This window comes from Lutjanus erythropterus, chromosome 1 (assembly GCF_056507025.1).
Source record: "Lutjanus erythropterus isolate fLutEry1 chromosome 1, fLutEry1.hap2, whole genome shotgun sequence".
In the NCBI taxonomy this organism is placed as follows: domain Eukaryota; kingdom Metazoa; phylum Chordata; class Actinopteri; order Lutjaniformes; family Lutjanidae; genus Lutjanus; species Lutjanus erythropterus.
Genome location: NC_139317.1, coordinates 44,414,392 through 44,656,690, shown reverse-complemented (window position 1 = coordinate 44,656,690; position 242,299 = coordinate 44,414,392). Strand labels below are relative to the sequence as shown.

Genomic DNA, 242,299 nt, shown 5'->3' with positions numbered 1-242,299 from the left:
TGTGACTCAAGTATTTCTTTTGTGTGTGTCTGAGTTCAAATACTCTGTTGTACAAGAATAATTTGGAATCAAGTGTTCTTTGATTTTTATGGCAGAAATGTTGGGTGCTTTCTTAAAATTCATCATCTCTTGCAGGTAACTCTGTTGTGGAGATTATACTGTGAATTTTTCATTTTGACAATTTAGAATAAAATGTAGGAGTTGGGGTTTAAAATATTGCCCATGCCACATTAAATATTTCTTTTTTCTTTTGTCTCTGCATGTGTTTAAAATGTGTAGTGAACTTATGTGGCACCTAAAGTTGGTTTTCCTAAAATGTTGTATTCACAGATCCATTCTAATAATGTTCACCTGCATCAACATGTCAGTGTCATTGTCATATTTAAATTTGCATGTTTGTCTGTAGCCTTGTATCAATTTGTTAAAAGTGCACCTTTTGAAATGTGCTCTCTGCAGGTAATTTGAAAGAAATTAGATGATAAATTAATTTAGTTTAAAACACGGTTACATCAGTGGGTTAATGTCGTCAAGTTGAAAGTGAGTGTAGAGATCAGGGGAGTTGCATTGAATGGATTTCTTTATTAATAACTAAAACCATAAAGATCATGTGTCCCATTTCAGGGGTCCAGTCTAACAGATTGACAGGACCTGTCCCAGTTCAAAGGCTCCTCCAAACGCAGCCTGAATGTAAAGGACACAGTCAGTGTGTCCTTTGTGTTCCTAAAGGCCCCTTCACACTGTGCGTCCTGGACATTTTTCCACTAAAAAAAGTTGTCGGTTGTGAGGGGAATGTGAAATCTTTGGTTATTAAAGGTGCACTGTGGGGTTTCCTTGTCAACAAAAAGTCATGTTTACATTCAGTATTGCTCACCAAAACGCACCATGTGTGTCCTTTTGGTCTAAGACACATGCTGAGTGCTTTTCCTTTTCAATAAAACATTTGCAAAGCTAATTTTTCTCACAGCTTTGAACCACACATTTAGATCAGAGGTCCACAACCTTTACAATCAAAGGGGTCATTTTTGTCCAAAAAGAATGGGGGAAAAAAATCTTTTTATTTTCCTCAAAGACTTTTCAGTTTTTGGATTTGGCATCCACTGCCAGCCCAGGGAGATTCAAGACCAGCCACCAGAAAAATTTTGAGGAAACGGTGCAGAGCTGAAGCTGTTGGCTATGATGCACATTTTAGTTGAAGAAAAATATTACAGTTGGAGAACTTAAGGATCACTTAAGGCCTACAAAATGATGGATGGAAAGTAAAATATTTATATTTTGTTTTATTTCCATATCATTTCTTGTCAGAATCACAGAGGAGGTGTGTAAGAGCTGCAGGCTGCTGACCCCTGGTACCCCTGGTTTACTAGCCAACACTCTTCTTCTTCTTTACCTTTGTTGGCACATTTCTGTGTTCATTTAGCATAACTGCCACCTGTTGATCAGTGAAATAGTGTTAAACCACTGGCTGGACCATAGATGTGCTTTACATAGACTCCACATTGACTGATTTGTCCCCGTTGCTGCAGTACATCGTCACCATCGTATCAGACCGAGCAAGACAGCTGATGTTTTTCTGGATAAAAAGCACTATAAAGTTTATATATCTCAACCAATTTCAGCGTATCATGTTATATTGAAGGGTTTATGATCAGAGAAACATAAATGTCATAGTGCTTTTTATCCAGAAAAAAAACACAGCTCCCCCGTTTACTTATATTTGTTTACAGGCCAATGGCGGTAACATACGATGTGCAATGCAGCATCTATGCAGACATGGACTGTGGACTGCTGATTACATCACCCCTGTGCGCTTCGATGTATGTCCTTGTGTGCGTGTGTGTGTGTGTGTGCGCTCAAGACTAAACTAAAATGGGACCCATTCATTAAAAAAAAAAAAAAAAATCTTACTAGAGGTGAAAAACTCCCACAGGATACCTTTAATCCAGAAGTGTCGGTGTTACGACTGAAGCTCGCAGCTTTAGACCTGAAGCTGTATTTTGAAAACATGATGTCAGTGGATGAAATATCTCTGATTGCATTTTTTTTTCTGTTTACGCTGCACACTCTGACATGCCTCACAATTGATACCACAGATTACAATCAATAATTTATTAAACCAGCTCACGTCACTATTATCAGCCAGTTTATAGGAGCTTAAGTCATTGAATACTGTTTGTTAAAGGTGCCATTGCAAAGGCTGGTAATGTATTTATTAACCTCTTTGTTTTTACCAGGAGGTCATCAGTTCTTAATAGTTTGGATATGATATAAAGTTTTCAATCACCACAGATTTAGACGGTTGCACATGCTTTTACTTTTTCTGAGTGTACCTCTGGTATGTATTACTTTGCCAGCCATTTGAGACCTCAATAAATTCTGGTTTGGAGAAGGTCCATTTGAATTAGTTCGGTTAACCCTTAGTCTTCCAGATGTCACTTTTGTAGGCTGTATCCTCTTAAAGAGACAGTCACTTAAACTGAAACAAACCAGGAGCGTTTGTTAAACAAGGTATTTGTTTTCATTTATTTAAGAATGTGAGTTGTGTACTTTTGCATATGGCCTGAGGTAGTTCTAATGATGTATTTAATCCAGTTAATTTGACTATTACTGCAAATTCTTTTGATGATATATTCTGAATACTAAAATTGATGCACCGCCCTTTGACTCACTCATCATTTTTTATAATGCAGTATTCCAACATCTGAGTGAAACTAAACACTGAAGGTTGTTCAGTGTTCATAGTGCCAGAACAATCTCCACCACGTTTCAGTTCTGTTTCCATTCTGTCCATCTTTCTGTACCCGAGTCTGGATTTGATACGATGCCATTTTGCAGCAGCAGCAGTTTTGTATTGTGCGTGAATAAGTCTGTCGTACATTGACTGCCTTCTCCAATCAGTTCCTCAGCAGACTTTGGTTGTCACAGTCAGGGAAACACTTCATACATGTCTTATGTGGCTATCAAACGGCTGTAAGTCTTCCACACCATTAACTACTGAATGTACAGAATATGCAGATTTTCAAATGTAAAAGAAAAAAAAACAAGATGTGTGAATAAACTAAAGTTAACGTTTCTGCGTTGTCAGGCGGGGTGTCTTGTTGTTGGTGTGTTTGTGATGAGTTTACTGTGAGAGGACAGAGATGACAGTATTTTGACAATAACTCTACTTTTTAACATATATACTTAACTGGGGATTAAAATACAAGTTTTATACAAGAAATATGAATGAAAAAAAATATTTAAAAACTGTACCATCAAAATACTAAAATTTTTGAATGAAAATACATAAAATATGAGGTCACTGATATGTAGTTCAACATAACTTTTGGTTTTCCTGTAATTTTACTTAAATATCAGCCAGCCACGCAGTCACAGTTATGCATGTCGTGCGTACATACATCATCCATGATTACCAGTAGTTAAGAACTAAAGTGTGCTGGCAAGATAAAAATAAAAAAAAATACCTGATACCTCTTTCGATACCAACAAAAAGTACCAATACTTTTGACAACCTTAGATCCCAGCAGAAATCTTCTTAGCTACTGAAAAACGAACACAAATTGATACAAAACAACCACAAAGGGACAAAAAAAATACGACAAAGAAATACTTGCAGTTACTGAATATAGCAAGCCCACATTGTTTGCAGTCCTTTGGGGTTCTTGCTCTTATGCAGGAAGCAGTGGTGGACAGTAACAAAGTACATTTACTTGAGTACTGTACTTAAGTTGAGTTTTTGAGTATCTATACTTTACTTGAGTATTTGTTTTTAATGAAACTTCTGACTTTCACTCCACTACATTTCAAAGATAAATATTGTACTTTTGACTCCACTACATTTCTAAGAAGGTTGTTGTTACTCGTTTTAGGCAAAGCAGAGCTTTAAAATTGGCTGCTGCTGGTTTTTCTTTTCTAAAATGTGATTGGCCACACGCTGTGTTCCTCAGAGAAGGAAACCAATCACAGTAGCCGCTCTCAACTGGGACTGATGTAAAAGCAGAAATACATCATCCAAGCAAGCTCTCCTTCTTTCATTCAAACTAAACTCAGTAATGATGACAGCAGGAGAAAGACTAAATTAAATCTCAAGATGTTCTTATAATTAAAAAAAGAGAAATACTTCCAGGAAGGCTTTTAATGTTGGATTGTTTTCATCAGGGTGAAAAATACCACATAATTCATGTATATTCTGCTCCTGAAGACAGAAAGAAATCTCAGTTATTTAACAGACTTGGAGAACTCCTTACAGTCGGCTTCAATCTAATTTTATGATGTGATTTTAATACAGTTACATCAGAAAATGACAACAGCTGTCCTTTTTGTTTTTGATTGTATTTATGTATCTATGTTGAAGTTTTTATAAGTGTTTCTATAGACTTTGTGTATCAGAGTGATTCTACAAGCAGGTCAGTGCATCATCAGGTGGTTTCAGAGAGTTACAAGCTTCTTAAGTAAGTAAAGTATTTTTAAAAGCAAGTACTCTAGTACTTTAACTCAGGTAAAATTCTGAGCAACTTTCACTTGTAGTTGAGTAATATTTGACCAGGAGTATTTATACTTTGACTCAGTTACTGGGGTAGAGTACTTTGTCCACCACTAATAAGAAGTGTCCCATGTTCAGAGATACCACCAGCCAGGAGAACCACATCGATCTTGAAGAACATACATCATCAGTGATATCATACATCAGTAGATGTGTTGATGATGTAGTGATCACAAAGACAGTGAACTCTCTCTCAGACCCTGATTTAGAGGATTGAAGGCCTCATTCTTAAAGTCAACAAGCTCAGCTGCTGCTGACTGAGACAAACCTTCAAAACTGAAATCTGAGTCACAAATCCTTCATATATATCCCTAACAAAGATGATGATTTATGTGATTTATACTTGATAAAGGGGTTTAATAACAGTTCCTCTGTAAATAAGCACGGTGTAGGTTTGATTTAGATAGTTTGGTGTCAGATTTCAGCTTTTGATATCATCACCACAACACTTGACTGATTTATTATGTGTGATCAGTTTTTAATTATATTCCCCACAGTGACTGTGTTTACATTCTTTCATTTACTTTGTGATCCAGAGTGACAATGGGAAAGGTCTGCCGTCACGTTTTTAGCCTGAATCTTCACTGTAGATCCTTGGCTTGGAGTCGCGTTCACGTGCACACCATCTGAACTGTGTGCGTGTGGTGTGACGGTGTGTGCACGCAACTGAACGACATGCCGAGGCTTTAGGAGACTTGGATTAGACGTTACACATTTGAAAACTGGTCACCATTCACTTTCATTGTTTGGAGATTCTGTGACACTGTTTTCCTGTGAAACTCCAGAGTTTTGTGTGGAAGGATTTCACTCATTAGATGGACAGATGATGATGATGCTACAGATGTTGTGCGCACAGAATACATGGATATAGGTAGTTTGTAAAGACTTTGAAACCAGGAGGATGTTGAGCAGCTTCATATGAGCTACACTGAGTGAGTCCAAGGCAAGCAGTCATTGCCAAAATGGAAATCATGTCAGTTCACTTTTACTGCAAATATATTACATTATCAAGGAATACCAAATCAAATATGCCAATATTTTGGAATTACTTGAGTAGGATGTGGAAGATACTCTAACAATACTTTCTTCCTCTTGTGTGGAAAGTAGGTATCATCTGATAATAATCACCACCGAGCCTGTTCAGGTCATTCCACTCACACTGGCACGGTACCAGGGTGTTACCTTTCAGAGGATAGCTGTGGACATGTGCGTGCCTGCTTAGCTTAGTATGATTTTTAATGCATGTATATTTGATTGGTCACTCGCCCAAATAAAATGTAAAAGCAACAGAAAAATGTGAACATGGCAGTTTGTCAAGTTTCTCTCCTGAGATCTGTATCGTTTTACAAAAGGCATTTTCCCTTTTCTTTCTTTTTTTTTTCCTCCTCCGGAATGCTGTCTTAAAGGAGGTGGTTTCTGCTTTCGCCTCCATTTGTTCTCAGCAGGACTCAGTCAAACACTACACTGAGCCGAGGTGACCTAATAGTGGCTGTGATATACTTCTGTCTTACTTTACCAAACATAGGGTGCTATCGTTGAACAGATCACTGGTAGCATTACATGATAAAACAATACCATCCCTCTGTGGGCCAGCAAGCCTTCAGACAGTAGGAACAATAGCAGCTTTGTCAGGAGTCTGTACAGCTCTGGGTCTAAAAATATCGAAATGTTTCGTCCTCTCCTACCTGATATGGCACCTCCATATCCAGCAAATGTCCCACCTTATTCTAAAATGTGCACATATCTGCTATGATGGATTTGTGCAAAATATACTGAAGCAACAGCATTAGATTCATATGTTTGCTCTTTTCTCCAGGCCACATTTAATACCTTTAAGTGTTTTCTGTTGGATTAGAAGAGTACCGGGGTGTTCTGAAGGTGTAAAACCAACATATCTTTGATATCCTTTCTAGATTATAACAATCATAACTATGTGTGAAAGGGGTCTCTGTATAATATGTCATCTAAAAACAAGACTTTCCATGTTTCTTCTGTAGCCCAGAAAGGTAAAGCAGACACTGGCTTTAAATACAGCCTTTCACGTTTTTCAGGAGTTATGGGCTTGGAAGGGGAGAGTGAGACGAGGTGTTTGCGATCTGCAAGCTCACTGCTGGATGCCACTAAATCCTACACAGTGGTACTGAATTTGGAATCCACAGCTAGCCTCGGGAGACTCATGGCAAGGCACCAGCAAATTTTAGAAGAAAAAGCGTGAAGCCACATCCCTAGGCGATGACGCATATCTTAGTTCATGAAATGTTAAAGCTTTTTTTATTCAGTGTATGGGCTACACATTTTTACAAGTGAATAATGTACGAATCACTGTAGGCCTACAATGATGTTAAAATAAGTAAAAAATAAAATTAAAAAATAACTGTGTTTCATTTCCATATGATTTATCTGTCAAAGCCACAGGAAACCACTGGAGAGGGGGAAATGAGTGTCAGTTTGCTGACCCCTATCCTAGACCAAGTGGAGAATCAATGTGACGTCATTATCTGACTGTTTCATATAGTAATACTAAATCAACATTTTCTGATGTGAAATATGGAGCACCTCATGGCGATGTCCTTGGTCTCTTTATATTTCATGTCTTGGCCGTACGCAGGAATTCATTTCTGCTTCTATGCTGATGATACTCAGCTCTATGTGCCTGTAAAGGTGGATTATCATTCCTAAATTATCAGCTTAGATGCCTGTTTATCTGGCCTTTATTGTAATGTTTTGTTGTCAGTCTGTTGCATGCTGCATGGCAGGTGGGTGTAACACACAGTGCTACTGGCTACTGTAGACACCAATCACTGTATCTGCCTGTTTTACAGGAAACATAACCAATCCAAGTACTCCACTGGCAGTTTCATGGAAACTTGCCTCAGATGACTTATGAAATTCTTAATGAACATGCCCCTTCGTTCCATCCACTGCTCTGTGCTCTCAGAATCCAGTTCTCCTGTTTGTCACCAGAGTTCAGAAGAAGTCAGCAGACTGCAGGGCCTTTTCCTATCATCCCCTCCTTCCTCTAGAATAACCTTCCTGCTGATATCAGACAAACCCAAACTTAAAACTCATCTTTTCATCTAGTTGTTTAGTCCTTGATTACATCAAGTGTTGTACCTCGCAGGTTTCAATGAACCTATTAAGCCTAGTACTTATGGTCCTGCTGACAAATGTAATTTGTCTTTTCAAAACGTGCATCTCTCTCTAACCCTCTGTTTGTTTGCTGTCCCACGAGCACAGCTATGAGCCTATCTCTCTTTTTCTCCTTGTAGGTGCTCTCTCCCCTGACTCTCAATGCCTCATTCCAGATGTTTGGTTCTGGATCTTTGTCTCTCTGTCTCTCCCTTTGGTGCCAATTTCCTTACTTTTATCTGTGTGAATGGTGTTTTTGAGGTTTGCTGCTTGTGTGTTTGTACAGTCTGTCCTCTTTCCAGAGCTCTATTGTGAAGAGGAAGTCATGTGGTTCAGGTCCTATCTGAAAAGTTGTATGACCCCCCCCCCCCCCCCCCCAAGATCCATATTGTTCTTACATGCTTACAATCTATGTAGAATTTTGTCATTCTTATTGTCCCTACTGCAATTTTTCAGTGTTCGTTTAAGGAAAAATGCCTTGGAGGACAGATAAAATGACCTTCCTGTGATCTGCAGACAGGTGAAGTCAATGCTCAAGGAAGTTTAAGTTAAACGGCATAATGAGACCGATCCCAAATTCTGCAGGTTCATGGGTTTTCCTGTGCAACCCTCAGTCACATGCTGTCTCCCTAAATTGGCACTCAGTCATCAAAACTTTGAGAACCTCTGTGCTAGATGAATGAAACATACTCGTTCTCCAGGAAACGAGAAGGCATTCCAGGAGCTGCTGTTGGCTGGTTTCCACATGGCTTTCTCAAGGGACTCTTTATCTTATTGCTCGGTCCAGGAGACAAGCCACTATCAGGGGTCAGCTGTGTGACGTTCGGCCGCCTTGTGCCGAACTCCAAGAAGACAAAGAGGTTCTTTCTGATGGCTTTCACCCCCCCCGTCCATTACCATAACCAGCTGTTAGCTGCACCATTTTATTAAGACTTCATTTTGTGGTGAAAGCACTTCACCTTCTTGCCAGATGCACAGGCCACTGAGGCAGAACAGAGTGACAGAGAGGCCAGTGCAGGAATGCCCTCATGCTGGCATCGCAAAACCTTCGCTGTCCTACTGCTGGCTGCATTGTTGATCATTTAAAGTACTGCAAACCCACCGCTGAGTGTAAAATCCATGGAAACCACGGGTCTTTGTGTCAGGCAAGTCAGTACGAGGCAACAAGGGAGAGATCCAAAAGCAGATAGTCCAGGCAGACAGGAACAGATCAGAGATTTATTGATCAAACGAAGATAAACTGACTCGTAGTCAGAATAAACAAATCCAAGTGGGGCAGGACAGGTGAGCAGGTCAAAACACAGGAACATACTTAAAGACTTGTATGTTGGTGACAATTTTGCTGCACAGCTCTCTCCTTGAATCACTGACTCAGTTCCTATCTAAAGCGATTATTGTCAAAATCTACAGTTTACTCAACACTTACAATTCAAACCCCTGACACATTTAAAAAAAAAATGAGAAGAATAATTAGAGAACTTTCTGTAGCCACATGGTAATGTATATTAGATAGGATATGCTTATTTCCAATTTATTTAAAACACAGAGTAATATAATTTAAGATTGTACAGGAGGACCAACTGTGAACACCAGCCACTATATCACATATATTAACAGATTTTTGGCAATCTATATTGAAGGTCTTTTTTTCTGACATACTACAAATATCCATAGACCTTGCTGCCATAATTGCAACATTTGGCACAGTACTGCTTGATCTCTGTCTCAGTCAGTACAGCAGAATCATGACCAGTGTTGGGCACATTACTTTGAAAAAGTAATTAGTTATAGTTACTAGTTACTTCTCCCAAAAGGTAACTGAGTTAGTAACTGAGTTACTTCACTATAAAAATAACTAGTTACCAGGGAAAGTAACTATTGCGTTACTTTTTTTTTTTTTTCAAGTTTAAAAATGTCAAAGAATTTGGATTTTTTTCAGAACAGGTTTCACAAGCCAGGGGCATAGAGTAGAACAGCAAAGACAGGTACCTGCACAGAGGTTTTAATATTTATTGCACCTCAACAGACCACAACTGGTACAACTGTACTTCAAGTATTTTCTTTAACAGCACCTGGCCTGCTATCATCATTACCGGTGTCAACAGTGTTTTTGGCCACTAGTTTAGTAGAAGCGTGTGCCGTCGAGAGGTGCTTCATTAAATTGGAGTTGCTTACACCGGACGTGGACAAACTCTTTGCTCTGGGACATAATGTACACTCAACATGTACATTTTCACCTTTTACCTCGATGAATTTAAAGTAGTGTCTGTATTTCCACCTCAAAAATGCCATCTTTCCCTGTGACTCCGGACTCGCCATCTCTGATAGTTTGTGTGTGCGTGCTGCTATGTGCTGGGTTTGTGTAACAGTAGTAACGCGTAGTAACGGCATGTTGGTAACGGTAACAGCGTTGTAACGATAGAAAAAGTAATTAGTTAGATTACCCATTACTGAAAAAAGTAACGCCGTTAGTAACAGCATTTATTTTAACCCCCGTTATTCCCATCACTGATCATGACAGCCTTTGCTACGCTCCTGGTGAGAAGACTAATGTTGCTTAAATGGAAAGTAAGATTTGCTTCAACTTTCAAGCTATGGAGTAGAGAGCTTCCGCATCATCTAGCCTTAGAAAACATTTGTTATGTGTGTCGTCAACTTCCATATGACTTGGCAACAAGTTCTGAATCAGGTGGAAAAGATGGACGCCTCGGACATTTCAACGGTCCTGCAGCATCAGGTCCTGCACCAGGGATTCACTCCACAGGCCATAAGACTGTTGAAGTATAGAACCCACAAGCTCATTACTATGACAGTTTGCTTGCACCTTACTGATAAAGATGCCACTTCACCCTTATAATGCCATTACTTACTGGCTAATACCTGTTTACAGTCACTCATTCTTGAGAATTGGGACAAAACCATATTTTGAGGGGGGGTTTGGTTTTTATTCTTCAATTATGCTGGAAAAAAAAAATTAAAAGACCAAAGTCTTTGCTTTTAAATCTTGTAAAGGACCGCCTCATGATTATATTTTTCATTTAATGTAGATATCTGACAGAGTGGATGGTGTGTTACTGCACTGACAAAATGTCCTATATTCACAGCATAACTGTAGTGGGTAGCCATTTTATTTTATTGCGGTCGATACAACCTCGACTGCAGGTAGAAGTCAGGTTAAAAACAAAGGTTAAAGACAGGCGGTCTGTGGGCTGAGGACACTGAACCCAACTGATTTCTTGACCTCCACTGATATGAATGAATGACACAGTGTAACTGAAAGGTCACACACTCAAACACTAAGCAGTTAGGAAAATCTCTACCCACACATCCACCTCTGTGTTTTTCTCATTCACACTCTGAGTCAGCAATTTTTTAATGTAAACATCCATGTAGGTCTGTAGTTGTGTACAGTTTTCCTCATATGAAACAACTCACTCTTTATTTACACCAGTCAGATTTACAGTAAGTATGTAAGTAAGTAGTAAGCTTTATTTTAGCTTCTGTTCACAAATTGGATTTAGTTTACATTTTTTTTAGTTTTAGTTCTGCATTCAGTGATTTGATCAAATCTCTTTCTCTTACTATGTCCTCTCAAAGATTTCACACCATTTTCACCATGTTATGTCATTTATGTAGCTTTTTCCTTGTTATGTCTTGCTACAACTTGTACGTCAGTTTCACCTTCTTACGTCTTTTATGTAGGTTTTGTCTTGCTATGTCTTATTATGACTTTCATGTCATTTTTCCTTCATTACTTCATTTAATATAGTTTTTGTCTTGTTAAATCTTGTTACACCTTTTATGTAATTTTCACCTTGTTACATCATTGATGTAGCTTTTGTCTTGTCATGACTTTAACAACATTTTTTCCCTTGTCACGTCGTTTATGTAGGTTTTGTCTTGCTATGTCTTATTACAACTTTCATGTTATTTTCACTTCATTACTTCGTTAATATAGTTTTTGTTTTGTTACGTCTTGTTACAACTTTTACGCCATTTTCGCCTTGTTATGTCTTTCATGTAGGTTTTGTCTTGTTATGTCTTCTTACGACTTTTACTACATTTTCGCCTTGTTACGTTGTTTACGTAGTTTTCTTCTTGGTTTCATCTTGTTATGTTGTTCACGTCATGTTTGTCTCATTGCTTCTCCATACATCTTGTTACATCATTTTTGCCTTGTTGCGCCTTTTGCAAAATTTTTACTTTGTTATGCCTTTTATGTAGTTTTTGTCTTGTTACGTCTTTCCCATCATTTTCATCTTGGTAGGTCTTTTATGTCTTGTTACGTCTATTATATTGTTTTCATGTTGTTACGTCAGTCATCCGTGATATGTACTGACAGAATTATGATGGAATTTTGTTTGTTCCATCCATTTAGGTTGAAATCATTCTTGATTTTGAGAAGCCAACACAATGATACAAAATAAAAATAATCAATAATTCCCCTCGAATTCATTAAAACTAAGGTAACATGTCTGTTTTGAAAATGTAATGAGTAGAAAGTGCAGATAATTGTGTTAATTGTAGGGAGAAAAACTTGTTGTCAGAAATAAATACTCAAATAAAGTACAGATACCTGAAACATATACTTAAGTGCAGTAACAAAGTATTTTTACTTAGTTACTTCTCATGTCTGCCTCTTACCCAGATATATGAACATTTTAGAGACTGGTGAAATTGGTGATGAAAAACTGAGGAAATAAAGCCAATGACAGTCTTGGCATGAATTATCATTCTTGTCTGGTGATGCATCCAAAACTTTGGTACTGTCAGGTGTAATGAACACTGTAGCCTCAAGATCCCATAAGGTGGTCCTACACGAAATTGATTCAACACATTAGCATGCAGGTCCCTTGTTTTGTTCTGTTGCCTAACCCTGTCTGTTCTGCCACAGTAAAAGCACTGAACAACAGGCTGCTTCATATATGCAGATGCTCAAATCTGACTGAGCTTCCTGTTTCAAACAGGAACCAAACTCACCAGCTATTTACAGTTCATTTGGAGCACCACTGCCTCACATGTGACTGTAGTTAAAAAATAGAAACTTTTCTGTCTTTGTTCACATTAAGAGCTCTTGATGCTTTCTTTTCTCTTCTCTTTTAAGTAAACCCTAATTGCTCTCATGCCAGTACCACAGTCATTAGCTCTTTTCTGTAGTTGCCATTTTGAGAGAACAATCTTGTTCGTTGTCCAAAACGATTACATCAGTGAAAGGCATTGTGTTAATGGACCACAATGTTCCATTTCATCAACTGATTTACCAAAACATATTTCACATGTGACCAGTGGTGGACAAAGTACTCTACCCCAGTAACTGAGTGAAAGTATAATTACTCCTGGTCAAATATTACTCAACTACAAGTGAAAGTTGCTCAGAATTTTACCCGAGTTAAAGAACTAGAGTACTTGCTGTTAAAAATACTTAAGTAGTACATATTACAAAGTACATTTTCTAATATCAGTATATGTTGTATTGTTTTCATGATGCATTTACAGAAGCTTGTAACTCTCTGAAACCACCTGATGATGAACTGACCTGCTTGTAGAATCACTCTGATACACAAAGTCTATAGAAACACCTATAAAAACTTCAGCATAGATACATAAATACAATCAAAAACAAAAAGGACAGCTGTTGTCATTTTCTGATGTAACTGTATTAAAATCAAAGCATAAAATTAGATTGAAGCCGACTGTAAGGAGTTCTCCAAGTCTGTTAAATAACAGATTTCTTTCTGTCTTCAGAGGCAGTATATATACATGAATTATGTGGTATTTTTCACCCTGATGAAAACAATCCAACATTAAAAGCCTACCTGGAATTATTTCTCTTTTTCTAATTATAATAACATCTTGAGATTTAATTTAGTCTTTCTCCTGCCATTACTGAGTTTAGTTTGAATGAAAGAAGGAGAGCTTGCTTGGATGATGTATTTCTGCTTTTACATCAGTCCCAGTTGAGAGCAGCTACTGTGATTGGTTTCCTTCTGTGAGGAACACAGCGTGTGGCCAATTACATTTTAGAAAAGAAAAAAGCTGACTTCAAAGCTCTGCTTCGCCTAAAAGTAATGAGTAACAACAACCTTCTTAGAAGTGTAGTGGAGTCAAAAGTACAATATTTATCTTTGAAATGTAGTGGAGTGAAATTCAGAAGTTTACATAAAAACAAATACTCAAGTAAAGTACAGATACTCAAAAAATGAACTTAAGTACAGTACTCAAGTAAATGTAGCTCAGCTACAGCTACATCAGCTGTGGATTGATGAGAAACAGAGAAGCAGAAGCAGAGTCGCACAATAATTCCTATCTTGTCAAAACTTGTTTTTTTGCAGGGATTTTGAGATTTTACCTTGTGATGATGCTGCACTATATAGACAAACTGGAATTGGTTTTATATCCAAGCAACAAAAGTTATTTCTTATTGCCTTCCAAAACACATATGTGAGTGTTTTCTGATCTGACAACCTGCTGGCAGCCAACATGTTCTCACTCCACACTCTTGGTCAGTGACCCTGTGCTTACTAACTAATATGCTGTAGGAACCAGTGTTAGGGAATGTTACTTTAAAAAGTAACTTGTTACATTAGACGATTTCTGCCATTAAAAGGTAACTTGTTACATTAGAGAATTCCCTACTGAGAAAAGTGACTTGTTACCTTATAATTTTCCATTCTTTTTTTCCCAAATTATGTATTTATTTATTTTCAACATTTTACAAACACCTCCAAATGAGTAAACAGACAGTAAAGACAAGATAAAATGATGGTAGTAATGACTAATGGGGAGAAAATCCAAACTAAAACAAACAAACAAGACAAAACAAAAGCAAAAATTAAATAATATAAATAATACAAATAAATAATTGAGAATAATGACACTAGTAATTTCAGTATGTAGAGGAAATGGTTCATTTCTTCACAGAGTCAGAGAACATCGAAGCAGGCTACGAGGATGGTCAGAGATTCCCATGTTCTCAGGAAGATTTCCCAAAATGTTGGGGGTCTTTGCTGGTTGTAGTTAAGCAAAATGCACGTCTTTGCTATACTGCGTATGATATTATGCTGATCCTCTTTGCAGACATGGGGTCTAGTGTCCTGTCCAGCGGTACCACACTGATGAAATGTCAGGTCCTCAGGGCGTTAACAGTCAGATCATGTACCTTTTTCTACAAATGTTTTAGTTTTTATTGAATTCCCAGAAAAAATGAAATGAATGACTGACCCTGATGATGAGATGAAGAGGGTGAGTGAGGATACATTTTACTCAAACATAGTAGGACACAATACATCCTGTGGATAAATTTATAATTCTGTTCAATTATTTAGTTACAAGATAATGAAGTGAAGACATTCTGACACTGATCATCACTAAAATCATAGCCCAAATCTGTCTGTCATACAGTCTTCAGTGAGGTCACTATGATGACTATGATGTTTGAGCAGAGCACTGTAGATAAAGGAAATGTTCCCCTTCAGTGATGTGGAGCTCTCCAGAATCTCTTCCATCCTTGACAACCCCAGAGACGGTCATCCTTTTCTTTTGAAAGTAGGAATTAAGTTACGAATTTGTAAGTATTTATAAAATTCCTGTTTAGGAATTCCAAATTTTGTTCCTTGATCTAAGTAAGATGTAAGGGAGTAATCAGTAAACAAATGTTGAAACTGATGTATGCTATATTTTTTTCACTTTGTAAGCAGGGACTTTCCAGTTGAGGATGGCAGGTCTGGATCAGAGGATGGAGGAGTTAGCATAGAGATTCCAACACAAGATTTTTCTCTTCATTTTTACCCGTTCCAAATATATCGCATTAGTATTTGGTAAAGGTTTTTGCGTCTGTCTAAAGTAGAAGGAAAGATTTGCTGGCATAGAGCTACATTTGGCACTGCAGTTACCTGGTAATTAGCACTCATAGATATTTATCTCCCCTCCCCAGCAGAACATTTCCTACACCAAACACAATACAGATGGAAAGTTCATCTGACGAATTTATCTCTGATGCTCCTCTGTGTATTTTCTGTTCAATAAATCAGGTGTAACCTTTTCATGTCCATGTGAAAGATCAATAATGAACCTTGCACAACTTGAAATGCCAGTCCAAGAGTTGTTGGTTCCAAAGCAAAGCACAGACAAAAAAGTGAATCTTGGAAGCCATAAATCTAAGGTAAATCTAACTGGTATGTAACTGTTCATTGTTACATGTCATAGTGTGTGTTTTCTGTGCTCTCCTATGCCCAGGTTCTGCCCCTAACCCTCCTTGCAGCTGCAGTGATTGGCAGTAGCTGCAGTCAGTCTGCAGTCAGGGCCTGGTGCTTGTTAGCCTCCCTGGCTAGCAAAAACATAGACTTTTGTATATATTGTGTTTTGCTAGCTGCCCTGGCTAGCAAAGCCACTCATTTACTTTCGTGTGGTATGCCATCTGATTTAGTAGTTTTATTGTGTTTGCTTTGCTTAATTTAAAGCTCTTGCTTTACTGATAATCCCCTAGCCCAAACTTGGAGGTCGTAACATTCATTCACATTTTACTCTATGACCCCATACTAACACTCCAACTCTCTCTTTTTGGTAACAGTTACATAATGCTTATTATAGCATTAATTAATTGTTAGTTAATGCTTATTGCAGCATTAACTACTGTTAATAGCATCTTTATAAACTATTAAATAATGTGTGAATTAGTGCCATGATTAACATGAGGACATATTAGTTAACAATTCATTAACTGTTAGTTCATTAACTGTTAGTTAATGAATATTAATGTTAATTAATAGACCCTTATTGTGAAGTGTTAACCACATGTCATTACTCTGATTGATTGCAGGTCACCTTTCATTGCTCTGATTGGTTGCAGGTCACCTTTCATTGCTCTGATTGGTTGCAGGTCTATCCAATTACGTCCAGAAGCATTTTGGTGTATGCACATTGATAATGCCTGTTCTACATTGAAAATCAACTGAGAGGTCCCAGATTAATTCCCATTTTGTGAATTAGTGTGCACACAACTATGACACACGTCACATTCCCTGATTTCTCTTTGCATTGTTGATCAGATGTCCACCACCATGACACCATCATGTCATCATTCATGCACTGTCTGCGAGTGAGCTGCTCTAAAACTGTTTAAACTGAAAGAAGCACTTGTATTCTTGATACTGGTGGACTGACTGGATATTTTGGGCAGATAGATTGTCATGATGGCTCCAAAACAGATTTTAAGGCTTTGCTGACCCATGTCAGACAAAGAGAGAGGAACAGGTAGAGAGGGATGACTGTATGTCCAGACAGAACTCACTGTGTGCACTAATCCAGGATCCACTCATGCTTCCCTGAACAGCAGAGGAGAGCAGGCCAGATATCCCTGTGCTGTGGGAGTCTCTCACAGAACCTCACAGAGTTTCCACACAATAGAGTGTATTGATTCGACATGTATCCAAAAACAGTTTCACTGGAGCTGCGTACTGTGTACAAGTACCCTCTGAGAACCTCTCTGCAACAGGAGAACAGGTGATATGTCCTCTGTGGCACTGCCATTAAAGCATTGCATTTCTCTGTGGAGAAACACAGCCCCAGGTGTGGCTGTTCCTCTCTGTGTGTGTGTGTGTGTGTGTGTGTGTGTGTGTGTGTGTGTGTGTGTGTGTGTGTGTGTGTGTGTGTGTGTGCATCTGTGCTTTTATAGAGTGTGTAGCAGCACACTCTATAAAAGCTGGCCCTGACTCTTTGATGCCAGTTTGCTGTTTTTAGACGGGGCATGAAGTGACCCAATGTGATTGGTCATGACTGAGGCCACCACCATCAGTGCTGGGCAGTCATACAATATTACTCAGTAATATATTACAGATAGGCTTGGGGAGTAACAGATTACATTATCTGGATATAAAAAAGGTAACTGTAATTGTAGGATTATTAGTAGGATTACAATTTTAAAATAAAGAATGATATACATACACAGTACACACACAGCTGGGAGGAAAAGTAACTGCACACAACAAAAGAAGGAACAGGTTGACAAACTCACAACACTGAACACTGCAACAATAAATCTATTATTAAGTGAATATTGAATTCATCTGCATCTGTTTCGATTTTTTAAATAGAAAAAAAAGTACCAATTCTCTGATTTCAGCTTCTTAAATGTGAATATTTTCTGGTTTCTTTACTCCTCTCTGACAGTAATCTGAATAATTTTGAGTTGTGGACAGAACAAGACATTTGAGGACATCATCTCAAGCTTTGATCAGCATTTTCTGACATTCCCTGGACCAAACAACTAATTGATTATTTGATTTTATACTGAGGTAATCCAAAAGTAAGTAGTCAAGTTACATTATTTTATTTTTTTCATACTTGGATTATGTTACTGACCACATTTTTAACAGGTAATTAGTAACTTACTTACTTTTTGACCTAGATAAGCTATCTTATGATGTGAGCATGTGTCAGTCAGGGCAGGTCACATCAGCTGCAGCCAAAAGGCTAAATGAAGCATGGAGGATGAGGAGGAGGGAGAGAGGCAGATTTTCCACAGGTGGAAGTCTTGTCATTATTTTGAGACTGTTTGGTTCCTCCCGAGAAAGTCTGTGGTGGTGGAATCTAAACTGAAGGTCACACTCAGCGAGGTCGACTTTGTTTCCACCACAGCCAACATCTGGACAGATAACAGCAGCAGCAACAGTTCACTGGATCAGCTGTTCAACTTTGAAGCACAACAAGGTGCAAAAGTACAAAGTAATGATATTACAATTTAAAGGAGTAATGAGTAAAAAGTAATATATTACAGAAATGATTGCTACACATCTGCTATATGTCGAAATGTTTTTACTGTCAGCTCCATTTACTCTAAGCCTGAGGTGACAAGTTAAATCTGCCGGAACGACATGTTTGACCTGTTGTGCCCAACAGTTGTCATATATGTTCTGTTTTATTTTCATGTGGTCACTCCAGCTCTGTGGGGTTCCTCGTCTTTGGAAGGATTCCAAAAAAGGTTAAAGCTCCATGGTCACTTAATGAATACTGGCACTTACCTTTTTTTTTTATCATGACATCATTTGAGAAGATTGTGAAGGTTGCGCTTCTGACTACAGTTCAAGCAAATTTTGAATTCCTCCAGTCTGCTTACTGGAGAGACGGGTGTTGACGCTGCATCAGGCGTCCTATTAAATATGAATGTGGCACAGCTAGAGGACCCTCTGACTTACGTGACACAATTTTTTATTGATTTTTCTTCATCTTTTAATTGGATCCAGCCTCACATTTTAGCAAGAAGGTTAAAGAGCATCTACAACTTGCATGAAAGTTAATGCTGTTTTATCCACGTTGTTTTTTCCTCCACTGGATCGTCCAAAGGGTGCACTGTTTTGCCTCTTTTATTTGTCTTGTACAAAGCTGATACGTGAGGCATCATATCATTAAGTTCAAAGACGATTTTGTCATTGTGTCTCTTCTCAGCAGTGATGACCGTGGTCATGTCACTGCAGAGGCAGAATTGACAGACTGGTGCAAGTTGTCCTTGGACAAATCTGGTGTCCAAAACTAAAGAGATGATCGTAGATTTTAGAAAGTTGTGGGAGTCCTACAGTCGTTTCTCCTGTGGCGATCAGTGATCAGGCTGTGGAAGTGGTGCAGCTATACAAATACCTTGGCATGGTAATTGATGACAAGCTGTCTTTCATGTGGACACTGTGTGGAGAAAAGCTCATCAAATGCATGTACTTTTATTGTGAGCTTCAAAAATGTTATTTTGATAATGAAAATGTTTTATTCCTGCTTCATTAAAACAGTCCTTCCATTCTGGTACATGTCAGTAAGCCTTAACAACAGAAACAGACGGCAGGGTATTGTCAAATTGTGCAGCAAAACTGCAGACATGAACCTGATTTAACATCCTCATCTGTACGAGGACAGGTCTTTGAAGAAGGTCCAGTAAAGTCTGGCTGAGACCCCTGTCCAAAGAGTTCAAGTGGTTTCCATCTGGCTGCAGATATAATCTGCCAAGACTCAGGACCAAATAAACTGAAGTCCTGCTGCCACTGGCCTTAATAACTCAATGTGAATGTGTACTGTATTTTTTTGTTTATATTGTATTTATTGTCTACTGTTTGTCTGATGGTTATGTGGTTAGTGCTGGCTGTACAACAAATGAGCCAACAAGATTATGTTTTATGGATATAATGTACAATTTTAAAGCTACAGGGAGTTTTTAACTGGTTATGAAACAGCCTAAATTTATTACTGATTCCTCTATATGACGAACATAAGCAAACAAGACCATCCACGAGTACTGGCTATTTCTGAAGCCTATAGTTGCTCTTAAGAGCTGCCACTGGGTTGGATTCTCTGTGAAACCAGATGAAACAAGTAGTTTGCATTTTCCAAGACAAAGTTGCACAGAGTTTTAGCCAGTTATATAGAAGTGGAAGATTTTTATTCAGATAATTTTATTTTTGAAGTTACTATTTTGTGGTTGTTATGGTGGAAATACTATTGCTTTTGTCCACAGGGGCCCACAAAATCAACAATATATTTAGATTATTTATAGTAGCTTTAAGATGCAACTGCCAGACAACCAGAACCAGAAACCCACACCCACTCATATCTGCAAAGCTCAGTGTATCAGAACCCACCGCAATTCTGTCCAAGTCCAATCCGGACCCAATCCAAGTCCCATGACCTGACCTGTGATTAAACACACATACACAGTCACTCACCTGTCAGTGACTTGTGGTCTTGGAAAAGTATCTGCCAGTTGGAGAACCTGTTCCCCTGTGGTTATCAGTGTGTTTCATCAGTGCTGATGTAGCTTGCAGCTATCAAAAGCTAATACGTTTGGTCACTTTTTACAAGCAGCAAAGTATTGCAAAACATTATTTACACAATCTCTGATCGCACCAAATTTCTCCAAAACATTTGTTCCTTTATGTCACCATTCTGATGTACTGGCTAGCACTTAGTCAACATAGTTGTCAAATTAGCAGGGATGCCAGGTCTGTGTCATAAAACCAGCCCAAGGCAAAGAGCATAGGCACAGCATATTTGTATGTCTTTATGTGGAGTCAGTTTGATGGAATTTAGGTATGAATAAATTATTTAATTTAAAATATGGATGTGTATTTATAGATATAATTAATGCAATTAGCATGCAAAATATGTTGACCTAACCAGCGGGTGAAAAGGACCCAGTTCCACAGGAAAAATGTGGACCTGGCAACCTTGCAGATTCCGTCTCAGTGTTTGTCCAGATGTGAATTTAGTGGTCAAAGGCTGTGCAATAGGCTTTCACGATAAAAAATATTAGCTGATTTAAAGTGTTGAAAATCATAACCATTTTGATGTCTTTTTCTAGAAAAGGAAAACATATTTTTGTTCTCATCTGCTACCCATCCAAGTTCATTTTCATCCATGTTCATGCCCTTGAGTTTATTTAAATATATAATTTCAATACACATTTTACCCCTCACACAACTTTTTTCCTGGCGGATGTCTGCTGACCCGCTGCAGGACTCTGAACTAGAACCTATGTCATGAATTTTTATCACTGTTTATCTGCCATGAACATGTCAGCAGTGCTGTCACTTGTTACCACGAAGAGAAACTGTGAGACAGACGAATGTCCTCCAGCAGATAAAATCCATCCAAAAGTTTGATATAAGATGAAAGGGGTGAGCATCATGTTCTGCAGTGTGAATGGAGACGAACAGTCCTTCTTACTTCCCCAGTATAACCCCCCCGACCCCCTCCACCACCACCACCACCACCACCTCCAGGCCAAAAGGGAGATGTAAACATTGTTCTGTCATTCAATCCTGCACATTAGAGTAAAGCTTTTGCATCCACTCACAAAGCTGCTACATTCTTCAGTCCAGAGCAGGGATGTTGGCTGTGTCTGCAAGCTGACACACTATCTACCAGACTGCCTTTCATCTCAGCAGCCCACCTCGCCACCACATACTGGGCAGAAAGGTAGACAGTGTACATGGGACAAAGATATGACTTCTTTAAGTTTGCGTTTAAAAGTAACCATGATAATAACCATCATTTTGTGTTGTGAGTGTCTCTCTGGTTTGATATACTCTGGCTAAAATTTAGGTAAGTTAATTCAGTGTCAGAGTCAGAAGGTTTTGCACTATATAATTATATTTTAGGAGGAAATATACCTTGTCATAAATAACCTTGTCAAGGTATTAGTTCTTGTTTTTCTAATTTTGAACAACAGAACACAATGACTTTCATGCAAGAATATTTCTGTACTCTTATCTTAAATTTCTCTTCCTTTTTTTTTCTTAGAGTGGGCTTCGGTAGTAAATGCTTTTCACCTCAGCTAACTGTATGAGACTTCTCCTAAAATTTAGGAGAACCTGCCACACAAATTCCCTCATTCTTAAGTGAGTTGTGTGATTGATTTAGGACCTAAATCAATCACACAAACCACTTAAGAACCAATCTGTTCCTACGGGTGGTTCTTGCACGAGGCCTAATTTTATTGACAAAATTTTATTGACAAAATTCTGTCCCAACCCGAACCCATCCCTCATTAGTATATTTCAGCCTGAACCCAATTACTGCCCAACATTTTTTTTAACAAGCTTCTCTCTGTGTACTAAACAGTAGGAGCTGGTGGTGACAGGGACAATACATGGGGGGAGTTTGACCGGCAACAACAAAATTGGGAAGTTGGATGAAAAAAAAACAATTAAAATTAAAAAAAACAAATAATACAGCCCAAACCCAATGTAAGCCCATGAAATGAGAAATAACACCCGACCCAACCCAAACCCATTGGGTCCCATCAGGTTTGGGCTCAGATCTCAAGCTCTACTGGTCTGTGGAGAACAAGCATGATTCATGGTTGTATTAGGAACATCAGGATATCCATCCATTCCATTGTTTATTCATTCACTCTATTATTTATGAAAAATTGTATTCACATATATTCACATTTGTTTCTGTTGTAATGACTGGATATTAGGATTTTATTTAACAGTGTGCAACACATGATACAGCCAGTAGTTGAAGGTGGCACTGAGGCTCTACAACAAAAGACCAGAAAAATGAGCAGCAGTGTAGAATCAAGTATGGCCGATTGTTTCAGTAGCCATCGCACCATCTGGCAACCTCTGAGATAGCATCCTACACACTGAAAATAGCTAATTAGCACCTGGGTAGTTTACGGTATGAACATAAACAAGCTAGAAGCTTTTCTTTTGCTGTGATTTAGACATTTTAATACTAGGGCTCACCTCCCAACGTACCAGTATTGCACCAAAAAGACGTTATCCCCCGACACCATTTTGCTGGGACACCGTCACTGCATCCTGAGTTTGGCTATGCCCAAGATGATTGTGATTGGTTTAAGGAAATACAAGCAAACATTTTGCCTCTTATAGGAGAGTGATCATGTGTGGAGCCAGACATTTCCCCATGTGAGACTACTTGAAACCTGGCAAAATGGATTCTCACATGATTTTGCAATCTGGCAAAGCCAACTGCCTCATAAGGTTAGTGACACACTTATCGTGGAGAAATTTGGGGGTTCTCTACTATCGTGAAACACTACTTCAGTGGGAGTGAAATCCTTTGGTTCTTGTGCAGCTTCACAAATTGCTAAAAAAAAAGTTTTGCAGTGAATATCCCATCTTTTCAGGCCCCGTGTTAAATCACCTTTAGGGAATCTAATGTAGAGAAGTGTGGACAGTGTGGTCACTTTCATTTGTATGTCATGTCTAACACGGGCTAACTTCAAGCAATTAGATCAACTCACTGTACTGAAGCCAAAGCTGCCCGGAAGAAGAGACAAAAATTTTTCATCGATAAAAGCCTTCAGTGTTTTTCTTTGCTCTCCATTTCTTTCTAACTGATGCTATCACAGCATCTATGCTAAAGTCTTCAGGAGCCACCATTGTTTGTTCAAGATGGGTCGTTCCATGGACGCTTCTCATTGTTGGCGCACCTGAAACCACGCCTGTAGCTGCCAGTAGACACCCTGAGGACACTGATTGGCTCGTGCCACCTCTGGTGCAGACACAAACAAATTGCTTGGAGCCTAGTAAGATGGATTCTCATGTGATCTTGTGAATCCAGCTGCCTCGCAAAGTAACTCTCTTTCTTTCTCTTGGAAAATAATTGAAAAGTGTCCGATTTTTTTCTAGCTGACTGTTAAGCCTGTAAAGTCGTCAGACCAAATGCCGATTAAACATTTGGTCTCCTCCTCTTCCCATCAGTCACTATGACTCATTTTGTTTTGTTGGATTTCTTTCCTTCTTCCAGTTCTGTAGCCTTCCAGAACTTCCTGCATGTGGTCCAGAACAGACAGCAGCGCTTTAAGTCAGACCAAGGTTTGGCTGTGTGGTCTGGATCATGGTCTGGAGCAGGTTTTACATGTATAATTTTGATTCTGATCAAACTGGAACGTCCAAAAGTCTGGATCACAGGAGGGTGTGATAAATGGTACTTAGTGTTATGTGTAACAATGACTGTCAAAGCATACTGATGGTGGTTTCTTTCCTGTTTTTAAAAAAAATGAGATATCTGTCCACAGAAAACATCCCTGGTTGTCAGTATCACGATAAAATAGACCTTTCACTTTAACCAGCAGTTTGCTAGAAAAGCATATCTGACTTTCATCCCCAATTGTACAGTTAAATCAATGAGATGCCATCAGGAAGGAAAGTTGATCTACTGCCCATTATAAAGAGCGATGACAGACTCTATATCTAAGCTCCTTTTGTTTAACACTGTTCGTGAATGAACTTGCAAATTGCTCTGATCTGCAGACACAAAGCACCGTCTCACTCCTCCTAACAGACTGGCTGAGAGGCCAGACTGATGTGAATTGGTGAGAAACAGCCAGGAGTAAGAATCTCTTCCTGACATCAAAAGACTGCCATCTCTCTTCTGTAAGCTCAGGCAGGGAGGGATGACAGAGGGCCGCCAGGCAGACACGTATCCCTCTGCAAGCTGAGCCCACTGAGCTCTCTGCGCTGAATGGATGATGATGATGCCGAGGACAGCACTTCTGATGAAACGTCGGGTAAATATAGTGCCAAAAAGAAAGCCAAGACAATGACCACCATCGTCCATCCCAGCATAAGAGTCTAGGTACCCAAATTACTTTTGCTCAGTTATATTTTAAATGTTTTTACTATTGTTTTATCATTTAATATCATTTTTATCATAATGCGACACTTTCTGTCTATATGCTTAAATTTCTAGTGGAGGAGGGGGTTGTGTTTGTCTTTACATCCCAGGGTAACATCCCATCTTATTCTTCAAGTAGGCATGAAATGATACTCTGTTTCATGATGAACTGTTAGAAAATTCATCACATGTCCTGTCACCACTTCCAGGGGTGGAAGTTACTAATTGCAAATACTCAAATTACTATAATAAACTAGTTTTAGGATGTTAGGATGTTAATGATTAATCATCAGTCGAGTCATTACCATCAAGAAGTTTCATATCAGTCACTATCAATATTTATCAATCATATAGGTTGTGACTGACGACATGTTGTGTACTCCAAAGGGTGGAAGTGGCCAAGGTGATAAAATAGGTTTGTTGTATTATTGTTAGGTGATATAGACAAAGTCACAAAATATGATGATATAATGATATAGATCTTGCAACAATATTGTAGGTATGACTATTGGTGCTTTCACAAAATACTAACACTAGAGTTGTAGGTTTGTGCATTTTGCTTAACTGGCAGTTAAAATGTTAACAATCAATCAATCATTAATAATTAATACATAACTCGTGTTTTTTCCCCTCATTTTTATTATTTTCTCTTTTTTCCTCTCATTTTAAGTTACAATTTAAATTTTTAAATTTTTAAGTCAAATTAGGCACAGTTACTGCCATTTCTAGGCTACTGAATTATTATTGATTAATGTGTTTTAAACTAGTTACATTTTTAATGGTGATAAAGCAATTAATGATCAATCATTAACAGTCATAATTAACATGAAGAGATTTTTGATAATCATCAATAATGTTGATATAATAACTAAGTAAGTAAAGGTACGTAGGTAAGTAGCAGTAGGTAAGTTTACATCAATTACATAAAATTACACCACTTTGCAACAATACAGCCTTTAAAAAAACAATGACAGCACTTATTACATATCATGATAGAAGTATATCCAAAATCTATTATGATATCTAGTCTTATCATGATGTGATATAATATTGATATATTGTCCAGCCCTAGTTTTAATTGATATTTAATCAGTAGTCCAGGACTGGCTGTAATTGCACCTCATTTAACATTGTTTTGTCTGGTGAAGGCATTTGTGGAATAAGGAAAACTCAACTTCAATACCCCCTCCCCAAATCAATACATTTGTTCACCCTTAGTCTGTCAATGGGTTTTACAAATATTCTGCCAATGATAAGTATTAAAAAGAGCTTGTGCGCTTCATGATGATTGTTCAAATCTTTTAAAGCTATGATATGATTTGGCATAGACTTTTTATACCGGATGTCCTCCCTGACGCAACCCCTCTCATTTATTTCATTTTGGGGCTAGCAATTAGGAATACACTCGCTTGTGCATCCCCAGTTTTTGGGGAGCAACCTGTGGTATGGTGTCTTGTCCTAAGACACTACATGTGGACAGAAGTAGGTGGAGATAAAACTACCAACCCTGAGATCAGTAGATGACCTGGTCTGTATCCTGAGCCACAGCTGCCCCTTCTTGTTAAGCAAGCATTTCATATTATAATGTTTCCATTATTTTATGACTCCATTAATTAGTCCGTGGATCCATTTTGCTGGTATTTCAATTAAATACTGCATTACATCACTTTAACACTTGTTTATTCTTAATTAAAATGCCATGCTTTAATTCTGAATGCCTTACTTCCACTTAGTTTAATCTCTGTATATTTCTCTGGAGATCTGCTCATCCTGCAATGTGAACAAACTACAAGAAAGTAGAGAGAAACCAACCCTCACACTCGTGGCAGCCAGTGGATTTTCACAGATGAAATCTGAATTACATTTATCTAGCACACAGGAGTTGGTGGGAGGTTGTATAAAGCACAGAACATTGACACCTGAGTCCAGGGTTTGCATTTTGAGTCCCATCTGTGGCAGGTTTTGACTACTTTGGCTTTGGCTATTTTGGAGGAAATATGTACAATCATACTATTGTGTGTCATGTAATTCAAGTCACTGCAGACATGTCTGTATTAAACCAAGAACATGATCTATCCCCAACCTAAACTGAGAGCTCTGAGTCTCTAAACAGAACCATAAAGTGGAATAATGCTGTGGTCACTACATGACTCAGACATCAGATATTTTAGCGGAACAAATAATACACATTCTTAAGAAGTGGGACAAAAGCATAATTTGAGGGGATTTGATTTTTACTCTTCAATTATGCTGGAAAATATATTTTAAAAGATCAAACTCTTGGCTATTAAACCTTGTGACAGTCCAACCTCCTATTTTTATCAAATGTAGACATCATTGATGTCTTACAAAGTTGACAGAATGTTAAATTTTTAACTTTAATAGTATTTGATTTGATAGTAATTTGATTTTTAAAGTGTCTCAGAGTTCTCTTAATGTTGATTTAAAATACACATGTTTAAACCATAATGAAGAGTTGACATGTTATGGTTGAGACACATTTGAGAGCAATATTATTTAATGATTTTTTTCAAAAAATAGAGAATTTTCCAGTGTGTGAGCAGTAGTAGTTTAAACCAGGAAGTGAGACAGGGGTCCTCAGGGTATAGCTAAACCATTTTATGATAGATTAAATCATGTTTTTGTACAAATCTGATTGATTGATTGATTGATTGATTGATTGATTGATTGATTGATTGATTGATTGATTGATTGATGGAAATCTGAAACACAACTTTAAAGGGCCAACATTTTTATACCTCTGCTTTCAGTAGGTGTTGTTAGTTTTAGATTTTGAAGGCTTTGACAGATATTTAAATTGTTTAAAGTTGTTCATTCTTGTCTGGGACAAAGCTGTTTTCTGGCACAGAGCAAGTTTAGAAATGAAAGAAATTATGGCACACCAAAACATTTAATAAATTACATATATTTGTATAAATAAATCCTTAAAGGATACATTTTCACCAAAAAAAGAGATAATAATTAGAGTGTTTGTATTATTTTTTTTGGTAGATGATTTGCCACAAGTCTCAAGAATGAGTGATATATTTTGCAGCTTGCCAGATACATTAAATAACATGTCCTCATTATGCTGATAGAAAACCTATAGGCTACCAGTCAGCACTGTTTGTTGCTGTTGTAAATTAGTTGTATATAGGATAACTGTTCTGTAGCCATACATACAATTACCCAGCCTCCCTGCTGGGCTGATTTCTGCTTATTATCTTATAAACCTTGACCCTGGAGAACTTTCAAACAAATGATATTTACTGCAACTGCAGTGTAACACAATTCACGTATTGTCAGCGTCCACAGTTGTGACCCCAGCTCTTTTCTCTCCCAGCTAATACTCTTGTTTACTGGCAGCAGTGAGGCTCATGTAATTGGGCAGGCCTTCCCCATGCTCCATGTTTGGGTACAGTAACAGAATATAAGCTTCTGCCTGAGTTGTGCTCTTTTTTTTCTCCCCTGTATATTTTGCAACAAGTGGAGGAGCAGTGCGTTCTCATCAGGGCCTGAAAAGAGCCTTTGTTTGGCTCTGAACACCTGGACAGAGTTATCTCACTGGTTCAGACTCTCCCTCCCTCCCTCTCTCCTTCTCTCTCTCCCTCTTTTCTCTATCTGTCCATCTTTTTCAATCTGAATTGTTCTCTCCTTCTCCCCTCCCCTCTCTCTCTTTTACGATCTGTGTGTGTGTGTGTGTGTGTGTGTGTGTGTGTGTGTGTGTGTGTGTGTGTGCGTGTATCCAACTGCAGTAGTGTTACTCAGAATCCAGACAAGTAATAGAAAGGCATGGGAAAGTTTTTTAAGTTTGTAGTGAAATCAGCGTGAGATCAGAATGATATTTATTGGTCATTTTAGTGATATTTAAATATTTAAAGGGACAGTACACTCCAAAATCAAAATATGCATGTTTTTTTCTCTGGCCTGTGATGCTGTTTATCCATCTGGATGGTTTTGGCATCATATTTAATGAGTTCAAGGAACCCATGAATCAAGGAACTATATTAGTTAAATAAACCTAGTGAAGTAAAAAGGTCATTATTTAATGTTAATATTTAATGTAGTGGAGTAGATTTATAAAGTAGGTATGCTTAAGTACAAATATGATGAAATTACCCAAGTACAGTATTCAAGTAAATGTACTTCAGTTGTTTCCACCACTGCTGATTTATTTCTTCACACAAACAAGATTTAATTTGCTTTACATTTTCTCTTCATATTAGCCTAAACACGGACCAGATAATTCCCTTAAAGGGACAGTTCACTTCAGAATCAAAAATTGATATTTTTCCTCTGGTCTGTAGTGTTATTTATCTATCTAGATGTTTTGGTGTGAGTTGCAGGGTTTTGTAGCTTTTGGCTGTAGAGATGTCTGCCTTCTCTCCAATATAATGGGACTGAATGGCGCTCGGCTTGTGGTGCTCAAAGTACCCCCAAAAAAAAAAATCATTTGAAAAATTTAAAACCAGTCTCTTTCCAGAAATCATGACCCAGTTATTCAAGATAATCCACAGTCTTTGTTATGAGCAGTTTCATGAAGGAACTACTTTCTTTCTAGTAGCACTACCAGTCAGTGGCAGCTGGTCAATAGAGGGTGCTAGGATGTTGCTCCACCTCTTCCCACTTCCTAGAACGTCAGTGAAGAAGACTTTATTACTGTCTAAATATATACTATACATTTCCTTAAATGAGTGAGGATAATATTGTGTAGTTAGTGAGTAATCTGCAATAACGTGGTGTTAAAAATGGTCTACGTTGTCTAAAGTTACTGATAAGTTATGTGTTTCCAGCTTTGGGTGCATGTTTTCGCCCAACTGCTCTTACTATAAGTTGTACATGTGCAATTCGATCATCTCAAAACGACAGGAGCTTGGTGGGGTGCAACTTACCTGCACCCAGCATGAGGTACACACTATCAACCTCTGGGTGGCAGCAGAGAGCGAGTGACAATTAATACGGCAGAGTGAGATGTGTTGATAGTTGGAGGAGTTTAGTGAGTCAGGTAGCTAGAATTGAGACATAAAACTGAAAGAGGAGAACATTAGAAGAGAAGCTGAGAGTTAAAGAACCTGATCAGCTGACATCATAAATCAACAATAATCCGATGAAGATGATAAACTCTCTGAGGAGAACATAGTGACAGTGGAACTCTGAGACCAGCTGATCTTCAGACAGATGAGCTGTGCTGGATAAACTATTCACATCATTTACTTCAGTATAAACACTAATACACACTGTGAAAATACTCCACTACAAGTAAAAGTCCTGCATTCAAATATTTAAGTAATAGTATGTAAGTACTACCAGCAGTTATCAGCATGAAAAGTAAAAGTAACATGGTGCAATAAAAAGCTCCCCAGTAACTAGTAACTGTACCTGTCAGGTAAATGTAGTGGAGCAAAAAGTTGAATAGAACTACAACTAAGAATAAAATGGATATAATTTGAATTCAGCTGAAGTACAGTGCTTGAGTAAATGTATTTAGTTACATTCCCCCACTGGAGATGATAGAAGCTGAATGTGTGTTGTTGATCTTTTACTGACTTTTGTTTTGTGCAGAAAAATGGGCGACACACCTTAAAGTAGGTACTTTATATAAACCTGTCAAACACATTTAACCACAGAGTCACTGAGACATTTACATCTCAGAGAATTTATGTATAGAAAGTAAAATTTAAGCCATGTTTTCAAATGTTATTATTCTGTGTTCAGAATGTTCTTTCATTTAGTCTTTCAGCATAACAAAGTGTAGCATAAAAGACAATTATTATAAAGGATTTGCAGTAAGTGAAGTACCTTGACTTACCTTAACAAAGCAAGTTCCTTAAGACTAAAAAAATGTTTGCTCAGTTCAGCAAATACAAAAAAAGTCCTTTTTGTATATTAAAATCTACGCGTGTGATACATTAACTTTTTCGATATAGCGCCCCCTGGAGAAAAATTCACCAGCCGCCACTTCTACAAGTAGATTTTTATTTAGTTCTGGTAGATTTTGATTCAGAAAGAAAATGGCCGATATCTCCAAAACTCTGCAATTTTGTCTTGGTGTTGTATCAGAGCATATCATATTGTTACGAAATATTAGAATTATATTGTGTGTGTTTAAGAATGAGCAAAAATATGACAGTTGAACACCACATCAAACTTTATTTTCATAATTCTGAGATCAAATTTAGAATTCTGACTTTAGTGTTAGAATTTAAACTCAGAACTTAAATATTTGTTTTGCATGGCCCTAATCATCTTCCAAATACAATTTCTGATAATACATATGTGATAATATCTGAGTTTTTATTACATGTCATTATATTTTACGTCATTTATAATCATATATATTATGATATATGTTATTATATTATTAGTATTTATTTATGTTTTAATTTATTCATCCATTCATTCATTTATACATTCCACTCCATAAAGCTTAGCCACACAATAGATGGACTTGTAATTTCAAAATGTTTATGCTTGTATTTCATATATGTACTTTACTATATTTTCACCCATGCACTTCCACTCAACCTGCTTTTCACATCATGGAATTTTATTACATATCCTGCTGTAATTTATAGTTTGCTTATGCTTATTTGCTTTTATGTTGCATATCCGTTTGATGCTACAGCACTCAAGCACACAGAGATCACTTTAGTTTTCACTTATTTTTTTCTATAGCTTCATTACATTCCCCTAAATGGAGAATTGTAGCTGAAAGGAATGATAAGTGACCCTGTGTCATTTCTGTGAAACACTATTGAACAAATAAAAAGGTCCCAACAAAAGACATAATGCTGCAATTAGCTATCTGGGTAGTGATTCTAATTGGCCCTGAAGCCTGCTGATGGGAGGAGACTTGACCTTCATTAGAAGGTGTGCAGCGCCAATTAGCCTGAGCAGCCAAGCCTGGAAGAAGAGGTCACCTGGCTCCACTTTCCCACGACAGGGCGCTCGCCTCGCTCTCACTCAGCTGCAGGATCGGGTGGAAATTCACAATCACAGAGGGATCGCACACCTATTTCCACTTTGTTGGATAACTCGAAAAAGCTTTTGAGTCTTTAATCTCAGCATCACAGCATTGAGCAAGTCCATGATTTATTTTAAATCATACATTCTTAAATAAAATGATCATTATCAAAAATTACATGAAATTATAACTTTTGTTATTAGCAGTATGCAGTGGTCATTTCCTAATTTCTTCAAAGATCTTATTATATTTATATATAACAAAAAAAATAAATATTTAAAATATTTAAAAGATCAAATACATTTATTTTTTTTAATAAATGTAGATGTCAACAGATTTTCCATCTGATAGAGTTGACTACATTTAATTAAATTAAATTTTAATTAATTAAAAAAAAATAATAGAAAAACGCTTACGGACTTGACATTACATTTTTAAATTAATTTTTTTAAGTTGCTCAGAGTTCTCTTAATGTTAGTCAAAATATACATTTTAAAACCATAATTCTTCTGCTACACAGTTGACATGTAATGGTTGAGACACATCTATCTGATAGCAATATTATTTCATGAATTTGTCTAAAAATAGAAAGTTTACCAGGGTTTGAGCAGTATTCCCGCCTTTTTTTAAACCAGGAAGTGAGACAGGGGTCCTTATGGTATAGCTAACCCTTTTGGTGCCTGATTAAATCATGTTTTTGTAAAAATCTGAAATAATGACAGAAATCTGGAGCACAACTTTAAAGGGCCAACATTTTTATTAAAATCTATTTTATAGTTCCACATTTTTACATGTTATCAGTAGGTATTGTTAATTTTAGATTTTGCCAAGTGTTTTTTCAGCCACAGAGCAAGTTCAGAAATTAAAAAATTTAAGCAAATCAAAGCAACTCATAATTTACATATATTTTAAATATGAATGTACATGTAGATGGTGCTATCTTATTTAAAACGCAAGTCTTCACATATTCTATATTTTATTGGAAACAGCTTTCAACTTAACAATGTAACTTGAAAACATGTTCAAATTGATTTTCTTTTACATTTTCTCAGTTTGAAGAATCAGTACCTCATTTCCCAGAAGAATTTACAGCTGCAGCTGCTGCTGTTGGAGCCCCTTTGTTCCTGCACTGGCACAAAGACAAATATGGAAAACTGCTCCCACTGAATTGATTAAATTTTAACTATAACAGGGTATGAAGTGAATTTAATACTAATACTTTCATCATGGTTTGTAATGTTTTCATTATTGTGAAAACAAACAACCATGACTTATGTTAAAGTGTTTTAGAGGCACACAGCAAGTTTCCATCATATATGTTTACTTCAAACTATAGACTAAAAAAGAAGGGTCTCATGAGAGGTTTAACTCAATGCATGCTGGGTAGTCTGCTAATATGCTCTGCCTGCACTCTAAAAATAAATATTACTTTGACTCACCTTTGTTTAATTTTGCAAACAAGAAAATAAAGTCAAAAAAGTACATATTTTTTCAACTTTTTTCTTTTTTTTTTAGTTCATTGAACTATCAAAATATATACTAAAAACGCAATGTATGTGTTGTTATAATTGCTCTAGAACGAATTAGGCTATATTAGCTTAATACATTTTAGTAAAATGAACTCAAAAATTGAAACTGGTTGACCAAAGTGTTTGTGTGAAGTGAACATAAGGTTTTCATGTCAATTTGACAGTCCTGAACATTTGTGTGGACCTAAAATTTTGTGTCACGGATGATGTGGAGTTTACAGTGCTTGTGCAGAGCCAACCCCTTAATAATAAGTGTATCCAGCTACTGTATTGCACATTGTAAAAAAACATTACTATTAAATTATTACATTTGATAATTTGGAAGACTGATACATAATCAAATGTAATAATTTAAGTTGCCTTAACATAAGTTCACAAGTAGCCCTAAATAGTAATGTTAAGTTTGACAAAGCTAAGATAGCACTTAGAGTGAACTTTTTAACTTAAGTTGAGACAACAAATTAGCCCTTAGTTTAGTAAACTCAAAAAGGTTTTGCAGCTGGTTCCTTTACTTTTCTTAAACCTTGTGCATCACTTTAGAAAAACTTGCTTTTGGGTCCTTAGAAGACAAAAAATGCCGGCATTATAAAAATGCATATAAATATTATATATTAATATTATTTTCCACTTTCAATTAGTTAATTCTTTTAACATTTTAACCAACATCAGTTCTGATAATATCCATCAAATGTTCATTCATTTCTAGGATTTTAATCCTTTTAAAGCCAGTTTGGGATTATATGGTGGTTATCACAGTCTGTGATATGTCAATGATTAACAACAACATCAGTTTTTATACATTATTATTTTTCCTGCAATGTCAGATTTTAAAATAACTCACATTGAGGTCCTAAAGGCGGAGATATACTTGCTTTAAACTACGCGTTCGCATACGCACCCCTACGCATCCCTACGCTTCATGGCTGCCTCGCGTATCCTGCGTCCATTTGGAGCGATGGTTGTGCGCGTCCTCAGAAATTAACGCGACGCATACGCGAACGCAAACGCATGGTTAAACAGCAAGTATGTCTCCGCCCTTAGAGGACAAATATGTTTTCTGTCTAAAACTACTATAAAAATATTATATTAATTCTATATTAAGTTGTAACAACATTTCTTTTTTTACAGTCTGTGTATCCAAATCATTAGATATCTTTTTCCTCTATGCCACAGAGCTGCATTGATGTCCAAACTATTAACATCGCACTGTGCTCCTTTATTACTCTTAACACACGCACTGCAGGTTATTTTGACTTAGTCTCACACGCACACCCTCCTGCTACCTGAAAGACTCACTCATACACCAAATGTGTATTAATCCGCTGCTGGAAATACCCCTCAACAAAAGCACAACTTCCTCCTGTTTGTGTAACATTTGATAAAAACTACAGTGGCCCTGTTAGATTCTCTAATAAACCGTCCTGTTCTGTGGCCCCATGTAAAGAATATATATGGTGGCAGTGTTGATTTCTCACTTGCAGTTAATCCCTCAAACTGTCACAATCAACTCATCCACTCCAGAGCAGGTTCCTGCTTATTTGCATGGGTCTGGGCCCATGCTTTGCATTTCATATTATTTCCCCTGACTTAACCTGCCAAGGCCTTTCCTTTCCTGCCCCCCCTTCTCCCTCCTCCACACACACACAAAGCACACACACACACACACACACACACACACACACACACACACACACACACACACATACACATCTTCTGCTCTCCCTCTTTTTTCCCTCCCCGAGTCTCTCCCTCCTCTCGGTCAATCCCTTTGAGTCCCCTCTCTCTCATTATGAAGTGTTAGAAAGTTGCTGAAGTGAGAAATGAGCCTGCGAAAGCTCGTTGTCCTAATTAAACTTTGACATAAAGAGTGACAAGAAGCGATGAAGGGGAAACAATAGCAGACTGTGTATGAGTGCAAGTCCGGAGCAAGCAAGCAGCTTTGTCCCCAAGAACAAAAGCATTTGTTTGCATGTGTTCAACTCCATTCAACTTCACCAGGCCCAGGTGCAAAAACCAACTTTGCGAGGAACATCACAACTCATAACACCTTTGCACGGTTGACGAACAGCCTGCGGTCGGCCCAAATAGGCCGACGGGTGCAGATCAAAGCTGCTGTGTTGCGATGTAAATATTGTGCAGCAGAATGAATTCAGTCTCATTACTTTCATTGGCTGGACTCAAAGACACAGCCAAATAACTCAGTTGTGAAATTTCACTCTTGACTCTCTCTTTGCTATGTGAGAGGTCTCACACACACATAAACAGACACACACAGCTGGTGGATGCACACTCACAGTCATCCTAGCAGTTAGAGTGAAAATAAAAATGCTTTTATTCACTATAATCATGATGGACAATAATATACCATATATGCAGCAAAAGTAACAGCAGATAAACCTATACGTGCCACAAAATCTTCCACGCTAACCACATAATATTAAATACAATCAATGTCACAGGATTTTTCAAGGTGCAGCCAGAACAAGAATCCCCTCACACAAGGGCCCTTGACTGTTTTTACAGGGGCGGAGTTGTGCTCTCCTCAACTGTTTTGTGAGGAGGGAGGAACTCCACATTCTTATAAAAAGCCAGTGGATGGGCTGACAGTGTTGAGTAGACGGAGCAGACAGACTGGCCCAGGACTGTACTGCTGACCTAGAATGGCACAGAACGGAACTACAGAGAATGGAGTGGCCCCAGAGATCCCAGCTCTGCCTTTACCTCAGCCTGTTAAAGTCCAGGAGGTCAGACACACTAAGGTAAGTGAGGGGACACTGCATAGAAACCAAGTTCAACTGCTGCTTCGGGTACAGTGGGGTTTTTAAGCGTTGAGACAGTCAAAGCATTTACTCTGGTTGTGTTTTCAACAAACCTAATCTATTACTAACACTTTCCACAGATTTTTGTCAACAATGAATGGCTCACATCCAGCAGAGGAAGGACTTTTCCAACTTTCAACCCAGCGACAGGTGTCAAAATTTGTGACGTGGAAGAAGCAGACAAAGTAAGATCAATTAACTGCAGCTCTGCATGGCTTTCATTAATTATATTCCAATATTAATAATAATAAATAATTGAACTTAGTGTATGCCTACATACTATACCATTGAATTACTAAGACTTTAAATGAAATGATTTGCTGCTTTGCTTTAACTGCTTTTGCTGTAATTCCTTTCTCCCAAAACTTTTCCCCAAACTTAATTTAAAAATCTGTTAATTTAAGTTTTTTGTATGTTTCAGAAGGAATGGGAAGTTCAGATTGGCATACAACTTAATCAAATAGATAAGGACTGCTTTGCCAAACTTAATTGAAAAATCTGTCAATTTAAGGTTTTTGTGTGTGTGTTAGTAGTAATATGTATGAACTACAGAATGACATACAACTTAATCAAACAGAGGGGCTTCTTGCCAAACTTCACTTAAAAATCTGTTAATTTAAGGTTTTTGTATGTGCAAGTAGGGATATCTGTGCAGTACAGACTGACATACAACTCATTAAACAGACAAGGACTTTTTAATCAGTTCATTTAAGGGGTTTTATGTGTGTCAGCAGGAATAGCTATGAAATAAATGATGAGATACAACTTAATCAAATAGCTCAGGACGTTTTACCAAACTTCATTAAAAAATCTTCTAATTTAAGGTTTTTGTGTGTGTCAGTAGGAATATGTATGACACACAGACGGACTTACAACTTAATTTAATTGATAAGAAGTTTTTGCAAAATTCGGTCTGTACGTTAATTGCAAAATAGCGTTTTATATCCGCAAAATAGCTTTAACAATAGAACTTAATCTGCTGTTTACTGCACTTCACGGCACAGTTTTTGATAAATACAGGTGAATATGTATACTGTAAATGTACTATCATTACCGCTGTTGTTACAGATGTTGCTAATGTAAAACTAACCATTAAAAGGTAATTCTGAGGGCACGTGTTGTAGTTTTTCCGCTTGGAATCTAACTTGAATTAGTCAGTCAGGTTGAGGTTATTCGTCTCACTTAATTCTGCCTCATTTCTCCGTACAGGAGGATGTGGACAAGGCGGTGGAGGCAGCGAAGGCGGCCCGGCAGAGAGGCTCTCCGTGGCGGAGGATGGACGGCTCCAGCCGCGGGAGGCTGCTGCACAAACTGGCCGACCTGATGGAGAGAGACCGGCTGCTGCTGGCGGTGCGCTCACTCCCTCTGCTTTCTTTGTGCTTCACGCACTTATTCTATAACTTTTCTACAGACAGCTGCTGTTTCAACAACGTGACTTTTCAGATTTGTTCCTCCACACTGTTCAATTCCGCAAAAAACAGCAGTTTTACTGCAGTAAGATTTGAAGGAGTTTTCCCTGAAAACGTGACGGACGTTACAGTTCGAGAAATCCAGATGATTTTTAAAGTAGGATTTTAATGGGCTGTGTGTCATCCTGCTGAAGACTAACAGTTTTATCAAAATAATCTTAATTGTGCAATTCTTGTGAGAGCTAAGGAATTTTGTCAACTTCAAACTATTATTATTAATATTATATATATATATTAATTAATAGCAGTATTACGTAACGTGATACGTAACAAGATGCTACAAGAGGAATTTGAATTGGTCAACTTCATAGTGACAACTTATTACTGTTAATTACCATGATACACTGCAGATTTTTATTAATACAGTAAGGCTGCAACTATCTGTTATTTTTATTGACGATTAAGCTGTCAATTTATTTATTTATTTATTTTGATTAACTGATCAGTAGTTTGGTTCATAAAATGTCATAAAATGTTAAATAATGTATGGCTTTTAGAGAATTTTGACTTAAAGAAAAAACAAAACCTCAGGGACTCAAACTGATCGATTGATCATTAACAGATGGTGATTAACTTAATAGTTGACAAGATTTGCAGCTCTGTGTATGCTTAGTTCACCAAAACACCGAGCTGACAACAAAAAGTTGCCTTGATCACTGATCTCAGTATTAGAAAAATAAGTATCAAAATATCCTGTACTGAAGTAAAAGTAACATGACCTCACCTCATTATAAGTTAAAGTATTGCATTCAAAATCTCACTTCAAAAGTTCAAGAGCATTACAAGTAACAAAATATAATTACCCCTTATGCAGTAAAATATCCCCTGTCAGACATATATTATTATATATTGTATTATTTATTATTTTTATTACTGATGCATTCACTTGTAATCAGCATTTTAGTGTTCTGGTTACTGTTCTGGTTGTTTCTGTACTGTACAACCATGCATCATTTTATGGTCATTATTTTATCTTAATCTGCTAAACAGTGGTGAAACATAACTAAAAGTAACAATACTACAGCCAGGAATATTCTGTTACAGTAAAAATCCTGCATTTGAAATTAGTATTTCAAATGTAGTCTAAACCTATTACCAGCAAAATGTACTTAGTAATATATTGAATATTATTTAAATATATAAATATTCTTGAAGCATGTATTTTTGTATCTTATCCACATAACATGACAATTCATACTAATAATGATTCAAGTTTTTATCTGGTCCAACAAAAAACATCCCAGCAGAGCTTCAACCTGAGCAGGTCTAAACAACAACATAACTGGAAGCACATGTGAGTGTGTGTGAGCCTTAAATCTATAAATATGCATCATATTTGATAAGGTGAATGTATGTTTTGTATGTAAAATCAAAGTAACTGTACTAGTTAAATAAATGTAATGAAGTAAAAAGTACAATATTTACCTCTGAAATGTAGTGGTGTAGATTTGAAAAGTAAGTACAAGTACCTAAAAACTGTTCTTGAGTACAGTAATCGAGTAAATTTACTTGTTTCTTTCAGCCACTGCTGATTTATTTTTTTCTCACAAACATGATTTAATTAGCTGAACAGTTACTTTGCCCCTCATATTAATATAAACACAGGACAGATAATTCCCTTAAAGGGACAGTTCACTTCAAAATTAAAAATACAGCTTGCTAGCTTGTAGTTCTATTTTTTGGTGTGAGTTGCGTAGTTTTGGAGCTATCAGCTGTTCCAATATAATGGAACTAAATGTCACTCTACTTGTGGTGCTCAAACCACCAAAAAATACATTTGATACATTTTCTAGTGGAAAAAAGTAGTTCCGGTAGATTATGCTGCAGAAAGTAGTTCCTACATGAAACTGCTTACAACAAGATCTGTAGATTATTTTGAGTAACTGGGTCATGATTTTTGGAAAGAGACACTGGTTTTGAATTTTTCAAGTGTATATTGTTTGTGCTTTGCGCGCCACAAGCTGAGTGCCATTTAGTCCCATTATATTGCAGAGAAAGCAGACAGTTGTACAGCTGGTATCTCCAAATCTCTGCAACTCACACCAAAAGAATGTAGATGGATAACTATCACCACAGGCCAGGGGGAAAATATGTATTTTGGATTTTGGGATGAACTGTCCCTTTAATGATCAGTCCCTACAGTACATAATCTTATATGTTTCAACTAAATGACAATAAGAGGCCTAGTTTTTAGTGTTTCTGATATTATTCATAACAATAGATCTTAATAATTAAAGGAGCAAGTACTGTTTCATAAGCAACAAAGTCATGCTTTTTCCTGCAGCTGAAAAGTGTCCATGTGCTGTCATGATATTGACTTATTCATATCAGGGATTGGCCTATATTATTGCATGACATCATGACAGTGTGACCCCACCCCGGTCTCCCTTTCTCTCTCAGTAATGATTGCTGGATGTTACTCTGCCTCTCTCTCAGATATATTGTTTGGAATGAAATCCCCGTTGCTGTGCCTTTCCACTCTGTTTAGCTGCCAGCTTGCATTAAGACTTAGATCTGTAAATGAACCCTTACAGATGTGAGTGAAGTAATAATACCAGATTGCATGTGACTGCTAATTGCAAACATGCTCTGGAGTGGTAGTGTGGAGGGTATGGCTAATTACACTAAACTCCAAGCTATGTTTGGGGAAATAAGGACCAGATTCAGACCATTTAAATGTACAGTAAAGTGGTACAGTGGTTTCACTATCTGCTCGAGCTGCACAGCCTCACTTCTTCTTACTTTTCCTTTTACAGTGAAATAAAACTAATGAGTAAACATGCTATAGACACTGGAAAGGACTAGGCTACACAATAGAATGTAAATCATTATTATGCCTTCACTTAATCAATTATAAACCCAGTTTTAATGCTTGTCTTATTGCCATGTATTTATCAAGTTACACTGCAGTGGACCAGTGTGGCTGACGTCCCACTGCACCACCCTTGGATCCACATAGAAATGACCTTGCCAGCTATTTCAGCCTCATACAACTCACTGCCTTTGTTAGGCCGTAGATTAATTCACCTTTATTATAGTAATTATTATTATTATATCTGGAACCAACAAGTATAACATCATATTAAATTCCTGGTATGTTGTATAATAGAGAAATAAAACAGTTTGTGGATGGCCAACAATAAATTTAATGGTACTGTGCAAGAAGAGGCCTGGAAGGTACCAGGCATTATAGATATTTATTTAATGATTATTCCGGTTTATTACAGTTCAGCCCTTATTTTTGTACTTGTGTCCAACATTTTGATCAATTATAATAACATTGTTTTGGCCAGAGTAATCGCTGAGATCTGTAACACATCATTGCAGTGAAGTCTGACCAGTCAGATGGTCAGGCAGGTTGGAAAACAAAGAAAATCAGAGTCATCTCACTTCAAATGGAGGTGAAACTGAAACTGAGCAAAATGTTGGTCATCACCCTTCGTCAGTGTTCAGGAAACTCCTTTAAAACTGGAGTTTACCCATCTTCTAGCAACTTCTCAAGGAAGTTGAACTCCATCTTAAGTGCTCTCAAAAATGTATTTATCAAACTTTCAAGAAGTAGTTCAACAATATCCAAAATACATTAGTAATTTCAGGTATCTTGCAGGCATTGGTCGATATTGATAATTACTGATCATGTAGGTTGTGACTGACTACATGCTGTGTACTCCTAGGGGTTGAAGCGGCTAGGTTGATATAAATGAGTAAAAATCACAATATTTTTGACCAAATATATTGATATTGCAACAATATTGTAGGGGTGACTATTGGTGCTTTCACAAAATATTAACCCAATGAGATTTTTTGATAATTAGTGACAAATAATAGAACAGTCTGGTAAGTTCAGAAAATTACATAACTTTATTGTAATGCTACTTTTAAAAACAGGAAAAGACAACACTTATGCCATATCATGATATAACTTTGTCCAAAATCAATCACTGTATCTAACCTCATATCATGATGCAATATAAAACTGATACATTGCCTATAACTGGTATTCAATCATGGAAATCTTGCTTCTGCCCAGCATCATGTCAGTTTGTGAAATAGTGACAAAATAATCATAAGATTCACATACAGGGACATAAATTGTCAATATTTTTTGTGACCGTCAGCACAAACTTCAAAGAAATAAGGACAATAAGTGTATAGATAGGTCAAACACACAGGAGACAGGGGTTTTGTTCCACTGAGAGACCAGTAGCCATTATTTTAACCCAAATCACAACCTTTTCCTAAACCTATCAAAGTAGTTTTAGTGCCAAAACCTACCTAAGACCTTTATTTTGAAAGTGCAACTGGTAGCATATTTACGAACTTGACTGTAGAATGAGAATGATGCTGGATAATACATCAGTTGTGCTGAGTGGCACGAAGAAAATGAAAAATTTGTGTCCGTATGCACAAATCTAATAGATTGAATACCAGTTGATTGCCTTTACATGGCAACCATGGCCAATGAGCTGTGGCATAGTGCCACAAAATCATGAGAATACCATGAAAATGTAGTTTAATTAACTACCAAATATATGTTACTCGAAGTAGTTAACTACTGTAGTTAGCTACTGAGATTAGTATGTAGTTCACTACACACCAACACTGTCCTTTACTGAACTGAAAAACTGTGTTCAACTACCGAAAGTACAGTGAGCAGGACGTGGCTCTGACAGCTGTGATGGATATTAACAGCAGACAGTCAGTCGTCTAAATACATGTGATGAACCTCATGGTTTGTTTCCAACTGTGGTTTATAACCAGGTGGACTCAACGAGTTTATTACTGGTGTAAGTTTAGTAAAACTCATCAAATAAAACTTTGTTTTTCCAGATCTTTCTCCGACATTTTCTTGTTTATTGCAAAATACTAAATCTTTTAACGTCACAAAGGGGCTGTTCATCCCCAAATCAAAAATAGACGTTTTTGCTCTTACATGTAGTGTTACTTATCTATGTAGATAATAGTCACTGAGTTTTATAGACATCAGCTGTAGACATGTTTGCCTTCTCTCCTCTTGAATATAATGGAACTAGATGGCACTCAGCTTGTGATGCTCAAAATACATTTGAAAAGTCAAGAGCGATGTCTCTTTACAAAAATCATGACCCAGTTACTAAAATAGATACTTTTTAACAGTGCATTAACAGTGTAACAGAATACATTTTAAAGTAACCTTCCCAACCCTGTTCTTCAGACCCTGGAGACTCTGGATACGGGGAAGCCCTTCCTGCAGTCCTTCTTCATCGACCTGGACGGCAGCATCAAAACTCTTCGTTACTACGCAGGCTGGGCCGACAAGATCCACGGCAAGAGTCTGCCTGTAGGTGAGTGTGTGTCATCTTCTTCTAACTGCCAGAAATTCAACAGATAAAACCATCACAGCCAAAAATGCATGAAAGTTCTTGTCTGGTATCAGTGAGGGTGAGACAAATAAAGAGGGATACAGTGAAATGTTTTATATAAATGTATGGCAGTACTCAGAGTAGAGATGTTCCAGTACCATTTTTTTCCTTCGCGATATGGTTTCTGATATCTTAACTTTGTGTTTCAGCGAATACCAAGTACTGATCTGATACCAATGTGTTAAAAAAAAAATATGTATATAAAACATCATTTTAAACAGCTGTATACAACGGCTGCACAATTAATCAAAATTTTATCGAAATCACAATATAAATCACAGGAGGTGTGATATTTGTTCACGACGTTTTAATGAATGATTGTCATGAAGCAGAGATGTCCTGTTCATCTACAGACTTAAAAAACTTATGCATTTGGTACAGATTCCTGCAAAAAAAAATCACACCATAAAAATTTTAATACGTTTTTCAATCAAAATAAGAATAATCATATAAAAAATTATCATTACCTCTAATATTGTAATATCAAAATCGCAATTAGATGTTTTTTTTCAAAATCGTTCAGCCCTACTGTGTACTACTAACCCCGTATAGATGCAATATGATTGTTATTATTCTTAGTCCAGTACCTTTAACTATGACCTAAATAATAAACAGAAACAGAACAAAACAGAACATTATGAGCTTCTGAAAGGTAAATAATATGGCAGGGCTGTTATATTGGACTGCAGGTGTACCTAATAAAGTGGACACTGAGTGTATATGCATAAGATAAGATAATTAAGAGTGTGCACAAGATAAGTGTGCACTAGAAACATGGAGGAGTTTTTTTTAGCTTGTCCCCTCAGGAGCTCTGTAACCAGCGCTCCATTTAGGAAACAAGTTAATTACCAAAGAGCGAGTGACTTGGCCCGGCTCAGGATTGTCCTCAGCTGTGGGTGGTATCTCATCCAGCCTCTTAATACTTCCCCCTCTTGTCAGATCCTACTTTGCGTCTCCTCTGCCTCTGTGGGACGGCAGATAGACAAAACACGCTTGCCTTTTCCTCTCGATTAGATGCCAATAGAGTGGTGAGAGACGAAAGGCACGGCAGGACAAAAGGAAGAGGAAGAGGCTGAGATAGTAATCAGTGAGGTGCAACAGTCTGTGAGGATTAACACAATCAGTGTTGGCTCAATGCTCCGCCAAGCCGGCAGCCACTCAGCCAGTAATCCCCACTTTTATACTGGGGCAGTCTCATCAAGATGAGACACATAACTGAGCTGCAGTTTGATATGAAAACAAGACATTTTCAGGCTCTTTGGTTTTATTGTACAACAAAAACTACCTGAAAAGATGTAACAAAACAAAGACGACAATTGCTTAAAAGACGTAACAATGCAAAAATGACATAAAAGACAAAAACAAAAACAATGTAACAAGACATAATGAGATGTAACAGAACGAAAACTACATAAAAAACATAACAAGATGAAAAATGACGCAAAAGACATAATAAGAGGAAAATGACATAACAAGACAAAAGTTTCACCAACAACTTTAAAGGAAAAAAACAATGTTAAAGATGTCAAATTACACAAAGACATAACAAGATGAAAACAATGTAAAATGTGTAACAAGATGTAACACGACAAAAACAATGTAAAAGATGTAACAAAAAGAAAACAACAAGACATAATAAGAGGAAAATGACCTTCTTCTTTTTCATTCTAAATTTAATGGAGATGTGGACTGGATTTGCATGACTTGGACTCAAACTCATGACTTCACTTGGACATCAGCTGTTTATGTCAAGTTGATTCTAACGTTATCAAATACGTGACTTGATTCTATGTCCAAGTCTAGTTGCAAGTCTTTTTTGTTTGACTTGAATAATTAATAGCTTCCCCCAAGCCCAAAGATGGAAAAATCTGTTATTTAAAAAGTGTGAATCCATGAATCAATTCGTATTCTAAATCAACTCATGTTTACACTATTAAATCCCAGCAAGTCAGGACGTAACTCCCCAGATTCACTTTATTTGAACCTTTGACATAAAGAAAGGATGGATGACAATTCTCCACTTCCTCTCACTGTGCAAAACTGAAGCCAAAATATCCTGGCTAAGGGCGCTGCCATCTTGCACTGGTGATGTCAGTTCCCAACTAAGTAATCAAAATCAAACTGATCAGAAAAATAAACAATTGAACAACATCAGTGTGATAAGAACTACCTAAAAATGCATTTGACATGTACTTTGATTTTTTAGTTTTTGTTTTTGATGCCCATGTCCCACTTATTAACATTGGAGAAGCAGTAATTATGACCTGTACTGCAACCCGCCACCAGGGGGCTTTGGTTTCACTTTTAGGGAGCTGTGATATTGTCTCTTTCTCTGTGTACAGTCTATCTATTGTTTGAACCAACTGGACAGCATCCAATCAAGTTGCAGGAGAGAACCATGAAGAACCAAAAACAACACAGTTTTGTAGTTTGCAAAAGACGTGGGTCAAAAATTGCAGACAGAGACACAACAGCTTCTTTCGATGAAGTTGAGTTGAGTCTCTGTTGTTAAAATGGCATTAGAGCACATTATGACTTGTTTAGGACTAGAAACTCAAAGTTCAGGATTTGGGATTTGCAAGTCTTGACTTGGGACTTGAGTGCAAAGACTTGAGACTTACTTGTGACAAGCAAAATAATTATTTAATTCCACTGCTGTATGCTGACTAGTGCACTGCATTTTAAAAATAAGAAAACCAAATAATCAGAATCAGAATTACTTTATTGATCCTTAGGGGAAAATTGCTTGTGCAAATATAATAGAAATATATATAAGCAAATAGAAATTCTAAAAAATAGAAGTAAAAATATGAAAGTACATTATACCACTATATACAATAAAACATAGGAAAGGAGAAAATGTAAAAAATGCAAAAATATGTTTACAGTATATTCAACAATATATAAACTGTGGTACACATAAACAGTGTAAACAATAATGCAGAAGATGGGGGATGAGTATGTTAGAATAAAAGTAAAGTAAATAAAAGTACACAAAGGAACAAATGCAACAGACAAACATACAACAACATGTGTCCACCAGCTCATGTCTGCTACAACATCAGAAATAAACACAGCAGGACAATAATTGTCTCTTGTAAGTTCAGAATAAGAGCCAGCAGATGCAGGCAAATGTAACATTTCCAGTCAACAGTGTTATCTCAACTCAGTCAGTAGACCAAGACAGATACAGACAGAACACGAGCAAATAAAACCAAAAGTATCTGAACTGCTACATACAAATGTTCACTTTTCATTTCATTCATCCTTCTTACCAGAAGTCTTCTTATCATGTTTGTTGTGTTGACAGAGTCTGGATCACTGGCTCTGCAGACATGATAAGAAGGCTACCTGGCTGCTTTCAGTTTTAATTTGACAGAAAATCTCATTTTCACAACTTTATCAGTTTAGCTGACCTTCCCAGCTCGAGCCAGGGAGCAGTCCGCCTTCATCAGGACTAAGTAACGAAGAGTTTGGTTTACAGTATATCGTGAAAAGCTGGACATTAAATTACACACGTCAAGGAAATGTCAGAGGACGATACAAGTCCAAGACGTATAAACAGAGCAGAGAGACAGGAATCCTGGAAAAACCAAACTATCAATAAATCAACACAACAAATATGACTCTAACTTATTGTGATGCAACTAACTGGTGCCACACAATCTAAAGGACAAGTCAACAACACTAGCTTGTGGGTCTGAGTCCCCAAACACAACCTGAACACTCAGGAGCCCTGTTGCATGTGGATAATAACACATCCTCGTGCCTGAACAACACAATATGTCAATTGTCAGTTACTACCAAAACAACATATATTACTGGTGGAGAGTACAGGGAGTGGCAGCTAGACCTGACCTATGCAAAGTACGTCATGTGACATTACACACGTTTACGGTTTACATGGTAAAGGTTAGTTAGGTTTAAGTACAAAAATTACTTGGTTAGGGTTGGGAAAAGATTGCGGATTCAGTTAAAATAATTTATGTGTGTATCAAGTGATGTGCAATGAACGTCACATCCATAATGACTTTTTAAGTAACTTAAAGCTTTAAATAAGTCTAAGTTTACTTTTTGTTTCACACAGGACTTGAACTACCCATCCATCTGTCCACACTACCTTTTCTATCTTTATCGGTCTTAATACCGTCATGTTCACTACGTCTATTGGGTGCAGCTTAACCATGAACAGACATATCAGTTGGAATAACCTGCTTGCACTTTCAACCACCACGTACATTTCTCTGGTGAGGACAGGCTGAAATTCCCTCCTCCAACACACAAAACTCCACATAATATACATTATGACTTTTCACATAATACTTAGTGATCTCCGCCTTTGATAAATTTGAGGAAGCTACGCTACATTTCAGGAAATTTCAGCACAACAGTGGCCAGCAGTAACTCCTATGAGGCTGTAACAAAAAATTAAAATGCAGCTGACACCTTAAAGTAATGATGTAGGACCTAAAATACCGACATCTAATGAGATCTTTTACTTTGGAGTCCTAATAAAGTCACTATTTCCACAGTGTGGTGTAGCTACTTTACGTGAGAGGTCTTGATGCCTCTTCCACTGCTGCTTATTATTATTAATTTTTTTTTAAAGTGATTTTTAGTTGAGATCTGTCTTATTGTATGTCAAAGCTGAGCTGTCGAAGTGTGTCAGTGTGGAATGAAGAGCGTTAGCGTAGCAGTGTGCCTGAGGCTGCCCCTCTGATTCTTGTGTTACACACTGATAGCAGCTCCCCCCCAACACTTTTGTACAAGGACGTTCCCCGCTGAGTGAATGTAACCTTCAGTGAGCTTCAATTGAACGTGGACTCACCCAGTGACTCAAAGATAAAGGCAGCTGGAGGTGAGTCCTGTCGTGGGGGAGTCTCCCAGCCTGTGATCAGTCACACGGGAAACTAGAGAAGGTCAGGGTGTAGACTGTCTGCTGAGCCACACTCACACTCGTACAGTACAGCTTCACTCATGTAAAGTACAGGGAGGGTTGATCTCACTGTAAGTGCTGCTGGGACATTCTGAAAGGATGTAAAAACTGTTTAACAACACAACGGAAATATTGCAATTTAAATTAAAAAGTAAAGAGAACAATGGAACCTAGTTGATTATTAGAAATGAGGGTGTACCTTTGGGCATCACCAAGTTCATAACAAGGACCTCCAACTCAGGGTCCTTTGTTTTAAGATACTCTAGTTTTAATTCTTTTCAGGGGAATTATTGATTATTTTAATTTTGCATCATTGTGCGCCACCTTCCACACATCAAGACTGATTTCAGCTTAAATGGATGAGACAATTACACATAGAAAAGACTATTCTTTTGGTGTATCCATCAGTGCATATCACACAAGACAGAAATGACTTAACAACACCAAACAACTTTAAACAAAAAAGACACGAGGAAAAACAATGTAAAAGAGGCGACGAGACAAAAACAAGGTGACAAAGACGTGACAAACTGACAAATGACGCCACAAGAAGAAAAGGACAAAAAGACATAAAAGACAAAAAAAAAACAATGTAACAGTCGAGCAGGTGTAACAAGATGAAAAACAATGTAACAGAGGTGACACAATATAAGAAGAAAAAGATATAACACAGCAAAAAATGATGCAACAAGATGAAAAAGACCAAAAATGGCATAAAAGATGAAAAAATTACTTAAAAGAGGTCAAACAAGTATAACAAGATGAAATTGATGCAATAAGATGAAAAACAATGTAAAAAAGGTGACATGACATAACAGGAAGAGAAATATAGAGCAAAACAAGTAATGATGCAAGGAGATGAAAAAGACAAAAACTTGCGTAAAAAAACAAAAAAACAACGTAAAAGAAGAAAAGAAGAACAAGGCAAACAAGTAGAACAAGACAAAATGGGCATAACAAGACAAAAAACACTGAAAAATATGATTTGAGTATCATTTTTTTAGGACAATCCCTGCCGAATTTTATACGTAAGACTATTTATGCCATTGTTGTACTTTAATATTTGCATTTATATTATTTTTCCAGAAACATGTCCCACAAAAGTTGGGGGTGCTTGTTATGAATTTGTGATGAAGTCTATGCACCGATCCCATAAGACATCACTTATGCCTTATTCATGTATTTATTTATTTAGGCACTGGTATTGTTAAGGCACTCTCGTCATGTTCAGATATTGTTCAGACAGGTAAAGTTGTTAATGGGACCCTCTTTTAACAGTGTGGCTTAATGCAGATCAATAACCATTGATTTTATTTTTTTAAAACAATGCACTGTTTTTTTCTTCTTCCTTTATAGAAGTATTTTTCCTCCAACTATCGTGATTTTTTAAAAAAGTTTCTCAATTTAAGAAAAAGTGTTTAAGAACCAAATAGTCTCTCAAATTAAGGCTACTTCTGCACTTATACATTTTCGTTTTGAAGCCCATAACTTTTGCTACATTTACATCTTGCGTCCACGCTACTGCCCCATTTTCAACCACCTAAAACGGGAACTTTTGAAAATGCTGCTGACGCTGGTTTAGTTTGAAAACTCAGTGCTTGTGTTTTATCCTGGGTGGTTGGGAACAGAGACTTCTGGAAAGTTCCCTGATTTATCATGTCCCCATCACACGACCCCTCTCTGGAAGAAAACAAACATCATCAGCCTTCACTATTAGCGGTTAATATTACAGGTATTGTTGTTCCACCTCATTGTTGATCCAAGCAACGAAATCTCTGGTTTTGCTTTTCGCTATTGCTGTTCTTCGTTAGTAGCATTTTCTGCAACTAAGCAACTAACTGCAGAGGAGACAATTTGCTGTCTGTTCACACTGGCAGACCCATGCCCAGTCTATTTTAATATGTGTAAATAAAAAAGAAACACATTATACATGTAAAGAAATAGTTGCCAAAAACATGTGAAAAGACTGAAAACTATGTAGCATGAATTGTGGAGTTAGACTGTTAAACTGTTGCTCACCATTTCTTCATTCAGGATTTTTTGGGCAGACCTGAAATATAGTTTGGTGCCATGGTCCCCCAACACTATGTAAGCCACACACATGACAGCGCCTTCCCCATGGTTTCTTATGAATGTACCTCAATGTACCCCTGCAGCTCACTTCAGCTCACTTCAGTTCCAACAACCCGTCACAGAAGAAAAAAATAGCACTCAGCAATCAACTGTCTTTCTCCAGAATCGTGTGTAGCAGATTCAAAAGCTTATCAGAAAAATGAGCACACTGTTAACATGGAGGGGGCGGGGTTTACGACATATACTGCAGCCAGCCACCAGTTTGCAACTGTTGTTGAATGTTTTGGCTTCACTTCCTGGACACTGTCATGCATTAAGAACATCTTACAACATCTGAACTGATCAAGAACATCTGAACATCTTTATGTTCAGTCAATGATTGATCCCGAATATTAAGTCTTGACAGATTAATTTGAAAAATGACCCATATCTCTGAGTCTTCTGTCAGAATGGAACTTCAGCTATGTTTTAGCAGATGCTTTACTTTACTTTCTTATGCAGAAATCCACTCTCACCTTGAATTTCTGATGGCACCTTAAAGCAAGCACAAAAATAATCTTTGATGAAAATAAGAAATTAAATATTGGCAGTGGCTGAACAGAAACCTCCGTCTAGAGCAGGCCTACAGTGGATCAAACTGATGTGCTGTTTCTGTGTGTTTTTACAGATGAAAGCTTCATGTGTTTAACCAAACACGAGCCTGTTGGCGTATGTGGAGCCATCATTCCAGTAAGTCCAGAGGGGATCTGGTTCGAATTTATGAGCAATAATGTTGTTAGGAATAGGAATTCTTATTACTGTTCGTATTACTTTGGCCTGGTGTGAAAATTAAACACACACATACACACTGGGGCGCTTACATAAAATAAAACAACGCATAACATTGTTGTTTATATACTGTTACTCTGTGTGTGTGTGTGTGTGTGTGTGTGTGTGTGTGTGTGTGTGTGTGTGTGTGTGTGTGTGTGTGTGCGTGCGTGATATTTTGTTGGGGAGGTACTTGAGGATGTGTGACCATTCTCCTGTAATACAATCTGTTCTTAATAAGCATTTTAAAAGAAGGAACATTACACAATATCTTATTTATAACTTGAGGATATAGAGTCCAGCACACTGTTGTGATGCCTATGTATTGTGACAGACTGTAGAGCTTTACTGTAGTCTGTCTTAGGCTACTGTGCATCTACATATAAACAATAATTCTCATGTTTGTGTGTTGAATATGGCATCAGAAAAAGTATGCTGTGCCATTTTGGGAAAAACATGCTAGTTTCCTACTTTCTACCATACACATCCATTAAACAAAAAACCGGCTATATAAGCATGAAGAAATATTTGTTCTCTTTAATATGATCAAAATTTGAACTTTTTTGGTATATGCACTGGGTGTGCGGCTGTCATTGGGATGACTGGACCACTAGAAGTGTCAAAAGTACACACATTCTGTTAGACTGGTGAAAGTAGAACTACTGATTCAACTTATTTACTGCAGTAAAAGTAAAAAAAGCACAGGCTCTGAAATCTGCTCAAACAATAAAAGTAGAAAGAAGCCCATTTCTCCATGCTCTCTCACTGTGTGTTTCGTCTTTATGTTGATTTTGGTCTTGTGTCTTTAATGTAATTTTCATCTTGTTATGTCTTTTTATGTCTTTTTCGTGATGTTACCTCTTTTATGTCCTTTTAGTCTTGTTCTGTCTTTTACAGTGTTTTGATCTTGTTGCGTCCTTTACCTTATTTTCATCTTGTGAATTCTTTTACATTTTCATTTTGTTATGTCTGTTATGTGTGATTGTGCATGGATGGATACACAAGAAATCGTCTTTTCTATCTGTTCTTGTCGCGTCCATTTAGGTTGAAATTAGTCTTGATGTTGGTATTGTGCAACTGTGCAAAATAAAAATAATAATTCCCCTGAAATTAATTAAAACAAAAGTAACAAGCCTGTTTTGAGTAGAAAGTACAGATTTTTGTCTTAAAATCTAGAGAGTAAAAGTAAAATGTTGTGAGAAAAATAGGTACAAGATCAAGTAGAGCACAAACACCTGAAAAATTCTACTTAAGTACACTAACTAAGTATTTGTACTTAGTTAATTCCCACCTCTGTGGGCCACCATGTTTGGATTCATTATCTGTTGTTGTTGCCTAAACCTAAACTAGTAGTGTTGTTTCCTGAAGGGGCCTTCACATGATAAGAAATTTGTCCCAGACTCACCACGATTTAGGGCGCAGAGAGGCAAAGCACAGCACTACGACCGCTACGTCCTGTCTGTCAGGTATACAAATGGCCAAGCGAACTTTAGCTCTGGATGTAGCTAAATTCATAAACTATATGATTCACAAACCTCATAACCCAACCTGACTGTTTACATTTATGCACTATATTTACTGGCAAGATCGTAGTCTGTTTTTAATGTTGTGTTATAGAGTTCAGGGAACCTTGAAACACTTTTCTTCAGTCATGTCTGAAAGGGAACCCTTGATTTGCGAAATTCCCGCCAGATTTTTGAATGTTGTTCCTTTATTGCAATATTTAAATGATCACTCTCGTGAGATCGTCCAGGGGTCTGGGGTTCCCATCACAACTCGACCATCAGTTTCTCCCACTGCTACTTGTGCCACTTTCACACATCTGTGGTCTCTTCTGCCTGCATTGTCAGAAACAGCTGTTATCTCATTGGTTTTGCTTTGAAAGGTCAGCGGCAAACGAGGTCAAAGTTCAAGTAATTTGAACTGTGAGCTCAGTGGTCAGCAGCAGATCTGAGTGGTGCGCCGCGCTGAGGGTAGCAGTGCCGCTTGGTCGGGCGCCACCGCTCTCTCCATAGAAAAACAATGGGACAGCAAGAGCAAAGCGTTTTTACCGCTGATCATGTGTTGTAGCCTTGAACCTAACCATGTAGTTCTGTTGCCTAAATCTAACCAAACAGTTCTTTGCCTAAACATAACAAAATACTGCTTTTACCTAAATCCAACCAAGTAGTGTTGTTGCCTAAACCTAACCAAATAGTGTTTCTGCATAAACCCAACCAAATAGTTCTGTTGCATAATAACGAAGTAGTATTGTTGCCTAACCGTGGCCAAGTAGTTTTGTTGCACAACCTAACCAAGTACTGCTGTTGCCTAACCCTAACTGAGTATTTTTGTTGTATAACCTAAACAAGTAATTTAGTTTCCTAAACCCAAACTAGTAGCTTTATTGGCTGTTTCACATGAGACTGTAAATGGTCAAATGTCTACTGTGTGACTATTCTCACTTGGGCGCAAATAGACACTCTTAAGTCATTTGGGGTCACAAGGAACTTTTGTGTTGCAGTACCATAGTTGACTCCACTGGGACACACTGACAGTCTGACTTCCTACACCATCTCTATAAATTCATTCATATGCTGGACACACAGTGATAAAATAGATATCAATCTTCTCAGCTGAGTCTCCATTTCTAAAATGTCACAGAGTTCTTTTAAAGGAATCACAGCCCTCAGACTTCAGCAGGTTACAGTCTTTGAGTGAATTGCTCTTGGAACCATATTCAGGTTTAATTGGAACCACTGAAGACTGAAGTTAACTTTTTAAGGAGAGCACCGGTTGTAAATGAGAAGTGCTAGTAAGGCAACTGTACTCAATTTAAAAGCACAGTGTGGATGTGAGGAGGATGAAATGAAACCCTGGTGAGTGCACCAGAAACCTTATCTTAATCTTTGCTCTCCCTAAACAAGACCTCCTCTCTGCTAATCCCTTTAGGGCTATTCTTACAGGAACACACAGCTCCAATCCTGCGCTGCTTGGATTTACTTTCACACATTGGAATATATGTATTTTTCTTCTTTTGATAATAACTTCATCAGATTTAGGGTGGGGCGATGTGTGGTGTTTCGCCGTATTGTGTTGCACTTTGTCGTATATCCAGGCAGAAATATGAGTCTAATTTCGACATCATGACAGAATACAGCCATTCAGTTTTTATCTTTGAGCATAAGCCTATAACCTCTAATGTTGCTTTGGCAACAAAGGAACAAAACGGCTGTTGTTTGACATGGGAGATTATATCAAAAAAGTGAAATTTATACTGAAGGACGTTGTGTAATTACTGAAAGTACTGCTGGCACACACACAGCATGAGTCATTGTCAGAGGAAAACAGGAAACCTTTCTCCCGCCTTGTGATCCCAAGATCCCTTAATGGTGCTGAGTGTTTCCAAAGTGTTGTAAAAGTTAACAATGCCTAAACAATAAACATGCAGCGCTCACATGTATTGCTGTCTAATTTGGGTTTGAGTGCCCAATTATTTGTCCATTGGTTTCCAACATGGAAACGAGCAACTGGAAAATAAAGGACCTGTTTTTCTGAATTTGTTTACTTTGAATCATCTCCAGTCCCGATGATTTACAGCTCCTTTTATTTTCTTGCATATTGTGTCCAGAACAACATCCAAGTGATAAAGTGGATTTTGCTCTGACTTAATCGGGAAAACCAAAGCACTGATGATGTGTTCAGTGCTTGGATTATTAGCCCCAGTTTGTGCCTCTGACGCAACCAATATTATTTCCATTGGAGACTGCTGCAGTGAAAATTACAACTGAGTCACAGATATTAACTACTGTTCATATCAAAAATTTTAATAAATTTGTCAGGTCATATACTGGATACACAGAGATAAAAATCAAGACTTCTCTGTCCTCCCAGTACACAAATTAGACAAAAATAGTCAAAACAATTATACATGATTTTGCTTTGCTTAATGTAGTCAAGTCAGTTTTATTTATATAACGCCATATCATAACAGAAGTCAGGGAACTTGGAGAGGAGAGGAAAAACTTTGTTTTAACAGGCATAAAACCAGGCAGAACCAGGCTCAGGGTGGGTGCCCATCTGCCACGACTGTTTGGGTCAGCTTTGCCAACTGGACAAATCAGGCAAGTGTTCTAGGGCCCAGTGCCTTCAAGGGCCAGATTCATTGAATAGAAATTGGATTGTGGAAAAATGATTACTTGGAAGCCTTCCTGCAACTAAAGATTTTTGTAGTTGACTAGTGGTCATTAGTTCAAGCCATTAGTCAACTAGTCGTTGTGTGCTTATGATAAAAATTTAATTATTTAATGCTAATAGCGAAAGCAACAATGATTGTGAATTTGTCTGAAAGACCAGACAGCAAGGAAGGTGACCTGTTCAAAACAAAGGAATAAAATATCTTCCAACTTCTCAAAACCAGTACTCTCAGACTTATTGACACAATGGATGACATATGCATACAAATTAATTAGTGAAGTTACAAACTCCCTTCTTAATCACTTCATGCCTCCTGTTCCCTGCCTGAACCCGCTGTTTTGTCCCTGGAGCCGGAGTCCTGGCTAGAGCTTCTGTAATGTTTAATTACTTTGATGATGTATTCCCAGCCATCAAACTGGGTGCCATAAGTCTCAGAGGCTGTGTTTAAGGGGACTGCTAACTGAGCTGGCAAGATTAGGACGTAAGTCTGTAGAGTGCAGACCCCTGCCAGGCAGCTGATGGTGAAGCACCTACTGCAATGCCACCACAATTGCAAGATGCAACCAGCAGAGGTTTGCAAAGTTCTGCCAACAGTAACATGAATTCCACCTGAGTTGTTGCGAGCTGAAGCTTGTTGATCACTAGCGGCGCCTGTCAGTTGCAGCTAGAGTACAGTTAGCAGCAGTGCTAACTTAACACAAGGTGCCACTCCTGGATAGACTTTGGGCTGTTTTTGTTTTTTTCTGTGATTAACAAAAGAATGAAAACATGGTGGAGTGTGGTGCTTGTCACCAACTAACAGTTTAATCATTAGGAGGCATCACGAATGACTTGAAACATCATTCCACTGCTCATCCATGTCCAAGTAGTGGTGGCAGAAGGCTAGGCAAAGTAGCCTAGATGCCATTTCCAAGATGTTCCAAGGCCACAAGGACATCCATCAGGAATGCTGCATCTACTCATGGACAAGAGGCTTGTGCTCATGGTGGCACAGGATGTAAACATTAATGGTTTCCACACTGGCTGAGCTTTATTGTTAGCACCGCTGAGCCAGCTAGCGCACTGAAACAGTTGACTGGTGCAGTTCACACCAGTATAAAGAAAATATTTCCTACATGAAAATGCTGACAAGGTCTGTGGAAGTAACCAGGTTGTGATTTCTGGAAATAAACATTTCTTTTTAGTATTTTAAGCTAAACAAGCCCAGTGCCATCTAGATCCATTATATTGAAGACATTGAAGGCAGACATCTCTTTGGCTGATATCTCCAAAACTCTGCGACTCACACCAGAGCTATCTAAGTGGATAAATAGCACTACAAGCCCAATGAAAAATACATATTCTTGATTTTGAAGTGGACTATACCTTTAACTGATTTGCAGTGCAGTTCGATATTAAAACATCAGATAACATGTGTTCTTTTGTCTATGCTAGTGGAACTTTCCTCTGCTGATGTTCACATGGAAGATAGCACCGGCCCTGAGCTGTGGAAACACTGTGGTCATCAAACCAGCGGAGCAGACCCCCCTCACGGCCCTCCATGTTGGATCGCTCATCAAAGAGGTCTGATGTTAGGCTCAGCATGCAGGGTGGGATTGATCCAAGCTGTGTGCTGAGAGGGGGTTTAGACTTTAAACCTCAGACAGTCTTCTTCTTGAGCAGATTCTGGCCTTGTATTCTTATAGAAAATCCTGCCTCTTATGTTATTAGACTCTGCTCTTCTGTCATGTGACTGTAGGGGAGACAATCTGGACCATAGATAAAAAGGAAGTGTAGATACCTCATGGGATGCTGCTGTATTTGGATGCTATGCGTCTGCACGGCTGCCATATTGGAGAGGTCAAGATCCACCAGTACACAATATGATATGTATTCATAGATGAAGATTTCACCACAATATCTAGTGTAAATTGCTTAGTTCTGAAATGATTTTTTAAAATTTGGTTTGTTATAAAAGTGAGAAATTGAACTTGATAGTGGTTACTTGTTGGCATTAAATTCAGTTACTGGAGGCGAACTTATCAGCTCGATGCCAAACCATGAACCATCTGAACAGCCACAACTTCCAATGGGAAATGCAGCCTCTGATCCATGAACTGGCAACATCAAGTGTAAATTACTCAGAATTTCAGCTTTTGTGGGTAATGAGACATGCACATTGTATTGTTTACTAGCGGATCTTGATCACTCCAATATGGCAGACAGCCAGACCCATGTCAAATCATGAATGCAGTATCTACATTTGTATATCAATGGTCAGGGACTGAACTCCTCAACTGTGGTTTGCAAAGTGTGGTTTGCATACTCCCAAAGGAAGCCCTGAGAAAAAAAATCTGGTCCATTCTTTAAGTCTGATCTAAATTGTTTTCTCTCCTGTTGTTATGACTTAAGATTTAAGAACAGGTGTAAAATAATTGTTCCTTCATTTTTTTTTCCATCTGGGGGGAAAAAGTTTTGCCAGGTGAAAAAAGTTTTTACAGAATCATATTATCTTACTTTAAAAAAAATCTGCAAAAACGGGTGAAAAAAGTTTTCATGGTAAAACATATCTATATATCTATATCTATATCTATATATATATATATATATATATATATATATATATATATATATATATATATATATATATATATGTATATATATATATATATATCTATATATATATATATATGAGGACTAATCCATGTTGCATTCATTTTTTCCTCCACTTGAGTTTTAATTTCTTCATGCACTCTGAACACATGGCACATACACAGACAAAAAAACAGATGAAAAAAAACATTTTAAAATACTTTGATTATCCTGGTAAAACCTTTTTGCACCCGTTCTTAAAGCTACTACAAGGAGTTTTTTAACTGGTTATGGAACAGTCTCAATTTATTACTGATGCCTCTAAAATGACCTGACATTTTCCCAGGCAGAGTTGCAGTGAGCCGTCGTTAGCCAGATAAAAAGCAGGAGATTTTTAGTTAGATCATTTCATTTGTGTCTGCTTTTGTCCTTCAGAATGAGCTTCAGAATCAACAATATATGAAAATTCCTTGTAGTAGCTTTAAATCATAAACCAGATCACCAGACCTGTTTTTCTCTCTTTCCTCTGTACAGAGGTCCTTGTCCTTCACGACACATCATCTCAGTTTAGGAAATATTTCAATTCAAGGTTTCACTGTCGCTGTGCTATGCCAACATCTGCTAACATACACTCTTCAGAAGCAAATCAACCACAACATTCTTTCCATTTTTCGACAAAGACTAAGTTAGAATATGTTTTGTATTTCTATTTTTTAATTGGTCATTCTGTAAAATTGTTACCTACATAAAAGTTTCGCATTTAGTCTGATAGGATCCTGCTGTATTGCAAAACATGATACAATGAAACAAAATGCATTCCTAAGACTACAAGAATTCTGTTACTTCAGAGGAGAAAAAATGTTAAGAGATGCAAATTCACAGTGTTTACTCCAGAATATCAGGACTCTAATACACTGGTAATCTGAGAAAGTCACATCAAAATGAACCAGGCCAATTAAACACCTTCACCTCTTTTGAACCTTCTGGCAGATAAGACATTTCATTTATTTTATTAACAGTTAAGTTACATTTTCTGTCATTTGTAGTTGCTTATAGTACATGAACATCTGCCTGAAAGATTTTTCAAAACCCTCTCCACAGTGCATGACATTTGTTTGCAGAAATGCTGAATCCTTTGCACTAATTCTTTATAATCTTTTTTGGTGTGATAGAGCTAGTAACATTTGAATATAATAAGTCTGTAAAATCCTTCCCATGTATAAGTTTTAGTTATAGAATGTGAACTCAACTCATGTGTCCCTGAAAAAAAAAAAGATTTAACCCCAAAAGTAGCCCCAACCATTTGTTATTATAGAGAAATACTAAAATTGGAAATATCAATACATTACAACATTAAGACTTAAGAACTGTAAAACAAAGTTGCAGGTCATGTAATAATCATCTAGAAAGATGATAAAAGAAGGAAGGACATCAGGTCATTGGTGATTCCCTGCATCAACATGCTGTCTGGTTTTTTTCTTTCAGGCGGGGTTCCCTCCTGGAGTTGTGAACATCGTTCCAGGGTTTGGTCCCACAGCCGGAGCAGCCATCGCCGGCCACATGGACATCGACAAAGTGGCCTTCACCGGCTCTACAGAGGTATGTGAGTGTATGCCAACACAGTTTTGCTGCATAAAATTAATTTTAACAAGTAAATGACAGTAAATACTCTCAGCAGCCAGTTGAGTGCTGCAGTGTTGTTTTTAACAAGATTAGACCATTGCTTTTTTTTTTTTTTTTTTTTTTTTTTTTTTTGCAAAAAAGTTTTATTTCCTGTTTCTCGAGCAGGACCTCTCCTGAAAAATACAAGTCATGTCTCAGTGTTGAGTCAGTTCTGCTCTCACATCTATTTTTTGATTACAGTGTAGAAAGTTTTGCTCTCACACCTATTGTGTTTGATCACACTATAAAGACACAGAAGTACCTTCATGCATTAAGGTATTTCTGTGTGCTGTCATGTGTGCAGGTTGGCCAGCTGATCAAAGAAGCAGCAGCCAAAAGTAATCTGAAGAGAGTGACTCTGGAGCTGGGAGGGAAGAACCCCTGCATCGTTTTTGCTGACTGTGACTGTAAGTCAACATGCTCTGTGTCTGTCTGATTGTGAATCATGACATGCAACATCAAAATGTTGTATTTTGATTGTTTCATCATGTACTGGAGTCACAATATGACCTATTATGTGGTTACTTCCACCTCTGTAGCCCCAGGAGACAGTGAGAGAATTCCTGAAAGTTTCGCTACATCACTTTTCTGCTCAGAAATACGGCAGTATGAAGCCTGTCAAGTCTCATCTTTCACCCGTGCAACTCACCTTTTTATGCTTTTGCTGTCATCTCACACAGTCTGTCACAGTTGATTTTATTGTGTGTGTGTGTGTGTGTGTGTGTGTGTGTGTGTGTGTGTGTGTGTGTGTGTGTGTGTCCACAGTGCAGCTGGCTGTGGAGGAAACCCAGAAAGGAGCTTTCTATAACCAGGGTCAGTGCTGCACGGCTGCATCACGTGTCTTTGTGGAGGAAAGTATTTATGAAGAGTTTGTGCGTCGCAGTGTAGAAAATGCCAAGAAGATTGTTATAGGAGACCCGCTGGACCCTCAGACGACACACGGGCCACAGGTAGGACAACACAGCCTGTTCTCACTCCCAACACATCAAATAGCTCGGTCAGTGGTTCTGAACAGCGCCACTGCTACAGATACATACATCGTGAGCTGTGTTTAGGGTACAAATAGCTGGACAGGGCACCAAAACAGTAAGTAAGTCGTATAAAAAACACCAACAGAGCACAAGAGAGAGCTCGGGACAAGAGACAGAGAAGTGCATGTGAATATTCACAATAATGTCAACATGATATAATAATATATAATAATAATATATGTGATGTTTGTCTGTGATTGTGTGGTTTATCAGTGAAGTGTATGAACTACACTGCAGGCTGGAGTTAACACTGAGAAACACACTGATAGATCCACATTATTCTCATCCTCTATGAAACTTCTGAATCTACAGAAGCCCATTTCTACCAAAACGACGGGAATAAATGAACCTATAAGAGAATTACAAACAGATTTAGAACTTCAGAATATTGTATATCTCAAAATAATGACTTAGTATGTTAAAATAATGTCAAACCTTCTCAAAATGACTTACGTACAAATCATTATTTTGAGGTACCAGATTATTACTTTGTGATACTAACCAAATATTTTGACATGGGGAGACCCGGGGCAAGTGTAACATTTTTTATGCTTTACTTTATAACTCACAGACCACCTAAAATACAGTAGTCATCTTTGGATATGAGTGCACTAACTAACAGTGCAATTGTAACATTAAAGTTCATGCAGGAAGTCCATTGTCCCCTTGGTGGGGGCAAGTGTTCCAGTGGTTGGGGGCAACTGAAACAGTGAAAACAACTGTAGAGTATCTCAAATAAAAGCCTCAAAGTAATCACATTACTGCTGTATTATCTAATAATATGATACAAATTTTTTTGTAGATGTTATTCAAAGTAAAAGTCTATCTCTATTTTTGCAGAAGATGAGTCAACTGTTCTAGTGGTAACTAGATTTGAATGATTTGAATTGATTTACAAGTAATTTAGTGATATATTTTCTTTTTTGAACAGAAAAGTGTGTCAACGCAACACAAACAAGGAGCTTAGTGATTAATTATATATATATTTATGTTTTATCTACATCTAGGGGGTCACCACAAAGTAATTATGTTTAGGGCACCCAAATGGCCAGCAGTGACCCCAGTGTATGACACTGTACATACTCCTCTAGTGTCATAAAGAGCAAGAAAATCTGTGTACAGTATGGAGGAGGTGGGGTGGATGGATGAATCAAACAAACACAGAGGGCCAGTGTTCATGTCCGTGTGCAACCTGGCATCAACTTCTTTTTAACTTACGTAACATACATAACTTAAAGGTAGAATATGCAGCATTTATCGATTGTTTTTGAGAGCGAAAGAGACAGCAACAGTGGTTGAGAGTGAGAATGAATGTCCAAAATTTAAAAATACATCGACCAACACATCTAAAATTCACTGATATAAATAGAAATAGAAATTACACATTAATACACAGTAAAATACATTTAAATAGAGACACAATAGAAACTAGATTAAAAAAAGCACCGGATGCTTGATGGTGAGGACTGAGTTTGGGTTTGGAGAAAGAATAAATAGATGTAAAGTCCTGTGTGCTGAGGTAGAAGGCTGACTTCAAAAACTAACTGTTACTGAGTCAGATATTTTATGGCAACAGGAATAAATGTACTTTACTTGAGTATTTGTTTTTATGGAAACTTCTGACTTTCACAAATATTGTACTTTTGACTCCACTACATTTCTATGAAGGTTGTTGTTACTCATTACTTTTAGGCGAAGCAGAGCTTTGAAGTCAGCTTTTTTCTTTTCTAAAATGTAATTGGCCACACGCTGTGTTCCTCACAGAAGGAAACCAATCACAGTAGCCGCTCTGAACTGGGACTGATGTAAAAGCAGAAATACATCATCCAAGCAAGCTCTCCTTCTTTCATTCAAACTAAACTCAGTAATGACAATGGCAGGAGAAAGACTAAATTAAATCTCAAGATGTTATTATGATTAGACAAAGAGAAATAATTCCAGGAAGGCTTTTAATGTTGGATTGTTTTCATCAGGGTGAAAAATACCATATAATTCATGTATATTCTGCTCCTGAAGACAGAAAGAAATCTCAGTTATTTAACAGACTTGGAGAACAACTTACAGTCGGCTTCAATCTAATTTTATGATGTGATTTTAATACAGTTACATCAGAAAATGACAACAGCTGTCCTTTTTGTTTTTGATTGTATTTCTATGTTGAAGTTTTAATATGTGTTTCTATAGACTTTGTGTATCAGAGTGATTCTACAAGCAGGTCAGTGCATCATTAGATGGTTTCAGAGAGTTACAAGCTTCTGTAAATGCATCATGAAAACAATACAGCAATGTACTGATATTAGAAAATGTACTTTGTAATATGTACTACTTAAGTATTTTTAAAAGCAAGTACTCTAGTACTTTAACTCGGGTAAAAATCTGAACAACTTTCACTTGTAGTTGAGTAATATTTGATCAGGAGTATTTATACTTTGACTCATGGGGTTGAGTACTTTGTCCACTTTGTCTTTGAGGATGGCTGCTGTCATCTAAAATTTTGATTAGCATGTTGAATCATGTTTGTTTAGCATGTACATAGTTGTGCTCAGCTGTAGTCACTCTGTCTCTGCTGCTGCTCCAGATCGACCGACAGCAGTTTGATAAGATCATGGATCTGATAGAGAGCGGGAAGAAGGAGGGAGCCAGGCTGGAGTGTGGAGGAGCAGCTGTGGGCGAGAAGAACCTCTTCATCCAACCCACCATCTTCTCCGGGGTCAAAGACCACATGCGCATCGCCAAGGAAGAGGTTATAACCTGTCTCAGTTCTTAACAAATGAGCCTGACACAGACAGGGAGGTAGTAAGAGCAGGGCAAGTGTGTGAAGGTAAAGCCTGACACCCTGTGGAGGAGAGCTGTAATTACATCACAGACAGAGGAGATCAGCACACAGGACAAGTCTGAGACAGAAGGAGGATCTGTGTCACACAGTTTAAGCCTGTTTCTGAATAAAATGAAAAATTATTAAAGGAACAGTTCACCACAAAATCAAAAATACATATATATTTATTGTATTTACATACATATTGCTGTTTATCCATCTAAATGGCACTCAGCCAGTGGTGCTCAAAGCACCAAAAAATACATTCGAAAATTTTAAAAAAAGTGTCTCTTTTTCCAAAAATCATGACCTGGTCACTCAAGATAAGATAAGATAAAAGATAAAAGCAGTTTCATGTAGGAACTACTTTCTTTATAAAAGAAAAGAAAGTCGTTTTGGTCAATCTGTCTGCAGCAAGAAAGTAGTTCCTACATGAAACTGCTCACCAGAAAGTGTATGGATTATCTTGAGTAACTGGGTCATGATTTTTGGAAAGAGACACTGGTTTTGGATTTTTCAAATGTATTTTTTTTTTTTGTGCTTTGAGCATCACAAGCTAAGTGCCATTCAGTCCCCTCTGATATCTCCAAAATTCTGCAACTCACATCTAAACTATCTAGATCGATAAATAACACTACAGGCCAGGGGGAAAAATATGAATTTTTGATCTTGGGGTGACTGCCCCTTTAAATAAATCTAAATAAGCATGAAATAAGTAATTCCATCCATCCATCATAATTAATAATAATGAAAATTCATTTGTGAAAAATCATATTGACTGTTGAGTTCTTTTTAGTTTAGTCGATTAGTCCAGTTATTCTTTTCTTAGTTTATATCACACAGTGATGTTTATTATGTTACAAAAACAGCCATCAGAGAGGAGAGCAAGCAGAAGAATGTCATGGCACAGTGTACACGGTGTGACTGGTCTTTACTGATGTGTCTTCCCTGTCAGATCTTTGGTCCTGTGCAGTGTATATTCAGCTTTAAGAGCCAGCAGCAGGTCATAGAGAGAGCAAACAACTCACAGTATGGCCTGGTGTCAGCGGTCTTCACATCCAGTATGGACAGAGCTCTGTCTGTGTCTGAAGCCCTGGAGACTGGCACTGTGTGGTGAGTCTCTGCTCACAGTCCTCACACTACAGCATTTGATTTCTGTCCTCATTATTCAGTATCGTTAACATAATGAAATTCATGACATTTTACCTGCTATCTTATGAGCCCAAAGTCTTTGGTGTCAAAGTCAGGCTGAGTATAAAATGAAGTGCATTTACATCCAAAGCCTGGTATGTAGACCTGAAGGTCCTCAGCGCCTTACTGAAATTATACATTATACACCATATTTAAACAGTGGTGGTAAGAGTATTAAAAATCTGTGATCAAGTACAAGCCCTAATACATTAGTATAATATTACTCATGTACAAATAACAGTACTGCTGTCAGAAAAATACAAAGTATTCTTCTCCAAAACTTTAGAACTGCTGCTCTTTAATCAGTCCCACCAGGAAGTTACGTGCTGTTGATGATTCATGCAAATTCAACCAGTCTCCATGAATTCTGCATGACCTTGCAATGTTTGTCCAATGACCACAACTATACTGAAAATTTGACCAATAGTTGAAGATTACCACAAGTCCCACCAATCATAGGAGCTCCCCATGCAAATGTCATACATGTAGGTCTCAATGAAACAACTCAATGTTTAATCATTTGTTTATTTACTTATTTTTTATCAAACCTGTACCTGCTGCAGCATTTTGTTTTTCTTTCATCCACACGTCCTGGTTTTCATTGACCTGTTTGTGATCAGATAGTATTAATGGCTATGATCTCAGAAGTAACTGAGCTGATGTGTGTAATGTGTTGTGTAATGCAGTCTTAAGTAAAAGTAAAAGTATAGACTCAAAAATATACTCATGAAAGTACAAGTACTCCCACACAAAAAAAGAATAAAAGATTACAGTAACTTGAGTATTTGTCAGGGCTGGAAGTGACTAATTACAAGTATTCAAATTAATGTAATAAGTTGTTTTTTGGGTACTTGTACTTTTATGAGTAGATTTTCAAGTCTGTACTATTATTCATACTTAAGTAAATGCTGCAGCACACATTTGGAGTAAGGATGTTAATGATCAACCATTAATTGATTAATTGTTGTTAAGAATTTAGCCAATAAACAATGTTTTCATTGATATTTAATCAATAGTTATGAGTAATTGCACCTCATTTGACATTGTTTTGTCTGGAAGAGTCATTTGTTGAATAAGAAAACTTTAACTTAGATTTAAAATGAGAAAAAACATAACAGAAAAAAAAATATCTGAAAAAACATCTGTTTTGTATCTTATAAAGTAATAATGATTAATAATTGATTTAAACTATTGGTTAAGTAAAATGCACAAAATTTACAACCCTAGTTTGTAGAGATGACTGTGACATCATTGTTTAAAAGGAACTAATACTTTGAGTAGTTTTTGCGCAGAATACTTAGTACTTTTACTTGGTGTTTGTAATTAGTTACTTCCGCCCTTGTATTTAAAGCATACCAAACTAAAAATACAAACACTCAGTGAGACTGAGCTTTCTCATCTTAAACCAGGTGGTTTTGACGCCTCTGCCCCAGTGCCAGCTGTGGCAGGAGGCTTTATGTTTTCAGGTTGTCTGTCCATCTGTCCCCTTCTCATGAACATGACATCGCAGGAACACTTTGAGGAAATTTCTTCAAATTACCCACAAATGACCACTTGGACTCAAGGACGAACTGATTAGATTTTGGTTATCAAAAGTCGCTGTGACCTCACAAAACATTGCTCAAAAATCCATATGCTAATTATGAGAACATCTCAAATGTTTAACAGGATAAAATGATGAAGTGATGACATTTTATATCTGAAAGGTGACAATAATCTTGGGTTCTCACCTTACTTATTTGATTTAAATGTAGTTGGGGCATTATAATGTTTTTGTATAGCAAATGAAAGAGCTGACAGCAAATAAAATGAAACCATTTCCTCTCTGTGTGTGTTCAGGATAAACTGCTATAACGCCCTGCATGCCCAGACTCCGTTTGGAGGGTATAAGATGTCAGGCAACGGACGAGAGCTGTAAGAACCACGACTGTTTCTTCATATTTCCTATTCTTTAATTGTGTATTCCCTAACCCGCCTCATGTGTCTCTGTCCTCTCAGTGGAGAATACGCCCTGGCAGAGTACTCAGAGGTGAAAGCAGTCACCATCAAACTGAGTGAAACCCTGTGAGGAGAACTGGGAAAATCCAGCAACGCTCTGCACTTCCCATCCGATCAGACCACATCACGATTCTCAACAACCCACACACTCCTGTCTTTGTCTGCAGTCACAATCATGATGTCAGGATGAAGGTTAGACCAGTATCTCACTTGGTCTATACACCTTTCTATGATTATACTGTAGATGAGAATGGGCTTTTACTCAACAGCATCAATAATGGTAATATACTGGTGAAAACTGGTAATAAAACCTCTATTTTACAGCTTCATATTTTTCTAATCATTTTTTTCCCAGAAATAAGTGATTTGGTACAGCAGTAATTAAGAGGAAATAGAGACAGTGTACAGGTGGTATGTTTCCAGCTAACTAACTGATTCCAAATAATTACTGGCTTAACACACAGAGCTCAGCAGGTCAGCTGAACATGAGCAAATGTGAAATCTGTCCACAGCAAAGCATACAACTCCAGCATATACTGTATGAAGAACAGGGGTTTAAATGTGGCAGCTCCTTAAATGAAATTATTATTCGACCTATAATTAGAACCAAACTAGAGTTTTTTCGAGGAAAATACAAAAACTTGAGGAATAAAAATACTGATATGATCATTTTACAAAAAATCTTACCACGGGAGTTCGCTCATTCATCTTGTAGATACTCTTTCTATGAAGGTCATGTCTGTAATGCATTAAAACACATTTATTAAATTAGTGGTTCCCTAGGGGACGGGGCCCCCTGGGGGGTGCAAAGCAAACTCTTTTTGGTTTCTGAAGGGAGGCATGCCAGCAAAAGTTTGGAAGCCACTGCATTAGATGTTAAAATTCATTTTTTGTTTATAATCATGCATGACAACTTTTGGCAACAGTGACAACAGTGTTTAAAAGAATATTCTGAGTCCTGGTTACACAGCACATAACAACTGCCATAATAATAATGACACATAGTTAACTGCTATAACCTATCATTCATTCATTCATTTTCATTCATTCATTCATTATCTTCCGCTTATCCGGGGCCGGGTCGCGGGGGCAGCAGTCTGAGCAGGGACACCCAGACTTCCCTCTCCCTGGACACTTCTTCCAGGTGTTCCGGAGGGACCCCAAGGCGTTCCCAGGCCAGCCGAGCGACGTAGTCACTCCAGCGTGTCCTGGGTCTTCCCCGGGGCCTCCTCCCAGTGGGGCATGCCCGGAACACCTCCCTAGGCAGGCGCCCAGGAGGCATCCGATATAGATGTCCAAGCCACCTCAGCTGACTCCTCTCGACGTGGAGGAGCAGCGGCTCTACTCCGAGCTCCTCCCGGGTGACAGAGCTCCTCACCCTATCTCTAAGGGAGCGCCCCGCCACCCTGCGGAGGAAACTCATTTCAGCCGCTTGTATCCGAGATCTTGTTCTTTCGGTCATGACCCAGAGTTCATGACCATAGGTGAGGGTAGGAACGTAGATTGACCGGAAAATCGAGAGCTTCGCCTTTCGGCTCAGCTCCTTCTTCCCCACGACAGACCGGCGCAACGACCGCATTACTGCTGCCGCCGCACCAATCCGTCTGTCGATCTCGCGTTCCATCCTCCCCTCACTCGTAAACAAAACCCCAAGATACTTAAACTCCTCCACTTGGGGCAGGGACTCTTCTCCGACCCGGAGGGAACAAGCCATCTTTTTCCGGTCGAGAACCATGGCCTCAGACTTGGAGGTGCTGATTCTCATCCCAGCTGCTTCACACTCGGCTGCAAACCGCCCCAGTACAAGCTGAAGGTCCTGGTTCGAAGGAGCCAACAGGACAACATCATCTGCAAAAAGCAGAGATGAGATCCTGTGGTCCCCGAATCGGACTCCCTCTGGCCCCTGGCTGCGCCTAGAAATTCTGTCCATAAAAATAATGAACAGAACCGGTGACAGAGGACAGCCCTGCCTGAGTCCAACATGCACCGGGAACAGGTCTGACTTACTGCCGGCAATGCGAACCAAGCTCCTGCTCCGATCATACAGAGACCGTACGGCCCTTAGCAGAGGGCCCCGAACTCCATACTCCTGAAGCACCTCCCACAGAATGCCACGAGGGACACAGTCAAATGCCTTCTCCAAGTCCACAAAGCACATGTGGACTGGTTGGGCAAACTCCCATGAGCCCTCAAGCACCCTGCGGAGGGTGTAGAGCTGGTCCAGTGTTCCACGACCAGGACGAAAACCGCATTGTTCCTCTTGGATCCGAGGTTCGACTATCGGCCGAATTCTCCTCTCCAGTACCCTGGAATAGACTTTACCAGGGAGGCTGAGGAGTGTGATCCCCCTGTAGTTGGAGCACACCCTCCGGTCCCCCTTTTTAAATAGAGGGACCACCACCCCGGTCTGCCAGTCCAGAGGCACTGTCCCCAACTGCCACGCGATGTTGCAGAGGCGTGTCAGCCAAGACAGCCCTACAACATCCAAAGACTTGAGGTACTCAGGGCGGATCTCATCCACTCCCGGTGCCTTGCCACTGGGGAGCTTCCGAACTACCTCAGTGACTTCAGCTTGGGTGATGAATGAGTCAGCCTCTGGGTCCCCAGCCTCTGCTTCCTCTACGGAAGATGTGTCAGTGGGATTGAGGAGGTCCTCGAAGTATTCCTTCCACCGTCCAACAATATCCCCAGTCGAAGTCAACAGCTCCCCACCACCACTGTAAACAGTGTTGGCAGGGTACTGCTTCCCCCTCCTGAGGCGCCGGATGGTTTGCCAGAATCTCCTCGAGGCCGACCGGTAGTCCTCCTCCATGGCCTCCCCGAACCTTTCCCATGTCCGAGTTTTTGCTTCCACAACCACCCGGGCCGCAGCACGCTTGGCCTGCCGGTACCCGTCGGCTGCCTCAGGAGTCCCACGAGCCAGCCAAGCTCGATAAGACTCCTTCTTCAGCCTGACGGCATCCCTTACCTCCGGTGTCCACCACCGGGTTCGGGGATTGCCGCCGCGACAGGCACCGGAGACCTTACGGCCACAGCTCCGAATGGCTGCATCCACAATGGAGGCAGAGAACATGGTCCATTCGGACTCGATGTCTCCAGCCTCCCTCGGGATCTGGTCAAAGCTCTCCCGGAGGTGAGAGTTGAAGACCCCTCTGACAGATGGTTCCACCAGACGTTCCCAACAGACCCTCACAGTACGTTTGGGCCTGCCAAGTCTGTCCAGCTTCCTCCCCTGCCAGCGGATCCAACTCACCACCAGGTGGTGATCAGTTGACAGCTCAGCCCCTCTCTTCACCCGAGTGTCCAAGACACACGGCCGGAGGTCAGTTGACACGACCACAAAGTCGATCATTGACCTCCGACCTAGGGCGTCCCCATGCCACGTGTACTGATGGGCACCTTTATGCTTGAACATGGTGTTCGTTATGGACAGACTGTGACTAGCACAGAAGTCCAATAACAGAACACCACTCGCGTTCAGATCGGGGGGGCCGTTCCTCCCAATCACGCCCCTCCAGGTAACACTATCGCCACCCACGTGAGCATTGAAGTCCCCCAGCAGGATGATGGGGTCCCCAGTCGGAGCACTTTCCAGCACCCCTCCCAAGGTCTCCAAGAAGGCCGGAAATAATGGACCTTAAAATACTGAAATTGTGGTCCTATAGCTCAGTTGGTAGGGTGTGCGCTCCATGTGTTGAGGCTATCAGTCTTCTGCAGCGGCTACCGTTTCACATCCTGCCTGCAGCACATTTGCTGCTTTGTCATCTCCTCTCTCTCTCTCCCTTTCCTGTCATATCTTCAGCTGTCCTATCCCAATAAAGGCAAAAAAAAAAAGCCCAAAAAATAATCTTAAAAAAAAAAAAAGAATGCTGAAATTGACCAATCAGAATCAAGTATTTAACAAAGCTGTGTAATAATGAATTATAGACATGATCTTTATAGAAAGTGTTACTTCTGTTGTCTTTTAGCAAAAACAGGGGTGAAAGATTCAAATTTGACTGGTATGGTTCTTTAATAAGCTATAGGGCCATGACTCACCTTTGAGAATTTAATCAATGGTTCTTTCAGCTTTAAAATTTTAGTGGCCCAGTCTTCCAGGTACGTAAGTGCACAAAACATAGCGATTAATCGACAGTGGTATGGGATTTTTGCAAATTAATTCTATTGAACAGTTACATCAAGTCTCCCCACATGGGTCAAAGTGGAAAAGTCAGAGAAAAAATATTGTTTATTTTTGTAATTTGTTGAGTAGGTGATGTATGCAGATACTTTGTCTCTAATTCCAAGCGCTGATTCTAACCTGATGTGATCTAAAATGAATGAATGTTCTCTCTGCTGAGGAGAATGTGCCTTCCCTTTCACATGTTGGAAGGAACTCTCAGATAAGGTAACATTTACCTTGCCAGTAACATGTTAGTACTGTAACAGCAACAATGTTATCATTGCATGAATAGTGTCAACTTTAACTTTTTTTTTTTTTTACCAACACATAAGTTTGAGTGTTTGTTTATTATCGCACATGGGAAACGTCTGTCTCTGCATTTGTATCACATTAGTTTTGTATTTAAATAGAAATTCTGAATAAATAAATTCAAAAACACATTGTGTGCATGTGTTATTTGCAAATCCTTTTCCACTTATATTCAAATTAATACAGTACAAAGACAAGATATTTAATGTTCAAACAGATGAACTATTATTTTTTGTAAGTAAACTCTAATTCTGAATTTGACCACGTGCAACATGTTCCAGAAAAGTTGTGTCAGTCCATCTTAGATTAGCTCGGGTCCAGAGAATTCTGCAGTGTTTCTGGATGTTGTTGATATGTGTCTTTCTCTTTGCATGGTAGAGTCTTAACTTGTATTTGTAGATACAGAGACAAACTGTATTTACTGACAACAGTTTTCCAAAGTATTCATGGGCCCATGTAGTATCCTTTATATAATGATGTGGGGTTTTAATGTAGTTTTTAATACAGTGCTGCCTGAGGTGTGTTGGTTTTCAGCCTTGTCCTTCATGTGCAGAGATTTCTCTGGATTCTCTGAATCGTTTAATGATATTATAGATTAAGGATGATGAAATACCTAAATTGTGTTGAGAAACGTGGTTCTTAAACTGTTTGACTGTTTGCAGTTTTTCACAAAGTGGTGACCCTTGCTCCATCCTTGCTTGTGGAAGACTCAGCCTTTCAAGGATGCTGCTTTAATACCCAATCATGATCCTGTCACCTGTCACCAGTTCACCTGTTTACCCGTGGAATGGTACAAACAGGTATTTTTGGAGCAGTCTACAACTTTGACTCTCTTGTTGCTCCTGTCCAAACTTTTTATAACATGGTGCAGGCATCAAATTTAGAAAGAGTGTATGTTTGCAAAAAACACAACAAAGTCATTCAGTTAATCAGTGTGACTATTTCCATGTTATGCACCTTTATTCTTCCATTCTGCTACATTTCAGGGGAAAATATTGTACTTCCCACTTTACTAAATTTATATAACAGCTTATGTTTCTTTTAAGATAAAGATTTGACACAGTGGATAATATAACAATATAACAAGCTTTTAAAATGCAACACAGTTAAAGATAAAACCAGTTGTTCCCAACCTTTCTGCTGTCTTACATCTTAGAAAAAGCAGTGATGTCATAGTTACATTTGTTCAATCAAACAGTGATTTTTCATCTTCTCACATAGTGTAATTTCAATAAATGATCCAATATTTCACCCCCCCAAAAAAAAGATTAAGAGAAAAAGTAAAAAAAAAACAAACTGAAAATAGGTTTGTGTATTAGAACTTTCTTTTTCTTCTGTTACACTTATCATTTCACAACCTCTCAGATTTGCCTGATGTCACTGTATATCAAACTGTATATAAACTAGTTCAAATGACCTCCACCTCCAGCAGCTGAAACAGTAACTTCCTTCCTGCTTCCTACACATTGATGTTTCAGTGTTAATAATCTGATGATGTCATATAAAATAATATATCAGTCAGAGCAGCAAATCAGTACTTTTATTTTGACAAGTTAACTACATTTTGCTGCTAATATATATGTAATATATGTAATATATATCCTACCTATCAGTAGGATTTTTTCATGCAGGACTTTTACTTGTGCTTGAGTAAAGGATTTCAATTCCTCTTCCACCACTTGTGAAAAATGTATTTTATTTGTATTGAAAATATTTTGAGATGTTTAAAAAGGTACAAAAGTTATTTTTTGGAGGTCAAAGTTTTGTGGCTGCATTCAGTTTTTAAGAATAAGGTGCAATATTTGGTGCAATGTTTGACTTTGAAGTAATCCAAAGTATTCTGATTACAATAGCCTACTGTTTTGATAATTCAATGGATTACATTACTATTATAAAAAATATATTTGGTCAAAAGTGATCTGGCCCGGCCCTGTTTACTCTGAATTTATTTACTCTGAACTATTTCGATCATTGTTAATTATTCACTGAAATTTTCTTTACTTCTCTTGTCTTGATATTATTCCTTATCGTCGTTGCTGAATTGCTGTTGCTGAAGAATTTTTCCTGGTTTACTGTGGCTGCCAGGTTTTATTTTGAAATTTTTATCTGGATGTTCAGTTTTATATTAAGCGGTTTGATGGACATTATTTTGAAAACTATAAGCGGAACCGTGTCCGGTTTCCAGTCTGACTTGACGCAGCGTGCGTCTGGATTGGAAAGTTTGCATCGTGGAATCAGGAAGTCCAGTAAAACTTTACCGTCAGACAGTAAAGAGTAATCTGTGCCGCCTCTGCTACACATTTAGAGCTGTGAAATTCTCTACTGCTGCTCACTGGACGTGAGTCTCGACCATGTGGTGAGTCTGCAGATATAACTGTGTGTCATAATGTTTTATGTTTGGTGGTTTAGCTGCAGCTATGAGAGCAACAAGTGCCCACATCTGTGCGTGACGTTGTCGTTAAGGAAAAACAAACCAATCTATATTTAAAAATCTCCAAATTTTAGACATGTCTTCCTTATTTGTTAATAACTTGATCCGTGAGATATAATAAAGAGTATTTTCCATACATCTAAGAAGTACTTCTTATTTCGGCGTTATTATGATCGAGAAAGAGGCACTGATTTTAAAAACATCTCAAGTTTAAGTTCCAAACTGCTGCACGGCGCAGCAGCCCACTCACTGTACTTTACTGTGTGGTAATGTGAGATGAAGCTTTTCGAGAATAGTATCCAAATTAATGATAATAATAAGAATAAGCCGAGGCTTAAAAAAAAAGGGTTTTTGCATTAGCTGACAGCAATGTGTGTGTGGTGCTGGTCCCCGCTGACACTGGGTCAGATGTTGGGTACAGCCTGGCAGGGACGTGCAAAGACTGTTACAGTGACTCATTTTTAGATGGGCACCCCACACCCACACCCACTGTATGTAGTCATGCCTCCACCTAAAGTTGGCTCTGTAGGCTACAAAAAAGTTGAATGCCTGAACACACTCATAATGAAACACAGAGGAAGAAAATGTAGTAACTATTCACATATGCTTTACACATCTGACTCTGCAGCTTTATTTATATGAAATATTAGAGTAACATAATGATACTAATTATGGATCAGTTCCATTCAGTGTTATAATGCATGTTGGCTCACTGGAAAGAAAGCTACACTAAATAAAACGGGACCTTAATTAGTATCATTTGTAAAGCCCATGTTTACTTGAATATTTTCTATCAATATGGCTGCTGTTATCATGAACTTTGACATTTATAAATGAATGTTTTATACTTTTGTCTGTGATTTCTGTGTGGTTTTGTCTGCATTTGGGTCTTTGAATTAGAGCCTGACTGACATATCAGTTGATGATATTATTGGCCTGATATTAGGCACAGATATATTGGTCTATATAATTATTGTCATATTATATGAAAACTTTTTTCCTAAAACATAATGCAGATTTTATTTATTAGATCTATAGGAAGCATTCTATTTCTATTTCTATTTCTATTTCTATTTTAATATAGACATATTACTCAATGTGTGTTTTTTTGTAGTTATTAATAATTATTACAAATACCAGAGAAAGTTAAAATGTTTCAGTGCTCTGATAATATTTTGAACAATAAAAATTCATGTTTAACAGTAAAGTATCCTGTCTCCATTAGCCTGCATATCTTTGTCACTAGTGTTTACCACTTTTGAGGGATCACTGCAAAATGTGTGTTTATGTATATATTATATACAAGGATATTTTCTCATTTACAATGATTGTGGGTCTGCAATGATTAATGGATTAATAAATTAATTGCTAACTATTTTAATAATGAATTAATTATTTGAGTGTTTTCGAAGAAAAAAGTGAAAATTCTCTGATTTTAGCTTCTTAAATGTGAGACTTTTTGGTATCATTACTCCTCTCTGACAGTAAACTTAATATCATTTGAGGATGCCATCTTTGATTTGGGAAACTGATCAACATTTTTCACCATTTTCAGACATTTTAAAACAAACAGCATCCATCCATCCATCTGTTTTCTGTAACCTCTTATTCCCAAAGAGTCGCAGGCTGCTGGAGTCTATCCCAGCTGACATTGGCTGAGAGGCGGGGTTCACCCTGGACAAGTCACCAGTTCATCACAGGACTGACACATAGAGACAGAGAACCACTCACACTCACATTCACACCTACGGGCAATTTAGAGTCAACAATTAACCTAGCATGCATGTCTTTGGACTGTGGGAGGAAGCTGAAGAACCCAGAGAGAACCCACGCAGACACGGGGAGAACATACAAACTCTGCCAAGAAAGGCCCCGCCCCAGCCAGCTGGGGAAAAACAAACAGCAATTAATCAATTAATCAAGAAAATAAGCAACTGATTAAGTGACTATGAAAGTAATTGTTAGTTGCAGCCCTATAAAGTTGTAAAATGAGATTTTGTTATAGTTATCTCTTTGGTTGGTTGATTTATTGATTGATTAAAATTAATGGCAGAATTTAAAAAAATGTAGAAAAAAACAAATTAATAAGGTGCTGAGGATGAAAAAAGCAGTCTGAGTGTCTGAGGGAGGAAGCTGCTCTTCAGTCTGGTGGTACAGCAGTGGATTCTTCTCTGTTTCCTGCCTAATGGCACCAGAGTCAGCAGGCTATTGGTGGCTGGTTGTTGTCTTTAAGTTTCCTTTGGGTTCTGCAGGTATCTCACGTCCGCTGATATCACCAATACTTGGTAGATGGGTACCAGTGATGATGTGGGCAGTTTTAATGACCTGCTGTAGAGTTCTCCTGTTCTTGGCTGTGCACATCCCATCATTCCAGTTTGTTGTTTGTGTTTCCAGTTAGGAAGCTTCTCTGTAGGCGCTGACAAGAACATGGCACAGGTGTTTTCCCTTCATAACTTTACTTAAGAAATGCAGCCATTTCTTAGCATTCTTCTCTGTGATGTTAATTCCCAGGATCCTAAAACTGTTCATCTGCTCTACCACAGCTCCACTGATGGAGACGATCAACAGTCAGCTCCTTGGTTTCACTGACATTTAGCAGTCTGTTGTTTTCTGTGCACCACTCTGGAAGACTGTTGATTTCTTCCTGATATGAAGTCTCAATGATGAAATCCAAACAATTATTTTGGTGTCATCAAGGAATTTCACAGAGTTTTCTCCATGTCAGGGCTGCAGTTGGGGGCTGAGCACATAGTCCTGGGGGGCTCTGCTGTTGAGCACTAAAGTACAGAGATGAAACCATATGTACAGTATATATATATATATATATATATATATATATATATATATATATGTATATATATATGTATATATATATATATATATATATATATATATATATATATATATATATATATATATATATATATATATAGTATTCTGTATATTAAATATTGTCTGAAGAATATCAGCTAATATATCAATATCAGAATTTCTTAGTCCCTAATTTCAATTCCGGCTCCAACCCCCAAAGTCCAGTATCAGTCAAGTCCTACTTTAAAGCAAAATTTTTTTATCTTGGAAGATTTTGATGACCTCCTCTATTATATAGATGCACCATCCACTCTTATCAGATCCTGTACTTGCTAATAAAATACATAGCTTCTGAATGATCCTCATGATTTCTGTGTGAGACTTCCAAACAGCGAGTCAGGCATCATAAAGACGACTGCAGGCTCCAAGCAGCATGTCTGTCCTTCTCTGTACATCCGTCTGTCTTTCACCTCCTTTCTTCCTCTACTGTTTGCTTATCATCACAACAACTCAACTCCAGCAAAGCCTCAGATATCTGCCATAACAATGCCAGACTGTGGCATTACGGGTTGAGCATTAATGTTTTACTTGCCCTGGGCAAGTTGGCAATACTTGTTGTTCAGCCCTGCTATGGAATCTGGATTGGTAAATGGACAGTCCAATATCTGATGATTGAATCACGTCAGTATTGGTAGAGAGTCAGCTGGTCCTCGTCCTCAGAGGGTATGAGCAGCCTTATGTATGTGGACATCTGAGCTGTCTTTCCACTTTGATGGATCAGTTTGGCCGTGCAGTGATGACAGGATTTTTTGTCTTCCCCTTTTCCTTCAAATCATGTCTGGAGTTCCTCAATTAATGTGTCCAGAAACAGGACCGACACATACATTTCTGCTGCTCAAGGCAAAATGAAACAATTTTGCAGCCCCTCCATTTGCAATGTATCATACCAGCACATAAAGGCCGGTGTTAAATGAGTGTAGGCCTCAATCAGGCACTGTTACAGGTTGTGTAAAGCAACAATAAGTGTGTGTTCTGAATTTGTCACACCACAGAAATGTGTTATTAACCAGCCAGACAAATTTGAATGATTAAAAAAAATAGTTAAGTATATAAAATTAGGTCTCAAAATGCTGGGGGCATGTCCTCCCCCCATGTCGCAAGAAGGTCACTCGCTGGCCTCGCCCTACTAACATGTACACTTCCTTCTGTGTGACCTGTTTAACAGCCAAGGCTTTTATCAAATCTGTTTAAGTTCTGTTTGAAAGGACTCACTTTTCCTTGATTACATCAAGGTGAAACTGTAGAACACGTCATGTTTGTTAAGCAGATCCACCAGCTCCGGGAAGTTTTCTCTGTTTGTTCTTGAGAGGCTTTCATCACAAACTCTGGAGTTTTACTGTGTACGGTTTGTCAGATGTGCCTTTCTCTGTCTTTGGCAGTTTTATGTCATTGTCAGCCTTTTTAAAGTGACTGTCCACTGCCTTTCTTATGTAGGCGTTCCATCAGATCATGCTTAGCATGCGTGACTGACTACTGCAGTGGTCCTTGAGTTTGTGTGCGGCCCACTTTGTTTAGATTTTGGACATTGGTTTTACCTGTTGGAGTTTGGAAAATGAAGCAAGAAAACTTGATGGAAGTTCAACACTGAATCACTTTCATCGTACAGTTATATAGTATAGTATAGTCCAGTACTTATCAGGGTTCAGCATTAATGTTCTTTTTCACTTTCTTGATCGGGCAAGTGGGTCAGAAACCTACTTGTTTGCTTCCCTCAGTCATTACCACAGATTGCTTTATTAACAGGTGTTGAACGAACAGCAAAGGCTAAAATTAATTGTCATGTTTAATCCAGGGCTGCAACGTGTATAAAATTTCAGAAAATAGTGGAAAATATCTATCCAACTTTCTCCAAGTCCAATGTGATCTTTAAATGTCTTGTTTTGTCGGTCTAAAACCAAATGATATTCAGTTTAATATGATAATAAATTCAGAATAGTGGGAAATCTCCATATTTGAGAGGCTAAAAATAACATTTTTCGCAATTCTGTATTAAAAATTACTTTAACGATTTAACTGATCATCAAAGATAATAGTTTAATTCTTTTTTGCTGTTTTCCTGGACAGATGAATGACATGCCAGATTTAGTTGCTCGACATGTTGTTTAATTTGTGAGCATTTAAGCTTTATTGTTGAGTCCTGCTCTTGTAACACAAACGCCCTCAGTGATCAGAAAAAGGAACACCTGCACAGTGTAATGCAATCCAATATGAACGCCCTGCAATAAATCCTTCCTTAATGAAAGGTATCATTTTTCAGGTTTTATGCTTTTAGAAGGTTAAAACTTTCAGTCCAGTTTGTCTAGTAATTATTAGAATATCTCAAAAACATAATAGAGTTCAGTCAAATTTAGTCCAGGAAAAAAACTAACTGGTTTTTGGTGCAGATTCAGGAATCAGCTTTTGAACAGCTTTGATATTTTTTTCCAAAATTCTAGCATGTGTATTTCATAACTGTCCACTATAATTTAATGCAGAACCTTTCAAAACATTTTCTACTTTTCAAGTAGCACATCGTTGTTAGATAGATTAGTTCCTGTGGGGACAGCTCAGGACTGGCAGCACATCTGGATGATTTTTCAGGCTTGTTGGAGGTGCTACTCACAGTTTGTGATGGTATTAGATTGCATTATTTTTAAAGTATTTGTTATATTTTGTCCACTGCAGTTACAGGGGGAAAATGGAAACAGCTTCATACACTGCCTGGCCAAAAAAAAAAAAAAATCATACAGTCTAATATTTTGTTGGACCTCCATCAGCTTTGATAATGGCACACATTCACCGCAGCATCATTTCAGTAAGCTTATGCAATGTCACAACATTTACTTCTGTCCAGAGTTGCAGAGTTGCAATTTTTTTACCAAGATCTTGTGATGATGGGAGAGTCGGACTGTTGTGTAAAGTCTTCTCCAGCACATCCCAAAGATTCTCAATGGGGTTAATGTCTGGATGTCTCATGCTCTCTGAACCTCTGAAGCTCTCTTTCACTGTTTGAGCCTGATGAATCCTGACATTGTCATCTTGGAATCTGTCCGTGTCATCAGGGAAGAAAAAAATCCATTGATGTAAAAACCTGTTCATTCATTATATTCAGTAGTGAGCTGTACTCAGTTTTGGACACATAATGTTGCTGAACCTCGACCTGATCAACTGAAGCAACCACAGATCATAACACTGCCCCCACAGGCTTGTACAGTAGACACTAGGCATGATGGGAACATCACTTCATCTGTCTCTCTTCTTACCCTGATGCCCCCATCACTCTGGAACAGGGTAAATCTGGACTCATCAGACCACATGACCTTTTTCCATTGATCCACAGTCCAATCTTTATGCTGCCTAGTAAACTGAAACCTTTTTTTTCTGATTAGCTTCACTGATAAGAGGTTTTCTTAAGACTACGCAGATGTTCAGGAGTTCTCTTCACAGTGTTTGTGTGGAAATGCTCTTCTTTCACTATTAAAACATAGCTGTTAGTTCTACTGTTGATTTTTTCTGATCTGATTTCACCAAATGTTTAAGTGATCTCTGATCACCATCATTCAAGATTTTTTTCTGACCACATTTCTTCCTTGAAGATGATGGTTCTCCACTATCCTTCCAGGTTTTAATAATGTGTTGGACAATTCTTAACCCAGTTTTGTAGTTTCATCAGTCTCCTTAGTTGTTTTCTTTGATTTATGCAGATGAATAATTTGACTCTTCTGAAACAGAGTAACATCTTTTCCACGACCACAGGATATGTCTTCTGACATGGTTGTTTAAGAAATGAGAAGCTCCTCACTGCATCAGTTAGAGTTCAATAACTATTAACCACTGCAGTAATTATCCAATGGAACGTTCTTAACTATTTGACTAGTTAAATGCAGGTAGTGAATTTTTTGGCCAGGAAGTGTATTTTTCAATGAAAACGAGAATAATGTTAAAAAAATAATCATTTCCTTTAATAATGCAAATCATATTGCAATTGCAGTATAAGTATAAACAATCATAATAAGATATTTTTTCAGAATCGTTCAGTCCTTGTACAGCTGAGCTGTAGAATGTTTTTTGTCTGTCTCCAGAGACCCGTGTGTGTTGTTCATCACTGCCGCTTTCTCTGTGTGCAGGGTGACAGCTGGATCCAGGCCTCCTCTCTGTGGAGGAACTCTGCTCTGATAGTGATTAACCAGTGACTCCAGTAGGAATGTCCTACTGGTCAGTTGGCCTTCCCCAGGACACTAAAGACACTCCCAGCAACATGGAGCAACAAATCAGTGAGTATAATGTCCCTGGATTTCTCTGAACTCTAACACCACACACGGCCTTGTTATGTTGCTGTGGTGTTGGAGGCAGCCGGCACGTTCAGACTGAACTGTATGTACGTGGGCAGCGACTGCAGTTTAAATTTAACAGAAAGGGGAACTGAAACGTGATTGTTTGACAGCCACAGGGCTTATCTGTTGCTGTCTGAGTGTATTTCTGATTCACACTGAACATGGAGAAAGTTTCACTCACACACGAGTAGCTTGTCTAGTAGCTGATGACGAGTTTGTTCACATTTGCACTAGTACAGGTATTTGGAGTTCAGTACTGGTACTCAGTGGAACCTTTGTTTCATGCTTTGTTCTCTGTGGATAAAAAAAAAAGGAATTTCATCTGTCAGTAATAAGTCCAAACTTCTCCTTTTCAACATTTTTAATAAACATGCTAAGCTAACATCAACTCAGACAGTGTAAAAAGCCCAGTTATCTCCAACAAGAACTTTGTCACACTTTTCACCTGAAGATGTCGATGAAGTTGTTGGTGCCTCATATAAAGTTTTATTGTCCATGAAAGGTTAAACTTCTCTGGCTGCATGTGTGTTTTGTGCTAATGCTAGCTGCAGATGCTGTGCAGACTTGACTTTCAGACTATAAAACAGTTAGATATATTATGTGTTTGACCAGGTGTGTCCTCAGGTTAGATGTGTTGCCATGGACAGCTTTGGATGTTGCATCACAAATATTGAAGTGAGTGTTGTGTTTGTGGAGTAGGGATGAAAGTAGGGCTACTCATTTTGTTAAAAGTCATATTGACTGAAATTGTGATACACAATGAAGTTAGTGGGAATAATCATTTTTGTATTAATATTTTCATATTTTCTGAAAAAAGGTCATGCTTCAATTTGTAGTTCCTGTAAGTTCGTGGTAAATAGTTTGTAATTAACAAGTAATATATACGAAATTTCTTGGAAATTCTTTGAAAAACTCCAAAGTTCATGATATGTATGTGATGATTGCCAAATGTCATTTTCATGTGAATTATCACATACTTGCCATAAAAATTGGAGGTTGGTCATTTCTAAGAAATTTCAAATATATTACCTGGTAATTACAACTATTTACCACAAAATTATGGGACCTAGAAATTGAAGCGCTTCTAAAAAAAAAAAAAAAAAAAAAAATTAAATCATGATGATGTGACTTTGCTGGAGCCTTTATCAAAAACATGTTTTCTTGCATCTGGACCGCAATATTTATAGCCCAGGACATCTCAGTAGCACTACAATACTTCAGTATATTGCTGGGTTTTTTTTGTTTTTTTTTCCTTTTCCTTTTTCAAGAAATTGCACTTTGGTTCTGGTTCTGTGATTTGGATATTTGGATATTGCAGTTGGCCATATATATTTTTTTAACTGTTTTTTTAAATTCATTTATTTATTTGAAAAAGACCATGAGGTTATCATGGGTGTTACATTAAAAATCTCAATACATTTTTCCCATACATCATGGTATAATGTCATACTATTCTAAACAGTGCATATATAATCCATTTATCCCAGCATTCAGTACATTTCTCCAGCAGTTGGCCATATTGTGAATTGCAATAATTTTGCAATTAATTGTGCAGCCCTAGATGAAACGGCAATCTGTAAACTGATGAACCATGATAAAATTCCTGACGATTAGATTAGATTAGATTAAAGTGCAGTCAAACTTCGTCGCTCCCTCTCTTTCTCTCTAGACTTTCAGTTACTGTCTCACCCAGATGCACTCTGGGTGGAACATATTAATTAAACATGAATCAGTGCTCCACAGTAGAGTTGAGCAATATGTTAAAATTTTCCAAATGATCATCACTAGTCGATCCATCGGCGATTGTTGATATCATTGTTCCCCCTCCCACCTCCTCCCGTCCTCTTGGGTCTCAGCTGGGAGATATGCATAAGCGGCGAATTCACTATGTTACGCACGCTGCGCATGTTCACTACATCCAATAGACAAAATAAATTCACAAAGTATCTAGAAATTACATGTTCTTACAGTACACCTTCTGAATTCAAGTTTCTCTATTTTACTAAACTAAGACGACCTTAATTGGCTTGTTAACTCCTCGGAAAACACACTTAATTCAAACTCGACAGAAAAACATGTAAAATTCACCGCAGCTGTCTTTGTTAATCTGTCCACTCTTCCAACAATCACCAGCTCTGGTTTGGTCAAAATAAATCCTCACTTTACCGTGTGAAAAGAGTGTAAAGAGTCTGACTCTGCAGACTGTTTTCCTCTCACTCCTCACCCAGCTCAGCTCACTCATGGTCGGCTGAGTGGGTGTGAACTGCACCGCTGGATGAGAGCGCTGTGCAGAGCAGAGGCTGTCACTCTGCGGACTGTTACATAAACAGATGTAATACAAAATGATAAATATCATCCTGAAGCTCGGCTAAAAAAAGCGATCAGTGAAGGATTCAGACGATATATTCGTCCAATCACCCAACCCTACTCCATAGAAATAATGTAAGTTGTTCTCCACCCTTAAAAGTTCTAAGTTATACTTATAAGAGTTTGTGATCTCTATGAACAGGTGACTGCTGAATCTGTAAGCAAGAGTCAAGATTTTAGAATCAGCAGCGTTCTTGTTTCTGTTTGTTGAGTAGCGCTAACCAGTCATGTTCGAGCAGGCTTTGGTCGCATGCAGGTGAACTGTGTGAGGAGAGCAAAAGAGGTGGAAGAGGTGATTTGGCTTTTTAGTAGCTTTTTTTTCTAAATTTATCCGCATGTATGTGCAGATATCTGTTTATAGACAAGTCACTGTCACCTCACGGGAAGAAGTTTCTCTCCATGTCTGGGTGCTCTGGCTTCCTCCCACAGTCCAAAGCCAGGCGGCTTATCACATTAATTGGTGATGCTAAGTTGCCCGTTGGTATGCATGGGAGTGTGAGTGGTCGACCTGCTCAGGTGTACCCCGCCTCTCGCCCAATGTCAGCTGGGATAGGCTCCAGCCCCACTATGACCCTTAAAGGATAAGCAGTTATAGATAGCGAATGAGATTCTCCTCCCACCTCCACAACGCCCGCCGCATGACAGAGGAGGTCTTGCTCATGACATGCATTGTTTGTTACTCACAGACCTGCTGGTTACACCAGAAGCCCTGACACGTTGGTCATCGCCAGTTGATGACTTCTGTGATTGCTGAGTTCAGAACCCAACCCTGCAGCTTTCAGTAGATTCTAGTCCAGCTGTGTGATAAATAACTGCAGGGTTACAGATGAATAGATAATGTATTATGGGAGATTATAGTAGGGTGTCCTAGATATTCTGCTTTTCTCTGTTTCAGTAAATGGATTCTTTCTGGGTTTTTGCGTGCACAAAACAAGACATTTAACGATCTCACCTTGCGCACTGGAGCATTCTGGTGGGAATTTTTCTCCACAGACCAACTGATCAATCTAATGAAGGTTCCAGTGAACAGTGTGAGGCTACAGCAGAGACAGCGTGAGGGAGAGACACAGACAGGAAGCTCCGAGGCTGCCGTGGCTCTTAAACAAAGGAGCATCATTCCCCCGCTCCCTCTCCCTGCCGCCCCCCCCTCCTCCTGTTCCTCCACCTCTCCCTCCCAGCCTCCCCATCCTGCCTCTCTCCTCAGCCTGTCTCAGGGTTAGAGAGGAGAGAGATCGTCCAGGGAACACAGCCAGGATGGCCGAGGATGCTGGGTAGACGCCACGCAGCAGCTGAAGCGAAGCCATGAAAAGAAAGTGAGCTTTAGATGTGATGGAGGCAGGAGGAAGAGGAGGATTCGCTGCTTCGCTATGAGCAGGTTAGTGGGAGAGAGGAGCAGAGGGGCAGAGCTGAACGCTGCGTGGAGCCTTGTTTATATGCCGCACATGTCGGACTCACTGAGCCTTAAAGCTACTCTGCACTGAGCTCAGACTCTGCCAGCAGTTTACTGCCATCAGACGTGGATCAGCCTGTGTGGTCTGCAGATCTGTGTGATGGATCTCTTATCTTCTACTGTAGAGCTCATTAATGCAGCAGTGGGTGTTTTTCAGGATCCACTAAACTAAATCTGATGTCACACTAAATATAATTCACTCACAGTATGCATGGATGTATTACACTGGGTTTAAATGGAGCGTTTTAGTGATTCACGGTCCAAATGTCGCTTCAGATGCTTTTCACCGCCCTCAAAAAGGGTTTATGTTAATGTTTTTTCTTTTACTTGGCCAGAGTCAGAAATTTACTTTGCCAAAGTCAATTTTTACTTGCCCCTGTACAAATTGTTTTATGTATTTGCAGTTATAGAATAACAAGAAAAACTAAAGTGAATTGTCATGTTTAATCTAAGGCTGCAACATCTATAAAATGTCAGAAAATAGTGAAAATGTCCAGGGTGATATGTCATTTAATACATTTGACCAGGTTAGAGTTAGAGAACCATCACACAGCCTGTGCACCAGAAGGGTTTTATATATGTGACAACAGTGATACTGATATTAGTATGATTTTTTTTAAAAGCAAAAGGATATATTGCTTTTCTTAAAGGGACGGTTCACCTCCAAATCAAAAATTCATGTGAGTTGCAGAGTTTTGGAGATACCGGCTGTGAAGATGTCTACCTTCTCTTCAGTAAAATGGAACTAAATGGCACTCAGCTTGTGGTGTTCAAAGCACCAGTGAAATACATTTGAAAAATTTAAAATCAGTGTCTCTTCCCAAAAATCATGACCCAGTTACTCAAGATAATCCACACACCTTGCTGTGAACAGTTTTATGTAGGAACTACTTTCTGTCTAATAGAAAGAAAGTGGTTCTGGTAGATTCTACTGCTGTAACAAAGTAATACCTACATGAAAAGGCTCACAACAAGGTCTATAAATTATCTTGAGTAACTGGGTCATGATTCCTGGTTTTGAATTGTTCACATCTATTTTTTGGTGCTTTGAGCACCACAGGCCAAGTTCCATTTAGTCCTAATATACTGGAGAACTGGCCCTTTAAAAAATTTGATTAATACAAAATAAGAGCTCTGTTATAATCCTGGATGGACATGTACATAGACGACTGTGGACACCACTGATGCCTTTACTTATATTACTTTCTGGCCTTCTGGTCCATGGACGAGTTTGCTTGGTCACAACAAACTGGGGGTACACAGATGTCTGCACAGAGCCTTAATGTACACCCTCTGATGATGAAATTTACATTACATGGACCCTCATGCACTTGCAGGTGTGGAAATGTTAAAACTCTCTTAATGTGGAACAGTTCTGGCTGCGTCTGCACAACTTTGCACATGCGGCTACAGGCAACATTTTATCCCACTAAAAACCTGTATCATGTCAGCAGTTACTATCCACATTTGCCACAATGAAGAAATTTTCCCACCAGTTAATAAACTCATGACAACACCAGTGTTAATGGCTTTTTTCAAGAAACGATATTCATTCATGATAATTGGTAACATTAGAGCGCTTACTTTGATCTTTAACGTTAGATCTTAAGATCTTCTTCTTTATGCCTGGAAGGTTGGTTCATTATTAAGTTTCGAGTCTCCAGGTCTATTAAACATCCCTGACTCTGACCCCAACAACTGTACCATGTCAACCACATATGAGTTGTTAAGTACATAGTGGTTGAACTGTTAGCTCCTTGTCAAGGCTAGCTTGGTATAGCAAAGTCAGCCTTGGTTTTGACAAATAAGCACCGGCCTTCATGGTAATGTATTAAATAATAGAATACTCACTGTGTGCACCACATGACTGTTTGACCATATAATTGGCCTTCCAGTGGAGTTCAGCCTGATATCCAGTTCTCATACCGAGCGGTGATTAGCCTACAGCCTAACATTTGAAAATTTGGCTCCTGCTACTCTTTGCTGTGACTCTGCTGCTGACACTATAAGTTCATAATTATAGCGTATGTTGTCAGTCGAAGCACTGGATGGTTGAAACATTGTGTGAGAAGTGTAATGGGTGTATGCATGTAACACCGGTAACACCCAAGCCTACCATCCACTGGCTCTCATCATATGTCTAACAGAGTGGACTGTAAAGGATACAGTAGCTTCACATTTATTTAGTCTGTAAGTCTTGAAACAATACTTGCATAGTATATGCACGTTGAAAAAGTTGTGGTGGCTGGTAAGGCTGAAACATGCTGCTGTGTCAGATGGCAGCCCCTCTCGCCCAGCGCCTATGAACTGATCGCCTAGGCAACCCCGGATGTTTATATCAGCAAAGTTGGACAGATGATGGCTCATAAAACCAGTGCGGTTTGGAAGTGTTTTAATGTAGAAAATGGAAATAATGTTGAATATAAACTGTGACAGAATAAGCTGATATATATTCACTCAACTGGAGAAACGTGACCACATTAAGCACAGACACAGACATAAACCTGCAAGCGGAGCTGCTGCTACTAGCACTGCTAACGTTAGCCACACTGTGTGTCAGGCTGGCAGCTAACGTTAGCTCTGGGTCCTTTACCTGCAGACACTGTGACCCTCTTCAGTCTGAAAAGGTGAAGCGTTTATTGAGTTGTTGTCTTGTTTTGTACGTTAATGTGTAATGCTTGCATTGCACAGTGCAAAGTAGCACACATTTCAGCAGCGTTTACAGTACAATTTGGCGATTGTAGACTGTGATCACCAGCTTCAAATGACTCTTAATACACACAGTATTTTTTTTCGGACAGTGTTTATTATACATTAATAAATGCCGCTCAATTTTAACAGCTTTCTGAGTGACTAGTTTAAATTAAATTTTGCGTTTAATCAACAAGGAATTTAGTCACCAGGAACATCCCTACACTTTACACATGCAGGTATGTTTATGTTGTTGCTCTGAATTTTTTGTAATCATATTTTGTTTTCATATTTTAAGCCCACCTCTTGCTTTACTTGCAGATCTGCATGATGTATTGCATGTTTTTAAAGAGTATTTTCACATTTTTTAAGTTGTAACTTTTATGATTTTAATTCTGTTGAACTGGAGACAGAAGTGGTCACTGATGGTACATGAGCAGCTATGTAGGAAGTAAATCAACGATTTTGTCTTTTTCCATTATGACCAACCATTGATCTGATTTGCAGTAGTGGGTGTGCAGTCTGCCTCCTGCTCTTCAACAGCTAACTGTGGCTGCTCAGTGGAATGTATTTAATGTAATCTTGCTGCAGTAGTACACGTGAAATTAGGGTTTGATTACATGAAATAATCTGAAGCACGTGTCAAACTCAAGGCCCGCGCGCCACATCCGGACCGCGATTCAATTATATACCGCCCGCGAGATAATTTCACGTGTCTATTATGAATGGCCCGTCGGAAATAGCACTCCCACCACTCATACTACAAGTCCCACAATGCATTGCGACAGCTGCCGCGCAACTCGACAAATAAATCAGCTCGCAGTCGCGAAGACGCGAAGTATATGAGGAGGGAGATGAGCGAGTGTTGATGGAGCTGCAGCTCCACCTGAAACCAGGTAAAAATAAAAATATGGCTGAACCACAGCACAGAGAGAGAGAGAGAGAGAGAGAGAAATATGGCTGAACCAAAGCAGAGAGAGAGAGAGAGAGAGAGAGAATGGACAGATGTGTCGACTTGATATAAAAAACTTTTTATGATCATGAATCATAATATTAATGTACACTTCTGTGGTGCGCGATTTTTTTACTCCAAGTCTGATTTGTGTACTTTTAAATACTTAATTGCTGCATTATTGTAAGTGATGATGAAGAGTCCAGACTCTGTCTCTCCTCTTCATCTCCTCAGTGTGTGTCAGTGTGCAGTTTAACCTTTTCCTAAAATACTGCTGGTTCTGTGGTGTTACATTTTAAATCTGAAGCCTGCAGTGCACCATAGAATCTACAGTTGACTTTTCTGTTTAAGTTCTCAGTGCGTTTGTTTTTGTGTGTGTTTTGGTCTTAATGTTAAATTGAGCAGGTCAATATGTTCATCTGGACCTGATGGACTGATGGGTTTGCAATATTATTATATGAGCATATTTTTATGTCAAATGCGCTGCCATTGAGGGTTTGCATGATTAAAGTGTGCGATATCTTGTGTGCAGACAAAAAGCAAGCATTTTCAAATGTAACTCCCATCTGGATATGTGAGCTGAAATATTCTGAGCTGAAATATTCTCGTTTTCTTTTGTTATTGTTGAAGAAAAAAAATATTTTAAATCTTATTTATTTTATTGAGGAAAAAGTTGTTGCAGTCTGGCTGTTCAAATTCATTTTTCTGAATAAAACATAGTCAGTTTTAGACTGTTCAATAAATCTTAATCCTGTTTGGCCCACGATTTAGACTGTGTTTTAAATTTTGGCCCCTTCTGGGATTGAGTTAGACATCCCTGATCTAAAGGATTATAACCTACATTTGTACTTGCATCACACATGTAATTTGTGTCAAACGATCACCATCAGTTTACAGAACTACGTAGGGTAAGTAATGTATTCTTAACTGCAGTGTTTCATGAAAAGAGGAAGCCTGTGGTGTGGTCGTCTGTGGGCCAGCAGGATCACTGGATCACCAGGCACACACATGAAGCTGTTGCAAGTGGCAAAGAGCGTTTGGTATCTGTGAGAGCCTTCTGACTTAAACTAACATTAACTCAAGACCTACTTTAGTATAATTTTGAGGTAATTAATTTTCTGCTACCTCATTCTTCTCCACTACATTTCAGAGAGAGATATTGTTCTTCTTTCTTCACTACATTTATTTGAAAGCTATTGTCACTAATTACTTCTCAGATTAATATCTCACTTAAAACACATCCCATAGAGCCTTTCTAAGTTTGTGAAAGGGTCTACCCAAGTGTTTTTTGTTTCTAAACCTGCCATATGTTTTGTTGTTTTGCCTAAATCTGTCGAAGTAGTTTATCCTGCTTAAACCTACCAAGTAGATTTTGTGCGTGAATTTAACCACATAGTTTTTGCTTGCCTACATGTAGTTTTTGTGCCTAAACTTAACCAAACTGTGTCTGAAAACTGAAAATAATAAGTCAAATAAGTCTGAAAGAATGTTAAAAGTGACATTTTTGCTTCACACAGGACACAAAGACCAGTCTCTTGGGTGAGGGTTCTGTTTTTGATCCGTTTATCTACCACAATCGCGTTGCATAACTTGGGATTGTGGGAAAAAATAACGCATCTGATTATGGCCCCTTGTCTCATTTTCTGAGTTGTTCGAAGTTCTGATCATCTGTGAAATGCCCAGGAAAAATTATTAAAATTTTCACAAAAGGCAAAGATTAGTGACAAGCTTAAAAATTACGACCAAATTTTGAAGCAGTAATTTGTGTCTCCTTCTTTACTTCCCTTTTAATCATCCCTCAACCTGATTCATACTGTGACCCAGTGAAGGAGGCCTGACCCCTAAACTGGGAACCACTGTAAGCAAAGGATACACATTCCTCCTCCACCACTTGCTGAGTGTGACAGCTCATTTAGTTTGGCTTGTAAAAGAAGTTGCCACCAGTGTACGCTTTGCATCTTAGTAAGGAATTCTGACTCCAGTGGATGTGAAGCTGGTTCCTTCTTGCGGTCAGCACTAACAGAAGGAAAGTGAAACTGTTGATGACTGTTGTCTAGAGTATCAGGGTGGAAATTCCCTGGAAGCTTAACAGCAGTACTCATGAATCTCTGTAGATATGTGATGCTTATTTAGTTAAAATACTGATTACTCACAGAATGTTTTTGAATAGAAATACTTCGGAATCTAGGGAGCTTAAGGTCTCGATTGAAACCTTCTTGACCCCCACCAGTCTGGCTTCAAGGCAGATCTCTGCATGTCTGGCTGCAATCTCTCAGTAGGTGTCTGCATATCACCTGAAGCTCAACCTCCACAGGACTAAGGAGTATTTCCTTCCAGGGAAGGCATTTCCTGTTCAGGCCCTACCACTGAGGACTCTCCAGCTCACACTGGAGGGGTCACACCTAGGTTGCAGGGACTGCAAGCAGTACACGTCTGTTTCTGACCTGAGGAGGTGGCGTATGTTTTGGTCCTTGTGATGGGCTCTTGGCCGGTGTGTCTTCATCTGCCGTCTAAGCTCTGCAGTTCAACCTACTCACGTTCTCCTACACTAGACAGCTCCTCCACACCCTGCTCTGGCTACCAGTGGCTGCTTGAATCTGATTTTAGACACTGGTACTTTCCTACCATGCTGCGAATGGCTCAGGCTCATCCTACATCCAGGAAATGTTTAAAACATATACCCTAATCTGTCCATTATGCTCTGCTTCTGCATATTAGCTTTCTACTCCCTCACTATGAGGAGGGGCCCAGCCTGCCACTCAGCATAATCATGACTGCTCGCTGTCCTGGCTCCACAATTGAAGAACGAGCACCCCATTGATAACAGGACAACAGAAACTATTAATTTCCCATCACTGACTGAAAAGTCATCAGTTCAGACTGCACCTTGGCCAATTTCAGAATAAGCAAAAATATCCTTGCAATTTTTGGGTATCATCCACATGGCTGAATGTATTTATTGTAAGTTGCTTTGGATCAAAGTGTCAGCTAAATAAATATAATGTCATAAAACCACTGAATGATATTCTGTTAAGTGGTTTAGCAGCTACTTAAGCTCCTTAAGGCGCCATAATCCTTGAGGCAGAATTCATTGCTGTCTTTTCTGTGGAAGATTATTTTTGTGGCGTTATTCAGTAGATGACAGTAGAGACAGACAGAAAACATGGGGTAAGAGCAGTGGGAAACTAAACGCAACAGAGGTCCCCAGCCTGAATCCAACCAGTAACATTGCAAGTATGCACCACACGCACTCTTTCTTAACAGAATCCTGTATTTAGGCTATATCACCCTGCACCACATTCACATGGATTCTGTTCTCGTTTATCTGACAAGTGTAAACACACTTGATGTGGTTATGTTATCTGGATCATGACAAAGTCCTTTGACTTTACACCTGGTAGTAATAAGATTCTTTAGGTTCCTCCTGCACTATGATTAGATCAATGTGTAAGATTAGATAGGTGGAGTCGGTGGTTACTCAACCACATGCATGCTGCTAACACCATATGGCTTAAAATTACCATTCAAAATAAACTCTTGTGTACATTGGTTTTGCATTATGTGCGTCAGTCTACTAACTGTGCAGTCTGCATGCAGCTGCACGCACCAGACTGTGATCACTGTGCTGTAATGGTTTGGCACCAATACACAAAACATTACAGACTTACAGTAAATACATAGGAAAAAGAAAGCACTAGTATCCGGTCCCTTCAGGAAGTTGCGATGTTGCAATGGCAACATTAAGACAAATTCAACCAGCCCGTTAACTTCCAGTCATCGCAACATTTCTGCAAATTTGACCAGTCACAGTAGCCCCCCCAGGGTTTTATTCTCACTGGAAAAAATAATGAACTATACTAAAAAAGCTTTGCTTTTGCATTTTTCTATTGCTCCTGCAATTTCGTTGCAAAAACCACCTAAAACAGCAATAAAAATTGCAACATGCATCACAATTTTGTAGAAAAGCTGCTGTGAAATCAGGCATTTTAGGACACAACAAAACCCAAAGAAAGCCGGTGAAATCCTGGAGTGACTTAGTATCAGATCCTTTCTGAAGATATACTGATTTAAGTTACCAGAATTGATATCAGGAGAGAAAAGGTTGGATTGGTGCATCCCTAGCTGGCATAATCTGCTGAAGGGTTTTACAGTTTGTGTGCTTTCTGTAACATGACCCCGTGTTTCATTTCTGCCACATGAACAGATGATCCGTCCACATGTCTCTCTCATTTGTCTTAAAAAACAAAGCCTGTCCTCAGCTCCTCTCTAATCAAATCACACTAATGTTTAGTCTCGTCTATTGTTTATTCATGTAGCAGAAGTGGAGAGTGTATGTTTCCTTGGATCTCTGAAAAAGACGGACCAGCGAAAGAGGAAATTTGGTAATGGGCGAGATATTGACAGCCTCACCCCTCTCAAGGTCTTCTTTTAGCTTTCCCAGATTGGCTGTCTGAGGCAGTGATAGGGGAGTATTGATGGTGGATGGGAGGCACATGCGAGTCTAATGGTCCTACTCTCTCGGGTGTTCTCGTATGGCCTCAGCAGCCCAGTCAGACTCTCTCTGTATTAATTATTCATATGAAGCAACTGGGCTGCAGGAAGCAGGCACATGCAGCTCAGACGCAGCTGAAAGAGGAAACAGAAACGTTCGCCGCTGAAACGAATAACCAACCTGGCAAACATGAAAATGAATAACCAGCCTGTCTCATTATGACAGTGTGATCCGGATTCACCAGCAATGTGATGGCAGTTTTCATGTAGTGCTTGAGTTAAGGGCAGAGAGCTTATTTACCAAGAAATATAAGTGCATTATATACAATATGACAGGCAAAAACAGCCCAAAAAACTAAAAATATAGTCAACCAGTGATTACCAACTGCTAGTTTTAAATGACCAGGCTTATTTAAACCTCTTACAGTTGAAAACCATGATACCCTCTCTGTGGTCTGAGTAATAGTACCTCAGGATGTGCACTGATGCTTGACACCATGATTTGCCTGCACAGGAAGCGTCAGAGGTGTAAATGAGTGAGTGATCAGTGAGGAAAGACCCCTGTCCAGAGCAGGCCGAGGCACGCCGCTCTGTCACGCAGTGCACGGCGATTTTGCCAATAATGACATGTACAGTGTTTTGGCGTCAGGTAAACCTCATGGATCTATTACTCAAACTGGCCTCTGTGTTTCATCATCTAACAAGATCCTTAAACATCACGCCTGGTATCTGTACCGATGTCAGTATCAATATCATCCTTAAAGTGATAGCGATACCAACAGTACTTCATTTATACCATTTTTTGTATTTCATTCAATACCCATGATGTGAATGGAAGCATTCTTTTTATCAGATTCATATAGGAGGACTGCAACTAACGATTAATTGGTCGGCTGTTTTGTAGATTAATAGTTGTTTTTAAATGTCAGAAAATGGTGAAAACTATCAATCATCGTCTCTCAAATGCTAACATGACGTCCTCAAATGTCTTGTTTTGCTCAGAACCCAAAGATACCAAGAAAAGAAAGCAAAGAAAAACAAAAAGCTGAAATCAGAGAATTTTGACTGTTTCTTAAAAAAATTACTTAATTAGTTGTTGGAGTTCTTCAGTATAGCCATAGTTTTGAAGGTTTTGGAGGCATCAGTGGCTCATGGGTTTTGGTTAAAGTTGCATTAAATTTAAGAACCTTTGTGGTGATTGTCTGCAAGCAAATCCATAGAAATTTTAGGTGTTCCAATGCCGTTTTTTCCTTTCAAGGGCCTATTCTGATACCTCAGCTGATACCAAGTACTAATACGCCAGTCCTGACCAGTGACCGGCCGGTCAGTGTCACATGTCTGATTCTGTGCCCGTCATCGTCACACACTTGTTCTGCACGATGTTCACGTCATGCGCACAGCAGACAAACAAGAACAGGATAAAGAGAAGACAGACAGTCTACAACGAGACAGAGCAGCTGATAATGTCGCAAAACAGCCGTAAACTATGTAGCTCTTCATGCTAATGTTAGCCAGCAGCAGACTGCTGTTCACAGAGGGACAGTTCAAATCTCACCTCCTGTTCTGGATGAAGAATAAACAACCAGTGTTGACGAGTCTCCTCAAACATTTTCTCATCCAGAACTAACAGAACAGAATTAACTTCTGTGTCTGTTTTTCTCACAGCAAAGTTTCACTGCCACAAACTGCTGCACCGCATCAATCTCCGGTTTTTGATTACATTCAGGAGATCAAGTGAAATCACGTCCTGTGAAATCTTGCGAGATCACGTTCACCCGATTCATAATCTAAAACTATAATAAGCCCTGGCTGTAACCTGGAGGACTTTGGAGAAAATGTAAAATAGTATTTAATAGATATTTAATAGTCAGTGTTTTATTATGAACATCCAGTTTAAGTTTTACAAGAAAAGTTTCTGCTAAAGAATAAAGAATAGGCTAAAATAGTAATTGCAGGTCAGACCCTTTAAAAAAAATCGGAAATTGAAATCGGCCAAGAAAATTGAGATGGGTGCATCTCTATGGCCCTCAGAGTTATGTTCAGTCGTAGGGAGCTTTTGGTTTACAGACAGAGCTCAGACAAATAATAAATACAAAAACAATTCAGCAATTCTAAGAAATATTAACAATGAAAAGTAGACCAACATCACTGATATCGTCATCACTTGCACCTAAATCAGAGAGAACAATCCAGAACTCAGGGACCAGCCTGTCTCATTGACAGCTGCTTAAAAAGACCTAATGACATGACTTTAAACAGCTGATCGCTGATGGAAACAAAGATCATCATCACATAGATATTAGTGCCTTCTCTAGGGAGGAACAAACCTCTCTTCTAATGTGAATGCTTGAGCTCTGACAAACAAACAGGTTGCAAAAGAGGCAAACAATTAACTGTTCATTCCCAGATGTGGTGTATCTCCATCGTCCGTAGCTGCAAGTAAAAATACTGTTCATTCACAGTATAATCACTGAGTCACTCTGCTCCATTAGGGAATTCATAAATTGTTGGTTTCAGCAGGAGGTTTGAACAGAGGGGTTGTAAACCACATGAAGCCTGGCTGGAAGCAGAGAGAACACTTGGCACCAGGTTCTGTTAACATCTTCCTCACATGATTAAAGAACTGGTGCTGTTCTGTCACTTTGGCCTTTTAGTCAGGAAAGATGGAGACCTGGGCGTCCTGGTAGGGAAACAGTGCTTGTTGATGTCTGAGAAGGAGAATGTGGAGTTGGCAACAAGGCCCCACAAGAACTCATCTGTAGCTGGGTTTGCCTTTGGCTCTGCCAGTCTTGACAGGCTTGTTGAAGTTACCATCACCAAGCAGCTCCAGAATCAGGTGACACAAAATCTGTGGGGTGACTGTTTTCTCCTCCTTCCTTGATGCCCTTAAATCTCTCAAACTGCCCACCAGATCATTCACCTCAGCCACCAGGAGGTTATTGTCTACCTATAACTCTTTGCATGTGGCCTCTGGCTTCCTAATTCAGCTACCCACAGGTGAAACCACCAAGTCTGTAGTATCCAGTTGGTGGTCTGCCTCCTTCTTTCACGGCTTTAGTTGAGTCATACCATAGACTTTTCTGTGTCATCAAAAAGCATAGTAACTTTGCAAAGTAGCTTAGCTCCTTGGCAGGTAATAGGGGCAATCACCTTTTAATTGCTAACCACTGCTGAGCTAGTGCTTGCTACGGCTGCACAAGTAATTGCAATCAAACCAAACTACAATTTTTGGAAAAAGGAAAAATACATAGCATTATATTGTTTTATTGAGGTCCTGTAGAGCTGCAGAGATGACCTGGCCTAAAAATCTTGTTCTCCAGATGAAAGAAAACATGTTTGTTTGGTTCAGACCTCAATAAATATCACATCATTATGATTTTGATTTTGATTTGGCACATGTTCAGATCTTTTATGTGTTTTCAGTTAATGCATGATGCCTTGGCTTTTTGATCATGGCAACATAATATTGATAAAACACTCAGATCGGTATATCGAAGGCAATAAAATGACATGAGGGTGACATGGGAGTGGATGTCCCATCCTGTGAAAGAGTGTTTGAAAAAAAAAAAAAAGAATTACTGTCCTGTCCCATCTTGTTCCAGTCAATCAACGGCCCACATACATTATCCACTGGTCGTATGCCCAAAAAACTGACCTGTTCTTCTGTCTGCTCCTGTTGACTTTTTTTCCTGTCTCATTCCAGCCCTGTGATAAACAGTGAAATTGACTCCCATCCTGCGGGAATCCCACAGGAATCCTTCGTCCCGCGGGATTCTTGAAAAAATGTCAGCCTCTCTGACAAAAGCAAAAGAGTACAGTAGCGGCAAATGAGTTCAACAAAAATCTTTTACGTGACTATCCTTTTGATATTTTTTCCTTTTAATTGTTGCTGTTATAATATTATCAAGACAATTAACAATTTGACAGATGACTGATGTGCTCTGCATGAAAATGACTCATCTGTGATTGACTCACTGATTTTGAACTAAATCTGGTCTGTGATGAAAGATCAGCCACTTCCTCTTGGTCCATGTTTTATAATGACTAGTGCAGTTTATACTGAAGAAGCATGGTCACCTGAATGGATTTTATTTTGGCTGTTATCCTTGAAAACTGCTATCAGATGCTGTCTCTATAGCTGCAATGATTAATGATTAATTATTAATCAGCTGAAATTAATCAACAACTTTTTTTTCTCAATAAGTGTTCAAACTCTGATATTGAATATTGATACTGATAACTGAATATTTTCTGGTTTCTGACAATAAAGAATACTTTTGCGTGATGAACAGAACAAGATATTTGAGGACATCATCTTGGGTTTTGGGGATCACTGATCAGTGCCATTTATTGACCATCTGCATTAATCTGCTCAATTAATCAAAAATATAATTGTCAGATTAATTTGAAAACAATGAAAATAATAATTTGTTGAAGCCCTAGCTTTCTCTGATGTTTTTAAAAATTAAGAAACTAAATCTAGCTCTATTTTATGTATATATTATATATGTGTCATAAGTGTTTTTTTAGTTAAATTGTGAGTTTATATTAGCAGATCATCTCACAGTATATTTTTTTAATTCAATTTATGTCCCATATTGCACCAGTTAAAACACTGATGTGCTAGTTAGATGTTACACATGAAAAATCCATGAATTCATCAGACATCATCATCTCAATAATTCACACACTCAGAATATTGACATTTTGAGTCCAAGAGTATTATTATTATTAGGTTAGTATAAAGAGTTTGGTGTCAAGTGTTTATTCCACCTGCCACCAGAGGCTGTTCCTCATTCAGTGTGCACTAATCCACTCAGCTGCACTGTAGTTCTATGAGAGCATTCTTTAATAGGGTGACCTAGTTCTGGGCATGTGCTAACAGGACTACAGTAATACGATGTGTTCAACCTGCAGCATGCTGCCCAAAGCCTCCGTATGATCCCATTCCTCCTCACAAACACTCCTTTAAACTGCCATTTGACCCGCTGGTTTCCCCCTCTGTGCCTGTGTCCCCTGTCCCATCAGGCCCTGGGGAGGAGATGGGAGCCAAGGCATCGCTGGTGGAGGGTCGGGGACACTGCTCTCCTCTGGTTCCTTCCCTGACTCTGGAGAACATCCAGACAGCGTATGAAGACAAACAGGAGGAGGTGGCCAGGGAGCTGATCCAGCAAGCCTGCTGCATGGAGTGCAGCTCGGGGGGCCCCCGCATCGACGGGGTGAGTACACCCGAAATATATATGACTGTCACATGGTGAGCTGCACCGCTGGCTGCCCTGTCGTCATCACTGTGACATTATGAGTTATGTATGGAAACTATGGTGACAGTGATATTCTGTCTTTACATGGTGTCTATGACGATAAAAAAGTTTAATACTTTGATTATATACTGTACAGAGTCAGTCAGTGTTTTCATTCATGCTGTCTGTTGGAGTTTTACACACACACACACACACACAGGGGCAGGGACATAATGGTGCATTCAAGTGCACCTCGTAAACTCTGAAATCTACAATTAAGTGGCCATAAAGGTTGATTAAAATGGGAAAGTTTCAAATTTTTTCTTATTTTCCTTTGTTGAAATACATAATCCTACCACTTCAATCACTTTCCTGTTCTTTCACTACAGCATTTTAAATAATATGTACATAGATCATCAAAGTTGAGAGTTGGTTTATACATATACTCAATGTACAGCGTTGTGAAGAATAGTTTGAAAAGATAAATAATGCATAGGGTTTGTTTATTAACGAATAAGTAATGTTGGAAATGACAGAAAGGAATAGGCACTTTTTTTTACATTGTATTTGGATTTTTCAGCTTATTCAGCCCTTTTGGAGTATAATTCATAGACACATGAGTAAGTGGCTGAGAAAACGTTACCAGTATGTCCAACAATGTGTTTACTGGGAGACAGATCACAAGTATATAACATGTCAAGTGAAGAACTTGTGGTTGTTATGGCTATTATATATATATATATATATATATATATATATATATATATATATATATGTATATATATATACCAAGATCCACATAATCAAGAGTATAGGGAAGCAGGAAAAGCAGGTTTTTAAAAGAAGCTGAGATACCCCAGGTTCTTAGTCTTTCTATCTGTACAGTCTTAAACCACTGTCAGGTCAAAGAGTGTTTAAAGGTAGCAGTGATCCTTCTAAGTTATTGAATAGGCCATGTATATATGCAGTAATTGTCTAACATGGTATTTTTTCCACACATTTTCTACAGATTCTGTGATTTTGTAGCCAGTATCCAATTTACATGCTCAGACACTGTCATCATCACTAACTGTTTGGAAGCCATGTTTATTTAGAGATGACATGTAAACAGCAGCTAGGTCAAATGATTTCAGTATTGCAGCAGAGCAGTTCTGGACTCCATAAAACACTATACTGTAGATGTCTTAATTTAAAAGCCTGAAATGCTTTTTCTGTGTGAAACCTTTTAAAGGGTATCGGTCCTGGTCGGAGCTGCTGTAAATCACCCTGGTACTGTATTCTCTGTCTCTGAACTTACCTTGGTCTCGGAGGCTGTTCAGTCCTGCTCCAGCTGTGTTATCGTTCTGTTGCCTTCTTGCACAGCCCCAGGTCTGGTTTCATTCCAGCATGGTAGCAGCCTGGGCCTGACTGTCTTCTTCTCTCAGTGATCCACAGCTCCTGTGCTAGCAGTGTAAACACCAAAACTCCTCTTGTGCCTCTAGCTGCACGGCTAACTGAGCCTACTAGGTAACAACAGCTATAATTAGCATCAATTAGCGGTTACTCTGGTGATTTGCTGCCCTGTATTTGTTTGCAATATCAACTCAACAGGTGGCAAATTCTTACATATTGTACTACATATTGTATTGAAAACAGCAGCAACAAAATGATGACGATAATATGGTTGACATCTCCATGCATCTGGGAAACACGTTCCATCAGCTGTGACTGTGTTTGAGTATGAAGCAACATCGATGTAAAGACACAGAGTCCTCCACCCCTCTCCTGCTGGAGTCTTGTGTGTTGCAATCTGCCCTGAATGGGCAACAGCCCGATCTAGGATGCTGTGGAGTGAGGCACTCTGTGTGGGCACAACAGTCTCTGGTTGTCTGGCCAGCCTGAGTCCCATTTTGTCCGTTTCATTTTCCTGACCGAACATTATCCAGGAGCAGCCTTAAGCCCTGGCAGTAGAATGACCTCCACTCCTCCTGGGGCGGTCGCCTGCAGCGGTGCTTCCAGCTGACCTGACCGTGTGTTTGAGAGATGCCGACTGCACTGATCATCTCAGGGTCCTTCATCCTTCCTGTCATAGGTGATGCGTGTTTCAGCAATAAAGCCTTAAAAATGACAGATCCAATGAGGAAAAATATGCTATGGGCACATACACAGAATAAACTCTCAAATTTAATGAAACTAAAGAGTCTTTGATGTTGTTTCCTGTGAAAGGGTAAATGGTGTCTAAACAGATCAGCCTCTCTTCATCGGAGCTAAATTATGCCAAAGTTTCAGCATTAGGCTAACACACAGGAATCTTGTTTGTCTGGTGCTCTTCATACAAATAGAAGCAGGAACTGAACTCACAAACAAAAGTCCCTTTTTTTCATACTCCCTTTTGTCCATTAAGATACTTGAGCTCTTGGGAGGGTTCCTGTGGTCAAAAAGGGTTACACAATATGTTTGCTTCAGAGGTTGGGGCTTGCTGATCCTTCTTGTTTGGTAACTCACAAACTTAGGTCGTTTAGAACCACAATGAAGTCAGGGATTGTGTTTATATGGATGCTTATCTGAATTAATCATCTCTTTCCTCATTCACCTTGATCTGATTGCTTTTGACATTATGGTGACTTCAGCCTGTACCGGTGACTCAGCTGTTTGGCTTAATAAAACGTGGACAGGGGATTCTCCAGTCTCGCTGATGTGTCTTTCCTTTTCTTTTGCTCTTCTCCTGTGTCACCGTGTTCATCATTCACTCGCGGTGATGCGGGGTTGTCCTTGCCGTGGTGCAGTGCTGTGCGTTTGATGTGGTGCTCTGAGGAGCGAGTGGGCGTGCTGCTCTCGTTGTTTTTATTTGTGAATGCATCAGCAGAGATCTGGCCTACTTCTGCCTGTGCCAGTGTAACAGATTGGGCTGGTTACAAGCTCCAGTCCTCCAGGAGAGCAGGAGAGCTAAACAGGAACCCGAGAGAAATACTGGAGGCAGGCAGAAACGAGGCTCTGCATTTCTGCATCATCTACAAATCAGGGGTGTCGCAGTATACTGGTACTGATGATGACCGTGATATTTTAAAAATTAAATATTGATGTCATCTTAACAGTACACACAGCAGTATTGTGTAAATAATGCTCTTAAATCAGTTCCATTTTTTTCTTTCTGGCTGTCTCCCTTCCCCAACAACCCACCACACACACACCCACTATCCATTGAAACACTTTTTTGTAAGCTTTTGTACAAATAACAAATATACAAATATAGACTTTCTCTCCACCTCCCTACGCTCGTATTTTGAGTGTAAGTCACATAAGTAGAGCTGAACATTGAATCTAATTTTTTTTTTAAATTGCAATATGATCTGCAATTTTCAAATTGCAGGATGTGTAATATTTGCTAAAGGCAAAATGTCTACAGACTTAAAGTTTTGTACAGATCCCTGCAAAAAATCATATAATAATCAGTTTAATCTTTTTCAGCAAAGTGACAATAATGATGCAAAAACTGATCATTTCCTCTAATATTACAAATCATAATGCAAAAGAAACATCAGTCAAAATAATCACAATTAGATATTTTTTCAAAATTATTCAGCCTTAAAACAAAGTAAAAGATGATTTTGGCTGACAGCATTTTGTTTTTAAACTTTCTATAGATATTTTGACACTAGCATCATCATGAATTGTTGGACAGCCCATCTGCAAATATATTGATATGAATGCAGATGTCAGAAAACATACAATTTTGTCTCAAAACTTACTTGTATTTCTACGCAAAAGTCTGTCAGGCTAATTGAGTAACTGATTAGAGTTGTGAGAAGCATCAGTTATTTAAGTCAGGTGTCATGAGGAAGAAAATTGTCAATTCTTGCTCACAGAGTGGGCTGAGAAGGCTAAGACCCAGCTGTAGCTGAGGCAGCAACTTGATCTGAAAGGTTTGAATGCAGTCGATGCTCGTCCATTATCCCACACCAACAAAGGATCTGTGTTTGAAAATGGTGGCACAGTGTAATTGAAGGTTAGGTTTAATTTCAGTTTGCAGTCTTAAATTCTTCAACACCAGTGAGCGTTTCTTTGTTCTGATGTTAATTTAATCTAATCTATTGCTAAACGCCCGCTGATTTGGATCCGTCGTCCAGTTTTGAAAAGAATGTTTCGAATTAGTTTGCTTCTGTATGTCAGATAGCACTGGTGGGTTCTTGTGCAAATGTTCATGGGTCTTTAATGCACTAAAAAAGGAGAACCAACACATCTCATTTGATGTGCATCAATTGATGCTCCTATGGCAGACTGCTGGTTTCAGATTTGAAATGCCAACACTACAGAACCAGAAGTATTCTGGCAGAAGGTTGCTATTTATACGTATCTGTTTTATTTGTATAATATTATAATTTTATTTCTTTAATAAAAAAAAATCCAGGTCAGTCTATATGTCTAAATGCTGCACAATATTCATGTTTTTGTATTAAGGCAGCAGGATAATTCAGATCAGTTTCACTCTGACTGTTTAGATCATTGAGGACATCAAGACATAACACTGACCAGCAGCAACAGCTTCTTTCTGTTTTCTCTCCCACAAATGTGACTTGGCCACCAACTCCCACCTTATGGCAACTCTTAGGGGACACACTACCTCAAATACAGAAGGCTTTTAAATCACAGTGTTGCTGATGGTAGAGGGGCTCAGTGGTCGATGACTGTCAGACATCGGCGACGGACCGGCCCGACCTTAATGGATCTAGAATTCAGTTGTCCTCTTTCCACCCCGCGCTGCAGGAATCTCAGGTTTCAGTAAGCTGATTCTCCATCCCTGTCTCAGACTGGATTGTTATGCAGCGCTAAACAAGTTATTGTTTAGAAACTGCATGAAGTAATTGTTCTATGTCTCAACTGCTTTAGAGGAAATAGGAAATCAAGAAACACGATGCTTTGATAATCTGAGAAGTGGCCTTCAGGTGACACAGATATGCCAAACTGGCAGTGTTAATGTAAGAAGCATGAAAGCTCATATCTGTTCAACCTGAAAAACCAGTCCCCCATGATCAGTGAGCTGCTAAGAGTTGACAGGACAAAACTAGTTCCTCTTAGAACTAGTTCAGTCTCCATTTATGTAAGACTTAAACAGGCAGAAGTTTACATCTGTGTCTCATTCTCTTCAAGTCTGCAGCTCTTTTCATTGATGCAATGGTAATGAAGGTGCCAACCAGAGAAAGAGCAAAACAGATTTGTCCAAACAGAAACAGCAAGTGTTCTTGGTTAGACAGAGGTGAGGAGTTGTTGAATGTTGTTGTTTTGGGGTAAGAAAGATTTCCTGTATTGGTCCTTGTCACAGTGAAACTGTATCCATCTGTTGGAGAAAGAGTTCTGCTGTCTGTCCCGTACATGGTGGAGAAGGTGGTCAGGATTATCCATGACGGACTAGAAATATACCTGCAGTTCACTGAAACATACACCATCCCCCTTTCACTGAGATCTAGCCTATGCTTCTGTGCATCTAGTGCAGATGTCTTGTGTTGCAAAAGGACTCCTGCACACTGTCTAACTTGCAATATAACTTTTTTTGCAACGTTTCAGCACAAGACCTTTATCAGACCAAAAAAAAAAAGTCAAGGCCTGATATTTTACATTGCAAATAAATGTTATATTGCAAGTTGGACAGTGTGTGGCTGTTATGCAAAGTTTTGGTCTACTCATCTCTCTCAAACACACGTCTCGTCTAATAGATATGCAAAGTGTTCCTTTGTTCTGTTGTTAACAAAATGAAAAGCATTTACTGTATCCGCCCACTGATTTGTATCCGTTCCAGAATATAATGGGTTCTCCCCTGGCCCAAGCTACATAATGCAGCACTCATTTTTAATGTGGAGACAGGTTTGGACTGCAGGCAGATCAGTCTAGTACCTGAACTCTTTTACTATGAATGCAGACTGTCTCTCGATATCGCCTTGCTGAAATAAGCAGGAACATCTCTGAAGGATACGTTGTCTGGATGGCAGCATATGTTGTTCCAAAACGTGCGGCGGGAAAGTGTATGTACCTTTCAGTGGTAATGAGACTTTCACAGATGTGACGGTAACACCATACCATCACAGATGTATGTTAGAGCTGGCAACAAGAGATAAGGGGGTCCAGAGAAGTCTGCAGTGTTTCTGGATGTTGATGTTGATATATGTCTTTCTCTTTGCATGGTAGAGCCTTAACTTGCATTAGTAGATACAGAGACAAACTGTGTTTACTGACAACAGTTCTCCAAAGTGTTTCTGAGCCCATGTAGTATCCTTTATATAATGATGTGGGTTTTTAATGCAGTGACGCCTGAGGGGTCAAAGGTCACAGACATTCAGTGTTGGTTTTCAACTTTGCTCCTTACATACAGAGATTCCTGTGGATTCTCTGAATCTTTGATTGATATTATGGATTGTAGATGTTGAAATCTAAATTCTTGCAGTTTTGTGTTGAGAGACGTTGTTCTTGAACTGTTGGTCTGTTTGTCTTACAGTTTCCCTCACCTAGGGTTGGGCGGTATGACAAAATTTTCATATCATGTTTTTTTTTTTTTAATCATATTGGTTTCACGGTATTTGACTTTTTTTTTTTTCATGCAAGAGTGTTCTTACCCACATTTTCTTATAATGAGAAAAGAATTACTGCAGTTGATTGGCTTTAAATAGCTCATTTTACTGTCATAAGGACTGTATCATGTTTTTTTTTTCATGTCCAGACACAGGTAAAAGCATGACCCCTTCAGAGTATGGTTACCATCACATGGTGCTGCTGAAATATTTTCAGTTCGGCAGGACATACCTGGGGTCCTGAGTTTTCACCATTGTCTTAAAGCCATCTTTCTCTACGGTATTTAAGGGAACCATATCCTTGATGAGGTGGAACGTGATTGCGTTCATTTTCTCGACCCACTGCTTGTTTTTTTCTCATATGCAGTCCCTTTGGTGAACGTGTCTTGAATGGACGTCTGACTTACCTGTACTTGTTTTGCAGATTTAGCTGTGGATGTGGAGGGTGCAGATCTTAGCTTAAGACATTCCTGGTACTCTAAAATGTTTTCAGCTGAGGTGGTGAAGCAAATTGCTAGTGTTACCACCTCCGGCTACCACTTTTGCTTGACAGCATTTGCAATAGATAGCTGTTTGGTCCACGTCTGACCTTTTAAAGCCGATAACCTTCAAACGACAGACATGGCTCCTCTCTTTGGTGTTAGTTCCCCTGGGTCATCTTCAACGACGCGAGTTGCTTCACTTTCAGAAATCTTGCCAGCAGCCATTCTTGCCTCAAAACTTTTCTGTGCACACGCTCAAGCAAGCACACCTCTGGTGTTGGTGTGCAGCAATGAAATGGGTCCCCGCTGAAACACTTTCCCGCCGCACATGTTCAGGACGTTGTTTGGGCTATTCACCGGTGTGGTGGTATATGAAAAATTCATATCATAACAAAAATAAAGACCAGTTTTTGGTACGAACCAGTATACCACACAGGCCTAACCTCACCCCATCCATGTTTGTGAACGACTGAGCCTTTCGAGGACGCTCCTTTAATACCCAATCATGATACTGTGCAGTGTTACCAATGAACCTGTTAACCTGTGGAATAATCCAAACAGATGTTTTTTGATTTCAAAACTTTCCCAGTCTCTCTTGTTGCTCCTGACTTTCAACTTTATTGAAACATGTTGCAGGAATCATATTCAAAATGAGTGCATATGTGAGTGCATACAATGATAAAATGTATCATTTTGAACATTAAATATCTTGTGTTTGTACAGAATTCAGTTGAATACAAATGGAAAAGTTTCGCTTGTTCGTTGTTTTATTACATTTTCCATAACGTCCCAACTTTTTTGAAATTTGAAAACTTTTTTTTTTTTTTCTTTAAATTAAATAATAATGGTGACAAATGTCCATTCTATCTGGAAGAAACAACTTCCGCTGGCAGTATTTCCTTCCTGCCACAACTGCTGATAGAGACTGTGTGATAGTGTTTAATAGGGGTGGGAATCTTTGGGCACCTGCCGATTCGATTACGATTACAATTCAGGGGCTACGATTTGATTATAAAACGATTATTGATGCATCTTTAATTTATGTATGTTGATGCACTTTTTCACAACACACATTTCTTTTTGTCTCACTGAATAAGCATTCATCACTTGCAATTTTTAAAAACAGTGCATTTGTAATAAGAAACGAGAGTTGAATTCATTTCCATGATTTTATTAAACTAATCGAGTTACATGGCTTCTCATGTATTCATTCATTATTTTATTTGAATTTTATTTATTTTATCATTCAGTATTTTATTTTAGCACGACACAGCTTACATATAACGTGGCTCTTGTCCAGTTCGCTTCTGCCGTTGACGTTGTAGAAGCCGAAGTGTTTCCACACGTCTGCTTTTAATTAGAAGGAGCTGTTCGGATCTCACAGTGAGGTGGCTGGCGGTCAGCCATGTTTGTTTTCCTCTGTGCGCGTTTCGGCGTGTCCGCTCCAGGTGCGCATCCCAAAGTGTACCAATTCAGATTTGTCCACATCCGAATTGCGATGCATCTAAGAATCGGAAATTTCCCCCACCCCTAGTGTTTAAAGCTACAGAAGCTAGAAAGTTGAAACAAACTGGTAAGCTAGTCTTCAGTTTTACAAAACATGATTTCTGAATTAGTAGAAAAGCGCATCACAGATTCAACAAACTTCCAATAATATGACATCTGTAACAATATGTAAATCATACTATCTTGTACAAAAGAGGTAAAGTTTGACAACACAGCTGTAGTGTAAAAGATCTCTTTTTTAAGACTTGAATAACCATAATATGCAGGACATGGCTTCCCTTGTGAATAATGCATATTCTCATTTTGTGTGTGCTCCAGGTCAGTCTCCTGTGTGTGGCCATTCAGCACGACGATCTGCCGAGCGTGTGTTACCTCCTAAAAGAAGCCTGTGTCCCTGTGCCCCAGGAGCCGTCCAACACCAACCCAGCCATCCTGGCAGCGTACTACGGTCACACCAGGCTGGTCAAACAGCTGCTGGATTCTATACCTGGTAGGAGGAGACGATACACGCAACAGGGCTGGCCTTTCCTTTTGTTAATTACGTGTTTAATTTTATTCTAAAAACAAAGGCCAATTGATGCCATCCAGATGTAACACAATGAATCTGACACAGATTATTAAATTACATCATTATGGTGTTGTTAATATTTTAACAGCTTGAAATAATTAAAGAAGAGAGACTGTCTCATTTAATGCCAAAGTCAGTTTACTAGTACTGTTCAGCCTGTTCACAAAACAGTTCTATAATGTCCCCTGTGGCTCATATGTCATATTGATGTCATTAAAGTTACCTTGTCCTGAATTTAGAAAATAAATGTATAACAAAAAACCTTCAGTATAGGGCTGCTCCCTGATAGTCGACAATTGAAATCATTAGTTAAAGCCTCGATCGTCGACCTAGATTCTTCCAGTCGAGCATTTGTTTTTTTTACATCTTTCTTTCTTCTTCAGTCAGTGTGCATCACAGTTACAGGATAAAACAGATAGAACATTACACAAATGTGCAGGGAGAACATTTCACTGAGGAATTAAAGGGTATTTTTATATGAGCTACTGTGCTCATTTAAAACAATCCTAAAGATCACATGGACGGTCGGGTACTGTAAACAAGTTTCAGTACTTGTTTTTTATCAGCATGACAAGTTTCTAAATCACCAGAAACCACAAAACCAACTGGTAGAAGTGAAGGAGAGTGGTAGAGACACAGAGCAGTCAGACACCTCATGCAGATGCACCCATGGAGCACACGGAGGACGTTTACTTGTTTGCTTGTTGTGTGTTATTGTTTTAACCACTGACAGGCTTAGCATTTTGTCCGCCTGGTTATGTTCACTTGCTCAGATTTTGTTGAATTGGTCCTCTTTCCATGTTTTTTGTGCTTCTACCATGGATAAGTACACTGTTTTTGATCGCAAGTCTGCACAGAAAACCACGAAGGCTCAGAAAACAAACTGAGCTTCTAAATCATGTCTCCCAGTTTGAAACTGCGTCAGACTAAAATAATCTCTGCAGTGCGGTTTGTGTTGTTGTTAATGATGAAAAGTCTCAGACTGATCTCCTCTGACTGATCTGGTCCTGGTTCAGGTCCGTGTCTGAGGAGAGACCTGCTGAACTGGATGCTGGCCACGTCTTGCGAGCAGGGTCACCTGGACGTAGTCCGGCTGCTGGTCCACAACTACGACGCCGACGCCAAGGACTGTGCCATCCACAGCAACGAGTTTGCTGTCATCACGGGGCTGCCGCTGTACGCTGCTGCTCGAGCAGGTAGAGAGACACACACAAGAATACACTCCAGATTTTGCAGAAGTACCAGAGCAGCACAGGCCTCGGCAAGTAGTGAGGAATGAGTGTTGGAGTGAGTCTTGTGTTTTGTGTTGCAGGTAATGAGGAGATAGCTCACTTCCTGCTGCAGAATGGAGCAGGATTCTCCTCCTACACCCTGATGGACCATCCAGCCTTCAGCAAACACATCCTCAGACTCAAGCTGCAGGAGACGTCCACCAAAGAAGGAGACAAGGTCTGTCTTCTGGAAGTAAATGATAACGTGTTTCTAAAATAATGAATGTAAAGCTGTCGGAGGAGAGCACCATCATTAATCAGGATTTATATTTAGCATTGTTTCTCCTCCCTGGTTGTCTGTTGATTTCATGTAGCCCAATTAATCTGATTTCTCAATTAGTTGTTTAGTTTCTAAAATTTCAGAAAATGGTGCCATCCTCAAATGTCTTTTTTTGTCCACAGCCCAATTAACTGTTACAGAGGAGTAAAGTAACAAGAAAATATTCATATTTAAGTGGCTGGAATCTGAGACTTTGGGCTTTTTTTTCTTAAAAATTACTCAATTAATCGATTATCAAAATAGTTGGTGATTCATTTAATGATTAACAACTAATCAGTAAACCAATTAATCATCACATCTCTAATCCCATGAAAGAACTCAGACAGATGTTGTGTCAGAGAGCTCTGCAGGAGTTGGACAAACCTCAGAGAGCACTCTGTCCCCACTGTGGACAATAGAACACAATAAAAATTCATTACAGCAAAAGTCTATTCTAATAGATGGGAAAAAGTGAATTTAAAAGTTTCCATTTTTAGTAGCATCCTACTATGCAAAAAAAGTAATGGCAGGAATGAATAATTATCAGAGGTAAAAGTGCTGATTAAAATAATAACAGTTTATTTACAAAAGAAAAAAAAAAAAAAAAAAAAAAAAAAAAATTTATGTGCATGCCTCTATATATGTGTGCATACATACACACAGGCACACACATTTATACACACACAAAAGAATAAAAAAAGAGAAAAAAGCAAATTAAACAAATTATTGTTGTATGTTGTTGTGTATAACCAAACTCAAACTCAGCACATTAGTAATGGTATAAGCTCTATAGATCTCGTTCCAAGCAGGTATATGTAGCTTATCATAATAAGCTAAGAAGGGAGAGCATATTTAAAAAAAATCTTTTTGAGTCTGATGTGAAGCATTACAAAGATATGCTTTTATTTTGAAATCCACATGGCATGTCTGGAAGAATTCAGTCATTAAACTGTTGAATCATAATTTGTTTGTTTTTGTGAGTTGACAGAAATGTAACTGAATGTGCTAAATGGGTTTAGAGTGGCAACAAGTAATCAAGTGATTCATTATTAATAGATTATTAAATCACCAGTTATTTTGATAATCAATACGATTAATCTCTTTCAGTAAATTTTTAGGGGAAAAAAGTCAAAATTCTCTTTGTAAATGTGAATATTTTCTGGTTTCTTTGCTCCTTTATGACTGCAAATATGAATATATTTGGGTTATGAATAAGACAAGACATTTGAAGACGTGATCATAGGCTTTGGGAAACACTGGTTGAAAATTTTTCACCATTTTTAAGACCATTTTAAGACAAAAGACTAATCAATTAATTGAGAAAATAATTGACCGATCAGTTGACTCCAAAAAATAATCGTTAGTTGCAGCCCTAAATGGGTTGATATTGATCAACAGACCCCTGAATGGAATCGAAAAACAAAACAGTGTCATTGCAGACTTTGTGATACCAACAAATATTGTATCGCTGTCCAAAATATCGATATAATATCATAAATATATAAGTAGTATGATAGTGTAATGTCATATATTGTATCATGATGAAACTTATGATTTACATCTCAAGTGTAAATCGTCGTGTGTCGTTTTCAGTCCTCTTCATGATATCACTGCCTCTGTGTGTGTGTGTGTGTGCAGACTGTCAGTGTGTGTTGGAGCGGCCTGCAGCTGCCCTGGTTGGAGCTGGACTGGTTCATGGACGTGTCGTCACGTATCACCCACCTGGACCTGTCCTCAAACAGCCTGTCCGCTCTGCCCTCGGTGGCGCCCTGGGGTCTCATCCACCTGCAAACTCTGGATCTTTCCAACAACCTGCTGAAGGAGCTGCCGGCTGCTCTCACCTCGCAGGAGGTCATCTGCTCCAGGTACGCGTCTGTCCTCAAGGCAGCCCAGACAAATCTATTCTCAGCACAGCAGCAGGGGAGGAGACAGTCAGTGTCCCCCGTCTTGGATATGATGGATGTCCTCCAGTTAATTACGTTTTTGCATGACTGCAGATTTATCAGTGCCACTAAACTGGTTCCAGTCCAGCCACTTGACTCAGTCCTGAATGCTTTTTGCATGAAAATAATCTGCTTGTCTCACATAAAGGACACAGTCTCGGCCTCTCAGCCTGTGTCTCTCCTGTGCTTCAGGTTACGGCAGGTCAATCTGTCCAACAACCAGCTCACCAGTTTACCACCTGGGCTTCTGCATCTGACCCACCTCCAGAGACTTTCTGCTGCCAAGAACCAGCTCACAGTCCTGTTCAACATCCCTACCAGTATGTTCACACTCAGCTTATATATAGTTATGTACAGTATGTTGGACGACAATTTGAATACACAACGATTCCAAAGACATTAGTGCAGAAAACGTAAATTAAAACAGAATGCAATGATTTTCGACCTTTATTCAATTGAATACAGAACAAAGACAAACTGATGAACTTTATTGTTCTTTGTAAATATACACTCATTCAGAATTAGATGCCTGTGACAGAAGTTGAGACAGGAGCACATTTACCACTGTGATACACCACCTTTTAATTTAACAACCCTCAGTCAGTGTTTGTGAACTGAGGACACTAGTTGTTGAAGTTTTGAAAGTGAAATTCTTTCTCATTCTTGCTTGATATATGACTTCAGCTGCTCAACAGTCTGGGGTCTCTGTCGTTGTACTGTGCACTTCATAATGCTCCACACATTTTCAATAGGAGACAGGTCTGGACTGCAGACAGGTCAGTCTAGTACCTAAACTCTTTTACTATGAAGACACACTGTTGGAACACATGCAGAATGCGTCTTGACGTTGTCTTGCTGAAATAAGCACGTCCCTGATAAAGATGGCACCATATGTTGCTCCAAATCCTTTCAGCATTAATGGGGCCTTCACAGATGTGACAGTTACCCACAATGCCATGGGCACTAACACATCCCTCTGCCAATCTAAAATGTGGACTCATCAGACCACAGCACACTGTTACACTTCGCATCAGTCCATCTCTTTGTATTCAAATGAATACAAGTGGAAAAGTATTTGCAAATCATTGGTTTCTGTTTTTATTTACACTTTACACAACATCCCAATTTTTTTTTAATTGTGGTTATACTTTTTTATCTTAAATTAATGATGGTGACAAACGTCCATTCTATCTGGAAGAAACAGCGTCCATTGACAGTATTTCCTTCCTGCCACAACTGCTGATAGAGACTTTGATAGTATTTAAAGCTACAGAAGCTAATAAAACAAACTGGTAAGCCAGTCTTCAATTTTACAAAACCTTCCTTTTGTATTTGGTGACAAATTGCCTTCAGTCTGCAGGACGTTACTTCAAACCATTCAACCAACAATATGCAAATCATACCAACTTGTACAAAAGAGGTAAAGTTTTGTGTTGAGAATCGTTGTTCTTAAACTGTTTGAATATTTGTCCATGCAGTTTTTCACAAAGTGGTGAACCTCATGACCTCACCTGAGCCTTTCGAGGACGCCACTTAAATACCCAGTTGTGATACTGTGCCCTGTTACCAGTTCACCAGTTTACCTGTGGAATGTGGAAGGTGTTTTTTGAATACTCCACAACTTTCCCTGTCTTTTGCTTTTGATGTGTCGCAGGCATCAAATTCAGAATGAGTGTATATTTACAATAGATTTTGTCGAAGTCGAAGATGATTTGCAAATTCTGTTTTTATTTAGGTTTTATGTCCCAACTTTTTTGGAACGGTGGTTTTAGATTTAATGAAGATTCAAAGAATATATGAACTGTAGTCAGCTGTATGTTAAAGTCATTTTGAAAGGGTTGCGTCAGTGAAGAGCCAAACCAAAGACAGCTTTGTGAGCTGTTTCAGGCAGTGGTGCACTGGACATAAACATATCCTGGAACTCAATTGGAGGGATGGAGTTCAGTTAGATCATGTAATTCTTGTAAACCTGCATGACTGAAGCTGTGATTCAGTCACTTCCTCAATATTTCTAAGGCTCATTGTTTGTTTGTTATTTCTTTTGCAATTTCCCCCCAATAGAAATACAGTTTCTAAGATGATTTTCAGTATAATTCAGCTGAATTTTATGTCTCCACACTTCAGATTAACTTTAATCATCAGTTGTCAACAAATCTTATAGTCTGAAAGGTCAGAAAATAGGGCAGCATGGTGGTGCAGTAGATACCACTGTTGCCTTGTTAACAGCCTGGATATATTGTTAATCAATACATGTATGTTATCACGTCCCTGAAAAGACTTTATGTCAGATAAATGGGGGTTTCCATCTGATTTACACTTGTGTTGTGTTCTGCCTGTCAGCTACAAACTGGATCGGCCTTCGTAAGCTGGAGGAGATGGACGTGTCTGACAACCGTCTGACCAGTCTGCCCACCGCAGTCATGCACTGTTTGAAATCCCTGAGCTTCCTCAACGTGTGCAGGAACAACCTGAGCAGCTTCCCTGACCCCTGGCCCTGTCCTCTGGTGAGACATCAGACGGATAATAAAGATCCACTGCCTCTTTGTTCCACCTGCTGATTTTAACAGACTTTTCCTTTAATCAACCTGTAACATGCAGTAGCTGTTTTCCATGTTTGATATTCTAGATGATACTGTATGGAGTTCATTTGATGACATCTTTTGATATATTTGTTTAACAGTATAATTAAAGGTACAGTTCACTCCAACATTACTTTTTCTTCCTCTTAGCTGTAGTGCTGTTTATCCATCTAGATTTTTTTGGTGAGTTTTGGAGATATCTGCCTTTTCTCCAATATAATGGGACTATATGACACTTGGCTTGTTATATTGAGTCACTGTATTCTGACTGTCTTTATTAACGTTACATCATAGTGTGAAAGCTGTTTGAGAGGCTTTTCTACCACTCCAAAGATTATTGTATATTTTAGGAGGAAAATAATTGACAAATATTGAGAGACAGAGTAATGTATTGTTTGATTTGATTGTTTCCTGGGATGTGTTTAGTGTAAGAAAAAGATAAAGTAACACAAGACTTAAACTTTAAAGTTATAAGAAAAATTTGGCAAGAGACTGAACAGAATATGGCTTAGAGGCTGAGATGGTACAGGAAATTTAGATAGAACAGATAACGTACTCCTTGAGGCTCCAAAAAGAAGAGCCCTGCTGTTGCCATAGAGAAACATAGAGAAGTGATCGAAATCTGCCTACATATTCTACAGTACATATGTATCTTCATCTGCCTACCTGACCCACCTCTTGATCCACTGTATACGCTCACAAATGCAACACCACTCCCTGACCTTTACTCCTTTTCTTTTACTTACTCATTTGTTATCTCTCTTTAATTTTTCCTAGTATTTTTTTTTTGTTCATTGTTCCTTTTTTTCTAATTTATGTTTTTGTTGTATTGCAAAATTAATACTTTAAGCTGGGGTGTGTTTGCTTTATTTTAATTTATTGTTATTTGCCTACATGCCACATAAATAGAAAAAATCAGCATGAAGATTCTGAAAATTATTGTATAATTTGCTGGAATTGAAATGAACACTAACTAAAAAAAAAAGATAAGATAAATGTTACTGATCCCACACTAAGGAAATGTTTCAGCAGCTCAAAAAGTAGAGGTAGAAAAAGGGATGACTACTTAGAATACTCACAAAATAAAGATTTAAAATTTAGTTTAAAATTATTAAAAATTTAAAAATGTAAAGTACTAAATTTATTTCAAACTATACACTCAAGACTGTTGTATGTACACTATATAACTAGAGATGGCCTACATCAGTTCTCAGATATGTATCACTTTGGATAAAAGCATCTGCTAAATGAAATTTTAAATGGAAAAAATTAATATGGTAGCAACTATCAGTGCATTGTCGTAATAATGATATATACATATAAAGATATTTACTGAAATATAGGCAAACTCTATCACAAAGTAACATCTGAGCTCTACATGGATTATATTGCAGCTAAAACAAAATTATGTTTTCTTTAAAATATGAGCCATTGAATTAAAATGAGTGTTTCCACCTTATAACACGAGTGGATCTTCCTCTTTCTCCTTCTCCCCCTGCAGAAACATTGCAAAGCTTCCAATAATGTGATGGAAAGTCTTCCGAACACTATCTCCATCTTCTGGAGGAGTCAGCTGCAGGAGGTGGACTTCTCTGACAACAGCCTGAAGGAGCTGCCCTCGTACATCTTTGAGCTGGAGGTAAGAACCAGCTGAGACTCCTCCAGTGTGTGTGGTGTGTTCAGCAGCCTCCAGGTGGCACTGCTGCTGTGTGGTTCGCTCCACGTTTGGCTCATTCACTTACATTCTTGTTCTGCAGCTCAGGAGCACCAGCAGATAGTTTACAAGTTAGATGCATAAAATTTTTTGGCTCACTTTGCCGACACTAATGATGAAGAGGGGTGAACATTTTGGGAAAGGATTGTTAAACACTTCAATAGAATTTCAAACCAAATAAGGATTTTGCACATTTCTAGTGTCTGAATGTACCAACACAGACAATTTAAAAGGAATAAACAGAGACAAAACTGTATACAAGAAACACTTATATAAACAGATTTGTTCTGAAGTGAATTTCAGGGAATTAGACTGAAATTAATCCGTTTTCTCATATTTGCACATTTTTCTTTGATATGAATTAAAGGTACGAGACAACGTGTCATCACAGATCAAGGAAAAACTGTTTTGTTTGTCCATTTCATGTAAAGCAGAGTTCAAACTAGTGACAAAGTTTTGCCAAATTAGTCTGTTTATGAGTCATAAGAAATCATTAATAATCTTATAGAAGACATAGATGTTTATAACTGTTAAATTGGGAAAAATGCGAGTGGAGTTTGGCAGGCAGTTGGACAGGAAGTCACCTAACTCATCGTGTCCATTTTCCAATATAACGGAACTAGATGCTACTCAGCACATCTGCTCATGGAGGAGAGGTTACAGCTCAGCCAAGGAGGACGCCATTTATGTTTACATCCTGCACTGTCGCAAGCACGAGCCTCTCATCCTTGTAGATGAGCGATACAGGCATCGATGTTCAGGAAAACATTCTTATCCTAAAACACCTACATATACACCTGTAATGGAGTTTATTCTATTCTTCACCTCCGTGACTGTCACATCCCATTTTCAGCCGGACACTGCTGTCATCTATTTACATCAAACCGTCTGTTATTTCTTCCTTTCACAACACGGCTTTACTCCGACAATACTGTGTTGACAGGCTTAAAGATCCGTGGTTTGAACTTCCTTATTTTGTGAATGAAACTTGGCAACAGTTGGAGCAGAACAGGTTGCCTCATGTAACAAGTTTCACCAGGAGGTTCTTTACGCTCATGATTTTGTTTTATGAATGTGCAAATACTCATGAACAGTTTCAGTCATCAAGTTCAAACCAGCAACTGACAGTAAGTTTACCAAGGTAAAGGGAATTTGCTCAATCTGCCTCAGGAGACTTGTACCAACAAACCTCACTGGAAAAAGTGATCTTGGATTTCGTAATACAAAAATAACTAATAATGATTCCTCTGAAGGTCATGTCTACAATGCATTATAAGCACATTCATAATGCATTCATGAAACTCTTTATAAATGTTTTGAATCATATGTGACAACTTGTAACAGGTGTTTGAAAGACGAATCTGAGTCCTGGCTTACACAGCACATTGTAACTACCATAAGTTTAACCAGTTGTAAAGACAGATGAAGAACTTCTCCAACGTTTCATATTGATTCAATTCTAAGCTTATGAGATGGAATAACATCTAATAAACAACATGCAATTTCCAGTAACCTTCCAAAGTGCTGTCAGTTTGCTTAAAGTTCACAAAGTCATGCTATGATGTATTGCTGATGTTTACAAGACATTATTCAATTTATGAAACTTACATTGAATGAATTTATAATCTGATATGATACATTATAACAGTTTTCTATGTGTCTTTATAACTGGCTAAAGGTATGGTCGTTACAATGTGCTGTGTAACACCGGACTCAGATTTTTCTTTCTTTTTTTCATTCAGGTCTTTATTTCAGGGATAGTCATGAGCATTTCATCAACTACAGAGACTGCAGAATGACCACAAGTGCAAAATGAAATTTGCTTCCATGGAATTAGAGGTGTAAGTGGAAGAGGCAAATAAACATACTGTTGAGCTACAGCAAAAAAATCTGAATATTACAAAAAGAAACGCCATTTGGGAGAGCATCTGTGAGAAAGTCAGGAAGAACAGATGAAATTAAAAAGAAGAATTGGCTTATAATGAAACTTCTTTAGCTATCTTCAATAAATAAATAATAAAAAATAATAAATCAATTCTGCAGGAGGTGTAAGCTGTGTCCTCTGTGGCACGAGCGCTCAGACAGGACAGGACATTGTCGCGCACACCAGGCAGCTGGTCAGTGCTGCGTCTGGTCTGACAATGGCTGCACACGCCCTGGTGAGAGGGACTGAAGTTAGGCTAGAGGCAGCGGTGAGGTCTCTCTGTCCAAATGGTCGCACAGTGGGGACTGAAGAGGGAGGAGGGGTGCACACTGGGGGGAGACGAGTGCGCTGAAGGGAGAGGAGCACAGCCTGTGAAAAACCCCAGTTAAAAATTTGACAGTGGTGAAAAGAAGGAAATAAGAAGACATAATGAATGTCAGTGTTAATTTTCTTTAGGGTACAGCCGCTGCGAATGTTCAGCTTCACTTGGCTGCAAATAGGCTGCAGAAAAAATAAATTAATGTTTAATTATAGTGGTTTTCTGCATTAAGGATTATTAAATGAAAATAAAAATAAATGCATACCCCAAACAGCCCATGAGAAATTACTTTATATCAGTGTCTCCTCCTCACTGCAATAACAGCAGCCATCTGTGTGCACCGCTGAGCCAATTAACACCTTCCTTTTAAACGTATTAAATACAGACGCAGTAACAGTCACCGCACATTATTTTCAGACTTGGTAAATTGCAGTGCATTTGCTAAATAAACATATTTGCATTGTCTCATACCAGTATTTTACACTTTAGGGTAGAAACACCCCATATTGCATATTCATCAAGGCAAATGGACAGTGCAGATTTAAAAATATAGTTAATTTAAAGCTACTACAAGGAGTTTTGAACTGGTTATGAAACAGTCTCAGTTTAATGCCTCATAAGTTCACAAGACCATCAGTGAGAAGATCAGCTGTTTGTATATAGTTATTTTTAATGTTTACCACCCTCATTAAATGAAATGAGACTGGCAAACTTACAGTAGGTGGTTATTGTGATGAAAGCACTACCACTTTTGTCCACAGGGGGCTTTAAAAGCCACACTATAAAATCTCCTTGTAGTAGCTTTAAAGCAGTGTAAGCAGATACCCATGTTGTGTTCGCATCAGCCTCCAGGGAGGCTGAGCAGTGACACAGTCATCCAGCTCTGTGTGTACTCCTTGAAAGGAAACTGTGAGTGCGTGGTTTACAGTATCTCACCCCTCCTCCCACTCATCCTCCCCTCAGGCTCTGGTCTCGTTGAGGCTGTGTGGGAATCACATTGCGACACTCCCTGCGCCCAGTAAGTGGAAGTGCTCCAAGCTCAGGACCCTCGATCTTTCCAGGAACCAGCTTGGCAAGTAGGTCCACACAGATACACACTTCCTCATCTTTGTGCCTCTGTGTGTGTGTGTGTGTGTGTGTGTGTGTGTGTGTGTGTGTGTGTGTGTGTGTGTGTGTACGTCACCGTATGTCTCACAAAGCACTCGATCCAAACACTGAAGGTCCTGATTCAGAATTATTAAGCTGATCACTCCCAGTTGTTAAGTGATGTGACAGAAAGGAGTGTTTTTTTCATTATCTTTGGCTGAACACAGACACCAGCTGCACAAAACACATTAATACCAGACAACAGCCAAATGATTAATTTCATCTTTTGTCTTTGGGCAAGTTGCAGACTTAATAAATTACCGTTTGTCAATTCAACCAGTGAAAGAGACGCTGAGCACCAGATGAAAGTGAGAAGCTACAATCTGAAGTGTTTGGAGTATTTCTCCTTGCTAAACAAAAGGAAAGAGTACCAGGAGATAAAGGCTTGGATAATAAATTTGTTAAGAGAATTTAGGTATTTCATCGATTTGGAGCCAAACCTAAAAACAAACAAGCTATTTGAACCCAACCTTTGTCCAGTCATGTTAGGAATATCTGATACAGCTATCTGAAGAAAGGTTACATTTAAACCTTTTTAAACTCTCTTTGAACCTCAGTTTAGTTTTTAGTCTAAATTGAGATTAAATTTATTTCTCTTTTCTCTAACTTAAGTCTTATACTTCAGGAATTTTAGCTTTGAAAGTAGCTGCCTTTTGAGATGGATGAAGCAAAACAGTCAAGTGCTCGAAGAAAGTTAAGAGACAGACTCAAGCGATTATAATTAAGTCTCTTCTTTCTTTCACTCCAGTTAATAATTCAGCCAGCAAGAGCCGTCATGAGGAGGCTAACTCGGCTAATTAACTTTTTTTGTAACATATTAACTTTTTAAGTTTCCTAGCAAACAATATAACTTGTTAACTTTTTTATTTAACTAATAAACAATGTAACATGGTAACATTTTAGTTAACTAGTAAAGAAGGTAATGTTTTATTCAGGAAAGCAGAGCAGAATAAAGTTAATATTTCCTCCCTTCTTTTATACTCACTAGGTTTCAATATCAAAATATATCCGTTTATGTATTTATTTATTTATTTTAATTTGGGTAAAATTATCTGCTTTCTGAATAAACTATTTAATTTCTGTTTATGTCACTAAACCTGGATAGTTTTGCTCAACTCTGATTAACACTAATTTTAGATTAAATTAATCTTTGTTGGTGCAACTGGGCTTAATGTTTTGCTACATTTTGTACTGAATATTACTTATGGTATCATAGTAGGCTTAAAGGGTAATTTGTATTTTTCAGTCTGGACCCTATTTTCTCATGGTTTTTTGATCTTAGTCATTAATACAAGAAGGACAAGAATTTCGTCCAAAGAAATGGGCTCAAATGTAATCATTATGGGCAATATGTGCAACATCAATGTATGTCCAGTGAAAGTGCTTGTTTTGCCACTGACAGGCTCAGATTGTGTCTGAGGTTGGTGCCCCTGTGGTGGCGGGTTTTTAAGGAAAGAATCCCCATAGACAGAAACCTCTTTGTTACTGAGTAAGATCCTTTTGTTTAACCTGAAGCCAGAAACAGCAGATTTATCACTTTGGCCAAAGCCTCCAGACTCCACTTACAAAAACAGTCATTTTATCACTGTAAACACACTTCATTTAAACTCCACAGAATCAAAGCAAAAACTCATCAAAACCCTCTTGGTTCATCTTTCCACTGCTCCAACGATCATCAGCTCTGGCTTGAGCATAATAGACTCTTAATTCAACGAGATGGATGGACTCATAGATGTGAAAATATCAGAAAAAGCAAGTTGGGACATGAGAGAAGCAGCGGAGAGAAACTGCGTGTACTGCCAACAAAAACAAGCACTTTTAGTGGGCGTACTTTGATGGTGCACAATTGTCTAGAAAGATGACATTGCAGCCTGTTTCACAGTGGACTGTTTCAGCGGTTGTTCTTTTTTTCTGGATGACCGAATAAAGTTATAATCCATACAGAGTACTGTCACCACAGTTTGAGGGCCGTTGTCATTCCTTTTTTGATGCTAGTCTACTTAATTGAGTTTGACCTGTTACTGTTTTTCACGTTTTGCCTTTTAGAACAGAGGAGGGACCCAAAACCAGGAGGCTGGCCTTCCTGACCACATGGAACAGGAGGGACCCTGACCCAGGTACACCAGCTTTACATGCATGGGAATAATTCAATCCCCTTTGACTCTCAGTTGGTAAAATCGTGTGACTGCAACAATGAACATGCATTCAAACAGCATATCTTTTGAAAGCTTGTGCTCTTGTTGTGTTCTTACAATAGCTCCACAAACTGAGAAAGTGATTACAACAACATGTTATTTAGGTGAGACCTCCTTAACCTCTTGAAGACGTCTCTCCCTGCAATGATTCTTATCTTTGTCTGATTTTTTTGACTGACTGTTACAATCAGGGTTGTAGTTATTTCATGGAGGAAAAACAACAGATTTATACTGCATGCAAAAAAACTGCATGGTTTTTGCCCCGGACTGCATGAGACTAGCATAAGGTGGGCATGCTTATAAAGGGGAGAATCTTGAGTAACCGTAGAAGCTGTTTTCATTCAGATATCTTGAGGTGAGAGGTCAAGGACTGCTTTGGAAATGGCCATACCTCTTTTTCCCACGGCAAAATGTAGCCTCACTCTGGAGCATGATTTAACTCCTTCCCGACAACCTTGTAAAGACATGTTACAAATGGATTCAACAGCTCTCCACCTTTCATATAATACCTTCAGTCTTATTGATACCAACACTCTAATTAAGTTTTTTAGTGAAAATGTACATATACTTATACATAGATTTGGCTAAAAAAAAAGAACATTCTGTGTCTGTCTATATATGTTCGCATATGAAAAAAAAGGAATAAAAACGGTTAGCTTTACCCTAAAGAAACCTGTCTCACTTCCTGGTTTTCAAAAGGCAGGAGTACTGCTCAAACACTGGTACTTTTTTATTTTTGGACAAATTCGTGAAATAATATTACTATCAGATGTGTCTCAACCACAACATGTCAACTTTGTAGCCCTTCTAAATCATTTCAGTGAAATTCAGTTGAATTTTGCAACATTTTGTCAGCGCTGTAAGACGTCAGCTCTGTCAGATTTTCCATCTGACAGAGTTGATGTCTACATTTAATTAACAATTTAATCAGTAGGAGGTTGGCCTGTTACAAGGTTTAATAGCCAATAGTTTGATCTTTTAAAAACTATTTTTTCAGCATAATTGAAGAGTAAAAATCAAGTCCCCCATAAAATATAGTTTTGTCCCAATTCTCAAGAATTACACTCATGCATGCACACACACACACACACACACATAACATGCTGTTTCAGGGAGGTCACATCATGCCAAGAATCCAGTTCTGTGGAATATGCTTGTCTCTTGTTTTCTTCTTTGGAAGTCATCATTACAGATGCAGCCAAACACACGTCCGTAACCCAGACCCAGTTTTAGTTACATGTTAATGATCTGTCCATAGTGACCTGCTATATGTGTTTTAGTGTACCTGCTGTGACCCTGTGCATGGCTCTGTCTCGGCAGTGTGTCCCATAGAGTTTCCCATGATTCTGCGGGATTCACTGGAAGTGCTTTTCTTGAATGACAACCAGCTGGAGTGTGTTCCCCAGTCAGTGTGCGGTCTGCACAGCCTCACTGAGCTCTACCTCTCCAAGTGAGTCCCTCTGTCTGTCCCTCCGTCTGTCTGTCTGTCTGTCTGTCTGCCAACCTTCACCTGCACGCCGTCCCTCTCAGTCGTCCCTCTGTCACTCTGATGATGCTGATGTAAAGTTTGTCTGACTGATCCCCAGATCTGTGTTTTTTTTTCACCTCCTCTGTCACTGACAGCTGGTCTGTGAGGTGCAGTGCAGAGACGCTGCAGTTATAGAGCCTGATTTTCCTGCAGGGGGCACTCTTGTCTCTGTCAATCCTCAAAATGGAAATGTAAAACTCAATAGTTTCTTGGTTTTTCCATACACTTGCCAAGATTCCCTGTAGCAGACACTGGGGGCCAAATTCACCAGCATTCTGCAGGTGCTCACAGAGCTGTAAATAAGCCCCGGCAGGCAGCTTTAAAGATAGGAGCAACATATAATATACCACAAGGATGAGAGATCTAGGGCTGCAAATCAATTACTAAATTAATCCACAGCTATTTTGACTGAATTGGTTTGAGTCATTTTCTAAGAAAAAAATTCTCTGATTTCAGTTTCTTAAATGCTAATAATTACTGGTTTCTCTGACATTAAACTGAATATCTTGTGAGTAAAACAAAACATTTGAGGATGTTGTCTTGGTCTGAAAATATTTTTCACCATTTATGACATTTTAAAACAAACAAGTATTAATCTATTAATCAAGAAAATAATCATCTGATTAATTGACAATGAAATAATTGTTAGCTGCAGCCCTAATGAGATCAAATTTTGCCTTTTTTAGCCTTAACAACAAGTTCATATTGAAATGAACAAAAAATCTTTTTGTCCAAAAAAGAATGAGACACTTATTCAAAATATTCACTCAGTATTTCAGAATTACAGCAGCATGTTGCTGCCACTCCAGACAAATAAAAATGGATCAGTATCACATTGTAATATGAAACGTTTATTGTTTTTCATATTCTGAGATATGTTCACATCATTATAACACACAAGCTTTACATGTTATAACAAGAAACTTTATAACCTATATGGTTATAATGTCATGTTATAATAATTTAATAAGTCATGTAAGGGATCATTTAGTAAAGCCTGATGGGGTGATGCAGGACCCAGATGCAAAGCAGAGGGGTCTTGAATCACCATTATCCTGTTATTACATGGTTATGTGATTTTAAAAATCAGAACTGTGTCCATGGCAACAGACTGTTACACATAGCAATGGTCTACTATAAAGAGATAACAGACCTTAGAATGTTGTAACTGACCAATAAGAATCAAGCATTTAACAAAGCCATGTAAAAATATATTATAATATACACTTATAAATGTATAAAATTTATAACAGTATAAATAGTATATTGTTATATGAAGAAAAGTTTCTTGTGTATAGTGTCATAAATGATCATAATGTGAAAACATCTTAGGATATGAAAAGCATCTTGTTGTATGTTATATAAAGTCATTATTTTGAGAAAGTTTCTCATTATAATTAAAGACACCCAAAATTAACATTTCTACTGATCTGACAGGCCAATTAGATGACGTTTTAATGATGCATGCACATTAAATGTCTGAAACCAATGTCAAACTTGTTATTTACAGCAATTGCTCATGTAGTGATTACTCATTCCTTCAACACTACAAATTTAACTGGCCATCTTAAGAACAGTCATCCCAGTTATGTTTCTTCATTCATTCTTTGAAATTGATGGGAAATAGGTCTGTGACTACGATTCAAACCAAACGAACAGTCATCCTGATCATTACGACAAATTAGTGAGGAACAAAGACAAGCAGGCACCAGTGGGAACAAACACTGTCAGCAGTAGTTTTCTTATTTTGCACATTGTGTATCATGTTTTATGTTTGTATCTGTCAGTGGACCATCATGATGAGAGCAGGCAGAATCATTTAATTTGTTATTTCCACTATAGGAGAGACTTGCTGGATCAGCCACAATGAGTTGGAATATATTGTCGTATCAGATATGGCAAAAATTCAATATTGTATTGATCTTTTTTGTTTTATCCCATTGGAGGAAATAGACATCTGTACTCTATTCTGTATTCTAATATACACTATTGCACTTGGATGGATAAAACACAGACAATAATAATTATGTCATCAGTTAAATATTGTCAGAAGCTGCTCAGATCTCACTGTGCATTGGTTAAATAATTTGGGGTTGTTGTGTTTTCTGTTTTTTTGAAATTGGAGAGCACTTTTGAACATGATGTCACCATAAAAAGTCAAATGTTAAAAGTCAGTTTGCCTTTCATGAAGAAATAAAATCAAGTAAAAAATGTCAAATCTTCTTGGGTTGGCCACCCAAATCAGCTCAGTCTGGGAACCACTGTTTGGTATGAGGTCAGTTGTCCTGCTCCAGCTGTTTGCAGCTGTTTTAATACAAGCAGTAAATGACTCTGCTCTCCCACACCACCCAGAATGATTGAATTGTTTAGGAAGTCGTGGATCCACAGCATCCTGTCGCTGCCAAAAACTGACTTGCGCAACACATCCGTCTGACTGTGTCTTAAAATAAGGTCTCTTTCAATTGAAGTCCAGCTGTTCCAAGAAAAATTTTAGTTTTTCCAAACTGGCAGCTTCATTTAGGTGATAGCTTTGATAGTCCTGTCTTTAATGTGAATTGTTGACTCGTGTTGTCTCACCTGCTCTGGGAACAGTAATCCTGGAATCCGGGAGCTTCCAGCAGAGCTCGGCCAGCTGTCCAACCTGTGGCAGCTGGACATCGAAGACCTCAACATTACTAATGTCCCGCAGGAAGTCAGAAAAGAAGGTACTGTCCAGAAGTCTTTGAGGACACCCAAACTGACTTTTCAAAAAGAAAAGGACCCCTTAAAGGAATAGTTCAGATTATTTGAAGTGAAGTTGTATGAGGTCCTTATCCATAGTCAGTGTATTACCTACAGTAGATGGTGGTCAACACGCCTTCATTTATGAGAAGCAGCAGGAGTACTGATGTAGGAAGCTAATCAATGTACTGCTGTGGACAGTACAAATACAAATCTATATCAGCTGAAATGTACACAGTATTTTCACCACTTTACTTTGCCATCAGACAACCTTTTCCAATGGGAAACTCAGAAGATCGCTCACTTCAAAACTATCAGATTCCATTTACAAAGTCAGTAATTTTACCTCATGGGAGTTGCTGGTCTGTTGGTGCCTCAATCTGTTGCTTTGTTTGTGTTATTGTGTGACTTCAGTGAAGCTGAACTAACCGTTAAACCTAAAGTCACACAATAACGCAACCAATCTGATTGATCGAGGTAGCAACTCTGTTGTTCTGTGAGGTAAAATGACTGTTTGAAGAGTGATATTTGACTCGTATAACAGTGATTTCCTGTCAGAAAAGTCTGTCTGACAGCAAGGTAAAGCAGTGAAAACATTGTAAATATAGCATACACTTAAACTGAAAAACTGCTTAAACTAAACTGCTTAGATTCCTGTTGTGGTACCACTGTTGCGTCTCCACCGTCTACTGTAGGTGATACACTGACTATGGATGAGTGCCTCAAACAGTCTGAACTATCCCTTTAAGTACTTGAGTACTTTGTTTAGTTTCATTGGTAGCAGCTGTCCATACTGTTGTTACTTAATAATATTGACTCTCAAAAACAAATCTTGACCTCTGTGGGGTCTCAGGTCCTGTGTCTGTCCTGGCTTTTCTCCGGGCTCACCTTCGAAAGGCGGAGCCCTATAAACTGCTGAAGATGCTTGTGATTGGTCCGCCGAGGCAGGGGAAGACGGCCCTGCTGGAGGTCCTGCAGACCGGCAGGGCGTCCCCCTTCACCCCGACAGAATGCAGCATCTCCACGTCCACCTGGGAGCTGGAGAAACCCAATGGAGGCAAAAACAGCGTGAGAAAAACATACATAGTTCATGCATATATACTACTACAGTATACACACACACACACACACACACACACACACACACACACACTCTACATGGTCTGTCTCTAAGAGAATAAAAACATTTTTTGCAGAACTATAGCACTGAAAAGGGAACTATATTTTATCTAAGGTTCTACTTTTAAAATAGGTGAGCAAGTGTAAGTAAGAGAGTAAGTAAGTAAGAGTGTACCTCCTGGAAAATTAGCAAACTAAATTTCAAAATGGATACCAATTTTAAAGATGGCTGCCATTTCAGAGATTTTTTTTAATTGTAGAACTTAATTTTCTGGACCAATTTTGGTGATTCTTGTGTTGAAATTTCAAATTTGCACATCAGAAATCTCCTTCTGCCATTCTCTCTAAAAGTTTTATTAGAAATTAGCTACAAAAATGCTCATTTTATCTGACCATTGGTCATTATATGAGGAGCTGAAGATGAATCTTTGGTTATTACCCAATATATCATTTTAAGGCTACTGTGTAGTACACTGGTTGACCCAGTTTTTGGCCGGAAATGGCGGCCATCTGGTAAAAGTGTCCAATTTCTCTTCAAAAATGCATTGAGCTGCTCCACTAAAACTAGTTACCAGTAATTACAATCCCACACCATAGGGCTGCTTCATTTAATTAGTTTTTTTCATTTCTGTGGCTTTCTAGTTTAGAGATGAAACGACTGCACAGTACTGAGATTTCATTTGTGGCAGTGAATATTTACATTTAAAAATTTAACAGCAACACCTCTAAGACTTCTTATATAAATGTTCACTCTCCGGTCCCTTCATTAGAGTTGACTCTGCTCTCGTCTTGTTCCACACAGAAGGACTCGGTGTCATTCAACGTGTGGGACATCGGCGGTCAGGCCAGCATGTCCACAGTGAACCAGTGTTTCTTCACTGATAAGGCTCTGTACGTGGTCATCTGGAACCTGGCTCTGGGAGAGGAGGCTGTGGCCAACCTGCAGACGTGGCTGCTCAACATCGAGGTGAAATTAAGCTCTCTCTCTCTCTCTCTCTGTCTTTCTTACACACACACCAGGATTTTTTTTGTAATGTCTAAAGCCTCTTATGGTTGTAATGAGTGTTTTATCGTGTGCTGCATTTCATAGGGTCTGCTTAGAACCCTGCATAACTGTATCTAAGGAATTCAAAGCATGTACTGTATTCTATCTATTAGCATACAGTATCAGCATTGGTTGTTTGTTTGGTATATGGTAATGGGATGAAGGCTGGGAACGGATGAAGCCTACTGCAGTGAGAAAGCACAGAGGAAGGTTATGCACTGCAACAGGCTAGCGAGGAGCAGAGTAGGAAAAAATGCAGCTCTCAATGAGCCAACAGGCAGGAGGGAGAGTGCACAACTGAATCACCAGATATCAATCACAAAAGCACAGACTGGGTCATAGAAAAACAGAGACATACCACAGGTAAGAGCTAATGAAAGAGCAGGAAAAGACCAAGAAGCAGTCATCGAGCCAGGGAAGATGAAAGTGTGCCAAACAAACATTCACTCATCTTTTCAAAATATCCCACAATCTCTAATCTAATCAAACTAATCTCTCTTAGCTGCAAAGCTAGTAGCAAGTTAAGATTAGGCATCTGATGCTGAGCTGTGTTCTAACCAACCATAGGGATAACATTAACTTTCCCATTACGTGACTCACCTATCCGAGTGTTTAGTTAAGTTTGGTGTGGTCGATCCAGCATCCTTTATCCCTGCGGACGTTTCTCTTAATCATTCTTTTGTTTGGGCCTTGTATGAAGGTATTGTAGCCAAAGGTGGTGACCAGTTGGCACAGCAGCTGTAGATGAGCTCACCATGTGTTGTTGGTGCAGCTTGCAGTCATTTGTGGCCAAATGCACCATATGAGCAAGGATAAAAAGGGAGGGAATGACATTTAGTTTGTTACATATTTCCTTGATGTTAGTTCCCCTCCCAAAACCATAGAAAATGAAATTAAAGGTAGTCATTCATTCAGTTGGTAGAGCATGTGTCAAATGTACCGAGGCTGTCAGTCCTCAGCAGTGGTCGTGGGTTTGATTCCAACCTGCAGCCCACTGCTGCATGTCATCACCCCTCTGTCTCCCTCCTTTCCTGTCTGTCTCAGCTTTCCTATCATAATAAAGGCTACAAAGTCCCCAAAATACAAGAAAGACAAGAAAATAAAGATTTTTCATGATTTCCAAATCCAAGTTTAGTCTAAAGTCTTTTGGAGATGAGTCTCAAGTTAAGTCTCAAGTCACTGTGTGTGAGTCAAGGCCCCGTCTCGGACACGCACTTCCGCAAACCCGATGAGAACCTGATTCCACTTGGAGTTAAGTGTGAGTGTGTCAGACAGCGAAGGGTGGGACTGTGAGAACCAGAACTTTGTCAGAGCTGAACAAAGAAATGGTGTTTGCAGTGGTGGTGGGGTGGGGGGGGATCCGATTTAAAGGAGAATCATTTGGTTGTCAGACCACATTAAGCAACCACAGTCAGATGGATGTCATTTAATGGAAGTCTGATGACATGGAAAATGTTGAAACTGTTTGCATCATTTAGTTGGAATGGTTCGTTGAAGCCTAATTACAAACTATAACATTTAATAATGCCTCTCCTTTGCCTTCTCCTGATTTGTGTGGTTAGCATATAGTATTAATTATGTCTGGATTAGTTTTAGAGGCTGATATTTTCCTCTGTTGTAACTTGAACCTGTCAATTTGTCTCCTAATCTCACTTTAATATTCTAAGAAGTCAACTTAAAGACTTTACCAAAAGTATGAGATACAATTGTCAAACCCCTCCACTGACAGTGAAGTGCAGCTCTCAAGTGATCACATGGTTAATTACATGTAGGCATGGACGCCAACTTGAGTTAATCATTGGGTTGGCAAAAAATGTATGTAATGTATGGATGACATTATGTGGTGAGGAGGCTCTCTCTGTGCTCCACCCGACTATAGGCTGTTTTGGGGAGCAGAGGCCGACATTTTCTCGGGAATCCTGTGGGTTACGGGTTTCCTGTGCAATTCCCGTGGGATTGTGGGTCAACTTCATTATTCATCAAGGGACTGAGGCGTGAAAAAAAGTCAACTGGAATGAGCAATATAGGAATCATAACAGTTGTTATTCATAAATATGCAGTTAAGACATAAACGTTATAGTGCGTTTTATCCAGAAAAACAGCAGTTCCTCCACCTAGATTTGTTTACAGGACTGTCTCGCCCAATACAGTGATGACATTTACGTATAGCAGTAACGAGCTGAAGTGGCAAATCACAATTTTTTGAAAAGGAAAAACGTGTGAGAAAACATTGAATAGCTGCAGAAAATGGCCAAAAATTCTTGAAAAAAATGATAATTCCCACTAAACTTATTGTATATTGCAGTTGAAATTTCAGCCAAAATAATCACAATAAGACTTTTTACCATGTCATGCAGCCTTACCGTGCATACAACTGCAATGTAGTAATTTTCAGTCTGAAACAAAAACTGTAACTCTTTTTTCCTGAGCTTTCACCTGCACCTCACAGTCTTCATCATTGCAGGAACACAAGTTATCATGTGACCAATGTTCCATATCCCTCAATGACCAAACACAAGTCTGCTGAGGACTGTAAGAAGTGGTTAAAACCCAGGAAGAAGCTCGATTGTCTAATCTACAAATAACATCAGTTTTGTTTTTTGTTGTTTTTATGTCTTATATGGCTTTATTGATAGGACAGCTGGGGTGAGGACAGTGAAGAGGGAGACAGAGTGGGGGATGAATGTGCAGCAAAGGGCTGCAGGCGGGAGTTGAACCCATGGCTGCTGTGAAGGACTCACACAGGGGCCTCTACCAACTGAGCTACCAGGCCACCATATCTGTATATTTTTGTGTCTTTTCCAGTACAGTAGTGTCAAAATGTTGGACAATAAAAGACTGCAAATGGATCAATGTGCTGCAGTCCCTGTTTTTCCCATGGAAGTGTGCTGACCTCAAACAGGGCACAGACAACCCTGTTTTAACTAATACTTTTGCCTCAGTTTTTCCTTTTTTTTTTTTTAATACACATTCAATAAACATGTTAATTCCTGTGTGTTGTGGCCTGTAGGCCCGAGCGCCCAACTCTGCAGTTGTGGTCGTGGGAACACATCTGGATCTCATCGACACCAAGTTTCGCACCGAGAGGCTGGCCACGCTCAGAGCTTATGTTCTGGCTCTCTGCCGATCACCGTCAGGAGCTCGAGCCACCGGCTACCCCGACATCACCTGGAAACACCTGCAGTGAGCTCACAGTTTACTTTGTATTGTTTGTTTATAATATTTATATTGATAAAAAAAAATAAGCTGCTCAAGTGTCAGGCCAGTTGTGGCTGCATCACCGGTATCAGCTTCATAGAAAATATGTTAGTCTGTAGAGTGTATTCATGTGTGTGTGTGTTTTGGTACTCAGTGAGGTGTCCTGTAAGACCCTTGAGGGTGTAGAAGGGCTGAAGAAGCTCATCTACCAGGTGGCTCTCTCCATGAAGGACAGCAGCAACTCAGCGTTTGGCAGTAAACTACTGGGCAGACTGGTAAGTGAGGCAGAGAGGCTGCTGATGCTCTGCACTGTGTGTGTAGAGGAAGTTTCACAGTTTGGACCAACAGAGACAAACTGTTTGCTTACTGATGACATACAGTAGTACATGCATGTACCCCTGTTGTTGTTGCTGTGTAGGATTGATGCAGATGCACACAACACAAATATGAAGTGGAATACTATGGGCAAAATGATGAAAGGCAAGCAACAAATCTACTGAAGGAACTTTTACAGTAGTTTCTAGGGTTAGTTCCTGGAACTAGGTGGTAAACAGTCTCCCTTAGGTTAGATCCTGAACATAGTGTTATTCTGTGGCGCTTCTCACAGAGCTGGACTCACTTGACTCGGTTTGACTCGGACCATCATCAGCAGTAACTTAACACGACTCCTGCACAGCTGAAATACCTGAGAGTACAAACAGCAACACAGGAGAGAAACTGCATTTCAAGGCACAGAGATTGAGTTAGAAGCTACAGAAATACTGAGAGCTGAACACAAAGAGAAAATGTCTTTCTCTTTGCTCTCCTGCACACACATGAGCTTAGTATCACAACACTTGCTTGTTCGAGGGGGAGAAAGGAGGGTTGTCGTGGGTTGGCTGCAGCCAGTGAGATGTCACCACAGCCCACTTGGAGGTGGGTTGGCCACACTTGAAAGTAGGTCCAATTTGGCCCCGGCTCGGTGCAGCTCAGCACGATAGAAATGGCAATGGAAAAGCCTCATAGGGTAGCCAAGCATCTCACTTTATGACCGCACAGCATTTTTATCCCACATATTGAGACCATGTCCCACAATGGCTCCAGTTTTCAAAAGTCAGGGCATATGCTTTTCTGAAATTTCATCCAATGGCTGTGGAAAATAAAGCAGGGAAGGCTGTCATCACAGGCTGTTTGATGACAATCAAACTGCACACATGTGGGTCAGGTGCAGGTTAACCTTGCTACTTTATACCTAGTTGGGAAAATTGTCACCACAAAGTCACAGGCTCTGCAGGTTTTGAGCGAATATAATTGACACCGCCTCCAAGAAAAGGAAATGCAGCCACAAAAATTTACTACAGCCAGTGTGTTCCAGTGAATCAACCAGAGATCAAGGCACAGAGATGTCATGAGATAATGGGCAGAATAGAAATGTTTATTTTTTAATATCAAATTTTTGGACCACATCCCAGCATTGGTAACTTGTCCCACATTGTCCCACACAAACATACTATTTGTCCCACATTTATTTTTTTTGGGATCTTGTCACCATATGTCCTTCTAAAGCACAGTCAGATTTTTTACCGTTGTCTCCTCCACCAGATTCCCAGGAGCTACCTGACCCTGCAGGAGGCAGTGATCGCAGAGAAGCAGAGGAGAGATGCTGAGGGAGATGTCCAATACCTCACTGATGCCCAACTGGACCGTATTGTTGAACAGAACCCGGGAAGTGACATCAGAGACTACGAGGACCTGCAGGCTGGTACTGTGGCTTGTTCAGCAAACACCTGATAGAAGACAGTGTTTTACCAGTATTGCAAGCTTATCACTGATCAGCTCTCGTCTTTTTTTGCAACTCCATGCAGCCATCAGTTTCCTGATCGAGACGGGGACCCTGCTTCACTTCCCTGACACCAGCCACGGCCTGTGCACCCTCTACTTCCTGTGTCCCGTGTGGCTGTCTGAGTGCCTGCAGAGGATTATGCACTTAAAGTCCTCTCGCTCCTTAGCCAGGAACGGAGTGATCCGAGCCGAAGACCTCAGGGTGAGCTCACATTTCGCAAAAAACGTTTTGTCCTTGTTTAAGAGTTGTTTAATGTGCTAATAATGACTCTGACTTCCTGTGATGATGTCTGTTGTGCAGATGCTGCTGGTAGGAACAGGCTTCACCCAGCAGACAGAGGAACAGTATTTCCAGTTTCTTGCCAAGTTTGAGATCGCTCTCCCTGTGGCCAACAACAGGTGCTATATTATCTTTTTACTTGATACAAATACTGATATTTCGTACATTTTTGTATTTTTATTATGTTTTAATATGCTTGCATTCACATTACTGTCATTTTTGAAGGGACAAAGACAGCAGAGGTCTTTCTTTTACTGCATGCTAGGTAGTCTCACAGTTTTTGACTCACACTGTTTATTTAATCAAAACATACAGCACTGTTATCCATGCAGAACTCCCACACATCCACCTCGCAAACTGCCAGAATCACCATAGCAACCATCCCAAACACATCAGCTCAATTTATAGATCATACTGCAAGTTCTCTTTTCATGTAAAGCAGGTCGAGACTGTTCATATCCTTTATAATATCATCTACAGAGACCCAGTACTTCCCACCATGAGCAAGCACTAAGTGACAGTGGTGAGGGTTCAGTGGGGGGTGGAGTATCTACAGAGGGATCAGGTCGTCTTCCATGAAGCCTGCCATATTGAACTGCCATATGTACCGCCATTTCTTTCGACTAGAGATGAGCAAATCTGATGCTCAGTATCTGTATTGATAGTGGCAACAATCACTGGGTCAGATACAATCCATCAGCCTAAACTGTCATGTAAACGCTGCTCATTTTCAGTGTGTTAAAACATTTAAATAAAAAGAAGCAGCAGTATTGCATACTTGAGTTGTAGCCTACTCCCTTCATGTGAGTAGGATATATGTTTCTATATGTGGCTAGGTTAAGCAAAGTGCATCTGTACACGTGTGTTATCAACAGCTTAGTTGTTTATGAGAGGGAAACAGACCGTAGTGGACTGGTATCGGCAGATACTCAAGGTTGCGTTTTCCGTATCGGACGTAAAAAAGTGGTATTGAGCCATCCCTAGTTTTTACGGTAGCCCAGGACAGACAAACCAAACACACAAGTTTCCCACCACCCTAGGTGCTCCAACATATTTGCAAGGGGAGGGTGAGACAACATGTTTTGGAATCTGCAATCTCACCACTAGATGCCTCTAAATTCTACAGACTGGTCCTTTAACAAGCAGAAACCCCGAACAGAACCAGGCTCTGGGTAGGACCAACAACAACACCTTAGCAACAACCTAGCAACACTCCGGCAACTACCCTAAACACCATAACAGCTGCTCAGCAACTACCTCATGATGCCCTAGAAAACGCCTGATAAATCCTAACAACAGCCCAGGAAGCCATAGCAACCACGTAGCATCCAACTGGATGATGAACTAGTAACCATCACACAATCTACATTTCATCCATACATACATACCTAACAATTAGCTCTATGTCAACAAGTAGCAACACACAAGCTAGGCCAAAGTAGTAGCTAATGTGAAAGCAAAGCACTAACAACAAAGAAAACCTCCAGTTTCTGCATTTTCTACTTTTAAATCGGTTGTTCCTGTGTGTTTCCTCTCCTCTCGCTGTAGCTATCTGCTGCCCCACCTTCTTCCCCACAAGCCAGCCATGGACATCCACGGCTTCCGGCAGCAGACCAACAACACCCTGCAGCGTCTGGTGAAGATGAGCTTCGTTCCTGCTGGATTTTGGGAGCGCTTCATCGCCAGGATGCTCATTAGCCTCACACAGATGGACCTGCAGGTACTGAGACCATGTTCACATTCTCATCATTCAGCACTTTCCACACCAACTCGCTCACTCAACAACAGCTTGCACACAAAACTTTTCATATGAACAGTAAATAATTTTGAGCTGGTTCAACTTAAAACTGTAAGTTAACTGAATTTCAGAGAGTTATTAGCTGTAGTGATGTCTGCCTTCTCTCCAGTATAATGGAACCACTAGTTTTGTGTTGCTCACAAAAAAGTACCAAAAAATACTTTTGAAAAACTCAACAACAACCTGGTTGCTCAAAGTAATCCACAGAGCTTGTTGCAGTTTTATGTAGGAACTACTTTCTTTCTGCAGTCTACCTGAACTACTTTGTGATCTACTGGAACTACTTTCTTTCTTGGAAGCTGTCGATTCCTACTTGAACTGCTCTGTAACTTTTACTTTCTTGTTTTGTCTTATATTTATTTTCTCTTTAACTCTTTTATTTGTATTGAAATGTTTTTATATTATTTCACGTTCCTTTTACTCTTTCTCTTGATGATTTTTATGTTTTATGTAAAGAACTTTGAATTGCCTTGTTGTTGAAATGTGTTACACAAATAAACTTGCCTTGTCTACTCTCTGCTTTCTACTATAAAGAAAGTAGTTCCTACATGAAACTAATAATAACATGGTTTGTGGATTACTTTGAGTAACTGAGTCATGATTTCTGCCAAGTGCCATTTAGTTTCTGGAGGGAAGGCAGACATCTCTATGGGCAATATCTTCAAGATGCTGCAATTTAAATAAAAAATCTAGATGGATAAATAGCACTACAGGCCAGGGTAAAAATATGTATTTTTGATTTAGGAGTGAATTGTCCCTTTAAGTGAACTGAAATTATTTGTTTTATTGAGCAAGAAATTGACTACATGTGACAGAAACATACATCTGTTGAGTAAATATTATTATAATCATTTAGTTCATTCAAATATTAAAATATATCCAGTAAAATAAACTCAGAAATCAAATTGTATTCACTTAATATAAATAGTCAATCCCACAAGGGATGAGTGTTTCATGATTTTTAATAACCCAGAACATTTGTGTGGACTGGACACAAAAATGTTGTGTCATGGAGGAATTGTGGTTCACACAGTATTGTACCCATGATACACATAAGCTTTTTACATTCACAGGCTGAAGTGTGTGTGTGTGTGTGTGTGTGTGTGTGTGTGTGTGTGTGTGTGTGTGTGTGTGTGTGTGTGTTTGTATGTGCAGTCATTTGAGCCCAAAAAAAACACGAGGAACCAGCGCAACAGGAACTCTGTGATCTACAGATTCGCTGGAACTCAGCAGAGGAACCGCTGCAGCACCTTCAGAGTCCGACGCAGCCAGACCATCTACTGGAAGGAGGGGCTGCTGGTCACTTTTGATGGAGGTTACCTCAGGTCAGAGTCAGAAAGATGTGGGCTCTTAATAAGTGAGACAAATGCTTGACAGCTGAAAGGCTCGAAACAAGTTGTTCCAGCAAGTGTTTGAAAAGATGAACAAAGAGGGAATCCACAGAACCATTAACCAAATCAAAACCAGCTGGAGAAGTTTCAGGGCCGCTTATTGCAAGACTAAAAGTCAAAATAGCAAAGAATGATTCCAAGCCAGCCAGTTTTCTTAGTTTTTTGTTTGCTATTTCTGGTGATCAAGTGTTTTTTTTTTATTATTATTATGAGAAAAAACATGGGGGTTACAGGCAACAGCACAAGTATTATTCACTGGAGTGCAATACAGATCAGAGGGCAAGTTCAAAACAAACAAAACAAAAAATAGAAAAAAAGACTGCACCTCAGGGCGCCTGCTGACTGTCATTCCGTCCTGCATGATGCAGAAAAACAGAAAAACACCACCAAATACATATACCATATATCAGAATCAGAAATACTTTATTGATCCCTGGATGGATGGAATTAAAGGATTTCTGTCTGGAGAAGATACAGAAATACTTGTTCATGCTTTCATTTTCAGCAGGCTGGATTATTGTAACGGTGTCTTCACAGGTCTGAGTAAAAAATCAATCAGACAACTGCAGCTTGTCCAGAACGCTGCTGCCAGAGTCACCAACACCAAGAGAGTGGAGCACATTACACCAGTGCTTAAATCATTGCACTGGCTTCCTGTGTGTCAAAGGATAGACTCTAAAATCTTGTTACTTGTCTACGAAGCACTAAATGGTCTCAGTCCTAAATATATCTCTGATTTGCTTATACGTTATGAAGCACCAAGACCCCTCAGATCATCTGGAACAGGTTTACTCAGTGTTCCCAGGATCAGAACCAAACAAGGTAAAGCAGCCTTTAGTTTCTGTGCTCCCCACCTGTGGAACAAACTTCCAGAACACCTGAGGTCAGCTGAGACTGTCAGCTCATTTAAATCAGGTCTTAAAACATTACTGTTTACTGCAGCCTACCAGTGAAGTGGATATGTAACTTATTGTTAGGATGATCGGTAGCTTTTGTTTTTATATTTGTCTGCTGCAATTTCTGTAATGTTTTTAACTATTTATTGTCTTACTTTTTAGCTTTTCTCTTAATGACCTCAAATGCAATTTTAATGTTCCTTTAATGTTTATTTTAATGTATTTCTAAGTTCTTGTAAAGCACCTTAAATTGCCTCGTGTCTGAATGGTGCTATATAAATAAAATTGCCTTTGCCTTTATAAAAGCATATAGAAAATAGAAGAATAGAAATACAAATCTTGAGTATATAAAAATATGTTTTAAAAATGTTACATATATTATACTACTGTATACAACAATATAGAGAAATTAGAAATAATACATACACATATATATGCATCTAGATTTATTAATACCTATATACAGTATATGTACATACATACCCCTCCCACTCCACGTCCCCCCATTCCTCCCAGAATTCATATCCCCAACCCACTATCACATCCCACCACCCTCTGCATCCCATCATCAACCACCTTTGACAAGAATATAATAATAATAATGATAATGAATAAAAAATCTAATAAAATGAGTAAATAAATAATAAAATCCCAACACCCTCTCATAGGGGCCTATAATGAAAAATAAGTAAATGAATAAAAATAAAAATATCATGCTCTCTTATCTGACCCAGCCAGTTTTCAATTTTAGGGTCTTATGGGTAATCTTGAAAATCACATTAGCAGGTAGAAGCACTTCTTCCTCTTTTAGATTTCTGACAGATAAGACGCAGCACAGTGGGCAGAAACACTTTTCACATGTCAAAAAAAGTTATATTCAGAGTTAATGCTTTGGTGTATGTAAATACAAATCCTATTAGATCACTTTATTTAGTGTTCATGTAAATGGTTAGGTTGGAACATCAGAATGATGTCAGTCTGGTTGAAGGAACATAGTCCATGTAAAAGCATCTCTTGTATTAAGAAAAAGTAAAATAAATGCAGCTAATAAAAGGAAAGAGAAAATGTCAGCTGCTGTGTGAGGGCGGATGCTGTATGTGAGGTGGTGAGAACAGATGAAACCGGACGTGAGGTGGTGACATGTGTTTGTGTCTCTGCAGCGTGGAGTCGTCAGACGTCAATTGGAAGAGGAAGAAGAGCGGAGGCATAAAGATCATCTGTCAGTCAGAGATGAGGGATTTCTCCGCCATGGCCTTCATCACAGATCACGTCAACTCTCTGATCGAGCAGTGGTTCCCCGGTCAGTGCCCCGCTCGCTCTGTACTGTGTGTGTGTGTGTCAGTAACTCAGCTGCTGAGAGCTGACTCCAACCACGTTGTTAGTCATGTTTACTTTGTTTTTGATTTAAAGCATAGTTAAAGGAGAAATCTGTAATATATTTACTGTAATAAATAAGAAAATGACCACAATATGTCATCAGAGATCAAGGAAACATGTCAAGTTGAAATACTTGCTTCACTTGACAAGAACACGACACCCAGTGTGTCCCCCTTTGAAAATTCTATTCATGCTGTTTTAGTTTGCCTGTTTCATGTTAACCAGAGCTCAAATCAATGCCAAATGTTTGTCGAATGAGTAAGCGTCTGTTTATGAGTAAGGAATTATTAATAATCTTGTAGAAGGAGTAGATGTTTTATAACTGTTAAATTGAGCAAAATGTTAATGGAGTTTGGCAGGCATTGAAACAGGCAGCCTCTCAGAGTGTGTTTTTTCCCTTAGGATAACAGGCTGAACTTTTCATTTACAGACAACTGACAGCTGAGCAACTCACATTGGGGGACTCATCGTTGTTTTTGTTAATATCTGCTCCTGCAGCCTGCCTGAGCTTCCCTGAGTGTGGGGAGGAGCTGGCAGGGTGAACAACTTGCAACAACCACAGATCGTTTGTTAGACAGGATCTCAGCCTATTTATTATAGCGTTCATGATTCAAACTTCCTATTGGGACTGCTGTACAAATTTTGTTCACACGCAATTGCTACATATTGCTTTATTAGATAAAGGAAACTGGTTGAAAAAAGTTTTCAGCAGAGTAAGTTAACAAAAAAGTTATATTTTGATATAAGTCGCATATCATATTAATATTAATTAATATTAAAAAGTTTCAAAGACATTCAGTCCTGTATAACACAGTTGATAACTGGGACAAATCTATATTTTGAGGGGATTGTGATTTTTACTCTTCAGTTATGCTGGAAAATATATTTTAAAAGATCAAACTCTTGGCTATTTATTACTATTGCTGAGAGGTGTTGCAGGATTTGCATCTGAACTGTTGACAAACTGTTAGATTTTTCATTTCACAGCACAGTCATAGTGAGCGCACATTTTTAAATCATAATTCTTATTTGGCTTTGATTTAGAAGGGCTGCAGAGTTGACATGTTATGGCTGAGACACATCTGATAGAAATATTATTTCATGAATTTGTCTAAAAATAGAAAGTTTGCCAGTGCTTGATCAGTGTTCCTGCCTTTTTTAAAGCCAGGAAGCGAGACAGGGATAGCTAACCCTTTTTATGGCTGATAAAATCATGTTTTAGCAAAAATCTGACAGTTGCTGACAGAGTTGATGGAAATCTGGGACACAACTTTAATGGGCCAACATTTTTCTAAAAAACTATTATAAAACTAAGATGATTATAATAGCACATTTTTATACCTGTGTTATCAGCGGGTATTGTTAGTTTTAGGTTTTGAAAGCTTTTAACACGTTTTTAAATTGTCTGAAGTTGTGAATTCTTGTCTGAGACAAGGCTGTTTTCTGACACAAGGCAATTTAAGAGATTAAAAAAATTAAAGCAAACCAACACATTTCATAAATTATATATATCTTGTATATATAAATTTTTAAAGAATACGTTTTCACCCAAAATGGAATTAGAGTGTTGGTATTAATATTTTTTAGGGCAGGACATGATTTGTCCCAGTTCTCAAGAAAAGAGTGTGTTATAGAGACTCTACACAAATAGAAAATTTCCAAAATGTTTCCATGCCAGAGTAACAGTATAATAAGGGAGTAGCCAGACATCTTGACATCTTTTTTTCTATTTGGAGATCACTCTGGTTATTTTGGATCATGATGATGTTCACATGAGTCAGCCCAAAACCACATTACTGACTGTGCAGGTTCAAGAAAAGCTGATCCATAAATAATCCACTGTTAGTTATACTTATGGATAACCCAGATGTTCTTAAGGAACTGTTATATCGTTTGTGGTTTACTTACTTGACCTTAAACATTTTAGGGTTTACTGTAATGTTAAAAGGAAGATTCAGCACTTTTGTGTCCCGTCAGTGTTGATGGTAAATATAGTCAGCTGAAGAAATAAATTCCTCAGTGCTGCTGTATTTACAGGTACAGCTGAGTTCTCCTGCTGCAATCAGCTGTTCTTCCTGCATCTAGTGATGTCACAATGAGGTTGACTTTGGTGTGAAGGAAGAACTACAGGCTGTTTCAGCTTTTATTTCTAGTCTCCATTTCTGGGTAGCCAGTGAGCATGCTGCATGTGCAGCAGAGGTAGGATGGGCTTGCACACAATGCATCCTGGGACATGTAGTAGAGGAAGTTAGTTTGATTCAGCTGACTACATTTACAATGAACACTGAATGGACATCCACATGCAAAGTGGCAAATATTCCCTTTAAGGTACTTTGGTCAATTATTTTCTCAATTAATTGTTGTTGGCCTAGAAAGTGTCAGAAAATGGTGAAAAATGTTTATCACTGTTTCCCAAAATCCTTCTTTTGCCTACAATCCAAAGATATTCACTTTAATGTCAGAGAGGAGTAAAGAAACCAGAAAATATTCACATTTAAGAAGATGAAATCAGAGAATTTTGACTTATGTTTTTTCTCAAGAATTACTCAAACTGATGAATTGATTATCAAAATAGTTGGTGATTAATTTATTAAAATCAATAACCAATTACTCAATTAATCATCGCAGCTTGACTTAGTACCTTATAAACTTGTCTGTGTTTGCAAACAGTTGACACATGCAGCAGATACACCATACACCAGCATCCATATTAAATCATGTCTCTGTCCACCTGTTGAACTGAACTGAGGTTCATACAGCTGGCTCCTCTGTTGTCTCTATGTCACACAGAGCAGCAAAGTAACGGACAGATTCCACCAGACACGGCTGCATCTCATCAGCTCAACCATTCTACACAATGCTTGTGATGCCATCAGCAGTGCCTTGGCGCGTCTCAGAAGCGCCTCTTCACTCCGCTTCAAATATGCGCCGAGTCTGTTTTTGATGGATTAGCATAGACCGGCTCAAACGGGCAGGAAGTCAGAAACAGAAAAGGTGGGGAGAATGTGGTTAATTTTCAAAATAAAAGACCCCACACAGACTCATGATCATAAAGATAGACAGAAAAGAAACTATTTAACCATGTCGCCTGCTTATCCATGGTCAAAGCACAAGAGCAAGGAAAGAGGACAAAAAACAAAATCAGGTGGGCAAAATGAAATGCTTCTGAAACGCTGCTGGTGGGGCTTGCAGCCGTGTGGAGGATGGATCAGAACCGTGGCACAGTACTTGGTGGAATCGACCGGTAACACAACTCACTGAGTAATTAAAAGGACAGTTCAACCAAAAATCAGAAAGAGGCCTTTAAAATCTAAACAGTGAGCTGCAGAGTTGGTGATAATTCTCTGTGTGTCTCTATCACTACCAGCAACACCTTTCACATTACACACACTTCTTTGATCCATCGTTAATTAAAATAAATACAGCTTAGTGCAGCTTATAAGCATGAGTATGTCTAAACAGACATACAGATAAGGGACACACACACTCTCACACACATGACCCAGAATCACTAGGAGTTGTGTATGTGTGGATGACCTCACTACTGGCTGTATATACACATAGTTTCAGCTCCACAGCTGCTGGACTTTCAGCAGCTCCACCGTCAGACACTTTGTGTTTGTGTTTTGCACAGTAATATGGATCATGTTAGTATAAACCGTTTTTACGCCTCGGTGCTGGTGACAGCTGTGGCTGAAGGTGTCATGTTTTCGAGCTGTCTGTGACTCTCATTCTTGTGAATGTGAAATCTCATCAAACCCCTGGAAATTTGGTGTCAACGTCCACTAGGACTCAAGGATTAATGCTTTTTTGGCCATAACTCAAGAATTCATTTGCAGATTATTATGAAATTTCATACAAATGACTAATAGGATAAACTGTTGAAGTGATGGCATTTTATATCCAAAAGGTCAAAAATGAGCTTCACTGTAATATCATAATGTTCTGCATAAACGCTTTTCTGGCCATTATTCAAGACCAGAAGTCAGGAGGCGTGAGAAGGACAGACTGTGACCCTGTTTCCCAGAGAGTGAACTGGTGACGCTAATCGTAGCTGCCTGTCTTGAAGCTGTGCTGATTGTTGAGATCTTGTGTGCTGCCAGAGGACTGGACTATGAAAGAAGCTCAACACAGGCAGGCTTTCTTGACAAAACCTAAAACCTCAGTCAGAGATGAGGGGTATCATGACTGTGGTTATCAACTTGCTTTGTTAACTCAGGCTGTACTCTTCAGGCTCTGTGCTCCTTCATGTGAAAAGGGTTTTTCACAAAGTGTTTTGGGCGACAGTTGACTCTTCTTCTGCATAAAATAGACCAATGACATTCTGCTTACTTTAGTCAAATTCAGTTCAATTTAAGGTGTTAATAAAACCTGAAGCAAACAGGAAAAAAGCAATTTTCTGCATCAGCAGCAGAGGTTTCCATGGTAATGCAATGCAGTTTGTGCTGCTGTAATTATATTACACAGCTTTCTTCAGTGACATTATTTTGCATATATAATGACTTCTCTGAGAATCTATATGATTCATAAAGAACATCATCAGGAGAAGGACTGGTTAAAGAGCTGTGGTTTTTACAGCTGATTTAATCTCATGCTCTCAACATAACCTGCTTTGGACCAGGTTATGAGCTCATGGTTACCATGGTGATCTGGCTAGGTAAAAAGAGAGACACCTTCATAACATTGCAAACTCTGGCTTTAGACTCTCTCTAACCAATTAATCTTGCTTCATAGTACAGCCCTCAGGTCGAGGTAATGCATGAAGCATTTGTTAGAATGTGTCCATATTTGAAGCTTTGTAGTCCACCTCATTGGATCATTGGATTTGCTGATATTGAGCTTTAGGCGATTGCTGTTGCACCATGTGATGAAGCTCTTTGTCAGTCCTCTGTCCTTCTCTACAACATAGTCTCTAAGTGAAGACAGCATGTTAATACCTGGAAATTATTCTATGAGTCTGGACAGAAATGTAATGGGTGCAAACTGCTGCTTGACTGGACTTGGTGGAGACATACAACTGTGTGGCAGGAATTCAAATTATTTAACTGAAATTGACAGGATAAGTAGAAAAAAACAGTTCAGTGCACCTTTTTTCCAGCAATACCAAAATTCTTGTCCCAGACAAGAATTCACAAATTCAGACAATTTAAAAATGTGTTAAAAGCCTTCAATATCTAAAACTAACACATGTTGTTTGCATCGTTGTTTTGAAACATACAACATATTTTATCAGGCATCAAAAGGGTTAGCTATTCCCTAAGGACCCTTATCTCAATCCCTGGGTTTAAAAAGGAGGGAATATTGTTGAAGTACTGGCAAACTTTCTTTTTTTTTCCATCAAATTCATGAAATAATATTGCTGTCAGATGTGTCTCAACCATAACATGTCAACTCTGTAGTCTTTCTAAATCAAAGCTAAATAAGAATTATGATTTTAAAATGTGTATTTTGATTAGCATTAAGAGAAATCTGAGACAAAATTAAACAGGCTGCTCACTGCTTTGTCAACAGTTCAGATGCAAATCCTGCTACACCTCTCAGCAATTTTCACCTCTCAGGTTTTCTGTCACACCTGAAGTATTATGCTGCAAAACTAACATAGAGCTCACCTGTGTGTAAAAGTCTTACACTCTCTGCTGTCGAGTCCGAACCTGCAGTTATGTTAAAGTCCATGTGCAGATGGATGCTGTGAACAGCTACAGGTAGCCAGCTACAGTGACCTCCAAAGAGAGTGAGAGTCTTTTGCAGACAAAGGAACTCCACCAGAGGGCAGCAAAAGATTACAACTGTCATTTTAAAGGGACAGTTAACCCCCCCAAAAAATACACATTTTTCCTCTTACCTGTAGTGCTGTTTATCCATCTAAATAGTTTCGGTGTGAGGTGCAGAGTTTCAGAGATATCGGCCATAAAGATGTCTGCCTTCTCTTCTGTATAATGGGACTAGATGGCACTTGGTTTGTGGCGTTCAGAGCACCAGAAAGATACATCTGATAAAGTCAACAGGGATGTCTCTTTGCAGAAATTATGACCTGGTTACTCAGTATCATCCACAGATCTTGTTGGGAGCCGTTTCATGTAGGAACTATTTTCTGTCTGCCAGTCATATCACCATGCAGAAGGAGGCAGGCATCTACTCATGGATTAGAGGCTCATGCCTGTAACAGTGAGGGATGTAAACATTAATTGCGTCCTGTAGCCTCTCGTCCATGAACCCTGGTGTCCTTTCTCGCAATGTTAACATTAGTTAAAAATAATTAGTTTAATGACTTCTTCTTTGCCACAGTACACCCTTCCACCACATTTTATGAAAACTGGGTCAGTAGTTTTTCCTTAATACATTGTCAAATAAGTCCACCACCAGTGGAAAACTTTGCAAAAATCCTATTGTGACACCAAGAAATAAAATGGCTTAAGCAATTCCAGCTGTTCTACTTTTCCATAATCAGAGCATGCATGTAAATATTTATTTCCATCAGTCATGAAAATGGTTAAGTAGGAATGGTGTCTTTTTTCATAATAAGTGCGATGAAGGAAATATTTTGTGCATGTTAAAGTGGTCATGTTAAAGGTGTGTGTAATGGCTCTGCAGCACAGCTCTTGAAAACATACAGTATCTACCCTTCCTTCACATGACTGCATTTCCTGTGAAGGAGAAGTTTTGTATACAGTATAAACCAGTTGTGGATAAATGATACTGTAAGGACCGCACACAGACATTGTCTTTGGCGCACTGGTCATTATTTATAGTCTGATTAGTAACTTGAAACATGAGAATGGAGTTGGATGCTGATGTCTATAAACAGATATCTGCATATGGATTAGGGATGTCATGATACCCGAAATTTAGTCGTTGATACCAGTAATAGTGAATTTCCACAATTCTCAATACCTAATTTGGTATCATGGAAAAAGACAAAGTCAAAAATAAAACTCTCATTCTCTCCCTCTTCTTCTCCTCATATTTTAACAGATAATTTTAATGGAATACTAATATACATGTGAATGTCTATACTGTATTTTTTAGCCTGGCGTTTGTTTCCATTGTGTAGAAAAAGTCCACAGTATAAAGATTTAACATATTTTGTGGTGCTTTGAGCAGTGATCAGCTGAACTGACAGAATGCATTGGATGCGCTGCTGTGTGCACTGCTGTAGCCAGTGTGTGTGTGTGTGTGTGTGTGTGTGTGTGTGTGTGTTTGACTCAGACTGCTGCTTTGTCACTTGACTCGCCCGTCGTAACCTGAAGTATTTCCTAAATAGTCTGTCCGAACCCACATAACCTGTGGGTTAACTGGATTGATCTGCACATCACTACTTTTTCTTCAGGACAAGTAGGAGTGGAGCTGTTGCTGCAGCTGCATGTTGCCGTCTTACACATGTAGTTGTTGGTGTTGTTCAGTTCTTCTCCTTCCTCTGGTATTATAACAGCACACTGCAGCACTTGTAAACACTTTTGTTGGCCCTGTCATGTCCAGCAGCATGTCTAGCTTGTGACATCCATTATATGAATGCAGGTAAATTTTTGAAATCCAATCAAAACCTCTATCACTTTCAGATCATAGAGGATGGGTTCCAAGATTGTATTTTGGCCATTGCATTCCTCCTGTTTTCCTCCTCACAAAGTCTGTTTACCTGCACGCAACCAAAATACACTCATACATGATTGATCAATAGCACTTGGACTACAAACAGAAACCAGAATGCTTCTGATACCAAAATCTTTTCCCTTTCCCACGGATTCTGCATTCTCCTGCAGATATCTGTTGATATCAGGAACATGCAGACTTCATAACAGTGATCGTGCCCCCTGTGTTTATTTCCCAATTACCAACTTCACTTCACACCGACCATAAGCAACAAATTGTTCCGTGTCTTTTGTCTGTGTGTCCTCTGTTGTAGCTTTGACAGCCAGTGAGAGTGATGGGAGCCTCCTCATAGAGCAGTACGCCCCCTGTCCCCTTTGTGCCTCGCTGGGCCAGCAGAGGCAGGCCGACAGAGGAGGACGTGGAGAAGACGATGTAGGAGGAGGAGGTGGGGACGTTCATTACTTTAACATGGAGGACTGCGTGCTGGCTGCTGTGGAGAAGGAGCACATCATCTGTCCTCGGCACCCGGAGCAGCCCGTCCCCCTCCAGGAGCTGGTCCCAGAGCTCTTCATGACTGACTTCCCTGCACGGTAACCTCTCACTGTTTAATGCACCGTTTCATTTTACAGACTGAAGGTTCTGTGTTGGTTACTTGCAGGCCTGACCAGAAGGTTTCAGACACTTCCTTTGCCATCCAATGTATTTAAGTAGAAGAAAGTATTTCCACTAGTAAAGCAGATTTTTAGAACAAAACATACTAAGTCTTTCTTCCAACGTAAAGAAGTCACACTAATCTGCTATACAGCTCACTCCACAAGGCCTCGCTATCAAATGAACAATACATTAAAGCACTCACAGAGCACACACCTCTGCCAGGACTGCATATTCCACCAAATTCTGCTTCAGTACAGCTCAGTTCTATTAGTTTTACACCGGCTTTTATATCAGTTATGATAATAGTAACTCAAGTAATGCACAAGATCAGTTGGATCAACAGCAGGATGATGCACAGTCACTTCAACCAGGAAGAGTGCCATTCAATCTCTTTTTCAAGGCTGACTTGGCCAAGACGGTCAGCAGCACGAAAAAGAACAAGTAACTTTAAACAGAGCCAGAATAAAACAGATATTATTACATTTTATAACATCCCAAAGAATGAAAGTGCAGTACAAGTCATGCATCTAAAAATATCTTTGTAAGTGTAGACACACAATTCAGTCCAGATCCTTGAAAATTATTTTAAAAGCATTCAAAGAAATCACATAATGGAGTTATGTAGAAAAGTAGAAAATTTTCTGTAATATATTGAACTGGCGACAAGATCATGGGCGGCCAAGGCTGATTGATGCATGTGGGGAGTGAAGGCTGGCCCGTGTGGTCCGATCCAACAGATGAGCTACTGTTGTTCAAAATGCTGAAGAAGTTAATGCTGGTTCTGATAGAAAGGTGTCAGAATACACAGTGCATCACAGTTTGTTGTGTATGGAGCTGCATAGCTGCAGACCAGTCAGGGTGTCCATGCTGACAACTGTGCACCACTGAAAACACCAACAATGAGCATGTGAGCATCAGAACTGGACCACAGAGCGATGGAAGAAGGAGGCCTGGTCTGATGAATCAGGTTTTCTTTTACATCACGTGGATGGCTGGGTGCGTGTGCGTCACTTACCTGGAGAACACATGGCACCAGAATGCACCATGGGAAGAAGGCAAACCAGCGGAGGCAGTGTGATGCTTTGGTCAATGTTCTGCTGGGAAACCTTGGGTCCTGCCATCCATGTGGATGTTACTTTGACACGTACCACCTACCTAAGCATTGTTGCAGACCATGTACACCCTTTCATGGAAACAGTATTCCCTGATGGCTGTGGCCTCTTTCAGCAGGATAATGCTCTGTGCCACAAAGCAAACATGTTTCAGGAATGGTTTGAGGAGCACAACAACGAGTTTGAGGTGTTGACTTGGCCTCCAAATTCCCCAGATCTCATGGAGGCCCCACCTTGCAAGTTACAGGACTTAAAAGATCTGCTGCTAACATCTTGGTGCCAGATACAGCAGCACACCTTCAGGGGTCTAGTGGAGTCCATGCCTCAACGAGTCAGGACTGTTTTGGCAGCAAAAGGGGGACCAACACAATATCAGGCAGGTGGTCATAATGTTATGCCTGATCGGTGTATGTATCATGTGGAGAAATTATATAACAGAGACACTGTTTCTGAATGACCTCAAATATGTCTTTGACTTTTTCTTGTTACTTATCAGCTGACACATTTGACAATATTGAGTATAATTCTATCAGTATGTCTGACTTGCTGTAAATGAGATAAATCTTCCACATGCTCCCTGCAGCACCTGCTCAGATCATTAGTGCTTAGACTCATAATTGAGAAACTGGTTTATATGAGATGCTTGTATGGCTCTTAGTATTATCTTTTACCAGTGCATGTGATGCTGTCATTACTCTGTGGAGGATTGTCAGTGCCATTCACAGGACGTCAGTGTGACATGTCCTTCCACCAGACACATTCCACAAGAGCTGGGTAATTCACACAGTACATACTAAGTAACTGCTACACACACATACACACATACACACACACATACACACAAATTGACAGTCAGCAGCTCTCCTGGGATTTGGCTGTGTAATGAGTTTCCGCTGATTTGTTGCCAGTGACAGCATCTGTTGATGTATTGTCGGGGCTCAAGGGTAACCGCCACTCCTTCAACTGTTGGAATAAATATTCAGTCTGCCTGAGCGTCCTACGCCTGCACACACATTCACTGTCCATGAAGGACTCCGAAACAGTGTGTGTATACAGGGGTGGGGTGGGAGGTGTGGGTGGGCAGTCATTTACGCAAGCATATCTGTGTCTGTGTAGCACAGAGCCATGGAAATGTTTGCTACGACCTTTAAACAGCCCCTCCAAATATTAGTACAATTGCAAATGTTTTGTCCTCAAGCTCTTAAAGAATGTAAGATGGATGTTGGTATAAACACGAGTGCCACCAACTAACATAATCCACTTTCACAGCTGGATGCTTGGAGAAGTGTGCACACATTAGGGTTAGACTGCTCTGTTAGCTTTGTCCAAGTTGGTCTTTTATTAAAAATGTGATAGCAGACAGTTGGCGTTGTCCACTTCCCATAAGAAACATTCATTTTTGGTGTTTTTGGTCTCTTTAACCTAAGGGTTTTGTTTTATAGGTTATAGGATTTTAGGTTTTATTATATTTGCAAAGTTTTGACTAAGGTTATTTTTATAGTATAGTGTCAGTTTATCTTAAGATGCATAGAATACTGTAATTGTATTGTAATCAAACATCCTGGGTTATAAACCTAATAAGGAAGTGATAAACGGGACAATAAGTCCAAACTTCTTAATTCAAACATTTTTATTTATTTGAAAGATTTTGTTATTTATTTAGAATGTTTCAAACAACCAGTAGGCTTTACAACAAGATAACAGATACAGAAATCTACATTTTCCAAGAAACTCACAAAAGCTGAAATATCTGAATAATTTACATTTGATGATGCCTATTTATATGTCAGAGCCTGAATGTCCAAGTGCAAGTGGCGGCTGTTCAGAAGGTTCGTCAGATCACCCCCAATAACTGAATTTAATTTCAACAAGTGATTATATTATGTTAAAATTTTTAAACTAAATTTCATAAAAGTCAGTTCAAAATTATGAGTTGAATTGTGAGTTACAGTCGATTTTATAGTGAAGTCTGCATCTCTCATTTACTAGCAGACTTCATGTGTGTATGTTTATGTATAGCGGCGATTCTCTGATTTATTCATTTTGTATCATGCCTAACTCTAGTGAATCATAATATATGGTATGAAATTTATCTGGACATACTCAGGTTTAAGATGAAACAAAACTTTTCTATGAATGTCAGTTTTTGAGCCACAACAAGGGCCAAATATGTGTCCTGCAAACTAGGTAAGCTTTGTTTTTTAGTCTAGCAGTTGTTCAGCAGTCACATTCTCCTAGTTAATCTTTCAGTCATATTATGTTAACAATCAGGCCAAGAATAATGTATATTATCATTACAGGTAGTATTAAAGGGACAGTTCACCCCCAAATCAAAGTACATATTTTTCCCCTGACCTGTGCTATTTATCTGTAGGCAGTACTTTGTTTCTGCAGTAGAATCTACTGGAACTGCTTTCTTTTAAACTAGTAAGAAAGTAGTTCCTACTTGAAACTGCTTACAGCGAATTCTGTAAGTCAATAAAATAGTTTTTTCAAGGTTTTACAAAAATTGTGAGTCACTGCAACCACAACAGATTCTTGAGCACACAGTCATGCATGTGCGCAAACAAATGTGAGACTAGCTGCAGACAAGCTCCAGCCCCACTGGTCACTCACACATACATGTGCACGACTTATTTCATGATCGCCTGGAGGAGACATCAGTGGGCAGTGTCTGATCAAAGAGTTGGACAACAAGACTCGACTTGTGACCAATCATTTGATGCCAGCTTTGACATGTTTACAGTCTCATTGGTACAGACACAATGCAGTCAGTTCTCAAAAAGTAGTAAGCAAATTAATAATATATTGTAGTGTTTTGATCAAAGATAGAGAAGACTGACATACAAGATAATAGTCTATAAAAATATGGTTTGATCATCTCTGTAACAGTGCTGGAGATCTGCTTGGGACACTCCTCGTCTCGGCCGTTGCTAATTAAAAGATTTGGTAATTACAAGCAAGTCCCAGCTGGAACTGCAGCAGTGATGTTCCTACACATTTATATCCAGATGTTTGGCCTTTAACATTGAACTATGTCACCATTCAGACTGAAAGGTTTGAGCTGATTTAAGCCGCCATCTTGATTGGTTTATGTTGTGTCTGTGGTTGCAGCAGCACATCAAAGGCCCGTGATTGGAGGATGATGGGCGAGGAATGCAGCCCCGCTGTCAGCCTGCAGGGGAGTTGATGCAAGAGAGGCTTTGTTGCTCAGATGGGATCAATAAACAACATGGTTAATGTTGAGATTAGGATTCTGGGTAATCTGACTGTTTATGGTGCTTGTGTTGGCAGATATAGTCATCTAAAAATGAGTGAGAGGGATTGTCCAGCTTGGTTTTAAGGTAGAGGAGAACAGCTGACGTTCTGTGGAAATTATCAGTGCCTTTTAGGAAATACAGCATAAAACATTAAACCATCAACTGGATGAATGGAAAACTTTCTAAAAGAAATTAAAAAGATAAAATCACAGCAATAAGAAGTGCTTAATGGTCAGTCAAAGGCTGTGGAGAACATACAAAGTTTGGGCCAAGTTCCAGTTCTGTCTTCTGGATGTTAGTTCTATCTCTGGTGCAAAGCAACTAAATGCTGCTTCTCTCATTTATTGTGGACAGGGAATTGTCTTTGCTGACAGAGAGGCTGAGAGGGGACATATGTCAGACATACAGTATATTCTGGTCCTGAACCACTGACAGGGAGACATGGAAGCAGTACCTGAAACTCACTTATTCAATTAATAATTTAATTACCAACTTTTTTCATTAATCGATAAATCATTTAGAGTTTTAAGATGGGGCAAACTGCTTTTTTGTTGTTGTTTTTGCTGTGGTCATTCACTTTTTATACCCATGTGTTATCCTGCGTCTGGTGAGACTGAATTTATAAAGCCAGGGCCACACTGTTCTACTTTAGCCCTCACTCACTTGCTGAAAGAGTTTGGATTCTGCTGACAAACTGTGATTGGCTTTTGTAAAATCCCCTTGTGTTGTGATTGGCTGTTTGTAAAAAGAAAAACAAAACAAAAAAATAAAAAACGCCTGTGCTGTGATTGTCTGCTGTAAAGTACCCATGTTGTGATTAGCTGTTGTAAAAACCATCCTATGCTGTGATTGGCTGTTTTAAAACCCCCGTGTACTGATTGGTTGTTGTAAAAAACACCTTTGCTGTGATTGAAGAAAAAAAAAGACATGCAGTGATTGGCTGTTGTAAACCCCCCATGTCTTTTGAATGGCTGTTGTAAAAAAAAATCACCTGTGTTGTGATTGGCTGTTGTAAAACTCCCCTTTGCTGTGATTGGACAAAAATCGCAATGTGCCTATTCCTACAGTATATTGTAATAATTAAAATTTTATTGAGGAAAACGTCCTCCCTCTGCTAGTTTAATAATTCACACGCTTGTTTTAAGAAAAAAAAGGTCCAAATGCTCAGACAGTGACAGAGAAAATAATAACTTGTTGCAGCCCTAACTGGAAGCCAGTTCAGATGACAGGGGTGATTTGTTTTCTGTCTTGCTCAGTACACTGCAGCAGTGTTTCAGTGAGCTGAAGCTGACTCAGAGTTTTTTGAGGAGACCTGGATAAGCTGTTGTATGTTGGACGTGGTTTGTAGTATTACTGCAGTATTATTTTTAGTCCACCTCAAATATGCAGGGATACTTCACCTTCCAAATCTTTCCTATTAGCTTTTCAATCAGATTTATCTGGTTGTTTTTCCGTTGAATCAACGCACATTCATTCATGATGTTGGAGGGTTACTTAAACCAAACCAGTGCATGAGCAGCATTTACCTGTTCAGGTTCCAACTATAAGAGCAATACTTAAATATCACTGATGCAACAAATATTATGAAACTTATTTATTTTAGGGTGCATGTTTTGCTGTTTGCTGTCCCTATTTTCATATGTTAAAAAGTGGTGGCAACCAAAGACCAAGAATCGGTTACCAATTTCTCAAAACAGCTACCAATAAGAACATGTTACTGCAACCCTGAATAGGTAAAAGTTGACACAGGAAGTGAGTCAATAAACTGTAATGGATGTTTGACTCTTGTAATTCAGTTTGGTTGACCCGGGGGTTTGTTTCCACCCCGTCTAAACGTCTGGCTGCTTGTGTGTCCTGACCTATCTGACCTGTCGGTCTGTGGAAGTGAAAGTAAGGTCTGACCTTTTGGTAAATTCATTACACTTGTTGGTGTCTTACCCCAAGTCAATTTAGAAGATCAATATCAGTTTCATCTCTGTGTGTCCACCATAGAGAAAGACCTGGGACATGAGAGTGCTGTTCACGCATGCAGCATAAAGAGCCTCCATATCTGTTGTAAAACTGCACTATCTTTTGTTTTCTTTGTTTGAACTTTTGAACAGAGGTGGCAAAAGTACACATGTTCTGTACTCAAGTAGAAGTACAGATACTTGTCTTTTACATATTTTTTTGTCTTGTTATGTCATTTTTGATCTTGTTATGTCTTTTGTCTTGTTACATCTTTATCATCTTGTTACATTTTTTTGGGGGGGGGCTTTTTACCTCGTTTTCATCTTTTACGTCATTTTTGTCTTGTTACATCTGTCATGTGTGGTTTGCACAGATGGACGCACCAGGGAAAAGTCTTTTCTATGTGTTAATGTCCCGTCCATTTAGGTTTTGATGTTGGGAAAGAGGTGCGCAATGACACAAAATAAAAATAATCCATAATTTCCCTCAAATGCATTAAGGCCAAAGTAACAAGCCTGGTTTGAAAATGTAAGGAGCAGAAAGTACAGATATTTGTGTTAAAAATGTAGGGAGAAAAGTAAAAAGTTGTCAAAAAAAACTCTAGTTAAGTACAATAAAGTATTTCTATTTAGTTACTTTCCGACTCTCATTGTTTTTGGAGTTTTTGGAAGGCATTTTTATTTTATTTGCTTTATTTATTTGTTTCTCACTGCTCCCATTCTTATGTCTAGCTACATTAAACATGTTGTCGACCTATCAGTCAGTGTGATAATGTTCCAGGTGTAATAATAAATGTGTGTGTGTGTGTGTGTGTGTGTGTGTGTGTGTGTGTGTGTGTGTTAGGCTCTTCTTGGAGAGGTCCGAGCTGGAGTACTCTGAAGGGGAGAACAACAACATCCTCGGTCAGGGTGGCAGCGGGACCATCATCTACCGAGCTCGATATCGCGAGCAGCCGGTGGCCATCAAGCGCTTCCACTTCAAGAAGTGTCGGCAGCAGACCATCAGCAGCGACACAGGTACAGAAAATGAGGCACGAGGCGCGTTCGCAGCGGGCTTCATCTCTTCAGAGCTTCTTCACTCACAAAGGATGTTTGACTGAGCGCAGACACTGAGTGCAGATGCTCTTTAACCAAACAACAGATAAGTTTATTTTTGCGGAAGCTCACAGAATGAACATTAATTAGCAGCAGCTGGTATGATCTCCAGCTGGTGATGCTTATCTTTGTAACCAGAGAAAGCAGTAGTTAGTGCAAAGCTAAAATAAGAAGCTGCCACCAGAATGTTTGGTAAGCTGCTCTGTGCTCATGATAAGTAGTGTCAGAGCTTAATGGCTCCGCCTTTTGCCTCACATTTTGAAAAAAAAAAAATCCACTTGTGATTATTTTGACTGAAATTGCAGTTGTGAAATGATTTGTGATACTAGAGACAGTGATCATTTTTTACATTATTATTCTCATTTTCATGGATAAACACAGTAAAATGATGATGGTGTCATTTGTGAGGGGATCTGGACCAAACAAATATGTTTTCTTCTGTTTGTAGAATATGATTCCAGGATATCAGTGCAGTGTGACAATAGTTCATTTAAAATGAATGAAAAACACATTCCACCTTTGACAAATACTGCACCTCTTGAGATTTGAACATTTCCGTAGACCATCTTGCAATTTCAATAAAACTTAGATTAGCTGTTCAGCTCTTCCCTGGAGCCGTGCATTTATGAAAATAGTCTTCCCTAGAACTAGAAGAGTTTATTTTCTGTTTCTACTCAACTGTGCACACCAGTGTGACACATACAGCTCTGCTATTTATACATTTATATATGATTATAACATGATGCACAATTTTGTACATAATTCATACCTATCATGTTCATCATTACTTCTCATTTTCTATTTTATATTCTTATAAATTCTCCACACTTTAAATTTTTCTCTTCTTGTAACGTGTAATGAGACCAATTTTATTGGAATACTGTATGATACATCATATAGTATTCCAACATGTACTGTAAAACTACCCTGCCCTTTCCCACCACCCATGTGTTGTAATGACAATGGCAGTAATAAAAGAAAATGCACAAAAAAGTGGTTAACAAAGAAGAGGAATAAATAATTATCAACACCTTTATAAAATTGAATTAAATTAAATTAAATTTGCACATCCTTGTATTCCTACACCAAGAGAGAACTAAAAGTCATTCCAGTTATGCCAGTAACAGTAATAAAGTAAGATATAAATGTGGCTGCATTTTACCAAATTCAGCCTTCTTCCCCCTTAGAATAAGTTTGATCTTTTCTAGGTTTAAATGGAAAATAACATCCTTCAGACAGCTGACATGGGGGAGGGATTAGGATCTACAATACAATAATTATTTTTTATTAATCATGATTGCAGCTGATTAAAATGTCTCATATCTGCTTGCTTCTCTTAGCTTCTCTTTTTCACAGTTAAAATTGTTGCAGAGCTCTGGTCAGACTGCTGTTAATGTCACATACAGACTGACACATTACCACAACAACCATCAACTCTATCTCACACCCCAAAATCCTGATGAATCCAAACCTCAATTCTCACATCGATACAACACCCTGTTAACTATTTGGCAGCTGGATTGCAGAGATCCATGAAATATATCAGTGTTGGAACTGTTATGAAATATATAACCACCTTTGTCTAACCTTAAAAACCTTTATTTGTAGTGTCTCTTCTTTTTCCTCCTGTGTTTGGAACCCTTCCTTATGTGGGATGTGCTGTCTCCAGGGCCATGCTTTATTTAGCGTAATAGGTGATAAGTGCAGTTGAACAGTGAAGACTTATTATTGTAGTTGGAAGTCTGTAAAAGTTTATGAAAATGAGTCAGTCTGAGCTCCTGGAGGGTTCCTTCAGGGCACAGATCTATTCTGTGTGTATCCTGTTTAAGTTTGCTGCTCTCTCTTGTTGCCTCATCACCTTAGACACCATGGTGAAGCACCTGCAGTCTGCAGATGCCTGTCGGAGCTTCTCTGAATTTCGCCAGGAGGCCAGTATGTTGCACTCTCTGCAGCATCCGTGCATCGTGTCTCTGGTGGGCATCAGCATCCACCCTCTCTGCTTCGCCCTGCAGTTAGCCCCGCTGGGCAGCCTCAACACTGTGCTGGAGGAGAGGCACAAAGGCAAAGGCACGTACAGAGATCATTTCTCATCTAAAGTTAGTCTTAAAGGGGCAATTCACCCAAAAATCAAAACTACATTTTTTTTCCCTGGCCTGTGCTACTATTTATCCATCTAGATCATTTTGGTGTGAGTTGCACAATTTTGAAAATATCTGCCATAGAGATGTCTGCCTCCTCTCCAGTATAATGGAACTAAATGGCACTGGACTTGTGATGAAAAAAATACTTTTGAAAATTCAAAACCAGTATATCTTTCCAAAAATCATGAGCCAGTTACTCAAGATAATCCACAGACCTTGTTGTGAGCAGTTCCATATAGGCACTACTTTCTTTCTCTTAGAGAAAAAGTCATTTTCAACCTTTTTTAAGAAAGTAGTTCCAGTAGGTTCTAAAGTAGTTACAATAGATTGTACTGCAGAAAGAAAATTGTTCCAGTTGATTCTAAAGTAGCTCCAGTAGATTCTGCAACAGAAAGGAAGTAATTCCAGTAGATTACAAAGTAGTTCCAGTGCATTCTACTTCAGAAAGAAAATAGATGCAGTAGATTCTAAAGTAGTTCCAGTAGATTCCACTGTAGAAAGACAGTAGTTCCTCCATGAAACTGCTCACAACAAGGTCTGTGGATTAACTTAAATAACTGGATTGTGATTTTTGGAAAGAGATGCATATTTTTGGCACTTTGGACAAATAGCACAACAGGCCAGGGAAGAGAATATGTATTTTTGATTTTGGGGTGAACTGTCCCTTTAAAGTCTGTCAGTGGAACATGAAGTTGTGTTTTGTCTTTGTAGGCTCCAGATACATGCCCCTGGGTCACATGCTAACCTTCAGAGTAGCCTATCAGATCGCAGCAGGACTGGCGTACCTGCACAGGAAGAGCATCATCTTCTGTGACCTCAAATCTGACAACATCCTGGTCTGGTCTCTGGAGGTCTGTATATGGAGCAGCAGAGGAAAGACATATATTTTAATTTCACAGTCCAACAAACTTTATCAAGACAGACACAGACATTCAATGATATAAACAGGAAACTGACTCGTGAACTTCCTCTTTCACTATTTTTATGAGGAATAAACATACTTGCTGTTTCTATCATCAGGTTCAACTTTGCACTTGTTTGTGCGTCTTCCTCCAGGTCCAGGATCCAGTCAACATTAAACTGTCTGACTACGGCATCTCTCGACAGTCCTTCCATGAGGGGGCGTTGGGGGTGGAGGGCACCCCGGGGTACCAGGCTCCAGAGGTCCGACCAGGCATCGTGTATGATGAGAAAGTACTGAAAACTTCTTCTTAACCCACTTTATGTAACGTGTGTAGCATTTTTATGAATTGTGTGTCTTTGTTAGGCTGATGGTGATAATAATAAGCTATAGTTATAGTCCCTTTCAAGAGCAGACGTCACAAAGGGCTTCACAAGACATAATAACAGGGTTGTTATAAAAGGCAGCAGAAAGCTTGGCTTTCTTTAACTTGGAAAGTTAATTTCACAACAACAAGCTAAAATCAAGTAACACACAACTATGATCTGGAATGAAAAGATCCTCAGAAAAAAAAACAGAATTAAAATTTAAACCAACCATTCATGAGAACTGGGACAAATCATCTTCTTTAGGGCTATAATGATTAATCAGTTATTAAATTGATTGCCAACTATTTTAATAATCGATTAAGCAGTTAGAGTAATGTTCTGAGACAAATAAGTCAACTGAACATCTTTGGGTTGTGGGAAAAACAAGACACTTGAGGACGTCATCTTAGACTTTGGGAATTCACAAATTCAAGAATTCACAACTTCAAACAATTTAAAAATGTGTTGAAAGCCTTCAAAGTCAAAAACTAACAATACCTACTGATAACATGGGCATAAAAACGTACTGTTATAACTGTTTTAAAAATCGATTTTTAATGAAAATGTTGGCCCTTTAAAGTTGTGTTCCAGATTTCTGGTAACTCTGTCAAATTTGAATAAAAACATGATTTAATGGGCGCCCCTATAGCTCAGTCGGTAGGGCGTGCGCACCATGTATTGAGGCTGTTAGTCCTTTGCAGCGGCCGCTGGTTCGAATCCCGCCTGCGGCTCATTTGCTGCATGTCATCCCCTGTCTCTTCACCCCCCTTTCCTGTCATACCTTCAGCTGTCACTGTCAATAAAGGCAAAAATGCCCCAAAAAATAACTTAAAAAAAAAAAAAAACATGATTTAATCAGGCATGAAAAGGTTTAACTATACCCTAAGGGCCCCTGTCTCACTTCCTGCTCCAAGACTAGTAAACTTTCTATTTTTAGACAAATTCATTAAATAATATTGCTGTCAGATGTGTCTCAACCATAACATGTTAACTTCGTAGCCCTTCTAAATAAAAATAAAATATGTATTTTGATTAATCTTAAGAGAACTCTGAGCAACTTTAAAAAATAAAACTGCCTCTTGCCATGACTTTGCTCTGAAATGAAAAAATTTACATTTTGTCAACTTGGTAAGACGTCAACTCTGTCAGATTTTCCATCTGACAGAGTTGATGTCTATACTTAATAAAAAAAAAATATCTATTGGTGGTTGGCCCGTTACAAGGTTTAATAGCCAAGAGTTTGATCTTTTAAAATAGATTTTCCAGCATAATCATAGGGTAAAAATCAAAACCCCTCAAAATGCGGCTTTGTCCCAGTTCTCAAGAATGAGTGGCTTTGCACACAAGTCATGATCCACTTCGTACAGAGCTTCAGGCTTTAAATCTGATCTTCTTTACTGGAGCCAAATAAGACCATGACTAAAACAACTGTTATTGTCTGTTTCATGCTAGTGACAGTGTTAATAATGTCCTCTGCTCCATGAGGTTATAAAGTAAGAGTATTATTTAGTTTATGAACTGAAGACAGAAGGATTATCTCAAAACAAACTCATCCTGGGTTTATTCCAGAGGAGATCACTAGTCATGGCTGCCACATCCTCCATCCTGCTGCTCTGCACTGTGATCCTTTTCTCCTTCTTCTCCAGCACATATGAGCATCCTCACAGGACTGTTGGTTGCTAACATGGGATACATGTTAAATTGATAACAGGCAGGCGATCGCTTAAGTGTTAAAGTGAGTTTGATCACTGATGAATGAGCAGAAGGTGTGAGGAATGAAAGAGTCTCAGTATTTATTTGACTTGTCCCTCCAGAGGATTTACAGATAGCAGACTGATTGTTTTGACTGGCTACTTCCTCTCTGCAGCTGCATGTTGCCGTAATGTCTGATTAGAACCACATGTTTGCTTTTAACGGCAAAGGAGGAAGAAAGGCCAGAGATACATGCAGGTTTTACCATGATTGTAAAGTGGATCAAATTGCATCAGCACAAAAACTGTCTACAGTTTCACCACAGATGCCAAACAATGCTTTTTTCAGTAGCTTACCTACCATGAAGAACATCAGCATGATTTTCTCCAGAACGAAAGGTCTCAAATGTCAGAAGTTGTCCAAACACAAGCAGCCATACCAGACCTTTTAAAATAATAAAATAAAAACTTAAAAATAGCCTAAAATCAGCAAACATTTGGTTTCTCGTTTTGATAATCAACAAACCCATTCCAGTCTGTCTAAAAGTAGTGTAGTGTTCTACATCCAACTCAGTGTCAGGAAGGGTTTATCTATAAATATTTTTATTTTTAGATAATAATTTCTATAAAAGAGCCACAAAATAATGAAAAGAGAGAGCAGGGAACCAGATGATATTAGATAACTTTAATGACTTAAACCAGGGGCGGAGGGTCCTGAGTTTGATCCCCCAGCTCCCCAGCTGGGGCAGGGCCTTTCTGTGTGGAGTTTGCATGTTCTCCCCGTGTCTGCGTGGGTTCTCTCCGGGTTCTCCGGCTTCCTCCCACAGTCCAAAGACATGCATGCTAGGTTAATTGGTGACTCTAAATTGCCTGAAGGTGTGAATGTGAGTGTGAGTGGTTGTCTGTCTCTATGTGTCAGTCCTGTGATGAACTGGCGACTTGTCCAGGGTGAACCCCGCCTCTCAGCCAATGTCAGCTGGGATAGACTCCAGCAGCCCACGACCCTTACGGAATAAGTGGTTACAGAAAATGAATGAATGACTTAAACCAGTGTTTGTCAAACTTTTTGCATTGTGTACCACTTCAGAAAATATTGAGCTCTCACACACCTGATTCACGTGATCAGCTCGTCATCAAGCCCCTGCAGAAGCCTGACAACAACCTGATCATTTGAATCAGGTGTGTTGGAGCAGAGAAACATCTAAATCATGCAGGACAGTGGGCCCTGAGGACCAGGGTTGGGGAACACTGCTGTAGTGTTTTCCGCTGCTTGCTGCAAGCAGCTGCTGTGGACACTTCACTGGTACATCTTAAATAACCACCAGCGTGTGTGCTCAGTTCACTGTTGTCCACTTTATTTTCAACACGGCTGCTTGAAATATTCTCCTCCTGGTCTGTATTTCTCTTCGTAATTGTTCGTGTTTGCAGCCGTGATTGCAGTGTTTTTGCACCGTCTGTTTTCAGTCTTTACATTTCACCTCCACTTACTACCAACACAGTTTAGCTTGTATCTACCAATAATCAGGAGGATTTCAAAACAAAAACAGAGGAGAGACAAGTCTTATTTTAAATTTAGTTAAAAAACTAGTTTAGTTTATCAAAAATATTTCTGACTGATATTTCTTCATGTGCCACTAGAGGCAGCTCATGTACCAGGTACCGCAGATTGAGAATCTAGGAGTTAAACAATAAATTCACTAACAAAATTGTTGATTATTAGTACAGGGTACATGAAACTGCTCATAGCAAAGTCTGTGGATTATCTTGAGTAACCGGGTCGAGCCGAGTACCATCTAGTTCCATTATGTTGGAGAGAAGGCAGACATCTCTGCAGACGATCTCACCAAAACTCTGTAACTCATACCAAAACGATCCAGATGGATAAATAGCAGCCCACAGGGAAAAATGTGTTTTGCTTTTGGAGGGACGTGTCCCTTTAACTATGAGACTAGCTAAAAGCTAAAAGCTTCAGTTTGTTAAAAGATAAAAGTAAGAAGCTACGACTCTACATGAGTGAGTGAGAAGAGATAATAGATTGTGTAAGAGATTTGTTAGCTTAGAGAATTTAGATATTTCATAAACTTAGATCCAAATCCAAAAAAGAACCAGCTGGATCTGATGCAGCTGTTTTTATATTTAGTGTATTGCTACACTTATAGTAAATATTTTTTACTGTATCATATTAGGCTTAAAGGATAACTATGTACTTTTCCACCTGGACTTGTCCAGGGTCATGATTTTTTGAAAGTCACACTGGTTTTGAATTTTTCAAATGTACTTTTTTTGGTGCTTTGAGCATCACAAGGTGTGTGCCATCTAGTTCCATTATACTGGAGAGAAGGCAGCCATCTCTACAGCTAAGATCTCCAAAACTCTGCAACTCCAAATTGATTTTGGGGTGAACTTTACCTTTAAGAAACAGAAATTGTTCTTCATGTGATCAGTTGTAAGGTTTGTACAGGCTGTACAGTGTCAGAAAGAGGTTGTGATAGTGAAAAGGAAAAAAAAAGATGTGAAAAATTGTCACAAATCAGGAAAAATACAGGAGAATTGTGATCCTGGGAGGAAATAGGGAGAGGGCAATGAGAAATTGGAGCTGGGAAAATCAGGAGGGTTGGCAAGTATGCCTGTCATGCCTGCGTACCTGTATCCTTGACAACGACGGTCTCACTTAACCTGTCGGTGCCTAGCCGGGAAATGGAAGAGAAAAGACGGGCGTTCAGTTTCGGTTTTGATGAGTTGGAGGCAGTAATCATGTTGGTGGAGGAGTAGAAACCTCACTGTTCTGAGAAGCTTTCTTCCCTTACTGGCCCAGGATTAAAGGGTCAGAGCAAGCAATTTAAAATTAGGCATCTCAGCTGGATACATACCAATTCATGGGTCCAGGAAATTTAAAGATATAATTTCTATTGTTTCTGCGTTAAAATGTCTTAAAATTCTAGACATATGTTATATACTTTGTTGAGTTGTTAACTTACATTATCCCAAATATCCCAAATATTTCCAACAGTCTTTAAATGCATACAAATCTGTAATTATTCAAAGTAATGGTGCTTCGCTGCATAGTTATATTCTAATGAAACAGATAGTAAATGCAAAGATGGCGTCCATTCAGACCAATGAGAGTTGCTCGCCTGATGCATGAGCCAAAAACATTTTCTAGCTTTCAGGTTTATCTCCTGGTCTTGCAGTCCACTGAATTTGTGCTTTAGTGTTTGCCCCCCTTGCTCCCTGCTCGCATCACAGATTTTCAAGTTGCTTTTTTCAGCTCGAGGAAAGTTTTACAAATAGAAATTAACCTTGTTAGCCGTTGTAGGTTTCTTGTCAACAGTTTTTCAGACATCTCTTTTTTAATGGTGGCCTAGAGAGGAAAATGCTTTTGGGCCATTGGGGAATTTTTTGCTATAATACTGCGAGTGGCCAATGGGAAAAACTGGCAGCAAAGCTGAATGGCAGTGCACTTTCTAGTTCTGTTATATGTGTGTGGTTCCCTGCTGGCCGCTGCCTGATAGTTGCTATGACTTCTGGGAAAACAAAGGACTTGAATTAAACTAATATTACCCCATCCACAAATATGATTTCAGTCTGAGTCATGTCAGACAGAGTTTCATCAGCTATGGTGCTTCTTTAATAATGAAAAAATCTCCCTAGCAGCAGAATTGCATATTGTGCATTTAAAGCATCATTATACGGTTCGAGTAGCCTTTCACTCATAATAATTCTGTATTGTCTGCATGTTGTTCCTCACCTTCAATGTCATTGTCAGACCTAACAACAGTGGTGCTGCCATTTTGGGATATTATTTTGAATTTAAGACAGGGTCTGCCCCATCCTAACTTGGATTCCTAACTTATGAAGTCCTTCAGGATGGTCCTGCAGCAGCTACATTCTTATCCTAAGATAAGATTTGACTCCTAAATCCAGCTAGGAAACATATTGCTACAATACCAAACATCCTAAATGTCATCATAACTGAGATAGAAAGTTTCTATAATGAGGCCCCAGATTATTGAGGTAGTGTTACATCATACAGTTGTGTCAGTGAGACAGGTTGGATAGTGCAGTGTATTGTATTGGTATCCTAATGAGGAAAATTATCACATAATTGTGCATTTAACATTGTAAGACAGGGCATTGATCTTGCTCTTGGCCTACTTGTGTGTTTCAGTAAATGGTGTTTGAGTCCAGCCTGTGTGTGTGTGTGTGTGTGTGTGTGTGTGTGTGTGTGTGTGTGTGTGTGTGTGTGTGTGTGTGTGTTGACTCTGCTGACAGATCACAGTGGTGTTAGTGCGATACGGCTGGACCAGTCTGCTCTGAGCTCTTCTTCTCCTCGGGGGAGGCTAGCTTTACGGGGGCTTACTGTTTTACTGGCCCCTGCCTCTGTGGAGGAGCTCAGGAAAGTATCTTTAAGCCTCCACCTCCATTCATCAGCACCCCCCACCCCCACCTCTGCCACAGAGCACGCTGACCTCAGCAAATCAAACACCCCTTCTCTCCTCCCGGGCGTTAATTTCACTTTATGATGTGGTTTAACTATTCTAATGAGATGCAGACCAGGCTGGAGAGAGAATAATGATTAAGTGAATGGGGGGAAAAAGCTGAGGAGAATAATTTGAAAATAAATGAAAATAGCTGTTAACGTGTTTACCAGCTGTGAGCATCTTGGCAGGAAGTGGAACACGTATTTTTCAGCGGAGGATCTGGACAATATACAGTAACACCACTGGAAGCTGTTTGTTTACAGGCCTGGATAACATCAACACTGCTGAGTGACGATTAGGAATCCAAAACATCAACTGTTTGTTGTAGTGAGAGTGATGAATGAATGAGGACCGTGGTCTGGGAATGTGTAAAAACTGTTTGAGAACAGATTTTGTCTCTTAAGTGAAAAAAGTTTCATTCAATTTGAGACAATACATTCTGAACTGCATATTACATGTCATCACAGCCTCAATCTGCAAATCTGGTTCAGTTAATTCAGGTTGACATAATGTCATCCAGCTAAAATAATCCTGTTCATTGTCACCCTGATAATTAGTTCCTTATATGCTGGGGGAGGTTTGATGTTAATAAGGAGACATTTTACCCCAAAATCAAAAATGCATATTTTTCCCCTGGCCTATATAGTGCATAAATATTTTTGTTGTCAGTTGCAGAGTTTTGGAGATATCAGCTGTAGAGATGTCTGCCGTCTCTCCGGTGTAAATAAACCAAAGATACATTTGAATAATTCAACAGCAGTGTCATGACCCGGTTACTCAAGAAAATCCATAGACCTTGTTGTGAGCAGTTTGATGTAGGAGCTACTTTCTTTCTAGTAGAAACAGATCCAAGAAAAAAAAAGGAAGAACCTGACCTGCATGAATTCATTTTCAATCTAGGAGGGCAGACCTCTGCAAAGGCCAACGCTCCAGTCTTCTACCTGCAAGTGCAACCACCGTGTCTGGATATATTACCAAAACTGAGGATCCTGCAACATGTTTTAAGACAGAAATTTGCTGCCTCAGATGAAGACAATCTGCATGGATGTTTAAAGGAATAGTTCACCCAAAAATGAAAGCTCCGTCATTATCTGCTCACCCTCAAACAACAGAAAAAAATGCATAAACTGCCTCAGTACTGCTCATCTGGTGTAATCCAAATCTCCTAAAGCCCCAACATGGCGTTCACTTGAGTGCGCACACCGTTACACCCCACACACACAGTTCAGATGGTGTGCACCTGCATATGAACATGGCTGCAAGCTAAGGGTCTACAGTGAAGATTCAGGCTTAAAACATGGTGTAAGTGATGTCTTTCAAGTCAGCATGGCCTGTCAGGGCTCTAGGAGACTTGGATTACATCAGGTGAGCAGTATGGAGGCATTTTTTTCTGTATTTCATTTTCATTTGAAAACTGGTCACCATTCACGTCACTTGCTTGGAAGAGTCTGCGACACTGTTTTCCTGTGAAACTTGTGGACTAACAAACTAAACCCCACCTTCATCGTTAATGACTGAAGTTTCATATTTGGGTGAACTGTCCCTTTAAGCTTGTTAAAGCTGATATATTGTAAGAAACCACTGGCGATTATGCACATGTTATGCTAGCCCGCAATGACCTTTAAATTAATTATTTTGGTTAAATCGACTTGGAAAAATTAGTTTCTCTGGTGATGTTTGATATTGCTCTTCTGTTGTGTTGTGGCACGTCATTCACTTTAATTGCGACCAGTATTTTGTCTGTAACCCTGCTGACAAACAGAAAAAAGAACCAAAAACATAACCTCCTTGACAGACAAGAAAAAGAAACCTGATCCTAAAGGGATGCGAGAATAATTAGATCTGATCCAAAATGAGGCTGACCTGAACATTCCCTGACAGTCGTGGTCAGTAGAAAGGTATCTCTTCAAGGTATTGTTCTGTAACACACAGTTGTATAATGAAATGCTAGTTGTAGTCCCTGTATGCTCACAAAATAATACTCACAAATAATTAAAATGGGTGAATAAATAATTGAGGGGGAAAATTCATAAAAAATAAACCATTATTTATGGTGGAGTGTGGAGGATGAAGTGAGGAGTCTCACAGCCGGAGGACAGAATCTGCCCTGTAGTCTGAAATCAAATGCATTTTTAATCAAATGCATTGTCTACTAATGCGATGATGGTTTCAGTTTGATTCTGTTGTTTCGGTTTAATAGTCTGAGTCAGAGGAGCGTCAAACCTTGATGAAACAAATGAATTAAGACAGGGTTGACTGCTTCTACACTAATTGCTCAGTCTTTAGTAATGATCTCTAGGTCTGTGTTCATTAAAGATAACAGATAATAACTGGATGGAGTACTGTAGGGTGTGTTTTCATTAGCACTGATATGGCGGCTGTTTCAAGATTTATTTTTTTTATCTCATCTTTGTTACACTTTGACGTGTTTGTTTGGTTTGAGGCGTGCGTCCAATTTGCAGGCCTTATTTTTGGCAGTTTGACACCATTTTCATACTCTACAGATTATAACACTATAATATTTTGGGGGGCTTTTATGCCTTTACTGGGTAGGACAGCTGAATTGAGGACAGGAAGTGGGGGAGGGATAAGACACAGAAAGGGGCCACAGGCAGGAGTCAAACCCACGGCCGCTGCAGAGGACTCACAACCTTGGTGCGTGGGGTGAACACTCTACCAACTGAGCTGCCAGGCCAATGTCTTATGAAGGTTTTAAAGAGCACTTTAAATTCAGATGTACAGTTCAGCAAGGTTGAGAGGGTTGAGTCTCTTTGTCTTTCTAGCAAGAATAAAACCTTAAGTCAGAATGTAAAGTGAGAGGATACGGTTGTTCCAGTACTGATACCAGTGTTGGCAAGTGTGCAAGTCTGCACCGATCTGATATCATGTAATTTATAAGCCCTGAAATAAGACCCCACATATTTTGTATGCAAACTAAATTATCCTCGGAATCATTTTTTCAGCTGGAGCTCAGTAATGCTCTGCATTGTTCTTTCCTGCAACTTGATTGGATGCTGTCAGATTGGTTCAGACAAAGTGGATCTGGGAAATTAAGTGTCTGGCCAAAAATGAGTTGTTATTTATTTCAGGAAATGAAGAGAAACGAATTATTCACACTTTTTAAATTAAATTTTACTTTTGAGTCTTTGAGCTTGGGTGACTGCATCAAGTATTTTCAAGTCAAAAGCCTCAAGTCCAAGTAAATTTCCAGGTCATTTGATTTTGTCAAGTTATGTATTTGTGACTGAAGTCCACGCCTCTGCCAGCTCAGTACCTGTTCAATTATCAAAATTCAGGTATCGGAATAAGTAACAGGAAGGAAAAAACAGTATCAGAACTATCTAGACTAGTCAGACTGAGGTCAGGAGGACCTCCTTATATGAATATGCCGTAGTTTTCCATAGCCAGCGTGACGCCACAGCATACCACTGTCCTCCAGTATATCTGTAGCCACTACCAAGTGATGTCACCACTGAAGTAGTTGAGTGCTTTTGGCATTGCATTACTGTTTGCCAGTTATTCTGGGAAGTCCTGCAGAGGTTGAGACCTCCAATCACTATCTGTGACCCTTCAAAGACAGGAATCCACTTGGGTATTTTGGTCCGCAGATATGGGTTTCCAGGACCAGATGAATGAGAAAGAAGGAAACAAACCTGGAGTTCGTCTCTGCTTTAAAAACACTTGATGGACAAAGGTGCTCTTTGGAGTTAAGGGCCGTGACACTCGCAAACAAGAGGAAACAATCCAAGACACTCTGAGTCCTGAGTATACAAGATGAATGAGCTCCAGAGGATAAGAGGAGACCAGGATAAACCAGAGTGGTGTTGCTGTAGAGTATCTGCCAATCAGAGTTTTCAGTGCTTCCATATCATTATCAGTAAAAGTCAGACTATCACTGTCATTCACCTCCTCCCCCATGTTCCCCTGCTGATAAGCACAGGATTATACTTTCCCTTCAGCTTTCAAAACAGTTTTCTGGCATGTATGTATGTTCTACATATGTTTCTCATCCTGACGTTCGCTGGATTCAAGGGGGGGCAATTGGCTCCCCTAGTGTCCCCATTTTCTAAAGAACAATGCAATAGTGCCTGCTTGGATGCCCCTATGGTAGATAAAATATGATAAAGTGCCCTCTGGGATGCCCTTCTAGTGGACAAAATGTGATTAAATGATGGGGTGGAAGTAATTAATTACAGATATGTATGTATAATATGTATGTATAATTATATTACAGATATAATTACAGAATGCAACAAACTTGTGCTTAAGTATTCATTACACCATGCAATCTACTTAGTTACTTTTAAAACCATAGTTGAGTACTGAGTTCAATTTTAATTGATATCCAAACCTTTTATCTGCATTTTAGTAGCCAATAAGGTGATTTGATCACAAACTGACCAATGAAAACCAAGACACATGGACGAGAAACAAAACAAAACAAACACAGGATGGTAATGATTGTTCTTTGATTGATTTTGCATCATAATAAGACATTTTTAATCTAAACCAGGCATTGAAACTTTGTCAACTCAAATGTGTAATGATTTTCACGTGCCGTTGCCCTTTTTTTTCGCCCCTGCCCCTCAGACAGCCTGCCACTGCCACTGTTTATTACATAACCTGCCCTCAGCCTCATAAATCCACAATCTAAGGCTATATTCCATGTGTGACAACACTGCACACAAATCTTTGTGGAGGTCTCAATAACCACCTCTGATGTAACTCTGAAACCTGACCTCTTTGATCCTTGTTTTTTTTCTCACCATCACTACCTAAAGGTGGACATGTTCTCCTACGGGATGGTGCTGTATGAGCTGCTGTCTGGGCGGAGGCCAGCCCTGGGACACCACCAGCTCCAGATAGCGAAGAAGCTCGCCAAAGGCGTTCGACCAGTGCTGGGCAGTCCAGAGGAGGTTCAGTTCTGCTGCCTTCACAGTCTGCTGGTTGAATGTTGGGACACCAAACCTGAGAAGGTGAGCCTCCCTGTTTGTTCACACTTTTTTTTGTCAAAAACACACAACTTTTACAACATTTGCTTTGCTTTATGTGAAACAGACTTATTACCATTTTCTCAAATCAAAACCAGTAGGCAAAAAAAAGCTGGGTCTCAAATAATGGCCACAGGAAAAACAAGAGTGGATGTCATATTATGTGCATTTAAACTAAGAATAATGTGTCCGTTGCTTTAGTTTTATAAATTTAACAATATAATCACACTATTTTCAGTGTCATAGATTGGCCATTTTAACTGCTATTGTCTGATTTCAGTCGTGGGCATATGTGTTTTAACATTCCACCCAAATGGGATTTTATAGCATTGTACAAGCAACACAAGGTGGCAGTAACTACATTTGAAGCACCATATATAAACCTTTCAAGCCAATGAGTTTTCCACAACACATTCATGCAAATGTTTATCAATGAAAAATTGAGAGGAAAATAAGGTTTTCCATCCTCTAAAATGCTCAAGGACTTTTAATTTGAAATGGATACAGGAAGTCATGAGTTTGTGTTAACAGCGTAATGCAACAACTTTAACACGGCAAGCAGGAATAGACCCAACAAGGCTTCGTACTAAAATCTGAGCAGTTATACTTATCAAACAGAGGAAATTAGAAATACAGGCCTGGTTTTAATACAGGCCTGGTTCAAATGAAGGCCTGGTGCTTTATGAAGTTGGGGTAAGTAAAGGTTCCGGTCAAAACTTTACTGCTCACATTGTGGCTCATATAGCGGACAAGCAGGAGACTCCTGACAAGACATTAAAAAACACAGAAATTCTTATTCACAGCCCCAAAGACCAAGGGTCAGTACCTGCGACTTGGGTGTGTTTTCCAGTGAATAAAGCTGTTCGTGCCTGCAGGTGGGAAGCCTGTGAGGGATTATACACACTTCACATGGGATGGTGTGGTCCTTCCATTCAGTACATCCTCTCACCCTCTTCACCTCTTCAGTCCAATTAAATAAGTACAGTAGCAACAAAAAAATGTGTTTAACAGCAGATCTGATTTAGCCTCTTCATGTGTGTGTCTGCAGAGGCCGGTGGCCATGCAGTGTCTGAGGCAGATGCAGGAGCCCAGCTTCCCCTGCCTCCGGTATGTGTTGTCCTGTGACATCCAATCGCAGCTCTTCCTGTCCCAGCTGCAGGGACACAGCGCAGTGTTCTGGGACGGCGACAAGGATGACAGGTGTGTTTCAATTCTTTTAACTGCTAACAACTGCTTTTCATTCAGCTTTTAATGCAGAAAAAATATTTCTCTTTTAAGCTGTCTGCATGCATTAAAACTATGAAACAACTCACTTGATCTACAGTATATTCTTGTTGTTGTAGTGGGGCGGCAATGCTCAACACACAGTTTTGTTCTTTTTGTGATAAAAGCACAACATTTGGCAGATGTGTTGGTGGATGTATTGTGGATATTGGGCTATCACAAACTCACACCCTGGTTTCAAAATGGCAACCAATGGTGTATCAGATTTTCCTGTTCCACTGGACCCACATGCAATTAACAGACATAATCTAGATCCTAGTAAACAAATAAAATACTCACACATAGTTCTGTTGACTTTTACAAAGTAATTGGCTATGATATGGCCATTGGCCATTATGATAATTATGAAGTGTTGCAAATCAGTAAAACAGTTTTCGCAGGATAATTTTGTCAAATGGTGGATACTAGAGCAAACTTTTTGTCTTTTCTTCTGGAAAAGTACACACACACATCATTAACATGTCTCTAATTATATTAGTGGAGCAGCACAGCTAACCTATTGTTGATTTTGTGATAAAGTGCCAAATGTGGCACATATATAGCTCAGTATATTTAGAAGAAATGTGGATATTGGGCCAGCTGGGATTCTGATGACCACGGCAGCAATTTTCCAAAATGACTGCAATCACTTACTGGCAGAGAGCACTTTGGCGAACCTCAAGCTGCTATTTCCAGATTAAATACAAGTTAAGGTGAAATATATGTTTTATTACAACGTAAGGCAATACTAAATGAGAGAAAATGCTCTGCCTCTACCTGTTATGGTGGTAACTGGATTAAACCGTAGCAGCAGTGGGTAGTTACGTATCAACAGAAGAAATGCATGAGCCCCACTGGACATCATTGCCAGAAGCATCAAAATCCTGCCATGAGCTGATCTCTTGTGGCTACAAGACTGATTGCAGAAAAGTGCTGCAGGTGAAAGTTTGCTGCACCTCAGTGCTCAGGCCTCTGCTTCTGTGAGGGAGAATGTGCCAGCTGACTTGAAAATCTCACATTTACTTCAAGATTTAAGTAACATTTCGTGGTCCATGTAAGCTTTGTAAGCTGTGTCGAACAGTTAACATGATGAAGCTCATAGAATGGTTCATGTCCTGTAGTATAAAGCAATTACACAGGTCTTTTCACTCAGCATTTTTACATGACCTTTTAATACATAACTGTACTCAGTGCTGCTACAGTTTAATCCTGTAACATGTGGTATGGATGGATGGACCAATCTCATTGTTTTCCCCTGATCTGGGTCAATTTATGATCAAGTGTAGTCCATGTGACACCAGCTGTAATTGCTTTTGCTGAAGCGAAATCGCCTGAGATGCCAGCGTTGATCATGTTGAGCATGTCTGTGGTGTTTTTGAAAGAGCAGCGTCAGTGTAGATCTGATCGGGACAACTTCCCTTTTCCTACCAAATACCAAAAAAGTGAATCTGCAGCCAACCACAGCACTTTTGAGATGCAGTTCATGAAACAAATGTCACTGAAAATGGCCAGAAAGAGAAACCTGCTTTGATGAGTCCAGACTCTGAGGATCAGCCCCTCTGTGATATAAGCTGATATTATGTTCTTTTGAAACTTTATTTTTATTGCTTTCAAAAATCACATACACACACAACAACACCAACAAACAAAACAACCCATGAACGATGTGGACTGCCTTGTGTCTACAGTTTGTTCCTGTGACACAACCGTTCATCTTGAGGTGATGATTCTGGTTTGTACCATCTCTTTATGATGGCTTTTTTTACAAGCTGCTAGCAAGATTTTCATTCTTAACACAGTATTTCCTGTCATATTGCCAAAATACAGTATTACACATGACCTTGGTATATCAGTGGCCCAGAATTTTGTCAATAACCAAATTAATGTTTTCCCAAAACTGCGCAATTTCAGGACAAAACCAAAAGACATGAGAATGGTCTACATTTACCACCCCATGTTGTCTCTGACATGGTTGAGTCTCAGAGTCAAGTGTTTGCTCTTAATTCTGGGCAGGGGTGAAAGTAACTAATTACAAATACTCAAATTACTGTAATTAAGTAGTGTTTTTTTGGTACTACAAGTCTGTTCTTTCACTTGTACTTAAGTATGCATTACAAGATGTAATCCACTTAGTTACTTTAAAATCATACTTGAGTACTGAGTACAATTTGAATTAATGTCCAAACCTTTCATCTGCATTTTTGTAGCCAATCAGGTGATCTGATTACAAACAGGCCAATGAAAACCAGGAGATTGAAACGAAAAACAAAACAAAACAAAACAAAACACATACATATACAGAGTGTTTACCCACAGCCCAGCTTCTCACTCCTGCTCAGTAATTGTTAAGGAGGACAACTTCACTTTTCTAAGATCTTCTCAGATAAGGACTTTCCCTCAGAACACAGGGGGACTACAAAAGAGTCTGATTTTCATTTTGAAATCCAGAATCTATTAATTATTTAAACTCTCTTTACCGTAAGAAAAGCAGTTATCTAAGTGTGGATGTAAATTATAAATCTTACCGCTTAGATGCTTAAACTCCACAGCAGTCACACACACACACACACACACACACACACACACACACACACACAGCTGACTGAGTGCTCCCAGGTGTGTGTGATGTAATGTCTATTGTTTAGTGTGTGTGGCAGCAGGACTCCAGGTTAATCTCCTCACAATAAAAGCAGCTTTCATCCCTTCATACAGGTGGTGTTAATGACTGCTGCTGACTCTTGTAGACCTCTTCCTGCCGTTAACCCCTTCACTGTGTCAGGGTCTTGTTACCTCCCCTCCCCCGACTCTCCCACTGCCCTTCGCTACACCTAAGAGCCTGGCCGTGGGAAGCAGCGACTCAGTTATTCAAACAATCTCCAAACTAACAACGTCAGTTAGTTTGGACATTGTAAAGATAAAGTTCAAAAGTTATCTTCTACTTGTAGGTTTGGCCTTTGGCCTACACCAAGCTGGTGTGCCACACTCCTGAGGGCGCACACACTCCACTTACATGTTTGCAAGCTGAGAGAGGGAGAGAAGAAGAGATCAAACTATGTATCAGTGAAGATACTGATGTTTTTTTTCCAACTATTGGAAAACTTTGTTTTCACCTTCAATTGCATCATTGTAGACACCACCCCCCTGCAGTAACTCTTAGGATCCCCTAGGGGTCACATACCCCCTGTTGAAGACCCAAGTTGTAGAGCAAGGTTCAACGTTGCTGTTTCTTCCCTTGTCCAGCTGGGCAAGTGGGTCAGAAATCTGCTTGCCCTAATTAATTTTTTATTTGCCCCTGCACAAATTGTTTAATTCTTTAAAGCTAATCAAATAGTAACAAAAATGTAGTTAATTGTCATGTTTAAGCTTGGAAGCTTGCAAGCTTTCTTGTCATATCTTCAGTTGTCCCTTTCAAAATAAAGGCAAAAGCCCCCCAAAAAATATGGTTCTTTTTGAGTTGCCAAATTTATCTGCCCTAGTCAAATGAGCAGTCTTTCTTGTTGATCCCTGTTGCATCATTATGTTAATACCACACACTTTGCATATTTGTTGATGACATAATATTAGTTTAGATAAGACTTTATTGATCAATGAAGGGGGCGTTCACACGTCACAGCAGCACAAGAAACAGGCTAACCAGTGTTTCCCAAACTTTTTTCCTTGGGACTCTGTTTTTTTTTTAATGACAAAGCATTGCAACCCGACTCACAGCAGACCTGATCAATAAATCTTTGGCTCACTCTTACTGAGTGGAGTACAGTGAGAGGTATGAGCAATCGTAAATAAAGCATAAATAAGAAGAATGAGCAATTTAATGGATTGTTTTAAAATGATATTCAGCATGTTTCATATCTGTCTGTCCATCCATCCATCAGACATGATGTTCCAAGTTGTACCTCCACTGATCCAAGGTGCATAAAAGCAATTTAACTTTGATTGATTAACCCGGTGATTCTGTTTTCTCTCAGTATTAAAGTGATGCTTCATCTGAAATAAACACTGTCCAGCTAACATGAGAATAAATGATTTTTATGGTTTTTATGCAATAGAAATCTCCGAGGAGAAAGAGCAGATCATTAAGCAAAATCGCTAATTGAACCTGATTATCTAAACCACCAAAGTGACCACATCTAGAATGGCATCTATAACTGTCCGCTGCACTGCTGAACTGTGGCGACGTCCTGCTGTAACAAAGATGTTTGTAGAGATCAGTGTGTGTAATATCTTGCATGTTCAGCTACAGAATATCCGGGGTTTTATCCAGAGCAGCTGGAATCAGAGTGTATGAGGTCATCTCTTGTTGTGCGTGTGTGTGTGTGTTGTGTGTGTGTGTTGTATGTAGGAACTACAGCGTGGTGAATGTGGAGAAGGGACAGGTGGAGGTGAAGAGGATGTCCTGTCCAGGCAGTCGGATCAGCTGTCAGTTGAAGATGGGCAACACTCTGTGGATGGCCACCGAGGTACAATCACATTTAACATTTTCATGCAAATAAAAGTCTTTTCTACTTGATTTCTATTTGCAGAACACAGAGTAGTGATTCACTTTATAGAAGATCCAGACACATATATATTGGCTGGACAACATCTCAGTCTATTTCAGTATCATTATTTATGCCTTCCAATATGTTCTGATATGATTTATTTTTGTTTTTATTTGACAGAACATGATTTTTTTGCTATGTTTCTATCTTTTTTAGTTTTACTGGTGGCATTTTATGTCTATTTGATCTTTTTCTTTATTCATGTTAAAATATAAATCAGAGGTCTCAAACTAAAATTGTCTTGGGGCCACTGCTGGTATTGTCCTCTCATAGGGGGCCACGTCAGTGTGCATATTTTCATCACACTTCACAAAGAGCAGTTTCTATACAGTGTTTTAGTTAGCCGTGTACTGGACACAAACTCAGCATCTCTTCTGTCAATTTGAAATTGTCTTTAATACCCCGTCGAGGGACGGCATGGTGGTGCAGTGGTTAGCACACAGCAAGAAGGTCCTGAGTTTGAATCCTTCAGCCGACTGGGGGCTCTGGGGAGTTTATGGCTGGGGCAGGTCCAGAGCAGTGCAGAGTTTACATGTTCTCCTCATGTCTGTGTGGGTTCTCTCCGGGTTCTCCGGCTTCCTCCCACAGTCCAAAGACATGCAGCACAATAGGTTAATCAGTGATGCTAAATTGTCCGTAGGTGTGAATGTGAGAGTGAATGTTGTCTGTCTCTATGTGTCAGACCTGAGATGAACTGGCATCTTGTCCAGGGTGAACCCCGCCTCTCACCCAATGTCAGCTGGGATAGACTCCAGCCCCCTGCGACCCGTCAAGGATAAGCGGTTATGGACAATGAATGAATGAATGAATGAATGAATATCCTGATGGAAATGGCTAGCTGAGCATTGTTGAGTTCATCAAATGATCAAAATCATTTCAGAATCAAAAAAAATAAGTAAAACAAAATAAGTTTGCAGGCTGGTTTATATATTGGACATCATGTCGCAGGTCAGAGGGAGGGGGAGTAAGTCAGCAATTTGAGACCCTGACATATATAGTTTGTTTTTTAATTTTTAGTTAATATAAGTTTATTAGTGGATAGTCCCTTGAGATGATCCATCTTGTTTTAGAGTGTCCAACATTTTTGGGGGATCCAACAGTTAGTTGTAATTATCTAGTATCAGAGCCAGTATCAGTGGAAGGTCAAAAAGCCAGTGCGTTATGTTTTCTTTCTATCCACAAACAGCCGGTAGCTGGCATTAAGACAGTGTTCAGAGAAGTTAAAATCACACGGACACAGCTAGGCCTTGTAATATTCTAACACATCGAAGCAGTGCTCTTGATCACAACATCAAGTAATCTTATATTTTCAGAACTTCTTTTTTTTTTTCCTAGTAACATAAAGATTTTATGGAAAACCTCTGAGGGAGAGGAGAACAAAGAAAAGAGAACCCTGGGGTGAACAGAGCTCAGGCTGGTAATGAAGCGTGTTTCAAAGTGTTTGGAATTGTGTGATAGCCTTTGGTAAAAAGCCATCAAATACACTCATTGTTAACATAGATTAGAGGCAGAATTCCCCATAAATCAACTATTATCTGTTTCTTTTTTCTTCAGATTAAAATATGAGTACATTGTGTTAATTGGTTGATAGTAGGTGTATGTTTTTAACTGTGGACAGGGCCATGCTAGCTGTTTCCCCCTGCTTCCAGTCTTAATGCTAAGCTAAGCTAACCACACACTGACTCCAGCTCCTCACCTTGACAGTTCTTGACAGAATTAGAGGAAACTTAAAACTGTTCAGAACAGGATTACTCACTCACATGTTGCATGCTCTGCAGTCTTACTCAAACTGTTCATTATTGTGTAATAATCTGTGTGTGTGTGTGTGTGTGTGTGTGTGTGTGTGTGTGTGTGTGTGTGTGTGTGTGTGTGTGTGTGTATGTGTGTGTGTGTGTGTGTGTGTGTGTGTGTGTGTGTGAGACAGGAGCAGGAGGTGTTCGTCTACAGTCTGAAGGACATGTGTCCGCTCAGTCAGCCCCAGAAACAGTTCTCCTGTCCAGCCGTCATCACCTGCCTGTTTCCTGTCCCCGCAAGAGAACAGGTCAGGTCATACACACACACACAACACACACACACACACACACACACACACACACACGTTTCTCTATTGTTGTGCATGTTAATGTAATTTTACATGTTGGGCTCATTTCTGGAAAAAAGTTACACAACACCATTCTTAGTAGGTCAGACCTTTAACATTTATGTGACACTTCCACACTGCTTAAAGGAGAAATCTGTAATATATTTGCTGTAACAAATCATAAAATTAAGTCAACGTGCCATCAGGGATCAAGGACACATGTTAAGTTGAAATACTCCAGCCGCTGTGTCCCCTTTTGAAATTTCTATTCTGGACAGAGTGACTGTTTTTGTTTGCCTGTTTCACATTAATCAGAGTTCAAATTAATGCCAAATGTTCGCTGAATGAGTCAGTGTCTGTTTATGAGTTGTAAGAAATCATTAATGACCTTTTAGAGAGAGTAGATGTTTGTAGCAGTTAAAGTGAGGAAAATGTTAATGGAGTTTCACAGAACCTTACATTGACAGACAATTGACAGTTATAAACAGCTGATGAACTTACAATGGAGGACTTGTCCTCAGTTATTGGCAATTAATGATGCATGCCTGCATCAAAATTGATGCTTGTCTTGCACTCCTGCAGTGCTCCTGCAGCCTGCCTGAGATTCAAACATAGCTCATATATTAAACAGGATTTCAACCTATTTAATGTACAGTCTATGGCGCCAACTTGCTATTTGGACTAAAGTCTTCATTTTTGCACATGCAATTGCTACATACTGCTCCTTTAAGCAAACCGAATGCTGTCAGGTTTATATATAGACTACAGCAGCACAAGGCTCAATATACCAAGAGATTAAATGCATGTTTTGTTCACCTGTAAGACATTTCTCATTTAATTATCATCTATTATGCAGAAAGAAATTAAATCAGTTCATTAAAACCAGGAAGCTACCATTCTCCCTTTTATATATTCTGTGTTGACATTCATGCAAACTGCATAGATGAATAAATGAGTATACAGAAAAATGCTTTATATTCAACACAAGAGCTTCAACTAAACAACTAAGGCATTGTCATAAGAAATGGAAGACATAAAAAAGAATGAGTCAGTGATGCAGCCTGTGAAAGAACCTTGAACACTTCTACCTTCACATCATTGCTTTCCAGCTCACTAATCTCATCCAGCAGTGTGTCCCACCTGATGATAAATATCACCAAGCTCTGAGGCTCAGTCTGTAACGCTCCTGTCATGTTCAAAAAAACAACACAAACACTTGCATGTGTCTGAATAACAGAAAGCCATCACTTTAAATGATAGATGAAGCTGACAATGTTATGTTTTCCTTATATGTAAAGTGGGTTTAGATTGAGTTGAATTGAGCAGGAAAATGTCTCCGGTCTCATTTAAATTCCTTGTCCTGACATTACTCTTCATTAAAGTGAAGGTATGGAGACGTTAACAGGTGGGACGTCCACAGTTTTAGTGCAGCCACAAAGTGCTAATAGCTTACCTTCTCCTCATAATGGCCCTAAAACAGCTTAATGCCAGTAGCATGACTGCCAGGCACCGAACAGGCTTCTGTGGGAAAAGTTTCTTTATGATGTGTACTGCTGCTCCCCGTCTACAGCCTGCAGCAACGAATGAAATGTGATCATCTTTCACTGTGGGAATCTGTGATTCTTTGATAATATTGAATGACTTTAGAGTGGGCTGTGCCAAGAAAGATTCATTTAATCTAAGGTTAGTTCTAATCAGAGTTTAGCAAATCTAGGTTCAAAATGAGTAAGTCCACATTTAAAATTAAACAGAGCTGTGTTGCACAAACAAAAATGAGTATCTGTTTACTTCAATTTATTTATGTAAATCGACATTAAATGGTTTAATCAATATGCAGATGCTTCCCAGAGAGCAAAATTAGATTGAAATAACATTTAAATGTTGTCAGGCAAAATATTGTCTCTATTTTGATGCATGCCCAAATTAAAAGTGCAAAAATTGATGTTGGATTTTCAACCATAACTGACACTGAATCAGTGTTGATTCGACCGTCATCTAAAACAGTGATGTGGGTCTGTTACGTTGTTTGCTAACTAGCTGAAAGTTGAAAGATTGCCTTGTTTGCTAGCTAGATAAAAAGTTAACCAAAACGTTATATTGTTTGCTCGCTAGCTAAAATTTTAACAAAATGTTGCATTGTTTGCAAGCTAGATAAAATTTAACCAAATCTTACATTGTTTTCCAGCTAGCTTAAATTTTAACAAAATGTTGGTGTTGGTCGCTAGATAAAGGGCTAACAAAACATAACATTGTTTGCTAGCAAGAGAAAAAGTTAACCAAATGTTACATTGTTTGCTAGCTAGATAAAAATTAGCTGAGTTAGCCTACTCATGGTGGCACAGCAGATAAGCTCTGATTCTCCCTCCTTGGAAAAAACTTGCTGGCTGAATTAATGGAGCAATATGGCCAAATAATTGTTAAAAAATCCAACAACAGCACAGTCAGGAAAAAAGAGACTGCTTGGCAGCGACTGGTGGACTGTTTTAACAGATCAGCTGGAATGAAAGAAAGAAGAGATGCATCATTAAATTTATCTGGGTTGAGTCTGTTCCCTAACTTTCTTTGCAGAACTTTATTTTCTCAATCTGTCTAAAAAAAAAAAAAAAAAAATGCCATTTCTAAAGTTGAACCTCCTCAAACTTAATTCTGGATCACATTTTGAATTAGAGTTTAAAGTTTTGATGCAACAGAATTTAATCTAGGTTTAGAGTTACAACTAAACTCAAATTTAAAAAGAGGTTTAAATTTAATCTTTCTTAATTTTAAGGTTTTAAGGTTAAAATCGTAGAAGTGATGGCATATCATCAAAACACACCAAGGATTATTTCCAAACTTTATTACAGTTTAATGAAGTGTCAGGCTGAAACTCTCCGTGTAAAATTTAGGTGGAAAAAGGAACTGAACGTCATGATTTCAGAAGAAGAATGGTACCATATGTGTGTAACACTGCAGACATCCACAAATTCACTTAAGAGGAGAGAATTTAATTGGAAAAATCTGTGTTTCTTTATTAAAACTAACACAACAAGCGAATGACTTCTAAAGCAACAACAGTGCTGGAGGCGGCGTGGCCATACTGAGACAAACCATGTACACATCTTGTGAAGCTGTCAGAGAATAGAATCATTCTGGGAGAGAGAGAAGTCAGAAGTGGTGCAGAAGGAAGATAATAATTTGGCCAAAATTTTTCTTACAGCTGGCAGGAAGGCCATCACAAGAAACTGGCTTAAAACTGAAACACCCAGACACAGACAGTGGTTAGATATAATGCAGGAAGTATATGTGATGGAAAGAATGACTTATTCTCTCAGAGTGGAAGAAGATGTGTTTCACAGAAAGCAGGAAAAATGGATTAGGTTTAGAAATAAATATGTCGGCACTGTATGGTTTTATCGATAACATAAACTGTATCGTGCTTTAATAAGCAAATAAAAGCAAACTTTGTGTGAACTGTAACCTCCCCTTCACAACATGTTTCCTGTTATGTTTTTGTTTGTTTGTTTGTTTGTTTGTTGTGCTTGTATATAAGTAACAACAATAAAAACTAAAGTGAAAAAAGTAATCAGGTCTCTGAAACAACATTTACTTTACATTTTATTAGACACATATACATGAATGTAATCTGATAATTAAAATGTAAAACGATATCTCTTCCTCGTCTGTTCAGAGCCTGCCCAGAGTGTTTGCGGGGATGTCTGACGGTCTGGTGGCGGTGTACAGTTTGGTGGACGACCTTCCTCTGGAGGGGGAGACATATCTGTGCTCACACACCCTCAATAAGACGGTGTTTGGTCTGAAGGACTCAGATCCCAGGCAGAGACCCTACCCAGTCAGGAGCATGGCTCTGGTCAGCAGCGGCTCCCAGGTGAGCAGATAATAACTCAGAAATGTACTGACCATGAAGTCGTGTCGCTAAGAAGATTTGCAAATAAAAGGACTCATCAGTCAAACCCATGTCTTTATATTCCTTACTGTCCATCAGTTATGGTTCTCCAACGGTCCGGGTGTGCTGGTCATCGACTGTCTGAGTCTTCAGGCGGTCAAAAGACTGGAGCCCTATGACCCGCCCTCCTCCATCATATCCATGGCAACCAGCTTCAGTCTGTGGGGAGAGGAGGCGGTGTGGACCCTGGATGACCACACCAACACCCTGCTGCTCTACCACGCCGCCTCCTACCAGCTCTGTGCCAAGTACTGGTGAGTAATGTAGACGACTCCCACAGGGACGTGTCATCATCAGGTGTGGGATCTGGGACAGTGACAAGCACAAAGATGTGGTAGATCTTCAGTGAAATGAAATGAACACTGAAGAGCAGTGAATCAGTCCACTCCTTTGTGATGAATCCTGCCTAGAAAGCAGACGACATCAGATACAGATATCACCTATTCTTGAGAACTGGGACAAATCATGTCCTCCAAAAAAAACTTAAAATATATTAAAATATTAATACCAACTCTTTAATTCCATTTTTTGCTGAAAATGTATTCTTTAAAGATTTATAAACACTTCCTGGATAAAAAAAAGTCACCACCTGGATTTAACTAAGCCAATAGGTAAGATCCTTCCATTGGATAATTACTGCAATGATTAATATGTTTCAGCTGGATAGTGGTGAAGCAGCATCTTCAAGGAAGAAATGTGGTCGGACAAAAATGTTAATGATTGTGGTCGGAGATCACTTAAACATTTGGTGAAATCAAATCGTAAAAAATCAACAGTAGAACTCACAGCTATGTTTAATACTTAAAGTAATAATAATAATAATAATCTTTATTTATAGAGCACTTTTCAAAATTCACATTACAAAGTAATGTGAAAACATGGAAATGGAAATAAAACAACCGAGATCCAACAAAGGCGTATAAAAAACTGGTTAAAATGCGAGTTATTAGACAGAGCTACTAACCGGCAGGTACAAACGCCAACGCATGCGCCTGATACATAATACTACTACTACTACTAATAAGTAAGAGCATTTCCACACAAACACTGTGAAGAGAACTCCTGAACATCTGTGTAGTCTTAAGAAAACCTTTTATCAGTGAAGCTAATCAGAAAAAAAGGCTTCAGTTTGCTAGGCAGCATAAAAATTGGACTGTGGATCAATGGAAAAAGGTCATGTGGTCTGATGAGTCCAGATTTACCCTGTTCCAGAGTGATGGGGGCATCAGGGTAAGAAGAGAGGCAGATGAAGTGATGTTCCCATCATGCCTAGTGTCTACTGTACAAGCCTGTGGGGGCAGTGTTATGATCTGTGGTTGCTTCAGTTGATCAGGTCGAGGTTCAGCAACGTTATGAGTCCAAAAATGAGTTCAGCTCACTACTGAATATAATGAATGAACAGGTTTTTACATCAATGGATTTTTTTCTTCCCTGATGACAGGACAGATTCCAAGATGACAATGTCAGGATTCATCAGGCTCAAACAGTGAAAGAGAGCTTCAGAGAGCATGAGACATCATTTTCACTCATGGATTGTCCACCACAGAGTCCTTTTTTTGGCCAAATGAGTACTTTGATAGCTTGGTTGTTAATGAGTACTTTCATCTGTTCTACAGTGAGTACTGTAAAAATATGGACTGTGAGGAACTCCTCAATAATAAGATCTGCAATACGTACTTTGACAACATGATCTGTTATCAATACTTAGATCACATAACATGGAATGAGTTCTGTGATGATATGGACTCTGATGAGCACCTTGATAATAACACAAGATAGTACATATAGGATCATAATGTCACACACACCCAAAAATGGAGAGTTGACTGTTTTTATTTCATCTCTTGTGGTCTGTGCCCTGACAAAAAGTTGATAAAAGTGATAATAATTTTCTCCTCTAACTCTCAGCAAGAGAGTAGAAGTATAAAAATAAATTGAAGTATTCCTTTAAAGAGACAGTTCACCCCAGAATCAAAAATACATATTTTTCCTCTTACCTGTGGTGCTATTAATCATCTAGGTTTTCAAACTCTGCATGGCAGGCCTCCCCAGGAGGGCTCCAAAGAAAGCATATTACATTATTTATCAAAAGGAGATCACATAGAATAACTTTAATGTGTGTGAATCTGTTAAAGAGATTGTTCTGAGATAGAATCTGGGGAAATGTACTGTTTTTCCCACTAGAGTTAGAAAATAATGAATGTTTTTTATGTATTTAGTGAAATCTGAAGTTATGTCAAAGACCAATAATAGGCTGTCAACTTGTCCAATTGTTGAGTGTCTATGGGATCAAATGACGTAATCATAGATGATCCCATACCTGACCTGATGACTGTACGTTATCCCATTTGTTACATGGTTATTTACCAAAAAACATCAATAACTTGACACAAAATATTGATTTAAAATTTATGTTATTGCTCCTCTAGAGCCTATAATCAAAACTGTCCATAGCAACGATCTGTTCTTCATTGCAGTGGTCTGTTCTATTGAAATTACAGACCTTAGACTGCGGTAATTGGCCAATCAGAATTGAGTATTTTATAAAGCCGTGTAATAAATATATATAACAGACCAGCTTAATCTCTCTGTAACAATGAAGCCTGTAAAGCACTGAAAATATCACATTCTTTGTGCTTTAAGACCAAAGAACTGACTGAGACGCGTCAACTGTGACCTTCCTCGTCCAGAATTATTTAAAGCAACATCATAGCTTTGTTATCTCAGGTTGGCTAGCTAATGCTAATTAGGAAGTTTAACACTAGCAACGATGATGCAACAAACTTGTTTCTTCATGCAATCTTAATCTGTATGATACTCACAGCTGTGCTTTCATGCTTGAGCAGCCTCAACTGAAGCATAATTAAGTTTTGATTTGTCACGTCATGTCATGGTTTCAGCTGCAGAGACAGCAATCCCCTCCGGGACGTCTTCACTGTGCAGCGTCCTGCTGGGATTACCACGGTGACAACCACTGACCTCAAGACCACAGACCAAGAGGAGAAGCTGGACTGGAATAATGGCGAGGTGACAGTGATCTACAGCGAGGAGGCGGGCACTCAGATCATCCAGCACCAGGACTCGCTGACAGATTACTGCTCCATATCATCCAGCTGCTCCCTGGAGCTGCCGGGGTCAGACTGCTCCAGCGCCGCAGGGCTCAGCTCATTAGGCAGCCGCAGCAGCGTGCCGCTGCCTGCAGACCGGGAGGAGACGGGCAGAGACCAGGAGCAGCAGGCAGCCACCAACCCGGAGTTTGATCTGGACTCTGTAGAGATTCTAAATCCCACGCCGCCTCATCTGCAGGCCTTCACTGTGCTGCCAGTGAGCGGGACTCTGTGGATCCCCAGGTACACAAACACAACACAAAGACAGCTGCTAACATGAAGAGCCAGTGAGACATGCAGCAGCAAATAAATATAAAAATAATAAAGATCAGGACAGTAACTAACTAATTATTTTATTAGTCTTTTAAATCAGTTGATTATTTTCTTGATTAATCGATTAATAGTTGTTTGCCTTTGAAGTGTCCCAAAGTCCAAGATGACGTCCACAACCCAAAGATATTTGGTATACTGTCATAGAAGAGTAAAGAAACCAGAAAGTATTCACATTTAAGTAGAGCTACAACAATCGATTATTAAATTTATCACCAACTATTTTGCTAATTGATTTGAATTGTTTTGAGTCATGTCCTAACTGAATATCTTTGTGTTTTGGACGAAACAAGACATTTTAGGATGTCAACTTAAACTTTGGACAATAGTGATCGACATTTTTCACCATTTTTTGACATTTTACGGACCGAACCACTAATAATTTACAAATAAATTAGTTGAGAAAATAATCAACATACATTTAAGAAGTGGAATCAGAAAAACTTTGTCTTTTTTTTCTTATAAAATAACTCAAATTGATTAATCAGTTATCAAAATACTTGGCAATTAATTTAATAATCAGTTAATGAGCTCTAATAAAGATATAAAACATATATCTATGGTGCAATTGTAATATCAGAATTTTTAAGTTTTGGTATATATACAAAACATACTGGAAAATAAGCACTATACATAAATGTACATAAATCAGTAAAAAACAATGGCACATCTGTGCTGCCAAACACTGCAAAATATTCACAAAAGTCCATCTTTCTAAGTTTTTATACCATTAAAACATGAAGTTAGACTTGCAGGTTTGAGACTCCAGTAAAACAACGTGTAGGGAAATAATGTACAAGCTAGACTTTTAAAAATATATAAATATATTCACACTACAGTGACGTTTAGAGCTTCTTTTTGTGAGAGTATTTTGTTTCCACATCTAAGAAGGATGACACAGAAGTGATGTAGCATACTTCATTGCATCATTACGTTACTGTAGGGGAGAGAGCTGCCTTACAACAACATATACTTCCTACATGTTGCTCTCATTAATATAATCATTATGATGATTAATCTGGTGGTTTGCAAACATTAGAAACCAGGCTCATGGGGCACCGTTCACATTCAAGGCTGGTGGCAGTGACATTATCAGCTGCCTGCTGACAGTGAACTTGATGAAGCAGCTGTGTGTACTGAAGTAACCACAACAGCTGTCAGAGTCGGCCCATTGAGCTGAGGCACAGTCAGAGACACTGATTACACAGATTGATGTAATATGACGCAATGTTGAACAAAAGAAAAAAATCTGAGCATTGCAAAAAAAGCAACTTTTCCCTCATTTTTGCCTTTGTCTCTTATATAACATATAACATCCTGCAGTAACTTCTCAAATGCATTTTCACACTAAATTACATAAGTAAAATTTAACCTGCAAGTTTCACTTTAACAAATGTGTATGCAAATAAAGACCCTTATAATGTTACTTTCAGGTGTTATAGTAATGAAGTGGTAACGTTCTAATCCAGGTATTCTGACACCAAATAAGAGGAAGACTCAGTTTGTGGGGGCTTTGTTTGACAGAGGCGACTCTTTATTCACTTTGCTTTTTAGTTTCAAATATAACCTGCAACAAAATGAAATGTTCATAAAAAAACTAAATAGATCATCAATAATGTAATGCTAGAACCGTCCCTGGAGGTGAGTACTAGTTTAAAAATTATTTCAGATCACATTATCAAATCATCATCCTGCATTGCTATTACAATAAAATACGTTACATCAAAACCATCCAAAGCTGGATGTCCTCTGTCTTTAAAACTCATTCCAGCACCACTGGTTGGTTGGAGTTTACAGTTCATTTGGTCTAATGTTATTGGCTTAACATGTTATAATTAACAATATATTGTGTTAATTTGTGAAATTTATTTTAATGTTTCTTAACAGAATCTCAGTTTTTCTTTAAAATGTTTGACAAAGATGATTTTGGTTCATAAAGTGGAAGTCTAACAACATTTGAGTCAAGTGTCAGGTCAGATCTGTCCACCATGTTCCATATTAGCTGCTGTGCTCATTATATTGACTCGAAACGTGACATGTCATATACTAGCTAGTTGTGTCAGTTGGTTGAGTCAGCTACACAACCTCCAGTTAGTGTGTGTTGATATTTAGTAATGACTGTATCAGTATGTGGTGAAAGTTATTTAAATTTAGTCTTCAACTGATAAAGACTTACATTTTAACTCGACTCAAAAGCAGCTGGTTCAACTTTATGTGGCACCGTAACACACTGTCACTCATATGCAATGAAAAGCATATTTACTCTCATCACATGCTCACATGTGCATGTATGTGTGTGTGTGTGTGTGTGTGTGTGTGTGTGTGTGTGTGTGTGTGTGTGTGTGTGTGTGTGTGTGTGTGTGTGTGTGTGTGTGTGTGTGCTGTTGTTTGGCAGGCGTGGAGGAGATGTGATGGTCATTGAAGTGCAGTCACATGCTGATCAGCTGAGGGGGCGTGTCATCGCTGTCCTCAGTCCACCTGGATGTTCCTCTTTGGGGTGAGAACATTTCCTGTGAAAACCACTGCTGTTAAACACGATGGAGGATGGGATTTAAAGTTGTGCTACCTGGTTACTGGTCAATATGAGTTTTAGTCGACAACCATCCCATGTGAATCATGCCATGAATTACACATATACCATGAGTCCATTTAAAAGATATTTTTTGCAAGTCAAGAAAGTCAGAGTTTGTCGTAAAATTATTAAAGTATAAGATTGTGAAAATATGCAGTTAAAAAGAGTACACACCCAAAGGTTGTCTAAGTGACATCATAACCTTGTATTTAATGGAGAAATCAGAAATATATTTACTGTAATAAATAATAAATGACATGATATATCATCAGAGGTCAAAGAAACTTCAACAAGAAGTTAAAATACTCGTTTCTCAGACAACAACACTTCAGCTGTGGTGTCCCGCTTTTTAAATTTCTATTCTGGAATAACCAGAATAACTTTTTAGAGTTCAAATTAATGCAGAATGTTTGCCAAATGAGTCAGTGTCTGTTTATGAGTCATAAGAAATTATTAATAATCTTGTAGAAGGAGTAGGTGTTTATAACAGTTAAATTGAGAAATATGTTAATGCAGTTTGGTGGCAGGCAGTGAGACAGACAGCTACCTAACTCCAGAGTGTGTTATTTCAGAGCAGTGGGCTTTTGTTTACAGGATAACAGGTTTAATGTTACATTGATAGACAACTGTCAGTCATAAACATCTGATCAGCTTACAGTGGAGGACTCGTCATCACTTGTTTTTGTCACTTTACAATGTTGCTCTTGTCTTGTGCTCCTGCAGTGTTCCTGCAGCGTCTGCAGTGAAGGCAGCAGGGGGAAACAACTCGCCTACATGATAGGATCTCAACCTATTTAATATAGCGTCTATGGCTCAAACTCACTACTTGAACTGCAGCACTCATTTTTTCATGTGCAACTGCTACATATTGATTTATTCTTCAGTCTTAAGTAGGCTGTATCCTATTTTTGTCCTTAAATTGATCTAAGAATACTCTCCTTTTAATATTAAAGGCTCTCAGTGAGCACTAAACTGGGGTTTCTTCCACCTGCATGGAGCTCATGTTCAGCTATGCTTGAAACCATTCACCAATGGGGGAGGAGAAGCCAACAAGCTATATATTAATTTACTGATGCAGCCTCAATAAAGCTTAGCGAGATCCTTCATCATGTACTTATGGGGCTTCGCTGAGTCTGTAATTATTTCTGTAAAGCAGCCAGCAGCTGGTCCTGTGCAGAAAGAACTTCTGTGTGAGCTTCCACAAACAAGGCCTGGCCTTTTAGCAACAGGCAATAAAAGGGCCACCCAAAGCAGGGTCCTTAATAAGCAGTTATTACATGGTGCACCTGTAACAGAGGCGACACGTTGGGAGGTCATGGCTCAGGTCAGGGGAGGGGGTCATACGGCCTGTAGGGCTTCGTTTGTATCACATAGCTGCTGCTGTTCTGCAGCTGGAATGATCAGGATAACAATGCTGCACTCTGATTGGACAGCTTCACACCTATCAGAAATGTTTTAAACCATAGTTTGTATTTATTTTGTGTGTTTGTTAGCTCGTGTGTCGGCTTGATGTGACTTCACAGAGCTCAGCCTCACCTGTTTCTGTAATCACGCGGCTGTATATCACAGAAACATCAGGGGAGGATAATGACACTCCTCCTGAAGATGAAACAACAATGGAAGAAGATAATTCAGGGTTGTTGTGCATGATACATGGGTGGCTGAGCTCAGGATACAGGGTCACCAGAAGCTCTCCTTCCTCCCAGAATGCTTTGTGTCACAGCCTTCATAAATTAGAGTGGGTGTAAAAGTAGTTTGCTTTGTCCCATTCTTTAAAGGGATAGTTTGGATTATTTGAAGCGTGGTTGTATGAAGTCTATACTCAGTTTATTACCTAAAGTAGATACTGACACGCCTCCAGTTTAACCCTAAACGTGGACCAGCAAGAGTACAAGCAGGGAAGCTAAGCAATGTACTGCTGTTGACACTGTAGACCACAAAATGTATTTTATGTTATTATATTATAATGTAATTTAGCTACCTAACATTAATAATATAATAATACTATTCATAATACACTCATTCTTGAGAATTTTTACAAAACTGTATTGGGGGGAGGGGGGGTGGGTTTCATTTTTACTCTTCAGTTATGCTGGAAAATCTATTTTAGCAGGTCAAACTTTCAGCTAGTAAACCTCGTAACAGGCCAACCTAGCGACTACAGGTATTATTAAATGTAGACAGCAACTTGCAAGACGTCATACAGAGTTGACAAAATGTTACATTTCTTCATTTCACATCATAGTCGTAGTGAGCAGCCATTTTATTTTTTAAAGTTTCTCAGAGTTCTCTCAATGCTAATCACAATACACCTTTTTAAACCATATATTTTTTTGGCTTTTATTTAGCTGATAGCAATATCATTTAATGAATTGGTGAAAAAATAGAAAGTTAACCAGTGCTTGAGCAGTACTCCCATTTTTTCTAATCCAGAAAGTGAGACAGGGGTCCTTAGGGTATAGCTAACCCTTGTTATGCCTGATTAAATCATGTTTTTGTAGAAATCTGATGGATTTGACAGAAATCTGGGACAAAATTTAGTTAATTAGTTTAGTTTTAGATTTTGAAGGCTTTTAACACATTTTTATATGGTTGAAGTTGTGTTCTAACAAAGAGCAGAAGTTAAAGCAAACCAGAACATTTCATAAATTACTTATATTTCATATATATAAATCATTAAAGGTTACACCAAAAATAAAGTGTTGGTAGTATTTTTTTTATTTTTTTTTCAAAAGATGTGATTTCTTTCAGTTCTCAGTTGATGAAGCACTTCTAAGTTACAAAGTGCTTTACAAGACAGACATATAAAGTGCTAAAAAATAATTGAATTAAAAAATGGAAAAACAGTATAAAAGCTATGCAACATTAACCAAAAGTATAGAGTAAACAATATAAAATTATTATAAAGACAAACAATAATAAAGAGAATGCATTTGTATAAAAAGGGTTAAAAAAAAATAAAATAGATAATAGAAAAATAGATTAAAGCAAACCAAAATCCCAGTTAAAGTGGACTAAAAGAAGATAAGGAGCCTGTCTGTCTGATCTGTCTGAGGTTGCTCCAAACAGTGGGGGCCGTAACAGAGAAGGCCTGGACACCCCTGGTCCTCAATCTGGACTAAAGAAAATCAGTATCAGTTAAGTGTGTGCTATAATTAGAATTTTACTGTAGCTAGAATATTTTCAGTGCTTTTCTTTGCCTTCAGAAAGTCTTTTCCAAAAGAAAACTTTCTTTATATAAGCCAGATATCACTCGCTGTCTTTCAACCAGACTCAAAATCAGCAATTTTACTTCACAGTCTCTGGTCACTGCTGCCTCGATCTGTTAGTTTGTTTGTATTAGTGTGTGACTTCAGTGTTTTAAAAGGTAATTTAGACCTCACCAATCACACCATTAAGACAAACAAACTAACAGATCAAGGTAGTGGTAGACCAGCAGCTGCTGTGTTCTGTGAGGTATAATTAATGATTTTGCATATGGAGTCTGGTTGAGCGAGAGAGGGTGATATTTGACTTATATAATGGTGGTTTCCCCTCAGAAAAAGCCTGTCTGATGGAAAGGTAAAGTGATGAACATATTCTAATAGTGTACACATAAACTGATACTGTTTTTTTAGGTGGCTAAAATAAGATCAGTACCTCATACAACCCCACTTTAAATACTCCATACTATCCCTTTATCATTGTTCTTTGATCTGTGTTCTCTTTCCAGGAGAAAGGGCTGTGGAGGAGACATTTTAGAGCAGAGAAGTGAAGGAATTTAGTTCTTGACAAATAGTAACTTCTGTTCTAACAGTACACTCAGTATCCTCAGTGGCTTTCCAGGGAGCAGCTTCCTAGAAAAGCCTCTTCTAGGAAGAGCTAATTACAGATGTGCCACCAGCTTTAGCTCTGCATCCCTCTTCTCCCCCCGCTGATCGATCTCTTCCTCACTCCCCCTCTTCCCTCTCTTTCTCCCAGGATCCTGGAGGAAGCAGCTCTAGTGGCAAAGGACACAGTTGTATGCGGCTTTCGTAAGGAAAACATGGAGTGGTGCCTGTGTGTCTGGAGGGGCTGGGGCTGCCACGAGCTGGAAGTCTTCTACCAGTCCTACGAGGAGCTGGGCCGCTTGGAGACCAGCATGAGGAAAAGAAGGTAGCCGTTGTGCTGTGACGGCGAGGGCGCAGAATCGCAGCTCTGTACGGAGGGCGAGCCGAGGGGGAATACACCCCGACAGACTGCCAGTGTTCAGAGCAGAGGGGCTGCCGAATGCTCACATCACAGTGACGTAAGGAGGGGAGGGGGAGGGCTGAGCCTCAAGCTGTGCACACCAGTTATGTCCCCTCACCACATACTTCAGCACCAATAATAAGTTAAGACCTGAAGAATCCGTAATCCCACAGCAGACATCAAAAGCCCTAAAGCTGAGTCACTCATCAAGGCTGCCAGAACCAAACTGAGACGTTTTAATAATTGACTTCTGCACAGAGGTTTTAATGTGGGTTGCATTTTAATGTTGAGCACTATATGCCATTTGGCCCCTGGCAGCAGCCTGTCAGCCACTTCGGTATGACTGGGATTCAGCTCCAGATGGTGGACTGTTTGTGTCTCACTCCAGCTGCTGCCATCCATTGTTTATTCTTTGTCTGTCTATTTCAGTTTTCTTTCATTTAACTGTTCCAATCTGCAAGCTCCATGCCCTGTGGAGGTGACACTGGACGAGGACATTCTTAAGGGACGAGCACTGAGTGTTTTTAAATGAACTGGCAGTGGCGTTAAGCTGGTGCTGCTGGGAAACAGCTGTGTTCTGGAAACAAAACAGCCGGCTGGAGATGACACCTTCACATCCTCAGAACACAGTGTTCCTCTTTTTGTTTAAGTACAATTTAGCTCTAAACATTGTTGTATGAATCTGCATGCCAGCCACAGCTCCCCGCTGTTAACCAGAGTGGCCTGTAAGCAACAAACTAACATCTGTGTTGTGTGCAACATTATGCAACAGACCAGTGGCTCCCAGATTTTGCCATCAAAGCCTGGTTCTTTTGGCAGGTTCTGACAGATAAAAGACCACGTTAAAAAAGAAGAAATGAAGCTTGATTCTAGCTTCAGACTCCAGAGTGCTTTCTCTGCTCCACTCTGTGCCACTTATCACATGTTTGGGGGTTCTACTTCTTTATTGAAGGCATAGTTCAGATTATTTGAAGTGGGTTTGTATTAGTAACTTATAGTGGATGGCAGTCAACACACCCCAAGTTTGGAGAAGGTGCAGGAGCACAGATGTTGCAAATTACTGCTGTGGGCAGGGTCAGCAAATCAGTATCGGTTTAAATGAACACTATAACACCATTTCCAGAAATCTAGATGAATAAATAGCACTACTGGCAAGGGGGAAAACATGTATTTTTGTATTTATTTTTGGGTGCACTATCCCTTTAAGGTCTAGTTAGAATATTTTCACTGCTTTAGGTTGACATCAGACAGACTTTTTTGGCAGGAAACTGCTGTTATATAAGCCAAATATCGTTTTCTCCAAACCAACCAAACTCCATTAGCAAAACAGTAATTTTACCTTGCAGAACATAGGAGTTGTTGGTCTACCATCGCCTTAAAGTGTTGGTTATTGTGTGACTTTGGTGAATCCAAACTAACACTTTAAAACACTACAGTTAGACAGTAACACAAACTAGTTTGAGGCAGCAGTAGACCAGCAGGTCTCATGTTTTGCAAGGTAAAATTACTGTTTTTGCCAATGGAGTTTGGTTGGTTTGGAGAAAACGATATTTGGCTTATATAACAGTGGTTTTCTGACAAAAAAAAATCTGTCTGATAGCTAAGTAAAGCAGTGAAAATATTCTAAACCAAGCTTAGAGGGATTGTTCACCCCAAAATAAATAAAAAAATACATATTTTCCTCTGGCCTGTAGTGTTATTTACCCATCTAGAATTTTTTGGTGTGATTTGCAGAGTTTCGGAGATATCAGCTGTAGAGCTGTCTGCCATCTCTCCAGTATAACGAGACTAAATAACACTCGGCTTGTGCTGCTCAAAGCACCAATTCAAATCTGGTGTCTCTTTCCATAAATCATGACCCAGTTACCCAGACCTTGTTGTGAGCAGTTTCATGTCGGAACTATTTTCTGTCTTGTAGAAATAAAGTAGTTTCTACATAAAACTGCTCACAGCAAGTATTTTGAGTAACTGGGTCATGATATTTGGAACAGACATTGCTGTTGAGTTTCAGAAGTATTTTTTGGCCATCCTATTCCATTATATTGGAGAGAAGGCAGGAGTCTCCATTAGATATCTCCAAATATCTCCAAAACTCTACAACTCTTACCAAAAACAGCATAGAATGATAAATAGCACTACAGGCCAGTGGAAACATGTATTTTTTATTTTGGGGTGACCTGACCCTTTAAAATGATATTGTTTTGTTTTTTTAGCTAACTAAAATATGTACACTGACCATTGATTAATTACTAATACAACCCCACTTCAAATAATCTGAAATATCCCTTTAAGAAGTAGTTTTCCTTCTGCAGGTTCATGTTACTCTCACATGCACAAAGGGATTCTTTGGGTGAAGCATGTGTTTAATTATGTAGTGACAATGAAGAGCTGTCAGTCTCAGTGTCAAGGCTGAGAAGCACCATCAGAGACCATCACTCCAAACACGATTTTACATAGAAATCATTTTATCTTTCCAGTTAAATCTTTTTTTTTTTTTTTTTTTACTTAAGTTGGCAGATTTCTACAGTGGCCAGTAAAGAACTGTATATTTTCCATGACAGCCTTGTATTAAGGCAGAGGTTATTTATTTATCAGAATGTAAAATGAAAGTGAATTGCAATATAAGATGTTGTGTACATAATCACTGTACAATATGGCACCAAATAAAGTTCTTAAGATAACAGTTTCATTTCTGAAAACCGTAGTCTTTGAGGTGAATGGAAACTTCAGTTCACAACAAATAAATCCTCCCGCATTCATGCGCTGCACAGTCTGTGGTAGAGAGGGAGGGACGCGTCCTCTGATGAAGGGATGATGACAGTTGGGAGAAGGAAGCTGATTGATGTGAGCAACATGAGAAGCTGCTTCCTGCTCAGAAATTTGGCAAAGCTTTGTGCTCCATGCTTGGAAAAATCCCCGTTTGACCCGTTTCTGACTGCACACCTGGTTCACTGTATCAGGTGAAGAGATTCATGTGGTAAATCAGTGATTTAGTATTTCACTTCTATAAAGTTGACAACAACTGTGAAGCAGCACAGGCTGAGATATCCTGACTGGGTCCTACATTTCCCCTAATGCAACGTGTCAGTGTCTTTCTTTAAAACCCTCCCTGCTGCAAGAAGACCTTAGAACTAAGCAACAAAATATATTTGTTTCTTCCCTCCTACATACAAGTTTTGAAAAGACCTCATGGACATTAAGGCCGAGGGTTCAGGGCTGACCCACTGTCAAACTGTCAAGTGCATGACGGCTCTCTACAGACTTCAGACATCATTCAGACATCATTAGGCGATGAATGTTTAATCATAGCAAGGCATTTTCCTGGCAGCAAGGTCAGTCCCACTGTGTACACTGTGAGGCCCATTTCTGCTAAGGTGATTAAAAAAAAAGATCCTGTAAGTCATTATGATGAGAAACTTTCTCAAAATAATGACTCAAAATGACTTAGTTTCTGAAATTAATTACTTAGTATCTCCAAATAATTACCTAGTTTCTCAAAAGAATGAGTTTTTTTTTTCTTCCTCAAAATAACTTTTGAGTTTCTCAAAGTACAGAGAAACTGTCTCAAAATATGACTCAGCATCTGAAAATAAAGACTTGCTTTCTCAAAATAATCGCTTTATTTCTTAAATATAATGACTTACTTTCTCAAAATAATGATTCAAACTCAAAATGACTTTATTTTCAGAAACTAACTCATTCTTTTGAGAAACTAGGTAATTATTTTTAAGAAACTTAATCATTGATTTCCCATATTAAGTCATTATTTTGAGATACTAAGTCATTAATTTAAGAAACAGAAACTTTCTCAAAATAATAACTTTTTCCCTTAAAATAATGACTTAGTTTCTTAAATTAATGAGTTAGTATCTAAAAAATAATATGAAACTATCAAAACAATGACTTAATATTGCACAATAATCAGTATTTCAAAATAATGATTTATCCCAAAATAATGACCAGATTTCTTAAGTTAATGAATTAGTATCTACAAGTAATGAGAAACTTTATCAAAATAATTATTTAATATTTCACAATAATCAATATCTCAAAATAATCATCTAGTATCTCTAAATAGTGACTAAGACCAGAGGCTTCTCAAAATTATCACTTTGTTTCTTAAAAATGATGACTTGTATCTCAGAATAAAGAGAAACTTAATATTGCACAATATCTCAAAATAATGACTTCAAAATATGATTTAGATACTAAGTCATGATTTTGAGACTAACTTACAGGATTATTTTTGTCATCACAGTGGTGGAGATGAGCTTCTAGAACTGTGGCAGTGTAGAAAGAGATTCATTTAACTAATAATCAGCTGCATCTAAACTGTACTAATTAGACTGGTTTCCTGCCTGAATTACATTTCTTGGTAATGTGGTTTTGCGTACAGGATCTATATAAATACAACCATTTTGAGACAGTTTTATTGTTAGCAAACATCAGTGGTTATAAAAATTGATCTCTGAGCTGGAACTCTGTGATAGTTTTTACCCCAAATGATCCAGAATCCTGAAAAGACAAGAAGCTACAGAGATTTTCTTGGAAGTACCTGCGGGCCCTCCTGTAAAGATGACAGGGTCGGTGCCAGGAGTTTACTCAGCAGCCAACATGGTGGCACTGCAAATATCATGAATGATGCTCTTGTCATTTAAAAAGACTTGGCCTTCTGTTGCACTGATATGAATAAATCATGCTCAGTCCTCGGGTGCTCTCATTTAACCTCTGCTCAGGCCAGAGTACCCACAGCAGTCCTGGCCTCCGCGAGCAGCCGCTCTCACTGAAGCAGCTCTGCTCAGGATAACACTCATTCTTATCACTGCTGGCCTACTGGATTTATAATGCAGGCAGGATTTACACATCTCTGTAGTGTTGTTACTGAGCAAAAACCATTTTAAGCTTGTCACATGGATTAATGTTTCAGTCATACTTGTGGTTTTTCCTGAGAACATCAGACAGAAGAGGGCAGTAGAGAGAGGACTTGATCACCTCTGATGCACTGCTGTTGTAAAGTTTGGAGGGTCTCCCTGTTTCTCCTCAAGTGTTTGAGTCGTGCTCCAAGCAGAATACAGTATTATTGATGTGTTCTAGTGATTTTAATTTTGCACGCACAAGAGACAAAATGAAAAATGATTAGTCAAAGTCAAAATAGCAAAGCAGAAATGTCCTCAGTTTTAGTCCCTTCAAGTTCCAAAAATGCTGGATCCTACATTTCCTATGATGCAACCAATAGCGTGTTTTCATTTATCATGTCTCTCCATCTTTCAGATTCCATACTTCTTGTTTGTAAATCAGCCTTTCCGTTATTGATTTGCTCTCCTCAAACCCAAGTAGAGAAAACCCTGATGACATAATCAGTAAACTGTCCCTTAAAATCAGTGGAGTGTCCCTTTAGGGAGGAGCTATACTTGCTTTTAACTATGCGTTCACATATGCGTGACGTCTGCCTCACGTGTCCTGCGTCCATTTGGAGCATCAGTTGTGCACGTCCTCAGAAATTAACACTACCTGTTCACAAAGTGCAATACTCACATGACTGATATGGGGCAGTGTAGGGGCAGAATGCAGTGACAGGGTCAGGGGTCAACAGTGGCAGAAAGTTTTAAAGACAGACTCATTGAAGAAGTCCACAACAACCCTCATCTGTATGACGTATTGTTGCTGCTATACAGCGACAATCATGTCTGCCACAACAGCTGGCAACAGATAAGTTCAGTTTTGGAAGTCGACATCAAAACATGTTGAAATTAATGGAAACAGGGTTGAGACCACTAAGTACATGCCCAACGGAAGATGATGGAAAAACGGATCTCCTTCTTTCTTTTTTATTTTACAGGTGGTTTATGGTCCAAGTTCTCTGTTGTGCCCTCTAGTGGTGTTTTCCAGTGACATGCTTAGACAAGTGGCCGTGTTGTGAACAGTTCACTATGCAGCCGGTTGTCTATGCAAACGCACGATCAAACAGCAAGTATATCTTTAAAGGCTTTAAAGGTGCAGTATGTAAGGATTTGACAGCTGTCACAGTCCACACAAACAGGGGGCAGCATATCACCAGAATAAACACTAACTACTGCTAACTGTTACTGCACTAACTGCTGCCATTTGCCAGTTAGCTCAATTCGCTACTCAACCATGCTTTACAAATAAAGTTTATTTGCAACCAACAGCCCTAGCTGGCTTGAGTCTGCCTGGACTGGGAGCTCAGCGCACTGCTAGCATGGGAGCTTTGGACTCCTGCAAGGAGGAAGCTTTCAGGCCCAGTGAGTGGACTCCAGAACTGTGAATCAGAGCAGCCTGTAGGGGGCGTTGCTCTGCTGGTGTCTTTCAAGACAATAACACATGTCCTCAAGCAGGATTCAAACCAACACTGATCAGACAACTTCCGTCTTCACCTCTTAGCCTCCTGAGCTCATCTCTCTGCAGCAAGTTCAGCTTGTTTGGGATTCTTTTAGAGTTGTTGAAGAAAGTTCTGTTTTCAAAAATTTCTGTCAGGTTTGAACCCAGAACCTTGACACCCTGCATCCAATACATAACTGAGTGAGCTGATGACTTTAGTTTGTCATGAATCAACCCAGTATGTCAACAAGTCCACTTTGCACTAAGATGTCCTGTCTGAATGCTTTTATTCTTGACTTTGGGTGCTGGACTTCAGAATTCACTGAACCTCATAAGAATGAAACCTAAGACAGTCCACTCTGATTCTGAACAGGCAGTTGATGTCTATTTCTTAGAGGTTTTCACTCTTTCCATTGAACACAGGCCTGAAAAAACAAGGATTGAACCTGATTCCTCAGAACTTGAAAGCAGTGATCTAACTTCCTGAGTCAATGAATCAGAGATACATGAAATCTCTTGATTAGAGTTTTTCATTCTCTCCTGTTGCACCAGGATTCAACAGTAAGCTAAAGAGTGAACCACAGTCCTCAAACTTGAAAATAGTGATCTATCTAGCTGGATAGATGAACCAATGAATGACAGATACCCCAAGCCTCTTTCTGAGACCCTTTCAATCTTGCTGTTGTACAGAGGCCTCAAAAATAACCTGAGGATCAAGTTAGCACTGATCTAACTTGTGAAGCCAATGAATCAGAGAATCCTACAAAAGAAACTACAACCCCCCAAAATATAGACATCCAATAGATTTTTATAACTTTTATTAAATGTTTGATCTGTGAATAAATTGATAGCCTTAAAATAAAGTGTAACAGCATGAAATGAAAGGACATGGTGCACCCAACAAAGAAAAATACTTTAGTTTTCTAAAATGGCAAAAGTCAAATTTTTGTGTCCTGCATTCAATCAAATGGAAATATTCTATTTTTCTGCAGATGTGGTCTCACATATTTAGTATCTTTGCAAACCTTTGATCAGCAGTATAATTGATGATAAAGTTCAGTGTGTTTAAACAATGTTTGTCTGCACAGAATGAGTTAGAAACAGCTGATCTATCAGTGGGACAGTGGGTTGATTTGATTTTCTATTGTTGAGTTCACACTGAGATTCCTCTGACAGTTTCAGACTGCTGAGCTCTGGTGTACAGAAACCTGTTTACACCCAGGTGATGGGAAAAAAATCCATATTATTTTCCATGTTTCTCATGGATTGAATTGTGGGTGCAGGTTTTCGCCTGTATCTATGTTCATACAATATTATGTTAAAGTATACATGGATATGCATGTTTGTATTTTATCTGCAGGCTCGCTACTTTTGTGTACATGCATAACAGGCTGTTTTCTGACACAGAGCAAGTTTAAAGCAAACCAAAACATTTCCTAAATTAGACATATTTCATACATATATACATACATATATACATACATATATATATATATATATATATATATATATATATATATATATATATATATATATATATATGAATCCTTAAAGTATACATTCTCAGCAAAAAATGGTGTTAGAGTGTTGGTATTAATATTGAATATTTAATGTTTGTTGTTACTTAACTTCCGTAACTTTGTAAGTTTCTCATTGTTACTTTGTAATTGTGGAACTACTTTTCCACAATTGTCTCGACAGCTTTATCTGCACACAGTAGAAGTGGACAGGTAGAGATAACAGATAAAGTATCAATGACAGACTTGGAGAATATCAAAGGAAGCTGGCAGACCTCAAAAGTCCAGGTCCTGAAAGGTGAGTTCAGTTTCTCCAGAATAAATAAAGGTTTCAATCATTCATTCAATCATCTTTTTGTCTTGCTGATTTTTATTTCACATATAATAATCACCTTCTTCCAAAAATGATGACACGATGCGGGATGAGTCTGCTGTGAAAAAGCACAATGTAAATTCACATAATTTCTTCCCTAATTTGTTGGAAAAAGTGTATTACTATTATTCATTTATTTTTTAAAATTCTGAATTTTCTATCTATTCAAAAACAAAAAAAGAAAAGAAAAGGGGCAATAGTCTGGAAACAAATCCCACAGTGTTCCATACTGTGTAGGAACCCTGATAGACTCTTCTGCACCAACAAAATCTGGAGAAAAAGGCTTTTTCAGGCTATTAGCAGCTCCCTGTACAGACAACTATAACTGGATTATTTTGATATTGACAAAAGCTTAGAAATCTGATTAATCACAGACGATTTGTGAAGCATCTTTCATTGATGATTTCTCAGCAGATTTATGGAGGTTTGATTGTGATGGACATCAGAGACGTCACACTGAATGATATCAACATGTGTTTTAGCTTCAGATTTGGATTTGTCCTGCTCAATGTCTGTACTTACTACAGACTAAATCCTGTCATTTCATTTCCCTCCAGTCCAAATGGGGCTTTAGTCTCTCCATTGTTACTGTTCAGACCTGTGTCCAAACTTAAAAGGGTCCCTGACCCCAGAATCTGAGTTTCAAGAGCGTCTTACATGATCCCATAAAGAAAGAAAAGCTCTGAAAGAAAGTACAGTGTGAAGACGTGGATGAAGAGAAGAAACTCATCGTCCTCAGTTTTGGTTCTCAAACTCTGTACTCATCTGGGAAGAGAAGAAGAAAACGGACGACGGGTTATTAAATTAATTTGTGACTATCTTTCTTTATGAACTACAGAGAAACTAAGTGTAGAATATTGTGCAGTGAACTGTAGACAGACCTTTACGAGCAGCACATGCAGCAGAGACACAAAGTCATGCATCATTTCATATTAATGTCACTGCTGCAGATCATTATTTCACACAAACCAATGAGATGCATCAAATCTGTACTTGATACTCCGACGTTTGACATTTAAACTTTGCAGCTCTGATTAAATATACATTCATGCTGTGAAGGTGATGTGATGTAACATTATGTGAAATCAAACGAAAACAACCAGGGGTGGAGGTAACTAATTACAAATACTCAGATTACTGTCATTAAATAGCTTTTTGGGTACTTGTACTTTTATGAGTAGATTTTCATCTCAGTACTTTACTGGTACTTAAGTATTCATTACACTATGTAATCCTCTTAGTTACTTTTTAAAATCTGAGTACAATTTGAATTAATAGCCAAACCTTTCATCTGCATTTTAGTAGCCAATCAGGTGATCTGATCACAAACAGACCAATGAAAACCAGGAAATATGGATGAAAAACAAAACATTGCAGCAGCATGATTAATCAGTTAATCGATTAATAGATTAATCGATTAATCGCCATTGAGAATTTAAACAATTCCAAATGTATTCATGGATATTTAATCAGTCAGAAATGTCACTGAACCTCATTTGACATTGTTTTGTCTGGTGGAGCCATTTGTTAAATAAAGAAACTTAAACTTAAAATGACAAAGAAATGACCAAATAAAGCATCTTATGAATTATTAATAATTAATCGATTGTTGGCATTTTCAACTATTAATCTATCAGTTAAGGAAAACGCACAAAATTTGCAGCCCTAGTTGGAGGAGGTGACGGTGACCCCTGAGCAGAAGTGCATTTCTAACACCAGTACTTTCACCTGTAATTGAGTAATAGTTTTGTAATGTAACAGTATCTGAGTAAAAATTTTCAGTCCTCTTTCCACCACTGGTTTCAGTCTGGACCCTGTCCTCCCAGGTTTCTGTGACTAAGTGACCAATGGAAACAAGAGTTTTTTAAATTCATGTGTAACAAGATAAGAGTGATGAAGGAAGAGAACTTTCTAATGAGACCAGTGAACAGGTGGAGTGTCGTAATAATGAGACCAGTTTAACCAGAACTCTAACTGGGAGCAGGAAAGTCAGCACTGACACTGCAGCCTGTTTGTCAGCTGTCTCACTTAAGACTTGTCTTTGTTACTCCATTTGACACAAAAACACACGTTAGCCATTAAATGCTATCATGCAAAAAGCAGCACATGATGATGTTTGAGGAGGAGAAGCAGCTACATTTAGTAAAAATGAAGAGAAACAGATGTGAAGAATTATTCAGTGCAGAGCAACAGGTTAAAGTCGCGTCTACCTCGATGCCAAAGTCGTCAAATCCTGAAATCAGATTGTTGGCCTGAAAGCAGAGCGAAACGAAAAACACAGAGAAAGACAGACAGACAGACAGATTTACATCAAACATGACATTAAAGTGTGACTGTGGACAGCAGCAGAGTCTCAGTATGAAGTGTTACTCACCACAGCGTCCATGTCTCTGGGACTGATGTACTGCGCCAGAGCCTCGCAGTCATCAGGAGACATTGGCATCATGTTGTCCTGCAGTCTGGACGGATGTCTGGACCAAAGGTACAGAAAAACACCTACATTAACTCTGATCAATCAGTCAATCAATCAATAACTAAATCTATCACGTTGGGATCTTAAATGTGTTTCAGGGACTGATGCTCTGTCTTCATGTAGCCTGTCCTCTCCAGGTTCTCCATGTCCATGGGCTCTGGAGCTGGAGGTCATTAAACAGAAAGAGACTGTTTGATTCAGATTCTTTACTGAAGTCACAGTAGTATATACCATACTTTAAAAATAGTTTGAGTAAAAGTACATTTGTGTCAGCAGGATTTATTTAAAGCATCAAAAATAAAAGTGCTTATGATGCAGAAAAAACCGACTTATTTTTACTACTACAGCTGCAACTGTCAGTTATTCTTTTGATTACCTGATTAGTTGTTTGATTCACAAAATGTCATAAAGTTCAAGATGACGTCCTCAAATGTCTTGTTTTAGATATTCAGTCTACTGTGAGAGAGGAGAAGAGAAGATGAAATCACAGAATTTTAAAAACAACTATCAAAATAGTTGGTCATTAATTATTAATGGATTAGCAGCTCTAATTTCTATATAGTTATTGTTCTTCATGTCTGCCACCGGGTCAGATACATTTTTGAAATCAGATGAAACAAACCCGTCTTTCCATTTTTACTGGCAAACTTACAGCGAGTAGTTCATGAGAAGCAGGAGATTTTTTATCTAGATTAGATTTAGATGATGGGTGTTATGGTGGAAACACTACCACTTTTGTCCACGGGGGCTTCAAAATCAACAAAATATGAAAGTTCCTTGTAGTAGTTTGAAGTAAAATCAGTAATACCAATAAAATATACCTAAAATATGGACATTAAAAATGGGATTTTTTTTTTGCATTTTTTTGCGATTTTCGTGGAAATTGTTTAGCAAATCATTAACAAAAGTCATTGCACACTTGTCCTGAATTTTCCTCATGTTTTGGTGTGCTTTTCGTGTACTTGCTCCAACAGTGCAGGACTAGTTACAGACCGAAAATCTGGCGGAGGAAAAATGATAAGAAGAAAAAGTATGGAAGATTATATATAGTGTGCCTCCTCAGGCCTGAATTAGTGTGTTTACTGTGTTAACCTGCTAATTCATATTAATGGCTTTTAAGCTCGTTTTAGATCAGTAAAAGAGAGGAAATTGAATTCAGATTGTGTACTGTTGTTTTTTTCTGTTTGATAAGAAAACAGGATTCAGAATATTTAGTGAACTTGCTCGGAGAAGGCCTGAGCTATCAGACTATCACCTCTTGAGGTACAAAGTGGTATTACGAACAGTGGTGGACAGCAACAAAGTAGATTTACTTGAGTACTGTACTTAAGTAGAGTTTTTGTGTATCTGTATTTTACTTGAGTATTTGTTTTTGTTTTTTTTTTGTTTTTTTTTTGTTTTCTTAAATGTAATTGGCCACATGCTGTGTTCCTCACAGAAGGAAACCAATCACAGCTCCTCTCAACTGGGACTGAATCAAAGAGGGAGAGCTCGCTTGGATGACTTGTTTCTGCTTTTTAACTAAACTCAGTAATGACGACGGCAGGAGAAAGACAATTAAATGTTATTATAATTAGAAAGAGAAATAATTCCAGGAAGGCTTTTAATGTTGGATTGTTTTTATCAAGGTGAAAATATGTCATAATTCATGTATATTCTGATCCTGAAGACAGAAAGAAATCTCAGTTATTTAACAGACTTGTTGAACTCCTTACAGTCGGCTTCAATCTAATTTTATGATGTGATTTTAATACAGTTACATCAGAAAATGACAACAGCTGTCCTTTTTGTTTTTGATTGTATTTCTATGTTGAAGTTTTTATAGGTGTTTCTATAGACTTTGTGTATCAGAGTGATTCTACAAGCAGGTCAGTTCATCATCAGGTGGTTTCAGAGAGTTACAAGCTTCTGTAAATGCATCATGAAAACAATACAGCAATGTACAGATATTAGAAAATGTACTTTGTAATTTGTACTTTTGAATACTTGAGTAAAATTTTGACTGAGCAACTTCCACTTGTAGTTGAGTAATATTTGACCAGGAGTATACTTTGACTCAAGTACTAGGGTTGAGTACTTTGTCCACCACTGATTACGAGACAGGACAGGCTGGGGCTAGCTGGTTAGCATGCTACCTTCAGTAGATATTTCTGCAACACAATACACATGTCTTTGACATGAACTCAAAGCTGTAATTTCTTCAGATTCTGTAAATAATTTAGTTAATCTGTAAAAGTTTTAACCTAAAATTCTTACATATTGCACCTTCAAGGGTGTGTGACCTAATACAAGAAGAAATGGAAATTTGGATTTTGTTAAGCAAGACTTGCACACCATCACCAGACAGGATGACTATCTCAACAGTCAATCAGATTTCTCACTTTTTTATCTGACAGGAAGCCGTTCACTAAGTAAATATCAGGAAATAAAACGATATGATAAGACTTGTTGCTTCCTCTAAGGTATCTTTCACATGCCGTGTAGGCAGTTGTGGCTCACCAGCATGTGTCTACAAACCTTCATATGATCTTATCACTTCTTAGCGTCATCACCACACTGTTTGCATCAGTGGCTGAAAGGCTATCCGTTTATTAAAAGTGTCTGGGTGGGGTGCAGAAACAGAGCAGAGGAAGAGGCTGCATGGGGGAAAAATGAAGCTGCAGCAGCAAAATTATGTTGTATAATAGGAAGCAGCAGGAGCACAAATCTAATAAAACACAAGTGGAAGAAAAAAAAGACTTACATACATGTGGACAGTAGAACATGTCTCCTTCAGACCATCTGGTGTGGACACAACAACTTGGAGCCCGAAGCTCTAAAGACAGTGGGCCCAATCATCACCCAGGAGCTCAAGTAGGAGCTGAATATCAGTTTAACTGCTTTCAGTACCTAGTTGTCAACAGACACTTCAACTCTGAGGTTACTCAGCAACTAACACATCGACTTATTTCAGCTGTAACACCCTTCCCACTGTCTTGGAGGCTGTTTGTCCATCTCATCAGGAATTTGACTGACAAAGGAGGGTCATCAGCTGATCAAGCTCACCTGGGCTTTGAGCTGTATGAGCTGGGCCCTGTGTTCACTCTGCCTCTCCCCTCTTACAGCTGGCATGCACCTTATTCTGTTGTCTTATGATTTGTCTTAGCTTTATTTGAAGAAATTATTCCTTGTTTTTCAGGAAAACCCTTGTGTGGACTCCACTTCTTGTCACATCCTTTGAGTTTGTGACACAGCTCTTACACTTGAACTGCCGCTGTGAGCATCTGTAAACCAAATTAAACTTCAGCTTCCAGTGACGACATTTCCAGCACTTCACTTTCACTTCAACAAGTTAAAAGTAGCTGAAGAGTGGCTGACAGTTGGAGAGAGAACGTGTGAGAAGAAAAAGAAGAAGGGACAAGGGGAGTACAGACAGGCTTCTGGTTAAAGAGCTCAACTTTAAAATGTCTAGTTTAAAACATGGAAAATGCACTATATTTAGTAAGAGAATGTGATGAAATAACAGTTTTGACATCATGTCAAAGACACCGATGTACTGTGTTGCAGAGATACTGAAGTTAGCATGCTAAGCAGCTAACCTGTGAGTGACATAAAGATAAGGTTTATTATAACAGATGGCGTGTGATAATGAAGTCTTCACAGAGAGTCTTTGGTGCCTTAACTCTATAAGGAGATTTGTTGTCAAAGAGCGTCTGCTGTGAGCAGCAGCAGAGATAAATCCCCCCATGGAGTTCAGACACTGGTGGTGGTGGCGGATGCTGCTGAGACTGGGAGGCTGATGAGGCTGATGAATCAGCAAAGACTGGGTGGTGATGGGGAGGCGGCAGGACGCACATTACAGCAGCATGAGGGAACTAACGTCATTCAAAGCGACTGCAGAGAGATGACAGGCTAACAATGAAGGTGTGACGTTGTGCTATTGGACAGATGTGAACAGCTGATAACACAGTAGACAGCCCCATACAATGATGGCAAGGAAATTATGATTGAGCATGTGTGGGAGGAGTGAAAGGAAGAATTTGTCTGGAGTATAAATTTGACAGGCATCCAGTTCTTACATATTGCACCTTTAAAGAAAAACTGATGAGGCAGCAGAGTCAGAGCCACATCATCAGAGCTCTCTTCAAAATCCAAATAAAAAAAATTGATTTTTCAGTTCGTGACAGCATACAGCTGATAATTACACATAGTTTACACATTACCATCATGTCATCTAACCTTGTTTTTACCTTTTTCTTTATCTTCTTGTTTTGTCTAATATTATGTCAACTCTCCTGTGTTTTTATTAAAAGGTAAACGGCTATATTTACAGAGCGTCGTTATCCAAAGAGTTTTACAAGATTTTTTATGCTTACTGCACGCTCACCCTGTGATCAGGGGATTACCTGCTCTACCCTCTGAGCCAGAGCATAAAGAAATACTGTCCTCAAAAACTGTAAAATGAAAGACATGAGTGGTACTTCAAAAAACTGAGGCAAGTTTACTTACATTTTTTGAGTTCATAAACTCAAAAGTTAGAGGTAATCAGATCTTAAATATTTGAAGTTAGTGCTCATGTACTCTTTGATTACAGTTAAGTCAAAATGATTGATTAAACCAAAACAAATATTTTCTGTAAATGCAACTCATTTTAATTCACACCTCTCAATTAGAATAGGTCAGTAGAACTGAATAATTTTAAATATAAATACCTATTTTTTCATGTTCATTAAATTTCCAAGTAATCAGAAATTATGAGTTTATAAGCACAACAGAAAGAAACTTCTACTGTTACTCAACATTGTCAAGTAAGTAGAATTTCTAAGCAAATGTTAAGTTTTCAGCTACTTATTATATGTTATTAATTTGAGCATTTGGTTTTACAATGTACTGAAGACATAATTTTGAACACTGGTACCAACTGCAGCATTTGTGAACTAAACTAAAACTAAAGCTGCCAGTACGGAGGAAGAAATATTGATTTATTTTATTTATCATTATTATTTTTATTATTTTTTAATGTTGATGTTGTGCACCTAATATATCATAGTACATATCCAGTGCAGCAGATACACCTACAGTTCCCACATGCTGGTTCATTGTTAGAGTTCAACACAGTGAAATTATATTGATATTCAATATGAATGAATGTGTTAATTTATTGGACAGAAAAGCCATGGAATTCAGAGCACTCAAAGTTGAGGTTGAATTTCTGAAAGATAATATGAACAAGAGTCTGACAAATTGCAATTTGCAGCACTTTGTCCTCGAAGCAGCATGATGTGTATCTTGTGTGGTTTTTGGACTCCGCTGACGTGCTGATGGGAACCTGATTATTGTGCCTGTGAAGGAGCTGTCAATGACAGGTTGATCTCTGACTTCCTCTTTCTTTTTCTGATCCAGTAAGAAGTTTCTGATTTCCACTCAGCCTACTTTTTCTCATTCACCCAGACTATTTACAGACTGTTACAGGACACCAAGACACAATGTCTCCGAGAAGAAGAGGATCCAGTGTCAGAAGCCTGTGACACGTCCTCATCTGACTTCTTTAGTGTTCACTGGGAGGCTCGCCCAGCTCTGGTTGTGGTGCCCATTATACCAGTATTTCCCGTTAGGTCCCCTTGGGTCCCATACTGCACCTTTAAAGGAGCAATATGTAACAACTGTGCATGCAAAATGAGTACAGCAGCCCACATAGCGAGTTGAAGCCATAGACTGTACATTAAATAGGCTGAAATCCTATTTAATATACGAAGTGAGCTGTTTCAACATCATAACTTGACAATTACAATTGAGGACTAGTCCTCCACTATAAGCTGATCAGCTGTTTATAACGGTCAATTATCTATCATTGTAAATTTAAAAACAAAAACTCACTGCTCTGAAATAATAGACTGGACTCTGAGTTAAGTGAGTGCCTGTCTCACTGCCTACCAAACTCCATTAACATTTCACTCAATTTAACTGTTATAAACTTCTACTCCCTCTAAAAGATTATTAACGATTTCCAACAAGTCATAAACAGACACTTACTCATTCTACAAGCATACGGCCTTAATTTGAATTCTAAGGGTAAACTAACACAGTTATTTGGGCTTGGAATAGAAACACCGCAGCTGTAGTGATGTTGTCAGAGAAGCGAGAATTTGAACTTAATATGTACCCTTGATCTCTGATGACATATTGTGGTTATTTTATGATTTATTACAGTAAATATATAACAGATTTCTCCTTTAAGGCAATGTGTTAACTTGATTTTTTTGAGTAAAGTCAACTTGTATGAGCTATCTCTTTCCACTCCTGTAAAATCAGCCCAAAATGCAGATCCAAGGCAAACCCAAGCTAAACTGAGAACTGTTCTTGAGCCATTTGGAGTACATGCATGGTTTTGATCTCTTTTGAAAGTGCTACTGGCATTAGAAGGTTGAACAGACTCAAGTAGACGTTTTTTTATTCCTGCCTGAATTTTCTTTTGGCAAAAATATGCCTACAGAAAAACTATGACTTATTAACTGGAAAGTACAATGGGACCACAGCATTTAGCCTGAGCTCGTCATCGACAAAAGTCACTTGGAGACCCCAAAATCCCCTGCTTCAGAGTAACTGAAGCATAAACACATTATAGTGTTTTTTTACACTGTTGAAACTGTACTTTGTGCATATAAAAGTGTCAGATCAAGTGCTGGTGGAAAAGCAATTCATTTAAAAAAGCAGCTCTCAGCAAACAAGGTGCCAGTCATCTGCATCTGTTCCGATGGGCTCTGTCTTTACGTGGGAAAAGAGAGGCAGGCACTTCTTTTTCATTGGTTATTGTGGGCTGTGAATAGGACATGGAAGCTCATATTGGCTCAAATGAGGTGTCAATCAAAAGGCCAGACTGCAGCTGCCATCTTGGAACCAAGATCTTACTTCTATCTGCTTGGTAACTCTGGGCACAGATGGATCTAAGAGAAGGATTATCACTTGATGTTCTTCAGTGGTGAGTTGGCTCAGTTTTGTAATTGTTTATTTGCTTGTTTGTGGCTCTGATTGTACCTGCTCATGTAATTGTATCCCAAAATGATTGGTGTCACTGGAATCACAAGAATTTCAGCTTTCAAACGGTATGTCACCTGAGTACACATAATTGCAGAATAGCTGTGTACTTTGACTAGAAAAAACACTAGCTGTCTTTTGTGTGTTAATGTGGGATCCACTTGTTATCTGATTAGCATTTTAAGTGAACATTCTTTTGTTATTAAATGTTTAATTAACTTTTGGTCTTAATTAAAATTGAACTTGATTAACAAATAAAAAGAATACATTTGTACATTTGTCTCAGTTTTCCCTTCCTCCTTTTTCCCAGAGTTTCTTTTAATTATTGTCACACCCATCATCCCCTCGCCCAAACTTTTGGATCATAACAGACTGGCGTGATTGGGTAAGTAAACATCTACCAGCTGGTTCATGCAGTCCATGGATATTTGTCAATGGAAGTTGTGACTGAATATGTTTACTGGACTGGCTTGACTGGATGTATGCCAGTGTCACAGGAGGGATTTGTCAGAATACTTTTGACCAGTGGGTTACTATTCAGTCTTCAAATGTGAGTCTCCTGAATTTTGTAATTGTGTGTTTGTTTGTAGCGTTGATTGTTCCTGCTGGTGTTGATTGTATCTCAAAATTGTTGGCATTGATCGAAACACAAGAATCTCAGCTTTCTAACAGTATGTTTCATGTGTATATGGCTTTACACAGTGTTTGTAGACTTTGACCATGCTTGCCAACCCTCCCAATTTTCCTAAGAGTATCACAATTTTTAAGGCCCGCTCCCAGGATCACAGTTCTCCTATATTTCTCTCGATCCTGACACATTTTCATGCCTCGATGGCCAGGCGGCTCAGTTGGTAGAGCATTCGTTCTATGTAGCGAGGACATGAGTCCTCAGCATTGGCCTTGGGTTCAGCTCCCGTCTGCGTCTCTTTGCTGCATGTCATCCCCCTTTCTTGTCATATCTGTGTATATATGTGTATAAATCTTATGACTCCAAAGGTCTTCTGATTCCACATGGATAAAAGAAAAGACGAAAAGAAGAATTCTGGTTTCTCAAGGAAAGTTTTTAAGGAAGGGCATGCATTTTGTAAAATCTCCCAAGAATTAAAAGTAAAATCACAAGTATTTAAAACAAAAAAAACAAAAAATCTGTTGCAGTGTACTTATTACTTAATTTTCATTTTTAAGAGTCACAAAAATGCAGGAAACAAAGTCTCTTAAACTCAGTTGAGGTTCGGAGTTTGGCTTGTATGACTTTGACCTCTGACCTCACTCAACGCCACAACAGCTTGTGGGCGGTTTCAACAGTGATTGGAAACACTTCCAAAACTAAATATGACCACAACACACTCAGCAACAACAAATAGGGAAAGTCTGACATCATTCTTGTATTTCAACTGAAATTATATGAGTTTAAACACAACAAAAGCAATAAATCTGTACACATATCTATTATTAAATCTTTCTGTGTGTAGATGGTTGTAGTGAGCAACTCAGATCTGCAATCAGAGTTAGAGTGTGACTAAAGGGGATCAGAGGAGGGAGGATGGGAGACAGGGTGGGGGGGAAACTGGTTGGTTGGGTTATGAAATAAACAACACCCCCTCAGAGCAGGACAATGCCTCTGTTGTTTACCACAGTTGCTTCTAGTTCAATGTCTCAAGGAGATTTGGCTCTCTCAAAAGAACAGCTCTGGCACAACGTTGATCACTTCCACACCTCACTCTGTGTGTGTGTGTGTGTGTGTGTGTGTGTGTGTGTGTGTGTGTGTGTGTGTGTGTGTGTGTGTGTGTACCACCATGTGTGGCTGCTTTTCATCATGATGATAATGTCTGTGGGACTGTCAACAATGACAAAGTCTGAAGGAGAGCAGATGATGCCGTTGCTGTAAAGTTTTATTTTCTTGAAAAAAAAAAAAGTTGTCAAAATCTGCAGTGCAGTAAAAATATGAGTTTCATTTTCTTTTTTCGTTCCAAGATGCTCATTTCTTAAAATCCGCTTCTTCTGGAAGCAGGTTGAAATATTTTCTCTGCCCTGGCAGATGATTTCACTTGCTTTAAGAAAACAACAACAGTGCAGTCATATTTTGAAACCAGTGTGTGCTCCTGTTTCTACTTGAGTAAAAGTAGCAATAACACAATATAAAACATATGCCACGTGGAGAGCTACTTAACCTGTGAGGACAGTTGTATAATAAATATTCTCTGTAGCCCTGTAAGGAGCTTTGTCTTTTTTCCCTCAAACTTCAGGAGCTTTGAGACCATAACCCTGATGATGTCACAGTGATGCCATCAGGGTATTTTAATTAGCTTGCAGAATTGAGCAATATCATAAGAGAGGGTGAGCATTGACACGATTATCAGCAAGACGGTGAAACTGTCAGCTTGTGTTATCTCCATTTCCCAGGAAACACACAGGGCCTGACTAATGACTGGAAAACATCGGTCACGTCAGTAGAATTCCTCTGTAATGAAACGAAGTACACCACTCCAGTGAGCAGGCTGGTCCTTAGTAATGACCTAACACAGGGGTCTTCAACCTGTGGCTCTTTAGCCCATCACCAGCTAAATAATCATATGGAAAGGAATAACTTTTTTTTTTTTCATTTTCATTTATCATTATCATCATCATAGCTAAGGTCTATGAAAAAGGAGTTTTGAGCCCAACTCAAACTCTTAGGTTTTGAAAAAGTTTTACCAATGACTAATCTTTGCTTGAGATAATCTACTTTACTTCTTTATATAAACTTAAATTTTTCATCTTTGGAACCCCCGCAAAATTGTATTTAAATTTCTATATTTTCATTAAAACATTTAATGTTTAGGCACCAGTGTGAAATCATGTTCACAGTTCACTGTGACCAAATTTTAAAAAAATGTTTCTAAAACTCAAAGATTCAAGTTTATCTAAAGAAGAAAAGTTAATTATCTCAACTAAAGATTACAGGCAAAACTTTTAAAAGTGTATTTCAAAACATAAGAGTTTAAGTTGGGCTCAAAACTCAAATCTATTGCAGTATTATCAGCTAAAACCTGTTTCATAACCTACATTTATTGGCATCTTCTCATCTAAATTTTGGTGGTGGCTAGTCTTCTTAGGGGCACCACAAATCACAGGAGGTCCCCAAGACTTTGTCTGCTCTAAGGCAGTTAAAAATAGATTTGCACACATCAGCTGAAACAAATCTTTTCAAAAAGATATGTTTCTTTGTGCTCAATTAAATATAATAAGTTACTTAATGAGCCACAACTCTAACATCTCAAGCTCTCTGATAATGAAGCATTATTGTTAAAAGAAAAACAGTTAAGCTTATACTAAAAAAAGAGGCGCTTTTCAAAGGTAAAGGTTCGAAGAATGGAAACAACAATGAACAGTAAAGCTTTGAAATTAATCACTTATTCTTGCGGTGTATGTGCGGGCGTTTTCATGATGGGGGACTCAGCTCTTCATAGATACAAGTAGTTGGGGCCCCAAGGGAAAAAGGTTTGGAACCACTGTTCTTGAGTCTCCATAAGCTAGCTATTGGTGCCAAATTAAAAAAAAAAATCTTCAGGGAAAAGAGAGAGTTTAATAGTTGTGGCTCCAAACAGATTTTTCTTTTCTTTCTTTCTTTTTTTTTTTTAGGCTAAAAATGTCTCTTTGGATCGTAAAGGTTGCAGACCCCTGACCTTGCAACAGAGATGAGTTCTAGTCCATGTTGAGTCAGCCAGTCAGCTTGAGCTAATGTTAATGAGATCGTGGCATTTCCCAAACTGAATAAATACCACACATATAAACACTGAACTGCTTTGTTAGTTTTCCATGGACAGATTTTTCCATTTTGATTTTTCCATTTTTGATTTTTCCCTTGACAGATTGTCATTATATTTAACTTCTGCATCATGTCCAATAGCTCCAGAGCATTGTTAAGTCCAAAAGTCAAAATGTATTGAAAAATATAGCCATTCAGAATTCCAATAATCCATATTTACTGGGGTTTAACCTTTCAAAAACAGCATGTTCATGGTGCTCATTAAACTGTTTGCTGTCTGACTTGCTGCATACAAGGGTCGCTGCACCTGTATCACCGTGAATTATATTCATTAAAGAAAGTGGAGTCATATGATGAGTCCTTTGTGCTGTCATGCTGATTTGAGCGTGCTTTAAATGTCTAGTTGACCAATCAGATTGCTTGGTTGGAACTACCTGTTGTATAATACACATTTTTAACAGAAAGCCTTTAGTGTAAGTTTTGTGAAAGATGATATTCTCACACTGTTCCAAGTCTGTGTCACTAAAATGGTGTCCGTACATACATATACATACATATACATACATACATACATACATGAATATATATATATATATATATATATATATATATATATATATATATATATATATATATATAGTAATTCAGCAAGACTATACAAAACAAAGATCTGGAAAGGTTACATGAACACATAATTAACATTCTTTCAGTAAGCATTACATAGTGGCCCCATGATGCATTAGACACATGGGATGCTTTAGAACACGAACTACTAGTATTGACAGTAAACAGCTTTTCTCAAAAAGGGATTCATAAAGTACTGAGAATTAAAAGAAACTGCATGCCTAGATGAACACAGACATTGGGCAGACACACAAAACAAAGGGAACTGCACATCTAAGCACACTGGATTGAGAAAGCTAGAGGCAGTTTACTGACCTTACAGAATTCTTTTCAAGGATTCAGCAGTACTGCAGCAGACCCTTAATATGTCCTCATTTGCAGCATTAATTGGAGCTGCTGAGAGTTCATGTATATGACATAAAAAGGAGAGGATTCGAGGTCTGATAGTAAGAGAATGAGGTGGCTTCCAGCTGGTTGGAATTATTGACTTGGCTGGTGTGAGTCTAACAAAAATGACACTTTTTGAGTTTGGAAAGTTTAAGAACTGATAGTCAAAACACATATAGCTGCAGGTACTGTTTCATATATCAAATTGGCTAAGTTCTGCAGGAGGACAGTCCCAAAACATAAGAAGAAAAATACCCCGAACCTTCTTTAAGCACAGGTTACAAAAAAGATCATTGATATTTTAATTTACAGCCACTTTTTGCTGGCTGTAAACATTCCTCCTGTTCATTAAGAGATCCCTTCCCAATGCCCTTAAGTGAAGAAATGTGCAGTCCTCATCCTGTGGAAAAATACATTCCAAAGCTTATCTGAGGCTGACAGGTGGCTTCAACAATCCAAATTAATCAAATCAAGTGAGTGTTTCAGGGAGGTTTTAGTATAAAATCCCCTCCTTGTGTTTCTGTCTCTCAACCTCAGCACTGAAATACTGTCTATGTTCCCAGTGAATGTGAATTCTGAGTTTGAAGAAGAATGGTAAACACGACGTTGTTGGAACGCACCATCAGAGCGCTGAGATTCTAAAGTCAGAATTGTGAGAATAATGTCAGTATACTGAAAAAAGGAACCACTCCAGTTCAAGTAGCTCAGAACTGTACCTGAAGACAATACCCAAGAAACTGCTTGTTGCTCATATGTGGCGTCGTCCTCCAGATGCTGTCAGAATGTGTCTTGCCCCCGGTGTGTTGGAGCAGATCATCTGATCTGAGATCAGTCTCTCAGACTGCTTCATGCCAGGACCGTGTGGCTCCCAAGTGACAGAAGCAGACAAAGCTAGCACCGAGGTGCTGGACCAGGACTGGAGCACATGTCCTGGCAACACGAGTCATCAGTGCTACACTCCTGTATGCTTTGCATGTGCTGAGGAGTATGTGGAGGACATGTTTCAACAGATTGGTTCAAGATGAAGGTAACCTCTTCAGTCAGCAATAGGCTCAAACACACCCAGAACCCGGCAGGAAGCCCCCAAATTGTTTTCAGCTCAGTTTGCCCCAAGGGAGCAGCAGGATTACACCTAATGAAAACATCGTGTGGCTGGACAGGCCGGCACAGGAAAAATGGACTGCTCCATCTCTTCATGGCTCCACCAGCAGTTTGTGTGCCCATGCAGGGATCAGCCCAGTAACGTGTTGATGTGCTTTTAAAATTTGTTGTCTTTAACTACAGATTATAACAGCCTGTGGGACAGATGTGAGCCTGACTGAGTAGAAATTTAATTCACATAGTCAGATTTTAGAGAGTCTGCAGACTTTCTGTCTTTCATTTCTGTAGCGTTAGTTCAGGCAGAGCACTGAAGTCATGCTTTTTGGCTACCACCTAACTAGTAACGTCCAATCATTTTCAATCATTACAAGCGTACACTGTGCCATTATAACCTGGCACTTCATTCCAACACTGTTAGCAACACCCCAAACTCTTCAGATTTCAAATACCTCACCTCATCCTCCACTTCCAAGTGTGTAAGAGAACATTAAACTGCATAATAAATGGTGGACACAGCCTCCATGATGTCGCCCGTTGTTTTCTGATGAACTCTTTTGAAGCCCTCAGTGTGGCGGCTCTGGCTGTCACGATCTTGGCAGCGCCTGACTTGGCTAACTGCTGGCTAATCCAAAAATGGGCAAAGATGCAAAGAGGCAGCTGAATGACACAGCTAGCCACCTGTGACGGCACCCACCTGTCACTCCAAAGCAGGTGACACCCATATTTATGCATAAATTTAAGCCTTAATATAATTTAAAATGGTGAGTTATATTAAAATTGACCCCTCATACAGTTCTCATGAACAGGGTCATTATATACTATAAACAGACCTGAACAGTTTTTTGAACCAGACTGTAAACATGTTTATTTCTGCTGTTAAGCTGGGCATTTCAAAATGGAGGTCTATGGGGACTGAATCATTTTTGGACCCAGCCTCAAGTGGCTGTTTGAGGAACTGAATGTTTTGGCTCTTCACTTTTCAGCCTCAGACGTTGCTCCTTGAAGAGTTTGTGGCTGCAAAAAATGCAAAATCCTGCATCTTGAGCCAATGTTTTTCTGGCCTGCTGTAGAAATACGGTGGTGCAACATGATGGCCTTCATGGTAGAGGACCTGCTCCCTCTGTGTGTATAAAGAGCTCATTCTAAGGAAAATGAAAACACAACAATTCAGGTGCCATAGCCAGACCTCTCTCTGCAGCACTCAATACCCAGCCTTGTTTGCATTACTTCAAACTAATCACGAACGTCTTGGGCTGTGCTAAGCCCAGGATGCAGCGACGGTGCTGCTGCAAAATACTGCCGAAGGGGAACTTGTGGTGGTGGAAAATTTGCACGTCGGGAAGTGAGCTCTGGTATTAAAATGACTACATCACTGCAAAAGAAAAGGTAACAGCTGTTAGCTTGTTTATGTTTGTACCATTAGTGTCCAAGACATTAATTAACTTTTTTCAGCATGTAGGTTGCGACTTGGACATTCTCGAGACTTTGAAAATGTAGAAAGTGGACACCGCAATGCCGCATGAAGCAAGCAACCAATGGCAGGATTTATAACAGCAGTGTGCATCCAGAGAGTCAGACTACAATTCAGGTAATTATCAGCTAATGAAAACATGCTAATGCCATATTTTGCCAATAGATCTCCTAAATCTCACATACTGGACCTTTAATGTTAATTTAAGGCCTATTTTTCATGCTCGTGTTTGGAGCCATAGCATGTGATGGTTAAGGAGGCTTTAGCTCTGCAGCAGAATCCTCTTTGTTGTTCAGAGTCTTTTAGAGCTCCTTCACAGAGCAGAGCTTTTCCCTTCAGATCTAACTGTATAACTATGAAGCCTACTTTAAGTGGCGAAATCATTGACATAAGTGTTAAATGAGGGGCTTTTTATTGTTCAGTAACATCAGTCTGTTTACACTGCTGGGGTTGAAAAGTGGTATGATGATGATGATGATGATGATGTGCAATCGTGCCTGTGTGGAGACCAACACAAAACAAGGATAGAGAAAGAGAGAGAGAGAGAAAAGGGGTATGATGTGTAACAAAGGTCACAGATGAGACTTTGGGGTAGACCACCAGGACCCTCCAGCTACAACAAGATGCGTCATAACAATGTGCAACTGAAATGTGACACTGCCTGGAGAGAGTAAGTTCTGTGATTGGTCAGCTTGGGCGACTCGTGTTTTCTCCAACAAGTCTGCGATTGTGTGTAAGGCAGGTTTATTTGTGTAGCACATTTCAACAACAAGGCAATTCAAGGTGCTTTGCACAAAACATAAAAAGCATCAAGAGAAAGTGTAATAGGAGCGTAAAATCAATATAAAAAGACATTTCAACACAAATAAAAGAGTTTAAAAAAGTAATTATAAGTAAGATGAAACAGGACAGTAACAGTGGAGTTTAAGATATTGATCAAAAGCCTCAGATTTCGTTCAGTGGAAGACAAACAGAAAAGTCTCCTGCCTTGATTTAAAAGAACTGACAGTTGCAGCAGACCTGCAGTTTTCTGGGAGTTTGTTCCAGATACGTGGCGCATAAAAACTGAAAGCTGCCTCTCCTCATTTCGTACGGACAAAAAGTAGACCTGGCCCAGACGAAACGCTTTGTCAGACAGAAAGTCAGTGTAAAGACCTCAGAACTGGAGTGATGTGATCCACTTTTCTGGTCTTAGTGCAGCAGCCTTATGATCAGCTGCAGCTGTCTGGTCAGTTTTTTTTAGAGACTTGCAAAGACAGCGTTACAGCAGTCGAGACACCTGAAGACAAAAGCATGGACAAGTTTTTTCAAGTTCTGCTGAGACCTTTAATTCTTGATATGTTCTTCAGGTGATAGTAGGCTAACTTTCTAATTATCTTAATGTGGCTGTTGAAATTCAGTCCATGACCACACTGCACACATTTCTGGCATGGTTTGTAGTATTTAACATTACCAACTGCAGCTGACTGCTGACTTTTAATCTTCTTTCTTGGCTTTAAAACAATTACCTCAGTGTTGTCTTTATTTACTTGTAGAAAATTCTGACACATCCAATTGTTGATTTGTTCAATGCAACTACTGAGAGCTTGTATTGGATTATAGTCCACTGATGATGTGGTTAAATGAATTTGTGTGTCGTCTGCATAATTATGGTAAAATATTTTATCGTTTTCCATAATTTGAGCAGGTGGGAGTATGTAGGTATTGAACAGAAGAGGTCCAAGAATGTAACCTTTGAGATGTAGCATTAAACCACGTCCTGCAAACCTTCTGCTCATTGCTGTCACTGCTGTCTGTCACTGAAAAAACATGAACACTGTTACTGTGAAGAGTGATACAGATTCAATAAAAACTATCTAAGCAAAATCATACTGTCATTCCTGCTGGCTCCGTACACAGCAGCCTCAGTTCTGGTGGGTGGACACACCATTGGTTATTTTACATAACTGTCAGCCTGTTCTGATGGTTACTGAGATGGGACATCATCACAGAGTGAGGCTGGATCCTGCAGGGCTGCGTTACACAGCAGCAATCATTAAAGACAGATTATCTGTCTTCTGATAGAACAGATGAAGCACACAGCCAATTTTAAGGGAAAAACATTAGTTGTGTTTTAATGTCTTTAAAAGAACACTTGAGTATTTTAGTGAATCTTCTTGTCTGTTATCTTTCTCAGACTCAAATGGGAGGATCAATCAGAGGCATCTGGCCCATTCAAGCAGTGGGGGTCCATGTGCCTCACGAGAATTTTATATCTGGAGTTTTTATATATATATATTTTTTTTACTTTATCTTATTAGCATTGTTTTTATAGGGGTGCATAACAAAATGAAAGTTTTAGTTTCTTCATGCTACACACACACACACATGCAATACAGATAATTAGATATAATAGGATACAAAATGTACATCCAAGGAAACTACAAAAGAAGTATAGAACATTCTATGCTGTAGACTGTCAGTTCTATTGTGGGAGATGTAGTGTCAATCATGTTATTTGAAGAACAACAGCAAATAAACAAATGCGCCCATTTGGAAAAATCAGTCATTGTGTTATTCTCTAGTGAGTTCTTTCAGAGGCGTCTCATCAAAGGTCAGACAACGTAGATATATTGTATTTTATGATGATTCAATAGAGCTGGCACCAAAATCTGGCACCAAGCAGGATACGGATTGTTCTTAAGTGATGCAATGACCTTCCCTCTTCTTTAGTTTCCTTGTGTTCACTTTAAAAGTTTGACATCTGGGAAACATTGTTCATCAACTTTGACTGCATTTGAGTACAAAGTATCATAGATGTAAACACAGAGTCCTCCTCCCCTCATCCTGCAGGAGTCTTGATGGGTGTTGGGTCCTGTCAACTCAGAGCTGGTCCCCTGGTCAAGTCTCTCTATAAGATCCATTGCTTGGCATATGTATAGTATGAAGTCATGATAATTTTATATTTTGATTCAAATGTGTTTGTCTAATCAGGTCATAGGTCATACCTCAAAAACTTACACTCCCCCTTCCCCTATGGTATTGGTTTCTTGTTACAAAAGTTTGGTTCACGACAGCAGGTCCACACACTCACACAGCACTCTGCTGCACTTTAGTGCTGGTGGAGATGGAGGCTACAGCTTGAAGGTGGGTTGCTGAAGTGGTTAGTAGAGCACTGATCCCTTTTTCAAATGTGAAAATGAAATGCAGTTAGTTATGTAAGGGATAATCAATGAGTTGGTGCGTGTTAAATGTTTTGAAGGTACGACATGGAGACTTCAAACTGCATACCTACAAGATGATTATCCCACTTATAACATGGTCATTCGCCAACAATATGAAATAAAAGCATTGACAGAAAGTTGAAAGTTTTGCATTCAAAACTGAAAGTTCTGAAGCAAGAGTTTACTGTCATGACAATGAATAATTGCAGTCCCTTATACAACTAAACAAAGCTGGCTTGCTGCAGTTGATAACAAGCAACAGTGCTTTCTACCCAGAAGTGATGTGAGCAAACAAGTGTCTGAGTTATTTATTTATAACTAGCATAATTTTCTTAAATGTACCTTGTTTCTATATAGTTGTAGGACATTTGACTTATTTGTAACTTTTTTTTTTTCTTCCAACCCCTGTCCTTTTTGAGGATTTTCCCATGAATAGACTGCTGTGGAGCATATAAAAGGTGCTGCTTCTTCTCAGCCTCAGTTTCTCATTGGAGGTGCATGAAGCTTCGCTGAAATAGAGCCAAGATGTCCTCATTTAGGAAAACTGAAGCAAGACAGTCTTTAGAGTCTTGCAGACAGATGTTAAGGTGGGCACAGTTGTGGACATAGAGCCAGAATATCCTTAGTGCCCTTGTCACTTTAATTTCGCCAACAAACACTACCTGGAAGTAACATTACAACCAAACATCCTAGTTTCACAGTTTGTCCTACTAAAGGCAGCCATGCTGCAAGGATGTGTTGCATCTCAGTCCGACTGAGGGGGCTTGTTCCAGTGGCAAAGTGACATCAGGGCAGACCCTCCATGTCAGGTTAAATCTTCTTAGGCTAGTGGAGATGATGGATCTTCAAAGGAGGATAAGTACTTTGGAAAATAGATTTGTTAGACTAGTGCTAACTCAGTGGAGAAGAGACGAGGTCAGCCCAGTCTCATCTGTACTCATACTGCTTCCTCTGCATTGTGTTTGAAGATACAGCTATTATTCCTTTTATCTGTGCTGTTATTATCTGTGTTCTCTAAATTAATCTGCATTTGATAAAGGGTTTTTATGTGAATTTATGCCCCTTGAAATTTAGAGCAGACAAGATGTGGCTCTTTTTCAAGAGAAGTGGCAGCAGTGAAGAAATAAGTGTCATTTTCAGGAACATACCAGCAAAAATAATTGTCATGAAAATCTCTAAATAAATAAATAAAGTATTTATCCTCAATTGCTTAACTACAAAAACAGATTTCATGAAGTTTTGAAATAATCCTCCCAAGGTTTTTGAATATATGAGTTTAATTGCAGAACACTGCACTACATTTTTTCCTGAGGAAGGACCCCCATGTCTCCTGCTCGAATTGTGTTGTCCCTGAGATCAATATCCACTATATCTTTAGCACAAAGGCTGGAAGCGTGAGGACAAAAACAAACCACACAGACCTTTAAAGAGATGTTTGAGCTGTGGAGAAGTAGATTTGCTTGTGTGACTGTTCCTTTAATGCTATCTGAGAGGAAAGATGACCCAGCTCTCCGTGGATAATGGGAAATAACTGCGCGTCTCTCTGCTCGTCACTGATACTGGCTGGCAGTGATGTGGCGGCACTGCGGGGAGCTTTAATGGAGCCCTCTGTGGTCTCATCTGGCTCCTATCAGTCTGATTGGAGATGCAGATAAGGCCGAGTTCGTGCTTCCACCTCCACACCCCGCTGTGTTCTCGTCATGCTCCGCTCTGCCTGCTTAAGACTTTCACTGATAAAAGACAAAGCTCTCCTGATTGGAATCTGCAGGATTAAACCAGATACTCACTTCTTCAGTGATGAAACGTCTCTACACAGAAAGGCTTCTCACTCTAGAGTATATGTTCAGTCTTCAGTGTACACAGGCTTTAGAAAATATTCTTTGATTTTGACAGAACCACCTGCTCTGCTTATAGATCACTATGGCTGGTCTGTAGCAGTCAGGTGTCAGGTGGCCCGGATTAAAGGTCCGGTGTGCAAAATTTACAGGGATTTATTATTATTAGAATGATGGAGCCATTACAGACGACTGCTTTGTGTGTTCCACCGTCTCCCAGCGTGTCCCTCACTCTTGGTGTCTGAAAGGAATCCCAAATTTGCAAGAGTCTCTCTTCATGAAGTAAAGGTTTGTGTATTCTGCATTTCCGTTTTTATTTGAAGCTGAAATTTGACATGACTGTTGGAGCAACAGAACTTTCTAGACATTGTTGTCAAAAGTACCATTACTTAAAAAGTCTGTAAACCTCTCATGTCAGCTCGCATTCTTTTGCACTGCAGTGATGGCAGCTTGTTAACTTCCTGTACTTTGCCAGATTCGTTCATATCTACAGAGGGTACTGTCACCTTCCATGGAGGCCACCATGTTGGACTGCCATATTTCTACAGTAGCCAAGAATAGACAAACCACAGACTGGCTCTAGATATAGCCTTTCATAAGTTTCATGGCCACTGTAGTTTCTCCTACATATATGTAAGGGGAGAGTGATGTGAGGCGTTTGCAACTTGCTAACTTCTCACTTGGAAACTTACACCAGAATGCCCCTGATGTTGGATTTTCAACTCGGAAAGTTGGATGAACCAACTCAAAAAGCTTTTTCTGATTTGTTGTACTCAAAGTAGTCAACTCGGTTGTGACGTCATTCAGAGCTCCAATTTCCGACCTCAGAGGTACGTTGAATGCGCCATAATGCACGCAGGGACTAAACGAGTGATTATTAGCATCACTATTGGACAAAGGTGGGACCAAGTCACTGTCTTCAGTCTTTTATGTCAAGGCTGACAAGTTCCAAATCCTGCACTTTGAGTTTTGAGTCCTAAACAAGTCATAATACAACAATGAGTTTCCAGCCTCATTGATTTACAAAGTTACTTAGCTGTTAAGCTAACATTAGCTGAACATTAGCTTGCTATCTCTGTTAATAGTAGTTTTGACTCATTGTTGTTTGTGCAGCTTTAAATGTTGAACAAAGCTGGAAGCTATTGTGTCTCTGTTTTGCATACTGCAATTTTCTTGTTGATCACCTCATAGTTTTAGTATGCAAACAAAATTACCTTTTGTATAATTTTTTTCCCACTGAATAATAACATAATATTCTTCTTCATGCTTCTCTCTTGTAACGTGATTGGATGCTGTCGCAGTGGATCTGGGGAATGACGTGGGCTTGCTGAGAACAAATATTAACATTGATTCAGGAAATGAATGGAAATGTATTGGGGTGCCCCTGTGGATCAGTTGGTGGGGTGCATGCTCCATGTGATGAGGCAGTCAGTCTACTGCAGCGTCTCTGGCTCTGTTCCAGACTGCAGCCCTTTGCTGCATCACACTCCTCACACTTCCAGGGGGTAGACTGACTGGCTTGCCTCGTGTGCTTGCAGTGTATGGAGGTCTTGCGTCCGTACGAGGCTCACCTGCCTGTGTCAGCCTGAGTAGAGATTGGCACAGGTATGTGGTCACTGTGTGCCCTGGCAGAAGAGACCACAGCTGGAACAGCACACAGCTGGACTGTCAGCTCCTTCATGAAGGCCCTGTGGGTCAGGAGGACTGGCTTGTTGTGCTGCAGCAGAGCTGCCAGACTCTTCACCACTGTGAAGCAAATAAAACAAATAAAAAATATGAGATCATATATATGATCATGTATATGGTCATGCTGTGGTCATGCAGTTATCTACTTTACCTGAGAACAATACCCCTCCACCCCACCCCACAGCTGTGAACAACAACTTTGTGATGTTGTGTGTGTTAATTTTAACTGGATATCTGCACAAATGAGCACCAAATAGAGAACTACCCATGTACATATTTTTATTTCTTCATATTCACTTCATTCTTTTCATTTGACATGTAGTGAAAATAAATATAGGCCACTTAGCTGGATCAAGTCCCTCTCAGTAAGCCAACTCATCATCTGTGAGAGCTTTCTGCCCTTCACTCCTCATCATCATCACTTTCAAGAATAATTTCAAGGTTTTTTTTTCTGTGGAAATTCACCATGATGAAGATGCCATTTTTTGATCTTGTTCACTCTCCCTCCTGGGTGAAGTGGTGTGAAAGTCAACACAGCTGACTTTCGTCTGATGTCACAAAGACATACATGATGTGTAAAAATGTAAACAAAACAACTATATATCGGTGGAATAATCCATGTGTCCTAGGCGCACACCTATCCATACTATCAAAATGCGCAATCGTTTGCTTGATATACATGATTCTATTCTTATTTTAGGTGCTTCAGTAGAGAAGTGTACAGAATAGATCTACAGATATAATGATATGGTGAGTGTCATGTTATTTCATTGTGCACAGCGTTTGGAGTTGTAGAGCTGCCTGTTATGCACGTTACATGATGCGTATAGCCACTCTGATTGGTTAACAGACATGCAAAGCATTATGGGTTAGATATGGTGGCACTAAGGACAACATGGAAAGTTTTCAGCACAAAAATATGATTAAATAACAGTGTCCAGTGCTTCTGAAAGGAATACAATCGCACCAGACCCAGCACAGCTATGAGCTCCCAGGATCTTCTTAAAGTAAGACTCCAGCACACAGCATTGCACAGTTATGAAACAATTAGTAATCAGAGTACTCTCATGTCAGATACGACATTGCGGACCTGCTCAAAAAGACAGTAATTGATTCATGGGTTCTCACTTATTAATCTTGCTTTAGGGGAGTATAGGACCTATAGGCACACTACGCAAGTTGTGTAGTCCACCTCTGAAGCAGAAGTAATGAGGAAATAACATCCCAAGAGTGGAAGGAGTGAAGAGTAATCAGGTAAACGTGTTTCCTTCTCTCCTGGTTTGATATCACTCATTCACGGTAACGTTAAGTTTGTAGTGTGTGTTCTGTCTGTCTGTGTCCTGCCTACACACACATCCACTGCTGCTCTGTGACTTTGTGTCTGACAGAAGTGAGAATGAAATACAACTTTTTATGATGTTTGCTCAGAAACGATAACTGCGTCACATGTGAACATGTGTTCATAATGCATGCACACGCTCCCAAAGCAGGCTCTGTGGAGACCAGTTTGTCTGTCTGTCCGTCCAAACAATATATGAACATGAAGTTACTCCTCTGAGTTGGCCAGGAGTGTAAAAAGTATTCAGATCCTTTACTGAAGCAAAAGTACTAATATCACACTGTAAAAATGCTTAATTACAAGTAAAAGTCCTGCATTCACAAAACCTTATTGAAGTAAAAGTATGGAAATATTATCAGATAAATGTACTTAAAGTAAAAGTATTCATGTTGCAGTAAAATGTTTCTGTCAGTGTTATTATATCTGATGTTTTTGGATTTATATTATATCATTAATGTTACTGCTGTCTGCTGCTGTAGGTGTTTCGAGTTGAGCTCATTTGAACTACTTGGCCTACATGGCTTTCAGTTAGGAGGACCCCTTAGCAGAATTTTGCACAGGGCCCCATGGAGGTCAGAACCAGCTTTGTTTTCAAGTCAAAAGGCTCAAGTCCAAGTGATGGTGGTGTTAAAGTGCGAATCGAGTTGCAAGCCTTTTGATTTTGTCGAGTTGAGTCTAAGGTCATCAAATTGTGATTCAAGTCCACATCTCTGCTGTTGGAGGTCCAGAATACCAGGTTGAGTTTGTGTGTGTGTGTGTGTGTGTGTGTGTGTAGATCCAATTTGCCAGTTACATCTCAGTAACAGAAAATAGTAGAGTGAAGTGAATAGATGGAAAAGAACCATAACAAAATATCAGTAACATTTTATGGAAGGTCATAGAGGCCAGGATTGTAACCATGATGTCAATCTGGTTGACATTAGATAAAAACATGGAAGATTTAGCATGACAGCTCATTTGACATGGAAGTTCCTGGCCTGTGGGAACAGCATGGGTGACTAAATAATCTTAACTCAGAGGTCCACACACTGGCCTTTGGAGCTCAATGAATTTCACGGTGCTCATCAGTGGATGCAACCGGCTCATCCACTGATGAAGATCATGAGAACAAACTCTGCTTGCACCAATAATAAAACCCTTCTTACATATGAATTCATCAGCCATTTATCACTGAGGCGTCTGTTAAAATAAGAATTTTCCACATTATATTTTACAGTTAATACATGTTTGTTTTTCCTTCAATAAAATGTTGAATACCAAACATGTAGTGTAGGATTTTTGCACTGTGGTGCTGCTAACGTTACTGCTGCTAAAGAATCTCCACCGGCGCTGCAGCACCACAGAGAGCAGCCCTGCTGACTGCAGTAAACTGGGGCCCAAAGCCTCCCGCTGGCTTCACACACAGCAGGCATCGTACACGAGGTGAAATGTCACAGGGGCCCCGCTGTCTCCATGTGTGTCTTCAAAAACTGCACCAAGGCCATAAAACATCCCTGTATTGTGTGTTTGAGTGTGTGGTGACAGACAGACAGCATCTTCCTACAGTGACTGTTTATTCAGCAAAATGAGAACATTGTTTTTGGTCTGCTGAGTTTAAAATCACATGGTGTGCTCAGTGGTGGCTGTGACACTGTTTGATTGATTGCATGCTTATTACAGAGATGATGATCATTACATCATCAGTTGTTTACTAGAATACCCACTGATGTCATTTCTTTAATTTCAAGTGGATAAAACTGAAATAAATCAGAACAGCGATTGAACGGACTAACTGATTTGTTAAAGGCTGTTTCCAAGTTGAAGAATCAACTTTGAAGCTCAATAAATAAATGTGTTAAAATGAAATAATAGTTATTATCCTGTCCTGGATTTCCACCCTAGTACTAATAACATACAGAGAGAGCAGAAAAACAGCTGTACAGTGTAATTTAATGTATTACAGCAGTCCTGTAATAATATTGCCTTTGTGAAACTTCATCATTTTAGATTGTTGCTGACACTGTGCCAGACAGGTGCCTACAGGGCGCAAAATTAGCTCCAGCAGCCACCAGCCAGATGCTGCTAAAATATGCAGCTGGCTGCTCGATCTGCTTCAGTCACCAGCCAAACAACAATTGTAATCTATTGAGTGGCATTCACTGTCCATTTGGCCAGTGGACAAAAAAGCATTTTGCACCCTGGATGCCTGACAGATGTTTTTAATATTTTTTTCTCCTTCATATAGTATATTAATGAAGTGCAAACAAAATGAAAGCTGCAAGCAATGATGATCGGGCCTTTGCCTCCTGCACATGTCAGCGCGTACAGCAGCTGCTGCTTCACTGCCAGAGGGCAACTCATTAACCCGTGCTCACTTTCTCCACTATGTGGCGCTAGAGAATACCCACCATGAACATTCATCCATCCATCCATGGTTTGTAACTGCTTATCCTGACAGGTCGCAGGGTTGGCTGGGGCCTATCCCAGCTGACACTGGGCAAGAGGCGGGGTACACCCTGGACAAGTCGCCAGTTCATTGCACAGTCACAATGAAAATGTCATGGAAATAAAATAACTGCTACAATTTCTATTTTACTTGTGGTAAGTCCACTCTATACAATTAGCTGGTATGTTTCAGCACATAAAGGTCCATTTTCAACCAGTTTTCTGCCACCTGATTTAATGTGCATTAATGGTTTAAGTTTAGATAACAAAGTTCAGTTTCTAGATTGATATATTTTTATGTCAGAAATAATAAAAGTGAACATTGTTCACCAATGTTGTTTGTCACATGTCATTTCCAACACATGTAGTCTTTTCCACCACACAATGGCATCTCCATCAGATGCACATTTTTTTTTTTTTTTTAAGTAAAATTCATTAGAAATAACACAAAAACTCTAAATTTTGTGTGTATGTGTTTTTTAAACTTGTGCAGCTGTTATTACAATCAATCTGCTAAAGTGGAAAAATCATGATTGTGCTGCATGAGACATTGACATTTGGTCACATCTGTGTGGGAAATTCATTACATATTTTGAAAAGACAAGGTATGTTCATAATTTTGTTTAAAAAACATATTTTTTGTGGTGTGATGGAAATGATAGCAAAAATTTTATATTACAGCTACTGTCAGGAAGTGTTTCTACACAGGATAGAGAAATATATAAATACATTTCTCTAAATAACGTGTTAGATTTCCAGGTTCTTTGCAGGTCAGTGCTTGGGCCCAAATGAAAAAAATGATATACTGCAGTGTGATCTTCTCTCCTGTTTGTCTGCTTACACACACCCTTCTATAGGACATTTTATGTTTCCACTGGGAGGACACCCTAGAGGTGAAATACTGGTATGTCTTAGCCCCTTCGGACCCAACGTCCATTGGAATGGACATGACATATTTCTGTCTCTAAACCAATAAATACCATGTAACTGAATGATGTCAGTAATGCTGGTTACTGATTGGATCCTGATTATCCAATCACAATCATGTCATGACTTTGAGCACCCTCTAAAAGAGTGATGGACATCTGACAAGAAAAGCATGGTGGAGCAACTGCAGAGAGGAGTATAATTTGAAGTTATTTTGAACATATATCATATCATTAATTTACAGGATTTTTGTCCATTGCAGTGGACATCAGGAGTTGTTTAGCTAACACTCACATGTTTAGTGTCAGTATATAAAGAAACAAAATACCTGTAAGCTTTCCCTAGGTAAAGTATGGTGTCACAGTTTATTTATTCATGATTATACATTTTTAAATATATTTTTTTTGTACATAATGTTCTTGTAGAGTATGGAGTCGAAGACTTCCTTGAACATGGAGAGTTATTTGAACTTGACTCCTTGAATTCAGGAGATGAGGAGGATGGGACCAGGACTGAGATAGGTGGTAAGTTTAAAAATCAAGAGTGTTTTTAATTCTTGATATGTGGTTTTCATCAATTTAATGTCTTATATGTAAGATCTAAATCGAATGCATAACAGTTCAAGAGTGAGAATACATAAAATGAGTTAAAATGTGATTGTTTGGTTATTAGATTCAGAGAGGGACAGTGGAGAGGTTACATACATGCCAGAAGAACTTGATGTGTCAGATGAGATTGAGATAGAGGAGACAGACAGTGCAGGGACAGAGGAGGACAGAGGAGGACAGGAGGAGATGACAGTAACCAGGAAAGAAGAAATCAAGTGGGGTCACAGGCTATTCACTACAATCATTGACACTTCCTTTGAGAATCCTCCAATTCATGAGGATCATCTCATGAGACCCTATGAATACTTCAAACAGTATATACCAGATGAGATCTTCAGTTTCAGTTTCAAACCAACAAGTTTAGGAGAGATCAGAACCCTAATCGGTCTCCACCTTGCTATGGGAGTGATGAAAATGCCAAGAGTCTCCATGTACTGGGAAGCTGGGATGGACATTGGTATTTTTATTTATTTTAGTATTTTAGTTTACTGAAGGTAAAACTGATTTCAGGTAATCTTATCTACAATCATACATCTTGTGTTCATATGCATGTTCAGATTGCATTATTTCCCTCTCTTCTTGCAGGCTCTGGGTTTTCCTGGTGATGACCTCACTGCTGTTCCCTACCCATGCTGTGATACACCTGTCAAGTTCATGTGCATGTTCAGAACCGTACAGACTCAAACACATGCAAACATCCAGTTCCAGATGTTTAGGTCATACCTGATTGATTACTATGTGAAAAAACTCAGCCTTATTTTTCTTAAGTTTTTATGACATTTTACGCCCATTGTGTTGTGGCATCCATTGGAATGGACATGAAAAAATACTATTAAAAACATGAGTTAGAAGCTGCTATGTGTCCTCTGAGACCACTACAAGTCCTCTTTTGACAGAACTTTTGCTAATTGGAGTCTTGTGTTCTTTATTTAGCAAATTCTGCATCTGTGGTAAAGTTGATGTAGTGATCTTTTGATGGTCTGGTCCTCCTTTGATAACAGATCCAGTGACTGCAAAGTGTTTTAGAGTTCCACACACTGCCATGTTAGAACCCTTGAGTCTAGCTATGATTTGACTGTGAGAAAGCCCTCTGACTTTTGACACTTTCACTTAGTTTAATGCCATGTTTCCCACTATCACAATGCTACATAGTAACACTGTAAAAAAAAAAAAAAGGTTCTAAATCAAAAAGGTTAATGTCCAGGCCCATTTAAAAATTTAAATTGACTTAATTTAAAGCAAGTAAATAAGTTGAGGCAATTTTGTAATTATTCAAATGAAATAAGATTTTCTAGTCAGGTAAAATTAAGTCAGTTGTACATGTTCAATAAGTGTATGATATTAACTTGACCCAACAACTCAGAAAAAGTCAGGTCTTCATTTTATATAAAAAACTTTAGCTGTGTTTTCATCATATATCTTTTCTTTGTGTCATAAATCTTCAGAAGCTTAATTTAATGAGTTGGTTAAACTCTGTATAGTACATTAACTCAGTGTGCCTGATGTGCAATGCACATAAGCACACTATATATAATCCACCATACTTATTCTTCTGCTTCTTTTTATTATTTTTCTTCTGCCGGATTTTCAGCGCGTAACTAGTCCCACACCATTGGAAGCACATACAACAAAAAATACATCAAAACGTGCAGAAAATTCAGGACAAGTGTGCTATGACTTCTGTTAACGATTCTTTTAACTGTTTCTGCAAAAAGTGCAAAAAATGCAAAAAAAAATGCAAAAATGCAATGGGGTTTTTGTGAAAAACACTCAAAAAATCACCCCTCTTTGATGGCATTTTCAACAGTAACAGCAAATGGACTTTATTGTCCAACTAACTGCCCCATTCACTCCCATGTTAAGTAAGAGCCAACATTTCTGGAAGAAAGCAGATGATCCCAGTTCTTTCCATCAAGGTAGTGGCCTCGTATGCAGTTTTTAGCTGTAGCAATTATGATGTTTCATTAAACAGCTAAAGTTTGAGAGGTATGTTGTCTCAACTTTTGGCTTTTCTTGGAGTATTTAACATTGACTCTGTTGTTGCTCACAGGTGATTGGCTGAATAAACCAACCTGAGTTCTTAGCAGTTCAAACCTCATACAGAGACAAATACACCTGAAGCAGCTCAAGGTTTGAAATTATTAACAGTTTAAAATGACTGTCTGTCTGTCTGTCACTCCGTCTGTTTCTGTCTGTCTTTGTCTTTCGGTGTCCAATTTTGACATTTAATCTGCGGTCTGTTTTAACTGTTCATAAATTCAAACCTTGATCTGCTTCAGGTTAAATTCTTTCTTTTTTTCTGTCCTTTCAGTATTCAAATTTCACTGTTCTGTTACATAAAGGTGATTGGCCAGTTTCATCAACCTGAGGCTGGTCCTGTCTTCTGATTGGTGGATTGACCTAAAGCTGTTTTTTGACAGTTCAAATTTCATACAGAGAGAAATACACCTGAAGCAGCTCAAAGTATGAAGTTATTAACAGTTTAAAAACACTGCCTGCCTGTCTGCCTGTCTGTCTGTCTCTGTCTGTGTCTTTCTGTGTCCAACTTGGACATTTTAGACTGCAGTCTTTTTTAACTGTTAATAAATTCAAAGCTGGTTAATGTTAAATTCATTCATTCATTCATGAAATGTCCATCTTGTCTACACAGTGGATACATGTCCACTCACAGCTGCTGGGCAGAAATTAACAAGGCTGATTTTGATTGGCTTAATTGAATGTCTAGTTCTAAGTCTAATATCCATGGCTGCATACTGACATTTTTAATGTCAGCCATATTGTTCTTCTGTCCTGCTTACTTACACACCTTCACATATATACACACACAAAAACTGTTATTTCTATCTGTAAGGGGACTTTTACTGACATACACTCTCACCCATATACACACAAACACGTGCATGATAGTGCGTGCACATACACAACCTCAATGATACATCTACTGCTATTAATACTGCTGGCATTATGGTGGGGATACTAGTCGGCAGCAAGGATAAGGCACACTCAAAATTTTGTGAAAAATTTTCTAGTTCAACTCATCATTTCAAGTCAAAAGACTTCAAGTTAGAAGAACTAAGTCCTAAAGTGGTCTCAAAATAAATACCTCTTCATACAGTGATGTCGGTTTTTAATGCAGTACAGCCTGAGGGGTCACAGACGTTCAGTGTTGGTTTTCAGCCTTGCCCATTATGTGGAGAGATTTCTCAGGATTCTCTGAATCTTTTAATGGTATTGTGGATTGTGAATCCGGAGAAAAATATTTTTAAACTGTCGGACTATTTGCCCAAACAGTTTTACACAGTTGGTGAACCTCGTCCCATTCTTATGGACATGGACAGCTGAGCCTTTCCTACCCGATCATGATACTATTTATTTAACCTGTTTACCTGTGGATGTTACAAACAGGTGTTTTCTTTAACACTCCACAAATGACTTGGTGCCAAAAGGTAAACTGCCAGGTTTAAATGAAAACATTCCAGATTTTTTTATTTTTCGAACGTGCTTTCAGACTTTTGGACCCCGCTGTGTTTATATGAATGACATCATTGATCATGTTCTCTGAGGTATTGTCTAATCGCAAACAATAACTACACAAAAGTGCCATTTTATTATTGACATTTATGACAAGGCCTTTCATAATAAATGTCATTACAGCCATCAGCCATTTGTCTCCCACCAAACAAATTGTTCTATGCATGTTCCCTCATTCCCAAATCATAAAACATAATGACAGTAACAACTGCAACTGACAGGTCTTTTATGAAGAAATGTAGCAATGCTGGAATAATAAATCAGATGAAGCTGGTCTGTTCTCTCTAACACACACACACACACACACACACACACACACACACACACACACACACACACACACACGCATGCGCGCAAAGTTTTGAGTGGTTTTTATTTTCAAAAAAACCAAGAATGGACGTCTTGAATTAATGCTGGGCTCTCAGGAGAAACAGGGTGGGCAGGCAGAGCGAGGCTGGAAACAGGTGGCACGCTGGAGAGGCAGGCAAATGGGTAACCAGCGAGTGTTGATCTGAGGCAGAAAAAGACAAGTTTTCAGGTGAGCAGGCAGGTTGGCAGCAGGACTGACGAGCCAAACCCAGACACACAGACACAGAGAACGACAAACAAGGAACCACAAGAAACAAAGGGGAGGGGGAAAACAGCTGACACATGAGGAATGAAGGAAAAGGCAGACTATGACATAAACCTGTTATAACTGCTGCAGTGATGATAATAATGACAGTATTATCACAAACAGTGGAGGACTCAGGCTGTCTGAGGGGCCGGGGCAAAGGGCAATCTAGAGGGCAGTTAAACATGTTTTATCCATACAAAGGGAACCTCAGAGGACATTTATTGTGTTTTGTCCACTGGAAAGAAACGGTAAAGGGCAATTAATCATGTTTCATCTATGGAAAGGGCACCTTAGAGGACATTTTATCATGTTGTGTCCCCTGGAATCCTAGATGGCATTTTATCATGCTTGTCCACTGGGAAGACACCCTTGAGGGCATTTTATCATGCTCTGTCCCCTGGACCCCTAAAGGGCATTTCTCATGTTTTGTCCACGTGAAGGACACCATAGAGGGCATTTTATCATATTTTGTCTGATGGAAGGACACATATTATCATGTTTTGTCCACTGGAAGGACACCTTAGAGGGCATTTTATCACGTTGTGTTTCCTTGCCCCCCCCCGAGTGATCACAAATGTGATGCATGTGCGGTCACATCCAGATGAAGAATTCAGGATGATCATAGCCAATCAAACGTCTGGATGAGTGTGCTGACCCCCCGCCCTCACCCCGCCCCGTGTGTCTTTACCGGTCCACAGCAGACAGACAAAAGCAGAGTATTGACTTATCCCAGCGTTTGCGTTGGAGGCCCTGCTTTATTGTCCCTGCAGGGGCTTCCGCCTCAAAGACAGAGGGTCTCACACACACAGATCACACAAGCACCAATGACATTCACCTCAGCTGCTTCACAGTTCATCCTGGGAGTTACTTTTGGCCACTGACACAGGAGATTTATTGTTGATGATATCATAGTATTATTGTTTTAATTGCACAATCTCAATAACTAGGGAGTCTTTGTAATTATGAAACCATGAAGTGGTTTATGAATTCCTGCACAGGAATGTCCCCGAGGCTGATTATTTACAAGGCAAAGTGGGCAACCACTCCAGGCCCCACACCCTCAACAGCCCCGAGACATCGTCTCAACATACAGATAAAATGAAATTTTGTTTGGCAGTACTGTCGCAGCACTCGAGGCCGGTCTTTTTGAAGGCCTCAGAATGCTGAGCGTTTTGGCATGTTTCAGAAATCTCCATCCTTACAGATACGCCTGAAAAAACACATAGCACATGAAAATCTCTTGCGCTGGTATGAAAGAAACAGACTGCTGTTCACAGAATCCTCCCTGATAATGGTTTGACTTAAATGTGAGCCAGTACTGTGTGTTAGGTGAAAGATGACGATGAGATCCTTGACTTCATGCTCTGTACTATGTGTTTTTATGTAGTCTGGACACAGGAAGATGGTACAGCCTACATCCACGGGGCTCATGTTGGTCGTTGCTACTTCCACATGCAAATGTGGTCTTTCACTGAGGCTGATCAGGCCGATCATCAAGTGTTTTCTTGTCACTTATCGTCCTCCACAAAACAGTCCCTCATTTAAGGAAAAAGGAGATTACAGCACACGCTGATGTCAAGCAAAGGAGACAGTGTGACGTTACAACCCTAAAACACCACAGAAACAGGTTATAAAAATCTTGGCAAATCTTGGCAGTTTTCAAAAAGCTCCATTTTCAGTGACCTTTTAGTTTGTGTGGATGAAATGCAAAGAAAAAGGTACATTTTTAAAAATATCCGTGTAGGTGTGGACAAGGCCAGAGACTCTTCTTAAATAACCTCCTCTAATAAGACACTCATTCAGCACAGGCTGGAACAACATGAGGGTCCATAAACACTGCATTAAGACAGGACTCAAACTTGAATTAGGGATGTCACGATACCAGAAATTTAGTAGGTGATACCAGTACAAGTGAATTTACACAATTCTCAATACCTAATTCGATACCATGGAAAAAGACAAAAATGAGAATAAAATTCAGCTACTGTTGTGTTTCTTTGCCAACTGAAACAAAAACTCTTCTGAGCCTCTAGGACAAAAGAGTGAGGGGGAGATTTACTGAGCCTGCCACAAATCACTGTCAGAAGAGTGTGTTGCCACGTCTGGAAAATAATGCAAAAATGATTTCTGCTCAGGTATCAAGTCGCCATTTCTCTCTTGTTCTTTCCTTCCGTTTCCCTTCATATTTGAAGTTAATTTAACACAACAGTGGTTCACATCTGTAGTTCTATACTGTATTTCTTTAGGCTGGTGTTCGGCTGCACCGTGTAGAAAGAAAAGAGAGAAGAGTCCACTGTTTCAAGATTTCGCCTGTTTTGTGGTGCTTTGAGCAGCAATCAGCTGAGCTGGCAGAGCGCACTGTGTGCACTGTGTGTGTGTGTGCGTGTGTGTTTGACTGAGAGGGAGACAGAGAAGAGGAGAGGAAGGTAGAAGGAGGACTATTGCACGCAGTCTTTCTGGAAGTCATTAAGACTACGACTGCTGCTTTGCGGGTTAACTGGGTTGATCTGTGCATCATTACTTCTTTTGAATGAGTGGAAGTGTAGCTGTTGCTGCAGCTGCACATGTTGCTGTCTTACACATGTAGTTATTGTTGTTGTTCAGTGCTGGTAGGCGTTCTTCTTCTTCTGGCATTTAACAGCAGACTACAGTGCCTGTAAGCACTTATGCTGTCCCTGTCATGTCCAGAAGAATCTGAAAAAAAAACAGTACTGTAACATTTTCAAAATTTTGCCATCAACTTGCTCCCAAAGTATTAATTTGACTAACTTGAACAATATTAAACATGTCAATAGATAAATTACAGGGAAAATTACTCATATCAGAAACATCTAGAAAAGTGTGGGCGACATGTAGGAAAGTCCATTAACAACTGATAAAAAAGGGACACTTGTAAGAGTGGTATCACATAACATTCAACTCTAAACAGTAACCTCCCATCATTTGCAATCAGTAAAACGATATAATCATGAGTAAGGCTTGGCTTAAGCCTATAAAAATAAGTCATCAAGATGGACTAAACTATCTCTTATTTATTCTCCCTTCGCTAGAAATCCATTTAGCACAGGCTGGGAGGAGGAGGAGAGACATGCTGTGTATATACAACATTAATATGAGCAGTTTATTATAATTTATATTTTGACACATATTCAGTTCTTGCTGGCTGATGTAATTGCTGCTGACATATTTAATATTGTGTGAACCCTGTCTTAACACAGCGTTTTGGATCCTCTTTATTGTTCCAGCCTGCCCTCAACCAGTGTCTAATTAGAGGAGGTTATTTAAGGGGACATGAGTCTTTGTTGTTTGACTCTGATGAAGATGCATCTGGTGTCGAAATGTTCGTCACTTAATAAAACTGTGGCCTTAATCCGTGCCCTCAAGTATTTTTGGACTTAGTTTCCAAGTCTTTCCTGTTGCAAAACCGTCCTGCCCCTGAGAGCACCAGACAGGCCTGCAGCTCCCTGTGAGTCTGTTTAACCGTCCTTCTACTCAATTACAAGACCACACTTGCAGGAAAATCACCCAAGCGCTGGTGCATTGTCTGATTTATTAGTTAGCATCATTACTGTGACTTAAAGTAAAACCTCCCGCTTCATATGGAACCAATAACGTGATTCACATCTGACTTGAAATGTTTGCAACTGTTACTGTTTGTCACCGCTCCCCGCCTCCCCACCCCCACTTCACACACGCTCTGAGATAGTGAACGTGGGAGACAGGAGATGAAGCTATAGCTGACGAGACTCCAATCAAATCTGGTTACCTAAACTGCACAGAGTTCATCTGCCAAACACACAGCAGTGTGTACATTGTGGAACGCAACAGTTACTGAGAGGACTAGGATCATGCCAAACTTTTATCAGCACTTAGACATGCAAGCTAAGGTTAAGTAATGCGAGCAAAGCTACCTAAGTAATGTTAGTAATCTGCCTTTGCGTCACAACTCTGCAGAAATCTCTTCACCCAAAGAGATTTAGCAAATATTAGCTTTATATATTAGCTAACTATGTGTATCCTGAATGTTTGAGTGCGCTAGTTTCAGGTGTTTGCTGGCTATTTGCTACCAAGCTAGGTGTGCAAGCTACCTAATTTAAGGCAGTGGTTCCCACACTTGTGGGTGACCCGCTAGGGGGGTGCGGAGTCACTGCAGGGGGGAGCGTGGATGAGCAGGAGAGAAATATAGTAGTGTGATATAAAGTTAAGTAAGGGATAATCAGGGAGTAGGTGTGTGTTTGAAAAAACTCCCTCCGTGAAGTGAGAAACCGTTTAACGCGATCATTCCCAAAGACTGGGTCGTGACCCACACGTGGGACACAGGAGATTTTATTTGGGTCCCCAAATAAATAAATGGCTATGGAAGAAATTCTGCAGATATTTAAAATGTGTATACTGTTTTACTAATGAGAGGGAAAAAAAACATGCCTGTCTAAATGCACTTATTTTGTCTAAGTTTTGCTTTCCCAATAAGAGAAAATAAAAAAAATAAGATGTCTGCTAACTCGGCCAAAGTAGTTATTTCGCATTCATAAAGTATTTTAAATGTGTAGGAATTCAATAACATGCATCAAGATAATACAAGGGGATGCAGAAATGGCAGTAAAATGGTTCATTTATGCACAAATGAACTGTTCTCAAGATTTATTGATAGGGCCTGTTGTAAATTGGATCATGATGGTTTGGTGGCTTAACGCACACCTACAAGTTGATTATATCGCTTAGAATATGGTCATTTGCAAAACACATGAAATAAAAGCATTTACGGATTTCTGGGTGAAAGTTTGCACTCAAAATCGAAAGTTATGAAGCGAGAGCTTACTTTTGTCATGACACGGAATAATTCTAGTCCCTTTTTTTTACAACCAAGTGGTCAGTCAAAGTATAAATTACAATGTGGTGAGGGCTGATTTTTAACATTTCTTTCAATGTAGCTGGAGAGAACAACAGTTTCAAAGGATGGGACACAGCAGAGGAGACATGAAGAAGATAAAAGAACTGAAATGCAGCACAAGGAACTGACACCCACTTTTCCTGCAGCGTTTCAACATGACTTTAAAGACAGCGCTGCTTCACTTGACCTCTGTATCACTTATACTGAAATATGATATATGGCAGTTGATACCAGCTCTACTGCTCATTAAACTTGCTACACTGTACTCACCACTGTAGTATATTAACTGTATTCATTTCATCCTTCTGTCATTTTAAGCTCTTTGGGTATCAGTTCCTTGTCGTCTTTCAGTCGTGTTGTCTTCTTTTCTTCTCCCTTTCTCTCTCCTCCGCTACGTCACATTCTTCAACATTGCTGTATTCTCCCAATAGACAGAAAGAAATGTTAAACCGTTGGTGTGTTTTCCTTCCTGGTCATTAGTTTATCGAGTTGTTAACTCAGCTGAGTTGCCACGACTGATAATGAGTGAGCTTTGACGCCTGTGCCTTCTAATGTTGCTATGGATACAAGTTGGGTAGCGGATGATTTTCAAATGGTCATTAAATTTGACCAGAGAGGCCACATAAAGCTGCGTAGCTAATGTTAAAAGTTACATATGTCATCATTAGCTAATGTCAGGTCCGACATAAACACTGAACACTGCGAGACAGACAGAAATGTGACAGGTCTTGGTCTTAATGATGACATCGTCTCAACCAGAACCAGAAAGATAAATCAGTCTGCCGATATTATCAGCTCGATATTGACAAAGCACAGCTTTTTCAGTCTATATTGTTTTACAGAACATAATGCATATCATTTGATCATTTGATATCATGTTGTCTCTGTTTCAGTTCTCCCATATCGAGATCAGATTTTTTTTTCTTCCGTAATATTGGTATCAGCGCCAGCCCCAGAAATCCAGTAGAATATCATTACCGTGGAGTCCTTGTAGCCAGAGCATTCCCATGAACTGCTTTACGGCTTCCAACACAGGAATGTCCCCCAAGGTAAACTGAGCCACTGCTGCAGGCCGCACACCCTCAACGGCCTCGAGGCACATTAGTTTGGCAGCGATGTTGTTGTGCTTGAGGTCGGTCTTTTTGAAGGTCTCGTTCTCAGCTCAGTATTGACAGCATTTTTACATCTCAACTAGAGCCAGACTGATGACAGATAAATTGATTGGCCAATGTTATTGGCCCAATACTGACCTAGCACAGTTCTTTGGGTCTATATTGGTATCAATGTATGTTGTCCTTTTTTTGCAAAACCTTATGCAGATCCTTCTTATTTTATTTATTTATTTATTTTTGTTTTATAGGCAGCGTTGGACATATAATTGAATTTTTCTTTATCCAAGTTCTATTTGTTTGTTTTTTTAATTTATAGATTTTTTTAAATAATAAGAAATACCAGTGAAAGTTTACTGGTTAGTGCCCCGATGTCACTTAGGATTTTATATGTGTGTAAAGATTAGGGTGCCTCTGTAGTTCAGTTGGTAGAGCTTGTGCCTCATGTACTGAGGAGATCAGTTTGCCTGTCGTCCATTAGCTGCGTGTCATTACCCCCTTTCCTGTCATACCTTCATTTGTCATCTATCAAATGAGGCCATAAAGCCCAAGAAATAATAAAAAAAAAACACAGACATAAATAAAGAATACTGGCTGACATCATTTTTTAAAATTCTGCAATCTCAGTATAAGCATCAGCCCCCAAAATCCACTATCTGTCGAGCTCTAGTCTCAACTCCTCAAAGTCTAGATCTTGTCTCTATCTCATACATTCTGGTCTTAGTCATGACTCCCTTTAGATGGTCTTGATTGCAACAGTTGTTGGCAGCATCACATTTAAAGGGACAATTCACCCCAAAATCAAAAATACACATTTTCCCCCTGGCCTGTAGTGCCATTTATGCAACCTAGATAGTTTTGGTGTGAGTTACAGAGTTTTGGAGATATCAGCTGTAGAGATGTCTGCCTTCTCTCCAGTATAATGGGACTAAATAGCAGCTCAGTTTGTGGTGCTGAAAGCACTAAAAAATATATTTGAAAAATTCATAACCAGTGTCTCTTTCCAGAAATCATGACGCGGTTACTTAAGATAATCCACAGACCTTGTTGGTCTAGCTGCCATCTAGTGCCATTATACTGGAGAGAAAGCAGACATCTCTTCAAAACGCTGCAATTTGCAAAAAAATCTAGCAGGATAAAGAGCACTACAGGCCAGAAGAAAATATATATATTTTTGATTTAAGGGCGAACTGTCCCTTTAAAAACTGAAAAGATAAAGGGCCCAAGGTGACTCCTTCAGCTTAGCTGTTGTTATCATCCTGGCAGGTGATAACAGAGTGAAAAAAACACCACAAAAGGAGCAGATTTTGATAATTTTCCCCCCATTTTATTTCTTTTTAAATAGAAAACCTTGCCCAGTCGGACAGAGCTGAAAGAACAAAAATTACAAAAAAGGTCAAAGAAAATAAAAAAATGACTCATCCTGTTACGTCAGTCTGTAATGCTGAACGAGGAGCATTAACCCGATGGAGTGCTACAACGTACAGTACCTGCCTATAGGCAACACAGGCAGGAGCAGGACAGTGAGTTCAGGCCTGCCACGGGAAAATGTTCAGCCCTCAAACCTGTAACACAGGACCAGACAATGGTGGGTTTTCACATTACAGCTCAATGGAATCAGCACTGAAGCCACACCTCTGTAGACTGGGACCAGCCACGACACTTTTTATGTCAACATAAAAGAAAGTCATTTATAAAAAGGAGACAGTGATGTGTGACTCGAGCTGGCCGACCAGAGCGCTGCTCCCATGTCAACCCACTGGATTAAAAAAGGCCAGACTGGTTCCCACTTCACCCATCAGAAAGGCCCGGGATAGACAGAGCTTTTGTGTTTACTCTTCATTATACAGCCAGTTTCATGTTTGTGCCTGCAAAACACCCACGCACGCACACACATCACATACAGACTCGCACTTCCACACACAGGCAACATGATAACCTAAAGCAGACTGTGCAAAACTCTTTGGTGATAATGAGTTTAAGAAAAGGAACATAAAATAAACACTATCCCACAACTGACATGGTTATACAATCTTTCCAATATACATATTTCAACAGTCAGAAAGTCGAAAATGGAGCCTGCAAATTCAATAAATTAGACAGCAAAGGATGAATTGCAGATATAAAATCCAGCAGTTGGGTTCACAGAAATTAATAATAAAGAAAAAAAAATACAAAGAAAATCCTGGAGTAACAGTAACAGTGTCGTGTCATATTACCAAAAACCATAAAAGCAAATGGAAAAGAAAACTGTAAATCAGAGAAATCAAATGAAATGGCCCGTAGTAATCATTGAGACAGCTGTGATTTATCGGTGTTGTTCATGAATCAGTCTTTTGTAAACATTCACAATCAGAGTTATGTTTTTCGAGCACTGCTGGTCTGAGAGTACATGGACACCAGTCTGTTTTCCGCACACAAGACAAATGGAATATTAAAGGACCATGACGGTGTACTTCACTGAGGTACACGTTAATAAAGCCCCGCCTCCCTTTCTCCCACCGTCCTCGCAGATAACATGTAACAGGCTGGAGGAGCCGTGGACCCCTGCTGGAATCAGGCTCACACAAGAATATCAGTCAATATTCCTTCTATCATTAATCACAACATCCACACTAGAGCCCAGAGTCTTTGAATTGTTCATCATGGCGTTTCTGTATATTTTCTTTTTTTTTTTAAAAAAAGACATATTTTCAAAATATATCCATGTGGAGTCTTTTATTTCAGTAAAAAATAAATTAGGTAGTGAGAACACCACTAAGAGGAACACAGACCGGATTCAGGTCCAGTTTGTGGCAGTCTGGCCCAGCTTTGTTTCACGCTGTCCTGACTGAACCGTTATTGCTGGCCAGTCTCCTGAAGCCGTGGTCGTTCTTCTCCAGCCAGAGCTCGGCCAGCTGCTGGGTGGAGCCGTGCGACGAGGCTTTGGAGCCCAGGCACATCTTATATTGCTTCGCTTCCAGGTTGGGGTCACATATGACGGGGTGGTGGACGTGCACTATCCCCGTGTCTGTGCTTCTGAACAACTTAATCCCTGACTGGACAAATTTATTAAAAAGGTCCACGTCCTCCAGCCCCCACCCCTGTATGGAGGTGTCAAAGCCTCCGGCTCGGACCAAGTCGCCCTTGTGGACGCAGACGATCCCAAAGCCGTAGTTCCTCCACAGGCCCGTCTTGGACGTGAAGACGTAGTGGTTGTTGCTGGGGACCTTCCCAGCGTACACCACCTTGGGGTCGTACTGGCTGAAGATGATGGGGAAGTAGGCCTGCTCCCCAAGGGCGGTGTTGGTCCGACATCGCTTGAGGAAGTCGCTGGTGAAGAGCAGATCCACATCGCAGTAGAAGAGCAGGGAGTCGTTGGAGAAGTGCAAGGAGCCCACTTCCAGAGCCAGAGCCCTGGAGAAGGAGCCGGTGACGGGCTTTATCTCCATCTCTGCGCGTGGGTACTTCATGTGGTACTCCCTCATCAGCTCCACCTGCTTGACCCGCTCCGTGTTGTTGTCTGTGCTGAAGAGGAGAATGAGCAGCTTGACGTTCTGGTTGGGGATCAGGCACACTCGTTCGAAGTTGGCCATGAAGCGCACGAAGATGTCATAGCGTCCTGACAGAGGCACCAGGATGTTGACCTTCTTCTCTTTGGGTTCCCTCTGGTCCTGGCCAGAGGTTGCCAGCTTGAAGGGCACCAGCATTTTGAGGGAGTTGGACAGGAACGAGAGTGAGTCGGACTCCTTGTTGATGTGGCTGGCCAGAGCTCGGGCATCCATCTCCTCCTGCTCTCTGAACTGGATCTGGCTGAAGGTCTGCTGCAGGTAGGCGTGCCTCCTCACAGGAACTGTCATGGTCTTTCCTTTGTGCTTCTTGTACAGTAGCAGCAGATCCAGCACATACTCCGCCCCATATAAAGGGTTGACCCTCCGGTAGCCGTACTGAATTTCTTTGAAATCAATGACCCGGCCCCGTGTCTTGGCGTTGGCGTTGATCATCTCCATCACTTGCATGATGATGTCATCCAGGGCTTGCCTCTGGGATGAGTCCATCCCGCGGCGGGGTGGCTGACCATCAGATGATGAGAAGAGGTACTTCCCCGTCAGGAACTCCCACTCCAGGACATCGTCTCTCTGCCGCGGGTGGAAGCGCATGAACGAGGGTGGCATGCCGAGCTGGAGGTCCTCTCGGCTGGGTTCGGCCGCTCCGTAGCGCCCCATCTGAACGATCTCCCGGTGGAGTTGAATGGTTCGGTGGCGCAAGTCCGCGATCTTGCGGCTGAGCATGTAGCTGTGCAGGCGGTACTGATAGGGAGGGTTCTTGTTGGGGTGGAGGGTGATGGCTCGATGGATCTTGCTGTTGTGGAGATCTCGGATGTAGCCCTTCTTATTTGGTTCATAGTTCTCGTAGAAGAGCTGCTGCATCTGCGGAGACAAGAGATGGACTGGTGTTAGTGCTACTGAGGAAATGGATATTGGGAACACTGGATGTTCATCATTACACAAAAATTCAAATGCAAAATATCAATGTGGGCACATCTGACCCCAAGCACACAGCTAACTGCAGAGATGGAAAGTAATGAAGTACAAATACTTAATTACTTTACTTCTGTAGAGTTTTCAGGCATCTGTAATTTACCCGAGTATATATTATTGGTCAACAATAGGGGTGATATATATTGTTAGAATTTTTTCATGATAAAAAAAGATGTTAATTGTAATATTATGTTGGAGGAGATGCTTATAAGAAGGGGAGGGACTTCAGTAGTTTAGAAGTGGTTTGGTTACAAAAGATGAGATGAACAATAAACCATGGTAATATGTAGAAGTGCAAGAAGACTAACAGTAAAAGAAGCAATATAACAAATTAATTTAACCTCAAGCAGAACCATCTGGCTGAGTATCATGAGAGCCAAAACCCCTGTGAGGACAGCTGAACTATTTCTAAACCAAAAAATATCCAGCAGTATTTTGTCATATAGTCAGGAATATCATTGTTTCAGAATGCCCTGAAATATTGTGATATTATTTTCACACCCACCCCAATCAATAAGTAAGAAAATTAAATAATCCTTATTGATCTGACGGTGGAATTTCAGCCAATATTTCTGTCTGCTAATGCAGAGCCTTGACACCACTCGAAACCTGCTCTGACTGAGGACTTCTGCCTTCTTTGCCTTTCTCTCCTCTCCTCTGCTCTGCCCTCCGTGTTGCTGCCTGTTTATATGAGGGTGGGACTGAACTCCTCCACCACACACAGTGGACAGCAGCTCAGAACAGAGACCACAGCCAAGAGAATGAAACGGTTTGATTTTACTGGAGTCGGCAGTATGCTTGTTATCCATCAGTGTAACAAAATTCGCCACTAAGTAAGACAGTATGAAGAACTTATCAACCACAGAAATGCAAAGTCTTCCCCTGATCTGTCTGTAGTCAACTTCTTGTCCCCTTGTATTCAAAGTTGGAATATTCTGCACAATTACACGGTTGAGCCAATTAGCTTAATCTGTTGAGTTCTTGTAGACTTTGAGGCAGGTTTAAGTGCATGTAAACACGCTTATTCCTGTCTTTTGCTGATGCAAACTCCAAATTAAGGCCCTGAAGGAGTGTGTTGTACAGCACCCAGCGCACAGTCGAAGTCCGACAACAAGTAAGTGACTTAGTGTTTATTGCAGACCTGCTGGAGCTTTAC

The 242,299-nt window shown here is 39.1% G+C and overlaps 3 protein-coding genes across 3 annotated transcripts in view; 2 read left to right on the top strand and 1 right to left on the bottom strand.

The window, feature by feature from the left end:
- Positions 1-35,889: 35,889 nt before the first annotated feature.
- On the top strand, positions 35,890-66,913 carry aldh1a3 (aldehyde dehydrogenase 1 family, member A3). Its single transcript, XM_084725282.1, has 13 exons — positions 35,890-36,048; positions 36,189-36,293; positions 37,318-37,458; positions 42,772-42,901; positions 50,656-50,717; positions 56,406-56,534; positions 59,028-59,141; positions 59,509-59,611; positions 59,970-60,154; positions 62,814-62,978; positions 64,006-64,163; positions 66,081-66,155; positions 66,240-66,913. The coding sequence occupies exons 1-13, from the start codon at positions 35,950-35,952 to the stop codon at positions 66,307-66,309; spliced, it is 1,536 nt and encodes a 511-aa protein (XP_084581408.1). The 5' UTR covers positions 35,890-35,949; the 3' UTR covers positions 66,310-66,913.
- A 6,009-nt stretch (positions 66,914-72,922) lies between these two features.
- On the top strand, positions 72,923-192,090 carry lrrk1 (leucine-rich repeat kinase 1). Its single transcript, XM_084722128.1, has 38 exons — positions 72,923-73,066; positions 80,119-80,265; positions 97,305-97,495; positions 106,362-106,533; positions 107,628-107,807; positions 107,924-108,060; positions 109,780-110,006; positions 110,277-110,404; positions 112,425-112,588; positions 114,165-114,302; positions 117,584-117,696; positions 119,813-119,883; positions 121,282-121,411; positions 124,082-124,194; positions 125,064-125,278; positions 126,132-126,296; positions 129,385-129,557; positions 129,727-129,847; positions 131,154-131,313; positions 131,417-131,595; positions 131,695-131,792; positions 133,222-133,393; positions 134,627-134,796; positions 136,919-137,058; positions 145,036-145,312; positions 152,542-152,714; positions 154,656-154,859; positions 155,645-155,784; positions 155,990-156,127; positions 167,156-167,350; positions 168,414-168,565; positions 172,968-173,085; positions 175,091-175,207; positions 178,914-179,111; positions 179,229-179,443; positions 182,090-182,539; positions 185,022-185,123; positions 189,159-192,090. Exons 2-38 carry the CDS (start codon positions 80,196-80,198, stop codon positions 189,334-189,336), a joined length of 6,084 nt encoding a protein of 2,027 aa, XP_084578254.1. The 5' UTR covers positions 72,923-73,066; positions 80,119-80,195; the 3' UTR covers positions 189,337-192,090.
- A 45,838-nt stretch (positions 192,091-237,928) lies between these two features.
- The window catches only part of chsy1 (chondroitin sulfate synthase 1), an 81,695-nt gene continuing 77,324 nt past the window's right edge, over positions 237,929-242,299 (bottom strand). The window contains exon 3 of the mRNA XM_084722115.1: positions 237,929-241,032. Within this exon, the coding sequence (XP_084578241.1) occupies positions 239,440-241,032 (1,593 nt within the window). The 3' untranslated portion in view covers positions 237,929-239,439. The remainder of the gene's footprint in view (positions 241,033-242,299) is intronic.

Bases quoted from the DNA above. Each gene is read 5' to 3' on its own strand.
- aldh1a3 (XM_084725282.1), top strand. From the start codon at position 35,950: ATGGCACAGAACGGAACTACAGAGAATGGAGTGGCCCCAGAGATCCCA. The intron at 59,142-59,508 runs GTATGTGAGTGT...TCATGTGTGCAG, and splicing joins CCTTCACCGGCTCTACAGAG to GTTGGCCAGCTGATCAAAGA. The intron at 66,156-66,239 runs GTAAGAACCACG...CTGTCCTCTCAG, and splicing joins TCAGGCAACGGACGAGAGCT to TGGAGAATACGCCCTGGCAG.
- lrrk1 (XM_084722128.1), top strand. From the start codon at position 80,196: ATGTCCTACTGGTCAGTTGGCCTTCCCCAGGACACTAAAGACACTCCC. The intron at 155,785-155,989 runs GTCTGTATATGG...GTCTTCCTCCAG, and splicing joins TCCTGGTCTGGTCTCTGGAG to GTCCAGGATCCAGTCAACAT. The intron at 173,086-175,090 runs GTACAATCACAT...TGTGTGAGACAG, and splicing joins CTCTGTGGATGGCCACCGAG to GAGCAGGAGGTGTTCGTCTA.